This window comes from Balaenoptera acutorostrata, chromosome 6 (genome assembly GCF_949987535.1).
Source record: "Balaenoptera acutorostrata chromosome 6, mBalAcu1.1, whole genome shotgun sequence".
NCBI classification, from domain to species: Eukaryota; Metazoa; Chordata; class Mammalia; order Artiodactyla; family Balaenopteridae; genus Balaenoptera; species Balaenoptera acutorostrata.
The window spans coordinates 88,909,424-89,122,771 of NC_080069.1; the positions used below are offsets into that span (position 1 = coordinate 88,909,424).

Genomic DNA, 213,348 nt, shown 5'->3' on the forward strand with positions numbered 1-213,348 from the left:
CTGCAGGGGAGAATCTGCTTCCTTGCCTTTTCCAGTTTCTAGAGGCTACCCACATTCCTTGGCTTATGCTCTTTTTGACATCTGCTTCCCTTGTCACATCTCCTTCTCTGACTCTCCTGCCTGCCTCTTTTACTAAAGACCCTTATAATTTATTACATTGGATCCACTCAGATAGTTCAGGATAATCTTCCCATCTCAGAATCTTTAATTCAATCACACCTGCAAAGACTCTTTTGGTATGTAAGGAAACATATTCACAGGTTCTGGGGATTAGGACACGGATATCTTTAGGAAGCTATTATTTTGTCTACCACAAGTGATATTGAAAGTCCCAGAAGGGGGACTTCCCTGCTGGTCCAGTTGTTAAGAATCCGCCTTACAATTCAGGGGACGTGGGTTCGATCCCTGGTCCAGGTACTAAGATCCCACATGCTGTGGGGCAACTAAGCCTGCGCACTCTAGAGCCCGCGTACCACATCTACAGAGCACAAATGCTGCTACTACCTAGCCCACGTGCTCTGGAGCCCGCGAGCCACAACTAGAGAGAAGCCCGTGCACCAAAACGAAAGATCTCGCATGCCTCATCGAAGATCCCCTGTGCCGCAACTAAGACCCAACGCAGCCAAATAAATAAATAAATAAAAGTGAAAAAAAAAAAATAGAAAGTCCCAGAAGATGTTCAAGATGGGAATGTTGCTTTTAAAGTTACATGCCATACCACCAAGTATCCAGAATAGAACATTAATTTTTTCCTCTTGAAAGTGAATAAAAAATTTCAAAACAGTGTTAATGTTCAGTTTTTATCTAGGGGCTTATTACATGGGTATGTGTAGTTTGTAAAAATTCATATTGTCCACCTAAGATATGTGCACTTTTTTGTATGTATATTGTAAGCACATGTTTCTAAAATACTTAATGCTTAAGATTATAGATAGGAAAAATGTAACTAGAAATATAAAAACTTGTAATAATAGGAAATACAATTTTGAGAATTTGTACACTTATTAAGCCACTTGGAGGTTTTGTGTTTGTTTGATCAATATTGAGAATTTTATATTTCCATATATAGTTGAATGGTTCTGTGTTCATAGAATCATTTAACCCTAAATAAAGTGACCCCTTTTTAGGGTTTTCTCCTATGTTCTCTTGAGATGAAGTTGCAGCAAGGAGCTGTAGGGGGCATTTTCTCCTGTCTTTTTAAGATCACTTTTCTTTGGGTAAATATTACATTTCTGGATCTCTGTTACTTTGCTATTTAATAGTATAAATACATATCAAAAATCTCAAGCCATTAAGTTTTATTTTTTTACTTTAAATAATAATTTGCTGACTTTTTCCCAGTTTTACTGAGTTATAATTGACATACAGCACTGTATAAGTTTAAGGTATATAATACAATTTGACTTACATACATCATGAAATGATGACCACAATAAGTTTAGTGAGCATCCATCATCTCATATAGATGCAAAACTAAAGAAATAGAAAAAATACATTTTTCCTTGTGATGAGAACTCTTAGGACTTACTCTTCCAACAACTTTCATTTATAACATACAGCAGTGTTAATTATATTTATCATGTTGTACATTACATCTCTAATACTTATTTATCCTGTAACTAGAAGTTTGTACCTTTTGACTGTCTTCATTTAATTTCCCCTCCCCTCACCACTGGTAGTCATAAATTTGATCTCTTTTTCTATGAGTTTGTTTGTTGGTTGGTTTGTTTTTGAAGGATAATTGAATTATAACACTATATTAGTTCCTGGTATACAACATAGTGATTCAATATTGCTATACCTTTCAAAACGATCACCATGATAAGTCTAGTTGTCATCTGTCACCATACAAAGATATTACCTAATTATTGACTATATTCCTCATGCTGTATATTTCATACCTATGACTCATTTATTTTGTAACTGAAAGTTTGTACCTCTTAATCTTCCCTCACTTATTTCTCTCCTCCCCCTAGCCCCCTTCACTCTGGCAACACCTGTTTGTTCTCTGTATCTATGACTCTGTTCCTGTTTTGTTATGTTTGTTCATTTGGTTTTTTTTTTTTTTTTTTTTTAGAAAAATTCCTTTATTTGGATGTTTTTGGTATTTAGATTCCTGGATAGTTAATCTTCTATTGTATTTTTCTATTTCTTCTGCATTTTCAGTGAGATATTGGGGTGTGAAAAGATGTTCAGTCCACTGTTTCAAAATGGAAAAACGTTTTTTATTTTATTTTTTTTAATTTTTAAAAATATTTATTTTTATTTTTTATTTATTTATTTATTATTTATTTTTATTTTAGTTGCAGCAGGTGGGCTCTTCGTTGCGATACAGGCTTCTCTCTAGTTGTGGTACATGGGCTCCAGAGTGCATGGGCTCACTTTCATTTGTTTTTTAGATTCCACAATGAGTGATATTATGCAATATTTGTCTTTCTCTGTCTGACTTATATCACTTAGCATAACACCCTCTGATCCATTCATGTTGTCACAAATGGTAAAATGTCATTCTTTTTTTTGTGGCTGAGTAATAGTCCTGCGTGTGTATGTGTATCACATCTTCTTAATCTTTCATCTTTTGATGGGCACTTAGGTTGTTTCCATATCTTGACTATTGTAAATAATGCTGCAATGAATATAGGGGTGCATATAGCTTTTCTAATTAGTGTTTTCATTTTCTTCGGATAAATATACAGAAGTAGAATTTCTGGATCATATGGTAGCTCTATTTTTAATTTTTTGAGAAACCTCCTTACTGTTTTCCACAGTGGCTGCACCAATTTACATTCCCACCAAAAGTGCATGAGGGTTCCCTTTTCTCCACATCCTGGACAACAGTTGTTATTTGTTATCTTTTTTGTAATAATCATTCTGACAGATGTGAGGTGATATCTCTTTGTGGTCTTGATTTGCATTTCCCTGATGATAAGTGATGTTCAGCATCCTTTTCACATGCCTGTTGGCCATCTGTATGTTTTCTTTGGAAAGACGTCCATCCAGATCTCTGGCCATTTTAAAATTGGGTTGTTTGTTCTTTGATGTTGAGTTGTATGAGTTCTTTGTGTATTTTGGATATTAATCCCTTATTGAATATATCATTTGCAAATAGGTTCTCCCATTCAGTAGGTGGCCTTTTAATTTTGCTGATAGCTTCCTTCACTGTGCAAAACTTTATAGTTTGATGTAGTTCCTTTTTTAAATTTTTGCTGTTGTTGCCTTTGCCTGGAGATATATGAAAAAAAAAAAGTATTGCTAAGACCAATGTCAAAGAAAGTACTGCCTATTTCTCTTTCAGGAGTTTATGGTTTCAGGTCTTACATTTAAGTCTTTAATCCATTTTGAGTTTATTTATTTATTTATTTTTAAAATTTTTATTTATTTATTTATTTATTTATGGCTGTGTTGGGTCTTTGTTTCTGTGCGAGGGCTTTCTCTAGTTGCAGCAAGTGGGGGCCACTCTTCATGGTGGTGCACGGGCCTCTCACTATCGCGGCCTCTCCCGTTGCGGAGCACAGGCTCCAGACGCGCGGGCTCAGTAATTGTGGCTCACGGGCCCAGTTGCTCTGCGGCATGTGGGATCTTCCCAGACCAGGGCTCAAACCCATGTCACCTGCATTGGCAGGCAGACTCTCAACCACTGCGCCACCAGGGAAGCCCCTTAGAACTGCTTTTGCTGCATCTCGTAGGTTTTGGGTCATTGTGTTTTCATTTTCATTTTTCTCCAGATTTCTTTTTTAATTTCTTCGATTTCTTCAGTGACCCATTCATTGTTTAGTAGTATATTGTTTAGCCTCCATGTGTTTGTGTTTTTTGTAGTTTTTTTCTTACAGTTGACTTCTAGTCTCATAGGTTTGTGATCAGAAAGAGGCTTGATATAACTTCAATCTTCTTAAATTTACTGAGACTCGTTTTGTGGCCTAGCATATGATCTACCCTGGAGAACATTTCATGTGCACTTGAAAAGAATATGTATTCTGCTGCTTTTGGATGAAATGTTCTATATATATCTATTAAGTCCATCTAGTCTAATGTGTTGTTTAAGGCCAGTGTTTCCTTATTGATTTTCTCCCTGGAAGAGCTGTCCATTGCTATCTGTGTGTTGTTAAAGTCCCCTATTATTGTTTTACTGTCAATTTCTCCCTTTATGTCTATTAATATTTGCTCTTTGTATTTAAATGCTTTTGTGCTGGGACTTCCCTGGTGGCGCAGTGGTTAAGAATCTGCCTGTCAGTGCAGGGGACATGGGTTCGAGCCCTGGTCTGGGAAGATCCCACATGCCACGGAGCAACTAAGCCCATGCACCACAACTCCTGAGCCTGTGCTCTAGAGCCTGCGAGCCACAACTACTGAGCCCATGCACCACAACAACTGAAGCCCACGTGCCTAGAGCCCATGCTCTGCAACAAGAGAAGCCACCACAATGAGAAACCTGCGCACAGCAATGAAGAGTAGCCCCCGCTCACTGCAACTGGAGAAAGCCCATGCACAGCAACGAAGACCCAACACAGCCAAAAATAAATAAAATAAAAAATAAATAAATTTTAAAATAAATAAATAAATAAATGCTCCTGTGCTGAGTCCATATATATTTAAAATTGTTATATCTTCTCATTGGAGTGATCTCTTGATCATTATGTAATGTCCTTCTTTGTCTCTTGTTACAATCTTTGTTTTAAGATCTATTTTGTCTGATATAAATATTGCTACCTCGGCTTCCTTTTTGTTTCTATTTGTATAAAATACCTTTTTCCAGCCCCTCACTTTCAGTCTGTGTGTGTCTTTAGATCTTAACTGAGTCTTTTGTAGGCAGCATATATGTGGGTCTTGTTTTTGTAGCCATTCTATGTCTTTGATTGGAGCATTTAGTCCATTTACATTTAAAGTAGTTATTTGCCTTTACTGATGAGCTTTTTCATTTTGTAATTTTTATGTTCCTAGTTGTGGCCTTCTCTTTTTTGCTCAGAGAAGTCCCTTTAACATTTCTTGTAACACTGGTTTGGTGATGCTGAACTCTTTTAACTTTTGCTTGTCTGTAAAACTTTTGATCTCTCCATCAAATCTGAATGAGAGCCTTGCTGGGTAGAGTATTCTTGGTTGTAGGTTTTTCCTTATCATCATTTTAAATATATTGTGTCACTCCCTCCTGGCCTGCAGAGTTTCTCCTGAAAAGCCAGCTGATAGCCTTACGGGAGTTCCTTTGTATGTAACTTGCTGCTTTTCCCTTGCGGCTTTTAATATTTTCTATTTATCTTTAATTTTCACCATTTTAATTACAATGTGTCTTGGTGTGTTTCTCTTTCAGTCAATCATGTTGAGACTCACTGTGCTTCCTGGATCTGGATGTCTATTTCCCTTTCCCAGGAAGGGACGTTTTCAGCTATTATGTCTTCAAATATTTCTCTGCCCCCTTCTCTCTCTCTTCTCCTTCTGGAACCCCTATTATGTGAATGTTAGTATGCTTGATGTTGTCCCAGAGGTTTCTTAAACTGTCCTCATTTCTTTTTATTATTTTTTCAGTTCAGTTTCAGTAATTTCAGACAGTAATTACTCTGTCTTCCAAATCACTGATATGTTCCTCTAAATTATCTAATCTACTGTTGATTCCTTCTAGTATATTTTAAATTTCAGTTATTAAATTCTTCACCTCTGTTTGGTTCTTCTATATATTTTCTAACTCTTTGTTAAAAACTTCTAACTTCTCACTCTTTTCATTCATTCTTCTCCTGAGTTCTTTGAGCATCTTTTTTTTCCCCCACAGCAACTAATGATATTTATTTAGTACTCATTTTATATTTTCACAGTTCTGAGAACCTTTTCATTTAATACTCACCAAAAATCCACAGAGAGAGGTTCTGATTTTATGCACATTTTCAGATGAGAAAACTGAAACTGAGAGAGGATAAGTTAACTTGGTAGAATCACCCAGCCAGGAAGTGGCTTAACTGGTATTCAGATCTGGGGCCTCTGACTTCAAAACTCAAATTTATTCAGTCTCCTCCTAAGGAAGCATTTCTAAGCTTAGCCAGAGCACACTGAGGGAGGCAGGTATCATCCTGGGCTTAGGAGACTAAGGAAGCTGTAGAGCCAGATCCAGTTAATTAGCAGAGCTTCCTCCCTGCCTGTGGTTCTGTCAATAGCCACCTCTCCAGGCAACCATTGACCCCTCCGTCCAGCCCCTCCTACTTTCCTTTATACCTTCCCTGAGACCAGAGGAAGGCCTTACAAGGTGATATGATTTTCTGTGAATAACATTCCCACAAGATAGGAGCCACCTGCAGGATGTTTCAAGGGTCTTACAGGATGAGAGAGACAGAAGGAGGCTCTTCTTTGAGCATCTTTATGATCATTGCCTTGAACTCTCTATCAAGTAGATTTGCTTATCTGCACTTCACTTAGTTCTTCTTTGGAGGTTTTTTTTTCTTTTCCTTTATTTGGAATATATCTCTCTGTTGTCTCATTTTGCCTAATTTCCTGTTTTTATTTCTATGTATTTAGTTGGTTGGTTATGCTTCCCAATCATGGAGAAGTGGCCTTATGCAGGACATGTCCTATGGGTCCTGGCAGCACACTCTCCTGTGGTTACCAGAGCTACTTGCTTTAGGGGTGCCCTCTTATGTGGGCTGCTTGGGACCTTCTATTGTGGTCGGCTGACTACTGTGGGCATGCTGGTAGGTGTTGCTGGCCATCATTCCAGTTGGTTGTAAGGCTCTGTTTTGTTCAGGCTGGGTCTTGGCATGGCTGACTGCACAGCCAAGGGTGTCCTGGTCCTTGTGCCAGCTCACCAGTGGGCAGGCCTGGGTCATAAGGCAACTGTCTACAGATCCCACCTGGGGGTCCCAGGGATAGTGCTAGCCCATTGGTGGGTGGAGCTTGGTCCCAGAGTGGCTGAATGCTGGGCTGGGGGTCCTGGAGCTAGTGTTGGCCTACTGATGGGTGGGGCCATGGCCCAGGAGTGTCCTGGGGCTGGTGTGGGATGCTGGTGGGTGGGGCTGCTTCTTGATATGGCTGGCTGAGGGTCTCAGGTGACCCAGAGCTGGTGATGTCTCACCATTAGGTGGGGCCGGATCCTAACATGGATGGCTGAGGGGCCCAAAGTGTCCTGGAGCTGGTTTTGGCCTCCCATTGGGCAGGGCCAGGATCCAGGGCATCCTGGAGTGGTGCTGGCCTGCTAATGGGTGGGTGTGATCTTGACATGGCTGGCAGTGGTCTGTGTGGTCCTGGGGTTTGGTCAGCCCACTGGTGGGTAGGGTTTGGGCCCAGGGGGTCCCAGGGCTGATGCCCATCCAATAGTGGGCAAGGCCAGGTCCTGGGGCTACTGCTAGCCCACTAATGGGTGGAGATGAGTCCTGGGGTCTCTGGCTGTGGGGGCCAGGGTTTGCAGATTTGGTGCTGGCCCGCAGGTGGGCAGGGCCAGGGCCCTGGTGATCCTGGAGTTGGTGTTAGCTTGCTGGTGAATGCACCAGGTCCTGACACAGCTGGCTGCAGGGTCTTGGTGTTCATGGGGCTGGTGTCCCCCCACTGGTGGGTGAGGCCTCTTCCCAAGGCTAGTGTCAGCCCACTGGTGGAGCTGGATCCTGGGGTCTCTGACTGAGGGGCTGGAGGTTCCAGAGCTGGTGTAGGCCCACTAGTTGGGTGGGGCTGGGTCCTGGGCCATCTGGTAGGTGAGGGTGTGTCCTGGGGCAGGGCTGGGGCCTCAGGGGGTCCTTTCTGCTGGTGAGTGAGGTCGTGTCCCTGCCCACCTGGGGCACCTGGCCTGGGGCATCCTAGGAGGGTGCTGACTGGCTGGTGGGCAGGTAGGTTCCAGCACTAATAAGCTAGAGGGAGGATTCCAAAGTGGTGCTTACCAGTGCCAGTGTCCTCATGGTGGGTTGAACTCCCAAAAATGGCGGCTGCTGGCATTTATGTCCCCAGGGTGAATTTCAGTTGCCTCCTGCCTCTTCAGGAGGCTCTCCAAGATCAGCAAGTGGGTTTGATCCAGCCTCCTTTCAAATTACTGCTTCTGCCCTGGGTCTTGGAGTGTGTGAGATTCTGTGTGTGCCGTTTAAGAGTGGGGTCTCTATTTCCCACAGACCTCTGGGTCTCCCTACACTGGCCTTCAAAGCCAAATGTTCCAGGGGCTTGTCTCCCCAGTGCAGGATCCCTGGGATGGGAAGCCCAGTGTGGGGCTTGGACCCCTCGCTTTTGCGGGAGAACTTCTGCAATTGTAATTATCCTCCCATTCATGTGTCACCTACCTGGGGGGCATGAGTCTTGACTAATTGCATCTCTGCCCCTTCTCCCTTTCTCATTGTGGTTCCTTCTTTGTAACTGTCAGCTCTTAGAAGACCTTTTTTGCTAGTCTTCAGGTTCCTCTCATGGATACTTTGTCTATAAATAGTTGCAATTTTGGTGTGCCTCTGGGAGAAGATGCGCTCAGGGTCTTCCTGCTCCACCATCTTGGCCACTCCTCAAGTCATTAAGTTTTGTTCATTTGGTTTGATTGCCTTTGGCTTTAATCTGAGGGCTCTACACGCTGCAAAAAAAGTCCTGATGGCTTTGTAGTATAATAAAAGCAGATTTTTTAAAAATTAGCAAACAATTTCTTGCAAAAAAAGCAAGGCAGTTACCTTGATATTGTTGGCAGATTACTGAAGGTGTATATACCTATTGGGCCTAATGTATATTTCAGATGATGTGTAAAGGCAGGTGTTCATTTTAAAGAACAAACGAAGCAGCCAAATCTGTTTCTTTCTTCTTTCTTCAGTTTTACAGGTCGGTGTTTTTCTCTAGGTTGAGGCAATGTATCTTTCTCATGTTTTCACCCAACATTGGAAAGATGAGCTACTGGCTTTTCGAGTTCTCAGATGTTTCCAAAGCATGCCCATTTTGTTATGGGTGACCCCGCCTCCTCTTGGCAAGTAATTCTATAGAACTACTCCATAAGCAGAATTATAACTTCAAGTATTTAGGGCACAATTAGACTGTCAAAGAATCCTAGACCTTGAGAGATCATCTAATCCAACCTTCTCATTAAAGGAAGGGACCTCTTTACAGCATCCCTGACAGATGTTCATCTGGCCACTTTGGGGACGTTTCTTCTAACAGGGACTTGTCTTGCTCTTTAACTTGGTGATTTAATTATAAAGTACTCTGCCACTGTACAAATTCTACCTGCATATTAGTGGCCTACTATTCTGAACACTATTTATGTTCACTCAGTACTCTAAACCATCTTAAGATGTAGACTCTATCATTCCCATTTTATAGATAGAAAGACTGAGGCACGGAAGGAAAAGTTCCCTAAGGTCAAACAGCTATTAAGCAGAAGAGCCCAGCCCTTGATCCCACATGCTTGGCCTGTATTTCCTCTCTATACTAAACAGAACCCTCACACATTATGATAGAAACCTATCTTCAGGTTGATCTTGATTGTCAATTTTTGGGTAAGTTGTTCCACTAGTTAAGAATTCACATAACTCTTCTACTATCCAGCCCACATCTCTCTGAACTGCACATAACGGTCTTAGGAAATTCTAAAAGATGTCTTCTTTAAGATGAACATATATGTCTATGACATTCTCCTGATGTACTAGTTTGATAAAGCCTTCAAAAAAGAAAATGGGGGCTTCCCTGGTGGCGCAGTGGTTGAGAATCTGCCTGCCAATGCAGGGGACACGGGTTCGAGCCCTGGTCTGGGAGGATCCCACATGCCGCGGAGCAACTAGGCCCGTGAGCCACAATTGCTGAGCCTGCGTGCCTGGAGCCTGTGCTCCGCAACGAGAGAGGCCGCTACAGTGAGAGGCCCACGCACCACGATGAAGAGTGGCCCCCGCTTGCCGCAACTAGAGGAAGCCCTCGCACAGAAACGAAGACCCAACACAGCCATAAATGAATGAATAAATAAATAAATGAATAAATAAAAATTAAAAAAAAAAGTAGTCAACCTTTTAAAAAAAAAAAAGAAAATGGGATCAGTTTGCCACAACTATTTTTAGAAAAATAAACTTATTAAAATATAACAAAGAAACCTGCACATAAGCACGTGTTGAATTTTGAATTTTCATGAAGTGAACCCACCTGGATAACTACCACTAAGATAAAGAAAACATTACCAAAAAAAGAAAAAAGAAAACATTACCAGTATCCATGGGCTGCCTACCCAAGGGCTGCCTATTCATGACCCATGACAAAACCTGGCACCAAGGCTATGCTTAGTAATAGACACAATGGTAATTAACGAAGCATGTTAAATTAGCTCTCTGAAGCATTTAGACTGTGGAATACAAAGAGGATTGGCCAGTTGGGAAATGGGGGCACGTTAAAAACAGAGACACAGATATGTTATGAGAGGTTGAACAGGTGGACCATAGGGCGAGAATCCAGTCTCTGACTTGCCTTGGATCCTGAACACCTCTCTGACTCCAAACTATGTGTATCCTTAAAATAAATCCTCTTTTTCCTTAAGGTTCCCTGTTCCTTGTAATCAGAAGATACTAACACCAAAACTGTAAGCCACAAAGAATCCCCAACCTCATCATTTCAATTCCCCACTCGAACCAACTGGTAGTGGCTGCCTGGAGAACTGTGGAAAATGACTCTGAGGCTGAGCTCAGTGGAAAAGAGTATTGTGGTGTCTGCCATGCGGGCTTTTTTTTTTTTTTTTGGTGGGGGCGGGGGTGTGCGTGGAAGAGAGGCAGGGATGGTGCCATGAACTTGCCATTCCTGCTCTTAGCCCATATGATGAAGAATCAATAGATGGAAAAAGCTGAGTAATTAATCACCACATTAAGCTGGATATTTCAGTTTAATAAATATCCTTCCCTTAGCTGTTCCCCTCGCCCCACTCTATATCTCAGCCACAACATTTTTATTTTTCTTTTTTTTCTTTTTATTCTGTTTATTTGTTAGAAATAACACATTCTGAATTGAAATGAACTTACCATCATTTCAAGTGTGTACTGGTTACAACTTAACAAACATCCTTCTTCTCAGGATGGGGTCATTTTATAAAGAAGATGGACTGTCCAGTGGAATGATTTTATCTTATCAATAAAAGTGAGACTTTTAAATGCCTTTATTATCATTGTACTGTATGTATAGACTATCGTTTTGTATCACATTATTCAAGATAAATTTCAGAAACATCGGAGCCTCACACACCTATGAGTGTCTCAGAGCCAACCAGGCATGAACAGAGGAAGTAATACAATTGCTTTTGTTAATGTTCTCATGCGACAGGCAGAGGCAGTCAATGTGAGACGTGGTAAAACACATGTAGCTCTAGGTGAAATCTGAGGGAAGATGCAGCAACAGGAAAGCAGCACCGACTGAGCATGCTCCTATTCAGGCAGAGACAGAAAGGGAGTGGACGTACTGTAGAAGCCGGCATTACGTAGTTTTGGCAGGGATCACCAGTAAACTCATTTGGGCACTTGCACAAGTATCTTGAGGGGTTTGAAAGGTCTTTCACCATGAAGCACTTGCCTAAATTCACACAGAAAGTTTTCTCCTTCTGGCACGCTTGACAAGATGGCTTGTCCCAGTGGTAGATGTAGATGTGGATGAAGAAGTATTTGCTCCTTCTGTTGATACTGATATTCTAATGGGAGACTGAAGACACACACATTGTCCCAGTTGAGGCTGGCATGCCAGTGATGATCTCATTTGAGTCCACAATGGTGATACTGGCAGAGGCACTGTCATTTCCTAATTTGCTGATCACTTTGCACATACATTCTCCAGAATCAGCCAGTGATGCTTTGTTAAGGCGAAGTTCTCACTTCCCTGGCCTTTTTTTGTATCTTGATGTTTTGAGGTTCGTTCTTTCGGTTTAATTCATTCCCATTCTTGAACCATTTGAATTTGAGAGAGGAGTATTCAGAACTGGTCTCGCACCGAAGCACTAGTTTCGAATCTGCTGCAGACTCCTGACTTTTCATCTCTTCCAAACGGGGAGGCAAGGCGCACCGCTTGCACAGCACTCGGCTGACCTCCTTCTTGAGGTTCCGGACCGTCTCGAGAGGGGGGAAGGATGCTCGGAAGGCGGCTGGCACGCGGCCGCTGCTGTTGGCGGCATCGGACTCCATGAAGAAGATGTACCTGCTGTCCTCCTTGAGCCGCCCGCAGGAGGGGAATGCGGGGTGGCCCCAGGCGCCCAGGCGCACGCTGAGCAGCGAGTCCTTCTTCAAGCTCCCGGCTTTCACCGCCCACACCTGGTGCACCTTCACCAGATAGGGCGCCTCGTCTCCGGGCTCGGCGGCGCTGGGCGCGGGGCCCGTGGGCCAGGAGGGCACGGTCCGGTTGGCGGCGGGCAGCGCTCCCGGGCCCACGGCTGGCGGCTGGCGCTCGCCTCCCCGCGCCCCTGCGTCGCCCGCCGCCCCCTTCCTGTCGAGTGCCCCCCTGCTGCCGCCGCGGCGGGTGCGCATTTCCCTCTATCGCCACCGCGGCGCGCTGAGCCAGCTCCTGCACCGAGCCCACGCTGGGCGGGGATGCCTAGCACACCGAGGCCCCCGCGGGAGCCGCCTCCTCGCCGGCGGCCGTCCCCCGGCGCCACGGCCGCGGTCCATGGCAGCGGCAGCGGGGGCGGTGAGAGGGCTGCGGGGCCGGGCCGCGGGGCCGGGCCGCGGGACCGGGGCGCGGGGCCCGGTGGCCGGTCCTCCCGGAGCGGTGCGGGGCGCGTCGCCGTCTCAGGGTGCGAGGTGCGTGCTGGCTCCTGGCTGTCGGTTCGGACTCTCCAGCCACAACATTTTTAATGGCCAGTCTCTTGAGTATATAAAGAGGTAAAGCACATCTTACAAACCAGGTATCACTGCATAAGCCAAATGGTTTACAGCCTAACCAAGTCATATGGGCACTTCCCCACAAGAGAGAGAATTGCTCCTGTTACGCTGATGAGGCTTCACTACACAGAGGGGAAAGCACTTCTGTTCCTCTTGGGAAAGGCATGTGAGGATTAAGTTTACACTAGCTGAAAATAATTCAGTAACAATCTAAACTGTATGGGTCAACTTCAGGTTTGTAAGAGCATGAGATTGAAAGATATGCTTGCAAACGTCCTGACTAAGATACTCATGACAAGAGAAGCCTTTTTGAAATTTGTATTTCGGGATCATATATCACAATTCATATCCCCAATTACTAATCATGTCAGCCAATCAGCTTTTTAGAGCTCCTGTGATGTTGAGACATGCCTGTGCTAGCTCTCCCAATTATAGAAGAAAAATACAAAAAAATTCAATGACTGTGTGTTTGTTTCTGTGAAATACTGCCCTTCATTGGACAATTTTTATATGTATTTTTATGGGCTATGAAAGTATCACATTTTAAACCTATAAATAATTTTATTTCTTATCTGTCTGCTAGGGAAATGAGGTAAGCCAGAGAGAACTAAGTCATCGCTGACTAATAGGGGTTCAGAAAGTTTAACTGGCACAGCTATTCCAGCTGAACTGGTAAAGTGCTAAAAACTAATTTGCCTTTAACTTTGACTCTGTTATAAAAAGTTGGGTCAACAAAATTACATTCTTAAATAACTGCTCATTAAAGAGCTAGGTGGGGGCTTCCCTGGTGGCGCAGTGGTTGGGAGTCTGCCTGCTAATGCCGGGGACACGGGTTCGAGCCCTGGTCTGGGAAGATCCCACATGCCGCGGAGCAACTGGGCCCGTGAGCCACAATTACTGAGCCTGCGCGTCTGGAGCCTGTGCTCCGCAACAAGAGAGGCCGCGATAGTGAGAGGCCCGCGCACCGCGATGAAGAGTGGCCTCCGCTTGCCACAACTAGAGAAAGCCCTCGCACAGAAACGAAGACCCAACACAGCCATAAATAAATAAATTAAAAAAAAAAAAAGAGCTAGGTGGGAAGTACGTTCTTTTGGACTTTATAGGATCTAGCTAAGATTAACTTCACGTGATACTAGCAACAAGCCTTTGGAGAAATTTCATGATTGCTCGACAAAGGCTGAGGAACCAGCCAAGGTACTGGTCCAGAACTCCTGGAGCTGAGGAATAGCCCACAGTTAGTAGCCAGCATCAGCTAAGGATGAAGGTGGGGGCCCAAGCGAACATTGCTTTGGAATACTGCAGTGGGCTTCTTCACACCAGTGTGAAGGCTTAAGGCACACCCAAATGCACATGATGAACACCCGTAAATCCTAAGCATGAATATAAGGCTTCAACCTCCCTCTTCTTGTGGCTTTCATGCCCCTACTATGGAATGAATCTAATTCAACCTTTCAGATCATTTCTGTTTTTCTCCCTTACCCTGCTTCCTGTCCCGAAACGTGGGCACTCCCTTGCAATTACACCTCTGCCCCGGTCCTCTACGTGGTTGACCTTTCAGAATGTCATTCACTCTCAGACCTTGCATTCCGACTTGTGTGTAGCTAATTCCTTGGATAATAGATCCAAGATCTATTATCTAGAAAGATCTAGCCTGATCTTCCTTCCTAGTTCTAAGCCCATATCTTCAACTGTCTATTAGATATTTCCTCACCTCCAACTCAATATATAAAATTTAGTTTGGTTTTTTTTTTTACCTCTTGACTTCCCCATTTCTTTTGATGGTACCAACTTGGCACTTTCATTCAGACTCAAAACCATGGAGTCATATTTTAATCTTCTCTCTCTGACTTTTAACATCCAAATTCTCAAATTCTTCAAGATTTTTTTTTTCTTTTTGCATCTACTCTTCCCTTCTCATTCCCACCATCACCACCTTAGTTCAGATCTTCATCTTATTTCCTTAATTCTAAGATGCCTACATTTTTGTAATTTTACATACCTAAAAATAAAGATTTATTTTATAATCAGTGTATACGTTTAATGTGGGTTTTTTATTACAAAAATCTATCATGTCAATAGTCTTAGAATCAAAATCTATAGCATCTCAGACCTACATAACTGCTTCTACTTGTTCTTCTGGCCTCCATTCCCTTGCTTTTCTAACCTGTCCTGCACACTATTGCCTGATTAATCTCCTTAAAAGACTGCATTCATTGTGTCCAGTGGTTAAGACTCCACGCTTCCGCTGCAGGGGCACGGGTTCATCCCTGGTGGAGAACTAAGATCCCGCATGACGTGCAGCGCAGCAAAAACAAAAGCAAAAACAAAAACAAAAAAAAACAACTTCAGTGGTTCCCATTCCCTGATAGGTAAAGTATGCAAGTATGTCTAGGGGATCAAGCTGGGCATCGAAGGGACACCGCAATCACACCCTGACGTCTTCCTGTCCTTACCAACATTATTCCCCTACCCAGGTCTTTCTGCCATGAACACATCCTCCTCTGCCTCTGTTTGTGTCATTCCCCACAATTAGAAGACTATTCCCCCTGCTATGTACACCCTACTCAGGCTTCAAGTCCTATGTCTGTTGTGAAACGTTATCTGAACACCCTATCCGGAAGTAATCTCTTCCTCCTCTAAATTCCTGTAGGACTTGTATTCACTACTTATTTCACACTTATTATTAATTATCTGGTATCTTTGAATGTCTGTATATGTTTATGAGTGTAAAGCAATGAATCCGATGTTTTATAATGAATGGGAAAAAATCAATCACATTAGTTACCTCATTCTATATGTCTTATTTCTCTCATCAGATCATAAATTCCTTGCAGTTAGCTCTATTAGGTATACTTGTCTCCCTTGAATTGTGATTTATTTAAGAAATATAGTCTACTAAGCACTGAGTTCAATGGGGGGGGGGATCAATCTCTCATCAGAGAGGCACCGCTACCCCTATTCTTTTCTCTATGGCTGGTCCAAATCACTTATATTCAATTTCTCCCGTCTGCCCTCCTCCAGCACCCAAGCTTATAATCTTAGTAGCACAAGACTGTTGCTCAGGCTTTAGAGTGAATCAAGTGTAAAGGAGCGGGTGAGTTGAAGAACAAGGAGAAACTTCGCGGTGTTCTAAGACAGATATGTGGAGGCAGAAGGTCACTGCAATGCAGCGAAGGTGAGGGGGCAAGGCCAGGTTGGCAGGGACCTTGCATGATGTCATGCTAAGGAGGTCAGACCTTCTTTCTCCTCACTGGAATTGGGAGATTTTTTTTAACCAGTGGAGGGACGTGATCAGATTTGCTTTATTAGAGTTGTGGGAGATGGACTGGGAAGAGGAGGAAAGACTAGAAGAAGGTAGGCCAGTTAGGAATACTATTTCAGGACCTGGATACAGTGGCAGCTGTGGTGGTGGGAATGAAAAGCAAGAGGATGGAATCAAAAGAAGGTGGAGAAAGAATGGACAGAACTTGATGACAGAGATGAGACCAGAGGGATGACGATGGAAGAGAACGAGTGACAGAGGTTTCCACTTCAGACTACGGGGTGGCTCCAGTGCTATTCCCTGAAATTGAGGAGAAGCAGGTTAGCGATGGGCTGGAGTAGGTGAGAAGACAATGAGACATAATTCGGATATGTTGAATTTGTAGCTTCTAAAGGACATTTGCATGAGATTGGGGACCTGGAGACAGATATGGGTTGGAGAGACAGACTTGTGATAGGCACAACTCACTCAATAAAATGTATATCTGTCTTGAAGTACCCTGCTCACTCTTAGCCCAATGCATCCAACTACATTTCTTGTCCTACCTGTTTCACCAGATTTTTATAATGTTCCTGGCTCCCAGTTTGTTATACTTTTACTCTTGGCCAGTTCAGAACTCTTTTTATAATATTTTACGTATAGTAGTTATTTAAGTCTTAGGCAATCTGACTCTTAGACATTACTCAATTTAATTTCATAGAGAGTAAAGTTCTGTGGAAGCTCAGGGACTTCAGTTTACTGCACTTAATGTTAAACATTCCGTGGTGTTTCCTGGCCATGTTCCCCCTTTTCCAGCTCACTTCATCCAACTGCTCATGCACATAATCTTTTCTGCCCTCCAGCTTCTATGCTCTTAACCCCTTCTTTACACTTTTGGCCACTGCTTTATTCTTTTTTTTTTTTTTTTTTTTTATTTTATTTATTTTTGGCTGTGTTGGGTCTTCGGTTCATGCTAGGGCTTTCTCTGGTTACGGCAAGTGGGGACCACTCTTCATCGCGGTGCGGGGACCGCTCTTCATCGCGGTGCGCGGGCCTTTCACTATCGCGGCCCCTCCCGTTGCGGGGCACAGGCTCCAGACGCGCAGGCTCAGTAGTTGTGGCTCACGGGCCCAGCCGCTCCGCGGCACGTGGGATCTTCCCAGACCAGGGCTCGAACCCGTGTCCCCTGCATTAGCAGGCAGATTCTCAACCACTGCGCCACCAGGGAAGCCCCACTGCTTTATTCTTAAAACTTTCTTCTTCCTGGGCTTCATGACATTTCCCGCCTACCTCCAACCTCTCTGGCTGCTATACTTCCCCAAACGCCCACTTAAAAGTTAATGTTTTCTAGGATTCCCTATTTAGCCTTCCCTTCATCTCGTTTTAGTACATACTTAGTGTGACCTCATCCACTTGCGTGGCTTAACAAACAGCCATTAATATTATTTCTAAATCTGAAGGTCTAGCCCAGTCTTCTCAGTCCAAACCCAAATATCCAGCTCTTTTTAGGACACCTTTATTCGAATGTGTTCCACGGGCATTTCAAATCAACTTGTCACAGTGAAGTTTTCCTCTTCTGTATCAGTGATGGTATTGTCACCCTCCCAGTAACCTGTGAGCCATCCCTGACTTCTCCTTTCTCTTTCAAACTCAGTCAGCCAGGAAATCCTGCCTATTTTACATTTTAAAGGAGCATTTTCCTAGATGAGAACACAGTGTGGTTGAAGATAACAAAAAGGGAGTGAGACTAGCCTGGTGGGAGAAGTTTTGTTGAGAAACATTGGGAAAAAATGGTTGGATTATTAAGTGGGAGAGTACCTTGGAAGGTAACGTTAAGGCCGTACAGAGTATTTCAGAGTTGATGTGGTTGGAGAACCACCAGACATTAGGCAGATGGATGAAATGGTAATTTCATCAGTCACTTGAAAAAAGGGAGTCAGAGCAACTATTACCTTTGTAACTAGAGACAGCCATTTCTTACACTTCATTGACGACATGAGGAAAAAAACCCGAACAAGTTACAACTAGAAGCTCAGAAAAGCTGACCCTGAATTTAAATGAAGTACAAGTGCTACTAAAAAATAAAAATAATAAGTTCTCTTTGAAGAAGACAAATTGAAATTAGGCATTAATGATATAACTAGAAGTAGACTGTGTTGAAAATAATTGCAAGAATGACATCATTTGATGGAAAAGTGCTTATAAGCCAATTCCTTAACTGTAAATAATTTTAAAATTGAATATATATAGACATCTTTTTTAAAAAATCACCAGCCTTCCCTGGTGGCGCAGTGGTTAAGAATCCGCCTGCCATTGCAGGGGACACGGGTTTGAGCCCTGGTCCAGGAAGATCCCACATGCTGCGGAGCAACTAAGCCCGTGCGCCACAACTACTGAGCCTGGGCTCTAGGGCCCGCGAACCACAACTGCTGAAGCCTGCTTGCCTAGAGCCCATGCTCCGCAACAAGAGAAGCCACCGCAATGAGAAGCCTGCGCACTGCAACGAAGAGTAGCTCCCGTTCTCAGCAACTAGAGAAAAGCCCACACGCAGCAACGAAGACCCAATGCAGCCAAAAATAAATACATAAAATAAATAAATTTTTAAAAAATCACCAAATTGAAATGTAATGATGATTTCCTAAAACATCTGGATTTCTACATGCCTCAATAAAAATTTTAGGCTAAATAAGCTCTGTTATAATATAACACACTATGTGACATATTTATATATTGATAAACATGGTAATTTCCATTTAATTTGGCTTAGATACTAATTAACTCAAAATAAATGCACTCCCCTCACCAATGTAGTAAGTCAATAGGTAAAGAGCTGGGAGAAAAAGTACTCCAAGCCAGGCAGCTCTGTATGTTTCAGAAGCAAAGGAAAAAATAAAAATAGTCACAGTAAACACTGCACTTCTGGAAATAAACTACATTTATGAAGTAGAAGATTCAAAAAGTGAAAGCTAACCCTCTGTATGTGATGAAAGCATCACTGAGAAACAAATAGCAACCAGAGAATGACTACCAGGAGTTAGCAGTAAAAAAAAAATGACATTAGAAAAAAATGGCAGATGTGACAGATTTAAAACCAAAGCTTTCCTCTTACTCCTTGTCATTTTCTCCTTTTTTCCTGATTGCAGTTTCAATGATAAAGGTCTATTGAATTGCTGAATTACTTACATGAGGGCCTGGAAAGCACACTTGGTGAGGATACACATTGATTTCCATCCTGTGGCACAAGCTCCGTACCTGGTGTTGTTTGAATCAATGAGGAGGGCAGCTATTTGTTCTCTTGGTTTAACTGCCACAGAGCAGTGATAAATAGGCATCTGATTTCCAGACTAAATCTTGAGCCCCGGCTCTCTGAAAAGGAAGAAAAAAATAAGGTGACTCTAAACTCTTCCTGTATTTCTGGACAGTAGCTTGAAAGTAGGACAGTCAGTGTCTGAGTGTTACTTTCCTGTTTTTGATACACAATTCTACCTGATGATTTTATTTTCCACTAGAAAAATTATTTTCTTCTGAGTTTCTTGAAGGTAGAAACAAAAATCTACAATCAAAATCTCAATAGTCTTTTTCACATTGTTTTCACACAGGTTCATTTAAAACATTTATTGATATGCTACTTAGAGGAAAGAAGTAAAAGAGATTAAACTAGAGGATTTAAGGTTCTTTAATAGTCACAGGCCTCAACATACTTAGAACCCTTAGTTTCATGAGATTGAAGGAAAAATCAATATTGTTGCACTTTATCTAAGCTATATTAGGATAGAAAACTGTTGCTACATTTTATAAAGGAGGAACCTTATACTTTTGGTGCTCAGGGACCCCACAGCCAGATTGGTGGCAAGGGATATAGGCTGATAATCTGCTTATTTTGATTTCATTGGTATATGTTCATTTGAACACATCACCATCCTAGCTTTTTCTACCACATAAAGTTACATTCTACTTAAGGAAAGCTAAAATTAAAAGTGATCCATTTTCTATTGTATAGCACAGGGAACTCTGCTCAATATTATGTAACAACCTAAACGGGAAAAGAATTTGAAAAAGAATAGATACCTGTAATGTGTATTACTGAATCACTTTGCTGTATACCTGAAACTATCACAACATTGTTAATCAAGTATACCCCAATATAAAATAAAAAGTTAAAAAAAAAAAAGTAATCCATTTTTGGGAATGCCCTGGTGGTCCAGTTGTTAGGACTCGGTGCTTTCACTGCGGGGGCTGGGGTTCAATCCCTGATGGGGGAACTTAGATCCCACAAGCCTCTTGGTCAAAAAAAAAAAAAAAAAAAGTAATCCATTTTTAGGAAGAGAACATGCTATACTGCCGTTTTTAAAAACTAATGAACATAATGGGGAGCATATAGCCTAGCATAGGCTAGCACATTTACTGAACCAGCACAGGCTGGCACAAACCAAAATATGAAATTGATTTAAAGAATCCTAAATAAAATATTAGTAAATAAAATCTAACTATGTATGAAAAGAATAATACCTAAATGACCAAATAATGTTTGTCTCTGGACTGTGAGGATGACCCAACAAGAAGTCTTTTGATATAATCTGTTATATTAACAGAAAAGAAAAACTAAATAAATTAGATTTTGAAAAAGCGTTTGCTTCACCCATTTCTAATTTAAAAAAAAAAAAAACAAAAACCAAGACAAAAGCTCTTTTTGTCATGTAGGATATCTGGAAACTTCCTTAACGCATTAAAGTACAACTACCAAAATCTATAGCAAGCCTCACATGTGATGGTGAAACAAAAAACCTCTCATGCTATTGCCACCACTATTCACATTGCATTGAAGGTTGTAACCAGTGCAACAAGAAAAATATATGACATATAAATATTGGAAAGTAAGAATTAAAGCTATTATTATTTGTAGATTATGTGGTTGTCTACCTAGCTATCCCAAGAGGATCAACTAAAATAACTATTATAATGAATGAGAGGTTACTGAGGTGACTAGATACAAAATCCCTAGTAATAATGAACAAGAAAGTATAACAGGAAAAAGAAATCCCATTCACAAGAACCACAAAGACAATTGAGTACTTGGAACTAACCTAATAAAAATTGTGCAAGACTTATATGAGGAAAACTTACTGAAAGAATGTTGATTCTTCCCCAATAATCTACAAATTCACTGGGGAGCCCAATGAAAATTTTCACAAGATTTTTAATTGAACATGAAAAGCTGCTTATCAAGTTCTTCTAGAATAGAAAATAAACAAAAATAACCAAAAAAAAAAAATTGAGGAAAAAAATGAGGTGACTTTGCCCTACCAGATAAGAAAACAATCTATAAAACTACAGTAATTAAAACAATGGAGTGTCAGAGAACAAATAAACATATGGATTAATGAAAGAGAATAGAGTCCAGAAATTGACCCATGTATTCAAAGGAATTTAGTGTATGATAAAGGTGGAATTTCTAAACAGTGGGAAAATGAAAGATTACTCTAAAAATAGTACTAGGACAATGGGAGCCATAAGGAAAAAAAATAAAATGAATCACTTCCTCATCCCATACTCAGAAAAAAATCCAGATTGACTCAAGATCTGCATTTATAAAAGTATAGGGCTTCCCTGGTGGCGCAGTGGTTGAGAATCTGCCTGCTAATGCAGGGGACACGGGTTCGAGCCCTGGTCTGGGAAGATCCCACATGCCGCGGAGCGGCTGGGCCCGTGAGCCACGGCTGCTGAGCCTGCGCGTCTGGAGCCTGTGCCCCGCAACGGGAGGGGCCGCGCTAGTGAAAGGCCCCCGCACCGCGATGAAGAGTGGCCCCCACTTGCCGCAGCTAGAGAAAGCCCTCGCACGAACCGAAGACCCAGCACAGCCAAAAATAAATAAATAAATAAATAAATAAATAATAAATAAAATTAAAAAAAAAAAAAAAAAAGTATAGAAGAAAACACCAGACAATACGTTTATAATCATGGGGTGGGAAAGACTCAGTCGTCAAGAAAAACCAGACAGATTTTATTAAACAGAAATTTAAAACTCCTCAGAGCAAAAGACTGGGAAAAATATTTGCAACATATACCACAGACAAGTGCTTAATAACTATAATATATATCTAGAATTCCTACAGAGATGTGACAAAACATAAGCAAGCTAATGGAGAAAAAAGGCAGGGGAGAAAAACATAATTCTTAGAAGAGGAAATAGAAATATTTCTATAAATATTTGAAAAGATGCTCAACCTCGCTAGCACTTAGGGAAATATACATGAAAACAAACAAGGAGGAATTATTTTTTGCCCATCAAATCTTACAAAGCTAAAAGGACTGGTAATGTATAATAATGGTGATGGTGTTGGGGAAGAAAACACTCATACTCTGTTGATGAGAGTATAAATGGTTGGAGGAACAATTTGGCAACACCTATCAGAATTTGTAATGTACATACTCTTTGACTCACTTCCACTTCAAGTCATCTATCATACATGTATACATGCTAACGTGTACAAAGATATATGTACAATTACGATCATTGCACCCTTAAAAAATTGGAGATAACCTAAATAACTCTCACTAGGAGACTGGTTAAATATATATAGAATATCCATACTGTAAAATACCATGTACTTGTTAAAAGGAATACCTAAGTATTCCTTTGTATCAGTATGGAATACTTCCTAAGGCATATTACTAAATGAAAAAGCAGCATCAAAACTATATGAAGGGACTTCCCTGGTGGTCCAGTGGTAAGGAATCCACCTTGCAATGCAGGGGATGTGGGTTCGATCCCTGGTCAGTGAACTAAGATCCCACATGCTGCAGGGCAACTAAACCCAAGCGCCACAAATACTGAGCCCACGCCTCAACTACAGAGCCCACGTGGTGCAAACTACAGAGCCCACGCGCCCTGGAGCCTGTGCACCACAACTAGAGAAGAGAAAACACGCCTGCCACAACTAGAGAGAAGCCTGTGCACCACAACGAAGAGCCCGCACACCACAACGAAAGATCCCGCATGCCTCAACAAAGATCCCGTGTGCCACAACCAAGACCCAATGAAGCCAAAAATAAATAAATTAAATAAATAAATCTTTTAAAAAGCTATATGAAGTGTGATCCCACGTATGTAAAAAATTATCTAAACTATATTCTATGCATTTTATAGACAAGTATGGATATGTAACTAACTGTATTGTAGTCATTAAACCACATGTTTTATTCCTAAAGCAATTCAACATTCAAAAAAGCACAATTCAAACAGGATTTCCAATCTTCATTTATGCCTCTTAAAAACTTAGAGAATTCAGATATATAGTCTTTACTATTTTAACTATTTTACTATTTAGTATTCTCTCTAGTCTTTGCTTTTCCATGTAAATTTTAGGATCAACTTGCCAAGTTCCATGAGAAACTCCATTTGGGATTTTTATTGGTTGAATTAATTTTTAAAATTTCTCTGTCCCTATAGACTGAAAACTCCTTGATGACAAGAGACCACGTCTGTCTTGTTCTTACTGTGTTCACAGCACCTAGCCAGTGCCTAGAGGATAGTAAGTACTCAATAAACTCATTCTAGAATGGTTGGATGAATGAATGAATGAACTACGATAGCATAATGATAATATAAAATGTTTTATAGGCGTTAAATTTTTATTTTGGGGCTTCCCTGGTGGCGCAGTGGTTAAGAATCTGCCTGCCAATGCAGGCGACACGGGTTCAAGCCCTGGTCCGGGAAGATCCCACATGCCACGGAGCAACTAAGCCAATGCGCCACAACTACTGAGCCTGTGCTCTAGAGCCTGTGAGCCACAACTACTGAGTCCACGTGCCACAACTATTGAAGCCCACGCGCCTAGAGCCCGTGCTCCGCAACAAGACAAGCCACCGCAATGAGAAGCCCATGCACCACAACGAAGAGTAGCCCCCGCTCGCCACAGCTAGAGAAAGCCCGTGCGCAGCAACGAAGACCCAAGGCAGCCAAAAATTTAAAAAATTTAAAAATTAAAAAAAAAGAATGTATGCACATGCATTTTTTTAAAATTTTATTTTCCAACTATAGTAAATTATGGGAAAATGTTCACAATGTATTATGTGAAAAAAGTAGGCTTCAAAAAATTTTAAATAAAATGATCCTAATATTGTAAAAAAAAATCTATCTATCTATACTATATATAAAGTTTATGTATGCATTAAAAAAATTAAGAAGGAAATAGAAAATAACAGTAGTTGCCTGGGTGGTAAAATTGCAGATTATAATTTTCTTATTTATACTTTTCTAAATTTTCTATAATTAGCATATAGTACTTTTAGAATAAAATAATAGACATAATTTTAAATGATTAACAAAAGAAAATATCACAATATTTAAAGTTTCTGGGATAGTATGAGAGGGAAGTGCTAATTTGATAAATTCAGGGGATTAGGTTGAGTTACTGTATTCTAGTTAAGGCTGCAGTTTTGTCAGTGGACCAAAGGAAAATTTTAAACTTTTTCTTTTCACTTGAAGTAGAACACATACACAAAAAAGGGGCACAAATCATAAGGTGTACAGCTCATGAATTGTTACAAGGTGAACACACTGTGTAACCATTGCCCAGGTGAAAATGGACTGTTAGCAGCGTCCAGAAGCCCCCTTCCAAGCACTGCTTCCTCCCTCCTCCAAAGAAGCTGCTCACTGGGTTCTGCAGGACCTCCAGGCTCAGATTGCCAGGCAAATTCAGGGAAGTCCACTGGGGAAGCGGGTAGAAACACCTCTGGGCGAGGGGAAGAACCTTACCACCACCCCAGCCTCCCTCCCAAACTGGGAGCCCCTGGCCACTGCCAAAGTGTGATACCAAGATTTTCTAAAGGTAGAGTGCAACAACACCTAAAATAAAAATTTAAAATACCTCCAGACTCACTCTCTCCTGTCTTCCTCCACTGCATCTGCCATTGTGACTCCAGAGATGGGGAGAGGTCTAACGCCACCACAGCAAGGAGATGAGGCAGGGGAAATTCATGTGAGAGAGAATAAGCCCACTTCTTGCAGCCCCATTGGATGGCGGGAGGAAGATGGGAGTGGGGTGGGGAGACAGTGACCAGGGGAGCCTGACTTGTATTCTCCCTCTCCAGGCTGAAATCTGGAGTGTGCTCTGGGGTGTTGACAGGCTAAAAGGGATGACAAAAATAGAGGAGATTTGACCCAACTTGCCATTTGGGACCTGGGATGCCTTAGTCTGTTTGAGCTGCTGTAACAAACTACCAAAGCACTACCATAACACATAGTGGTTTATAAACAACAGAAATTTATTTCTCACAGTTCTGGAGACAGAATGCCCAAGATCAGGGTGGCAGCGTGGTGAAGTTCTGATGAGAACTCTCTTTCGAGGTGCAGACTATGGACTTCTCCGCTTCTTGTGGTACCTTCACGTGGTGGAGAGCAGAGGGAAAGCCAGCACTCCCCTCACTATTTTTTTTTTTTTTGGCTGTGTTGGGTCTTCGTTGCTGCTCTCAGGCTTTCTCTAGTTGTGGTGAGCGGGGGCTACTCTTTGTTGCGGTGCGCGGGTATCTCATTGCAGTGGCTTCTCTTGTTGCAGAGCACGGGCTCTAGGTGCGTAGGCTTCAGTAGTTGCAGCACGGGGGCTCAGTAGTTGTGACACTCGGGCCCTAGAGTGTGCGGGCTTCAGTAGTTGCGGCACACGAGCTCCAGTAGTTGTGGTGAGTGGGCTCAGTAGTTGTGGCTCGCGGGCTCTAGAGCGCAGGCTCAGTAGTTGTGGCGCACGGGCTTAGTTGCTCCACAGCATGTGGGATCTTTCCGGACCAGGGATTGAACCCGTGTCTCCTGCATTGGCAGGCAGATTCTCAACCACTGCGCCACCAGGGAAGTCCTCCCCTCACTCTTATAGGTGCACTAATTCCATTCATGAGGGGCTCCACTCTCATGATCTCATCTAATCCTAATTACGTCCTGAAGGTCCCACTTCCTAATACATCATATTTGGGGGGGGGGTGGTTTCCAACATATGAATCTGGGGGGACACATTTAGTTCATAACATTGCCTCTCAGGATGGGCCCCCTTCACCCGGCCCCATCAACATGGGGTGGCTGCAGAAGTGAAATAAACAGCATGATAAGGTTAGGGAGAGGGAGGCTTGGGCTGAATTTCCCAGATATTCTCCATCTTCCCCTGGATGGCAGTCATTCTCAAGGGAGGAAATTCCATCCCCAAAAGGGGTATATTCCAAAATGTGTATGGGGGCAGGTAATCTTTAGCTGTCACAATGAAGAACAGGTGCTTTTGGTTTCACTGGGTAAAAAGAACTTTCTTGCAATGCCAGAAATTGTCCTGCACACTAAAAAATTCTCCTGCCCCAAATGGCAGGAATATTTCCACTGAGAAATTCTGCTAAAGTATTATGCCCACTCTCCCTTCACCATATGTAGAAAGCTTAAGGAATTTGCAATTCCATAAAAAATAATAGAATTGTCTTCTGCAATTTGGTTGGGAAGTTCAAGAGGGTTAGGCATCATGGATCTCCCTCCAGGCACAGAAATTCCTAGTTAATCATTATATATTTACAGACTAGGAAGCAAGCCATGGTCTGAACTTGAAGCAGTGTTGCAATCAGAGAAATCAGCTGGGCCACCAAAGAGTAATTGTTAAATAACTCAAAATTTTTCTTACGTTTCCCAAATATGATGAAGGGTATACATAACCCTCAGCAGCATTTTTTTGTAAAATGTCCACTCTTCATTCCCATCCATTTCCTCACATCCAGTTTGCTTTTTCTCACTTAACTAAAAACTCTATTTTAAAAAGCACTCTCCCTCCTTTTCTAGTCTCTGTCACTAAAGCTCAGCTCTGAGGGCTGACTTGGAGAATGTTCTCATTGCTGGGTTTCAAGCTGGGTATCTGGGGGCCCGATGGCTCAGCCATGAGCAGAGTCTTGTGCAGGGCACCCAGGCGACAGCTGCCCTTTGGTTGCTCATATTTGTCAAGCACACGGCAGGCCAAAGACGGGGTCTGACCAGATGAAGAGTAAAGATACAACAAGCCACTTTCATGGTGCCAACTCCCTTGGTCCCTGTCACACACACCAAACAGGACAACACAGAGACAAAAAGGGACCGCTGACTGCAACGCGAGATCTGGGACACCCCATTGCTGAGGAGCCTATTCTAGGCTACAGCAAGGAGTTTCACATTCTGCAGCCCTATTTTGAGGGGACTGGGGCAGGAAGCCCCTTCCTCCTCAGAACCTGGAAGGCCTAAGAAATCATGCCATGATATCCTCCCGGGGAAGGTAGGGAGATAGGTGGGAGACGGGCTACAAGCCTCCCATTCTCTCACGTTAAGGTGTCTTTAAATAGAAACACACACCAAACAAGGTTATATATTGACCAGTGGGCAAAAATGTTGTGACCAGAGGCTCACAGAAACCTAAGTTTATGTTTCTCTTAGGGGTGATAAACAGTTCGGTATTCACTAACTCGGCGTTTCACAGCAACTGTATAGACCCTACATAATGCAAAAAATGAGAATAGGCTGTATTATGATGAACACAGCAGTATGTTTGGGCTTCACACACAGCCCATCTCAGGGACTCCTCCTCCCTTCCCAGCGGACCCCAGACCACACTTTGAGAACCGCTGCTCCAGAGCATGACAGTTCAACAGGCTGGCGCTGGGAGTAGAATGTAAACTCCATTAGGGTCACCACAGCTATTTTGTTCATCTTTGTATTTCCAGAATCTTGCATAGTGCCAAGCACATAGTAGGCACTCAATATGTGAATTAAATTAAAATGGGCTGGGATGAGGTATTTATGAGAAGGCTAAAGAAACCTGAGAAAGGCAGAATGGTCTCTTTGGTGCTGAAGGTCAGCTCAGTCTTAATCTTCATGATTTTATGTCTAGAGAAGATTATTTGATCTATTGAAAGTGATTCAACATGTTTTAGATTATTGAAAGTGAGAACAACTATATCAAAGACATGAAAGAGGATTTTTTTTTTAAAAAAGGAGTCAGATGTGGAGAAAGCAAACTCATACTCAAAGAATATGAGACATTGATAAATAAATACAAATCTATACTGATGAACTATCTTGATTATTGAAGTGGATTTTGCAGTGTGAATTTTTTTTTTCTTTTAAGATGCAGGATTTAAAATCAGGCCTCACCTCACATTTTTCTAGTACTGTGTTAACACTTATATAAACTTTAACTACTCTGGATTGGGAAACAAAACATCATTGTTCCTTATCTTTTCTTATACAAACACAAGCGTTGGGTCCATGGCTTTGATGAAATAACGATTGGTAACTCCTTGTGTCAAATTCAGCCTCTGCCTTACTTCCATTTGGCCTATGGCTTCTTCCACACCAAAGACCAACAAATGACACCGTGTACATTTTTAAGAGGGTCCACAGTTAAATTCTGGTTCTAATATCCCACACAATGGGATCCTTGCACCCAGAAGGTAGAGGAGGGGCAGGCACTAAGCAGATTGCTAGAAACTGGTGGCCATTGCTAGAAACTTCTTCTTGTGTGTGCAAGTGCAAGGGTGAGGAACAACAGCACAGAAGTGAGGGAGAGGAGCCTCTCACAATTGTCCAGCTGAATTAGTTTCCCATGGCAGCCGTAACAAGTCACCGCAAGCTGGGTGGCTTCAAACAACAGGAATGTATCCCCTCGCAGTCTAGAGGCCAGAAGTCCAAAGTCTAGGTGGTGGCAGGGTTGCACCCCCGCTGGAGGCTCTAGGGAAGGATCGTTTTTTGCCTCTTCTCACTCCTAGTGGCTTATTTGTGATGTGACTTCATCACTCTCGTCTCCTGTCCGTCTCCACGTGGCCGTTCTCTGTCCTGTGCATCTCTCCTCTGTGTGTCTCTTGTAAGGACACTTGTCATTGGATTAAGGGCTTACCTGGATGATCCAGGATGATCTCCCCATCTCAAGATACCTAATTCCAGAAACTCTTTTTCCAGATAAGGTAACATTCACTTGTTCCAGGAATTTGACAGGGACATACCTTTTGGGGGATATGATGGTGAATTTTATGGGTCAGTTTTGCTGGGCCATGGTGCCCAGATATGTGCTCAAACATTATTCACTGATTGGCCTCCATATTGTGGGTGGGCCTCACCCAATCAGTTGAAGGCCTGAATAAAACAAAGGCTGACCTCCCCAGAGCAGGAGGGAATTCTGCCAGCAGACAGCCTTTGGACTTCATCTGCAATATTTGTTCTTCCTGGGTCTCCAGCCTAACTGCCTTTCGACTCAAACTACAACTCTTTCCTGAGTCTCCAGCCTGCTGCCTCCCCCATCAGATTTTGGACTTGCCAAGCCCCCATAATCATGTGATCCAATTCCTTAAAATAATCCTCTTTCTCTCTATATATATTTACATCCTATTGGTTCCGTTTCTCTGGTGAACCCTACCTAATACAGCAGACCACCATTCAACCCACTACACGAGTATCTACCCCAGGGGAGGGGGGATTTGTGAACACTTGAGACTTCCCTTGAATGTGGGGATAAGTGTAAAGGTATCTTGCAGTGGACAAATCCATTAAGTATTAGTTCCTGACGTGGGGTGCCATGGGTGTTACACACTCTCTAAGTGTCTTCCCTTCCCAGTTCTTTTAATTTTCTATTAGTCAGGGTGATTTCTTATCAAATTCCGCACAGTGGCTCAGCAGATGGACTCACCACTGACTTCATGGAGACAGAGAACCTTCCAAGGAAACTCCCTCCTGCTTCCTACCCTAAGCTGAACATTTGCTATAGACTGACTCACTCTTCTCCTTGCCTGGCGGATAGTGAAAGGAGCAGGGCTGTGAAGTCAGCCAGAGGTGTGCTTGAATTCTGCTCTGCCATTTACAGTTGATTGATCTTGGACAAGTTGCTTAACTTTTCTAAGGCTGACAGTACTTTTGAAGAGATAATATTCAGAGGGCTGGTACCAGGTTGAAGGAGACACTGACGCAAAATGTATACCCAGTACCTGACACTCAGTGAATTTCTTTCCTTTCCCCCAACCAGGACGGAATGGTGACAAGGCCTTCATGAGCGATGCAGGCAATGGGGGATACAGTGCATCTTGGTCTGATGACTGCCCTATCTGCTTGTAACGTTATTTTACTTATATTTTTTCCTGAAATTAAATCAATTCTTTTTTTTAAATTAGCCTTGTCCTAGACACTTGTGAAATCATGGGTTTAATTTGTTAATTATATATATATATATATTTTTTAAATTAATTAATTAATTTATTTTTGGCTGTGTTGGGTCTTCGTTGCTGTGCATGGGCTTTCTCTATTTGCGGTGAGCAGGGGCTACTCTTCGTTGCGGTGTGTGGGCTTCTCATTGCGGTGGCTTCTCTTGTTGCAGAGCACGGGCTCTAGGCACACGGGCTTCAGCAGTTGTGACTCACGGGCTCTAGAGTGCAGGCTCAGTAGTTGTGGCGCACGGGCTTAGTTGCTCCGCGGCATGTGGGATCTTCCCGGACCAGGGCTTGAACCCGTGCCCCCTGCATTGGCAGGCGGACGCTTAACCCCTGCACCACCAGGGAAGCCCTATATATTTTTTTTCCAATGCACAGTAAATACACTTAGTCACTCATTCAAGAGTGCATTTTATGATCTCAGTGGGGTTAACAGGCTAGTTATAAATCTTTTTTCTAATATGCAATAGATGAATACGTTCAAGTAGTCATTCATTCAGCAGGTATTAGAGTGCCTTTTTTTGTGCGAACAGCCTGGCACAGCTCTAGGCTCTGAGCACCCAGGCAAGGCAGTTGACTCCAGGCGCCACTCATTCCCAGGGCTGAGAGGGTCAGTCGCACTGGTTAGGAAGCTCTGTCAAGTGTTTACCAAGGTACCTAGTTGGGGGGCACTAAACCCCAGGCCTCGAGTCAGAGGCTTTCTTCTGCTCTGCATTTGCCCCCATGCAATGGGAGGGAGGTAAGAAAGGGCAATGGATCTATTTTAGACCCTGGGTGTCTTCTTGCTTTCCATCTGATTCTTCCTTATAGGTGACTGAAAGAAAAATTGACTCATGCCTGCTCTGTGGGTTTGGCCATTGTGTGTGTGTATGTGTGTGTGTGTGTGTGTGTGTGTGTGTTTTCTCTCCCTTTGTTTCCTCTTTCCAGGCAGCTGCATGAGTAAATGGGCTCAGGACCTCACAGTGACTGGCCAGCCAGCCACACTCCCCCACTTCCTTTTCCTCAGGGGTCCACATTCTGCTCACAAGGCTGCCCTGGGCTTCAGGACGAGGCCCCGATAAGATGGCAAGACTCAGATTTGGGGATAGTGTAGGAGAGGCCACCTTTCGGCTGAGCCAAGAGCCCCAGCCCAACTTTACCTGCGCCCATCAGAGACGCACCCAGGGTTCCACATGCTGCCTGCCCTCTCACAATGCCTCCCACCTCCAGGGTGATCTGGGGACCCGGCTTTGTCAATACCTGTTCAGTCTGTACCTTTCTTCAAGGGCTTCCTCTCTGAGTACCAGCGTGTTTCTCTATGGCAAAACCAAACACAACCCGTGCAAACCAGTTCTGTTACGTGCCCCTTGCATGTCAGTGCTGTGCCTCTCCTTCCTCACAACAGCATGCTGGGAGAATGGGGTACACTTAGGGTCTCCCCCTGCCAGCCACCTGCTCGTTCCTGACTTTCCCCGGTCCGTCCTCAGGCCCCACAACCCTCCTGAAATGGCTGTAAAAGTCAGCAGTGACCTTCCCAGGCCCCTCACGGACCCCACCAGCCTGGGGCACGTGGACCCTCCCTGGCCGCCGGCACGTGCTGCCCCATCTCAAGGCTCCCAGACCCATCTCCTCCTCCCCGCAAGACGAGGGCCCTCCTGTCTCCCCACCCTCGTCCTCTCCTGCAGCAGCCCCGTCTGTGCCCCCTGCCCTTCCACCCTGCGTTGGGCCCTCGGCCTCCACGAGAGAAAGGCTGCCGCACTTGGCTGTTCTCCTTCCTTCTTGGAGCCCAGAACTAAAAATAGAAATGGCCAAAGCCTCATGACCAGGCTTCTGGGAATGCCAGTGGGAACAGCTCAGGGTTTCAGAAAGGAAGCGTGATGTGAGCCTGGGAGTCAGGCGGCCCAGAAGAACGAGGAGATTCCTAAAGAACGGGGCTTGGCAGACCCGCCGCCCTGCCCTCTGTTGACAGAGAGCCAACTGGTGAGCTGCCAAGGCCAAGTGCAGACCTGGGCGCCTGGGTCAGAGGGGCGTCAGTCACAGATTATCATCATAGACTGTGGACGAGAAGGCAACCTAGGCGCCAGGTGAGGGTGAAGTCAACCTTTCACCTTAAACAGCTGTGGATGGAGCATAGGGAGAAGGCAGGGCTCCTGAGGCACCAGACTGTGTCAGGGTGACCTGAGGCTCCTCCGGTAATGGTGACGGGAAAATAGAGGCCCCGGGAAGTGCTCCAGGGACGGCGGGTGAGCAGGGCCCACCCCCTGCTGCTGCTTCAGGCTCCCTCAACCACCCACGCTGCACAGACCTGGAGGCCCTTACAGATAGATGCTCCTTTTATCAGGCAATGGCGATACCTGTTTTAAACATCAGCGGGTTCTGAATGCAGCCGGCAGAGAGCTCTCCACTGTTCAGGAAACAGGCACCCCGGGGAGGAACGAAGTTGTGCTTTCCCAGAACTGTGCTCAAGTGCTGCTTCAAACTCCTTGGGCAGACGCACCGGAATGCGATGAGGGGATGAGGGAGTAGAAACAGGTGGCTCCCACCTACCCGATTACGATTACAGCAGCAGCTTCCAGAGGCAGAGGGGATGAGTTAGCGTCAGGCATAACTGGGCAGGAAGCCCCAGGCTGTGGTTTTTACCAACAAATATTTGTAAATAAGTTGCAGAACCCCTAACACACTGGTCTGGGCTGTGTACGTGTGCGTGTGTGTGGGTCTGTGTGTGTGAGATGGGGGACACACTTATGAGAATATAAAATAAAGCATGCAGACACAGAGGGGAGGAATAGAAGAGACGGATGGTAGAGTGGAGTGAGACGGATGGTAGAGTGGAGTGCAGTCAGGACCTGAGAGCCAGAGGAGGAGATGAGGCCTGAAGAGACTCTTGTGGCTTAAAGCAGCAGATCTTATTCTTGAAGGATCTCCAGGAGCTGTGCTGCACTTCCTAAGAGGTGGTGTCCAAAAGCAGGAGGCATCTGTCAAGTAGAAGACAAAAAGGGCTGTTGACCAGCAGGCCAGACACGGATGAGAAGAGCCAGTGGTCTGGGAGCAGCGGGGGCAGCACCAGATCCCCAGGGCTTGTTAAGCGCACCTGGCACCGTCCCTGCTCTCCCTCTGCCTCTGTTTCTGCTGTTAGAGCATGGCTCAAAATCAAAACAAATAAGTTAAACCTTTTTCCCTCCAGATTTTCCTTTTCTTCTTAACGATAAACTTATTTTGTATGAAATATAAGAGGCAATTAGAGAAGAATATAACAACCCAGGTTTAAAATTTTAGCATTATGCCATTTTGCATCAGATCTTGTTCAGAGAGAAAATATCACAGATGCAGTGGATCTGTGGATCCAATCTTTCTGTTTCTAAGAAGCTGCTTCATCTCCATCAGCCCCATGGTCAGTGGGGCTGCCTTGTGGGAGTGGACAACACATCCCTCTGAGAGTGATGTAGGAAATCAGGAGCTGAAGTGGTCCCTAAATTCACTCTCTCTTCTCAGGAAGGAGGGCAGATGGCAGAGGGTGGGTGTGTGGGCAGGTCTGTTGTTAAATGAGGTCTAAAGAAACAGGATATCTAAAGACGGCTTCAAGCTGTATCCATGTAATTAAGAGCTCCGGCCCAAGCACTGGTACCAGTTTTTCTTGTTTAGGACTTTAGTCTTGCTGGTTGTCCTTTCACTCACATCTTTATTGAATTTTATACCCTTATTTATCATGTGCCCTTTTAACTGCCAGGGTTCACGAACCATTACTGTAATTTTCCACTTATGTGACTTGATCTGCAGATGGGTGCTACCATACTTAATCAAATATTTCCTGTTTACTCACCTGCAAAATTAGGACAATAATATCTATTTCAAAAATTTCCCAAGGGTTGAGATAATATATGTAAATCACCTAGCGCAGTAATTGGCAATATAATAGTAAATGTTTTTTCCTTTTTCTTTCTAAATTCTCATAAAGCATCTGTTTGAGAACTCCATTTAGGATTCTCAAAGAATTGCCAACAAGCACCACAGTTAGAATTTCTGGAAACTACTTTTGGCTCAGTAATGGAAATTGTGGCAATTCCTTTCTTCTGATTAACCTAGGTGCTGGAAAACCTGCAGGAGTTAACAGTGTTAAAGTATGATTTTTTTAAATGTAAAAATATAACGGTTACACAGTTATAAAATGAACGGGTCAAAGATTAGTTAGTGGGTATCATACTGGTACCCATTAATTAATGAAGGCACCAGTAAGATGTTAAGACTGTTTCAAAGGAGAATTTGAGGAACAGAGAGGCAATGACAAAAGATAAAATGGTTTTGCTAATACAAGCAAAACTGGTTAATATTCTCACGCAATAAAATATAATGTTCGGGGTTACCTTTTCTACAGAGGAGAAATCAATTGTATCTTCACCAGACAAAATTCACTTGCATTGCTAAGGACAAGAACCTTTTGCATTACTATAAATTTTTTTACAAATTTACTTCAGCTCCTCCAGAGATGGAAAATAGCCTGGTCAATAAGAAATCAATTTGCATAAACCTGTAGAATCAGAAAATGACAGAGATTCCAGCAGGCAACGATAAGCATTCCACTGAAAGGAAACCTAGTAATCTCTCTTGTCCATTTCCAAATCTTGGACGGTTTTCCCCAGTGATACCTATACAATTAGACTGTGATCTAGGAGGGAGGCTTTGGAATTTTCTCACCCTGAATCATGGGATCAGGCCCCTGTTATAGCCAGTGCCTCACTCCCCGTCTCTGATTACAGGAATTCTCCTCTCCCTGAGCCATGATGCGGATTAGGGTGAAGGTGCTGAGGCAGCCAGTTCCGACATTAATCATTTTGTTCCTGTGTTCTGTAGCTCAAGGGCTAGCTGTATATGTAGCACCACAAACTGCTCCAACTGGCTTCCAAGACTGCTCTCCTACTCTGCCCTTGCAAACCCTCAACCCAAGCCCGAGAAATAATTAACAGACCCTGAGGGACTTCCCTGGTGGCTCAGTGGTTAAGAATCCACCTGCCAATGCAGGGGACACGGGTTCGAGCCCTGGTCTGGGAAGATCCCACATGCCGTGGAGCAACTAAGCCAATGCGCCACAACTTCTGAGCCTGTGCTCTAGAGCCTGTGAGCCACAACTACTAAGCCCATGCACCACAACTACTGAAGCCCACACGTCTAGAGCCCGTGCTCCACAACAAGCGAAGCCACCGCAATGAGAAGCCTGCGCACCGCAATGAAGGTAGCCCCTGCTCACCAGAACTAGAGAAAGCCTGCATGCAGCAACGAAGACCCAATGCAGCCAAAAATAAAATACATAAATAAAATTTTTTTAAAAAAGCATCTGCCCTCCAATGCAGGGGACAAGGGATCGATCCCTGGTTAGGGAACTAAGATCCCACAGGCCGTGGGGCAACTGAGCCTGAGCGCTGCAACTACTGAGCCCACAAGCTCTGGAGCCCATGCACTCTAGAGCCCGTGCGCGCCACGACTAGAGAGCCTATGTGCAGCAACTACTGAGCCTGTACACTCTAGACCCTGCGTGCCACAACTAGAGAGAAGCCCGCATGCTGCAACGAAAGATTCCATGTGCCACAACTAACACCCGATGCAACCAAGTAAATAAATAAATAAATACTAAAAAAAAAGGAAGAAATGCTTCTCAAAAATACACACACACAAAAAATAACAGACCCTGAAATTTGCCAAATTTCACAAAATGGTTTGTTGAACAATTCATCATGTACTGCCTTGGAACACCTTTTGTGTCATATTTTTTAACTTGTGTACAATTTTTTTTTAACATCTTTATTGGAGTATAATTGCTTTACAATGGTGTGTTAGTTTCTGCTGTATAACAAAGTGAGTCAGCTATACATATACATACATCCCCATATCTCTTCCCTCTTGCGTCTCCCTCCCACCCTCCCTATCCCACCCCTCTAGGTGGTCACAAAGCACCGAGCTGACCTCCCTGTGCTACGCGGCTGCTTCCCACTAGCTAACTATTCTCCATTTGGTAGTGTATATATGTCAATGCGACTCTCTCACTTCGTCCCAGCTTTGTGTACAATTTTAAAAAGAGTTATTTCTTCTGTCTTCAATTAAGGTACACTTCTTTGATAGCAGAAACGATCCCCCTCTACCAGCACCCAATATTAGGTGTTAAATTAGGTGTTCAAACAGGTGTTTAATTAGACGTTAAACAAATATTGATTGAAGGGATAGATAGAAGGTGAATAGAGAACTTCCCTGCTCAGAAAAACTCTTTGACTTCCCAGCGCCTTCAGAATAACATGCAAACTTATCAGAGACCTCACCCTTCCCATCCACGTTGTCTACCTACTCCTGCCAGCCGGATGCTTACTCCCAATACATTTTTTTTTTTTTTTTTTTTTTTTTTAGCATCTCTGTACCTCCTCTCTCAACCTGGAATGCTCTTTCCCTTCACCTTCAGGGCTTAACTAAAATACCATCTCTTCCACGAAGCCTTCCCTGATCCCTTAGATGTGACCTCATCACTTGCCTTGTCCTCTCAACAGCTGGAGTGAGACCATGAAAGATGAAGGCTGTGGAGCCAGGTGGCCTGAATCCACTTAGTTTTGTGACCTTTGGTGAGTGACGAAACCATTCTGTGCCTGAATTGTCTAAGGTAAATTTGGGGAGAATACTACTGCTCACCTCAGGGTTTTTGTGAAGATTAAATAAACGAATACACTTAGAAGACACCTGGGGACTTCCCTGGTGGTCCAGTGGTAAAGAATCCACCTTACAATGCAGGGGACATGGGTTCGATCCCTTGTCAGGGAATTAAGGTCCCACATGTCGTGGGACAAATAAGCCCGCACGCCACAACTACTGAGCTTGCGTGCCTCAACTAGAGAGGCTGCATGCTGCAAACTACAGAGGCCACACACTCTGGAGCCTGCGCGCCACAACTAGAGAAGAGAAAACCTGCGTGCCACAACTAGAGAGAAGCCTGTGCACCATAACGAAGAGCCTACATGCTGCAACAAAAGATCCCGCATGCCTCAATGAAGATCCAGCATGCCACAACTAAGACCTGATGCAGCCAAAAATAAATTAAGTAAATAAATAAATAATAAATAAATTTTAAAAACACGAATTACAATTTAAAAAAAAAGAGAAGAAGAAGATGCCTGGAACATAGTCAGTGCCCAGGAAGATTAGTTATTATTATGCCTTTTGGATGCTCTCCTAATTCTATACTGGAGCCTTGTCCAGTTAGTTCATTCTGTCTCACATAGATTTTATTTACTGGTTGCTCTTCTGACCCATGGCTGAAGTAAGTTCCTCAAGGGATGTTTAGGGAACATTTGCTGAATGAATGAACAAATTAAAGAATAAATGAATGGTTAAATGCTGCCCTGGCTTTCAGTAAATAACTCCTCATCAAAAAGCAGATTTTTTCCTCATGGTATGTGGGACTTTTTTTTTAAACCACCAAAACTTTTGAGCTTCTCTTTTGCAATTTCAGGCCTCCGTTTGCTCTGAAGTGTAATGTTTGCATAGATGTGACACCTCCTACAGCAGCAGGATCTTTCTGGCATAAACCATCTTGGGCATATTTGTTTTCTGGGTGTAATTCAGAGTAGTAACTTGATAGTCAATTTGTCTTGCCTTATAAAATTCACACATATAGTTAATTTTTTCCTAATGCAAGTCCCAATGCAAGTTGGAAGGAAGGAACATTACTGCTGGAAAGTTATGTTACCTTGAGCAATTCACTTCCACAACCTTTCTATTTCCTTAGTTTTAAAAGGAGGTGATTTCACTGCTTATGAGGAGTGAATGGTTTGCACCACACATCTAGCCGCCCAACTTTTTTTTTTCCACATAGAAATCTGTACTTTCACCTTATTTGGAAAATTGAAAAATTTGACAACTCTGAACCTTTATTCCCTCTAAGAAATATTGGCTGGCACTGAACAGGAATTGTGAGTTGGGTAGGCACTCTCCAGACTGCCACCGTGCCACCACTCCAAGTTGTCTCCATGACACCCCTTCACTTCTCTATGTTATTTTCCTATGGCTGCTGCAACAAATTACCACAAACTTAGTGGCTTAAAACAACACATACTTATTATTTAACTCACATATTTCAGAGTTCTGAAAGTCAGAAGTCCAAAATGGGTCTCACTGGGTTAAAAACAAGGTGTCTAGCCCCCCAACTTTTAAGACTCCCACCTGAGGGACAGGCCCGCAAAACACCTAGCTCTGAAAGACAATGGGGCTGGTGTCCACAAGACCCACAGGACTATAGCAAACAAACCGTTCCTTATCTGTGCCTGAGTGTTCCCCGCAGCTATCCCTGCACAGGGCTCAGCGCAGAGGGAGCTCAAAAAAATGCTCACCTCCTAGGCTTTCCATGAAAGAGGTTTGATTGCTTACTTTACAAGCTGCTGCCTGAGGGTCTGGCTTCTAATTTAGCACACAACGAGGGGCTGGCTGCGATCCTCCCTAGAGTCCAGAGTCTGGAGTTTAGGAAAGCTGGTGGGCACTTCCCCTGCCTTCTCCCGCCAGTTGCTCCAACAATAACATTAAGTCATCAGTATCTCCCTAGAAGGAGTTTGTCCACACCCCAAGTTTTAGGGCTGCCACCCAAAGGACAGTCCCCCAGATCACTCAGCTCTGAGAGCCAAGAGGGCTTGCATCCACGAGGCCCCCAGGACAATAGCAAACAAAGAAGCAGTTTTTAAATGGGCTACCCCAAACTATCTATAGGTTCAATGCAATCCCTCTAGAGATTCCAATGGAATTTTCACAGAAAAAAAATTCTAAGGTGCATCCTGCACCTTGATTTCAAACTATATTACAAAGCTATAGTAATCAAAACAGTATGGTATTGACATGAAAATGGACATAGACCAATGGAACAAACTAGAGAGCCCAGAAATAAACCCATGCATATATGGTCAATTAATTTTTGACAAAGGAGCCAAGAACATATAATGGGGAAAGGATAGTTTCTTCAATAAAGGGTGTTGGGAAAACTAGCCTGCCACATGCAAAAGAATGAAATTGGACCACTGTCTTACAAAATACACAAAAATTAACTCAAAATGGGTTAAAGACTTGACCTGAAACTGTAAAACCCTAGAAGAAAACATAGGGACTAAGCTCCTTAACATTGGTCTTGAGATGATTTTTTTGGGAGTTGACACCAAAAGAAAAGGCAACAAAAGCAAAGATAAACAAGTAGCACTACATCAAGCTGAGAAGCTTCTGCAAAGGAAAGGAAGCCATCAACAAAATGAAAAGGCAGGGACTTTCCTGGTGGCACAGTGGTTACGAATCTGCCTGCCAGTGCAGGGGACACGGGTTCGAGCCCTGGTCCGGGAAGATCCCATATGCCATGGAGCAACTAAGCCCGTGCGTCACAACTACTGAGCCTGCACTCTAGAGCCTGTGAGCCACAACTACTGAGCCCGCGTGCCACAACTACTGCAGCCCATGTGCCTGGAGCCTGTGCTCCGCAACAAAGAGAAGCCACCGCAATGAGAAGCCCGCACACTGCAACAAAGAGTAGCCCCCGCTCATCGCAACTAGAGAAAGCTTGTGCACAGCAACGAAGACCCAACGCAGCCAAAAAATAAATAAATTTTTAAAAAAAGTGTTAAAAAAACAAAATGAAAAGGCAACCTATGGAATGAGAGAAAATATTTGCAAACCACATATCTGTGGTAATACCCCAAATACACAAGAAAGTTATACAATTCAATAGCAAAAAACTCCCAAATAACCCCATTTAAAAATGGGCAAAAGGGGGACTTCCCTGGTGCTCCAGTGGCTAAGACTCTGTGCTCCCAGTGCAGGGGGCCTGGGTTCGATCCCCAATCAGGGAATTAGATCCCACATGCCACAACTAAGAGTTCGCATGCCGCAGCTAAAGATCCCATGTGTGGCAACGAAGATCCTGTGTGCCGTAGCTAAGACCCAGTGCAGCCAAATAAATAAATAAATAAATATTTTAAAAAAAATGGGGGGCTTCCCTGGTGGCGCAGTGGTTGAGAAGCTGCCTGCCAATGCAGGGGACACGGGTTCGAGCCCTGGTCTGGGAAGATCCCACATGTCACGGAGCAACTGGGTGCGTGAACCACAACTACTGAGCCTGCGCGTCTGGAGCCTGTGCTCCACAACAAGAGAGGCCGCGATAGTGAGAGGCCCGCGCACCGCGATGAAGAGTGGCCCCCGCTCGCCGCAACTAGAGGAAGCCCTCGCACAGAAACGAAGACCCAACACAGCCAAAAATAAATAAATAAATAAATAAATAAATAAATAAATTTATAAAAAAAAAAAAAAATGGGCAAAGTACTTGAATAGACATTTCTCCAAAGAAGACGTACAAATGGCCAACAAATATATGAGAAGGTGCACAACATTACTAATCATCAGGGAAATGCAAATCAAAACCACAGTGAGATATCACCTCACACCTGTTAGAATGGCTCTTATGAAAAAGACAAGAGATAAATGCTGGTGAAGATATGGAGAAAAGGGAACCCTTTTGCACTATTAGTGGGAATGAAAATTGTTACATCCATTATGGAAAACAGTATGGAGGCTGGTATACAAACTGTCAGAGATAAGATGAATAAGCCCTGAGGATCTAATATGTGACATGGTGACTATACTGATAATACTGTTTGGTATAATTGCAATTTGCTGAAAGAGTAAGAACTTGTGTTCTCATCAAAAAAAAAAAAAAAAAAAAACCGGTAAATATATGAGGTGATGGATGTGTTTATTAGTTCAATGGTAGGAGTACTTTCACAATGTAGACATATACAAATCATCATGTGCACATTTTAAATACCTTACAATTTTATTTGTTAATTATACCTCAATAAAGCAGAGAAAAAAGAACAAGGCCTGGCATCAAGTAGGCACCTGATGCTAAATAAATGGTTATACTCAGGGATGAAGTGACAAGGGCTTGGGCTAATTGAAAAAAGGGTTCAGATGTAAAAAATATTATGAAGAAGCACCTTCAGAACTTGGAGAGAAGACCTAGGCACGGCTGAATTAAATAACTTAGCAACATTAAATGCATACAAGGCAAGAATGCAAGAAATGTCATAAAAATCACATGACCATCATCAGATAAAAAGCATAGGCAACAGTATGTCCATACAGAGGAGAGGGCATCACTTCAGTGTGGACAGGAAAGGCTCCCGCTGGGCCTCAAAGGATGGCTGAAGCAGGGGTATGCTTCCTGTTAGGGTGGTGGTATAAGGCTAAGCCAGACACAAACTCCTGGAGCCAAGGGTTTACATGGGACTGTCCCTGTGGTGGCCTAGAGAGCCCTGACTGCCAGGGGAGGGAGGCCAGATTTCCACCCTCTAGTCCTTCAGATCAGAACTAAAGCTCTGTCTGTTTTGTATTTATAACAACCAGCCAGGGCTTTCCTGGTGGCGCAGTGGTTAAGAATCCACCTGCCAATGCAGGGGACATGGGTTTGAGCCCTGGTCTGGGAAGATCCCACATGCCACGGAGCAACAAAGCCCGTGCGCCACAACTACTGAGCCTGTGCTCTAGAGCCTGTGAGCCACAACTACTGAGCCCACGTGCCACAACTACTGAAGCCCGCACGCCTAGAGCCCCTGAAACAAGAGAAGCCACCGCAATGAGAAGCCCATGCACCACAACAAAGAGTAGCCCCCGCTCACCACAACTAGAGAAAGCTTGTGCACAGCAACAAAGACCCAATGCAGCCAAAAATTAAAACATAAAAAAATAAAAATAAATAAATAAAATAAGTTTAAAAAAATAAAATAAAATAACAATCAACCATAATGTATAGGTTATGTATAAATTGCTTTCTGATACAAGCTACCTTCTTTTTAAAAGTGTTTCTAGAAAAAATAAAAATGCAACACAAGAACATGGCTTTAAGACCTTCTTAAAAGAGAATTGAATCCCATGATTGTGAGCTGAGATTGGTTTCATCCCCATAGTGCCAGGACACACACATACCTTCATATTCAAGGAGCATTTGCTGAATGGGTGAATAGATGCACGAATGGACCTGAGGCGGCCGTCTGGATCCCTCAGTGGACTAGAGCAGGGTGACAAGGGTGTTGATGGGGGCCAGGTGAGCCATCCAGAAAGAGGTCTAATGAACAGGTTTTTAAATCTGAGGCAAAGAGAGCAGAAGCAGACGTCTGCCTTTGTGGGTCCGGCTTTGTTCAGCCTCAGAGCTCTGTGTGCGGGAGATAGTGTGACCTTTATTTCCCTTGTGTCCAGTCAAAGAGGCTTTCTGATTAATGTTTGCAGTACACGGAGACAATAAACATAGGCAAGTCTGGCCTCTGGAGGGAGAGGTTTGGGGTTGGATCCTTTTCTCCAGTTTTGGCAGTGCCGACGACGGGGGAAGCGTTATTTTTAAATCTTTGCCAAATGACATTTTGAAACCCTCACATGTTGGGGTGCACCAGGCCAGAGCCCTTGAAGAACAGACAGGCAAGGCCACGGGAGTGCTCGGCTGCCCAAGGTGCACTGGCAGCTTGAAAATCCCCCTATCACAGGCCCCGCTCTTTGTTTAGATGAACACTTTCTACAGCCAGAGGGAGGCAGGGACAGGCATTGCTCTTCTGGGGGGAAGAGCCCCAGGCCTAGTGGGAAGAACATTATTTTGGACACTGACAGATCTGGGTTTGGAGTCTGACACTCATGGAAAGCCTGGGGAAGTTATACATAATTCCTGCCTCTTGCCAAGTCAATCTTAATCGGAAAATGTAACATTTAGCCCTGCATGAATAGCACTTAGAAGAGGCCAAAGGAGGAGAGAGACAGAGAGAGAGAGAGAGAGAGAGAGGTGAGAATAAAGGGTGAGCCAGGCTGCAAGACCCAGGCCAGCACTACCAGGCAAAGAACCCACTGCACAAGCCTTGACTCGGGGGCTCACAGTCAGAGGCCCACAGACAGAACCAAGAGGGTCTGTTTTTCCTTAGCAAGGAAAAAATTACACCCTGATTTTCATTAACCTCTAACTGCAATTTACATTGCCCTTCAGTTAAGCATGTGGGTAACAAACCATGTGTTTCAGAGAACCTGTGACTTTATCACAACTAGAATCACAGATGCCTTCACCATCATACTCTGGTTGTCCCAGAGACCCTGAAATATCACTTACATCTATCGCTTTTTCAAAAGTACAGCCGTAATTAGACCTATTGCTAGATCATGTCATTTAATGCATTAGTAAACTAGCATTTTTTCCACATCACAAATTTGTTTATATTCTAATAACTACATTTCCATATGCTCGGTTTCCTCTATAGCCCTTTGTGCTTATTTTACATTAGAATCAGCAATGTGAGACGAGGTCCATAGGCTTCACTGGCCTGCCAGAGGGGTGAGTCAGAGCACACGGAAAGGTTAAGAGCCCAGAACAGCAGCCAGCAAAGGGGAGGTTCTGAAAACACAAGATATATGTTGAGTTCCGTTTCAACATCCTTTTCAGAAGACACAAAGCCCTTTGCTGCTCATGTCTTTTGCCCTCAAAAGTTGATTGAAGGCCAACTGAGAACAGGATGGAGATGTTGGGAGCAGAATGGGTGGAGGGCCCCAGAGACATACAGAAAGGGAAGATCATGGCCGATACTCCCCACTGCCGTCCCCCAACACGCTGTATGGCCGAATCCAAGCTCATAAGTTAGAGCTGAACCAGCAGAGGCTCAGAGCCCGTAGCCTTTGGGTACCCCTCACAGCACAGCAGCAGCTGGCTGCTCACAGACTCAGTAGCTGTCTGCTCAAAACTCCCAGGCTGCTTCTAACACCTGTCTAGCCTACTGAAAAACTTCCAGACCTCAAACATCTTTTCTTTAAGAAGGTTGACATGAACTTTATGGTCTTTGTTTGATGAGTCTATTGCTATTTGATCACTGAGTGTATGAGCCAAAGCTCAATACTAAACACCCACTTGAACTTTGCAGCTTCCGCGTTTCATTAAGAAGGCTATTGTAGAGTCTGGCCATGTGTCAAGGACACGTTGACTCTGGGGCCACCCCATTTACCCGAGTCGGTCCTGGAGGAGGGAAGGGTGTGGCCATGAGCCAACAGGGAGGGACGCGGACCAGAAGGGAGAGGCTCTGCTGGCAGCTGGCAGCCCTGCCTCTCACTCCCTGCTTGACCTCGGGTGACTCTCGTCCCAGGGTGCCTCGGTTTCCCCGTCAGAAGGTTAACCATGGTTGAAGATCAGTGGAAGAGGAAGAGGGAGGAGGGGCAAGGGGGCAGGTGGGTGGGGTTCTGGGGAGCCAGGGTCACACAGGGAGAACCGAGGGAGCAGTGAGGTCTGGCAGGTGGCGGAGTCCCAGCCAGAGACAGACAGGTCTCTCAAGGTGCTGGTGTCCCCACCAGTGGCTGGTCATGAGCACAGACCTGTTCCCAGTGCTGGCTGAAAGCCCCCTCCTCGGTGTGGGCAGCCAGAGAAAAGAGGAGTTCTCTGGGCCTGACACCTGCCGCCCCACAGCAGAGATCGGACTGGCCAGCTGCCGTCCTACCCAACTAGTCAGAGTTCTGCATTTAAATGAGAGAGAAGAGGGATGCAAAGCTGGTCTTTCTGGTAGCTTTCTTTAATTCATTCATTCATTCACTCATTCAGTGTTATCTCTGGATATTTTTCTGCTTCTAAAAATAAAACATGCTTATTGTAAAAAAATTCAACATAATGAAAATCTGAAATCACTGGAAATAATGTTTCTCAGTACTACCCCTTGAGCAAACCATTTATCGTTATGTGTTCATTGTATGTACTTTTTTTTTTTTTTAATAAGTATTTTAATTAATTAATTTTTTTTAATTTTTGGCTGTGTTTGGGTCTTCGTTTCTGTGCGAGGGCTTTCTCCAGTTGCGGCAAGCGGGGGCCACTCTTCATCGCGGTGCGCGGGCCTCTCACTATCGCGGCCTCTCCCGCCGCGGAGCACAGGCTCCAGACGCGCACGCTTAGCAGCTGTGGCTCATGGGCCCAGCCGCTCCGAGGCATGTGGGATCTTCCCAGACCAGGGCCCGAACCCGTGTCCCCTGCACTGGCAGGCAGACTCTCAACCACTGCGCCACCAAGGAAGCCCCATTGTATGTACTTTTAAAAAATTCCTTTATTTTCTCCTTTTTTGGTAACATAAACATGTTTATTTCGGGCAATATAGAAGTATTTGGAATAAAACATCAGAGTTTCTTTCCACACCTTTTGACCCCTAATTCCACTCCCCTCTGCAGATAGAGTTGCTGCTAATGTTCAGGGTTCTTTCTATCCTTCTAGAAATTCAAATGCAGGGAGCTCACTCTCAAGCTTGCTGTCCAGCACCGTCAGTGGTAAGGCAGCTTGTGCCAGTGCAGCCCTGCCCAGCCTCTCCACGCAGCCCTGCTACACTACACTTCTCAGCTAGGCATCAGACCCTGTCCCCTCTGCCCCCTAAAGTCCAGAGGGCACACGTAAGACCTCTAGTCGTTCCCTGAAGGCTCCTCTCACATTACTTCAAGTAAAGGGGAAGCATCTCTCCCTCCCTGTGGGGAGTGTGGGGAGGGGGGACAGGAAGCCTCCGCACTCCAGTAACTCTCCAGCCCTCTGTCCCTTGTGGGCTGGATGGGGTGAGCATTAATGCCAGCAAGGCTGGTTTCAGGACATCTTAGCATGTCCTGCATATGTGGTCTGGCTCCTCTCTTGGGATGCAGGGGAATTAAGCCTCTATCATGTACTCTCAGCCTTTGGGGTCTCAGCTGAAACAGAGACAGAAAGAGGGTATGTGTGTGTATGTGTACATATGCTTACAAGCTACCGCAGGCAGGCCTTTAGTTTAGCTGCTGATTCTTCTAAACAGTTGTCATTTTGGCCTCCCCAGACCATCCCACCAGTCCTGGAATAGGTCCCCCTGCCCTGCTTCTCAAACTGGGAGAAGCTTAGCACTGGACATACCCAATGCATGCCACGGGGTTTATGAGAGCATCTCATTTATGTAAAAGTTTTGGTGGAAAAGGTGATGTAACATAATTATTCAGTATTTAATACAAGGGGGATAAATTGGGAGACATCAAGAACATTTCTCCTTTGCAGTTAGCTGCTTAGGACTTTGGTGCCAGACCTCCAGGAGATGCACAATTATTCTCCTGTGCCCCGAGAGATGTTCTCCTATGTTGTTCTTCTATGCCTCTCGGGACATCTTGAAATGTGCTGCTTCCAAGAAGGCCCCTGCTGATCCCTGCCTCCCAGTAGTCACACCTTTGAGTAGTCCCTTCCCACACTGTGCCAGGGCTGGTCTGTGTGACCAATAGAATATGGCAAAAGAGATGTCATGTCACTTCCAAGATTAGGTTATAAGGTTACCAGGTTATGAAAGACCTGAGTTCTCTTTCTTGGATCATTTGCTTTGGGGGAAGCAAGCTACCGTGTGAAGCAGCCCTATGGAGAGGCCATAAGTGAGGGGCTGAGGGCTGCCAACAACCATATAAATGAGCTTGGATGCAGACCCTTCAGCCCCAGTTGAGTCTCCAGAGACTGAAGCCCCAGATGACAGTTTAATCACATCTTCATTCACACCTTGAAGTGTGAATCACTTCAGTCACACCTTGAGCCAGAACCAGGTAAGCTGCTGCTGGATTCCTGAGCCTCAGAAACTGTGTGGCATAATACATGTTTATTATTTTAACCTGTTAAGTTTTGGAATAATTTGTTATGCAGCAAAAAACTAATGCCCTGCCTTATAACACAGTTTCTTTTATAAAACAGCTTGACTACAGGTTGTCTTTCTCTTGATCCCTCTCACTCTTAGCCTTTCTGGCTATTAAAAATTTATGCTGAAGTAAACATGGCAGGCATGGGCCTCCATATGCAACTATTTCTGGACCCCTATGTGGTTTTAACACAAGGTCAGAAATTCAGGATTACTGATGCTGACAACTGCAATTTGAGAGGGCTAACTTCTGGAAGGATGACCTGATCAACAGCCCAGGCCTTTCAACTTGAGCACCTCTCTTCTTTCTGAGTTGCCAAGGGGACATCCAATCTGAGGCTCAGGAGAGACGCAAATCTGATCATTATTGACATATGAGTAATAGCTAAATCCAGGTGATTAGAGGAATTTCCTTGGGGTAAAAACTTTGGTTGAGAACTCTGATGTTTGGGGAGAAATTTGAATAAATTGTCTTTCATCTCAAATACTAGTGCTGCTTCTGTTTAAACACTGGCACTGTTCATGGTTATCTTTTTGAAATCATGAACCCCAGAAGATGTTTGCATGGTTCTATCAGTTATGATCCTATTTTGCCAGTTACAGAAAAGCCAAATTGAACAGGGGCTTTGCTGGCTCACATGGCCAGAAGTCAGATGAGAGTGAACTTTGGTCCCATTTCTTTCCAAATCTCCTTTGCCTTCACGGGGTCAGCTTCATCCTGAGGCTAATTCCTGTAGGATAATTCTGGGTAGCCAGAAGGGACACATACATCCATGTTTACATCCAGGGGGACAGAGGGCATTTCTGAACCAACATTCCAAGTAAGAGCTGGAGATTCACCATAACTTGCCCCTCAAAGCCCTGACTGTGCCCAGAGGAATGGAATATCCTCACTGGCTTTAACTACCCAGGGCCCACCTGGAGCCAGGACTGAAGTCCATTTCCTCCTGAGAACGTGTGCTGCATGGGGAGGGTGGTGGGGACTTTAAGGAAAAATGAGGGAATGGTAGGTAATGAAAAATATCCTTTAGACAAGCATCTAGATCTGCCATCCTAAGAACATAGTGCAGAGAAAGATGCTGCCTCTTCAGTTTCAGAAGACACTCAATGCTCTAGTCCTCTTTTAGGGGGAAAAAGAACTGATTTTTCATCCAATTCTGGGTTTCAACCACCCATCACCAATATGTGAATGACTCTGGAGTCTTCTCTCCAGATCTTTGCGGGGCCTTTGGTCTCTTAGGGAAGGAGTCGATGGGAAAGTCATCAGTCACGAGCCTGCTGTGTGGGTGGTACTATCGTCAGCACTTTCCCTTGCACTACATTATCTGATTTAGTTCCTTTGATCCTGTGAAGAACCTTATTATCCTCAGTTGATAGATGAGGAAATGATGCCCAAAGAGGTTAAGCAAATTACCCATGGGCACAGAGCTAATTAGTGGCACATTTCCAGGACTGATTAGGATTCTCAGTGAGTTGGAGTGGACTTAGCCGAGTCAAAACCCCGGACATTTGTCATAAGGATGCAAGGTTATCTCATGAAGCCTGAGGGCTGAGACACAGGTGGGAAAAGAACCAGACACTGAAAAGCCATCAAGATTCTATTCTTTTGTCTCCGCTCATTTCTGTGTTTCTGCTTGATTCTTCTCTCCTCCGGCAGACATGTTCTCTGCTTCTCCAGGCCTTGAGGCAGGAGAAGAGGCCAGTAAGTCACTGTCCTTTTCTTCCTCCCCAAATCCTGGGAAGGCACACCCCCTGATACAGGGGGTGAATGACGTTATCTGAAATGGCCGCTCCCCTGGCCTCCCTTTGGATGGGTGTCAGCTAAGTAAGGCCATGGTGAGCTGAGCAGAACCCCAGAAGCAGTATTTTCTCTGCAGACCAGCAAAAGGGATCACATCTTCCAGCTAGCGGGTTGCTGAGAAAGGAGCTTGGAACCCACAACTTCTGCTGGTTGCCTACTTTTTCTCTCTGTGGGCATTTGGTCCAAGCAGCCCCTGTGGCTGTTTATTGTGCAATTCACAAAGTGGACTGAGAGCCCGTGATGAAATAGTCACTTGGGACCTCAGAGTTCTCTGCCACGTTGTGTCATGAAGAAATTCTGGGGCATTTCTTCCAGCATGGCCTTTGGTTCCAGGTTGGGTTTGGGTGGTGGATTCCCGGGAAGGATCATAACACTCCAGCCCCTGGGGGGCAAGCAAGGCCCTCTCTGGAGAATCGGCCCTGCTGGACCCTGGGTGGTCAAAGAACTGATGGCATCTGTGTTCGGTGCCCAGGCCAGGGCTTGCTCCTGATAGGGGTCTACTAGTGAGTGAGGCCAGTATGAGGGGCGAGGCTCTCACCTGCCTGAGTTAATGTTGACCTGAACCAATTCACCCCACATGCGAACCCAGGAAGTGTGGTTCTCTCCGAACTGGGAGAGTCACTGACAGCTGGGGCAGCCTCTCCCTGGCGTGTTTGAGTAAAGGAGTGTCTGTTTATCTTCCACTATTCAGAGCCACTAGGAGCCTGGCCCAGGTCAGCATGCTGCAGTTCATGAGGAAGGGAGGGTTGGTCCCCCACCTCTCGGCCAGCCCTGAGGAGATTCCCTCCTGAGGCCTCTGAAGTCAGCCTTGTCTTCTTAGCTGACACAATTAAACGCTTCCAAAACCCAATGGCCCAGGCTTCTCTCCAGAGCTCCAGACCTGGTCATCCAGTTGCCCATTGCACATCTGCCCTTGAGTGTGCACCTCACCGGGAGTCTAAAAGGCCAGGCCCCCATCCTTCACACTCTCCTCTCCCATCCTCACTTTTGTCAAAACTGCTCCTAGTGCAGATTCATCCCTTGGGTGATTGTTCCCACCAGCCAGCTAACCATTCAAGCTGGGGAGCCATTCTCCATTCCTTCACTCAGGAAACATTTCTTGAACCTTTACCCTGTGCCAGATTCTGTGCTAGGCCCTAGAGGTAAAGACATGCCTCAGTGCAGACTCAAGATGCTCACAGGCTAGCGAACAAACCCCACAAGTACTGACAACACCCTGGGGAAGAGAAATGGCTCATCCCAGGCTGTTAGAGAAGGAGTTAAAGCATCTGACCTGACTTACAGTACCAGGAAAGATCTTCTGGTGATACCTGAGTTGAGTCATGCGAGGAGAGAGCAAGGGAGGAAGAGGCCTTCCGGGCAGAGGGGTCTGCCTGAGAAAATATAGAGAAAGAAAGAATACGATGTGTCTGGGGAACCTTCAGCAGATTGATACTGTTAGAGGGTAAATTACAAGGCAAAGGGGTCTTGAGCATTGAGGCTGGGACCACAGTCAGCAGCAGACCAAAGGGGGGCTTTTGTTGGAGAGGGGCTCCTGCTGTAAGCTTGGATTGTGTCCTGCAGGCAATGAGAGCCTTTTAAGGGTTTGAGGCTATGGGTGGGGGTGGGGGTGAAGGGAGCCAGATTAATACTTTGAAGGACTCATTTTGGAGGCTGTGGAGAGGTCTGAATATGAGGGGGTGGGGTGCAGAGCTGGAAGCAAGAGCTTGTAAAGGCAGATGATGGAACCTGAACTAGGGGGCTGTGGAGGAAGGGGAGGAGACAAAGGGAAGACTGATTAGATGTCACAGAGGCACAAGATGGATGAGTCAGGGACGACTTCCCTGTTTCTGGCTGGGTTATTTGGGTGGGTGGTGGGGTCAGCAATGGAAACAGAGAATGCAGGAGGAGAAACAAGTTTGGGGGAAATTTGATGAGTTCACATTTGGATGCACTGAGTTTGAGTGCCTGTGGGCTGTTCAGAACGGGGAGGGGGAAGTTCAGGAGGAAATGTTCAGTAGGCAGAAACTCTGGAGAGAAGCTGGGACCGGAGATGTGAATCTCTGGGTCATGAGGACTGATCAGTTGAATCAGTAGGACAGGATGCGGTCACTCAAGAGAAAGGGTGCGGAATGAGAAAACCAGAGGGTGAGGGACACGTCCTAGGGAGCCCTGATATTAAAGCAGCAGGCCAAAGAAACTCAGAGAGACAGGAGAGAGAAGAAACTCAGGAGAGAAACAGGAAGATGGGAGTGAGAAGAGGACCGTAACAGCCAAAGGCACTTAAAGAAAGGAGTCTTTTAGCTGTAGTGATCCTGTACTATTCTGGGAAACAGATTTTTTTAATGTATGCTTTCTGTAAATAAAAGCAACATTAAAACAGATTTTGGATGTTTATAACCACATCAGTCCGGACCTGTACATTAAAAGCCTTTTATTTGGAACCTGGTTTTGTACAACAGTGCCCCCTGGTGTAGATGTCATGCTTAAATACTTACCTTTTATTAGCATGGAGGCAATATCCTGGAAATATTGTTGCCGCTCTCACACTTTTTTTTTTAACTTAAAAAGAAAATTCAAAACACAGATGTTTTGGGATGGGGAAGCGTTTAATTTGGGGAGCTTAAGCTTTATGTGATGCAACATTGGGGGTATTGATGTACCTGGTATGGCTCATTTAATATGACAAAAATTTGGAGTTCCCTGGCGGTGGTCCAGCAGTTAGGTGGGCCCTGGTTCAATCCCTGGTCGGGGAACTAAGATCCTGCAAGCCATATGGCAAAAAAAAGAGATAAAAATTCATTTGCCCATGTTCATTGTATAGCTGTGCTTCTACCAAAGGGTCACAGAGTGGGACCTACAATTTACTTTTAAAATAAAGTTCATAAAATGATATATACAGAAAACTGGACAAATTGTAAGCATAGATTACAATTAATTTCTCAAATAGAACCACTGTGTAAAGAAGCACATAGATTAACAAACAGAAAATTCCTAACAGCCCAGATGCCCCTCGTGCCCTCTGCTCCTTTCAGTCACTACCACTGCTGCCAAGGATAACCACTGTCATGCCTTCTCATGGCATAGATCCATTTTGCTTGATTCTGAAATTTCAATAATTGGAATGATCAGTATGTATTCTTTTGTGTCTTATTCAATATATTCGTTGAGATTCATCCATGTTGCTCTGTGTATTTGTACTTTATTCTCTCTGCTGTTTTAAAAACCATTGCAAAAATCAACCATAATTTATCAATTCAGTAGTTGGTAAAAATTTGGGTTATTTCCAGTTTGGGGCTATTAGAGTCTGCTATGAACATTCTTGTACGTACTTTTTGTGTATGCATTTCTGTTTGGTATATACCTAGGAGAGAAATTACTGGGTTATAGGATATGCTTAGCTTTAGTAGATACTATCAAGTAGTTTTCTAACTCGGTTGTCCCAACGTATATTCTCATCAACAGTGTATGAGAATTCCCTTTGCTTCATGTCCTCACCAACACATGGTATTGTTAATCTTCTTAATTATAGACATTCTGATGGGTATTGTGTTGTTTTTTTGAAAAACAGCTTTATTGAGATATAATTCACATACAATTCACCCATTTAAAGTGTACAATTCAATGGCTTTCAATATATTCACAGAATTGTGCACCCATCACAACTTCAGAATACTTTCATTACCCCAAGAAGAAACCCATACTCCTTGTCTGTCACCCCCAACCCTCCTAGGTCAGCCTAGTCAACTGCTAATCTACTTTCTGCGTCTACAGATTTGCCTTTAACATTTCACATAAATGGAATCATACCATATGTGGCCTTTCATCTGGCTTCTTTCACTTACCATGTTTTCAAGATTCAACAGATTTTGATTCAACAAAGGAACCCTCATGGATCAAATCGTACACCTGGGACATAGAATGCAGGCTTGTTCCTATTTATTCATCTCCCTTTAAAAAAAAAATTGCTAACTGTTCACTTACCTGATGGTACATTTCATATTGAACTCTCACAGTTAATTTCATGGATATACTAGGAAGCTGTGCTACTCTGAATCAATTTGTGAGAGCATGACTGAGGTTTATCTTTGGCTGCAAGAATGAACTGAAGATAAAGGAAGGAGCCCCTTCAACACTTTCCAAGTCAAAATTATTTTGGTCATGCTTTATAAGAAATTCTGGGGGACTTCCCTGGTAGCGCAGTGGTTAAGAATCTGCCTGCCAATGCAGGGGACACGGGTTCGAGCCCTGGTCCGGGAAAATCCCACATGCCGCGGAACAACTAAACCCGTGCGCCACAACTACTGAGCCTGTGCTCTAGAGCCCGCGAGCCACAACTACTGAGCCCACCTGCCACAACTACTGAAGCCCACGCGCCTAGAGCCCGTGCTCCGCAACAAGAGAAGCCACCACAATGAGAAGCCCACGTACCGCAACGAAGAGTAGCCCCCGCTCACCACAACTAGAGAAAGCCCACGCGCAGCAACAAAGACCCAACGCAGCCAAAAATAAAATAAATAAATAATAAGTTGTAAAAAAAGGAAAAGAAATTCTGGAATTTTGAGTTCATTCATTGAAACAGATTCAAAAAAGTTACTGAGATTGGACAAACCTGGTTTTCCCTTGGAGGTACCCTTATAGCTGACTTCTATGTAGAGGTGTGGGGACTTAAAATTCAGTTGAAGACACACAGAGATGCAGGGGAGACGTGAAGACCCATGTACAGACAGGCAGAGACTGGAGTTTTGTGTCTACAGGCCAAAGAACTCCAAGGAGAAAGAAGCATGAAAGATTCTCATTTGGAGCCTCCAGGGAAAAACAAGGCTGCCAACACCGATTTTGAACTTCTGGCCCAAAAGCTGAGAGATTAAATTTGTTCTAAGTCACCAAATTTGTGGAAATTTGTTACGGCAGTCATAGGAAACTAATACATTAAGACCTCCTGATTCTGAAGCTGCCTTGCCTAAGTTGGTGCTTAATAAAAACTTGTGTAGCATAGTCTGTTCACAGAAGACTCCTTAGGAAGGACTTGGATCTCTCCTTATTTTGTGGGAAACAGAAATTGACCTTGAACTTTTTCCTTTCTGATTTGCTTCCCCAACTAAAATTTAGTAGCTTGGATTAGATAGAGGATCCAAGTTTCTTTTAGATATTCTGGAATTAGAGTAAATGCAATCTATGTTTCTCCTCACTGATATCAAAACTGGGGCATTCTGAGCCTGAATCGCCATAGATTGAGATACATTTTTTCTTGGCAAGGCTGGCTTTGTTTTGGTAATGGAGTCAAGGTTATTGTTCTCTGATTTAGCTGAAGTCCAGTATGAACATATCCAAAAGCAGAAGGGGAAAAAAAGAACCAACTAAAACATGTGGATACCATATTGCTTGCACTGACTACAGAAATGTCTATTATTACCAGGATTACGTTGGCGCTGTCAGAAACCTACTTGGCACATGTTTGGAGAACTCTTCTTTATTAAAAGATAATAACTACCAAGAAGGCTGGACAATATAAAGCTTATTCTCATCTAAACCTGAAAGTACTGTGGTAGTGAGAAGAGGGAGGCTGCTTTAGAATCTCTTAAGTTTACTATTAAGGGAGGGCTGTGGGGAAGGGATTCTAACACTGAAAGGGAGGCTAAGAAGGCAGCTGGTGAACACCTTTCCTGTATACCTGGCTGGGTACTGGCAGAGTGCTGGGTGTGGGCTGTAGGTCCTTCTATTAACCAGCCGCTATACTTTGTTTCCATGTGTAGACCAAGAACCAGAGGTTTGAAGGGAATGTGGGTTCCTTCCTCCTGAGTAATTCTCTTCCTCTTTGTAGTGAGAAAACATCCATACTGATTCTGCAGCACATTTCCAAAATATGACATTCAGTATCCCTGGCTGTCACTATGTTCATTTTTTTTTTCTTCAATCTTTCTTATTCCTGCATCTTCTGCCAGTTTGGGAGGCAAGAGATAGCCACATGAAAAAGGCTAAGAGCATGTGCACTGTAAAGCAATCTCAGTTGGGATCCACCCCACCCTCTCCGTGTGGGTTCAAAGTTTCTTATTCTCTTCAGAATGCCCAATTTTCTGATTGGCAAGTTAATCTTTTAAATAGGTATGAATCCTGAAGGTGCTATAAGCAAATGTTTGATTTGGGAACTTACTGACAAACAAGGAACTTTGTTCTTGAATGTTAGCCAGGGAAGCTGTATATGATGTTCACAGAAACTAAGTCTGATTTTTACGTATTTACGTATTGAATATAGCAACGAGTTACATTCAACTCTACAAAGAGTAAAATATTTCTAATCATACTGTAGTTTATTAAGGCATGCAATGAAAACATTAAGAAGCCCTGGGATATCAAGAGTAACCTTCAATTATTTGGAAACCAGATAACCTGGCATCTAGACCTGTCCTGTCCAACATGGTAGCCACCATCCACATGTGGCTATTTGAGCATTTGAAATGTAGCTAAATTGAGATGTACTGTAAATGTAATTTATACACTGGATTCAAAGACTTGGTACAAGAAAATACAAATTATCTCAATAATCTTTTATACTGACTACATACTGAAATATTTTGGATATGCTAGGTTGAATACATTTTTTAAAAACTTAACTGTTTCTTTTTACTTTTTAACATAGCCACTAAATTTTAAGAAGTACGTACGTGGCTAATTACACTTCTATTGGACATCCTTGTCTATACAGTTCATTAGTCTGAAGCACACAAGAGACCTGAAACACTTGATAGTGATCTGACCACATTCAAAAGAATTTTATCCTGTGGTGCAAATCAGATCTTGTGATCTAGTAAGTTAACTGTAGCCAGTGATGTTTAATTGGCACATTTGAGGATTAGTATTATCAAAATGTAGTTAGAATAAGACTAAAAAGACTTGTAAAGGGGGAAATAAACTGGCAAAGATGAAGTCCTGATGAAGAGTAGTTTAAGGACCTCTATTTATTGTTAACAGAAAATCTGTGGAGTCCAGTGGCTTTCTAGGACAGCTCTCTTCCAGACAGTGGCTCAGGATCCAGGGCTGCCATCAACATGGCAGAGGAAAAGAGAGCTAGCTTTTAAATGCTCCCCCATGGCCTAAGCTTACAGTCCTTTGGTCAAACCCAGCTGCACGGGCCTCGCTGCCTTATTGTAGGAAGGGGGATGGGAGAGAGTGCATAGGTACTGACTGGGCAGTAAATGCTTCTGCAGTAAGACAGTACAAGTTTTGAGTCATTTAAAGTGCAACACAAACACTCACTCTTTCAAGTATGCTGGAAAAATGGGGGAAACAATCAGGACTTAGTCCCTTTTCTGAATGCTTCTGTCAAGGGAGTACTGGAGCCAGTCTGAGGGTATCACCTTAAGCCAAAGGATTGCTTCCTGAAAGAGTGAGGAGAATTGGGATCTATTAGCTTCATATTTTTTGGTATTTTACTTCTACTTTCAGCATATATATAGACTGCTTTACTTCCTTTTTTAGTCGAAGGAAAGCAATTACACAAACATGTATGGAAAATGATAAGCAGAGGCTCCTCTTTCCATATTATATTGACAAGTCAGACATAAGCTACTATAGTTAATGTGAACAAATCTGCCCAATTATTTTTTTTTGGTTTCCATAGTTTATTTTTTTTTAACATCTTTATTGGAGCATAATTGCTTTACAATGTGTGTTAGTTTCTGCTCTATAACAAAGTGAATCAGCTATACATATACATATATCCCTGTATCTCCTCCCTCTTGCATCTCCCCCAATTATCTTTTGTACTCTTATTTCCTACATCTTATAGTTGACATACACAGAAAGAAACCTAGCTACACACTTATGTAACCTTACTGTTCAATAAGCTTATACACCATGTGTGCGCCTACACTCAAGCTATCCTCTTGGCCTTTGTAAAGATATAAATATGTACCGTATGAGTTATAATGCAAGTTGCTTTTATGTTTCTAAGTTGTTTATACACAAACACAGAAACAAAAATCTGAATTACTGCCTAAAAGTTAAATCTCCCTGCTAGTAGCTCAAGAGCTCTATCTTCCTGTGGGAATCCCTCTCTACACCCCTCCCTCCAAACATACACAACCCCTACCCTTCCCTAACACAGTAACACCAAACACAACTGAATGTTTTAAGTGTACATCATACATTTATTACCAACAACCCTCTCAACTCCAAAATTGGGCACAGGGATTAAAAATAAAAATTCATTGCACTACTTAGTAAAGCATTACTAGTAACTTTCATAAAAAATGTACAAACTTTGTTAAAAATTTATCAAGCCTTCAAATGATTTGGTTACAGATATTTATAATACGTACATTTAAAACTATATGTTAACTGATACAATGGAGTATGATTTGAGGAAATGACTCAGCAAATGATTCCAAAGATACACCCCTGTAAGCTTTCATAATCTGAAAGAAACAGCAAAATGAGGTAACCAAATGTACCAACAGGGGGAAAATAGCTTTCTAACAGGCCTAAAGATATCTGTGAAAAATATTCTCATAAGAGAGTTGGTAGATCTCTTTCAAAATGTTATAAGAGGCCCAAATATAAGAATCTTAACAAATCACATTTCAGAGAGTGTATAAAATCTAAATATGCTTTCACGTTTTCCAGATTTTGCTCAAAAAAATTCAGGACAGAAAATCCTAATGAGATCTTGATACCTGGAGGCCTTGTTTTTTGTTTTGTTCTGTTTGGGGAAGAGGGGGCGCTAAAAACAAACAAACAAAGATGGTATTTCATGCATAGAAAAACAAAAAACACAGCAGAGTTAAGGTGGTAAAGCCAAAATTGTTTTAGGAGGAAAGAGGAAGAAGGCAACAAACCAACATCTGCCTGCTATCTGGTGCATCACCCAAGGTGTCAACAGCTGGGTATGAATCAACTGTTCTTTCTTTTCTGCTAGCCACAAAGTTGCTCACTGTGGCTAGTCTAAGCTGGTTCAGAACACATGCATGTATGCTCCTAATATGCACTAACCACTTAATAAGCAAGTCTGCACACATCCTTAAGAGCCCCATGCAAGGAAGACATTCCCAAAGACAGATCAGTCACGAGAGTGCAACAATTAATTCAGGATTTTACCAAAATAGACCCTGCTGCCTCCTAAATTGCCAACAACCTCTCAAAATTTTAATGGAAAAGGGGTATTAAGAATTCATCAGAGGGAGGGAAGAAAGAGCTACTTTTCCTAGTCATTAGTACAATGTGCCTTGTTAATTAGGTATCTATATAAATTAGAAAAAGTGCTTTACTTGCATGCTTCAATAAAATGAATACTGAGTGTAGTAGTGTTATGTTAGATCTGTACAGATATAAATTTTTTGCAGCTATATAAAAGAGTCTATGTATAAGATGGGCTTTTGCCATTTTAAACATGATTTCTTAATTAAAAAAAATAAAGATTAAACTATACGTGATTTGTAATGTAGCGGATTATTACGCCAATAATTTTGGTCTTTAACACACTTTATTCATCAGGAACAGGTGGAGGATATTCTAATGATTTAAAAGTAACGTGCATTTTACCACTGTTTAGATGTATTTCTGATGCACTGACAAATACAGGGGCAAACAGAAGGTACACAAAATCCTACTTGTATGACTAGATAGAGGCAACAGTGTCTGGAAAAGGGCAAAATTGTGCTTCTGTGTGAATTGACTTTACTGAACTCTAAGCTGTGATGAGCTTATAGAGTCTTCAAGGGAAGGCAAGTAGCACGGCAGTAACAAGTAGTTAACACTGAGTAGAAAACGGACACAGAGCCAACTGAAAGCTGAGTGAGGCTGGCAGCAAGTCATTACAGTCCCGACTGGAGTTACACAGCTTGTGCTACTGCAAACAGAGCAAGGACATCAACTGCAGGAAGAGGCAACGTTGACCACACTAGAAGAATGAGAGAGGAATCCAAACATTGCTGGAAAAATGATTTTAAACAATCTGAATTATGCTCAATGAACCTATTAAAAAAACCCACACAGCTATGTATTATTTTCAGATCAACTAAATGAAGGTCAATTCCTGTTTTACATCATTATTTTTTATACAAAAATCAAATCTTCATTTATACTGCAAGTATTCTGGACACCTGTTAAATTAATCTTTTTCTCATTCAAACAAAAATTAAAAAGAAAAGCAATAAAACATCAAAGCACATCAGGTCTAAAGAACTTGAGCTGTCACAGCACTTGATCCATCCTGGAAATGAGGATTTCGATGAGAAGCACATTTACTGAGGGGAAAAGAACTAGACAACTTTAAGAACTGGAGCTTGGCAGAACAGAAATATAGTTTTCTTAAAACAATTTAGTTGCCTATGGGAGCTTGAACAAAGAACATATCAGAAGTCAAGCTGAGTTAACAGATTTTGTTCTGGTGGAAGTAGAGGAGGTGAGACTTCATGGGACCAGTGGTATTCTTAGAAATATATTACTCAAATATCTTCAGAATAGACTACAAATCTAAACATTAAAAAAAAAAAAAAAAAAAAATCACAAGTACTTCCGGTAAGAAGCTTACTGGAAAGGTAAAGGAAAAACAAGAGAGTATCAACATTCAAATCATTGATTGAAATGCTAATATTGCTAATTGATGATGTATGATATTGCACCTTCTTTTTGGAAACAGCAAGTTGGAGATTTAAAAATTTCTTTTTCACAACAGAATCAAAATATCAGGTTCATGGAGTGAGAATCTGTTACACTTTTTTCCTTAAGTGACCCACTTGGGATCACCAATGAAGAGAAGGTGACAGCTGCCTGAAGCAAAGGAAGAAGGCTTTTCTCATTCCATTCATTGGGAGGGAAGGGGATGGAGTATTCAATGCTTATAATTGATGCACCCTTAGCAATCAGTGTGCAACAGCAAACACAAGGGAAAAAACCAGTGTACAGTACTAGTGCTGTTTAAATAACACACCAGATTATACATTGCAGCATAATTAAAACTACACACACATTCTTGGTACATGCTGGTATATAGGATCTCATACACACTTGAGCTACCATGCCCTCACACAAGTAGTTTCACACATTCTCTCTCACACACACACAGATACATTTATCACCAACAGTCATACGCTGCATTCATTTCCACTCACAGTTTCTGAAGGCTCTATATAAGGTAGATTGCTATATCATCTGGAGCTACCACTTTTTATAAAAGCACATGCTAAAAGATCACGTCCACTGTAATCTTGCAGCAACACTCGGAATGATCACACAAAAACCAGGGAATGTTAGTGCACACACAAAATTAAGCTAAAGAAAAAGTCTTTGGAGTTCCAATCACACGGTTAGTATAACAATCCCATAATTGTGAAGACTAATTGTAAGCTTTTATAGTTGATTAAGTCACACAGTGCAAAGAAAGGTCCATTGACCCTTTTGGTAAAGGGAGGGCTGGAAGCCACACAGATTAAGTTCAATGGATAGTCCATATATACATGTGATGAGGAACACCCAAATTAAATTTGTGCTCTTAGGTTGGTCATTCTGAATCCCGATGCACTTCTGAAGCATCAGCTCGGCAGATTGGGCAAGTACGATTTGCCTAAAACACAGAAGAGAAAACTTGTTTGAATTCTGACTTATAACAGTGAAACATATTAAAAGCAATAGAACTATTTTTACTTTCCACATAGTTTTTACATTCTTTGTTTCTTTAAGAAGGTACAAAGCAATCATTTAATCTTTTAAAATATACTCCACAAACCTCAAAAAAAACAATAATAGCCTATGAATAATTTTTTAATAGGTCCGTGTCAACATACAGACAAAACTACCCATCACCAGTTTAGACAAATTTAATAACTGGCTTAAAACTCCATCTCAACAAATGGCACTACCATTGGCTGTGCTGCTAAAATCAGAAACATAAGCAACACCTGCTCTCTTACGTTCTACGAAGCATTTTTCATCAAATACTCTCATTTCTACATTATGATAGCTCTCAAATCAAGTACTCTTCTTTTCATCCAACTTCTACTGTTTCTTCTCCATCTGGCCCAGAACATCCTTATTTCATCTCTCTGTCTCTCAGAAATTATCTCCTCTATTCCAGTCTCCAAACTGTGGCCGTGATCTTTCTAAAACATATCCTCTCACACGTTTTCAGGATCAAGTCCAAACTCCCGCACACTTCACAGTGACTTTGCAATAAGCTGGCTCCTGGTTTTACCTCTGAAACCCTCTCTTCTCTTGCCTCTCTCCCTCACACTCTAGCCATCAGCCACATGGAACCCGTGTTTTTCTGGTCATTCTCTGTTCTCACATGTCAGGGCTATGCATATATAATAACCTCATTTTTCTAAAAAGTCTAGACTCTTTGCCTTCAGGATTCACTTTGGACTAAACTGGGTACCCTTAATCTGTGCTCACACAGAGGACTGATTCTATTTTATTTTAACTCATCTGTCTTCCTCATCAACCGTGAAGTTATCTAAGCCAGTATTATCATCTCCTACTCAGAATAATCTAAAACAAACAAACCATAAAGTTTACTAAATTATTTTACTTCATCACATTTTTATGCTACTATTATAAAAAATAGAAAATAAGAAGTCCCTGAAATAATTTTACCCTGGCATACTATTAGAATTTGTGCCTTTGGACTCCCCCCCACCCATACACACAAAGGAGAAAATGGTCAGAATTATGTAAAAGCACTAGAGGTTTATTTCTCATGTAAATCTCTGACAAAGAACCTCCAGTGAGGTCCCCTCTAAACTCTTAGAAGAAAGTTAGGACATACTGATTATCAAGGACAGAAAACCCATTTTCAGATTTTGCTCAATCACTCCCACGTTGATGACTGTAGTTCATTTCTACTGGTCTTCTCTCTTAATTTGCAGAAATCATACTGAAAGCTGTGTTTCAGTTTTGCCTCCTTAATCACCCTCCACCAAACTATAGACTTACTCTACATGAAACTATGATGAATAAGAAAGAAAATGCGATGTCATTCTCTTCAGATGCCATCATTTTACCTTAAGCCATTTGTCGACACACTTGGCATGGAACTCGTGGTTACATGGTAAAACTCTAAGTAGCTGCCTTGACTCAAAATCACACATGCATACTACACACCTAAAATAAAGCAAAAAGATTGTTTAACCATAAAACCAAGTGGTTTCTATTTTCTTACAAATGTCGAAGCCTACAAAACAACCACTTACCATCTCACTTATCAAAATATTTAAATTTTAAAACAAAATAATCTATCAATACCTCAAAAAAGCATGATATTAAGAAATTTAGTAGGAGTGCTTTGTTTTACTGAGTGAGAGATCATCAAGAAAATTCCCGGCTTAACATCCAAGACAACCTTAATACTGAAGATACTATTATATTCAACAAATGGTGTTGGAACAGCCGGATACCCATATGCAAAAGAATGAAGTTGGACCCCTACCTCACACAATATACGAAAATTAACTAAAAAATGAAAAGCCTAAATGTAAAAGCTAAAAACTATTAAACGTTTAGAAGGAAACACAGGAGTAAATCTTCATGACCTTGGAATAGGCAATGGTTTCTTAGAGATGGTATCAAAAGCACAAGAAACACCAACCAGAAAACGCAGATAAACTGAACTTCATCCATTAAAAAAAAAAGTGCTTCTAAAGATGCCAATCTATAAAGTGAAAAGACAACTATCTCACAGAATGGAAGATATTTTTGAAAATCATAAATCTTACAAGGACTTATATGTATAATATACAAATAACTTCTACAACTCAATAAAGACAACCCAATTAAAAAATGGACAAAGAATGTGAATACACATTTCTCTAAAGATATGTAAGTGGTCAATATATAAATGGTCAATAAGTATAGTAAAAGAGCTCAACATCACTAGCCATCTGGGAAATGGAAATCAAAACCTCAGTGAGATACCACTTCACTCCCACTAGGATGGCTAGAATCAAAAGACAGAGAGTAACAAGCGTTGGTGAGGATGTGGAAAAACTGAAAACGTCTATACACTGCTGGTGGGAATGTAAAATGGTATAGCCAATTAGGAATGAAGTGATACAGTAGGGGGCTGAGCCAGGGTTTAGAGCGTTGGGGAGAAATGGGGAGTGGTTACTAATAGATGAGGTTTCTATTGGGGGTGATGAAAGTGGTGTAAACTTGATTGTGATGATGCAAATCAAATTCAGAGTTGCAAAATTCTATGAATATACTAAAAACCACTGGATTATACACTTTTTAAAAAAAAATTTTTTTTTAATGCATTTTAAATTTATTTATTTATTTATTTATGGTTGTGTTGGGTCTTAGTTTCTGTGTGAGGGCTTTCTCTAGTTGCGGCAAGTGGGGGCCACTCTTCATCGCAGTGCGCGGGCCTCTCACTATCGCGGCCTCTCTTGCTGTGGAGCACAGGCTCCAGACGCGCAGGCTCAGTAGTTGTGGCTCACGGGCCCAGTTGCTCCGCGGCATGTGGGATCTTCCCAGATCAGGGCTCGAACCCGCGTCCCCTGCATTGGCAGGCAGACTCTCAACCACTGCGCCACCAGGGAAGCCCTGGATTATACACTTTAAATGTGAATTGTATCTCGCAGAGTTGCTATTAAAAAAGATACTATAATAAGGAGAATCTTCAGGTAAAACCCTCAAATTTTACAGGTATGAAACTTTTCAATCTAATATAATTCTAGTGTTTGAATTTAAAACCTTAAGATTTCTAGGCCACCTAAATAAAAATCCAGAACAGCACTGTCCAATAGAACTTTCTCAGGTTACAGAAATGTTCTACATCTACATCTTCTGATATAGCATCACTAGCTAGTGCAACTAAAAATTTTAACTTTTGGGCTTCCCTGGTGGCGCAGTGGTTGAGAGTCTGCCTGCCAATGCAGGGGACACGGGTTCGGGCCCTGGTCTGGGAAGATCCCACATGCCGTGGAGCAACTAGGCCCGTGAGCCACAATTACTGAGCCTGCGCATCTGGAGCCTGTGCTCCGCAACAAGAGAGGCTGCGATAGTGAGAGGCCTGCGCACCGTGATGAAAAGTGGCCCCCGCTTGCCGCAACTAGAGAAAGCCCTCGCACAGAAACCAAGACCCAACACAGCCAAAAATAAATAAATAAATAATTAATTTAAAAAAAATCCTTTAAAAAATTTTTTTTTAACTTTTATTTAATTTAAATAGCCCCATGTGACTAGCAGCTATCTTACTGGACAGCATAGGCCTAGAGTATGAAATAGTCACTACTTATCTTTATCAAGTTATCTTTGACTTCCAAGCTTTTATTTCACAAAAAGGTGGAAAAGGAAATTTAACACAGAATGAGGTCAGAAAAATATACTTACAAAGTCTGTTCTGACTGGTGGTTGTTAGGATTGAACCGGTAAGAAGGAAGTTGTTCAATATCTGCTTTAGTTAGTCCTCGAGGCTTGGCCTCTCCCAGTCGCTCTGCTAGGTTTAACAGGGCCTACAGAGGGAAAGAGAGACGTAGCTGCATTTTTCTTTAAATTTTATATTCCAATATATATTTTTTAAACTACCTTTATTATGGAAAAATTTTAAATACATACAGAAGTAGAGAAATAGTATAAAGAAATTACTTCCATATGCCCATTACCCAGGCTCAACAATTCACAGCTAATTTATTTCATCTTTTACTGTCCACTCCTAAACCCCAGATTATTTTGAAAGAAAACTAAAACATGGTATTTCATTGGTGAAATAGTTCTGTTTGTTATCTTTAAGACAGTCTGTCAACCTCAGCATTTTGGACATTTGGGGCTGGATAAAATTTTGTGGGAGCTTTTTCTGTGCACTGTAGGATGTTTAGCAGTAACCCTGGCCTCTACAAAAATATCTCCAGATGTTGCTAAATAGCCTCTAAGGGATAAAACTGTCCCCAGGTTGAGAACCACCACCAATCTAAAAACTAAAACACTTTTTACAAGAATATAATCACACTAACTTCATCACACCCCCAGAATTAGTAATTCCTTAATATCAAGTACCTCTGATTGTTTCAATTATTTTCAAAACACTTTTTGAAATAGTTTGTTCAAATTAGGATCCAAATAAATCCATGTTACCACTGCTTGACGTCTCAAGTATCTTTTTTTACTCTTTTATTTGTTAAAGAAACCAGGTCAATGGCCTGTAGAAATTCGCAGTCTGAATTTTGCTGACTGAACCTCCCCATCCCTGACTCGTGTGGTTTAATAACGTTCCTTCCTTGTCCCCTGTACCTCCTATAAATTGGAAGATTTTACTATTTCCATCGTAAGGCTCAGCATGTCTAGTTGTTATGTTAGTTAGCACTGATGGAACACTGCCTAGATCCATTAATTCATTAAAGACGGCAAAACGGTAATATTCTATCACTCTTTCTTCATTAGATGAAATACTTCTACATTGATCAGCTGCCTCATATTAAACTATACTCAGTAGTTTAATTTATATAAAATAGGCAGGATAAGACCAATGAGTTTATTTTTTCTTTTATTTTTTCTTTTATTTTTTGAAGTATCACTTATGAATTCATGGATTTTAACACAGTTGATACGTTTCAACACATTGCAGCTATTATGCTTGATTGTACACTAGTACCTCCTTTCTCCCAGTTTTCAATGGCTCTAATTGCTCATTTGCTTTATCCTACAATCAGGCAGCCATGTGCATGCTGCTTCCCCTCGTTTTTATTTTTTTAAGGCTGCCACAGGGTTAAGAGAATAGGTAACAAAGAAATAATGATGGACAATGAGAGGAATAAATTTAATTTCCCATAATATCAATAATCAATGCTGTGATAACTGTGTGTTTTAACATGATGCCGCTGCAACACTGCTTTTGGTACAGCTTTATTTGGAGAATTGTGTCATCTAAATAAATTGCTCCCCCTTCCCCATGCATGCCCCAAGTCCTTCTAAATGCTAGTAGACAGTAATTTGTTAAATTTAATTGATGCTGATTACAATTAGCCATAAAGTTTATGATAGAGGTGATATATCTTTTACACCTATATTTTATATTCTATAGGACACTTACGTCAAGTAATATAATTTATGACCATTATTTTAAGCCCTTATTGGATGGAGAATGTAATGATAATTGAGCCCTCAACAAACCTACATGATCTGAAAGCAAGACAACTGAAGGCAGGACATGATTAGTATGTATTGTTTTATAAGACCTATGAGATCAAAAAGGAGGGAGAGACTCACATAGACCTGGAAATGGGCTAGAAATGCCTTTCACAGAGGTAGCAGGTTTTTAACTGGTTCTTGAAAGATGGCCATGTGCAGGAAGGGGGAAAAGTTCTTAAGCAGAAGAATCAAGGGGAATAAAGGCACTGAAGCAAGGATGTATAGCGCAGACTCAAAAAATGGTGAGTACTCTGGACTAGGGTGTGTTGTAGGCATGTATACTATGAGACAAAACCAGAAAAGCAAACAAGACTATTGACTGGATTAAAATATGCCTTTGCAGAAGATTAAACATAGTTAACCCAAAATACAATTTAGAAAGGGACTCCTGGGACTTCCCTGGCAGTCCAGTGGTTAAGACTCCGCGCTTCCACTGCAGGGGCGCAGGTTTGATCCCTGGTCAGGGAACTAAGATCCCGTTGCCACATGGCGGGGCCAAAAGATAAAAATTAAAATTAAAAAAAAAAAGGTACTCTAATGCCAAACACAAAATATTTTTCTTATACTAGGATGGTATCACTGTTTTTTTTTCACTGATACGTATATGATTTGTTTAACAAAGAGCTGTCCTTTTCAGCAACATGACTTATGACTTAATTTTAATACAGAATGCCTGAAGGATAACCAACTCCTTCTCTTACTACTCTGTACAAAACTAGCATAAACAGTGTAGAAACAGGAAATTATTATAGTCCCTTTCTCAAGAAATCTGAGAATGCAATCCAAAGGACACTGCAGTGTGACTGTATATGCAGAAAGTAACATAATGGCATTTTAAAAGGATATAGATAGCATTTGGCCTGATCTCTTCCACATGCATTAAAAAAAAAAAGGTGCTGCAAGACTGTGTTTGCGTATGTGTGTCTTTCCTCCCTGTTCCCAGGTTCAATTCACCTAAAAAAATGAACAACAAAAAAAACCCTGTTCCAGTATTCATATTGCATAGAGACTCATAAATAGAGTGAGGCTGGGGTAAGGCAGTACCAAAACAAAGTCACATAGTCACTCATATTCAACATTTCCAAATCCAAATGTGCCTTCCAACCCTTAAACTGTCTGTCCTATTCCTAACCTCAAATAATATAACAATGTCAACATTGTCTATTTGCCCCATCATCTTTGAGTTTGCCTTCTGCACAAGCTATGGTAGTCCTTTTGCAAAGCATCTTCTCTTGCAACCTTCCCACTCACAACGCTGACACTACCACAAACCATTCAATGATCAAATCCTGTTGATTCTAGTGTTAAAATGTCTTTCAAGATGTACTCTTTTCTATTTGCAGTTCCCATAGTTCAGAACTTGCATGGTTTCAGAACATCCACTCATAATTCACCATTTTCCCATTTACATTCTTTCACAGGAATTATATGTAATTCTAATAGAGCACCAAAGTCTATCTTGTTATCGTAACTGTGTGGTACATGCTGAAATATCTTTAAGGATGAACAGTATTTTTGACACATTTGTATCTTGAAATATACAATGGATTTACCTAATAAATGTTTAATTAGATCAATGAGTTGAGTAGCACAATATTTTTATGCATACAAAATTCCCCAAATTAATTCACATTTCACCTACTAACCTCGTAATTTTCTACTTCTCCATCTTCCACATCCAATTCAAAACTGAAAGTTGGGCCCACTGCAGGTGGCACTGGAAGCATTGATCTGCAATGAAAATAAGCAACACAAGCATTGATAATGCATTAATACATTATTTCAATGAACAGGATGAGAAGAACAAGGCCAGTGCTAAATGGATAAAGAATGGTCAGTGTTGATCAGTGACAACCTTTTAAAGAAACTGACTTCACTAGTAATAAACAATTAAAAACTGACATTAAAAAAATACCATTCACAACAGCATAAAAAAACATGAAACATTATGGATGAATTTAACTAAACATGTGCAAGACCTGTATAATATAAACTGGAAAAATACTGCTAGGATAAATTTTAAAAGATGAATAGAGAAATATACCATATAAGTAGGCCAGAAGACTCAATACTGTTAAAGACGTCAATTCTCTTCCAAAACTCACCTATAGATTTCATGTAATCCCTACCAAAATCCCAGCTTTTTTAAAGTATAAACTGATTGCTGATTTTAAAATTTATATGGACATGCAAAAGACTTTAAATAAAATCAGTTTAAGAACGAAGTTGGGAGACTTATACCATCTGATTTTAAGACTTACAATAAAGCTACAGTTATCGAAATAGTATGATATAGGCACATGGCCCTCTGGTATAGAGACAACATTCCCCAGCCTTCCTAGAAGGTAGTTACAGACATGAGACTAAATTCTGGCCAATGGGATGTAGGCAGGAGTCATACATGCAACTTCTAGGAAGTATCCTTGGAAGGAGGCAGGTAGGCAGAGAGATCCATCTTCATTTTTGCTAGCTGGAATGTGGATGTAATGGCTAGAGCCTGAGGAGTCATCTTATATCATGCAGAGGAAGCCATAAAATTTTGAAGACAGTAGAACCATTCCTCAGGGTTACGGAGCTAACAAACCATGTTTGAACTGCCTACTTCTAGACTTTAATTACATGAGAAAGAAATAAAGAACTGTCATATTTAAGCCATGGGTGTTTCTGTTACAAACTTAATCCTAGAAGAGTATTTCTAAGGCACAAATACAACTTCTTTCTCCCTCTTCCTCTGAGAGAAGTAGCAGCATCAAATGCTAGATAACCAAAAGAAGGTAGCAAGTGATGCCAGCTGTAAAAGATGCAAAAAATTTAAACTTCTCTATCTTTTGATTTGTTAAACCTATCTTCTGGCTCACAAATTTCTCCCCCACGCCCCCCAACTTCTACCTTGTCCTTGCTCTTTCTTTCACCCTTAAATGGTCACCCCCACCCCAACCTCTTAACATTAAATAAAAACAAATATCTAACACACTCTAAATTAAATATATACTACACAGAAATATTCATAAAGGAAAGAGAATCTCAAGGATGTCAAAATTCAGAACTCATTAAAATAAGAAAGACAGAACTTACAACACATATGGCAGTAAGCTGGGATGATAAGGGGGAGGTGGTATTGGCTGCTGGGATCGATATCTACTACGTCCTGTGAGCCTCCGAGGCATAAATGGAGGATAAGACTGTAGAGAAAAAAATGGTAAAACAATTTAAGATCATTCTACGTTCACAACTTTTTAAGCTGTCGAATAAAGTCTCTTCTTTTTTAAAAACCTAGGAAGTTATTTACTGTTCAAGTGGTATTTAATATTTCTTAAATGCTAACATAGATGCGACAGCTTGTTTAAAACATACACTTATGTGTACTAAATATAATTTTCCAACTGACTGCAAGAATACATTTAAAACTCTAAACATGTAGAGTTATACTGAAACAGAACTCGAGGGGCTTCCCTGGTTGTCCAGTGGTTAAGACTTCGCGCTCCCAATGCAGGGGGCCCGGGTTCCATCCCTTGTCAGGGAACTAGATCCCACATGCCACAACTAAAGATCCTGCATGCTGCAACTAAGACCTGGCGCAGCCAAATAAATAAATAAATATTAAAAAAAAAAAAAAGAAACAGAACTCAAAACAAGTAATCAAGTAATAAATTAATAACAATGAATGAAAACTTACTACTCCAAAGGAAACCTCCTGATGCAAAGGATCATGTGTTAAGAACTGCAAAGGAGCTGATGGAGGCAATGTTGGGGGATGGGCTGATGGCGGGTAAGTAAAACCTCCTACAGGAAGATGTTCTCCTAAGAGTTCCACTTCGTTTTCTATCCTTTGCAGAGGCTGAGGGGTGGGAAAAAGCAAAATAATATACTTCCAATATTTAGACAGATTGTGCTTTATAACAACAAAAATCAAAAACCCCAAAAGACATCTTTAAGGTCATGCATTTCTTGATGTTTACATCAATCTAAATTCATACATGTGGACATATAGCCTATAGTAAAATCTTACTGCCTTTAACTGAATTTCAGCAAGAAAATCTCTCAAACATGTTATTAAACATTTCCACTATCCACTAAAGGATACATTTCTTTCACTATTTGAACGTTCTCTAAAAAATGATAGAAGGAAAGACAAAAAGTCATGTAGTAAGCCAATTATATGAAAGTTAAAATTACTTTAGTCATGGCACACTGACCTACATCAGATTTTCAGACACAACCTTTAACAGATGAAATCAAACACAGTACATATTGCAAATGAGAACTAAATAAGGCTAAATGGAATAGAACACAGCAGGCTGTACACTATAGTAGAAAGCTTACAGGCTTTGGCATTAGACAAACTCTTCGTGCTGCAACTAATGAGCCATGTGGCTTTTATATAAATTACTTAATCTGAACCTCAATACTGTCATCTATAGAACTGATATGTTCACAGCCTACTTCAAAAGTGTGTTGTGAACACTGAGACAATGCTCAAAAAGCACACAGTGCTATGCAAAGCACACTTGCTATAGATTTGCTTATTCTGGACATTTCATATATGTGGAATCACACAGTATGTGCCCTTGTATCTGGCTCCTTTCACTTAGCATAATGTTTTCAAGGTTCATCCATCTTGTGTTTGTGTATCAGTACTTCATTCCTTTTTATAGTTGAATAATAATCAACTGTATAGATATGCCATGCTTTATCCATTCATCAGTTAATGGACTTTTGGACTGTTTCCACTTTTTGGCTATTAGGACATTTTGGGGACAATGTTTTCATTTTGATTCTCTTAGGAACATATATTCTTAAATGTTAGTCTAACTTCTTTCCACAGCTAGAAAATGGCAACACAGTATTCAAATACAAGTAACTGCTAACACTTTACTTTGGAAGCTTATGTATGCTTGTATGATGGCTAAATTTAGTTTTAACCTTGAATTCCCAGGTATGGGAAAAGCTTCCTAAGGAACATCCTGGCATGAATCCTGTCCTGATTCTAATAAAAGATTTTTTGGTAGGAGTAACTTGAACTTTTCAGATTAGCCAGGTAACCTCACCTCTCACCTCTGCCTGAGACCAAGCATGGTGCGTAAACCCTAAGTAAAGGATGGTCAGGTTCTGCTAGAGTGACCGTCAAGCTCCTTTCACAGGGCCAACCATTTCCACTCCAGTTCCACTCTAACCATTTCTGTATGTTCTTTTCCCCTGTTCTCCCTTAATGCCTGATGGTTCAAATGTTCAACTTGGCCTGTCCAAAAAACAATGGGGTCTTCTTCCTGTGTCCTTCCTTCCACTGATACAGTGCTTACCTCTTCCAGCCCCGTGAAATAATATGCTTCTCAGCTATATTCCAGCCCCAGGACAGAGTTAACTATATTAATAGACTATCTCATCTACTTTTCATCAAAACACAGTAGACTTAGAGGAAAACATAGGCAGAACACTCTATGACATACATCACAGCAAGATTCTTTTTGACCCAGCTCCCAGAGAAATGGAAATAAGAACACAAATAAACAAATGGGACCTAATGAAACTTAAAAGCTTTTGCACAGCAAAGGAAACCATAAACAAGACCAAAAGACAACCCTCAGAATGGGAGAAAATATTTGCAAATGAAGCAACTGACAAAGGATTAATCTCCAAGATTTACAAGCAGCTCATGCAGCTCAATAACAAAAAAACGAACAACCCAATCCAAAAATGGGCAGAAGATCTAAATAGACATTTCTCCAAAGAAGATATACAGATGGCCTACAGACACATGAAAGAATGCTCAACATCATTAATCATTAGAGAAATGCAAATCAAAACTACAATGAGATATCATCTCACACCGGTCAGAATGGCCATCATCAAAAAATCTAGAAACAATAAATGCTGGAGAGGGTGTGGAGGAAAGGGAACACTCTTCCACTGTTGGTGGGAATGTAAATTGATACAGCCACTATGGAGAACAGTATGGAGGTTCCTTAAAAAACTACAAATAGAACTACCATACGACCCAGCAATCCCACTACTGGGCATATACCCTGAGAAAACCATAGGTCAAAAAGAGTCATGTACCAAAATGTTCATTGCAGCTCTATTTACAATAGCCAGGACATGGAAGCAACCTAAATGTCCATCGACAGATGAATGGATAAAGAAGATGTGGCACATATATACAATGGAATATTACTCAGCCATAAAAAGAAATGAAATGGAGGTATTTGTAATGAGGTGGATGGAGTTAGAGTCTGTCATACAGAGTGAAGTAAGTCAGAAAGAGAAAAACAAATACAGTATGCTAACACATATATACGGAATCTAAGGGGAAAAAAAAAAAAAGGCCATGAAGAACCTAGTGGCAAGACGGGAATAAAGACACAGACCTACTAGAGAATGGACTTGAGGATATGGGGAGGGGGTGGGGTGAGATGTGACAGGGTAAAAGAGTGTCATGGACATATATACACTACCAAATGTAAAACAGATAACTAGTGGGAAGCAGCCGCATAGCACAGGGAGATCAGCTCGGTGCTTTGTGACCACCTAGAGGGGTGGGATGGGGAGGGTGGGAGGGAGGGAGATGCAAGAGGGAAGAGAAATGGGAACATATTGTATATGTATAACTGATTCACTTTGTTATAAAGCAGAAGCTAACACACCATTGTAAGGCAATTATACTTCAATAAAGATGTTTAAAAAAAAAAAAACAACAAACAAACAAAAAACACAGTAGAAAACCAGCCTTTGGAAAAAACAATTGCGGTTCAAAGGATTATTTTACTTGCCTAAATGAATATAAATATTATTCTAACAAGTATAAATAATTTTATAATATTTTCATTTTCCATTTTAGAAACACATGAAAGGAAAAACCAGACTGTATTTTTTTTTAGATTTACTACCCAAAGGACTGCAGGTACGAAAGGACAAATATGATTAGATAAGTAACATATAAAATAACTAGAAAAACTTAAGAAGCCAAGATAATTCTAGGTAAATTATATCTATATATATTTGTATCAGTGGGGATTCCTTAATTCTTTTAAGAACCAGAGAAGTGCCTAAGTTATAATTTTTAAATGGTAACAACTTACATCTACTGAATTAATCTGTCTTTTAGGTCTAAACATTCTGTGAAAGTTAAAGATGTAAGAGTAGAGATACCTACCGATCGTGACTGCTGTGTTTGAAAAGGGACAAACTGGCCTGGAGGTGGCAAATGAGGAGGATGATGGGGAGAAAGGTGAGGAGGATGTAAAAGAAATGGATCGCTAGAAATAAGGGGTGGAAACGCAGCGTATGGTACTGGTAAGTGCTGAACTGAACACGCTTGAAGCATCTGTAAGAGAAATAATTATTTTTTGTTAAAAGTATTAGAATATATAATTAATTTTTAAAAAACCTATACAGTGAGATTGAAATGCTATTGCCATATCCCTCCCAAAAATCATACCAAAATGTTTTAATAGCCTATATTAACAATGAAATACTAGTGTATTTTTGCATCTGTTAGTAAAATAATGGTAACTAGTGGTTATTCTGGATCTTATATAGTTCTTATAAATCAGTCAAAACACCTACCTTTTACTTAAGCTTTTGTAACACCTATGAAATGGAGGGAAAGTGCTGCAAAGAAGAGGAATCTCTTTCCACTTGGTTTAAAATATAGCAGATATTACTACTTTCCAAGAAGCTCTCCTTTTCAATCTTGTAGATTTTTTTATTTCTAAGAGCCCAACTCACAACTAAATGCTTTATGGTCTCTCAATATTTTAGTCTGCTAATTTAGAACACTGGTTCTACAATCTATTACTGAGAAACCAAGCATGGGTAAATTAATCTGTTAAATTGGTGCTGGTGTTTGTATGTATGTGTTTGTTTTAATCTCAAATTCAAACAGGGATATTAGGATTATATTAAGATTTAGCAAAGTGATTTACTTTGAAGACATTATTGACCTTCAGCAAGTCATTTAAATCCTCTGGTTTTCAGCAACCTCATTTTTGAAATAAGGAGGCTAGACTGGGGGCTGGTAAAGGATAAAGCATAGCTTGTAAGAGGCAGAAAGAAGTGAGCGTGAACCCCCGTTTTCTCAAGCTAATTTTCTCTCTGATACTAAGCAAGTCATTTTCAGTTTCATCAGGCTTCCTATAGTGAGGAATAAGTAAGACCAAGTATTCAAAGTGCCTGTTAAAACTCAGTAAGTGCTGAGACAATTAATGTTGATCACTAAAGTCTCTGAGACTTTATTACTAACCAGTCCAATATCCTATGTTAAAACCCCAAGCCCAATCTTTACCAAGGTTTAATTATAAAGTGCTGATATGTGAGGAACATGCTTTGACCTTCAAAGGATATTAAAATATGTGTAATTTAATTAATGTAAAAACATATGAAGTTTTAAAGCTAATTTTATTAAACTGTTACTGTACAGGTGCTATTGAGATTTCTGTTGCAATAAAACTGCCTTTTTTACTTGAAAGTGAAAAGGTACAAGTCTCTCAGGTTTTGCTTATATAACACATTTAGCCACTCTACAGAAGGACTGCACAGACTTACTGGAGGAGGCACACTACAGACAGGGAGGTGCTGTCCACTGAAAACCACAGAGCATCCTGGGACCTGCTGTGTACTGCAAGCAGGGATGTGCTGGCCTGTGCAGAGGGGAATCCCATGTGGTGCCACTGTTGTTACTGTGTAAGAAACAGGAACAGTGCCCTGATGGAGCTATTAGGAAAGAAAAACAGAACATTAGAACTTATAACTGTTTGGATAAAACATCAACTATTAAAAATTAACATCTGGGCATTTATTGATTCTCCTCTTCACTGCACATATTTTCACAATGTACTACAGTTTCAACCAAAATATTCTCGTCAAAAGAAAAAAAAGGTGACTGTTTCAAGAGTACTATATGATACCCAGTGACCTGGGTCTAAAGTCTTCCCTCAAAAAGACTTAAAAAGTCCAGGAGAATAATGAATTGCTATATTAACTCTTCTAGCCTGCTCTAAAGAGCAGAAAACTTTTCTAAAGAGGACATTTGGGGCTTCCCTGGTGGCGCAGTGGTTGAGAATCTGCCTGCTAATGCAGGGGACACAGGTTCGAGCCCTGGTCTGGGAGGATCCCACATGCCACGGAGCAGCTGGGCCCGTGAGCCACAATTGCTGAGCCTGCGCGTCTGGAGCCTGTGCCCCGTGACGGGAGGGGCCGCGGTGGAGAGAGGCCCGCGCACCGCGATGAAGAGCGGTCCCCGCACCGCGATGAAGAGTGGCCCCCGCTTGCCGCAACTGGAGAAAGCCCTCGCACGAACCGAAGACCCAACACAGCCAAAAATAAAATAAATAAATAAATAAATAAATAAATAAATAAATAAGAAAATCTTTAAAAAAAAAAAAAAAAGAGGACATTTGGGGGCTTCCCTGGTGGCGCAGTGGTTGAGAGTCCGCCTGCCAATGCAGGGGACACGGGTTCGAGCCCTGGTCAAGAGAGGCCACGATAGTGAGAGGCCCGCGCACCGCGATGAAGAGTGGCCCCCGCTTGCCACAACTAGAGAAAGCCCTCGCACAGAAACGAAGACCCAACACAGCCATAAATAAATAAATAAATAAATAAATAAATACTTTTAAAATAAAAAAAAAAAGAGGACATTTGGAAAAATGAAACATATCTTCTAATAACCTGGTCACATTCAACAGAAAAAAAAACTTTTAATTGCAACTAGTGAAACAATGTAAAGTATTGATAGTATTTTTAAAAAGTTAAATGATTTCCTTCTCTCCTGGCCAGTTTTATTCCCACCCTACCTATCTGGAAGAAATCAATATTAATAACGTGTTCTCCTCCCACATCATTCTCCATGAGTATATAAACATATGCGAGCATGATTACCCATTAACTATTGTCATGTTTGGTTTTGTTCTTAACAGAAATGAGATATTACCCTGCAACTTACTTTTTTCAATTAATATTGTAGATATCTCTTCAAGGAAATTGAAAGCAATTCATTCTTTTTGACACTAACAAGATATTTCAAGTACACTCATCACTTTAACACAGTCCTATCATTTATATACTAATGGACATTCAAGTTGTATTCACTCTTTTTACCAATTCAAATACAACCATAAAAAATGTCACTGAACATATATCCTTACATATTAGTTTCATTTATTTCATAGGGGTGACTGGGTAAAGGGGTGAATGTATTTTAAACTTTAGCAAAAGTCTGGATGGATTAAGTCACAATCCCAACAGTAACAATAGGACTCCCAGCACCTCCATTCCAGGTAGATGTATTTGCATTACAAGCATGCTTACCTACTAGAAGAATGGGGGAGGTTAAAAAAACAATATCACAACCGGCTTCCTTTAAATTTGCATTTCTCTGATTAGAAAGGTTGAACATCTTTTAATATGTTTATTAACCATTACAGATTTATGTAAATAATCTATATCCTCTGCTCACTGCCCACTTTCTACAAGGCTGTTCATTAACATTATAGTTTGGCTTTCTAATTAGAGATATGTGTAACAAAAATATTTTCCCAGTCTATGTTTTATCTTCTGTTAAACCCTTTGTTTTATGGTAAATAAACCCTCCCTTTTCCTCTAAACTGAAATATATCTTTTTTCCGTCAATAACTTCCCAAACATACCTGGATCTATTTTCTGCCAAATTTGTGCTGTGTCAATTCTAGTATCTTATTAGAAAAGTTAGTATCTAGTAAGACAAATTCTTCTCATTACCATACTTTCTTTTCATTTTACTTTTGGGCCATTTTCACACATTTATTCTTATGTAAATAACCTCAAGTAATTTTATCCAGTTTCAAAACCCACTGGAATCCTAATTTATATTAATTGTATTAAATGTTATTTTACAAAGGACATAATTTTACTACAGCTTTTCATTGGAATATCATGTCATTACATGTTCAATACTACAGTACTGTACCTTCAAGAAATTAGCTTTCTTCATAAAGATTATATTATTCTTATTAAATTTATTCCTCAAAATTCTTTTTTAAGTTTGTAGACTTTGTTATATTGCTGATAGGTTATTTTTCTCTATTTCCATGTCAAATTGCCTTTTTTCTTCTTTCTTTTTCTTTTTTGGCCATACCACGCGGCATGCGGGATCTTAGTCCCCCGACCAGGGATCAAACACTTGTCCCCTGCAGTGGAAGCTCCGAGTCTTAACCACTGGATCGCCAGGGAAGTCCCCAGGTCAAATTGGTTAAGTGCTAGTAATGAGAAAAGTTACTAATTTTATGTTTCTCGAATCTAACAACGTTATCCAATTTTTTAATTCTAGTACTTTTAAAAATTAGAATCTCCTTTTCTATGTATACAACTATATTTGCTAAGACTCAACACAATTATTTACTCTTGTCTTTCTGCATTACTAATGAAGAACCTTCAAAAATGATGCTCACAAGCACCTATCTTAGATCTGATTTTAATGGATATGTATACAAAAATTTTTTTAATGTTCTGGATTCTAGTCCTTTCTCAGAAATAGTATTGTGAATATTTTCTTCCAGACAGTGGCTTGCTTTTTCACCTTTAAAATACTGTCGTTTGGATGAGCAGAAATTTCTTATTTTAATGAAATCCAGTATGTTGGTGTTTTATCAAGCAGCTAGTACTTTATATATCCTGTTTAAGAAATCTTTGCCTACCTTATGAAGACATCTCTTTTATTTTCTTTATCTTTCACATTTAAATCTAGAAACCAACTTTATTTTTGTGTACTATATGAAGTAGAAGCCAAGGTTCAAATTTATCCACATAGATATCCAGTTGTTTCCACACCATTACTGAAAAAGACCTTCCTTTCTCTCCTGGAATTCCCTTGGCATTTTTGCCAAAAATTAAGTGACCAAAATATATGTCTAAGTCTATTTCTCACAATGAACACACGTTCTTTAATTTATCAACAGTTCTCTGTATAGTTAGTGCTTTTCCTATGTCTTAAAGAAAGCCTTCCCTACTTAAGGTCATGAAGCCATTCCCATTTTACTTTCTTAAAGCTTATATTGCCATTAACATTTACGCTTTAATCTACCTGGAACTGACATTTGTGGATGGTATGAGATAAAGGATCCAGTTTCATGTTTTCATTTGGATATCTAATTGTCCCAGCATCATTTATTAAAAATTCTGTCTGGGGCTTCCCTGGTGGCGCAGTGGTTGAGAATCTGCCTGCTAATGCAGGGGACACGGGTTCGAGCCCTGGTCTGGGAAGATCCCACATGCCACGGAGCGGCTGGGCCCGTGAGCCACAGTTGCTGAGCCTGCGCGTCTGGAGCCTGTGCCCCGCAATGGGAGGGGCCGCGATAGAGAAAGGCCCGCGCACCGCGATGAAGAGCGGTCCCCGCACCGCGATGAAGAGTGGCCCCCGCTTGCCGCAACTGGAGAAAGCCCTCGCACGAACCGAAGACCCAATACAGACAAAAATAATAAATAAATAAATAAATAAATAAAAAAGAAAATCCTTAAAAAAAAAAAAAAATTCTGTCTTCTCCCAACTCATCTGCAGTTATATATCACGTATAAAGTATTCTTAAACCTGTTAGTTTATCTCTGGGCTTTATATTCTATTTCACTAGCATATTTAATTATTCTGGCAAAAATACCTTCATACAGCTTTATAATTAGTCCTAATAATTGGAAGAGCTACTCTACCCACCTTGTTCTACTTCAGAATTATACACCAGAGGTTCTCTTAATTGTAGTGTGCATTAGAATCACCTGGGTTAAAACAGATTGCTGGATCCCTTACCTAGTAAGTCTATTGTATAGTCTGAGAATTTGCATTTTTAACAAATGTCTAGGTGATGCTGCTGCTGCTGATCAACTGATCCAAGACATACTTTGAGGACCAAGTGGCCTTAGAGATTCTAGACCAGAGCATTAGTTGGCCAACTATTTCATAAAGGGCCAGAAAAGTAAATACTTTAAGCTTGTGGGCCATCCTGGTCCCTGCAAAAAGCAGCCACAAATGACAGATAAATAAATAAGCATAGTTGTGTTCCAATAAAACTCTACAAAAACAGCCAGCAATACTTTGCTTTTCCCTGCTCTGGATAATCCCAGGTCCTTTAAAATGCCATAGAAATTGCAGAATCAGCTTCTCAAGTTACATCAAAAAACTTACTGGAAATTTACTTGGGAGTACACTAATTCTACACACCCTGTATGTCAGTTTTGAAAGCAGACAGTTTTTACAAATTTGGCTCTTTCAAGCCAAATCTTTTAGTATTTAGACAGTTTTGTAATCTTCTACATAGAGGACCTGAACATCTTTTGTTAAGATTCTTAACTTCCTTCATATTATTTTGATTTTTCAATTTTACTTTCTTATTTGCATATTTATTATGGAGAATTTCAAATATGCTCAGTACCAGTATAATGAACCCCCATATCTAGCACATAGCCTCCAAAACCACAAAACCATATATCCAATCCACTCCCATCAACTTCTCCCTTTCCTGTACTTTGCTAAAGCAAATCCCAGGAACCTATCACTTCATAAATATTTCAGAACTTATTTCTAAAAGACAACACTCAAAGCACTCAAAGTTTTACCATTAATTATGCTGTTTGAAATAGGTTATGTGCAACAAACATAGAAGATGGCTGTGTGGGAATATGTGGAGCTAGCATCTCCCCACAACTAGGGCACCTGCCGGCCACTGGTGGGGGACTCTGACGCCCAAGGAGATGGGAGGAACCCCAAAGTGAACTAGTAGGATGTAGGGGGACTGAGTGGGGAGGAGAAGTGGAGGCCAGACAGGATCAGTGCCCCTGAGGCCGGGGAGATCAGGAGAGGCAGGTGGGAGGGACTCTACGGGAAGAGCATGAGAGAAGCAGAGGGCAATCGCCTGGCCCACGCGGGCCAGGGAGCCTGCTGAGCTCCCAGGCAGGTCCCCTGCCCTCCAAGGCCTCGTCCGGGCCGTGGAAATCAGGAGAGGCAGGGGGGAGGGGCCCTCCCAGACCAGAGGGGCAGGAGAGGTGGGAGGGAGTTTGCCCCACCCACTCGAGCCCAGGAAGCCTGCTGGGCTCCCAGGTGAGGTCCCCTGCCCTCTGAGACCAGAGGTGGGGGGCACACCTGGGTCCTTTCTGTTCCTTGAGCCTAAGCCCCACCCCCCCACAGCCCCCAAGGCCTTTTCCAGCCCTGTGGGTCCTGAGCATTGGCCCCACCCTCTGCCCAAACCTCGCCCTTGCTTAGGCCCCGCCCTCCACAGCCAAGGCCTCCCCCCACCTTTTTTTCCTTTCCCCCCCTCCTTTTTACTACTGTGGTACTGATGTACCTTCCAGTTGTTGATTCATCTATATTTTTATTTTTATATTCTTCCTAACATATCTGTCAGTTTCCTCATCTAATTTTATTTTTTACTTTGTTATTGTTGTGGTTCCCACCCCCACCACCGTGCCCCAGGCAGCTTGCGAGATCTTGGTTCACAAGCCTGGGGTCGGGCTAAAACTCCTGCAGTGGGAGCTCTGAGTACAAACCACTGGACTAGCAGAGAACCTCAGATCCCAGGGAACATGTATCAGAGTGAGGTCTCACAGAGTTCCTCATCTCAGCACCAAGACCCAGCTCTACCCAACAGCCTACAAACCGCAGTGTTAGAAGCCTCAGGCCAAACAACCACTAAGACAGGATCACAATCCCACTCATAAAAAAAAAAAAGAGAGAGAGAGAGGACGCAAAAAAAAATGTCACAGATGAAGGAGCAAGGTAAAAACCTATAAGACCAAATAAATGAAGAGGAAACAGGCAATCTACCTGAAAAAGAATTCAGAGTAATGACAGTAAAGAAGATCCAGAACCTCGGAAATAGAATGGAGGCACGATTGAGAAAATACAAGAAATGTTTAACAAAGATCTAGAAGAACTAAAGAACAAACAAACAGAGATGAACAACATAATAACTGAAATGAAAAATACACTAGAAGGAATCAATAACAGAATAACGGAGGCAGAAGAATGAATAAGTGAGCTGGAAGACAAAATGGTGGAAATAACTGCTGAGGAGCAGAATAAAGAAATAAGAATGAAAAGAACTGAAGACAATCTCACAGACCTCTGGGACAATACTAAATGCACCAACATTCGAATTATAGGGGTCCCAGAAGAAGAAGAGAAAAAGAAAGGGTCTGAGAAAATATTTGAAGAGATTATAGGTGAAAACTTCCCTAACATGGGAAAGGAAATAGTAACCCAAGTCCAGGAAGCACAGAGTCCCATACAGGATAAACCCTAGGAAAAACACAGCAAGACACATATTAATCAAACTAACAAAAATTAAATTCAAAGAAAAAATATTAAAAGCAGCAAGGGAAAAACAAAAAATAACATACAAAGGAATCCCTATAAGGTTATCAGCTGATTTTTCAGCAGAAATTCTGAAGGCCAGAAGGGAGTGGCAGAATATACTTAAAGTAATGAAAGACAAAAACCTACAACCAAGACAAGGATCTCATTCAGATCCTACGGAGAAGTCAAAAGCTTTTCAGACAAGCAAAAGCTAAGAGAATTCAGCACCACCAAACCAACTTTACAACAAATGCTAAAGAAACTTCTCTAAGCGGGAAACACAAGAGAAGAAAAGGACCCACAAAAACAAACCCAAAACAATTAAGAGAATGGTAATAGGAACATACATATCAACAATAAACCTGAATGTAAATGGATTAGATGCCCCAACCAAAAGGGACACACTGGCTGAATGGATACAAAAACAAGACCCATATATATGCTGTCTACAAGAGACCCACTTCAGACATAGGGACAAATACAGACTGAAAGTGAAGGGATGGAAAAAGATATCCCATGCAAATGGAAATCAAAAGGAAGCTGGAGTAGCAATACTCGTATCAGATAAAATAGACTTTAAAATAAAGACTGTTACAAGGGCTAAGGAGGGACACTACATAATGATCAAAGGATCAATCTAGGAATAAGATATAACAATTATAAATATTTATGCACCCAACATCGGAGCACTTCAATACATAAGGCAAATGCTAACAACCACGAAAGGAGAGATCGACAGTAACACAATAACAGTAGGGGACTTTAACACACCACTTACACCAATGGACAGATCATCCAAACAGAAAATAAAGAAGGAAACACAAGCTTTAAATGACACAATAGATCAGACAGATCTAATGGATATTTATAGAACACTACACCCACAAGTGGCAGAATACACTTTCTTCTCAAGTGGACATGGAACATCCTCCAGGACAGATCACATCTTGGGTCACAAATCAAGCCTAGGAAAATTTAAGAAAATTGAAATCATAGCAAGCATCTTTTCTGACCACAACGCTATGAGATTGGTAATCAATTACAGGAAAAAACCTGTAAAAACACAAATACATGGAGGCTAAACAGTGTGCTACTCAATAACCAAGAGGTCACTGAAGAAATCAAAGAAGAAATTAAAAAATACATAGAAACAAATGACAACGAAAATACGACCACCCTAAACCTATGGGACGCAGCAAAAGTAGTTCTAAGAGGGAAGTTTATAGCAATTCAATCTCACCTCAAGAAACAAGAAAAATCTCAAATAAACAATCTAACCCTACACTTAAAACAACTAGAGAAAGAAGAACAAAGAAAACCCAAAGTCAGTAGAAGGAAAGAAATCATAAAGATCAGAGCAGAAATAAATGAAATAGAAACAAAGAAAACAACAGCAAAGATCAATAAAACTAAAAGCTGGTTCTTTGAGAAGATAAACAAAATTGATAAACCCTTAGCCAGACTCATCAAGAAAAAAGGGAGAGGATGCATATCAATAAAATTAGAAATGAAAAAAGAGAAATCACAACTGACACTGCAGAAATACAAAGTTTTATAAAAGACTACTACAAACAACTATATGCCAATAAAATGGACAACCATGAAGAAATGGACAAATTCTTGGAAAGGTACAATTTTACAAGACTGAACCAGGAAGAATTAGAAAATATAAACAGACTTAATATAACTAATGAAATTGAAACCATAATTAAAAATCTTCCAACAAACAAAAGTCCAGGACCAGATGGCTTCACAGGCGAATTCTATCAAACATTTAGAGAAGAGCTAATACCGATCCTTCTCAAACTCTTCCAAAAAATTGCAGAGGGAAAAACACTCCCAAATTCATTCTATGAAGCCACCATCACCCTGATACCAAAACCAGAAAAAGATATCACAAAAAAAGAAAATTATAGACCAATATCACTGATGAACATAGATGCAAACATCCTGAACAAAATACTAGCAAACAGAATCCAACAGCACATTAAAAGGATCATACACCATGATCAAGTGGGATTTATCCCAGGGATGCAAGCATTCTTCAATATACGCAAATCAATCAATGTGATACACTGCATTAACAAATTAAGGAATAAAAACCATATGATCATCTCAATAGATGCAGAAAAAGCTTTTGACAAAATTCAACACCCATTTATGATAAAAACTCTCCAGAAAATGGGCATAGAGGGAACCTACCTCAACATAATAAAGGCCATATATGACAAACCCACAGCAAGCATCATACTCAATGGTGAAAAACTGAAAGCATTTCCACTAAGATCAGGAACAAGACAAGGATGTCCACTCTTGCCACTACTATTCAACATGGTTTTGGAAGTCCTAGCCATGGCAATCAGAGAAGAAAAAGAAATAAAAGGAATACAAATTGAAAAGAAGCAGTAAAAGTGTCACTGTTTGCAGATGACATGATACTATACATAGAAAATCCTAAGATGCCACCAGAAAACTACTAGAACTAATCAATGAACTCGGTAAGGTTGCAGGATACAAAATTAATGCACAGAAATCTCTGGCATTCCTATACACCAACAACGAAAAATCAGAAAGAGAAATTAAGGAAACACCCCCATTTACCACTGCAACAAAAAGAATAAAATACCTAGGAATAAACCTGCCTAAGGAGGCAAAAGACTTGTACTCAGAAAACTACAAAACACTGATGAAAGATATCAAAAATGACATAAACAGATGGAGAAATATACCATGTTCTTGGATTGGAAGAATCAATATTGTGAAAATGACTATACTACCCAAAGCGATCTACAGATTCAATGCAATCCCTATCAAACTACCAATGGCATCCTTCACAGAATTAGAACAAAAAACTTTACAATTCATATGGAAACACAAAAGATCCCGAATAGCCAAAGTAATCTTGAGAAAGAAAAACGGAGTTGGAGGAATCCGGCTCCCTGACTTCAAACTATACCACAAAGCTACAGTATTCAAGACAGTATGGTACTGGCACAAAAACAGAAATATAGATCAATGGTACAAGATAGAATGCCCAGAGATAAACCCATGCACATATGGGCACCTAATTTACAACAAAGGAGGCAAGAACATACAATGGAGAAAAGACAGCCTCTTCAATAAGTGGCGCTGGGAAAACTGGGCAGCTACATGTAAAAGAATGAAATTAGAACACTCCCTAACACCATACACAAAAATAAACTCCAAATGGATTAAAGACTTAAATGTAAGACCAGACACTTATAAAACTCTTAAAGGAAAACACAGGAAAAACACTCTTTGACATAAACCACAGCAAGATCTTTTTTGACCCACCTCCTAGAGTAACAGAAATAAAAGCAGAAATAAACAAACTGCACTTAATTAAACTTAAAAGCTTTTGCACAGCAAAGGAAACCATAAACAAGACAAAAAGACAACCGTGAGAATGGTAGAAAATACTCGCAAATGAAACAACAAAGGATTAACTTCCAAAATATACAAACAGCTCATGGAGCTCAATATCAAAAAAACAAACAATCCAGTTAAAAACTGAGTGGAAGACCTAAACAGACATTTCACCAAGGAAGACATACAGATGGCCAAGAGGCACATGAAAAGATGCTCAACATCACTAATTAATATTAGAGAAATGCAAATCAAAACTACAATGAGGTATCACCTCATGACGCTCAGAATGACCATCATCAAAAAATCTACAAACAGTAAATGCCAGAGAGGGTGTGGAGAAAAGGGAACCCTTTTGCACTGTTGGTAGGAATGTAAACTGATACAGCCACTATGGAGAACAGTATGGAGGTTCCTTAAATAACTAAAAATAGAACTACCATATGACCCAGCAATCCCACTACTGGGCATATACCCTGAGAAAACCGTAATTCACAAAGAGACATGTACCACAATGTTCACTGCAGCACTATTTACAATAGCCAGGACATGGAAGCAACCTAAATGTCCATCGACAGATGAATGGACAATGAAGATGTGGCACATATATACAATGGAATATTACTCAGCCATTAAAAGAAACGAAATTGAGTTATTTGTAGTGAGGTGGATGGACCTAGAGTCTGCCATACAGAGTGAAGTAAGCCAGAAAAACAAATACTGTATGCTAACGCATATATATGGAATCTAAAAAAACAAAACAAAACAAAAAGGTACTGATGAACATAGTTGCAGGGCAGGAATAAAGAGGTAGACACAGAAAATGGACTTGAGGACATGGGGTGGGAGAGTGAAGCTGCAGCAAAGTGAGAGTAGCATTGACATATATACACTACTGAATGTAAAATAGTTGGCTGGTGAGAAGCAGCAGCATAGCACAGGGAGACTGGCTCGGTGCTTTGAGATGACCTAGAAGGGTGGGATAGGGAGGATGGGAGGGAGGCTAAAGAGGGAGGGGATAGGGGGACATGTGTATACATATGGCTGACACGCTTTGTTGTGCAACAGAAACTAACACAGTATTGTGAAGCAATTATACTCCAATAAAGATCAAAAAAAAAACAAAAACAAAGAAATAGGTTATGTGAACTCACTGTAGATCTATTTCTGTTGGTTTTCATTTATAGTCCTTTTTTCCTCACATACTTGGTTAACTTTGTTTACTGCTTACTGTCCTTGAAAATTTACTGGAGGGAATTCTTTGAAAACTAGCCTGAAGATTTCTTCCTCCAAAGAGAATCTGCATGTTTTCTAGGCCCCTGAAGTCCAAAGTACTTTCACTAATTTCACAGTCTGATGTGAATTTGGCCGCAAATTACATTTGTTTCTGGTCACTCTTATTCTAAGGATACAGCCCTCTAAGGTGCCTATTTTATGTAAGAAGGGTCATCTATGTAGGAAGGGACTCCTTAAACTTAGTGGTCTCTGATTCCTGTTCTCTTGTGCCTCATGATGGGACTTAAAATTGAAGTTCAAGTTTGCATAAATGAACAAAATGCCTTCAGGATAGAACTAGCATCCCTACTCTCCCTTAAATTTTGACCTGCCAATTCCTTCTGATCTTTAGGCTCTTTTGATGCTTTTAGGATATTGTTAATAATTTATCTAGTATAGTCAATTGTCTTCAATCAATGGGAATGCTCTCAATAACCTTGCCTACCAGCTCTAGAAAATAAAACTCCCTTTTCCATTATAAGACCTTTTATTGGACATGATGGCTAAATTTTATATTTTTGCATCTATTAACAAAATATTCTCCCTTTAGAGTGTTGATGAAATCTATTACCTTAAAAGATTTCCTGGGCTTCCCTGGTGGCGCAGTAGTTAAGAATCCGTCTGCCAATGCAGGAGACACAGATTTGAGCACTGGTCTGAGAAGATCCCACCTACCACGGGGCAACTAAGCCTATGCGCCACAACTACTGAGCCTGCACTCTAAAGCCTGTGAGCCACAACTACTGAGCCTGCGTGCTGCAACTACTGAAGCCCGTGAGCCTGGAGCCTATGCTCCACAACAAGAGAAGTCACTGCAACGAGAAGCCCACGCACAGCAACAAAGAGTAGCCCCCTCTCGCCGCAACTAGAGAAAGCCCGCGCACAGCAATGAAGCAGCACCAACGCAGCCCAAAACAAAACAAAACAAAAACAAACAAACAAAAGTTTTCCTGATGTTGAACTTATCCTGCATTGCCAGGATAAACTCTAATAATCATTATTTCAACTTTGCTAATAGACTATTTTAGTATAACACTAGCTATGGTTTATTATTTAAAGTATCTGCATCTGTATTCAAGAGGGAAACTAGTTGAATGCTTTCATCTGTTGTACTGTCTGAGGTTTTATTATTAAGGTTATGTAAGCTTCACAAAATATACTTTGAAAATTTCTATCTTTGTCTATAATCTGGAATAGTTTAAATTGGAACTTTCAGTTCTTTATAGAGATTAGACAGAATTCAGATGTAATCTATAAAGACAGGTTTTTTATTATGCCTTTAATTTCTTCCATAGCTATCGGTCTGTTCAGGTTTTCTATGTCTTGTGTTGTTCTGGTGTTTACATACGCAATTGTTTCAATATGTAGACCCAATAAGTAACTTTAGACAAACGAGATACCATCTTTTCTGAAATTAAGTCTTTTCCTTTTCTTTCTTTGGTTCCATCTCTACCCTCCTTCCCTTTCCCGTCACTTTAGCACTCGCCCCCCTCACGCCTAGTATATATTTCTCCGTATTTTCCTTTATGTTCAGAGTCCTATGTATACAAATATTTAATCACCATGTTTTACAAAATTAACATAACACTTTCCTCAATTTTGTTTTTCTTGCTCAACAGTATCTTGCAGATATCACTCACATTCCTGGCATAATTCTAAGTAATTCTTTGTAACAGTTACATTCCATGGTATGAAGGTATCCTAATTTATTCTACTATTCTACTAATGATAAGCAATCACTTCATTCATACTTTGTTTCTATGGATTTGCCTATTTTAGACATTTCATATAAATGAAATCATACGTATAACTGTGAATCTGTGGCCTTTTGTGACTGGCTTCTTTTACTAAGCATGTTTTCAAGGTTAATCCATGCGGTAGCATGAATTAGTACTTCACTACTTTTTGAGTGAATAATATTCCACTGCACAGATATACCGTATTGCATCTATTCATCTGCTGATCGACGTTAAGTTATTGTTTTCTGTACATTTAATTTGCATTTAGGCACTGTATCAAATTCTTTCAAACTAGAATATCTTGTGTTTTCTTCTACTACAATTATATAATGAGAGGGAGAAAGATACAATGATCTCTTTCAATGTTTTATATCCATTACAATATCATTCTGCATTTGGTAGAACTCCTAACATAACACTGAATAAAAACGAACAGAGCCAAGTATCTCTCTAGTTGCTGATTTGTCACTCACAGATTAGGATACTTGCTATTAGTTTTATTTATTATAATTAATTTCCTTCTTGCTCTATTTTGTTAGAGTTCTTAGTAAACTTTAACTGACTTTTCAACATCTTTTGATTATAATCATATGCTTTTTCTTCTATTATTTGCTGATGTGATATGATTTTCATACAAAACTATCGTCTCTTACTTGGAATAGATCTTATTTGGTCACAGTTTATTACTCTTTTGATATGGTGCTATAGTGTATTTTCTAAACATCTATTTAGAAATTCTGCCTATGCATCAGGGAGTTTGGGGGGATTACTATCTTTATTTGCTTTTGGTATTAAAACTACGCTGGTTTCACAAAATAGAGAGTTTGACTTGAAAAAAAAAAAAAAGCCGCCTGGAATTATTTGAGCGCTCTCTAAAGGTTAGAGAAAACAGCTGTGAAGCTATCTTGTCACCGTGCCTTGGTAAATCTCTGATTAGCTTTCACACTTCTGTGGTAATTCAAATCTTCCTGTTATTCTTGGGTCAATTTTCGGAACTTCCTTTAAGTTTTCTTTTTCCCCCCCAGGGTTATATACAAAATTTCATTATAATAGTTAATGAAGCAATACTTGAGCACTTACCACTTGCACTAGTTTAAGTGCTCAGAATGGATTAACTCTTAATTCTTTCAACATCCCTTATGAAACAGGTGCTATTTTCATTTTACAACTGAAAAAATTCTTTGAATGTTTCCTACATATAGAGATATGTCTTTTTATCATGCCTGCTCTTCTTTACATTTGTTCTTTTTTCTATAACCAAGCTCAGAAGAGGTGTGCCATCCTTACCAACTTTTCAAAGCACTAGGATTGGGTTTTCTTTGTGCTACTTCTCTTATTAAAAGAATAGATTTTCAAATCATTAATTTTAGTTGTTTGCCCGGTAAGTTATTCATCCCAATTCCTGTTGGTTTATCCTGTAACATTTCACCCTAATTACTCAAGCAATTAAGTGTTCATAATGAAGGTTTATAAAAATTTCTTGGAGAACAGCTTTGGCCTGTCCCACTGACTATGGTATGAAGATTTTTCCTTTACAACCTTGCCTCAAATATTTCAGTGTCATTTTTAAAAAATTTTTTTTAAAAACTTATGATTTACAATTTTATCAGATTATGACCACAAAAAATATGGTCTGGAAAAACTTTTCTTTTTTCTTTTTTAAATAAATAAATTTATTTATTTATTTATTTTTGGGTGTGTTGGGTCTTTGTTTCTGTGCGAGGGCTTTCTCCAGTTGCGGCGAGCGGGGGCCACTCCTCATTGTGGTGCGCGGGCCTCTCACCGCAGCGGCCTCCCTTGTTGCGGAGCACAGGCTCCAGACGCACAGGCTCAGTATTTGTGGCTCATGGGCCTAGCCGCTCCGCGGCATGTCGGATCCTCCCAGACCAGGGCTCGAACCCGCGTCCCCTGCACTGGCAGGCAGACTCAACCACTGCGCCACCAGGGAAGCCCCAAAACTTTTCTTTTTAAAACTTATTATTATGTGATTAATTTTTAAAAAGTGTTTCACGAACATAAAGCGAAAGAACATGGCTGAAGGAAGAAGGATGTCTGAGCAAAATCATATTTTCTTTCAACTGTCAGTATACGGTTCTTTCATTGTTTTCCATCATCCAGTACAGTAGATTAAAAAAAAAAAAATCAAACGCTAGTCTGATTTGATTTCCTTTCCTTTGTAATTTCTGCTGTCTATAAACTTGGAAGATTTTTTTTCCTTATCCTTAAAATCCAGAAACTTTATAAGAATATGTCTAGATTTGTCTTTCTTTTTAATAATATTTACTTATTTATTTTGTCTGCGCCGAGTCTTAGTCGTGGCATGCAGGATCTTTTAGTTGCGACATGCATGTGGGATCTAGTTCCCCCACCAGGGACTGAACCCGGCCCCCTGCATTGGGAGCATGGAGTCTTACCCACTGGACCACCAGGGAAGTCCCTAGATTTGTGTCTTTTTTGACCTCAGAAAATCATACAATTTTGGTCTCAGGCTCTAAGGACTGGCAAATCCTCTTCTCAGCTAGTCCCTCAGTTCCTGGAAGGAACAAAGGGAAAGGAAGCTCTGTACCTGTCATCTCGGTGGAGACCTAGAGAAACTTGTCAGCAAAGATGCACCCAACTCTCTTGCCTACTGAATTACTCCAGAAGAAACCGGAAGGGAGAGGGAAACAGGAATATAGACTCAAACCACCAGCTGTCTGATATCCGCTATAAATCCTATATTCATCATTTTAAACCAACTATTACAATGAAGTCATTCTGAGCTTTCACAACCTTGATTCTAATTTTTTAAAGTTCAACTTTCTTCTAAGGAAGCTGTGTAGAATTTAAATTTTAATCCTCAGTGCAGAATGATGAACTTACCTAAAATAGCTTCATTTTGGGTAAAATTGTTTCCTTTTAGGTAAAATTAAAAGAAATCTACAACAAAAACCAACCAACCTCAATAAACTGCTACCAACTTTCAGCATCTGTATTTCCTGGGCATTCTGTTACTATACCTGATCATGTATGTCAACCATTACTGCATTCTGCTGGGGTGGATGAGCAGCAGGGTGTAATAGACGGGGAGATACATTCGGAGGGTGGAAGGCTCGAGGTTCCTCTATTGCTTGCTGCTGTGCATAGGGGAGATGGTGATAATTTTCATCTTGACTAATGGAATTATGTCGAGACAGACGATCCCTTCTTCCTCTCTGGCGCCTGACAGGAGGACTGTAATATAGCAAAAATGTCAAAAAGGTTGTTATAATGTTTACTGTTGTGATCCATCAGGATTCTGTATTGTCTCTCATTGTAATCCATTAGTAGTATATGCTAAGGTAGGCTTGAGTATTAAAGAATTGCTGTGGTTCATCATCAGCTCTGAACACTTACAAATTTAAATAGAATGTATATGTTTTTTAAAAAATAACAAGTAAACAAAATTGATATTCAGCTCTGAGATTATTTAGAAATCAATAGCCAATCACTGTCATTTTGGGGGAGGGGGTTTAATTGTATAAAATTGATCCTTTTATAGGCAAATATAGTCAAATATCAGCAATTTCATATGGTTTAACCTATTATTTTGCCTCCTTTATTTTATAAACATTTTAGAACAAATTTTAATTTGCATATGTACCTTGGCCGTAATCCACATATGCCTAATGGACATTTTATGTTGTCTATCTGGCTAAGACACATAGAAAAGACATAGTTCCTATATGCCCAAAATGACAATTTTAAAAAATGAGAGTAGAAAATACATGAAAAAACTAAAGAACATTTAATTTGTTGACAACTGCAAATAATCGAGTAATTGGGTAAATGCTGAGAATGGAAATGATGGCAAAATAGCATCAGCATAAATGTTCCAGTAATATACAGAATTTTTAGGTAGAATCTGGTCACTGAAGGAAACCACTTTTACTCCCCATGCACTTGTCATGGACATAGTTTAACACAAATAACAAGTTATCATGAGTAGACTTCCATCTTCCACTTCCCTACAATTCCACAATTCAGCTCCACTGCTTTTTACAATGGCTCAGCACGCATAACAATTCGAAAACGCAGCAGGCCTCATTAAAAATGTACTCCACATTAGGCAAAAGAGGCCGAACAGCCCCCTTCAAGACACAGCTGCACACAGCCACCTCAGCAGTATTTACTGAGGACAGGTCACCTTACCCTTAATTGTTGCACTCTGCACCTCTAAATCTGTTTCTTCGCACTCTCAACTGCCCAATCTTAAAAACAATAAGGGACACTCCTTTGCAACATCAACTCCTCTACAGAGCTCTTAAAACTAACCCCCAGGTTCTCGCTCCATTCACTGCTTCCTCTATCTTTATTTTCAGCGTAACTCTTTTTTGCATTTCTGCTTCAAAACTCACATACTGTATTTCACTGATTTTCAGATGCCATCCACCTTCGAACTCACTTTAATGTTTTATTTTGAGATAATTTTAGTATAATTTTTGCGTACCCCTCACCCAGCTTTCCTTCATGTTAATATCTTCCATTAGAATAGAAAAATTATCAAAATTAAGAAATAAACCTTGGTATCATACTGTTAACTAAACAACAGAATGTATTCAGACTTCACCCAGTTTTTCTACCAATATCCCCTCACGGTCTAAAAATCCAGTGCAGGATGCCATTATTGCATATAGTGGTCATGTTTCCTTAGTCTTCTCCAATCCATGACAGTTCTCAGTCTTTCACGACCTTGATACCTCTGAAGACATATTTACTCTGCAGAATATCCTTTAACCCGGGTTTGTCTGATGTTTTCGCATGATCTGCATGATGTTATGCATTACTGGAAAGGATATCACAGAGGTGACAGGCCCTTTTCAGTGCACTGTATCCAGGGGCACATGACATCACATGCATCACTCATGCCTATGTATTTAACACCAATCACTTGGCTAAATTGGTTTCTGCCAAGACCCTCTACTACAAAATCACCATTCTTCCCTTTGTAATTACCAAATATTTGGGGGGGAGATACTTTGAGACCATGCAAATATTCTGCTTCTGCTAAAAGTTTTGCCAATAACTTTAGCATGCATGAATGGACCTTTAGCTATCACTATTATGATATTCTAATGGTGATTTTCTACTCCCCTCATTTCTTCCACATGTATTAATCGGAATTCCATAAGGAAGAACTATTCCCTCTCTCCCATTTATTTGTTTATTCACTTATTTATGAGTATGGACTAATGGATATTTATTTTATTCTTTAGGTTATAATCCACACTATTGTTTTATTTTGTTGTTAAAATTATTTCAACTTTGTCCAATGGGAGCACTTTCAGTTTAGCTCCTGTGCCCTTTTACTATTGTTTCTTACTATATGGACAATATGCTCTAGGCTTATCTTGTATTTTCCCTATACCAACTCTGGAATTAACAAGTTCTCCAGAGCCCTGGTTCCTTTGATTAAGGAATGGTATTTAGAAGGTAAGTGCGCTGACTGCTACACTATTTTTAGTCTCTAAGAGAAAAGAACAAGAAAATGTATCTATGTATACTAACTCATGTATATGTACATATCTTTATACCCGTAAAAATATTTTAAAGGACTGTTTAATGTATCACTAAAAAGAGGAGGAAAGCTGCCAATTAGATTATGCTACACCATCAATTTAGAGACAATATGATGTGAAAAAATGTGCACCTTACAATCAAAATAGAAAATATATGCCCAGATCACTCATCTCCCAAAAAAACACTCAGCCTGTCCACAAACTTTAAGGGTCCCTTTTAATATTGTTTTATTCTGTTGTTGCTTCTTGCTCTCACTTCCCTACTCAAACATAATTTCAATAACTCAAACTTAACACAAATTAAGACCCAAGCTCTCATGCTGACATGTAAGTTCCTTGACAATTTTGGTCCTTGTCTTTCCTGAATTGCCTCTCATTAAATCTGTTACGTATGCCTTTGTAGCAGAACATTTAGAAAGCAGAATTACTGGAAAATCTAAAAATAATAAACAGTGATAAGATGGACAAATATTTCTTTCAGTTGACTTTTATATCTATAATAGGTACTACTTTGTCACTTTTAGATGTATCACTTGTAAACAGCACAAAGCTGTTCCCTCCTGGCCTCACTGACCTGCCTTTTGTTGGATTGCATTTTCTATATATGTTGTTTATCTGTTTCATTGTGTGGAAGCTATATATTCCAGTTCTATTTTTCTAGTGACTACACTTAAATTTTTAAACACATACTTCCATTTTTCGGAAAACATCTAGATTGCACATTTTTACTTCTCTCTGCTCTGTCCCCATTTTACATTCAGATCTTTCCTGAAATTTTTTCTCTTTTTTTTTAACAATAGACCTTTATTCAGACTTAGCAGTATGTCTTTTTTGTTTCCTTTCCTAATCAAATGGTATTAAATCCTACTTTTTGCATTTATTCTTCCACTTCCTAGAGTACAGTATTTAAAAATTCTTTCAAGAAGGTTCTCTTTTTTTTTCTTTTTTTCTGTCTTCTTTTTTAATTGTAGTTGCTGTACAATATTACATAAGTTACAGGTGTACGATACAGTGATTCACAATTTTTTATTTATTTATTTATTTTATTTTTGGCTGCGTTGGGTCTTCATTGCTGCTTGCAGGCTTTCTCTAGTTGCGGCGAGCAGGGGCCACTCCTCGTTGTAGTGCGGCGGCCTCTCTTGTTGAGGAGCGCGGGCTCTAGGAGCACGGGCCTCAGCAGTTGCAGCTCTCGGACCCTAAAGCACAGGCTCGGTAGTTGTGGCGCATGGGCCCAGCCGCCCCGCGGCATGTGGGATCTTCCCGGACCAGGGCTCGAACCCGTGTCTCCTGCATTGGCAGGCGGATTCCCAACCACTGCACCACCAGGGAAGCCCTGATTCACAATTTTTAAAGGTTATGTTCCACTTATAGTCATTATAAAATATTGGCTATACGCCCCGTGTTGTACAATAAATATATCCTTGCAGCTTATTTTATACCTAATAGTTTGTACCTCTTAATCCCCTACCCTTATATTAGCCCTCCCCCTCCTCCTTCCCTCTCCCCACTGGTAACCACTAATTTGTTCTCTGTATCTGTGAGTCTGCTTCTTTTTTACATTCAACTCGTTAGCTGTATTTTTTAGATTCCATATATATAAGTGATGTCATACAGTATTTGTTTTTCTCTGACTTATTTTACTTGGCATAATGCCCTCCCAGTCCATCCATGTTGCTGCAAATGGCAAAATTTCGGCCTTTTTTATGGCTGAGTAGTATTCCATTGCGTGGAATACACACACACCCTTTATCCATTCACCTCTTGATGGACACTTAGGTTGCTTCCATACCTTGGCAATTGTAAATAATGCTGCTATGAACACTGGGGTGCATATGTTTCTGAATTAGTACTTTTGGTTTTTTTGGATATCTACCCAGGAGTGAAACTGCTGGATCATATGGTAGTTCTGTTTTTAGTTTTTTTGAGAAATCTTCATACTATTTTCCACAGTGGCTGCACCAATTTACATTCCCACCAACAGTGTATGAGGGTTCTCTTTTTTCCACACCTTTGCTAACATTTGATTTTTGTGTTCTTTTCAATAATAGCTGTTCTGCCAGTTGTGAGGTGATATCTCATTGTGGTTCTGATTTGCATTTCCCTGATGATTAGCAATGCTGAGCATCTTTCCATGTACCTGTTGGCCATCTGCATTTCCTCTCTGAAAAACTGTCTACTCAGGTCTTCTGCCCATTTTTTTTTTTTTTTAAGATTTTTTTTTTTTTTAGAAATTCACGTTCTTTTATTTATTTATTTATGACTGTGTTGTGTCTTCGTTTCTGTGCGAGGGCTTTCTCTAGTTGCGGCAAGTGGGGACCACTCTTCATCGCGGTGCGCGGGCCTCTCACCATCGCGGCCTCTCACCATCGCGGCCTCTCTTGTTGCGGAGCACAGGCTCCAGACGCGCAGGCTCAGTAGTTGTGGCTCACGGGCCCAGTTGCTCCGTGGCATGTGGGATCTTCCCAGACCAGGGCTCGAACCCGTGTCCCCTGCATTGGCAGGCAGATTCTCAACCACTGCGCCACCAGGGAAGCCCTGCCCATTTTTTAACTGAGTTTTTTTTTGACATTGAGTTGTATGAGCTGTTTATATATGTTTGATATTAACCCCATATCGGTCATATCATTTGCAAACATCTTCTCCCATTCATTAGTTTGTCTTTTCATTTTGTCGATGAATTTTGTGCTGTGCAAAAGCTTTTAAGTTTAATTAAGTCCGATCTGTTTATTTTTGCTTTAATATTCTATGCTTTAGGAGACAGATCCAAAAAATACTGCTGCAATTTATGTGAAAGAGTTCACCTATGTTTTCCTCTGGGAGTTTTATAGTTATCTGGTCTTACATTTAGCTGTTTAATCCATTTTGAATTTATTTCTGTATATTGTGTTAGAGAATGTTCTAATTTTATTTTTTTACATGTAGCTGTCCAGTTTTCCCAGCACCATTTACTGAAGAGGCTGTCTTTTCTCCATTGTATATTCTTGCCTCCTTTGCCATAGATTGACCATACTACGTGGGTTTATTTCTGGGCTTTCCATCCTGTTCCATTGATCTATGTGTCTGTTTTTACGCCGGTATCATACTGTTTTGACGACTGTAGCTTTGTAGTATATAGTCTGAAGTCAGGGAGTATGATTCCTTCAGCTCTGTTGTCTTTTCTCAAGATTGTTTTGGCTATTCAGGATATTTTGTGTCTCCATACAAATTTTAAAATTATTTGTTCCAGTTCTGTGAAAAATGCCATTGGTATTTTGATGGAGACTGCACTGAATCTGTAGATTGCCTTGGGTAGTATGGTCCTTTTAACAATATTAATTCTTCCAATTCAAGAACACAGTATATCTTTCCATCTGTCTTTGTCATCTTCAATTTCTTTCATCGGTGCCTTATAGTTTTCCAAGTACAGGTGTTTTAACTCCTTAAGTAGGTTTATTCCTAGGTATTTTATTCTTTTTGATACGATGGTAAATGAGACTGTTTCCTTAATTTCTCTTTTTGATAGTTTGTCATTCACGTATAGAAATGCAACAGATTTATGCATATTAATTCTGTATCCTGCAACTCTACCGAATTCATTGATGAGCTCTAGTAGTTTCCTGGTGGCATCTTTAGGATTTTCTATGCATAGTATCACATCATCTGCAAACAGTGACAATTTTACTTCTTCCTTTCCAACTTGGATTCCTTTTATTTCTTTTTCCTGTCTGACTGCTTTGGCTACGACATCCAAAACTATGTTAAGTAAAAGTGGCGAGAGTGGACATCCTTGTCTTATTCCTGATCTTGGAGGGAACACTTTCAGGTTTTCACCGTTGAGTGTGATGTCAGCTGTATGTTTGTCATATAAGGCCTTTATTATGTTGAGGTATGTGCCCTCTATGCCCACTTTCTGGAGAGTTTTTAATCATAAATGGATGCTAAATCTTATCAAAAGCTTTTTCTACATCTATTGAAACGATCATATGGTTTTTATTCTTCAATTTGTTAATGTTGTGTATCACACTGATTGACTTGTGGATATTGAAAAATCCTTGCAACCCCAGGATAAATCCCTCTTGATCATGATGTTATGCTTATTGTTCAACATTCTTCATCTCTGAATGTTTGTGCATATTCTTAAATTTCACCAAGATCTTGCTAACACTCAGTCTTTCTTCAATTCTTTTTTTTTTTTTTAATATTTATTTATTTATGGCTGCATTGGGTCTTTGTTGCTGCACACGGGCTTTCTCTAGTTGCGGCGAGCGGGGGCTACTCTTTGTTGTGGTGTGCGGGCTTCTCATTGCGGTGGCTTCTCTTGTTCTGGAGCATGGTCTCTAGGTGCACTGGCTTCAGTAGTTGTGGCACGTGGGCTCTAGAGCGCATGCTCAGTAGTTGTGGCGCACAGGCTTAGTTGCTCCGCGGCATGTGGGATCTTCCCGGACCAGGGCTCAAACCCACATCCCCTGCATTGGCAGGCGGATTCTTAACCACTGCGCCACCAGGGAAGTCCCTCTTCAATTCTTGAAAATGATTTTGTACTATTTCTGTCAAAATCGTTCCCTTATATTGTTTCCGCCTGGAAATATGATTAGACATATTTAGAACTGATGACTCTTGTCTACATTTAAACTTCTTTTCCACACTTTCCATTTTGCCCTTTTACACTACATTCTGGGAAAATTCCTTCACTTGATCTTCCAGGGACCAAGATGCTTTTTCTGCCTGTTTATTAATTTTGCCAACTAAGATTTCCAGTTGATTTTTATGGATACAATCTCTTCCACTTCTCTCATGTTACACTTAGTCTAAAATTCTATTTTGTTTATTCTCTTAATTGTTTTATTTCTTCTATTAACGGTTTCTTCAAGTTCTTTCTTTTATTGAGTTTCAGTGCCCTTCTTTCACTTTGTTGGCTTTCCTCAAATGTTTGGTTTTCCTCAAATGTTTGGGAGTGATGACAAATCACAGGACAGGGGTTATCAGAAGGAGGGTTTTTGATGTTCTATTTTAACCTAGGTGTTGGGCACACCTGTGTGTTATCCTTTTAAGTGTACACTTGTTTTACAAGTTCTCCTGAATGTATGTCACATTTCACCATAAAACAATAGGAAAGATTACAGCAGGGACTCAGGCTGTAACCTTGAAACAACCAACCTTATTTCCTCATGCTATTACATTTAACAGCTATAAAATATTTTACCTGGTTGGCATAACATTATTTTACTTAAACATTCCCATATAATTGGGTAATACTGCACCAGATAATGTAAAAGTCTTAGTGTGTCAACGGAATACAGCTCAGGAACAGGTTTATCTTGTCTCATTTGGAACAATGAATGATGGGTTTTAAGATTCCTTCAGTATTAGTTTCCTAGGGCTGCCCTAACAAAATACCAGACTCACTTAAACAACAGAAATTCATTTTCTCACAGTCCTAGATACTATGTTCAAGATCAAGGTGCCAGCATGGCTGGTTTCTAGCGAGAGCTCTCTTCCTAGGGTCGCCTCTTATAAGGACACTAATCCTCTTGGATCAGGGCCCCATCCTTATGATTTCATTCAGCCTAAATTACTTCCTTAGAGGCCTCATCTCTAAATACATCCACACTGGGGGTTAAGGCATCAACCTATGGATCTTCAGGAGACACAAACATTTAGTCTGTAATACCACCCTACCTCAAGATTATCAGTACTTCTTATATTATCAACATCCTGGACATATAAACAGTTGTCTCACCCCAAGTATGCTTTATTTCCTTGGAAGAAGAAAGGTATGACCTCAGGCAACTACTAAAGATGAAGCAGCTCAGGAAATGTATTCCCCTGGGAAGGAAAGGCAAGGGGCAAGTCCTATATGGAAGACAGGACTGAAAGTCAAACTAAATTTCAGTCACTCTTCATATCACAGGCTCCACAATTTTAAAGAAACTTAATTAAGCTCCCAGTTGCCTTAGAGGATACAGAAGGAATATGTGGAGAGAGGTTATTCATTTCTAAGAATGGAGTGGATAAGAATGGCACGAAAAAGAGGTTGCTCATTCCTAAGACTATGGTTCTATATTTCCTTACAGTTGTAAACTATAAAATGCATTTTTCAGTAATATGGATTGAAGGCTAGCCCACAAAAAGTCTTAAACCTTAAGGTAGTTGAATTCACATATAATGGTATGGATTGATTTTAGGTAAACCACTTTAGCCTCTTTCAATTTCTTCTTCTGTCAATCACAAGCTAAATGAACTCTCATGATGGACTGTAGAAGTCTAAACGACTTGTAATGTTGTTTCTCGTGTGTAAGCATACAAGTAAAAAGGTGTTGATGTGTTTATAAAATTACTACAGAAAAAATGCTTTCTGATGTTAAAAAAAAACTCACAAATCTACCAATGACCACAAATTTAATAAGTAACTGTAACCAACTAACCTTCTTCTGTTGCGTGCAGGTGTGTTGCATCGTTCCCCTGAGAAGTGATGTTGGCTTGGTCGAACTGAAGGGGGCTGCCTATTTGATGTCATCTCCCATGGTCGCATTGGTGGTGAGGGAGCTGGTGATGCTGATGTATAATCAAAGACTGAATGAGAGAGGCGCTGTCTCTTGGGACTTGGACTATCTTCACTCTGCCAATGTAACAAAATCAGTCAACTGAATAAAATCTTTTAAGGATTTTTGCATTACTGTTTACATGCATAGGTGTTTAAGTATGTTTACCACAAAGTGTAAAGGAGGAAAAAGTACACTATCAACCTGAATTAAACACCTTTAAAAGATACGAGGGGTGGGGTGGGAAAGGGAGATGCACAGTAAATAATATCAAATGAAAAGTTAACTCTTTCTTTAAAATCATCATAAAATTAACCAGGTAACAACACACAAGGTACACAATAGGGCAATAAACAATTTCTATGGTACTTGACCACCTCTTTAAAACTCCAATTCAACTGAGAAAATCTACTACTTCCTCCCATCAGTTAATAGTTACTCTTTTAGGCATTAATTCTTAGCTGGGAGATCAATTTAGGAAGGGGTATAATTTAAGTAGGCCCTTGATTTGATTTAAAATCACACTTGCCTGCCTCCTTATTCCTGTTGTTTAACGCCATTAGATTTATTATTTAATAATGTTTATGTGAACAAAGTAAAATGTATTTAAAACATTAAAAAACAGTCAACTGATCTAGTTCATCAGTTCTTAACTAGAATATCATAGAATATCTTTGGGAAAGACATGGCATTTCAGGTAGATCATGGGAGTGGTGGATAATTAAAAACCCATACGTGTTAATGTTGAAGTACAGTCTCAAGTTTTCAAGGGTTTAGCTATAAAATTGGTATGGATCACTTAATTGAATTATTAACTCTCCAGGATTCCCCACACAACTCAATTTTCCAATTGAGTCTCTAATCAAAACTGTCAAAATTACAAGTTAACTGAAAGTCTGATGAGGGCTGTGTGTTTTCTAATAGAGCTTCTCCTATCTCCAGTCTACTCCTGCAAATTCTAATCATTTGGGCATTAGGGAACTTTTGACTGCCACCTGCTGCTAGAACAAAAATGTTAATATTAGCTAAAGAATATATGAGGTTACATACTATGTTAGATTTTAAAATATAAGCATATAAAACAGAACTGATTAAACTGATAGGAATGAAGCAAACTGCTAAATGGTTACTTTTGATCATTCTAAATTATTTAGCAGATGTATTCAAAAAACCATGTCATTTTCCTTCTATACTTAAGAATATTATAATTCAAATTTGTTATAACTAAAACAGAAAATAGTTTTCAGAACCATATACAAATGCTCTTGTAACTTTCTTCACACTAACCTTATTTTCTCCCTATATTTAATGGTGCTATTAAAAGTAGTTGTTTTTAACCCCTTGATTTTAATAAGAAAATCAGTTATGTTCTGATAATCCTAAAACTTAGAAAGTGAAAAATAACCATTAATATTTAGATATTCTGATTAAAACAAAACAGCAGAACAACTAAGACTTGACAAACTCATACATGAACTACACATAAGCATTAGAAATGTGATCTCCACGTGTGGTAAAACAGACTTGATTAACACTGACTTTTTGAGGTACAAAATGCTAGCAACCAATCATAATCATTGGCTTTCATATGTATAAACCTGTACCGCAAACCCTGATGCAAGCTAAGATATGGAACTCTGAATTCTAAAAATTCACTGCCCGAATGGAGAAGAATGCTACAGATACACAAAATAACTAAGTATTGAAAAAACACTTAGGTTATCAACCTTTACATATTTCCAGTGATGTTCAAGTTGTGAGTTAGCATATTCTTATTTTACAACAAATGCATTACTTTTAAGAGTGGAGATAAGGAAAGACGACTGAGAAAGTTTCCCATCCCTTCTCTTTGTGTTGTGAAAGGTTCTCAGTGTGTAAGAGGAGACAAAGACTAGGAAGTGAAGGGAAATATGTGGAAGTGAGCTCTTCATTAGTATTATGGTAATAAGCCTTACTTTTTCACTCAAAGTAACAGGATACCACAACTGATATTTAGGGACATGGAATTACTAAAAAGGTATTTTACTATATGCAATATGGTTTCATCATATTCCTTATCAATTTTAATACTCTAAGGAACTGCATAAAAAAATCCTCAGTTTCCAGAAAAAGAAAGGGGGAGCAACCTACAAAGAAAAAGAATTAGATTAGCATTAGACTTCCCACAGAAAATGAAAGATGCTAAAGTGCTCTGGGGGAAAATAATGTTGAATCTAGAGTTTTATATTCCAATCAAATTATTAGTCTAGTATAAGGGAAAAAACAAAGACCTTGCCAGATGTATTAAGATTCAAAGTTGCTTCTCACATATTCATTCAGAAAATTTTACTTGATTGATTTTTACGTATGCGTGCATGCTCTCTCCTTCACCTGGGGACATATATATAAATACAGGATCCAAGAAACAGAAGTAACCCAGAAGTGCAATGAAAAGAAATCCCAGGGTGATGGCAGTACAGCAGGTCTGAAAAAAAATCATTACAAATTAGAACGAATCAGAGGACTCTGAGAAAAATACCATACACAATGTGGATTCAAAAACAGTATGATTGAGAACTTACAAGTTCTTAATAAAACTTAAGCCCACAGCTCTCTTATCGTAAGAAATATAAAAAGGCAATCAGGGACTTCCCTGCTGGTCCAGTGGTAAAGAATCTGCCTTCCAATGCAGGGGGACTCGGGTTCAATCCCTGGTCGGGCAACTAAGCCTGCATACCTCAACGAGAGAGCCCGCGTGCTGCAAACTACAGAGCGCACGCGCTCTGGAGCCTGCGCGCCACAACTAGAGAGAGAAAACCCGCACACCACAACTAGAGAAAAGCCCGCGTGCCCCAATGAAGAGCCCACACGCTGCAACGAAGATCCCGCATGCCTCGATGAAGACCCCGTGTGCCGCAACAAAGACCCAATGCAGCCAAAAAAATAAAGAAAATAAATATTAAAAAAAAAAAAAGGCAATCAGAGAGTGGAGGACAAAGACGAAAACAAATCCATATCATTTTGTCACCTAAAGCATCCTCTGAGTAGGATAGGTAGTCAAAACATTACAACTCCTCCTCCATGGGCCAAACATGCTACTTGGTTCTGCAAAGACTATACAAGTATTCCTAATACTATGAAGAATGTTTACTGGTTTTCAATTATTATAATCAACATAGGACAAGGCATGAAAGATCACTGTTGTAGTTACAGAACAGAAATAAGTATTGTAAACTTTGATATAAAGTAACTATAACGAGTTCTGTGACAAAATCATGGACTAAAAGTGAAAATCCTAACATAAACATCTAGAAATAATGGCTTAAATACAAAAAACAAAAAAAAAATTTTTAAAGGTATTGCTGGATTCAGAGAAAAAGAGAAATTTCCAAGGACCAGAAACAAAGAGGAAAACTGAAAACCAGGTTTGTTTTTTGATATTCACAGGAGGGACAGAAGATAAGGTCTTATCACTGACACCCCTGCATAAGGCCAAAATTTCCAAAGTACTATGCTTTCAATAAAAGGGAAGACTAGAAGAAGTCAGCCATTGGCACAGAGTGTCTACTCTGTACGTATTGAGAACTGGAGGAGGGATCACATCCCTGAGAACTCAAACAACAGGTTAGCTCCTCACACCAAGGCTGGGGTTCAAATTTTTCACTACCCATGTTGTCTGTGAACCTCTAAACTTAGAAATTAATATAAAAACTGATTTAGAATTATGCTACCACAACGACTCTTGACAGAAGTAAATGCAAAGCAGAATCTGGAGGGATACTCCCATTACCTAGGACAGTGGTTCTCAAACTTTTGCATGCATCAGAAACACCAGATTGTTGGGTCCACTCCCCAGTCTCTGATTCAGAGAGTTTGGATTGGGACCCAAGAATTCTGCATTTCTAACATGATCCCATATGATGCTTGGTATTGCTCGTCTGGGACTACACTCTGAGAACCACTGAACTAAGAGATAAGGGACTCTCTTAAGAAAAGTCCCTAAGGATAAACTCACCATTACAGAAAAATTTACGTTTTGAAATCTCAGGGGGGAGCAGTTCCCTCCTGTCCCTGCTGACTCTGTGCCAGTAGGCTGACTTTAGAAAGTACTAGATGTTGACAACTTAAACCTGTAAGATGTTGAGTGAAGTCAGGTACTAGTACTGTCTCTACTGGTACAGAATACTGTAGAGATACTACAGTACAGAATATGGATGCAGATTCAGGGATCAAGGGAGGAAGGAAGGAAGGACAGAAGAAAATTAGCTAGCTAGCTTATTTATACTCAGTATTCAGCATCTGATAAAATGAGTACAGGATTACACCTCTGTAACACCAAATCTTTATAACCAAAACATCATTATTAGAAGTGAAAACAACCCATAAGAAAGTATTCCACAGTTTCAAAAAAGCAAATCAGAAATGATTAAATGCTAAATACCATGGGAGAAAAAAAAAATACAAACACACGTGCATATGTATAAACACACACACATAAAATATAAATAATATTTATATATATGTCAATCAGGAAGTCTTGAAGATAATGCAAACTTTCCCCAAAGCAGAAACAGGTTCCAAGTTCTAGACTAAAAATGGTGATTGAAAAGTACCTCTGATTTCAGCAAACACTAGTGAGCACCAAGGACTTCTCAAAGGAGCATGGGGGCAACTAGAGTCGGGGAGGTAAAATCTCCAATAACCTGGTCCGCTCTCCCCTCATTATTCAGGACTACCATTCACCTCAGATTTACAAATAAATAAGCATAGCATGATTTATGAGTTCCCAATCCTCTTTTAAACTTCCAGACTCTATTTGCCTTATTCTATCTGACAAAAGATTAAGTTTCTCATTCCACAACCATTAAATTTAAATGGCCCGCGAGAGAAAACACTTACTGAATTCCATTCATTTAAAATAAGAGACATGAAAGCACTTAGAAAACTGAAACACTCTACATAAAGCAACTTGCTAATAAAGAACCACCACCAAGACAGATCCCTTTTTGTAAATAATAAGCAAGTAATTAATAACTTTACATTTGAATCACACAATTTACAAAATGATCTCTACACATTCTTTCATTTAATTTTCCACAAATGAAAGTCTTTGTTTAAACTATATTCAAATTTATGTAAAATGTTTCTATTAGTGAAGATGTACAAAAGACAATTCAGTGAATATACTGCCTTTGAACTACACAACATATATATAGTCCTGTTTCATATATTTCACAAAGGACTTTAATTTTCCAATGCACAGCTTTGATTCCTCAGCTCAAAAGATTTCAGAACAAAATCCAACCTCATAACCACTCAAACAGTACATCCTCCTGGAATGTTATTTTACTTGTAGGTATGGGAGGGAAAAGAGACTTCAAATATTCTGTTTTCAAAAGTTACCACAGCATGCATTAAAAAAAAAAAATCAGACCTTTGCTTTTTGACATGGTTCAAGTTTGTGTTTTTTCATAAAAGGCCAAAGAACAGAACAATTTTATGTGCAGTGAGTGCTTGCAAAGGGAATGTAGTGGTATAACATATTGCAATTCCATCATAATGAAGAAGATAAAATACCGTGTGAAAATATTATGTTTCTATATTAATTGGCCATAACTGCTAACCCAGCAGTGGCTTCCTGAGTTTAGGGAGGCCTGTTTGGCTAATTTCTGAATAATGTATTAACAACCTTAAGTCCCAGATTTTTCTTAGAACATCACTGGTTCACAAAAACTGATTTACATTGATGCTGTAATTGTACTGTTTTCAAATGCTATATTTAGTTCCACAGAAGCTATAAACAAGGATCAATGAAATAATCTGAAGCATAAACATGAAACCAACAAAAACAGAAAAGCTGTTAAGAACAACCTGAAATCAAGGGATCCCTGTGAATCAAGGGATCCCTCCACATGGAGTCATTCTGCAGACAACTGAAGCTCAGACTAGATATGTTAATCAGTACTTTTTGGTATACTACAGATAGATGGTACGTCGACGAAGTTACAGGCATTGACAAAAACTGCTCAAAATAGTTTATACAATGAAAAGGAGGCCTAATACTGAACCCTGAGAAGCTCCAACATTTTACGTTGACTACCTGATGAGAGCAGAGTGGAGTGTGATGGTGAAAGCCAGTGTAATGGAGTTTCAAGGGTTCAACTAAGAGGTCATGTAGAATGAGGGCTGCAAAACATCCACTGTATTTTAACAACATGGAACTCACTGACTTGAAACTATTTCTTTACAATATGATTTAGTATCATTATGGTATACTTCCCTTTATGACAATTTTTAGAAAAGTTTTTGTTCCTGTCTTTCCTTTGATGATCTTATGAATTTATGGATAACTCTAGGACTTCCCTGGTGGCGCAGTGGTTAAGAATCTGCCTGCCAATGCAGGGGACATGGGTTTGAGCCCTGGTCCAGGAAGATCCTACTTGCTCCTTAGTTGGAGCAACTAAGCCCGTGTGCCACAACTACTGAGCCTGCGCTCTAGAGCCTGTGAGCCACAACTACTGAGCCCGTGCTCCACAACAAGAGAAGCCACCACAGTGAGAAGCCCGCACACCGGAACGAAGAGTAGCCCCCACTCACCACAACTAGAGAAAGCCTGCGCACAGCAATGAAGACCCAACGCAGCCAAAAGTAGATAAATAAATTAATTAATGGGGGGAAAAAGGATAACTCCGTAAAGCTCTAAAATAAAAAATTTCTTATATTTTTGGCTAAAATTTTTATTAAGTCTATAAATTTGCTGGAGAAGAGACATTTTTACAGTAGTCTTTCAGAAATCTAATATATTTCTTTATATGTATAAATCAACAAATTTCAATCACCTAACTTTAGTAAATTTACAAAATAAAGTTATCAAATAGCTGTATTAAGACACGTGCGTGCATGCATACACACATACACACACAGCCCTGAAGAGAAAAGGGAACCCTCCTACACTGTTGGTGGGAATGTAAGTTGGTACAGCCACTATGGAAAACAGTATGGAGGTTCCTCAGAAAACTAAAAACAGAATTACCATACAATCCAGCAATCCCACTCCTGAGCATATATCCAGACAAAACTCTAATTCAAAAAGATACATGCACCCTTACGTTCATAGCAGCATTGTACACAATAGCCAAGACATGGAAACAACCGAAATGTCCATCAATAGAAGAATGGATAACGAATATGTGAGGGGTGTGTGTGTGTGTGTGTATACACACACACAAATGGAATACTACCCAATCATAAAAAAGAACGAAATAATGCCATTTGCAGCAACATGGATGCAACTAGATAATCATGCTAAGTGAAGTCAGAAAGAGAAAGACAAATACCATATGATATCACTAAAGTATGGTACCAATGAACCTATCTACAAAACAGAAACAGACTCACAGACATAGAGAACAGACTTGTGGTTGCCAAGGGGGAGTGGACTGGGGGAGGGGTGGAGTGGGAGGTTGGGGTCAGCAGATCTAAGCTTTTCTATATAGAATGGATAAACAACAAGGTCCTACTGTATAGCACAGAAAACTATATTCAATATCCTATGATAAACCATAATGGAAAAGAATATTAAAAAAAAAAAGTATATATATGTTAAACACACACACACCTGAAATCAAGGGTTGTGCCACACCTGAAATTCAAGTTCCCCACAATGTACATGACTTTTTAATGAAAGCATACAATCTTCAATCACAATCACTGAATTGGTTGGTAGCATGAAACTGTTAATTTTAAAATTATAGGGGGCTGATAGCAAACAGACATGAGGGAATTTTGGGGGGTGCTGAAACTATCCTATATCTTGATTGCAATGGTCCCACGTCTGTATGCGTTTGTCAAAACTCACAGACCTGTACACGGAAAAAGGTGAATTTTACTGTATGTTAATTATACCTTAATTTTAATTTAAAAAAGTTACAGGAGGCACTTTGATTCTAATGTGCATCTACTTAAACCTCTTTTGTAGGGAAAAAAAAACAGAGCAAGAAATACACAAAGCCACCATTTTTAAAGGAACATTAAAATACCAACTAAATGTACACCAGGAAACACACAAGAATATTCATGGCAGCACTGTTTGTAATGATAATAATAGAAAACTGGAGACTACCCAAATGTCCATCAAAAAGAGAAGGGATAAACTACAGTACAGTACATTCATATAAATGCAACGCTAAAAGCTGGAAAATGAATCTACAGGACACAGCCACATGCATCAATATGGATGAATCTAAAAATGACAAAAATACACAAAGTATGATACCATTTATATTAAGTTCAGAAACTAAATAGTATAGTATTGAGGTATACTATATGTGGTAAAAACCACACAGAAAAGCAAAGAGATACTAAACACAAAATTCAACAGAGGTTTACCCAAGGCACAGGTTTGGGGCAGCACCTGAATATACTATGGAAGCTTCTAAAACATTGGCAATAGCTGATTTCTTCAGCTAGATGGTGGGTTTTTAAAACTTATACATATGTCTTCTTTATATTTTATAACTTGCATATATGAAATATTTCATAATTTTTAAAATTAAAAAACACGCAAAATTTGAAAGATTTTGACTAGAAAAACAAGTAAAAAGGAGCAAAGTGCAAAAGTCTTTAATAAACAAGGACAGTGACACAAACTTGGTAAGTAGTGGAGATGAATGATAAAAAGAGATCAAAAACAGGATGAGCTTTTTGTTCAAAGAAGACTGGTGATTAAAAACAAGGATCCAGGAGAGTATCAACACTTTCCTTCACCTCTATGACCATCCTACCTACTAGCCACATACCCAATCCCATGCTTGGAGCAGGAAAAAGCAGTAATTTCTTTACCCTTAGAGAAGGCTACAGGGAAAATGATGTCCTCATAAAAGAGACTAGTTTCAGCTACAATATGGAAGTGGAGAGGGTGCTTTAAGAAAAAAATGGAAGAGGTAGGTGAGTCTGTTTAGAATGGATGGAGTCAAGGGGGAAGGAAAAGCAGGAAGAGTTGGGAGGAAAGGAACTTGGAGGAAAGCCGAGAGAAAACAATGCATTAAGGGAATAACTTTCTGAGGATACGACGTGGCTGCATAGGTTCTCGTTTTTACATGGCAACTAAGTTTTATAAGGATGAGAACCATAACTGGAACTAAGAAATCACACCCAATTATGGTATCAGAATTGGTTGAAGGTATCTGACAATATCTCTAAGGGGATGTGAGAAGGATTTACTTTGCTTCATGTGGAACAGTGGTAGGGTAGTAAGTGGGCAAAGAAAATCTCCAGTCTCTCTTGGGAGCAAAGTACATTGAGGGCCTTATTCTAAAGTTAGAGAAAAGTAAGATTTAAGTTAAATTAGGACTATAAATAAAAATTTACCAGTAATACCTTTCACCTTTCTGCAACATCCAAATGGAATTGGGTCTAACTTTTTGGTTTTATTTTCAAAACATGGGTTTAATTCTTTTTTAAAAAAACTAATTAGTTTATATATTTATGGTTGCTTGGGTCTTCGTTGCTGCACGCAGGCTTTCTCTAGTTGCGGCGAGCGGGGGCTACTCTTTGTTGCAGTGCACGGGCTTCTTGTTGCGGTGGCTTCTCTTGTTGCCGAGCTCTAGGCGCGCGGGCTTCACTAGTTGTGGCGCATGGGCTTAGTTGCTCTGTGGCATGTGGGCATGGATCAGGGCTTGAACCCGTGTCCTCTGCATTGGCAGGCAGATTCTTAACCACTGTGCCACCAGGGAAGTCCCAAAACATGGGTTTAATCTATTGCATTTGGCAGCTACTCTTTGCGTTTAAAGTTAATATTGAGTTAATATTAGCTTAAAGACTCAAAGGAGGTATGGAGAACACAGAAAGTGTCAAATAACTGTTTATTAGTGGCAGTAGTGACGGTACAAAGTCAATTTCTTCCTTTGTTATATTGGTCTATTGCTAAAGATCAAGCTCTTGCAAGCTAATGATGTATCCAAAATGGCAATCAATATGCCATTCAATTCAATACAGATGATGTCTCTTAACATACACTGAACTGTGTTTACAGAATTATCTGTTAATATCCAAAGCTGGTATGATATAGTAGACAAGAAATAGCAAAAGTTGGATTTGAGTTTCTGTTCTGCCAATAACTAGATATGTAATTGGGCATCTCAGTGAGATTCTCTGAGCCTATTTCTTCATCTAGAAAACCATCCAGGACTAGTTTATTATGACGGTTAAAAACAAAAGGAGACAATACACACAAAGCAGAGAACCTGGCACAAATATTAACAAGGAAAGCAGATTAAAGAGCCCTAGATCACCTACACACCTACCCTCAGAAATCCTACACCTCCAATTTAATGTGTCACAAGCATTTCTCTTTCAGAACTAGTCCCAAGTCCCAACCTGTCACTCCCACACAAACAGAAAATGAGCTAGCCCTATCCAAAAGTCCTAGCTTTGATTAGCAACTCTCACTACCTCAGGTTTATATACACATGTACAATTACATGACTTGGCCCACAACCCTAGTATACAAAAGCAATTCTGTAACTTAGTTTCCTTTGTGGTAGTAAGGACTTCCATTACTAAAACTTGCTTCTCTAGGAATAATGGATTGTAAATGTAGTAGCCAATGATTTATGTGAGCACATCCTAGTATTCTTGTTAATAACCTAATAACAGTTTAAATCCATTCATACCTTAATTTGTTTTCATTTTGTATGTAACCAAATTTTTAAACACATTTTACCCACAGGTATAAAAAGTCACAAAAGGCAAGTAACCATGTTTTTTCTTTGAAATATGCATTACCATCAAACTCTGGATGCTAAGCAAATAAGTAGTGATGGCTTTAAAAAATACCTTACATGCTTCCATTTTTCCTTCCCTATACAATTTCACATATTCTGTAATATCGTCTACCTTCTTATAGAACTTGACCTATTAGGACAAGTGATTAAGACCAAAAGATCAAAAAACAAGAATATTAAGTGGTCAAATAGTAACAGCAGCTCAAGACAAGACAAACATTCTTCAGAAAAGCTGGCTGAAAAAGTTATGTTAAAGACGCCCTCTAAGAAGAATACTTATTCCCACATACAACAGAAAATAAGAAGTAAGAAGATTCTGAGAATTTTGTTTCAAGCCTTCCTAGAAACAACCTAGAATGTATCTTGTGGCTTTCAGCCCTATGAAGGGAAAGGGTAAATATATAAGAACCTGGAAGAAAGCTTTGAAGTGAGCATCCTCTTGAACGGTAGTGTTCTGATCACTTGGGAGGAGAGGGAACAGGCTCTGAAGTCTCACCCTTTCACAAATCACCTTGTTAGGATGGCCAGGTAGAGGTGCTGAATTGGCCCCGGGAGATATCTGGGAAAAAGAGGGAGAAGAAAAGGATAGTTCATGGCTAGCTGCACCAATGTGGAGAATCATGCCTATGAAGGACAGTCTGGATTTTCTAGGTATTTGATGATTTTGTTAGCAGAGACTGAAAAGAAATAAAAAATTAATCTTAAACATCAAAACAAATATAAGGATGACAAAGGTTGCCTCTGGCAATGGATCTCTCTTATAAAAACTTTCTTTAAAGGCAAAATAGCACTGCTCAAGAACGCAAAGTCCTTCCTATGTTTCCCATATAATATCTATTGATATCTTTTCTGTTGGCATTAATTCTGAAACCCTAAATGATAGATAAGACTTCATGTCAAGAAAACCTGAAGTAAAAATCACTTAAGTACAGAAAGATTAGTGTCTTCCTGGCGATGATTAATTTTTCATTCTCTTTTTAAGCTAAGCTTCCAAATGATCATGCAAGGAAAGAGAGATTTCAGAACATCTATGGCAAAATTTCTATAGTGATCACAAGTATAGAAAACAAGATTTTCATTGTGGATATCTCAGCTCTATTCAACACAAACCTAGCAACCTTCCTAATGAATAAAGGACAAGATCATAAGCCTCAAAGTAAATGACTGCATGTTTTAAATGCTTGACGAGATTGTGAGTTAATCCCCTTAAATTCATATGTAAGTATACTTAATCTGTAGTATTTTTGATCACAGACATCATGAGTATCACCTGTTCTACTGTGCTGTGGCATGAACTGCCTTTGGGGGTTAAGGTTTATGTACCCGCTTGTTCCTACACTAAAAACCATGTGCTTTAAGGCTGTCTTGTTTTTAGTTTCATTGCTGCACTCATTCCCTTACATGTTAAGTGTCTATTCTGTGACAGGCACTAAAACAAAAGATAGTCATGATTTCCTACCTTCAAGAAGTATATGCTATAAAAAAGAAACAAAAGCAAATCACTGTATAAAAAAGTATCTTTCTGTGATAATGGTCCATACTGGTGCTTTGGAGAGGTATTGGTAACAGTGTAGTCAAGAAACTACAAAATGTTCAGTGTAACTGGTCAGTAAGGAAGTAGCCAGAGAGGAAGGCAGAGACAAATCATAAAGTGGCATGCTAGTTACATGAATAATCCTGCTATAATAACCTTCTTTAGTCCCTTTATACATTTTTGTTTCTGGTTTGCTATGAGCCTGGTAAACAGATAAATGACCAGGCCTGTTGCTAACAGTAAAATTACTTCCAAAGACCTTCCTAGGATTGAAAGCAAAAAACTTGAGGGCAGTAACTTTAGAATTCATTAGTACTGCTCCACAAAATGTTGTGGACATGAACTAAAGCTTATCTCTGTACTATAAACATGAATGTGCCAATATCCTTTACCACTGTGATGAAGCATGAATGACTGAATCAAGGAATATTTATTCACTGCCTCTTATAAGCAAAGAGCTATGTGAGAAAAGAAAATAAAACATGGATCCCACCCTCAAGGAGCTTATTCTAGTTTAAAAAAAAAGATGCAAGCAGCCAACTACAGAAAAATGTTTTAAATGCCATAATACAGGCAAAAATTAGAATAGAGGTAGGAGCCTTGGGTTTATCTGAGGGCAAGAGTAGAAAATATTTCAAAGGAAGAAGTATTTTTCACATTCCTGACTCATTCAATGTAAGGAGTGCTTTTGCCACTTTAAAGCAATTCTCTTGTCTCTCAAAATGGTCTGTTCCTTGATGTAGGCTTCATGTTCTTTCTGCAATCTTAAGCTTACACTTTGCACAATAAGTACATTTGAAGAGTGTTTTAACAAGGCCATCTACCTTCAACTATCATACCTAAAGCAGTCTCACAAACTGCTAGTACAAGAGCTGGCTGGGAAAACAGATTTCAGTAATATGTAAGTAAAAAATTGGCAAATCCTGGTCCTTGCGGGGGTAAGCGGGGAGAGTAGGGGGAGAGAAGGGAAGAGAGAATTCTAAGATGGTCTCCAAGATTCCCACCTCTGGTGTATATCTCTTGTATAATCCATCCCTCCCTGGTGTGTGGGTAGGACTGTAAATATGGTGAATTTCATTCCCATGATTAGGTTAAATTATATGACCTAAATTACACAAACCCTTTCACACAGGTGAAGGGATTTTCAAATATAATTAAGATTCCAAGTCACTGAATTCTAAGTTAATCAAAGGGGAGATTACCTTGGGTAGGCCTGACAATCAGAGAAAGCTCTCAAAAGAGAAGTTGAGCCCTTCCTAAAGAGATTCTCCTGCCAACCCTATAGACTAAGCTGCTGTGTTTTGAGAAGTCATATGAAGGGGGCCATGTGGTAAGAGACCTGAGGGCACCTAGGAACTGAGAATGGTCACCAGTGGACAGCCAGCAAGAAAGTGGGGGAACCTCAGCCCTATAATCACAAGAACCACATTACACCAACAACAGTGAGCTTGGAAGAGGCCATCAAGTCTCTAATAAAAATCACAGCTCCAGCCAAATAAGACCCCGAACAGAAGACTCTACAGCTAACCCATACCAGGACTTCAATCCATGGAAACTGTGAGATAATAGATTTGTGTTTTAAGCTACTAAGTTTGTGGTTATTTGTTACACACAATAGAAAACTAACATAACATACATGTACATAATAGAATGAAAACTGTTGTGCCATACTCAAGGAGTTTCTTCTCCAAAATCTAGCTGTATTAGTTTAATTATGAAAGATGACTTTTTATCTAAGCAATACAGCAGTTTTTAAAACCTCAATCTGGTAATAGTAAACTTCATGCCAGGAACCAAACTGGGCTTTCTGATCTTTACATACTGCAAGTTAGGGTTAACCAACTTGCTTAAAGCGAAACATCTCATAAACACCAGAGCCATAATTTGAAGCCAAGTCTATCTGGCTCTAAGGTTCAGACTCAACCCACTAAACCACCTTCTAACTGAAGAATTTTAAAAGTAACATTCTTCTTTATAATCTACCTAGTTGGATTAGTAAGGAACAATTATTCCACAATGCCTATTTAAAGCTATTTTAAACATTTAAAAATAAATGTTTCCTTGTAAGTTGTTTCTGACTTCCACTACTTCCCTAACTCTCCCTCAGTTAAGATTACTGAGGTTATACTATATCTGAAAATCAATACAGTTCTATTTTTCCCTAACCTACAAACTGCTGAGCATTACAAAGACATGGTAACTTCAGCCTTCTCTCAGGATGCACCTATATTTATTTAAAAAGTCCTGCCATGAAAACATTCCTGAGATGGGACTGAATCTGCAACTCCCTACACTTCTCATTTCTAATGTTTATTTACATACAACTATATGACTAATTCACCCAGCATAACTGTTTTCTGTTTCACAAGACTAGAATTATAGAAAACAGTTTAACCTTTTAAGCAATAACACATTACTATTTTAAGGACATCTTCTGTTTAATGTGGCCTTTCCCTGTCTTGGTAACCATAATATAACCAACAATTTAACCTTTGTGTTAGTGTAGTATTATTGTTACTGTGGAAAAATTGTTGTAGTTATTGTGTTAAAAATAACATTGGACTTAGGTCCACATATTGTCCCAGAACTTGCTTCCTCCAAAATCACTTCTGATGACAGCTTCCTTCATTTACATTTTTCTCACATAAGTGAAGTAGAGGATATACAGGTGTATGATCTCTAGACCAGTATTAAATAATGTACTTTCCACAAAATAAATTGCTCAAAAGGCCAAACGGCCTTCTCCAAAATGGCCACATTACTCTCCAGAAAAAAAATTGTTCACTGTTACAAAAGCTGCGTACCATCTGCTCAAAGGCACTCAAATCATAGGCTAACAGACAAAGGGAAAAAAACAAAACAAAAAATGACAAGGTAGGTGCTTGGTCAACGTTGACTCCAACAAGTGCCTTACTCCTCTAGGTCCCAGTCTGGGTACCTAAAAAATGAAGAGGTCGAATCCAAATTATCTAAAAATCCAAATATTCTCACTACTTCCATGATGGCAAATATTAATCTCCTGGAAAGTAATCAAGGAGATTTCATTAACAACAGTTCGAATCTGACAAATTCTGAGATTATATTCCAAAATATGAGAAAAGCCATAAGCACAAATATGTTCATCACATTACAGCAACAATTTAAAAGAGAACTAGAAGTAACCTAAATGTTTAACAAATAAGTATTTGTTAAGTGAGATTATGGTATGTGTGCTTGGTGGACTATTATGCAGTCATTAAACCATTCAAGAACTGGTACTACTTACTGGGGAAGGACCATTACTGTCCAGCAATGGGACACTCTTTTTTTAAAATAAACTATTATTCCCATTCTTGAGTTAAGGCAAACAACAAAATGGGCCCATGTCTTTCTGGGAACAGAGCAGAACCAGGGCTGGTGAAAATAGCTGAAAGGATCCACCCTCCTTTCTCACCCCACAGTCCAACAAATTAATGGGAAAGGGGGGAAGGGAGGCACGTGCAACTAAGGAAGTCTCTAACCATTACATGTACCGAGCAGGTGAACATAAAGGTTAGGAAAAGTTAAGATTTACACATTCTTTTAATAAATTTTTCTTTCCTTCACTTCCACAATCCAGATTTGCATGCACAAGGATTATTTTCCCCTCAAGGAAGTATGTCTAAAATCATTTTACTTACTCTGGTAACCTCAAAGTAGATTGCTCTAAACCATCTTTTCAAGATTTATCTCTTAAGAATTACATGGATTTGGAAAATATCTAGACCATGACCAGTCCAAATCAATAAAAAATTTATACATATATACACACACATACACACATTTGAAAAGATGAAGTGTGACTGAGTGCTTTATAAGTCTTACTGAATAAAAGTCACAATTAATTCAAATACTTACTGCATGTCTACCATGTGCTAGATGCTGTGAAAACAAAAAGAAATATTTCTTGCCCTCAAAGAGATTCAGTCTAGGGAGGGACAAATTCAACAGGAATAAATGAGGACAACAGGGACCCCTAACATAGAGGGGAGAAGGAAAAGTGTTCAGATCCTTTAAAAAGGAACATGAAATGACAGAAGAGCTAGGGGAAAAATAAGACTGTGTACATGGCCCCTCTTTGTCTACTTGCTCAAAACTCACTCGTTAATTCATTATAGAGTTCAAGCATTTGCTTGATCTACAGATAGACAATGTGATGTTAGGAATCTAACATTTGCTGAACAAATTAACTAGACTACCACTATAGAGTTCAAGTATGTGTTTACAATCCATACACTCTGTCGAGAGAAAACATAAAGCAAGCTATGATTTAACCAAAGATGAACCTACATGAAAACAGATGCCTGATATATGTGGTTAGCAGGAAACAACCAGAAAACTAGTAACTAGACTCAGACACTACACAACAATCACAGGGCTAATCAAGAACTACCTTACCGGGGATTCCCTGGTGGCACAGTGGTTAAGAATCCGCCTGCCAATGCAGGGGGCACAGGTTCGAGCCCTGGTCCGGGAAGATCCCCCATGCCGCGGAGCAACTAAGCCCGTGCGCCGCAACTACTGAGCCCACATGCCAAAACTACTGAAACCCGCGCACCTAGAGCCCGTGCTCTGCAACAAGAGAAGCCACGGTAATGAGAAGCCTGCGCACCGCAAAGAAGAGTAGCCCCTGCTCGCCACAACTAGAGAAAGCCCGCGCGCAATAACAATGACCCAACACAGCCAAAAATAAATAAAATAAAATAAACAGTCTAGCGATGTAACTAAAAGCCTCATCCAAAGTAACTGCAGAGACACAACAGGTCTACGCTCCACATTATGATGCTAACACATTCAATTATGTCTAACTGTGCCATCCTCTGTCCACCCTTGCTCAAAAATCAGGTTGCTCTAGTAAAGAAAATTCTCAATATTTACTCAGATTAATAACTTCCAACTTAAGTTTAGCTATAAAAATTGGATGGGTATATAAAACTCAACAAGTACAGAAACACACTACCTTCCAGAGTCACAGAAGATATCAGAAGTGGAGGGACCACAGAGAACATTTAAATCCAACTCTCATATTTTACAGATGAGGACTTGAGGAGCACGTGGCTAATTTGTGGCAAAATTTATTCAACTATAGCCTCTCAAGGCTACCAAGTCTTTTAGAAACAAGCCTTACAGAAAATTACAAATATCAACTTAAAATTGAACCCCTATAATGAATAGATTTAAGGTTTAATAGGTTTTCAAAAGTGAAATATACTATGCCAATACATTTATGAGCCAGCAAGAGCTGGAGTATATTAAATGATACAATTCCTACTTAAAAATCTAGTCAGTAATTTTCATCTATTTACTGCAAGTATTGCACACATGCCAGCTGCAATGCAACTGATCTGATCCTTATATTTGGTCTTGTATTGTTACTTCTATAGAAGCCCAATTTCTTCCTAATGGAAGACAGAAACAATTTTACTTTGATCCCAACTGTCCCTAGATCCTCATTAAGTTTTGATTTCTTAAAAACTGAGAGAATGGATTTAAAAAAAAATTTAAGACTAGTTACCAGGGCTGCTACCTACTTAAAGGAATTTTGCGGTAACTGTGTTAACAGCAGTATCTGCAATCGAGGCCAAATAGTATCCAAAAAGGCCTGCAATTCTAAGGTAATAAACGACTGTGAATGATTTGCATACACTTAAATTTTCGTATATTAAGTGCGCCTCGTAAGAAAAGAGAAAAGGCAATTCAATATTACATTATTCGTTTCTATTTACGGTGCAAGAACTAACATACCCAACTTTTAATGTTAATAGTATACATCATTTTGGAGCATAAAAAAAAAACAAGGTCTTACAAGTCCTACACACGTAAACGAAAACTTTATTCTCTTTGGCCCTCGATACTCTGAAAAACTCTCGGCTCAAAATCAATCTCTTTCATTCTTCAGCCCTGAAAGGAAGAATTCCCATCCCCTGAGAACAAAACGCAGCCCGTTCAGAAACCCGCGGCGTCACAAGGACGGAGACAGGACCCTTCTTACCGGGTTCTGCGTTCTCCTGAGTGACATCATTTCACCTGCGCCTGGGCAAAAAGGGAGGGAGCGAAAGAGCGAGGCCATCTGCCAGACGCGGCGGGCCGGCGCTCCCGAGGGCTGTGCCCGCACCTCCTCGCCTCTGCCTCGGGAACAAAGAGCGCCGGGCGGCCCGGCCGCGCCCCGCTGAACACCAAGCAACCTCATCTCTAGCGCGGCCCCGCAGGCTCCCAACGGCCCAAGGCTCGGCCCGTCCCGCCCTCGTGCGGGAACCAACGGCTGCGGCAGCCAGTACCTGCAAAGGAAGGCTCCGCCCTGCGGGGCTACTCCCGCGGCTCCTCGCCGGGCCACCGCCTCCTATTGTGACCGCTCGTCCAGCCAGCGGCCAGCTCGCCAGATCCTCTGTTCCCGGGCCTTCTCAACCCTGCAACCCGGGCTCCGACCGAGGCGCTATCACGGCGCTTCCTTCCTCCCAGCACCATCACACGGGCCGCGCCAAGAAACGACGGCTGCACGCCCAGAGCTGACAAAAGTCGGCTAACGCCTCGGGGGCTCCATCCTCTCTGCCCCCGCGCCCTAACCGCCCCGGCCGCCGCACGACCCAGCACCGCTGCACGAGGGGGGCCCCGCCCCGCTGCGCCCCTCCCCGGTGCTCGCGTACCGGACGCGCCGGCGCAGTACCCTCCGCTGCGCGCGCAAGCGACGCCCCCCGCCGCTAGGCCGCAAGATGCGCGAGCACACGGCCCTCCCACTTCTCGGGTCTGGGTCGCTCCCACCCCACCCTGCCCCCTCTCCGGAACAAACCTCGCGATCCCAGGGCGCGAGACCGCCAGTCGCTCCGCCCCTTTCCCCCACGGCTGATCGCCGCGCGCTGAGCCCCCTTTGTTTCCACCCGCGGGGGGAGGGGGCGGGGAGGGCTACGTTCGTCCAGGCGCGCGACCCGGAGTAGTTCCGGCAACAGAGCCGTCGCGCCGCACCCCTGCGCAGCCCCGCCCCGCCCCGCCCCCCCGCGCCTGGCGCCCGGAAAGGCTGCCGCTACGCCGGGCCGCGGGCGGGCCGAGTCTACGAGTTCTATGTATTTCTCCCCAAGTGTTGCTGCAAGTCCGTGCGTACCGCCTCCAGAACTCAGCCATCAAACAGTAATTGACCTCACTCAAATTCCCAATATAGTATGTATTCATGTGGCCCAAATGTTAGGAATTTTTATTGACGTAGAGAGAGGTGATTTGGCCAAGGTGTCTTTGGCCAACGTCTCTCAATGGAGAGGCAGGTTCAAACCCAACTTGTCCTACTGTAAGGCTCAATTAAACAGTTATTCATATTGTGCTGAGAACAGGAAATGAGATAGGTACGAAGACCGAAGCTGGCATGGTGCCTGTCCTAATCACGTTCGAGATCTAAAAGAGGAAGTAAGATCTTCCATAAAAGCGCAATAAATACAAGGACAAAATAGTTTAAATGGTATCGGAGGAAAAGAGGGCAGTCAAGGGGACATGATCGAAGAAGTGGGTTTAAAGCAGATAGGAATTATGTCTTCAAGGATGGTGATCATATTTCAGTCCAATCATCAAAAAACCCAGGTTCTGGTTCTTTTGGCATTACTTAAACCAGTCTCCTTCCTGCTGTGGGCCTCAGCTGCCTTCTGTAGAAAATCAGGGAACCAGACTAAAATGATGTTCCAGGACCCTGTGAACCTCTATGCATTGATATGAATAACACGAAAGGGTAATTATTTGTGAACATCTGTCTCCCATATCACACTGGGCGACCTGTTTTGACTCTGTAACCCTAAGGTCTAAACCTACAGCCTGAAATACAACAGCAGGTGCTTAGCAACTGCTGAATTCAAAGTTCCAGCAATAACATCACAGGTTTTTACAACTCCTGGACAAAGAGAGGCTAGAATGAGATAACAGGCCCCCATGAACAAGTCCCCTCCCCCAGCCCCACGCCCCCATTATGTAGCCCAGTTATCTAGCTGACTCTTCTCCCAAAGCCCTCTCTGCTGGTCTTCCAAAGCAGCCAATTTGGAGATGATTACATCTAAACTTTTAAGGTTTTTTTTTTCCCCCTCATTTCACAGTACAGAGTCATAAATCCCAACCACACCTTTAGGTGCATCCAACGTAATCCACTTCTAACATCTGGATCCCCCACAATACCCCCTTTACTGCTGTGGATTCACCTAGCATTACAGATCTTCCAACAGAATCTCAGCTATACAAGCTGCCTTACATAATACAGACCACCCTGAAACAGCTTTTCTTGTTTACTTGGACATGGGCTATGTAATGAGAGGGGGAAATAGAGACAAAAACTGGGAACAGGGAGGGAAATTACCACTTGGAAGCTGTCCAATCCTAAGAGTCAGGTTCCTCAAGTGCTGAATTTCAGCAGCAAATATCTATTACAGTCCTCCAGGGTTCCTAACCCTTAAGCTTATGTGAATTCCCCCTGGGCTTCAGCCAATCCTCTGTCAGGCACTCTTTGAGAACCCTTCTCAAATGGCTGAGATCTTAGTTAACTGGGATCTGAAGGCTTCACTAAGAAGTCTGTCTACATGTAAACAATGCTCCCACACCTCAAGGTTGAATAGTTGGAAATTTGTACTGCAATTTCTTTTCTAATTGATTTTCTTAACCAGAAAATCTGGTACCCTGCTAATAAACACCTGATGAGTGGGTTATGTTTTAAGGTGGGCCACTGACCACCTAATGTGGCAGGAAGTAAATTTTATACCAGAGCAGTGGCTCAACCCCAGTCCACCTAAAATTCTACTTGGTGTCGGTCCAAAAAGGTGGGAAGCCTTGTTGGAGAGGTGTCCAATGGATCTTTCTGCAATGATGGAAATGTTCAACATCTGCAGCATCCAAAGGGTAGCCATTAGCTACATACATATAGCTACTGAGTGAGCACCTGAAATGGGGCTAGTGCAACTAATGCATTAACCAGGATTGTTTAAATAGTCACATGTGGCTAGGGGACAGTACAGCACTTGTGCGAAAAGTAGTTGCTTGTAGCAAGAACTTTTGAGAATTCTGACTCCAAGACTGCCCTTTAAAATTCGTTTTCATAACAGAAATGAAAACTGTGAATACCTACTAAAAACTTCTTCCTGGGGTACCTAAGTCATTTAAGTCCCCTCAACTTCTAAAATAAAAATATACCAATATGTTGCTTACCAAACAGGAAGATACTGCAGTTCCTTCAAATGTATCTGGTCACTGGGATTGTCTACCCTGGTGCCCTACCAGTCTAACACATGGGAATGACAGCTGAGATTTTTTATTGGGCAGCATGGGATCCAGAGATAAATTAGGTGGTATTGATATCTTTACAATATTGAATCTTCAATCTGTAAGATGAACCCTTCTATTTACCCAAGTTGTTGATTTTTTCAATAATGCTTCACAGTTTTCTGTAGAGGTCTTGCACATTTGTTCTAGGGTCTATTCTAGGTTTTATATATAATTATTAATTATAATAGTTTTGTTAATTTTTTTTCAGTTTTCTACGTATACAGTCCTGTTGGCAGAAAATGACTCTTCAATTTCTTTCTTTCCAACGTGTTTTCCTCTTGTCTGCACTTGCTAGGACCTCCAGTACAATGCTAAATAGATACAGTGAGAGCATGCATCTTCGTCTTATTCCAAAACTGGAAAGCTTCCAACATTTCACCGTTAAGTATGGTGTTGGCCGTAGGTTTTTTGTAGATTCCTTTAGCAAATCAAGGGAGTTCTTTTTTATTTCAAATTTGTTAAAAGTTTATCATAAAATGGATATTTAATTTCATCAAAATTTTCTGTATATGAGATAATCATGGATTTTCTGTTACTGGGTTTACCTTGATTGTTTTTTGGAGGTTAAACCAATTTTACATTCCTAATAAAATCATGTCATTATCGCACTACTCTTTTTATATATTGTTGGATTTGGTTTGCTTTTTACATCTGTGTTCTTAAGTGAGATTAGCTGTTATTTTCCATTTTTTGTAATGTCCTTATCAAGTTTTGTTACAGATATTATGCTAGCCTCAGAAAATGAATCACAGAGTATTCTCTTTTTCTATTCTCTACAAGAGTTTCTATAAGATTGGTGTTATGCCTCCTTTAAATGTTTGGTAGAATTTGCTGGTTAGCTATCTGAACTTGGAATTAGATTTCTTTAGTAGTTATGGATTTCTTGTCAGATTTTCTGTCTTTTCCTTATTTCTTTTTTCTTTTCTTTTCTTTTTTTTTTTTTTTGGCCGCACCGAGCAGCATGCAAGATCTTAGTTCCCCGACAAGGGATCGAACCCATGCCCCCTGCATTGGAAGTACGGAGTCTTAACCAACTAGACCAACAGGGAAGTCCCTTTTCCTTATTCCTAACAAAAGAAAAACAATTATAATCTTAGGACATATATAAGGAAGATCTCATTCTGAAACTCACAGGCAACAAGAGAAAAAAATAGATAAATTGGATTACTTCAAAATGAAAACATCAGTGCAACAGAGTGAAAAGGCAACCTACGGAACAGGAGAAAATATTTGCAAATCATGTCTGATAAGAGGTTAATATCCAGAATATATAAAGAACTACAACCAAACAAAATCCAAAACCTGATTATAAAATGGGTAAAGCACTGAAATAGACACATCTCCAAAGACGTACAAATGTCCAGTAAGCACATAAAAATATGTTCAACATCACTAGTCAGGAGGGAAATACAAATCAAAACCACAATGAGTTACTACCTCACACTCATTAGGATGGCTACTATTAAACAAAACAAGTAAAAACAGAAAACAACAAGTGGTGACAAGGATGTGGAAAAACTGGAATCCTTGCGCACTCCTGATGGGAATGTAAAATGGTGCAGTCACTTTGGAAAACAAAATAGTGGTTCCTCAAAACATTAAAAATAGAAAAAAAAAAAAAAAAGAAAGAAAGAAAGAAAGAAATGATCTAGCAATTCCACTTCTAGGCATATACCCAAAAGAGTTGAAAGCAGGGTCTAAAAGAGATATTTGTGCACCTATGTTCCAGCAGCATTATTCACAATAGCCAAAACGTGGAAGCAACCCAAGTGGCCATCCATGGATGAATAAGCAAAATGTATTATACACATACAATGGAATATTATTCAGCCTTTAAAAGGAAGGAAGTTCTGAGGCATGCTACAACATGGATGAACTTTGACAACATTATGCTAAGTCAGTCACAAAAAGACTTCACTTGTATGAGGTACATAGAGCACTCAAATTCAGAGACAGAAATTAGAAGGGCGACTGCCAAGGGTTGGGGGGAGAAGAGAATGAATTATTGTTTAACGGATATAGTTTGCATTTTGCAACATAAAAGAGTTCTACAGATTGGCTGTACGATATGAATGTACTTATTAACACTACTGAACTGTACACCTAAAAATGGTTAAGATGGTAAATTTTATATTGCAGATTTTACCACAATTTTTTAAAATTCTTATCACAACAGGAAAAGGGATATTTAAAAAAATATAACATCACTCTTTGCTTAAAACCTTCCAAAGGCTTCCATAATACACAGAATTGAAACTTCTTTCCCTGGCTTACCAAGATCCACTTGATCTAGTCTGTGCCTACCCCTTCAACCTCATCTCATACCACCACTTCCTCCCTCATCCACCTTGCTTGGGCACATCAGCTTTCCTTCTGTTTGTTTCAATTTCTAGCCTTATGGCCTTTGCACTAGCTGTTTCCTCTCCCTAGCATGTTCTCCTATGGCCCAGATTTTCTCGATTTGTTCTTTTCCATCTGTCAGATCTTAGCTTAAGTGTCACCTTCTTAAAGGCCTTCCCTAACACCTTATCTAGAGTAGCCAACTGCCCAATTACTTGCACAGTGCTTAAGAGTATCTGATTATTTACTGGTTTACATATACAGTTCATTTTCTGTCCCATCCACAAAAAATAAGCACCCAAAGAACAAGGACCTTCTTTGTCAGTCTTTTCACCATGGTACCCTGGTGACTCAATTATCCCTGGCACATAGTAGGCACTTTCATTTGCTGAATGAATAAATGCACAATTTTTAAAAAATGACCTAAAGCTCCACAATTAAAGACAAGTTAAATAAATTACCATGAACCCTTATGGTGGAACATTATGTAGACATTTTAACTGATGTTTCATGTATATATAATGTGCAGATTATATTTTTCAAGATGGCCATGAAACGTTCTCCCATCCTTCATTCTCTTCTTATTATGTAGACATTCCTCCCCAGTGGTAGGATTGATGCTCCCTCCTCTTGAATTTGGGCAGGCCTGTAACTATGGTGGAAGTGAAGCTTTGTGACTTCTGAAGTTAGGTCATAAAAGGCCATACAGCACCTGTGTGGTCCTCTTGGGACAGTCACTCTTAGAATCAAAGCTACCATACTGTGAGGAAGCCCATACTACATATAGGTGCTCAGGCTGAGGGCCCCAGTTGAAGTCCCAGCTGACAACCAGCATCAACCATCAGACATGTGAGTGAAGACATCGAGATGACTCCAACCTTAGCCACCATCTGACTGCAACTGCATGAGAAATTCCAAGCAAGAGCCCACCTAGCTGAGCACAGAAGACCCCAGAACCATGAAAGATACTAAAAGATATGCTTTGCACCACTGAGTTTTAGGGTAATTCATTACACGGCCATAGATAATCAGTGCTTTAGTTTTGTTTTAACCATGCAGAGAATGCAAAGAAAAATTTGAAGAAAAAAATGTATGTTAAGAGTGTTATCTATTGAAAGATGGTACAGTTACTTATGACATATTCTATTTCCCCACATTTCCCTAATGGAACACATGTAACGATATAATACGAGGCATACGGACTTCCCTGGTGGTCCAGTGGTTAAGAATCCGCCTGCTAATGCAGGGGACACAGGTTTGAGCCCTGGTCCGGGAAGATCCCACATGCCGCAGAGCAACTAAGCCTGTGTGCCACAACTACTGAGCCTGCGCTCTAGAGCCCGTGAGCCACAACTACTGCAGCCCTCGTGCCTAGAGGCTGTGCTCCACGACAAAGAGAAGCCACCGCAATGAGAAGCACGACGAAGAGTAGCCCCCGCTCACCGCAACTAGAGAAAGCCCGCGTGCAGCAACGAAGACCCAACGCAGCAAGCAAGCAAGCAATAAATAAATAAATAAATAAAATAATAATAATACGAGGCATAGGGAGATTTTTTAAGCACAAGGGGCAAGAACAATAAAAGGACCTTTAACTGACATTTTTTTTTTTTTTTTTTATAATTAAAGTCCTGGTGGTTTATATTTTAAAGCAGATTTCTTTTTTTTTTTTTTTTTTTTTTTTTATGAGGATCTTGAATCAGATGCGTATGTTTTGATTGATTGATTGATTGATTGATTTTGGCTGTGTTGGGTCTTCGTTTCTGTGCGAGGGCTTTCTCCAGTTGTGGCAAGCGGGGGCCACTCTTCATCGCGATGCGCGGGCCTCTCTCGTTGCGGAGCACAGGCTCCAGACGCGCAGGCTCAGCAGTTGTGGCTCACGGGCCCAGCCGCTCTGCGGCATGTGGGATCTTCCCAGGCCAGGGCTCGAACCCGTGTCCCCTGCATTAGCAGGCAGATTCTCAACCACTGCGCCACCAGGGAAGCCCTGACATTTTTTAACTGACCAGAGAAGATTTAGGAATGGCCAATAAACATATAAAAAGATACTCAGCATAGTTAGTCACTAGAGAAATGCAAATTAAAACCGCAATAAGATGCCACTTCACACTCATTACAGTGGCTATAATTTAAAAGACAACTAGGGGCTTCCCTGGTGGCGCAGTGGTTAAGAATCCACTGGCTAATGCAGGGGACACCGGTTCGAGCCCTGGTCCGGGAAGATCCCACATGCCGCGGAGCAACTAAGCCCGTGCGCCACAACTACTGAGCCTGCGCTCTAGAGCCCGCAAGCCACAACTACTGAAGCCCGTGTGCCTAGAGCCCGTGCTCTGCAACAAGAGAAGCCACCGCAATGGGAAGCCCGTGCACCGCAACGAAGAGTAGCCCCCGCTTGCTGCAACTAGAGAAAGCTGCACACAGCAACAAAGAACCAAAGCAGCAATCAATCAATCTATAAAAGACAACCAGGAAAAAAGTATTGGCATGTATGTGAAGAAATTGGAACCCTCAAGCATTTGTTGGAATGCAAAATGGTGCAGCCACTTTGGAAAAGTTTGGCAGATCCTCAAAGTGTTAAAATCATGTGAAAACAAAAACACACTCACAGGCAAATGTTCACAGCAGTGTTATTCACAATAACCAAAGCATGCAAACAAATATCCACTAACTGGGGAATTGATAAACAAAATGTGCTAGATCCACACAGTGGAATATTATTCACCCATAAAAAGGAATGAAGTACTGATTTATGCTACAACATAGACAAACCCATGAAATCATCATGCTAAGTGAGAGAAGCCAGACACAAAAGGCCACATATTGTGTGATTAGAACAGGCAAATCCATAGAGACAGAAAGATTAGTGGTTGCCAGGAGCTGGCGGGAAGGAATAATGGGGAGTGATTGTTAATGGGTATAGGTTTTTTTGGGGGTGGTGGTGATAAGTGTTCTAAAATTAGATAGTAGAGATAGATAAACAATTCTTTGAATATACTAAAAACCACTGTTTGCAAAGATGAAAAATATTTTACACAAATATAATTTTTAAAAATCTGGTTAATACTAAAATTCCAATTGCTGTTACTTCTGGGGAGAGGGATTGAAGGTAGTGCTGCATATCTTTTTACAATCAACATGTAATTTTTTAAAAAACTAAAAACTTAAAAGATTAAGACAAAAGGAAGTATATAGTCATGGAAGAAAAACCAGTAGCACATTTCCCATCTTTCTGAAAGCAGTCTGTGTGGGAATACCTGTACACAAATTGGATTGGTACCGTCTTCCACGACAAAGGGCCTGAAGGCTAGCAAAAGGAAGTTTTGTCCAGAAAAGACTTCTGCTCTGAGTAGCCATTCACATGCAGTTTAGAAAGAACTCTCCATTTCCCTCTCTCAAATGGCCAGCCTTCCCAGAAGTATTACCAGGCCACTATGGAAGAGTGTACCATTGAGGCTACAAATTAATTCATCTCACCTGAAGGAATAGTCTCCTTTTACCAAATTGTTCAATGTTTTATCTCATTCTCAGGACAGACCTAATCCCCCATGTCAAGCTTGTTCTCACTGTGAAGATGACTACTTAATAATCCCAAGGTGACATTAGCTGATTAAGGTTAACTTCAATATCTAAGTGAAACATAAATATGCTATCACAATCACATTTTTGTGTTATTCTTTATACTTTTAAACTGCTTCTACATAACCATCACATTTGATCAGTGCAATACAGCAATATACAATGTGCGGTTTCTTATAAAGAAGCACAGATTTCTGAGTATGAATCAGGGCAGGGGTGTCAGGTTAGAGAAGCCTGGAGTAACAAATAGTCATGAATCACAATGGAGGCCAAAAGGAGCTGGTCAAGAAAAAACTGACAGGCAAAGATTACCTGCCAAGTGACTTGGTTCACTGTGATTCTCCAGGGCCTTCTCCACTTGAAGATATTTTCTCCTGAGCATGTCAGAGTTGAGTGGGTAAAGCTACATTAGGAACAGATTTCTTCAGATGGTCAAGTACAGACTCTGAATTAGGTAGCTTGTGTTTGAATCCCAGTTTTACTAACTGGGTAACCTTGGGGAAACTACTTAATCTATGTCTCACATTCCTCACCTACAAATGGGGATAAAACAACCCCTATTTCAAAGGGTGTTTAGAAGGTAATCTTCTCCCAATACTCCTATATCCCTTACCTGATTTATTATTCTTCATAACACAAATGAACTAACAGTATCTTTATTTATGTCTTGCCATCTCCCTAACCCACTTACAGAGAGCAAGCTCCATAAGAGTAAAGATTCCTGTCTGTTTTGTTCAATACACTGTCCCCAGTGCCTAGAACAATGCTTAGCTCATAGTAGGTACTCAAATATTGATATATAATAAGTAAGTGTTTGCTACCTGGAAATTATGGGGTATGACATTGTGAATGAATATAAAAATATTGCTGGAGGGCTTTGTGTGAATTGCTATGCCCAATATAAACTGAACATGAGAATATGTAACTCACAGTAGTTAACAGTAAACCTCAGAGCTGGAAACAGCTCCTTCCGGCACTGTAAGTTACAAGCTGATGTATAGCAGCAGAGAAACTTAAGTTGGAAAACAAGCCAAACCATGGAATTTGGGGGCTTGCCACCACTTCCAAGGTTGTAGAATGGAGGTCCGACAAATGGACTGGCCCTTTTTCTCCTTGGTTCCACTCACATCACACATGAATTAGTTAAAATTCAGACAACGTTTAAGAAAAATCAACTTTTGTTCCCAAATCTGAGAAATGGACCATGCCTGAAAGCTAAGTGAGGATAATAAGCAAAGCATCAATATGTGTTTTGACAATGTGCTCAGAATAGCTAGACAATTACTTTACATGGCTTGTATCAGGGATAGAAGATGTGATCTAGCTGCAGCACTCCAGGGTGACTCCTGAACAAGTCTCTTCTCCCACTGGGGTCAAAGCTTGCAAGTTTATTTTAAAAAGAGGGTTGAATTAGCTGTACTCTATAATCCCTTCAATTCTCAGAGAGAGAGAGAGAGAACACACATACCTATCCAAGTGGCATATATCAGGCAGCAGGTTTTGTTGTTGCTTTAACATCCAACTCTTGGCGGTCCTCATCCCACTTATTCTGCTGTACGTTTCTTTAATCCATTGTGCTTATTGTAGCATACTATATAACTTATGTGTTATGTTTATTTTTATTGTCTGCCTCCCCCAGTTAGACTGCACACTCATGAAAAAACAGCAATCTTTGTTTTGTATCCTGATATATTCCCTAAGTGCCAAGAAACATAGCTGCCTATCAACAAATATTATTTGCTGACTGAATCAGTTGAATCAATTATAAATATAGTCAAGAGACCCTAATCCATTCTCTCCACTTCCCTCTGGGAAACCATCATAAATATATGCATGGTAGGCAGGAGAGGAGAGCAGTTTCTGACAGTTCTTTGATCTGCTGATCAAGTGACAAAAATCCCTAAAATTTCTCTTCCCTCCCCCCATGTATTTCAGGAAAGATCCCATCCTAAAAGCACAAAATCAGTCATACAAAGATTCAGAAATCAGGAGGAAAACCATTTTAAAGTAGATAAAAAGTATCTGGCAGAAATGGACAGAAATCTCATCTCTAGACTCTAAACCTGGAGACAGAACAGAGAATAGTCTGGCTTCTCCACTGTAAATGAACAATGGATAGAGGCATATTATACCCAGCTGCGGAAAGAAATTTTAACCCCCAAACATCTTTACAATGATGTAACACAATTCTTTGTAATATTACTGACCGAAAGTGATTTTGCCTTTTCTATCAGTCTTATTTTCAAATGCTCGTCTAAAATCTGTGGTATACTGAATTTTAGGGAGCTAACTATATAGTTCAGAAGTCTTTTTCAGTGGCTTGTTTCTAAAAGAAGTTAAAAGTTAAACCCATGCCTCTGGATTACTATCATAATAAGAGAGAATCTGGAATACTAAAAGCATACCACTCTCTCTTTAAACACACTGAAATCTGACTGAGCAAAGCTCACAAAGACAGAGAGATCAACACACAGAACAAAAAGGCCATTTGGAAAATCCCAATGATCAACCAACATCTTGATCGAGCTCCAACAGGATGAGGGAGGAGGATCTTAATTACAACAGCACAGAAAAACAGCACTTGGATTGGTCTGCCTGGGCAAACTACCAGGGGAGTGATACATTCCTGCATACAAGACACAGGAAGTGGGAGGGAGACCACTGGAAACTGATGATGGAAAAGACTAAATTTAAGCCCATCCAATATCAGCAGCCAGAGGTTCCAAACACCAAGCCCACATTAGTATCTACTTCAAGGGCTGGGCCATCAAGGGTGCTGATGAGTACTGGAAAGCCCCCAAAGACCAGTTTCTTTAGAGATAAAAAGAACACAAGCAAAATACCGAAAGTCTGGGCCTGATTTAAAAAATAAAAAAGGCCCAAAGCAGGCTTCTTTTGCATGAATCAGACAGGTTCCACCGTCATTCCTCAACATTTAAATTGGGCTTTGGAAACAGAGCCAAAAAAAAAAAAGAAGTAAGCATGAGAATAAGCCATAATACAATCAACTACAAAACAAACCAAATTGGAATGTCTGAGATATTTCAAATTGGAAACAGATACAAATTGCTGAAATAGTTATCAGCTTTGGGAGCACCTGTTCGTATATTAAGATAATCCATCCAGGCTGTGCAGGAAAAGAAGCGCAGTGACAGAGACAGGAACGGGGGTAAGGAAATGGGTTATCAGTAGTCCAGCCCACCTCCTGGGAATTATCTGCAAGTTTTCTGGAGCAGTCTAGTGAGCTGGCATACAAACCAGCAAGGCTCTCTGCATCTCAACATTGTGCCCCCCAAGTCACACTCTTCTGCCCCTACGACCAGAGTTATGCAAGTGAATCCAGTGATATAAGGGCAGCATGCATTTTCACCATTGTAGACATCAACACGGACCTCACCTTGTCACTGTCATCATGACAAATGTGGTCGTGATGGATGGACTGGCACTGAAAAGAAGCACCAACACTACCTACAAGAGAAAGGGAGGAAAAGTTAAGATGCAATAATTCCTTACATTTAAACTGCTTTACCAATTAAAAGTGCCTTTATATCCATCATCCCATCTAATCCTCAACAATACTCGGAAATAGGCAGGATAGGGATTGTTATTCGTGCAGTTTGAGCAAAACAAAACACAGACAGGCTGACTTGCACAAAGGAGCAGTCAGTGAAGTGGCAGGTCTGAAACCAGAACCCCATTATTCAAACCCCTAATTCACCACTTTCTACTACACTGAGTGGTTAGTTTTCAGAGTAAGGCCACCTAAATAAGCACAACAGCCTTCAATAGGCAAACTTCTATTTAGAAAAAAGTATACTGCTTTTCAGACTACACATACTTTCTTTGAGAAAAAAATTGACCCTATAAATTTTCAGCATACAAATAACACAATCTAATACACAATCGTAAGATTATAAATATGTTTCTATTACTTTAAAAAGTACACATTTTTAATATACACAACCATTTGTTAATTTGAAGAACTATCTCCTAATAACTGCTCTATGACAACAGTGACATTTCTAACCAATAGGAAAACAAATGACATTAAAAAAATAATCTTGGAGTAAGAAAAACCTTCTGAAAGATGATAATACTAAAACAAGAAGGCATAAATGAAAAAAAATCAGCATGCATGACTGTGGACCAAAGATGAGCAAAACCCGTTCTCCCTATGTATGAGAATTCAACCTCGGGTTAATCCCTGTTAACCTGATTAAACAGCATGCCACCTATGTTACCTGGCAACATTTCTTACGACAGAAATTACCAAATTAGTAAATTGTATCTGGACTGGAAGTACAATAGCCACTTAGTAGGAAGCCACGTTCTTGAACTTCTCTGAGTATGATGACATGTTACCTAATTAGGTATGTCCTGGCAAAAGACCCTGGAAACTATGCCCACGGAGTTCTCTGCACCACACAATGTGAATCTCATCTCTTTGAACCTAAGCTGTGAGAAGAGTACTTCAGACCTAAGCTGTGAGAAGAGCACTTCAGAAAGAATGAACTGCTGCGAGGACTCCCACTGTCTTACTGATAAGTTATAGCTTCTGTCCTATATCCTTCTGAATAAACGTTGCCAAGTGAGACCTACGGTAGTTTTACCAGTCTGAATGTGCAAATGTTTAGTTGAACCTAAGAAAACATCCCCCTGTCACTCCTGTGGACGTTACACTAACAAATAAAATTATAAAATTTACAATGCCATCAATTCAGATGTCCAATTATTCTATATGCTTGAGAAAGAATGCTGCCAACTAAACTTTGACACATTTTCTTAATAATAAAAATTTTTGTTTTACACTTATTGAAATAACTCTTTTAGACTTTAAAGGTAGATTTTTATCATATATTACTCTTATGCATTCATAAAAAGAAAATAAGAGAATAATTGGCAATAACAGAGAAAATTATTAAAAACTACAAAGGATAAAAAGTCCTAGGGGAATTCCCTGCAGGTCCAGTGGTTAGGACTCGGCGCTTTCTTTCACTGCCGGGAACCCAGGTTCAATCCCTGGTCAGTGAACTAAGATCCTACAAGCCTTGCAGCGCGGCCAAAAAAAAAAAAAACAGTCCTTACTAGATAACTTTACCAGATAATTTCTTCAAATATACAGAATCAATAATCCCAGTGACAGTGACTATTCCTAACTTCCCAATATAAACTGTTGTTTCCCAACTCATTTTATATGACATTGATTATAAAATATAAAAAGGATCAAAATAAGAAAACAACCTCACTGAAACACAGGAATAAAAATACTAAAGTTGTAACATACAGTATATATGTGTGTGTGTGTGTGTATATATATATATATATATATATATAGATATAGATATAGCATACTGACAGCATATGTAATATAGTGTGTCACTATAATCTACTCAGCCTGATTCCTTAACTAATTCAATAAAAGAAAATTTATCAACAAAGTATTAGCATAAAAAAACAATTTTAAAAAGTCTGATCACATCAAAAGATCTTTCTAATTTCTATTTCTCGGAAATATTAATAAGCTTAACAAGTTTTTGCCACTGGATGACAATTCTGGGAAGGATGAGATGGGGGAAGGTACAGTTGCCAAAAAGTTACAATTATGGATAAGAATAATATAAACCATAGAGTTCCCACTGGTACTGATAACAGTTAACATCATTTCACATATTCAACAACCATAATTTGGAAGAAAGAATATATATACGACAATGTTCCCAAATACTAAAATCTCCTGGGATAGTAGAATGACAAATCTAATCACAACAAAAACTATTCTGTCAAAAATTCGGTAGATGAGGGCTTCCCTGGTGGCGCAGTGGTTAAGAATCCGCCTGCCAATGCAGAGGACATGGGTTCGAGCCCTGGTCCGGGAAGATCCCACATGCCACGAAGCAACTAAGTTCATGTGCTACAACTACTAAGCCTGCGCTCTAGAGCCTGGGAGCCACAACTACTGAGCCCACGTGCCACAACTACTGAAGCCTGCGCACCTACAGCCCGTGCTCCACAACAAGACAAGCCACCGCAATGAGAAGCCCACGCACCGCAACGAAGAGTAGCCCCCGCTGGCCGCAACTAGAGAAAGCCCACGTGCAGCAACAAAGACCCAACACAGCCAAAAATAAAAATAAAATAATTTTTTTAAAAATCTGAATTATTAAAAAAAAATTCAGTAGATGAGTTTCAAGGAGTTAGTAAAAATTATACTTTCAGTCTCCTATTAGTCTAATATCATGTAATACTAAAGTTAGACTGGTGAAAAGAACCCTAAGAACTGATGATTATAAGCATACATTTAGATACCTTTCAAAGAGGTACCAAAACAGACATTTATCTTACTCTTATGCAAAACCGCTGTATTTAATGTATCATGTTATGTGTGTTTCTCTTGGACACAGTCTAAGAAAAATGAAACTTTGTTAGAAATAGTTCACATAATACCATCTAATAACTATGAGGGAGACCACCATTTGGGACCATTGTCAAAAACTTGGACTCCATGAAGTTGGAAAGATGAAGGTTGAGATACATTATTTAGCAACTTAAAAATCTCTTCCAAAAGAGAGTATTAAAAATAAATGAATAGACATCCACATACAAAAAAAAAGAACCTAGACACTAACCATACACCTTTCACAAAAATTAACTCAAAATGGATCATAGACCTAAATGTAAAACACAAAACTATAAAACTTCTAGAAGATAACAGGAAAAAATCTAAGTGTCCTTGGCTTGACACCAAAGCATAATCCATCAAGAAAAAAATGGTAAAATGGACTTCAATAAAATTAAAAGGGGCTTCCCTGGTGGCGCAGTGGCTGAGAGTCTGCCTGCCAATGCAGGGGACACTGGTTCGAGCCCTGGTCTGGGAAGATCCCACATGCCACGGAGCAACTGGGCCCGTGAGCCACAACTACTGAGCCTGCGCGTCTGGAGCCTGTGCCCCGCAACGGGAGGGGCCGCGATAGTGAAAGGCCCGCGCACCGCGATGAAGAGCGGCCCCCGCACCGCGATGAAGAGTGGCCCCCACTTGCCGCAACTAGAGAAAGCCCTCACACGAAAACTAAGAGACCCAACACAGTCATAAATAAATAAATAAATTAAATAAATAAAGTATTAAAATATTAAAAAAAAAAAAATAAAATTAAATTAAATTAAAAACTTCTGCTCTGTGAAAGACACTTAAGAAAATGAAAAGACAACGCCACAGGCTGCTAGAAAGTATCTGCAAAATGCGTATCTAATAAAGGACTGATACCCAAAAGTATTCAAGGAACTCTTAAAATTCAACAGTAATGGGAATTCCCTGGTGGTCCAGTGGTTAGGACTCGGTGCTTTCATAACGGGGCCCTGGTTTGATCCCTTGGGGAAATAAGATCCCACAACCTGCGCAGCCAAAAAAAAAAAAAAAAAAAAAAAAAACCGAAAAACAAAAAACTCAACAGGAAGAAAATAGAACCCAATTTTTAAATGGGCAAGGTTTCTCTCTTTGATTTTTTCCCCTGAATATCAGAATTCACTCCTTTGCCACAAAGGGAAGGGCCCTTTGCTGGAAAACAATGCAGAAGCATCCCAGAGGCAAATAAATGAAAGCACAAAAGCACCAGTTTCCCTCTCCAGCTGTCCCTGCCCCATAAGAAAAAGAATGTAGACAGATAACTCAAACTGAACTCCTGAAGAATAAAATACAGATTGTAAGCAACTTTGGATAGCTAGTCAGGGAAAGAAGCACACAGAGGCAAAAGAAGAAACCTTCTATACTAAAATAAAGGAGCCAATTTTTGAAAATTGAAAGAATCTAGCCAAACATACATTAAATGACAGTGTTTACCATGAGTTTTCTGATGTTTTCAAATGCATTTTATAAAGCTATTATTCCTGCTCAAGAACCTACCCTGGCACTCCACTACTCAAGGCATAAAGTCCATGTCTGAATCCTCCACTCCCCATGAGAAATGTGGCAGGATGCTTCCATGCAGACGAGGCTTGTTCCTCCACCTGGTGAGCACTCAGTGCTCTCCTCACACCAGCATGACAGTTCTCTCTCTAGGTTCTTAACCAAGACTTACATGGGAATAAAATTTTATCTTTATTTTCATTAACTTGAAACTAAATGTAAAAAATCTACTCTATTATGAATATAACAATAAACCACATTAGGATTGACAGTACCTGTGATTTTGTCTCTAACAAAAACCACATATATTTTCATATAATACAGTTGCTGGAGGTATATTGCAATATCATTTACACTTATCATTACTTTAAATTTACAATAGCTATTAGGCCCACTGCTAGAATGTGTTATTTAATACATTAAATATAATAACAAATATATTTTTATCACAAATTAGTTTTTAATATTTTGATAACTACATTCCAGTATGATTGGTTTTCTTTGTAATCTCATGTATTTTATTTTATGCAATTAAAAGTATTCTCCTGGGAAGGGGCCTATAAACTTCATCTGATTACCAAAGGAGTCCATGACACACCCAAAACAGTTACAAACCCCCAAAATGGTTAGCAGAAAGTGCTGGGACCAGAGGGAGAACCAGATCAGGAGTGTTATAAGGGAAAATAGATGTGCAACATCTTGGGAAGAGTCAGACAAGTATGTGAAATCGAGGGAAGAGAAGAGAAGTGAGGGCTCAAGTCGGGGTATGAAGCCCATAGTTTAGAACTAGGAAACACAAAGACGTCGAGGTTGAAACAGTGGCGGCAAGTGGAGAAGTTTCCGAGCAACTGCCAAGAATATCAGATAGTGTTTTAAGTCCACAGGGGTAAAGGTAGTGAGGTAAAGCAGAGACATTATTTGTCATGTTCCTGGAGACCACTATACTGCAAAATCTAATGGTCAATTCTGAATCCTCACCTTTCTTGATCTACTGGCAGCATTTGACCCAGCTGACCCTACTCTCCTTCGTGAAACCCTTTTCGTCACTTGGCCTCACAGAAGCTTCCTACATCACTGACTGCCACTCAGTCCCATTTGCTGGATTCTCATCTTCCCATTATAAAGGTTGGAATGTCCCGAGGATCAATCCTCAGACTTCTCTTTTCTATCTATATTCACTCCTTTAGTGATCCCAACTAGTCCCGTGGCTGATGACACCAAAATCTTTATTTCCAAGCTCTGACTCTCCCACCTCCCACCCCAAGGAAACCCAGATTTCTATATTCTGCTACCTATTCGAAATCACTTAGATATCTAAACAGCATCTCAAACATAACATGTCCAAAACTGAGCTCTTGATCTTCTCCTCTAAACCTGCCTCCAGTTTCAGTAAATGGCAGAACTATTCACCAGCTGCTCTGGCCAAAACCCTTGGCATCTTCCTCAACTCCTCTCTTTAATTCACATCCCACATTTGATGAGCTGGCAAATCCTGTTGGTCCCACTTCAAAAATATGCCTGAAATATAACTACTCAGCATCATCCACTGTGGCTACCCAAGCCAAAGCCTGGACTAATGCAATGGTTTCCTGACTGGTCTTAGTTCCACTCTTTCCCCATGAACTTTCCCTACCTCCTCCCCAGTCTATTTTCCACAGAGTAGCACGAATGACCCTTTTCAAGGTTCAGAGAGATCATGTCACTCCTCCTTTGAAAACCTTGTTCCGTCTCTCACTCAAAATAAAATCCAAAGTCCTTACTCCTTGGTCTACGAGGTCTCACATGACCTGGGTATCCTAGACCTTTCTGATCATGTCTCCTACCTCTTCTTCTTTCCTAAAAGGGAACTAAAACACAATAAACACACCTGTAGCAAATTATCATGCTATTATGTTATATCCTTAAAACACTGTCAAACAACACCATTTCTTTATATGCAGTAATAAGGCCTCTTAGTGCCAGGCCCATCTAGAACTCACACCCTCTTTGTTGACATGCAGCATGGTTTTCCAAATGTCATGTTCTCTCAAGGACAATTGGAATGTACCAATAACTGAAACTCTTCTGCACATTGCTTTGAAGAAAAAAAATGTACTGAGTTTGTGAAACATTAACATATAATCTTCTTAGATAAACATCAGCAGAAAACCATTGTTGAGATATATGCATATTCCTCGAAATCTGGGTATAAAAAACGAGGGGCATTAAACCACAAAACTGAACTGCAGAGACTTGGGCAAAGTGTGCACATCTCTTTAAAAGTGGTTAGGCTCTTGAAGTTGTCATGAAAATGTGGCATTTTGAGCACTCTTAGAATTATTCCTCAATGTGCACATGTAAGATGGGGGTTTGCATTGTAATAGTACTGGGTTAATCTAGAAGTACGAAGTGAGCCCCTCTCAAGCATTTCCTAGACTCATTTTTGGTTTTGTTTGTTTTTTTTGGCCGCACCATGCAGCTTGCAGAATCTTGGTTCCCTGACCAGGCACTGAACCCAGGCCCTTGGCAGTGAGAGCGTGGAGTCCTAACCACTGGACGCCAGGAAATTCCCAAAGATTTGAGGGTTTAAAAGTAAAGGTTTTGAGCTACAAAAGTGGACAATGGGGAGAGCAACAGCACCAACCTAAGCACCACATGCTTTCTGACACCTGTTCTACAGGACCAAAAGCAACGGCTCCCACTGGCCAAACTTTTACCAGTTTAAGCATTAAAAACAACAACAACAACAAGAAAAGACTGTAGCTAACCAAAACACATCATATCAATGAAAATCTGGGAGTCCCTTAATAGCAACTTTTAAAAAATCATGCATTTATCCTAACTTTTAGAGTAACTGAATAGCCCTAGTTCTACATTGCAGAAGAATGCCAACTAATAGATACAGAAGGAATTTCAGAATTAGAAAACATCATTTTGCAAGCCCCATAAAACTGTTGATTCAGGCAAGGGTCACCAATTAGGCTAAAGTCATTAAGTGCATGGCTGATGGGGGTTTGTAAAGTGCCAAAGTAACGCTACCCACGTTATCTATAGTTGCAGGGAGAACCTAACTACACTGTAAAGAGACCTAATCCCGTCACCTTAATCCAATGGCCAATCTTAGCATCATTAACAGTGGGCCAACCAGATGTGACTTCTGATGTGATACACTGTGAAATTCAGACATAAGCTCTATTTGGCATCCAAGCAAAAAATACTTTCCTTGGCTCCATCGAACTATTGGATATAATTGGCAGTTTACAGGAAATACAAGGGATAGACATCACAGGAAGCAATCAGCTCATCCAAAAGTTGGTTCTGCAGAAGTTCTCAATAAGTTGGTGTTATTATTATTATAAAAGGAAAAAGAAAAGATAGGAACTGTGCTAGATTAAAAGAAATTAAAGGAAATAGATACAATGTGCATACCAGATTGCATATTAGTTTAAATAAACTAGTTAAAAAGGATATTTGGGAGAGAATTGGAAAAATCTGAACATGGTAAAATTAGATGAGATGAAAACTTACTGAAATAAAATGTTAACTTAAAAAAAAGCGGAGCTTCCCTGGTGGTGCAGTGGTTAAGCATCCACCTGCCAATGCAGGGGACATGGGTTCGAGCCCTGGTCCAGGAAGATCCCACATGCCACGGAGCAACTAAGCCCGTGTGCCACAACTACTGAGCCTCCGCTCTAGAGCCTGCGAGCCACAACTACTGAGCCCGCGTGCCACAACTACTGAAGCCCGCGCACCTAGAGCCCGTGCTCCGCAACAAGAGAAGCCACCGCAAGGAGAAGCCCGTGCACCACAACGAAGAGCAGCCCCCGCTCGCTGCAACTAGAGAAAGCCCGCATGCAGCAACGAACACCCAACGCAGCCAAAAGAAATAAAAGGCATTATTAACGTAAGGTAAATGTTGATAAATAACATGCGAGGAAAAAGCCAGTCTTACTCTGTAAGTGACGATCAGTTGCTTATTGATTTTTACAATAAGTAATGATACTTCTAGCTACCCAGAGCAGAAAATTCAATTTCAGAGTCTCAGGATGTTTTGTTTTAAACAATTTTGTTGAGATACAATTCACATACCATTCAATTCATCCATTTAAAGTGTAAAGTTAAAAGTTTTTTTTTTGGAATATTCACAAAGTTATGCAACCATCACAATCAATTTTAGAACATTTTCATTACCCTAAAAAAGAAACCCAAGGCCATTACCTCCTTTTCCCCTTCCATGAGCCCCTGACAATCACTAATCTAACTTGTGTATATGCCTATTCTGGACATTTCATATAAATGAAATCATAAAATGTGGTCTTTGTAACTGACTTCTTTCACCTAGCTTAATGTTTGCTTGCAAGGTTCATCCATGTTATAGCATGTTATCAATTCATTTCCTTTTTATGACTAAATATTCCAGTGTATGGATAACCATTCATCAACTGATGGACCTTTGGGTTGTTTCCACTCCAGAACTATTGTGAATAGTGCTGTTATGACATTCATTTTTGGGTCGATGTTTGTTTTCATTTCTCTTGAGTGGAACTGTTCGGTCATAGGTACCTCTACTCAACCTTTTAAGGAACTGTTTTCCAAAGTGGCTGTATCATTTAACAATTCTACCAGCAATATATAAGGATTCCTCTAGTTGTTTCTTGAATAGAATGAACCTTGGAGTCAGACCTAGATATAGTTCAGTCATTTGCTGAATATGTGATCTAAGGCATGTCATTTAACATTATCACATGCCTTCCTCATCTCTAAAGTGGGAAGAGTAATATCTACTTATACCTACTTCACAGAGTTGTTCTGAGGACTATTATTAAGAGTAAATATATAAAAATGCTCACAGCACAGTGCCTGGCACATAGTAATTCAAGAAATGGTGTTATAACTAACACTTCTATTCAAACCAAGGCTGCTGATTTTCCTGTGAGACACTGCCTAACTCCTTAATTTTTTGCTAGAACTCTTTCATTGCACTCATCATACTGTAATTTTTTGGTTACATGTCTGTCTCTCCAACCAGACCATAAGATCCTTAATTTATCTTTTCAATTCTGGCAGGTAGCACGTTTCCTGGCTCATGGCAGGCACTAGGTAAATGCAGAAACAAAGGAAGGCAGAAAGGAAATAAAAGAGAGAAAGGCGGGGGTGGGGTAGGGAGGAGAGGGGAACAGAAAGCAAAGGAAGCCTTCCTGATTCGTCCCTTCCCTTCCCTGGTCTGCATTTTAATCAGTCTCTCTACCCTCCCACCCCCAGTGAGATTTAATTATGCCTTCCTCCGTTCTCCCACACAAGCTGCTTAGGCCTCATAATATGTTTTGTATATAATAGTTAAACACATAGAAATTCGATTTCCCCTTCTGGACTATATTTTCTTTGGAGTCAGACACTGAGCCTTATTCATCTTTATAACCTCTACAGAGCCTAATGCCAAGTTTTGTTCATAGAAAGCCCTACTAAAAAAGTTTACTGAATACACAAAGACTTTGTGCAACTGATTAGCTCTGATTTTATGCCTAACAAAGGATCAACCACGTGAGGCAAGGAGTATGCTTCAGCTGGATAGATGCAACAAGACACAAGCTGAGGGAAGTACCCTTACTACTCGCCCTCAAGGCTATAATTCTTGAACTGTCCATTTTAAAGAGAACCCTGCGCATTTGCTGAGTACCTACTCTATACCAGACACCTATGTACAAGACACAGCAAAAAGCAAGCAAGACCCCTTGCTCTATGTAGTTTACAGCTCAGTGGAGAGCATTTGCCTTCTATCCTGAAGGTTCTAATCTCATTTATACTCCAGAAATTTCATCTCTGCAATTGCTTCATTCATTCAGTAAGTATTTATCAAACCCCCACTGTGTCAAGTCTATCCTAGGGACATGGGATAAATAAGACAAGGTCTCTGCCCTTCATTTACCTTATATTTAAACCAATTCTATAAAGACGCATTTCCCAGTCAACTCTGTGAAATGCCATCATGTAAAAGTAACACATGCACATAAGCTTAAAAAATAAAAAAGAATGAAGTGGTTTATGATGAAAAAAGAACTCTTCTACTGCCCACCCCCCCCCCCCACCTGGTCTCCCTTCCCAGAGGCAAGTATCGTCAAATCTTCTAGGCATTTCCTCCAGTACTGACCTCAATTTTCCTACATAATATGCATATATGACTACTGTTTGGCTATCAAATTTTATGAGTTATTTATTGAATTTCTGTCATGCCACTATCAGACGACTAAACTCTTCCATCACTCCTGTTTCACTTCCTATCTCATCCAGTCCTCCAACATAATGATGTCATATTTTGTGTTTGTATCAAAATGATAGTCATCGAAATTTCAGAAACAGATAAGCCCTCCTAAGGAGAGTAGAGTTTTCTAGGCAACAAATATAATCTAGTTCTTTGCAATTCTGTGTTTTCTTATCTAGCAAGACTTACAGATTTTTATTTCTTAAAAAATGTAACCTGTTTCAGAAACAGACTAACAGATATAGAGAACAGACTTGTGGTTGCCAAGGGGGAAGGGAGAGGGATGGACTGGGAGTTTGGGGTTAGTAGATGCAAACTATTACATTTAGAATGGATAAACAACAAGGTCCTACTGTATAGCACAGGGAACTATATCCAATCTCCTGGAGTAAACCATAATGGAAAAGAATATAAAAAAAGAATGTATATATGTGTATAACTGAGTCACTTTGTGTACAGCAGAAGTTAGCCCAACACTGTAAATCAACTATACTTCAATTAAAAAAAAAATTCTGACTTGCCTCAAAAAAAAAAAAATCACCAGTTTCAAAATCACAAAACAGGGGGCTTCCCTGGTGGCGCAGTGGTTGAGAGTCTGCCTACCAATGCAGAGGACACGGGTTCGAGCCCTGGTCTGGGAAGATCCCACATGCCGCGGAGCAACTGGGCCCCTGAGCCACAATTACTGAGCCTGCGCTTCTGGAGCCTGTGCTCCGCAACAAGAGAGGCCGTGATAGTGAGAGGCCCACACACCGCGATGAAGAGTGGCCCCCGCTCTCTGCAACTAGAGAAAGCCCTCGCACAGAAACGAAGACCCAACACAACCATAAATAAATAAATTAAAAAAAAAAAAAAAGCAAAACCTTTCAAAAAAAAAAAAGATCTTGGTTGCTTTAAAAAAAAAAATCGCAAAACAATTCATTTAAATATTAAACTTCCCACATAATGCTGTCAGCTCCTAATGCTAATAAAGATAGCCTTTTGCGGGTATATTCATAATTGTGTAATAACGTTTTATAGATGAATCTTCCACTAAAATTAGGCTTTTATCACTCCTAAGTGGTAGCAGGGTGTTCTGTTTTGTTTTTATGAGGAAGGTACCAAAATGTGAAGAGTGAGTAGAAAACTAAAAAATTGGGGAAAGTTCATTGTAAAGTATCCAGGGATGCACTAAATGATCTCCATGGGAAAGCTGACATTAAACTCATGATCCAAACGAAAAGAGAGCCCAATTCAGTTTGGATAGAGCTAAACCACTCAGCTCCTTTTCTGAAAGATGACTGCCCATTATTAAAATAGTAATGATAAACTTAAATAGCATATTCTGAATTATCATCTTAGATTCATTTATATCCATTTTTTCCTTCTGTAATGTGTGGAAGATATTCTAATTTACAGAAGCATAGTCAATAGCAGGAAACAGACACAATAAGATTAGCACTAAAGAATGGGAACATAAAAATAAATAATATAAAAATGAATTATCATCCATCTTTTAGCCTTGCCATGGCAACCTGGGTCACTAATCTTTGAAGTTTGTTTCTTGACCTGCTAGATCTGAAAGAAAGCAGTTTCTACCACCAGCAAAAAGTCAGGCCCTTCGTTTTTCCCTTTTGGTTGCCCCTACACAGCTAAACATTGAGGAAGCAAATAGGATAGGAGTGGCTACTTAAAAGTCCACTCAGGCTGCAGTGGCACATGGCCAGCCCTTCCCTCCCTCTCCTGGCATTTCAGCTGATCAGGACAAGAAAAGTGAGAGGATTCATGCGTCAATCTTACTATCGAAGATGCCACTTCTCACCCAGCATCAGATGGGTCATGTGTATACTATCTGCTTTTTTTCTCAACAAATCTTACAATTAAAGTATCTTCTTATATCAATTCTTGGTTATCTATCATGATGTTAGTGAGACCAAATACAAATGCCAGTATGTAAAATCAACTCAGAGGAAAATCTACCTAAGTTTGGTCAGTTACTGTTGTATCTTGCCTAAAATTATTCACACATCCTTAACTGTAAAATATTTATCCTCCATCTGGGTAACCAATCCTTTCCACCTGAATTCAAACCTTTCTAAGGGCAACACTCTAAAAACCAGTGTTGTTCACTTATCACCTGATGAGTGATAAGCCAATTAATGCTACTCGCTGTCAGACTGAGCTTGGTGCTGGAAGGAGGGTAAAGGCAGCAAAAATATGGTCCCCATCTTCAGGCAGCTTTCAACCTAGGAAGGGAAACAAGGCCTAAATATCAGAGGTTGACCCTAAAATAGCTTGTCAAGAAGTTTTACTTCGGACTGTAAGTGAATGGTTTTTAACAGATTCTCACAGGTTCACTACTCTAAAATCAAGTATTCAAGATTCCTCCCCCCACACTTCATCCCAATCCCCTTACAAGCAGGAAGAGCTTCAGGACATTCAGTACAGTACAGAGAAAAGCTTTCACTGAGCTGAGCAAAAGGCCTGGAGGCAGGAAAGCACACTCATTCTCAGATACATTTACTTCCACAAAGCCAAAGAGGTAGGGGGTGGGGGAAGTGTCAACGCCATTCCTAACTAGAAGGAGAAAAGTTCCCTCTACCCAGCTGGCTAGGTAAGAGGCCTGACATCTTCCCCTGCTTGGGTAGAGATGCCCTCTCTCTTGCTCTCACTACCTTAGAGTGCCATGGCCTGGGGGAGGGCAAAGCAATACCCAAGGTAAAAAGTTTTACAATGCAGACCTCAGAAGCTTAAGAATTATTATTAGGTGCATGTATCTTTTTGAATTATAGTTTTTGTCTGGATATATTCCCAGGAGTGGGACTGCTGGATCATATGGTAATTCTATTTTTAGTTTTCTGAGGAACCTCCATACTGTTTTCCACAGTGGCTGCACCAACTTAACATTCCCACCGACAGTGTAGGAGGGTTCCCTTTTCTCCACACCCTCTCCAGCATTTGTTATTCAAAGACTTTTTAATGATGGCCATTCTGACTGGTGTGAAGTGGTACCTCATTGTAGTTTTGATTTGCATTTCTCTAATAATTAGCAATGTTGGGGCTTCCTTAGTGGCGCAGTGGTTAAGAATTGCCTGCCAAGGCAGGGGACACAGGTTTGAGCCCTGGTCCGGGAAGATCCCACATGCCGCGGAGCAACTAAGCCCGTGCGCCACAACTACTGAGCCTGAGCTCTAGAACCCATGAGCCACAACTACTGAGCCCACGAGCCACAACTACTGAAGCCCGTGCACCTAGAGCCCATGCTCCTCAACAAGAGAAGCTACCTCAATGAGAAGCCTGTGCACCACAACGAACAGTAGCCCCCGCCTGCTGTAACTAGAGAAAGCCTGCACACAGCAATGAAGACCCAACACAGCCAAAAATAAATAAATAAATAAATTTATTAAAAAAAAAAATTAGCGATGTTGAGTATCTTTTCATGTGCCTGTTGGCCATCTGTACTTCTTCTTTGGAGAAATGTCTATTTAGGTCTTCTGCCCATCCCTATGTTCATAGCAGCACTATTCACAATAGCCAAGACATGGAAACAACCTAAATGTCCATCGACAGATGAATAGATAAAGAAGATGTGGTACATATATACAATGGAATACTACTTGGCCATAAAAAAGAACGAAATATGGGGGCTTCCCTAGTGGCGCAGTGGTTGAGAATCTGCCTGCCAATGCCGGGGACATGGGTTCGAGCCCTGGTCTGGGAAGATTCCACATGCCGCAGAGCGGCTGGGCCCGTGAGCCACAACTACTGAGCCTGCGCGTCTGGAGCCTGTGCTCCGCAATGGGAGAGGCCGCGGCAGTGAGAGGCCTGCGCACCGCGATGAAGAGTGGCCCCCGCTCGCCAGAACTGGAGAAAGCCCTCACACAGAAACGAAGACCCAACACACCCAAAAATAAATAAATTAAAAAAAAAAAAAAAAACGAAATAATGCCATTTGCAGCAACATGGATGCAACTAGAGATTATCATACTAAGTGAAGTAAGTCACTTCAAATACCATATGATATCATTTATATGTGGAATCTAAACTATGACACAGGGACTTCCCTGGCATTCCAGTGGCTAAGATTCCGTACTTCCAATGCAGGGGGTGCAGGTTCGATCCCTGGTCAGGGAACTAAGATCCCACATGCCGTGCAGTGCGGATAAAAAATAAAAAATAAAAAAAAAGTAAATAAACTATGACACAAATGAACCTATCTATGAAACAGAAACAGAATCACAGACATAGAGAACAGACTGGTGGTTGCCAAGGAGGACGGGGTTGGGGAGGGCTGGAGTGGGAGGTTGGGGGTAGCAGCTGTGAGCTTTTATGTATAGGATGGATAAACAACAAGGTCCTACTGTATAGCACCGAGAACTATATTCAATATCCTATGATAAACCATAATGGAAGATAACTTTTTACAAAAAGAATGTATATATAACTGAATCACTTTGCTATACAGCAGTAATTAACACAACATTGTAAATCAGCTATACTTCAATTAAAAAAAAGAATTATTAATTAGACATTTCTCTCAGCCTTGAATACTACTACATAGTATACTGCTACTCTCTAACCCACAAACTAGAATAGGAGATAGAATGAGCCACAGGGGCCACTTCATATTGCCGTATTTCAAATCTACTCAGAATAGAGCTATGCATGAAAAGCAACAGAGAGGAAAACTACAGAACTACAAATAAACAAGAAGTGAATTTTAAATTAGAACATGAAAATTATATTCAAGCTAATTCTAACAACATCACTGGCAGAAAAACAATTTTTTTTACTTGCTAATACTATATTTAGACTTAGAAATGAGAAGTGGAAAAGGAGCAAGGTTTTGTGATGACACAGGCTTGGGTTTTAACCCTTGTTCTTTCATTCATGGGCTGCGAGACCTTGGGCAAGTGAGCTTCAATTTTTTTCCTTACCTGGGAAGGGGTGTTAACACCTATGACACAGATTGTTGCAAAGTTTATACGACGTATGTAAAAAATTTAGCACTGTGTCTGGCACAAAGGGGGTTAATAAGTGGTTATTCTTATAATATATCAAAGAAAAAGTTAAAGTACCAACCTCCTTTTCCAGACCTCCAGAAATTGTCTGGCATAGTCTGTAACTAGGAAAATCTTACCAGTATCCATCAATATGAAAGTGGTTAAGTAAATCATTGCTATTCCTTCCTATGATCTACTTATTATACAGCACTCCTAAAAGTTACTGACACAGAAAGGCCACCAAGATATATTGTTAAGTATATATATATTGAAAAAAAGCAAGCTGCATAACAATAAATACAATAAGGTCCAATTTATCTGGGAATATATACAAACTGTTAACAATAATTATCCTTGAAAAGGATAATGGGACTGGGGGTATTTACATATTTTATATTGTTTGCATCTTCAATTACAAGCACTACTTGCATAATTGAAAACTAATAACAAAAGAGAAAAACGTATTACCTGTATAATTAAAATGAAAATTACTCGTACAAAGCACTTATATAACCCCAGACACTGATTTAACCTCTCTATCCAAAACATGTTTTTCCTAAAGTAGCTCATGGTCTGACACCCCATGAACACCCCACGAGCAGACTTATTTTTGGCTCCATCTGCTAGCCAATCTAACACAGCCAAGGCAAAGCTGGGCATGGCTCCTTTAATCACGATAGTGGCTAGGAAGTGCGGGAATGGGGTGCTGGTGTGGGTAGAGGAGAAAGTGGTAGAAGAAATGATGAGAAAGAAAAAAAAGAGCACCCTTCTCTATTTCATACCGTACTCTTGGGGTAACAAAATGGTCTCTGCCCACACTGGTAGGCACCTATTGTGGCCTCAGCCATCCATATGACACATAGCCAAACTCTCCATGAATGTCAGCTTCTAAGTAAAGACGTAATTCATGTAATTTCATTTAGCAGGCTTTTTACCTGGTTCAGGGTTACTCTGCCAAATCTTTCTTAACGTTGAATCATATCACCTTGGATGGATTCCAAAACTATTTTTCTCATCTCATTTTATTTTGCCAGACACTACAAACAGTCCAACATAAATTCATAAAAACATCCCTCAGTATAAAACTTGTACACCTCCTTCAAAAAGGCTTGCTTTGGGAAGTTAATTCTAACGCTAAAAGACGACTCCAAGTCCATCTAAATCAGCCTTCTATTCAAAGAAATCACAGCTACTTAAGGAATGACTACCTTCAAGACAGATTATTTCCTAATATATGAAATCATTTGTGCTTCCAAAATGATTTACAGTGCACATTAGGTGGTACTAATAGCTGTTACCACTGAGTGTTAGCCTGTTCTTAGACACTAATGATGATATATTCTTGTATGTATTATACTTTATTGAAACATCAATTCATAAAACTCTTTCCTAACATATAACTTTAACATTACCATTCCTCTGCATGGGAACTGTCAATTGTTTTCTGCTACTTATAAGATTGAAAAGTCAAATTTCTCAATCAGGCATTCAAAGTCCTATACAATCTGCCCTGGTCAATCTTCCTGGTCTCATCACTACCAACATCTTACCAAAGCCTTTTGCTTAAGCCGGCTTGAACTTGAGTTCAAGTTCCTGTTCTTTGAACTCATCTTCATCTGCCTGAATTTCTCAAGTCAACACATTTTAAAAATCCTACCTGAATTCTGCCATCTCTCAATACTCACCTCAAACCTCAGAAAAGCTAGAATCATGTTCCCTATGAACATTTTAGCAATGATTACCACTGGGGTTTAGGGGATCATTAAATAAAATCCCTTCCTCCCAGCTACCTACCTACCTACCTACCTACCCACTTCTGGAATAATTGAGAAACAAGACAGAAAAGTCAAATAGATGGAGATCAAACTGTCAGCTTTATTATAGGTAAAGCTCATATTTTTAAATGTAACTTAAAGGCATAGCAACAATGTCTTCCTAAAACTTCACCCAAGAACTGAGCTAATTCACTGGCCCAATCACAGTCACAGTCGGAAAACCACAGGTTTCCCCACACAGAGGTCAGTTTCTGGAAAACATAGAGGAACAGGCTACTGGTACCTTGCTCCCCAGGAAAGGAGAGAGGAGAGGGACTGAGAGCTAGGCCCCGAGTAGTTCCTTGCCCAGATTATCCAGTAAGATCAGCCACTCCTCCCTGGACAAAGATGGGCCAAGGGAATTACAAGGAGTGATATCCCTCTACACGGAAACATGAATCTAGGCTGAAAGAGATTTCCACCCTTCAAAAAACTGCCTGTATAACTTTATTAGCGATTTATCAAACATAGACCTATGCCACTTCTTCTATAGATGACTTAAAATGTTATTTTTATGTAAGACTTTTACTGTTTTTATGTACTTACTATGTTTGTTATCTCCAAGTAGATTTTAAGCTCCTAGTGGGCAGCATATTAAATGGATTGTCCACAGGCATAGCAGTGCCAAGATTTAGAGTGAGGATAGCAATACTATGAACCAGATGACAAAATCTCTCATGAATTGAGGGGAACAGGATGAGAGAAATGTCTGTGCCAGAAGTTTTAGTGGATGATCACAAAGAGGGGTAAAGGGCAATATGGTATAAACCTCAAAGACAGGTTTTTACACAAAGGTATTAAAGCAAAGGTAGGAAAGTTGCAAGAGTAAGAAAAATGACAATGCTGCTGTATATATACTTACATTAAAAAGTAAAAACAAAGCAATTTAATCTTTATATCGTTTATATGCACAATTCGACAACCACTCAGTTGCTGGGACATGGAAGACTCAAATGACAGCTGGAAATCACTACAAGCAGATGAAAAGTCTCAATTAACATACATAGCCAGAAAATTGTTTCAAGCTACCAAACTTTATAGACCTGAAAGCAACGAAAAGAACGTCATTAAAATGCAAAGAAGAAATGAACTCAACCATTGACAAGCAGGCATAACCACTGAACTGAAAACACATTCCTTAAGATGGCAAACAGACTCGTCTGCCTGGCTTCCGCGACTGACGGAGGCAGAGGTGCTCAGGGAGAGCACGTGGAGAGGAGAGGAGAGGCCTCAGATGAGAACCTGGTGAATATACCATGGAAGATGGGCTGCAAATGCAAGGTACAGATGCTAGGCGACAACAAACAAGTGAAGTGCACAGCATGGAGCCAAAGCACTGGAGCAAACATGTGCCCCTCGCAGAGGAGCAGCTCTGAGGATCACTGCCACAGGGGAACGGCCACCCAGTGCAGCCAGGTCATTTCCTCCCAAAAGTTACATTCAAATTCTTAATATAAAATATTATATTTAAAAAAAAAAAAATATTATATTTTTATTATTGGCAACTACTATAAACATTTTCAAAACACTTTGAAGGCCAAATAAAACATGTCAACAAACCAGATTTGAACCACAGATTGCCAGTTTGCCATTGCAAATTTGAGGCATGAACAAAGAAAAAGCCACCAAAGCACCTAAAAAGAAATACAAAAAAGAGACAGTGAATGATCAGGACAGAACAGTTCACTGAAGCAAAGGCAGAAGGATTTCAAGAACAGTGATAAACAGGAAGTTCAACTAAAAATCAAGGCTGAAAACTGTCCAAAGAATTTAATTCACTAGAAATTCACTGATAGAATAAAGGCCTGGAAGAGACAATAAGCTGACAGCTACTTTGTAGCAAAAATACTTCAGTAAACTGCCATTTTTGAAAACTCAGGGTTCAGAAAATTTTGCTAATCTAACAAAATTTTCTGCATATCCCTGATTAAAAATCAAAAATCAAATGTAGACCGTAGCTTTACAAATACTACAACTGTATAGTTTAGCTTTTCAGAAGAAAAAAAAAGTAAAATCTGAATAAACAAAGGAATACTCTCCCTCCCCCCGCCAAATGCTGTTATTTCTCTTTATTAACCTGAAAACAGAGCATGATTTCATACAACTTTAAGAACCATTCTCCTTTCTTTTGACAGCCACCTCTGAAGATCACTTATGATACACTCTGGTTAATCCATTATCCCTTAGGGCCCAGCAAATTCTGCATAGATCACAAAGGCTCAAATCTCCTAAACTACACTGGCTGACCCAGGACACATGGTACCTCACCAGGGTTCAGCATCCACAAGGGTGGACCACCTCATTCTTTCTTATCATGGGACAGCATGTTATGATGATACTCCCACCCTAGAACGGCAGAGAGGGTACACACGAATGATGTGACTTAGGAACACTCAAAGACAACTTATCAACAAGAACCATCAAGTAGAAGCAAAGAACAACAACAAATTCCAGATGGGAAGAAATTAATCATGAGATCCTTTCTGAGAAAATTTGAACATGGCAGAGAAATTGAACATGGTTAGGGAAACAGACAATAGAAATACAAAGTAGATTTCATGGCCATGTGTCCCCAACTTTGAGAGAAAATGATTTCACATAATTTTTTTTCTTTTTAATAATGGTTACTTATCAACTGAATAATCAAATGAACTTATCACTTGTTCCAATCTCTTTCATATTCATAGTTCTATAAATCAAGAAATCCTTTGTCAGACAGTGTACACAATTTGAGATTGGATAACTGGTTGCCACATGTATCAAAGCAATGGAGGCTACAACACTGGTATAGAGATGCTTACAAATATATTATGGAGTTGGGATGAGAGAAAGTGTAAGTAAACAGTCCATGTTAAGACAGGGAAGTCAAGCCATAGACCAGAAAGACCTGGGGAGGGTAAGAGGGACAGAACCAGCTATTGCAAGACTCTCCTTAAGCACGGAGGCACATGGCTCTCTGAAAGCCAGGCTACAACTCCTTAATCCAAGTTTTCAACTCAGAACTTCTGAGTGTCAGCTGATCTCAAGGAGTGTCACAAAACAATAAATAACAGCAGTGAACATGTTCCTTTACAAAAACAACTCACAGCTTTAACATGTCACCTGAAGTGACAGCCTAGAAAAAGATGTATTGAAATTCTTCCCCCTTTCATCCAGGCTTGAAACACATCACCTTGAAGTGGAACATGAGAGCCAGTCCCACACAGTGCAATGCTTAGGACTTGAGTTGTTTAGTCCTCCCATACTCATTCTGCCTCTAAACTAGTCCTTGTTTTCCTTCCTCCCCTTCCCCCAAAGTTTTGGCTCCTGCATAGAAAAGTCCACCAGGCTTTGTGATGCACTAAAAACTCACATGCTGTTCTGTGTTCCACATGCACAACTGGACCTCACTCATGTCAGGGAGTTTCTCTGTGAAACAGCCCTGCAAAGTCGTAACTATGCTAACGGCCTCCAGGCAGGACTTCTGGCCCTTCAAGCACAGGCTCTGGCAATGTTACACTGATTTTTATCACATGAAGGGTTATTTTCTGTTCCTGGAGTTTTAGGGCAAGGAGTTAATATAAAGGGCTCATACACAAAGTGAGGATTTTCCTGACAATTTCTTAAGAGTTGAGGACAATGTGAATTCAGTACAGTAGTTTATATGAAATGCTTTTTTTTTTCCTCCCCTATGCTTCTTGGAAAAAAATTTTTGAATAAGGGAATGGTTTGGAGACAAATGTTTATTTCTTTGCATTAAAGTAAAAATGAAATCTAAAAACCGTTTATTATAAAGTTTAAATACATGCACATTAGACTGTTTAAGCTCTGTGATTAAGTGTGGTTAGAAATTTTGACTCCAGAGTCTCATCACTGTGCCTGAATAGCATGATCTAGATACTCCTCTGTGCTGCCACAGACCTCTGCATAACACATCAAAACACATCACAACGCTTTGCTTCTCCTGCTACACCAGGAGCTGCTTGACAACAGAGCCACGACTTAATGTTTTGCTAAACCAAGCCCAACACAGTGCTGGGCACAGAATAGATGTTAAAAAAACACTTCTCAATGGAAAGACATGATACTCATTCCGAATTCAGAAGACAAATTTCTAACTAAAATTCTGCTATCTCTAAAGGATTCCAAATTAGCAATAAATATCTACACACCTCAAGCCCTAGATGTGTGGGCATTTGGTAATGTGATGTTAGTAAATGGTAAGTAACAAATGACCTGATAAAATAGATAACCAAGGAAAGGAATAAGCCCTTAGAGAAGCAAAGAAAATACAAGTACTTTATGGACTCTGAATTTTTTTTTAAACAATCATTTCAATTGTTTTTTTTTTTTTTTAATTTATTTTATTTTATTTTTGGCTGCGTTGGGTCTTTGTTGCTGCGCGCGGACTTTTCTCTAGTTGCGGCGAGCGGGGGCTACTCTTCCTTGTGGTGCTCAGGCTTCTCATTGCAGTGGCTTCTCTTGTTGCGGAGCACGGGCTCTAGGCTCACGGGCTTCAGTAATTGCAGCACGTGGGCTCAGTAGTTGTGGCTTGAGGCTCCAGAGCGCAGGCTCAGTAGTTATGGTGCACGCGCTTAGTTGCTCCGCCGCATGTGGGATTTTTCTGGATTAGGGCTTGAACCTGTGTCCCTTGCACTGGCAGGCGGATCCTTAACCACTGCGCCACCAGGGAAGCCCTGGACTCTGAATTTTTGAGCCCCCTTAGCAGGCTTGGGATTCAAAACAACTACTGCCTAAGTAACAAATGTAAACCCAGAAAGGAAACGGTCTTGCCAACTACCTTTTACTTTCTCTGTTTTCTTTTCAAACCCAATAACCTTAGGACCAAGGCCAAGAAGAAGCTTGAGATTTCCACATTCAAAAATCTATTAACTGTATTAAGACCTAAATAAAAATTTATTCATGTGAACTTCAAAATTGGGTTTGTTTTCACTATGTGCATAATTACTGTCATGGGCAACCAAGAGTAGCTGCTTCTACCCTGAGAGTATTTTTTAACTAAAAGCATGGAAGAGGGTGATTCTTCATTGCAATATTGAAGCCTACATTCAGCTTAACAGCTCTGGATGGCACTGCTGAAAGGAACCTTTCAAGCTCATCAGATCTAGGGAATTCCTTGGCGGTCCAGTGGTTAGAACTTCACGCTTCCACTGCATGGGGCACGGGTTTGATCCCTGGTCAGGAAACTAAGATCCCACAAGCCGCACGGCATGGCCCCTCCAAAAAAAAAAAAAATCTACCTCTACCAGTTTCCACTGAGCACAAAATTGAGGTCCACTGAGGTCAAGATACTTGCCCTGGGGCATAAAGAGAGCTAATGGGAGAGCAAGGGCAGAACAGGTCTTAAAGCTGAGTGAAGCCAGTGATTTACTACCCCAAACCATCTCTCTGCAGCTACTAAATGTGTGTTTATTGTGATAAACTGTGTCAAAGTATTATGCAAATGCAACACTGAAATGATCAAATATAGCAAAATCTTCCCAAGCAGACTTCTCAGAAAAACTGCATATTCTAGTTGATTTAATTTTCTGGTTACCAAAGGTTTGTTTTGATAACTGAACTTCACAATTATCAGGAAAAAGAACATGAGAAAAGGGAAAAAGCAGAATGAATACATACTATCTTGCTCCTAGACATGCTATAAAGTAGTGATGGTACAGTACAAACAGCCGGCCTTACCACTGACTGACGAGCTGTGAGGCATTGTTCAAGCCAATCTCTCTGGAATTCAGTTTTCACATCTTTAAAAAGAAGAGGTTGAACTAAATAATGTAAGATTCCTTCCAGCTCTGAAACTCAAAGCATCTAGAACACTAAACATGTTTTCTTATTATTTGCAATGTTCTCCAGAAAGTGCCTACGTCCCATGCCCTCCTCCCATAAAAGTTTTGAGTATATGATTATCACACATTGAACTAGACCTGAACGGTAAACTGCTTAAAACACCCAACTAATACCTGGATCTCCCCTTCAAATACTTTTAACTCTAATGAATAATGGTTTTGGTTCATAAAGGAACTGCTCAGAGATCTGCCATGGTTTAAAACATTTTGGGCCCTACAATGGGGTGGGAGTGGGGGAAGTTGCTCAACTAGATGGAAGAAGCTTTCCAGACCCCTCGCTATATCTAAGGAGTTCCAATTTTGTGTTTTATTTATCATGTTTTGCTGTTCAGAGTAATTCTGGAAGCTCACTAGGTCTTTCTCCCAAAAAATGAAGACAGCATAACAAACACATATTAGTTATTTTCACAAGAACCATACTACTGAATCTCCTCATGTATTTATATGCTATCATATACTGTTATGAGGTTGGGTTGTCCCCCCCTTTTGTATTTTTTTTATTGTAGTGAAATATACATAACATAAAATTGACCATTTTAACCATTTTTTTTTAAATTTATTTATTTATTCATTTATGGCTGTGTTGGGTCTTCGTTTCTGTGCGAGGGCTTTCTCCAGTTGTGGCAAGTGGGGGCTACTCTTCATCGCGGTGCGCAGGCCCCTCACGGTCAGGGCCTCTCTTGTTGCGGAGCACAGGCTCCAGACGCGCAGGCTCAGCAGTTGCGGTTCACCGGCCCAGCCGCTCCGCGGCATGTGGGATCCTCCCAGACCAGGGCCCGAACCCGCGTCCCCTGCATTGGCAGGCAGACTCTCAACCACTGCGCCACCAGGGAAGCCCTTAACCATTTTTTAGTGTATAATTCAGTGGCATAAATTTTATTCACAATGTTGTGCAACCATCACCACTATCTATTTCCAAAACTTTTTCATTACCCCAAACAGAAACCCTGTAACCATTAAGCAATAGCTCCTCATTCTCCTGTCGTTTATTTTTTATAATTATAGTCTCAAAGGCCTTAATAACTTTCAAACTATGGTATGCTGCCACCAGGTGGCAAGAGAGTGTCATGGCTGCCCAAGATTGGAACTTGTTTCAAAATAATCCAAGATAGGTATAGGGGAAGTAAGTAAAAGTGTAGATGAAATAAAACTGTCACAGTCTGGTCAGGAGTTCATTATACTAGTCTCTCCAAATCTGTACATGTTTGAAATTTTCTATAACAAATATTAAAAGTGTGCCTACAATATTACAAATACAGAGATTTCATACATTTTTAAACCCTAGAAAGCAAAATATACATCAATATTGCACAGATAATTGTTTTTCTTCAGGTATTTTTAAAACCTGGGAAGACATTTTATACCTAAGTATCGATTATACATTAATTTTAAATCTTGTAATTAGATGGCAGATTTCCAAGGTTACATATTTAAACTAGTTAGCAAAAACTTTGTGTTATATCCAACTAAACCTCATCAGCTACAAATGTGAAAAATCAAATTTATCAGCATTCAATTCCCACATGTATGTAGAAATAAATTTCTGAGTAACTGCAAATGCATTATTGGACTTTATCTCAATTAAGAAGCTTTTGTTTCTTTAATAGTAAGCACAAATATACAAAGGAGCCTCTCAAACATCTCCAGGGGAAGGAAGCTAGGAGGCAAATAAGTCAGTTTAAAATTGTACTTGTGGGCTTCCCTGGTGGCGCAATGGTTAAGAATCCGCCTGCCAATGCAGGGGACACGGGTTCAAGCCCTGGTCCGGGAGGATCCCACATACTGCGGAGCATCTAAGCCCGTGAGCCACAACTACTGAGCCCACGTGCCGCATCTACTGAAGTCCGTGTGCTCTACAGCCCGTGCTCCACAACAAGAAAAGCCACTGCAATGAGAAGCCCGCGCACTGCAACGGAAGAGTAGCACCCCCCCCCCCACTCGCTGCAACTACAGAAAGCCCGCACACAGCAACAAAGACCCAACACAGCCAAAAATAATAAATAAACTTATTTTTAAAAAATAAAACTGTACTTGTTTTCCTTCTTTCTTTCTTTCATAAATTGCCAGTTGACCAGATCACAGAAAAGTCAGCTCAGTAATTTTTAATTTTGCTAGCATCAGTAGGGAGTAGAGGCTGCACCTGGATGAATTTTCTTGATATTCAGCTGATCTAACAAATAATTTTTATTTCTACCATCTTTACTGATATTATTCCGAAGTATAATATGCATTCTTCTGCTTTATAAAACATTAAAAGTAATTTAAAAATTTTCAGGATACATAATCATCATTAACATCAATTATCAAACTCTGATGTTTGCTGCTGTAGAATCAAGGGAGACTTAGACATTTGCTTTCCTGAGTGCCAGGCTCTTGGTTTTTCTCTTCAATGATCTATCCTAAGCTCTGACTTGCAAGGGAAACTGCCTCCCCACCTGGGTTGAGGGTTTCTCTTGGCCTCTTCCTGCAATTCAGCTCTCAGCCTACTGAACTCAGTGAATCTAATGAATGCCCACTGCTTCTGTTCCTAGCTAGCTCAAGTGCCCCACACCTCCATGGGTCCAGAATGGCTACATACACATTGTGCCAGTTATGAAGACCAACAGACTGGGTTGTTTTGGCCACTCACCGTGTTTACCTATTTAATGGTGGATGTGTTTTAGTATTATAAGATATGAAAATCTTAGTGATAAGAGTTCAATCTTCCTATTTAATACATGAGTAAAAGCCCAGGAAGATGAAGTGACCCATCCAAGGTCACAGGATTATTTACTGACAGAAAAGATATTAATAGTCAGAACTGCTGGTTTCTAGTCCAAGTGTTTTTTGCACTACTTACATGAACATTCACATCCTCCAAGATTATCATTCAATAAGATACAAGCTGATAAAACCATTAGAGTGCCAAATTTTACCCAAATTCTTTAAATTCAGGGACACTAGTCCTTCTAGGAATAAGACAGTAAAACCCTAAATTCTGATTTCTGCTAGATGAACTTGTATTAAGGTAGGACCAGCTTGATCACAGGTATTTGCTTTCTTCCAGAACATGGAGACACTCAACTCATAGGAAGCAATCCTATTTAAACTAAACAGGGAGCTCCCCGATGGTCTACAGGTTAGGATTCAGCACTTTCATAGCCTGGGTTCAGCCTCTGGTCAGGGAACTGAGATCCCACAAGCCAAGTGGCGCAGCCAAAATAAGAAAATAAACAAACAAACCAAACATAAAATAAAACTATCTCACAGAACCACACATTCTACATATAGGTAACAGTTTAGAGTAGAACATGCTTTAAACAGACTGCCTCTGACTGAATTTAAACCATCTAATTGGCAACTCATCTTTTTTTCTCTTTTTGGCTGCGTTGGGTCTTCATTGTGATGCAGGCTTTTCATTGTGGTGGCTTCTCTTGTTGAGGAGCACAGGCTCTAGGCCTGCAGGCTTCAGTAGTTGCGGCTCGCGGGCTCTAGAGTGCAGGCTCAGTAGTTGCGGCACACAGGCTTAGTAGCTCCGTGGCATGTGGGATCTTCCCAGACCAGGGATCGAACCCGTGTCCCCTGCACTGGCAGGCGGATTCTTAACCACTGCACCACCAGGAAAGTCCCAGCAATTCATCTTTTAATTTTTTTTTTTTTTTTTAAAGGATTTTCTTATTTTTATTTATTTATTTATTTATTTATTTTTGGCTGTGTTGGGTCTTCGGTTCGTGCGAGGGCTTTCTCCAGTTGCGGCAAGTGGGGGCCACTCTTCATCGCGGTGCGGGGACCGCTCTTCATCGCGGTGCGCGGGCCTTTCTCTATCGCGGCCCCTCCCGTCGCGGGGCACAGGCTCCAGACGCGCAGGCTCAGCAATTGTGGCTCACGGGCCCAGCTGCTCCGTGGCATGTGGGATCTTCCCAGACCAGGGCTCGAACCCGTGTCCCCTGCATTAGCAGGCAGATTCTCAACCACTGCGCCACCAGGGAAGCCCTCATCTTTTAATTTTTAACTCCTTTTTTACTGAGTTATGAGAGAATAGCATGCATCTATCCTTTCAAAAGAACTACACCTCATACCATGGAATTCTGAAAGTCTGCAAATGAGCACAGACGTTAATATTTATTTAAATAGTTTAAATGTCTTTGTTCAAAATAACTTAAAACCCTTATGTATAAATTTTATGGTAAATCTCGTTCATGTTAATCTTTACGGCACAGGTTCTCACATTGAAGTCCACAGCCCTAAAAAAAATTTATCAATGGACTTTAGGAGGTCTGTGAACTCCCAAAAAACTGTACATAAAATTCTGTGAGTATATGCACAGATGCATGTGTTAGGAGAGAAGATCTACAGCTTTATCAAAAAGATCAGCATCATGGCTTTCAGTAAAACAAAGTTTTCAGGCCGTGGAGGCAAGGCAGCTAGTTCACTGCTGGCTGCAGAATGCCCAACAGCAAAGGTTTGCTCTCTTTACTCATACCAACCTTTCTGGAATGCAGAACCTCAACAGAGTGGTAATCTTGAGAGACCAAAAGTTCCCTGGTCACAAGACTGGGAAACAAATCCACTATATACACTAAGTCCACTATACCTTCCCACCAACCTATCACCACATTTAGTCTCTTAACAAAAGAGCATCAAGATATTTTTTTAAATTTATTTATTTTCTTTTATTAATTTTATTTTTGGCTGCGTTGGGTCTTCGTTGCTGCGTGCAGGCTTTTCTCTGGTTGCGGTGAGCGGGGCTACTCTTCGTTGTGGTGTGCAGGCTTCTCTTTGCGGTGGCTTCTCTTGTTGTGGAACACGGGCTCTAGGCACGCGGGCTTCAGTAGCTGTGGCACGCGGGCTCAGTAGTTGTGGCTTACAGGTTCTAGAGCGCAAGCTCAGCTGTTGTGGCGCATGGGCTTAGTCGCTCCGCAGCATGTGGGATCTTCCCAGACCAGGGCTCGAACCCGTGTCCCCTGCACTGGGAGGCAGATTCTTAACCACTGTGCCACCAGGGAAGCCCAAGATATTTTTTAAGAAAGCAAGATTGCTCTCCGTGGCCACACACTAAAAAGATGGGGGAAGGGATGGAGACATGATGGGGGAGTCCCTAAGGTAAAGAGCCTTCCAGCATCCATGAACTAGCAAAAGCCCACCCTGAAAATACTTTATCTCAACTACTACTGCCACCTCTTAGGGTTAAATTTACTAACCTGTGTTAAGATATTAACTCCTTTTATTGTCCAAAAATAAAACCTCTTTGTCAAACATCGGGGATGGAATATTGCCTCATCTGGTACTTTGAATATTTAGTATTGTGAGAATAAATTGATTATCATGATTTTGTAAGTGTGATCACAAATCCCCTTAGAATTTTCTGAGAATGAAGAATTATTTTATATTTAACACCTTGGACGCATATGAGAGGGAGGGAAGGAAAGAAGGGAGGGAGGGAGGGAAGGAAAAGTATATATATATATGTGTGTGTGTATTAGAGAGTATGTGTACATACTCCATACTCCATCACATACAGACCACATAAAACATTAACTCTAAATACCGTATGTTGCTTACACAGAAATCCTTTCCTTCCACCACCACTCAGTAATAATTGTTCACTTTAGAGGTTTGTTAATTTTTGAAATTTTTATTTTCATATTCTTCTTCTACTACCATGTAAAATGCTAAGAATGAGTTTTAAGTGATTTCAGTATTCTTGCAAAAGAAAATAAAGAAAGGATTATTTAGTCAGGAAATCTGTGAACACAAGATTCTCCACAGTGATTGGTAACATCAGCATAAATGCTCTGTTTTACACCTATGTATTTTTAGGCTATTGCTATCCAACACTTTAGAGGAAAAATTTTTATCTTAATGCAAAAAAAAAAAAATTTTTTTTTTAACTTAAAAGGCAGAGAAATTCAATTCATTCACCAAAATTATGCCTCTTAATATCTGAAAACTATACTCAGGGCCAAAATCAATGCCTCCAATTAAAGATCACAAATGTAATTAAAAAACCATTTTTCTTGTGGTTTATTAAGATCATGATCAACTGGCTACAAAACAATATTGAAAATTAAAAACTGTAATGACCAATAAATACATTAGAAATTCCAATTCTCCCATTTATAGGCACAGCATAATTGTTTGATATAAGCACACAGAGTTAATTACCTGCACACCTTCTCCACAACTCCATGCAGGTGTCTGACAAACAAGGTAGTGGAGAATATTAAAAACAGGTTGTTCTTAGCAGAGGGGAAAGAGCGGGGTGGAGGGTGAAATGGATAAAGGAGATCAACTGTATGATGATGGATGGAAACTAAACTTTTGGTGGTGAGCATACTATAGTATATATGTTAGTAGAAATATAATGTTGTACACATGAAACGTATATAACGTTACAAACCAATGACACCTCAAAATAAATAAATTAGTAAATAAATAGGAAGGAGGGAAGGAAGGAAGGAAGAATAGGTTGTGCTAGTTGCAAAATTGACAGTTTACTTCTCTAGCGTTAAGTGACCATAAGTAGGAAGAAACTAACCTAATCCAAAACTTAAGCAACCAAACAGGAAATTCAGAGGCAGGAATAAAAAGAACTTTCTTTCATTTCTATTGGTTTAGTCAAGGTATCATATACACATACATACTGGAGTAAATGTAAATAGAGTGACAACAAAGTGTGTGGGTGCAAGTGCCTGCCCCACACCAGCCCCTACCACAAGAACAGGGTTCATTCAGAGAGTAAAGTAAAACACAGTGGTAGAAAACAGGTTTTTCCTAGGCCCAGGAACACTTAATGGACTGGGAGAAGCAACTAGCTTAATCAGTAACATGAACACGTAACATATAAAGAAACACAGGGCCACCTGAAGGTGGCAATAAGCAATGAGAAACAGGTTCTAAGACCATTCGTGTCATGTCCAGCTCTGCCCAGAGGAGAGGACAGGCACAAATCTGGATACTAGAGGCAGCTACTGCTGAGAGGAAGAGATTTTTCATCAAGCCCCCTATCACTGAGATGAAATTCTCACAAGATGAACTACCTGTTTTTGTTCTAATTCCATTCTATGCTTATTCTATACGGAGCAGCTACCAAGTGCCAGGCACTATATAAACCCTGGGTACATCATGATGGTGAAAACAGGAGACGTTAACTCCTCATGCTGCTTGCAGTCTAGTAGGGAAGACAATTTCTAAAGGGGCGGGGGAGGATGGGGGACCCGAGTCCCCTTCATTCCTTCTATTCTTCCCAATGCCAAACTTGTGGTCAGAAGGAGGTAATTTAGGATAATATACCAAAGTTAATATTAGGAGAGCTGGCCAAATAAGAGGGAGGTCTTGGTCTATCCTATAAATGTTCAGTTTTGAAGAACGTGATGATCAAAACCACCTTACTGGCTGGAGCCAGGAACAAGTCAACCCAGGCCTGAACACAAGCTGTCAAAGATCTCCCAGTCTTGGGCAAAAAAAAAAAAAAGTTATAGAAAAGGAAGGAAGATCAGAGAATGGGCTTCTGGGAACTCACCCAAGACAAAGTGGAAAATTATTTGCAGCCTCTTCTGAATTCACTTTCTCTGTGATCAGTTACAATGAAGACCAAACTCTTCTGCTAAAGGACAGGACAAGTATCTGGGCCACATATGCAAACCCATGAATGAGTAATTGTAAATTGTGGTTAAGTGCTATGAAGGAAAAAACAGGGTGTAATAAGAGAGCAGAGAAGTAGAACCTCCTTTAGACAGGGTAGCCAAGGAAAGCCTCAGAGGAAAGCTGAGCACTAATGGATGAGTAGGAACTGAGCACTCAAAGGGCAGAATGAGAAGTTTATGCAGAGAAAACAGCTTGTGAGAGGGAAAGGAAAAACTGGGTAAGTTCAAGTGCAACAGGAAGCCAATGAATGGCTTTAAGTAACCATGTGACCCAGTCTTTTAAAAGCTCTCTGGCTGCTGTGCAGAGAAAATGGGAGGGAAGCCAGAGAAGTGTGATGACCAAATGAAAGGCTAGAGTGGTAGTTCGGGGGAAAGGTGAGATGGATACGATGGAAAGAAATGGAAGGGTACAAGATACATTTTGGAGGTGAGATGAAAAGGACTTGGTGAAGGATGTAGAGGGAGGGGTGTGGGAGAAAAACAAAGGTGCCAGAAATGACTCCTAGGTTTCTGGTTTAAGCAATTGGATGCCATTATCTGAGGGGGAAAATGGGGGGTAGGGGGGGAGACAAGTTCCCCCTCAGTTTTGGCTGGATAATAAGTTTAGTTTTTGACATGTAAAATATGAGCTCCTTGTAAAATATAAATTTGGGAATTCTCAGCATATAAATGATATTTAAAATCCTTGGTAACAAACGATATCATCAAGAGAAAACAGAAGAGAGGAGGGTACAGGACCAAGCCCTGAGCAACTCAAACCTGTAGCGATTGAGGGGCAGGGGCTAACAAAAAGTACACACAAAGGTGAGAGGAAAACCAGGATTACGTGATTACAGAAGTCAAGAGATAAGGATTCAAGAAAGAGGGAGAATTCCATGGAGAATTCTGTTAAGACATGTACTGAGATGTGGCCTGAACCACAGGCCACATCAACTCACCACCATTGATCTTGGCAAAAGCAGTTTCCAGAAGTAGAAAAAAGGGTCAAGTAGATGAAGGCTGACTTCCCAGCTATAACCAAGAAGCAGGCAAATCACTTCATCTCCTGCTCAACCAAAACAGCCTCTTAACGGCTTTTCCTCCTTCAATCCTTACCCTTCTACAGCCCATTATCAACACAGCTGCCAGTGACCTGGCTAAAAAGAAAGTCACATCATATCATCATTCTCTGCTCAGTGATCTCATCTCGCTCAGAACAAAAGTCAAAAAGAAAGTCTTTATAATGGCCTAGAAGATCACTATCTACCTCCTGCCACTCTCCTCCTCTAGGCCTCAGAATTCCCTCCTGCCCCTTGAAGCCTCAGGGCTTCTGCATCTGCAGTTTGACTCCCCACTTCCTTCAGGCCTCAGTTCAAATGTCACCACAACAAAGAGGCCTTCTTTGGCCAATGGATTTAAATAGCACTTGCTCCTTTCATTCTTTGCTCATCTTTCCTTACCTACTCTATATATCTTCTTAGCACTTACCATCTTTATGACATATTATATATTTATTAGTTATTGTTTGTCTCACATCATCAGAATGCAAGCTTCATCATAAGAGCAGAGGTTTTACCTGTTTTTGTTCACTACTGTATAACCAGTAAGTAGGCCTAGTACACAGTAGACATTCATATTTATCTGTTGCATTTAAATCATTAGAAAGGCCCTTTCACATTACAAATTAATAAACTTGTACTTTCAGTATGGATATAAGTCTTCTGTTATTTAGACAGCATGAGTCTTCTGATCACCTGTAGACATGCAGAAAAAAGCCCAGTTTCTGGGCCCATGAAATTGAATACTATCCCCTATGCCTTGGAAAACTCACAGTATCATCCTGTGGGCCATCCCCTATAGACTCTTCAAGGAGTATTTCCATTTAGATTTCAATATGAACTGTTTTCAATATGAACTTTTGGCTAAGGCAAAATACACCGGACAAAAACTATTTGTAATAACTCAGAAAAGGGGTCATGGATGGAACAGTGGTACTGATGAATCACACAAATATGAAGACAGATATATACATATTATATTTGAACAAAGGCAAGTAGATATGATGCTCTGGGATTAGTTGATTCTTCCAAATAATGGAACCATGCTCTCCGGTCTGTCCATCTGGTTTCCCTATTCATCTCTCTGATCACAAAGAAACAGACTATATCATTTTTCTCTGCAAACCCCCTACCTCAGGCTGTTCTCCCTGGAAGGGTAACTGAATGAAAAATATTACCTTGAAACTCCTGATGAATTTAGAGCACACAAAGCTCTGAATTACATCAATGAAATGAAAATCTTAACCATACCTTTGAAATGTTTAAATCAGTCATACAGATCATCAACTCATGTAATCTTATACATAATCTGTGAAAACATGGATCCTGAAAACTACAGTACTCACCCAACGAAATGATTCACAGTACTCACCCAATGAATTGATTTACATTTATTGCATAGCTAAGAATGGAAGGCAACAGCAAAACAATTTAAAATTCTATTGTAAAGGGACTTCCCTGGTGGCGCATTGGTTAAGAATCCACCTGCCAATGCAGGGGACACGGGTTCAATCCCTGGTCCAGGAAGATCCCACATGCCACGGAGCAACTAAGCCTGCATGCCATGACTACTGAGCCTGTGCGCCACAACTACTGAAGCCCGTACACCTAGAGCCCGTGCTCTGCAACAAGTGAAGCCACTGCAATAAGAAGCCTGCGCACCGCAACGAAGAGTAGCCCCCGCTCGCCGCAACTAGAGAAAGCCCACACGCAGCAACGAAGACCCAACGCAGCCAAAAATAAATAATAAATTTAAGAAATAAAATAAAATTCTATTGTAAATCTGGCTACATAATTACATGAAAACATTTAAAAAATCATTCTCAAAAGAAAATATGCAATTTATAAAAACAACAGATAAATAAAACTATAGATTATATTTATATAGAAAAAATAAAGAGTGGAGAAGTATAGATGTACTGAAATGCTTGTATAAAAATTATGAGGACACTAAAGATACTATTTAGCTCTGCCTCTGACAATTAGAGAAAGTTTAAAAGCCTTTTTAAAATCTACATGGATCAATAACACATGAAAAGATGCTCAATATTATTAGCCACTAGGGAAATGCAAATCAAAACCACAATGAACTACCAATGTACCCCCAGTAGGATGATTATGATAAGAAAGACAGATAGTAACAGGTTTTGATGATAATGTGAAGAAATCAGGACTCTCATACATTGCTGGTGCAAATGTAAAATGAAATGGTGCAACCACCTTGGAAAACAGTTTGGCAATTCCTCAAAAGGTTAAACACAGAGTTATAATTTGACCCCATAATTCTGGGGTGGGTGGGTGGGTGGGTGGGGGTGTGTGTGTGTGTGTGTGTGTGTGTGTGTCTTAAAGAAATGTAAACATATGTCCACGCAAAATCTAGTACACAAATGTTCACAGGAGCATTATTCATATTAGTCCAAAAGTGAATGCAACCCAAATGTCCATTAATTGATAGATGAATAAATAAAATGTAGTATAGACATACACTGAGTATTATTTGGTCATGAAAAGGAATGAAATGTTGATATATGTTACAACATGGATGAACCTGAAAACACTATGCTAAGTGAAAGAAGCCAGTCATAAAAGACTGTATATTGTATGATTCCACTATAAAAGGTCCAGAATAGGCAAATCTATAGAAAAAGAAAAGTAGGTAGTTGTTTCCTAAGCTTGGGGTGGGAGGAAATGGAGACTGACGGCCAGTGGGTACAGGGTTTCTTTTCTGAGCAATGAAAAGATTCTGGAATTAGACAATGGTGATGGCTGCACAATTATGAATATACCAAAATACTAAAAGCCATTGAACTGTACACTTAGTATGCGTGAACTGTGTGATATGTGAGTTATATCTCAACAAAGCTGTTAAATTTTATAAAAGAATGAGGTAGGGGGCACAATGGAAGGTGTCTGGGGTAACCGTAATATCATATTTCTTGACCTGACTGTTGGTTACACAAGTGTGTTCACATTGTGATGATTCACACTGATTGGCAAACTTACAAGATGTGCATGTTTTATAAATATATCACATGTCAAATAAAGGTTTTAGCAAAGAATAACTAGGTCTATAAATACTGACTTGGAAAGGAATCCAAGATAATAAAGTGGAAACAAAGTTTCAAAACCGTATAAACAATATGGTCCCACTTTTTATAAATTTATACACATACACATATATGTATGTGCCGAGTAAAACACACACACACACACACACACATGAGTATACACACAAACCTGTTCTCATTGATCTCTGAAGAATTCAGATAAAGGAACTTAATTTTCTCTGATACATAATTCTGTAATGTTTGAATTTTTTGCAATGTGCATTTTTATAATCAGAAGACAATAAATGTATACATTTAAAAAATCTTTTAAGGTGTATAGAAAGAATTTAATAAAGAACAGAAATTCCTCAATCAGTATACAAAAACAGAAATAATAGATCCAAGAATAAAAGATAATCATTTTTTTAAAAAATAACAGCAACAATCATTTGATTGCTTACTATGTAGTTGGCACATATATTAGCTCATTTTCATTATACCTATTTTACAGATGAGGAAATAGGCTGGGAGATTTTAATCTAATCAAAATAGAACAAAATATAGCTTATGAAGAAAGTTCATAAAATCATTTACAGAGAAAATTTTTAAAAGAACATAATGAACTCACTCATACTTTTTTTTAAATCTGGAAAAGAATTTAATTTTCTTAAAAAAAAAAAATTTGCCAAAATCGACTACTTCCACCCCCCCAACACACACACACACCAAAAACCAAAAACTGAATGGAATAAGCTAAAAAACAAAATAGAAATGGTTACTGTCCTTCCTCCCAAAAGGCTATTTTTCCATGCTACCAAAATCCTTATATCAAGAATGGTACAAGGAAGGAAACTTACAGGCCTTCTCTCTTGTGATTATATACCAAAGCCCTAAATACTAACAAATCAATCCAGTACTATGAGCTCCATTACAAAAATTTAGGGATAATTCCATACTAAAAATTGATTAAAGTAATTCAGCACATAAATAAGTAAAAAGAGACATAACCTCCAAGGGTAGATAACTGAGTTGGAAGGCATTTGACAAACTTATTCTTTCTAAGAAAAGCACTTAATAAATAAAAATACTACTTCTTTAACTTGTTAGCTTTCAGACCCACAGTCAACCCCACAACGAACAGTGAAACACAACTGAGGCAGCCTCATTACGCTACAGTCAAATACTGAATATGACATTTTCTGGATGTTACAGTGTAGCCAATGAAATAAGAAAGAAAAATAATAGAGGAAAGTATTGAAAAGGAGTCTAAATTAGCAGCATTGTCCAATAATAGAGTTGTTCAACTGGTATACCCAAGAAAAGTCTATGAAAAATTACTAAAATGACTGAAAGAGCTCAGGAAATTGGCAGGTTTTTAAATAAATATACAAAAATCAGCTTTTCCTAACATCAGCAAAGCTCAAAAATATGATGAAAAACATCCCACTGTCAAAAGCAAGAAGAGGGGCTTCCCTAGTGGCACGGTGGTTAAGAATCCACCTGCCAATGCAGGGACACGGGTTTGAGCCCTGGTCCGGGAAGATCCCACATGTAGCGGAGCAACTAAGCCCGTGCACCACAACTACTGAGCCTGCGCTCTAGAGCCCACGCTCTAGAGCCCACGAGCCACGACGACTGAGTCCAAGTGCCACAACTACTGCAGCGTGCACACCTAGAGCCCATGCTCTGCAACAAGAGAAGCCACCGCAGTGAGAAGCCCGCGCACCGCAACAAAGAGTAGCCCCCACTCGCCGCAACTAGAGAAAGCCCGCGTGCAGCAACAAAGACCCAACACAGCCAAAATAAATAAATAAATAAAAATTTTTTAAAAAGCAAGAACATAAAATACTATGGAATTGACATTATGTGAATTAAACTACAAAGCCCTACTAAGGCACATACTATGGCACTACTAAGCTCTACTAAGGCACATACTATAAGAAAAGTAAGGGGGGGGGGGGTCTTCCCTGGTGGCGCAGTGGTGGAGAATCTGCCTGCCAATGCAGGGGACACGGGTTCGAGCCCAGGTCTGGGAAGATCCCACATGCCGCGGAGCACCTAGGCCCGTGAGCCACAAACTACTGAGCCTGCGCGTCTGGAGCCTGTGCTCCGCAACAAGAGAGGCCGCGATAGTGAGAGGCCCGCGCACCGTGATGAAGAGTGGCCCCCACTCGCCGCAACTGGAGAAAGTCCTCACACAGAAACGAAGACCCAACACAGCCAAAAATAAACATAATAAATAAAAATTTAAAAAAAAAAAAGTAAGGGGAAAGAAATCATGTTAATAGATTGATAGATGTTAATAGTGTGATGAGGTTAACTATTTCCAACTTCATAAATTTAATGCTTTTCCAATCTGTGTATCAATGGGATTTTCGCAGTAATCCTCACAAAAACTTTTAAAAAATATATCTGGACGGTGGGGAAAAGCATGTAAGGAAAGGCAAAAGTCTTTTTTCAAAATAATAATAACTACAAGGAGTTGCCCTACAAAGCATTTATCCATATAAAACTACAATAAGTAAAACATATAATATTGGTGCCAGAATACTGACAGATCAATAGAACAGAGTGAGAAACAGATCAAAGTATTAATGAAAATTCAGTATATGATTAAAAATGTCATGTTAAATATACAAGGAACTGGTTAAATTGTGGTATGTCCATTATTAAATACAATGGAATATTACAGCTATTAAAAATGAGGTAGATTACACTGATGTAGAAAGATGGTCGCAATATAGTATGATGTAAAAAAAAAATGTAAAGAATAGGAAGTACAATATAATCCCTTGTGTTTTATTTGTTTATTTGACAGCCACGTTATGTATAGAAAATGTCTGGAAAGATACACATATCTAAATAGCACTGTCACTACCTCTGGGATTATAGTAAGGAGAGGAATAAGAATGGAGAGTCCACCAGTCATTACCCCAACAGTGAAGAGATGGCAAACTCAAATTAGAATAATCTGAAGGGGGTTTATTTATAAAAGGAATAATTACAAAGTTGGGAGGTGAGGCCTACAGAAACCATAGGGGATGAACAGGACTAGCTATAGCATAACAATTATCACTCTGGCTCCCAAAAAGACAGGACACAGAGAGTACCAGAACCTAGGTAATATAAGGCCGGCTACCCTGAGAAGAGAGAGAATAAATATTCTGACCTCATTCTTCTTCCCTTCAATTTCCTCTTAAGGCTGAACCCAACCAGAAACCAGAAGACCTGGGAACTCTTTCCCTGGGGCAGAGAACCAGGTGGAAATGGGTGAAGGACAGGCGTGGAGAAGTAAATAGAAGGTACCGGGCCCAGATTTCTTTTACCTTTTTATAAAATTAATTACATAAATAGAAGTACAATATCTTCATTAAAAATGGAAAACTTGGGCTTCCCTGCTGGCGCAGTGGTTGAGAGTCTGCCTGCCAATGCAGGGGTCACGGGTTTGAGCCCTGGTCTGGGAAGATCCCCCATGCCGCGGAGCAACTAGGCCCGTGAGCCACAATTACTGAGCCTGCGCGTCTGGAGCCTGTGCTCCGCAGCAAGAGAGGCCGCGATAGTGAGAGGCCCGCGCAGCGCGATGAAGAGTGGCCCCCACTTGCCGCACCTAGAGAAAGCCCTCGCGTAGAAACAAAGACCCAACACAGTCATAAATAAATTTAAAAAAAAAAAAAAAAAAAAGGAAAACTTACATAGAAAGCTAAAATCCCACCCTCCATAATCCTGGATCCTTCTCCAGAAGTAATCATCTTTATTATCATTTTTTTTTTTCCCCAACATAGCAGTCACAAATTGGGCCCTAGAGTCAGACAATCCCTTAGCCCTTCCTAGCTCTTTGACCTTAGACAAGTTGCCAAACCTTTTTTTTAAATTAATTAATTAATTATTTATTTATTTATGGCTGTGTTGGGTCTTCGTTTCTGTGCGAGGGCTTATTTTTCTTCTAGTTGTGGCAAGCGGGGGCCACTCTTCATCGCGGTGCGCGGGCCTCTCACTATCGCGGCCTCTCTTATTGCGGAGCACAGGCTCCAGACGCGCAGGCTCAGTAATTGTGGCTCACGGGCCTAGTTGCTCCGCGGCATGTGGGATCTTCCCAGACCAGGGCTCGAACCCGTGTCCCCTGCATTGGCAGGCAGACTCTCAACCACAGCGCCACCAGGGAAGCCCCATTATCATCATTTTGATGGGGTTTGTCACTGACTTTTTTCTAGACAGACACACATACTCACCACAATAAAACACACAGAATTGCTTTAGGAAGTGTTGTTTGCTCAACATGAACAGTATTAACCACCCTATTACTTTCTGCAACCTTTTTTTCTCACCATTTTCAGTTCAGCTATAAAATAATGCTCAAGAAACCAAGAGGAACAGTTTGAATCTCCTCAGGGTTGTTTACACCCTACCTCAGTGGTTCTCAAAATATCCCCACACTCCCCCAACCACTGCATTAGCATCACCTAGGAATTTGTTTAAAAGGCCCCACCCTAGTACAGTGAATCAAAAGTTCAGGAAGTGGGGCCCAGTAACATTCCTTTTAACCAGCCCTCCACATGACTATTATGCAGGCTAAAGTTTGAGTGCCACTACTCCATCACCTGTGCCCTTGCTAGGAATCTGCTTTTTAACTAGATTCCGGGGTGATGCGTAAGTAAACTGAAGTGTTAAGAAGCCGGTCTACCTCTGAGCCATAAACCTAACCACAATCCATATTACCCGCACCTATCCGCACACAGGGTATTATGAGTGGTTTCTGGGAATGGGAATAGGGGAGGCCAGCAAAAAGAGCAGTGGTTTTTAACCTCTTTGAATTTAAATCTATCACTCCTGTGGGAAAAAATCAGCACTGCATGCCCTAGTTAGGCAGAGCATGTTAGCAGTGTCGTCTTTTGTGCGTGACAGATAGCACATAACTACCTTTAAACCACCCTGGAAATGTACCGCTCTTAGGTGCCAATATTATATCATAAGTTCTCATTTTTCTTTTAAAATAAGTTAATTTCAATGTTAACCCCAGGCATAATAAAATTACGTAAGACTAGCTAACCTCTGTTTGTATCACTAATACTGTAATGGGAATCCATTATTTTAAAACAAAGCGCAGGCATACACCTTTTCTGCTCTAACAAGGATACTTTTATCAACATTTACGAGTGTATCTACCCTCCACTTCCATGCTGCAGCCTCCACCTCTACAGAGCTTGTGGGGAGGGGAAAATGTCCCCAGAATTCCACCTTTAACTTCCTGCTGCCTCCCTCAAAGGCTGACATTTTCTTTCAAAACCCGCACCCTAAAGCCCCTCTTCCTTTGCTCTTGTCTCATTTTGCTCCACGGAGTCTTCAGGTCTGTCCTGAGTCACAGGCAAACATGTTGACTTTCTCAGGAAATCTGCCAAAGTAATGACATATACATCTGTGCTTCAGAATCATACTGTCTCATTGCTTAGGCAGCCTGATTCCGGCTAACACAACGATCTGCTTTTTTAAGGCACTTCCAGTTTCACTTCTAGTTCCTACCAGGCTTATGCCCCGCCCCAAGGCAGCACAGCCCCCTCTCTGAGCTTTCCTGACACAGGAAGTAGCACAGTCAATTCTGTGGGGCCCAAACCCAATTTGACTTGCCGCTCCCTTCTTAGAGCAATCTCAGAATCAAAATTTCTAAAGCTCCTTTTCCATCTGATAACTTTTCTTCCATACAAAAAAAGTTTTAATCAAGACAAAATAAATTTGGGCCTTGGGTTTTTAATTACATAGCATCAGGAAAAATAATATAACTATTCTATCAAACAATTCTATTTCAAAAGGAAACATGTTTCTAATAAAAATGTTAAAAAATAAAAAAAATGAAAAAAATGAAAAATAAAAGAAAGGAACATTACATCTCAAAAGTGCTATAAAAAGATTTTGGTATGGTAAAACTAGTTTGATTTCTATCCCCACCCCACACAATTGTTTCTTAAAATCATTTATGGCAATTGAGACAGAGTTCATTTTTTAAAGATTTTCTTCTACCAAAAGCTAGACTCAAAATATGTACAGAATTACCTAAACATTCTACAGTCAAATTCTGACTTTAGTTTTATCTCATGGACATTAATAACTTCATGAATTAAACACAGATTCACTTTAAGACAAATCTTTTGACTTGTTGCCTTTGTAGGGTTTTGGGTTTAACTGTTGTTGTTGGTTGTTGTTGTTAAGCACACAATGGTGGCTTTTATTTAAAGTTAAAGCTCAAAAATATCATGGAATAGTAATTTGTTTTCAATATATGCATAGTTTTTAATAGAAATATCGGATAATTAGATCAAAAGAATTCATGACTCATATTCTTCATATACAGCAAAGACAACTATGTCTTCCATTAGAGCCCCAAACATACTGTAACTCTGGAGATGTTCTGATGCTAAGGTTCTTAAAGAAACACAAACCAGTAAATGGGTGGAAATTCCTCAATTATCTGGATTTAATCAGCTTTTATCCTGCCTGAATAGAAGACTATCTTCCTCCTATGAATTAATTCTCATATTGCTTAGTAATTTGAAAGGTGGAGAATTCATTTTTCTTTTCCAACTATCCATAAACAAAGAAAAAGACTGAGTTGGCAGTGCTCAACTCAAAAACAGGACATGTTCCAAAAGTCTAAAACTACTGTACCTCGTTTTGACCTTAGAATCCCATTTTCCCATAGAACATTTTCTAAATGGATGGCCCACCAACGCCTATTAAGCCCACAACATAAACGAAATAATACTAGAAACACTATATCTCAGATTCCAACTTTGGGCCACCTAAAGACAGAATTTTCAACAAGCATTCCAACCAAGTTTGAAGTAGTTCATTTGGGAACCACTACGCTACATTATCTTCCTCAAATAATCTACTATGTCAGACAGCATCAACACAGCACCAGGCTCTCCAACTGATGCCTGAAATATTCATATTCTATACCACTGAATAAAGGGATATGTTTATACTTTAGCTTGTGACAAATTAAAGTTTATTATGGAAATTAAGCAGGCTAAAAAGAAGTCTAACATCCATTCTTGTACTAATTTCAGAGAGGGAGGTACTCATATCCACAAAAAGGTGGGATTCTGAATAGGGCCTAATTTTTCTATGAGAAGTTTTGTATCTGCTTAAGTGACCAAACAAGCACTGAGTTAAGATCAGTAAGTTCAGAATCACAGAACATGGGAGATCTTCTAAGAAGCAATTTAACTATGCCTGATCTGAGGTGAACCCACTCCAATGCAGGTACTCCTACTCCTTATTATGTGAAAAAGTAATGAATGACTAAAAAGAAAATTAATTAAATAATCCTAACACAAAAATTCAGAACTTAAAAGGAGTGTATTTCTCAGGAGGAACAAAGGTAAAACTGAAGACTGCAAATTCTCTCTAGTGGCTAAGACAGTGGTCACCTTTGCTTATGTTCAATCTCGTTACCAAAACTTAACTGCTATGTTTGCTTAGGCTATCTATAAAGTGAGACGTAAAGCATGATGGCTAAAAATACAGACTCTGGAATAAGACGGCTTGGGTTCATATCCTAGATAACACTCTTAATAGCTGCGTCATCTTTAGCAAGTTATTTAACCTCTCTGTGCTCCAATTTCTTCATCTGCACAATAAAGATGATAAAAGCATCAACCTTAGAGGACTGTAGTGAAAATTAAATGAATTAATCCAGGTAAGCCACTTAGAACAAAGCCTTGCACATAATAAGCACACAGTAAGTGACCACTGTTATCTAGATATTAAAAAATAAGCAGGATTTGGAGAAGATAGGAAAAATTAAAGCTGAAGCAACAATCAAACGAACAGAGGTGAAAAAGTGATACACACACATGGAAACAGGGCATTACACTTCCCTGCAGAATATTCATGAAGAATAGTAGAGACTGGAATAATGAAGACCCAATTATGCTGGCCTTGAATGCCAAACCAAAAAATATTTTACTTATAAGGCAGCCACTTAAATTTGTGACCTGATTAGATCTGTGCTTTAGCAATGTTAATTATCATGATTATATCATATCACTACTATTTATGCAATTTTGATGTTCTCAAACCCAAAAGTTTGTTTGGTCAACTAACACACTGTCGGAGTCTATTGCTAAACTGTTGTGTATGTGAATCAAATCTGAAATCCTCACTGTGTCTGGTACATAGTAGGCATTCAATAAATGTTTTATTGTTACTTTTACTGGCCACCAGAGCAGTGAAGTAAACAGTCAGAGGTTATATGTATATGTATTGTAAGAAATATGCATTATAAATGAAGCAAATGAAATAGCCAAATAACAGCTCGTAAAATGTTAAGTCACTGCTGAGCAGTATACTTGCCTAAAACAGGGGTAATCACCCTTACTTTTCATTAAAAGCAGATAAAATGGAACCTTGTATATTTTTAAATCTCATAAAATTTAGCTGTCAGATTTATACAGTCTTTTTAAGGATTATTTGGGCAATATCTTTGTAATGGACTACCCAGTATTCTTATGTGATGATAAATTTAAGGCAGATTTCCTCAAGATATCTGCACTCCCATGTTCATTGCAGCATTATTCACAATAGCTAAGATAGAGAAAGAACCTAAGTGTCTGATGAATGAGTGAATGAAGAAGTTGTGGTATATATATACAATGGAATATTATTCAGCCATGAAGAAAGAAGGAAATCCTGCCATTTGCAACAACATGGATGAAACTGGAGGACATAATGTAAAGTGAAATAAGCCAAAGAGAGAAAGACAAACACTTTAAGATGTCACTTATATGTAGAAGCTAAAAATAATAATAATAATAATAATTTGCTTTTTAATATAAAAGTCAAACTCATGGAAAAAGAGAGTAGAATGGTGGTTACCAGGGCCTGGGGAGTGGAGGAAATGAGATGTTGGTCAAAAGGCACAAGCCTTCAGTTATAAGATAAGTTCTAAGGCTCTAATGTACAGCATGGTGACTATAGTTAATAGTACTGTATACTTGAAATTTGCTAAGAAAATAGATCTTAAGCATTCTCACCAAGAAAAAAGGTAGTTATGTGAGGTGATGAATGTATTAATTAACCTGACCATGGTAATCATTTCGCCATGTACACAAACATCAAACCATCACATTGCACACTTTAAATACATAAAATTTTATTTGTCAATAAAAAAGGGAGAGAGAGAAAGAAAGGAAGGAAGGAAGGAAAGAAAGGAAGGAAGGAAGGAAGGAAGGAAAGAAAGAAGGAAGGAAGGGAGGGAGGGAGCAGAAGGAAGGAATGAAAGAAGGGAGAGAGGGAGGGAGGAAGGGAGGGCGGAAGGAAAGAAGGGAGGCAGGAAGGAAGGAAGACATTTGAGACACTAGTAAAAGTAATATACTAATAGTTAACATAGTAAAAAAAAGTGTTCACTAGAAGATTGACTGCCAACAGATCTCAGAAGCACATCATGACAGGATGGTTGATATAAGAGGTTACTAAACACATATCCCCAGATTCACTGATTTTTTTCTGGTGGTGATAGGGGGAAATCAGCTTCCCAAGATGTCAGTCAGTGCTAACTTTTAGAAACTTAAAAAAAAAAAAAAAAAAAAAAAGATTAGTAAAAGCACCCCATGGATAGTAAGCAAGTTATAGATTTGGCTTTCTTGGGCAATCAATCATTCTGGCAACACAAGCATAAAACAAAGTAGGCCTGGATTTCTACATACCTTCTTGTAAAGTACTTTTTTCTTTTAATATAAGTTTATTTTTTATTTATTTATTTATTTATTTTTGGCTGTCTTGGGTCTTCGTTGCTGCACGCAGGCTTTCTCCAGCTGCGGCGAGTGGGGGCCACTCTTCGTTGCAGTGCGCGTGCTTCTCATTGCGGTGGCTTCTCTTGTTGCGGAGCAGGGGCTCTAGGCAAGCGGGCTTCAGTAGTTGTGGCACGTGGGCTCAGTAGTGTGGCTGGCGGGCTCTAGAGCACAGGCTCAGTAGTTGTGGCGCACGGGTTTAGCTGCTCTGCGGCATGTGGGATCCTCCTGGACCAGGGCTCCAACCTGTGTCCCCTGCATTGGCAGGCGGATTCTTAACCACTGCGCCACCACAGAAGTCCCACTGTAAAGTACTTTTCACTTACAGTTTTAGACTAGAAAAAAAAAGTTCCCGCTGTCTTGTGCTTTTTAAAGCTTCAAGTATCTTGCAAGTATTAGAATTTAAAACCTTGAAATGTATTCACTTAAACACATTCCTGTCAGCATTACCAACAACGCTCCATTATCCATTTTGGTACTGTCTCCAGATGCTTTTAATCCCCGCCTGACTTCTCCCTACCAACAAGTACTTGGATACCATCTTTACCCTGTCTGCCCCCATTACTTGGTTGTGCTTAGGGAATTATAATTACAGTGATCCCGCCTTTAAAACATCCTCAGAGCACAAAGCCTCTTTGTATGATTGGGGGTGAGGGGGGCGCCTTCCAGGCTCCACAGCAAAGTGTGGGTGATGGCAACATAGGCAGCAACGAAAGAAGAGGAGCTGGGGCCACTCTGGAGGCCTTCAGGTCTGGTTCAATATTGTTCGAGGGGTTTTACTTGTGGGTGTCCAGCCCAAAGGTTCTACAAAGCCTCTGCACCCCTCCCATGAGGAGAGTAAAGAACAGGACCTGTTCTGACAGATGGAGAGATCACCACCAAGCCCAAAAGGGCAGGGAGCAGAAGGAAGCATGAAAAGGGGGAGAAAAGAAAGCAGTAGCTGAAACATACTCCTTTGTGCTGTTCTCAGTACTTCAGGTAATGAAGTCTCTGACAGTGAAGCTATCACCCCAATGAATCAGTGGCTAGTACTGGTATTACCAGCACCCAGTAGGTGCTCACTCAAACACGTATTCAGGCGGCAGCAAAAATCTACATAGGAAGACAAATCTATTAAAAATTTAAAAAAATAAAATAGCCTAAAAGCCAAATGAAAATACTTTTTAAAAATTATTAGAGTCCCATCTTCTAGTTGCAAAAGTGATTATGCAATGAATACTTGTTTTACTTTGCCTCCCCTACTACTTCAGTGTAGTCTTCAAAACTGCTCGCTTTCCAGCTCTGTGACAATAAAACAGACTTCAACTAAAGATCAGTGAGCACCATCTGCAAACACTGAAATCAAAGGTGCTGAAGCAGAACAGATACTGACAGGTGACTGTCAACTCAAGGTACATCCCAGAAGCACTACAAAATGTTCTACTACTTAATTGCTTGCAGCTCTCTCTTCCATGCATGTATTTCTTCCTCTTTACCACCTCTTCCCTTCTTTCAACAGGGTCAAATGGTTATATCAAAAATTACAATCTCTCCCTCATTTCTACGCATATTTTATCACAAAAGCAGACAATACAGCGACAGCTTTCCATATCATGCCTGGAGGGGGCTACTGATAAAACTCTAGTATAATCCCATCATTCTCCTCCACCTGCCCAACATGGTTAACTGTCCCAAGCAGTCCCTAGAATAGCACTAATATCCATTTAAACTAAGAACAGGAAAAAAAACCCTGAAACTGCTTTGGGTGAGGCTTATAGGTGAGAACTGTTTATTCTCCTTGTGTGGGCATAAGACTAGTTTTGTTAAACATTTTCAGTTTTATTTACATACATTTTCTTTAAAAAAAATTTCTTCAAGACAGCAACAAAAGCACAATGGAACCCTCTATCCATCACCCTCAATCATGTTTAAAAATAATAATAAAGACAATAGAAACCACTTCAAATTGTACCTCTCCCTTGAGCCCGCAGAACAGCACTCTTCCATGACAACTGTTCTGAAAAACACACTGCCATTATTTGCAAAAGCAGTAGGAAGTCCAGTCTTGTCCTTGGTTCAGCACTCCCCCTTCCTCTCTCTCCAAGAAAAAATGAAACAGCAGGAAGCGTAAACAACCGCTTAATGGAAAATACAAATGGGCAAATATTTTCAAAATTGGCTAAAAAGCCTCAGGTCTTAAGAAATTCAGGAATACTAGTGTAGGGGGAAATAGGAATAGAAAAATAGTATCGTATTTCCCCCTCAAAGTGAGCACTATGTGACTGCATGAGCAAATGTGGCACATAGCTACTACTTTCTCTCCTTCACTTACCAGATGCTTTTGTCTTTTCAATGACTTCTTTCTCATTGTCTTTCCATAAATAATGGTATTTATCAAATTGTTTATTCTGTACAATTTCTCCAGACCCATAACAAATTTTACAATTTTGAGCTGAACTCTTTGGTTCAACTCTTCGGTTCAACTGAGCATGGTAATGAAAAGCCAGGGGTAGGCCCTTTCCCATGAAAAGTTCACATAGAGAAAACTCTTTTGGAGTCTCAGGCCTAGCAGTGACCAGCCCTCTTCGCAGAGCCTGTGGTGAGTATGGACGGGTAACAGCTGGACCAACAGTTCCAAAGCCGCAGGGCCATGCTAGTTCACAGAGCACCTTTGTGAGGATTAGAAAAGGGTGCCCCCACTAAGGGGACACAGTTTCCACACAAGGTGTTCATCTTGGTAAGCGGGGCACAAAATGGGTTTCTACTCCCACTTGCAAAACAAAACAAGCACCCAGTGCTGAGAACAAGCTATACAACCCTAATCAGCAGCCTTGCAAAAGTGTACCTGGGGCAAAACTGCACCTCCGAAGTAGGTCTCCAGAAAGAAGAACGTCACCAACAACAAACAGTATTTCACAAATTTCATTACCAGAAATCCTCACACATGTTAATATAAGTTCATTCATAAACATATTAGGACCAGAGGAAAAAGGGTCTAGCAAAGAAGGAAAACTAGCAAATTTGAGAGAAAGGAAACTCTTCCATCTAGAGGAATAATCAGTTGTTCCTAAAGCCCCCAATCTTTGACTACAGGTTCAAATAGCTGAACTTCAAATGCATGTGCTAAGCTAAAACACACAAACAATCACTATCATCTGCAGAGAAAGGCATGATCACATACATTTACCTTTGGGGGTTTACTTTCTCCAATTTGCTAGTTTTCCTTCCCAGTCAGACACTTTTTTGCTCCTATCCTAACTATAAAACCATACACAGTGATACATGTGGTTAAAGTTTATAAAACCTGATAAACAGCCTTGGTGGGTGGTGGGCCCCTTAGCTACCTGCATGAAAATAAGAGGAACAGACAACCTGGATTATGAAGGGTTTAACATTCAATGGCTTCCAACCCGATCATTCTTTTATGCCCTACAAAAGAGCTAAATATCACATGGGTCCAAATTAGTCCCAGTCATGCAGGAGGGGCAACAGAAGGCAGCCTGGGGACTAGGCTGGGCAAAGCTGAGAAGAAGTACAGCCCATAGTCAGAAGAAACCTTAAGGCAGTGGTTCTCAAACTTTAGTGGGCATGAGAATCTACCAGGGAACATGTTCAGAATCAGATTTCTGGGTCCCTCCCTACATTTGATAGATCAGAATGTCCTGGAGCACTTATATTTTGACAAAACTCAAACTGCTGACCTAGGTCCACCAGAAAGTTTAGAAAGACTGGGAAATCCTCCACGTGCCTATCAGCTGTTCCAAAATAAAAGTCATCCATCACAAAACTAGGCTTTGCGGGTCAGAATGGGGTGAGAAAAGGATCACCAGCCAGCATGCCTAACAGGCTGTGCTGGGCTGGATCCTGTAGCTAGAGTTTCACTATTATGGGACAAAAACCCTCTGCTATGTAAACAAGAAATTGTTTTGCATGTGAGAAATATTTCAAACATCTGAAAAATATTTAAATATCTCTGTACCCTACATCCAAGATAAGCAAATCTTAATTTGCAATTATCTGATTCAGGTTTAATAATAGAATACTAGATATAACTAAAGCCCTCTGTGTACCCCTGATCAATCCCATTCCTCACCCACTCTCCTGAGAGATAACCACTACTCTGAATTTGGTGTTAGCTATTACCATGAATGTTTTTATACTATTACTACATATGTACACAGACACAGACAATATTATTTTGCATGTTTTCAGATTTTATGCAAGTGGAAACATTCTCTAATAATTCTTCTGTTACTTGCTCCCCCAGCCCCTGTTATGTTTGTAAGATTCAACCACTTTAATGCATGTGGTTATAGTTTATTTTTCACAGTGCTCTAATATTCAATTGTGTGGGACTATCTAACAATTTATGTATTTCCCTATTGGTGGACATTTAAGCAGCAATAGACATTCTTGTACTTCTTTTGTACTTATTTTCTTGGACAAGTATGCAAAGATTTCTTGAAGTATATACCCAGAAATGGACATTTTAGGTAAATAGATTTGCTTGCCCTCCTTCAGCTAGACATCACTATGCTACTCTCCAGAGTGACTGTATCTATTTACATTCCCACTAGCAGTATATAAAAGGTGATTTCCCCATAACCTTACTAACACTTGGTTATCACAGCATTTAATTTCTGCCAATCTGATGAGTGTGAAATGGCATGTCACTGATGTTTCAATTTGCATTCCCCTAATTTTAAGTCTTTGACAAGTAAATTTTCATACTTTTATATATATCTGTCAAATATGTTTTTCTCAGTTTTTTAGAAAAATTTAACCCATCTTGTCTGAATCAGGGCAGTTCTTCCTAAAGAACCTTGCCAACAGCCACAACTGGAAAGCTGAGGTGCGGGAGGGCAGCAAGAAAACAGCTGACTTAAACAAGGAATCATCTTGGACAAAGAGCCCTAATTAATGCATTTGCTAATTAGTCTTTCCCTTCCCTCTTTTGTCAAGGCTTACTTCCAAGACAATACTACGGGCCTGCAGCCTTAGAACATGAGAGAGAATGGGGGGGATGGGGAGTACCCAAAACATTATGTAAAAGTACTTACAACTGTCTTTACTCAAAGAAAATGATGTGATTGCAGACCAATACTTATTACTCAACCTTGTAAGATACCATCCACCTCTAACAGACTCCTTTCAAGCTCATTACCTTTGGCTCCCTCTTTGAAACAGCCCAATCTTTTTCTCTACACTAGACACTGTCCCCCTCCCTTCAAGCAACCCTTTCATCTCCCTTCCCCCACAGTGACTAAATTTCCTCCTTTTCCCCCATTCTACAGCTTCTATTTTCTAGCTCCACAGGACCCTCTTCATTGACTATAACACTATTCTCTCTCCGTTGCCTCTAGAACCCCAAATCCCTTTCCAAGATGCATCCACAATAAAAACCCACCCGAAAGGAAAACGGGAATCCCATGCAGTACATGGCCCTCTTCCATGCCAGGCAGGTGGGTGACCTGTCCCAATCCTCTCACTTCCTACCCCTTCACGCCTGGGATAGCTGTTCTTTCTCTGGGGGTTCCCCAAGTGTGACAGGTCCAGACCACCTGGGAAAACCTCATTTGGCTTTCTGTGGCAGAAACGTCTTTACTAGGGCTATATATATATATATATATATATATATATATATATATACACACACACTTGTTTGGGGCAGGAACGAAACTCGGGCCATTTCGTGAAAAAGACACCTTACAGGCGTCTCCACAAAAGCAGGCAGGCCTCCCTCCTATTAATTCCAGCTGGATTGGTTTAGTCCGTGCAGTGGTGGGAAAGGTGGCCTGGCAGAGACCAAATGGTCCCCCCAATAAGAACTTTCCGAATCTCTGACCCACTCACTCAAGAAAGCCCTCTTCCCCGAGAGGGCAACCTCACAGGAGTTTCTCCCCCTGCGGCTCCCCAGGACACCACCAATCCCCCAAATCAGCCGCCGCTCTCCTCCGTCCCAGCCTGCAAGAGATCCTTTCTCCTAAGCCAGCCCCAAAAGCGCTGGGTGGGCGTGCCTGGGGCCGGGGCCTAGCGCCCCCTCCTCCGCGATCAATCTCTCTCGGTTCTCCGGGGCTAGGGGCTCTTCCTCCTCCCAGCACCCCCTGCTCCGGGCCCGCGCCGGCCCAGAGTGACCCTGGGTCCCAGCCAGGTTACGACTTTCGCCGGCTATGTGACCTTGGGCAAGTCACTTCCCCCTGTAAACCTCCGTTTCCTCCGCCGCCCAGAGGAGACCTAGAGAGGTCCTGCCCTGCCCACCCTAGGGGAGGGGGTTACCCACCAGGGGGGAAAAGGCTTTGTGAGCCGCTCCGCGCAGCGGAGACGCAGGGCTCACACGGGCTCCGGGGCCGGACTAACCTGACCCGGACAACGCTCCACCCCCGCCGCGGGGCCGGGCGGCTGGACCACACGCCTCTGGGCGCCCTCCCAACACACACACCCGAGACCAACCCACGCCCCTCCCCGCCTGGTCCGCTCCCGGACCCCGTACCTGCTCCCGGCGCTCTGCCGCAGGCGCCGCCACCCTGGGCGCCCGCCCGGAGAGGCCCGTGGCCCGGAGGGCTGAGGCGGCCGGCTGCGGCGGGCTCGGGCCGGGGCGGCGGCGGCAGGGGGCGCGGGCGGCGCGGGGCCCCGAGCTCGGCGGGGCCCGGCCTGGGAGACGACGACTGAGGCTGGAAGTGCGCGGCGGCCGCGGCTGCTGAGGCGGCGGCGGCGGCGACCGCGGCGGCGGCGCTTCCGCTCATGGCGGGGCCGCGAGCAGCAGCTCCGCTTGCGACTCGACTCCGGCGCGGCGGGCGCTGGCTGGGCCCGGGCCGGCAGCGGCGGTGGCGGCGGCGGCGGCGACGGAGGCGGCTCCCGGAGGGGGAGGAGGCGGGGCCGGGAAGCGGCGGCGGCAGCGGAGGGGGCGGGGACGCGGAAGGGGGTGGGGACGCAGCGCCGCCGCCGCCAATGGGCGGCGAGCTCCTCGGCCGGCCGAGGCTCACGGGCTGGGCGGGCGGCGCCGTGGGGCATCTTCTGCTGCTGAGGCGGGGAGGCTAAGGGCCGCCCGCGGGGAGAGCCGAGTTTCGGGGGCTGCTCCGCCCCCGGTCCGCCTCCGGGGTAAGGCCGCGGGCCTCCGGGGCAAGGCCTCGCGCCACCCAGGCCCGGCTGTGCCTGGGGCTCCGCCGCGGCTGCCTGTGGCGCCGATGTCGGCGCCCGCGAGTTTGCCGGGGGCTTGGCCCGGGTAGGTGCTGCCCGCCGGCTCGCCCGCCCGCCCGCAGGCTCCCATTCCACGGGTTGTGCCGCTTCGGCCTCCTTCCTCCACCTCTCCCCACTCTAGAGCCACGGACTCCTCTCCTCTCCCTCTCTTGGCTGCTTCCTCAAAGTTTTTCCTTTTCAGACACTTAGGAAAGAAACTCTCCCTTCCCTTCTTGGGCTGTGTCTCAGTGGTAAATCAGTCCCTGTGGACCCAGAGAGGGTAGCAGAAGCAGAAACGAAACAGATGGAGATGCGCTGCCTTCTCTGAGTCTAGAGACCCATCTTGAATTATGAGCAGAAGCGAGCCTGATCCCTCGCCCCTTTCTCTGACTTTATCTTCCTCTTTCTTACTTTAAACCCCCTTGTTGCTAAAAGACAGGAAACCATCCAACTCGGCTGTGCCTAGCCTCAAGAAAGGGAGGGACTGTGAGGTGCAGAAAGGCTTTCGAGATGTGCTGACAGTTTTCTTATGAGAGAAGAACTCTGCAGATTCATGACCCCCTTGCACCCTCCTCTCCTTGGATGTGATGTTAGTTACTGAATCCATTTTCCTTTCATGTTTCTCTGACTCTCAAATCAAAGCCATAGGGGAGCAAAATAAAGTCAGTCCTGTACTAGGAGTGCCTCTAAGTACAGCCGTGGGGGTAGGAGTGCAATTAAACTGCTGAATAGATCATTTCAATAAAGTATTATGCTCAGCCTTTCCCAACATGCAGCCACCAACTGGGGACTGAGCAGGTAGAGAGAGAGCTACAAGTTGACAAGGCATGGTGCTACAGTGGTGGGCTGGCCGCATGAGAGAAGTGGGGATGAATCTTCGGCAACACATTTCAAATTACACCCTAACACTTAACTAAGTGTATGATCTTTTCATTTATACAATCGTGACCAATGCTAGACACTAGGATACATTGATAGAGATACAGTACAGGACTTTAAAGAGTTTACAATCTCCTTGGAGGCTGGTGAGATATATTCTTAGAAGTTAAGAATTTAAGGATGAGTAGGAGCTTACCAGGTGGAGCAGACTGAGGGAAAATGGACTGGGAAGACATTAAGATTATAATCAGCCAAAGCACCTAGTATTTCCTGAATCCCACCCTTGACTTTCTGGTCGCAGAGAAGTCAGGTAACATCATATTACTAGCTGGGTTTGGTTCCCAATGCCTACTGTAGAATGCCTGTAAGCTATAGCGGTCTTAACTCTTTTGATAGGTCTCACAGCCTTGAATGAAATCAGGCCTATTTCCACTCCAAAGCCCAAGCTCCGGTTTCAGCTCTTACAACTTCAGTTTGGTCACATGTTTTGCCCACCATCCCTAGAAGAAAAGGGGCAGGAAAGCAGTTTGATCCAGTAACCAAAGAAGCCCACTGAGGCTGCCTTGCAGGCCAGGAAGAAACAAGGGAGAGGGCCAGGCCAGGCCCTGGGCCGCCTCACCTTAACAGTTAAGGGATGCAAAAGAAAGAATGGATGACTTCCATGTGTCCTGTGACCTTTATCTCTGAAAATTTCCATCCTCCAGCAATGATCGGGAAGAGAGACAAGCATGATGTGTTTAGGAAACCACAAGTTTAATAGGGCTGGAGCACAGCCTGGGTGGTGAGCTGAGAGATCAGACTGGAGAGTTAAGAAGAGACCAGAAGACCATGAAGAGTCTTGAGTGCCGGGTTGAGGCATTTGAACTTACCCCAAGTAACTAAAGGGAGCTATTGAAAGGTTTAATGAGAGTGACATGATCAGATTAGACTTTGGAAAGACTCTGGCTGCTTTGTAGAAAATAGACTGGAAGGGAATAAGAAGAGAGGTAATGAAACCAGGTAAAAAGCTATCATAATAGGCAAGGGATGAAAGTGACCCAAACTGAGGCAGAGATGGTAGGAATAGATATTAAGGTAGTAGAATCACCAAGACATAGCTGTTGAGGGAGGTGAGAGAGAATCAAAGATGACAGATTTTTGGTTTGGGCAACTGGGTGATAGTGGTGCCATTCCTGAAGGTAGGGAATACAGGATGGGGAAGAGAGAACTATGATCCTGGTTAATTCAGTTTATTTCTCTAATCCTCACTAACCTCATTCATATAAGGCAGAAGGGCTGAGGGAGTTGCCTAGAGTCACTACTGTACAATTACTAATGTCCTTCTAAGATTGGCACCGGCAGATTTACAAGGAGAAGCAAGATACCAGAATTGCCCTTTTCACTTTTTGTTTCCATTTTGTTTTATTATGGTAAAAAATACATATCATAACTTTATCATTTTAACGATTTTCAGGTATACAACTCAGTGGCATTAGCTACTATCTTAGTTCGGGCTGCCATAACAAAATACCATAGGCTGGTGGTTTAAACAACCGAAATTTATTTTCTCACAGTTCTGGAGGCTGAAAGTCCAAGATCAAGATGCCAATGTGTTCAGTTTCTGGTGAGAGCTCCCTTCCTAGCTCATAGATGCTGATTTCCCACTGTGTCCTCACATGGTGGGGAGAGAAAGAGAGCAAACTCTCTGGTGTCCCTTCTTATAAAGGCACTAATCTCATCTTGAGGGCCCCACCCTCATGAGCTCAAAACCTAAAATCTCCCCAAGACCCCATCTACAAATCGTATCACATTGGGAGGTTAGGACTTCAACATATGAATTGGGCGGGGGGGGGGGGGGGGCGTAGGGTTGCATAATTCGGTCCATAGCAACTACATTCACAATATTCAACCATCACTACCATACATTTCCAGAATATTTTCATCATCCCAAACAGAATCTCTGTATCTATTAAACATAATTCTCCCACTCTCCCCTCCCCCCAGTCCCTGGCACCTCCCTCCATTCTACTTTCTGTCTCCATGAATTTGCCTATTCTAAGTACCTCATACAATATTTGTCCTTTTGACTTTGGCTTATTTCACTTAGCATAATGTTTTCAAGGTTCAACTATGTTATAGCATGTATCAGAATTTCATTTTTTAAAGCTGAATAATACACCATTGTATGTATACACCACATTTTGTCTATCCATTCCTCCATCAGTGGACATTTATGTTGCTTTCACCTTTGGCTGTTGTGAATAATATTGCTATGAACATTGGTATGCAAGTATTACTTGAGTCTCTGCTTTCCATTCTGTTGAATTCTACCTTGGAGTGGAATTGCTGCATCATATGGTAATTCTACGCTTAACTTTTTGAGGAACCACCAAAGTGTTTTCCACAGTGGCTATACAATTTTACATTCCCATCGACAATGCACAAAGTTTCCAATTTCTCTACATCCTCATCAACACTTGTTATTTTCCATTTTTTATTTTTTATATTAGCCTAGCCATCCTAATGGATGTGAAGTGGTATCTCATTGTGGGTTTGATTTGCATTTCCCATTTCACTTTTCAGCCCAGCATATCTATTACTTGCATTTGTCTTCCAGCATAGTTTGCAAAAATTTGGGGGGGGGGTGTTGGTAAAGGAGGGAGATTGTAAGAAAATACTGAAAGAGTTATTTCCTGAAAACTTGTAACAATGATAGACTTCTAACTTTATTATTTATTTATTTTTGGCTGCATTGGGTCTTCGTTGCTTTGCGCGGGCTTTCTCTAGTTGTGGCGAGGGGGGGCTACTCTTCGTTGCCGTGTGCAGGCTTCTCATTGTGGTGGCTTCTCTTGTTTCGGAGCACAGGCTCTAGGCGCACGAACTTCAGTAGTTGCAGCACGCGGGCTCAGTAGTTGTGGCACACAGGCTTAGTTGCTCCACAGCACTTGGGATCTTCCTGGACCAGGGCTTGAACCTATGTCCCCTGCATTGGCAGGCAGATTCTTAACCACTGCGCCACCAGGGAAGTCCCACAATGATAGACTTCTAATATGTAAAACCAAAAGAAGAGCAAGATAGTCTTGGCTATGCTGCAGAATAACACTCTGCAACCTTAGCAACTGAAGGACTCCAGATGAGTGACAGTGACAGTCATAACCATGCCCAGAAAAGGCAGTGGAAATAGCAATGCCAAATGGAAGGGGCTGGAGCTGGAGATGATGAATTTAAGTACCAATACCATGTGACTGCACTTGTTCACAAGCACATCACAAACACCTGTGAAACACCTCTGAGGTTTCCCTGAAACACCTGGGGCTATATATTGTAGGGTGTGGGTGAGGGCAAAGGAACACAGGCTGACCATTTTTCTTACTGTTACAACACTAACAAGTGTTAGTTTCTATTTGCTTAGGCTAGATTCCTAAAAGTAGAATTGCTAGGTCAATGTTTTTAAAGATTTTACTTTCCAGAATGATTGTAGTAGCAATTTATTTATTTAGTCATTTATTTATTTTTACTTAAATAGAGGGGATTAACTCGATCCTATTCCTCACTTGCAAAGCCTCTCACATTGGTTTATTTATTTTTTATTCTCTCTTATCCATATTTTCCAACCTCGTTCCCCTTTCTCACTGTAGGAAAACATTCCAGTCTGTTTAGTGTACATCCTTTTGTCTGCAGGTGTTTATTTGAAATGTGTACCATTGTTTTAGATGCATGTGTTTTTTTCTTATGTAGATAGTATTATAAAGTATATTTTTTCTTTTTTTCTTCCTTGCAGCAACATGTTTTTAAGATCTAGTCCATTGCTTCTAACTACTGCATAGTACTCATCCACCACATTTTGCTCAAGGCCTTCTTCACTTATGGACACCCACATTGTCTCCAACTCCCCACAACCAAAAACAATACTGCTGTGAATATATTCATATATGCCCCTTATTGTGATCTGTGAGAATTTGGGGGGGGTTATATATCCAGTAGCAGAATTGAATATTTTATAGTTTTTTCTCCTTTATATAGTTTTGATTTTCATTTTTTGATTACTGATAAGGATAAGAGTGTGTGTGTGTGTGTGTGTGTGTGTGTGTGTGTATTTCTTTAACCAGTGTATTCTTCCAGGAATTTTCTGACCACATTCTTAGCCCTATCCTCCATTACTTCTTTAAAGACTAATTTGGTCTGTAATTGATTGTAACACATTGAATAAATGTGATACATGAGTCCACATGTGAATCCATAATGATACTCAGAGAACGAGTGAAAGGAGAAAAAACTCATTTGCACCAATGGGAATACTATGACACCAACTTCTTTGTCAGGAAATTGATAATTAAAGAGAAAGAATGAAGCATTTAACCTGAGATTTTTTGAAGAAATTAGGTTCATTCCCAATTGATGAGGGAAAACTCTCCTTTATAGAAGAATATAACTAATAAATATAGAAGGAGTGATAGAATTAGAAAATCACCATTTTGCAATCTCCAATAAGATAATTGATTCAGGCAAGGATCATCACTGAATGTTAAACTATTAAAAAAGAAAGAAAGAAAAAAGACCAATCTACCATTTTATCAATTTCGTACCACTCACTTGCCCTAGAACACTTCCAGTTTGGCTGCTACTCCCACCATTCTATTGAAACTGCAATGCTTAAAGGACAATGATGACTTCTCAGTTGCTAACCACAATGGCCTTTTCTCATCCTCCATGATCTCTTGATGGTATTTGACATTAGAGGCCACCTCCTTTTTCTTGTAACTCTTTCCTTTCATCCACAAAAGACTGGTTATCTGTTGCTATATAACAAACCAACTGTATTATTAATAAGTTATTATTATTTCTCATGATTCTGAGGGAAAACTGGGCTCAGTTGGGTGTTTCTCAGTCAGAATCTCTTATAAGGTTGCAGTCAGATTCTTGCTAGGGCTAGAGTCATCTGAAAGCTCGACTGGGATAGATATCCAAGATGGCTTCCTCACTCACTTTTCTGGTCCCTAAGCTGAGATGGCTGGAATAGCTGGGAGTTAACGGGGCATCTCTTTTTCTCTCAATGTGGTGAGCTTGGGCTTCCTAAAAGTACCATGGTCTCAGGATAGATAGACTTCTTACAGAGTGCCTGGCTCCCACTAGAGTAAATGTTCCAAGTGTCCCAGGTCAAAGCTGCAAGGCTTCTTATGAGACAATTAATGGTCTCTTTCTCATCCACTATGTATCATCCACTATGTCCAGCATTGGGCTCTTTAGAGGGGAAAAAGAACCTAAAGACCCTTCCAAAGATGAGTGTAAAACCTATCCATATTTTTATTGTTTCATTTTTAACTATGTGTGTATCCATATCTAAACCCAAAGCAATTTTGAAATACTTTATATCAAGTCTTTCAAAAGTGTTTAATTTAGTTTTCATAGAACCAGGAAGTCTATCTTTTTGCACTTGTGTTTCTGCAGTTACTTAATATTTAATTAACTAACATAATTGCAGTAATAAATACAACTAACATAAACAGTTTGGGGGACAAAGTACCAGAAAGCAGCCATTGGCTGTGAGTGTTCAGTATACAAGGGCATAAATCAGTGTATTTTACATAGGGAATGAAAAGTATTGGTTAATCTGGTTAATCAGTTAGAAGAGTTTCTAACTTATCTTTTTTTTTAATTTTATTGCATTTTAATTAATTTATTAATTTATTAATTTATATTTATTTTTGGCTGTGTTGGGTCTTCGTTTCTGTGCGAGGGCTTTCTCTAGTTGCAGCAAGTGGGGGCCACTCTTCATCGCGGTGCGCGGGCCTCTCACTATTGCGGCCTCTCTTGTTGCGGAGCACAGGCTCCAGACGCGCAGGCTCAGTAGTTGTGGCTCACAGGCCTAGTTGCTCCGCGGCATGTGGGATCTTCCCAGACCAGGGTTCGAACCCGTGTCCCCCGCATTGGCAGGCAGACTCTCAACCACTGCGCCACCAGGGAAGCCCTAACTTATCTTTTATTGAACATTTTGAATTGGAAGTAACAGAAACCACGTCAAGAAACATAGAATGTATTGGCTTCATTCAGGGGCTCAAATGATGTCATCAGTTCCCAATCTTCCTCCATCTCTCAGCTGTGCTTGCCACCATGTTGGCTTCATGCAAGATTCCATGTGGTGGCAGGATGGTGATGGCAGCTCCTAGCACAGAAGAGAAAACATGTATTCCTCTCAGCAATCCTAGCAAAAGACTCACAACTCATCATTGGCTAAGATTGGGTACGTGCCCACCTCTGTACCAATCTGTGGCCAGGGCACTGTGTTAACCTGATTGATTAGGACTGAGTTCCATGCCCCGCTGAAGCCCTACCTAACCCCATGGACTAAGAAAAATTGCCTTGGAATGTTCCAGCATGCAACTATAGAAGTCCATTGCTGCAGTAATTATTGAAGGAAGGACAATGAGCTCCTTGAGGGCAAGTATAACTTCTTGTTCCTCCCTGTACTCCCTCCCCAACTAACCACCGCCCTGTCTGTTTCCCTCCACACAGCAGGCATTACTTACGGTGAACTAAAAATCGCAGGCATCTTTCTCTTCATTTACTGTGCACCTTAAGGCAGTTTATAGAAGACTTGTTCTTGGTATGCAAAATGCCAGTCCCCATTTGCCTGAATTTTATCTTTTGATCTCTCATGCTGTCAAAAGGTCTCAAAGCATGGGCTTCAACAGGGTTTGGACTCAAAGACGCACAGAGCTGAACTCTGTATAGAATCCTCTGAGTAAAGTCTTTCCTCTCCATCTCAAGTCTTGCATTTTGCCTTATAAGGCTGGTTATGGTGAGGCAGTTTTAATTTCATCCTCTGGGTTTGTACTAGAGCCACTTTTAAGGACTCTCCTTGGGTCTTTCCCGTAGTCCTCCTCCCTCCCTTCCCCCTTCCCTTGGTCCCTCCCTTCCCTGTAGCCACAGCTGCTTGACTCCAGGGCACTCAGGCACTGTCGCCTAGGCAACGTAGGAGGGGGCTTCAATCTACTGTCTCCCCAGAGGGGCTGGGCTGGCCCTGAGCCAGGAAGAGGCAGGGGGCAGGGGACCTGACCGGCCCTGCGCAGAGTGTGTCGGGAAGTAAACAGACCATTGGTGTGTTGCCTGCCAGAAGAGATGGGGAATGTCATGGCTGTGATTGTGTTGTACTAGCAAAACGCCAAAGATGCTATGTCTGGCTGAGAGAACAGGAATGGGACAGGAAAAAAGAAGGCCTGATGCATCTTGGCCTGATGCAGTATCAGGGGGTTAAATGGCTGAGGTTCTGCATTAGTTTCCTGGGGCTGTGGTAACAAAGTATTGCAAACCAGCCGGCTAAAAATAATAGAAATGTATTGTCTCCCGGTTCTGGAGGCTAGAAGTCCCAAATCAAGGTATTGGATGGATCACTCTCCCTTCAAAACCTGTAGGGGCATCCTTCCTTGCTTCTTCCTAGCCCCTGGTGGTTTACTGGCAATCTTTGGCGTTCCTTGGCTTGCAGCTCAATAACTCCAACTTCTGCCTTCATGGTCACATGGCATTCTCCCTGATTGTCTCTTCATGTGGTCATTTTCTCATAAGGACATAGGTCATATTGGATTAGGGGTCCACCCTACTCCTGCAGGACTTCATCATAACGAATTACATCTGCAACGATGCTATTCCCAAACAAGGTCACATTCTGAGGTATGGGGGGTTGGACTTCAACATACGTTTTCTAAGGGGACACAATTTAACCTCTAACAGGTTCCCAGAAGGGTATGAATGACGGGTTTAGAAGTTCCTGTAGTATAAAACAAAGGCCTGGAAATGTTATTTGACTGAACTAAGGAAGATTTGGAACACCAGGCTGAGGAGCTTGGCTTTTACTTAGCAGAGGGGAGTCAAGAAGGGTCTCGGAGCAGGCAGCAGTGTGACCACCTGTGTGACTGACTACCTATGAGACCCAGGATTTTGAGTCATTTGTTGCTTTTTATTTTTTAGTACCAGTGGAATGAACCCCTTCTTTCTTCAGTGCATAATCCCTAACTGTCTAAGTCTCAGGCCAACCACATAGTTGAAGCCTGGAAAAGCCTCCAAAATGAATAGCACAGAGTTTGGCACAGTTCAGAAATAAGACCGCCACTTGGCAACTATGTCAGCCTTAATTGCCTCATAGTCAAATGAATATAATCAGAGTACCTATCTCATAATATATATCATATATATGTGCATGTGTATGTATATATATATATATATATATATATATATATATATATATATATATTAGAAGAATGCCTGGCAAAGTAAGAGCTCAACAAATGTTCACAATTATTATGCAAAGACGAACTGTTCATTTGGCGAAGAAGGCCAGGAAAAACAATTATTATTAGTGGTGGTTGTTAGACTTTAGATCCTGGAACTACCGCCCCTTCCTTCTCCCTTCCAGGAATAACCGTCTCCCTCATCTGCACAGCACTTTTCAGTTTTCGAAGTACTCTGTCATTCATTCTCCTTCTGTGTAATACTCTTGACAGTCTTGTGAGGCAATCAGGGCTTTCATTATTGTCTCCATTTCGCAGATGAGAAACTGAGACCCAAATGGAGTAAATCAGCTGCTTTCAACATTTTTTCTTCTGGAACATTTTGAGAGATGATGCTTTCAGGTGGACACACACCCCAGTGTAATTCCTGCCATATCTTCATCTCTTTCTCTCCCTTTGGAAAGTATTTGATGTTACACAGCCTTTAAGAAAGGCAAGAAGAGCTATATGCAATTCATGTGGAACTATATCTTTGATATACTGTTGATGAAAATAAATCAGACTGCAAATTTACTATTTATAGTAATATTCTATGTATGTTTACACATGCATAAAGCTGTCAGAAAGGCCACATAGGAAACCGTTCATAGTGGTTAACCCTGGAATTGAGGAGTGAGACGTGGCAGAGTGGATGGAGGGAGCATTCACTTTTACTTTACACGATTTGTAAATAATCATGTATTATTTTTATGATGAAAACCTTATTCAGTTTTGAAAATAAAGCATTCAGTGTGCAAGCAACATTATTATATGCATACCTTGAAACTGCTCTGATTTTCTTCAAGGAAATCATTCATGAACATGCATAGAATATCTCTGGAAGGGTATTTAAGAAGCTGATGACAATGGTTGCCTCTCAAGAGAGAGAATGGGGGACTGGTGTTTGGACTCAAGGATGAGAGGAAAATGGACCTTTCACTGTATACTCTTTTATAAGATTTAATTTGTTTTTAACCAAGTGCATGTATTATGAATTCAAGTAAATTGGGAGAAAATTCCTAAAAGCTTCAGTGATTTATAATTACCAATGAATAATTTGTAACTCACCTCATGACCGATTACAACACACCAGTGCTTCCCACTGGATTAGATACTAAGCAGAGTGCTAAGATCCAAACTCAGGACTTCTGACTCCAAGTCTGTGGCTTTTTATACTACATTATTGCCCAATGCGGTTGCTTCAAGGGCTGCACCCTCTCATCCCCAAAACCCCTCAGGCCCACCCCCCAGGCTCAACAAACCATGGCAGTAACATCACAATTGTCATGGCAGAAAAGTCAGGACTGTGGAGTTAACTCCCCAGCTAGTCTTTAACCAACCACACTTCTGTATTGTTTCTTTTTTTCACATTGAGATATAACTTACATGTGGTAAAGTGTACAAATGTTCATCTCAGTGAATTTTTATATATGTTCACCTGTGTAATCACCATCCAGTTCAAAATATATACCATACCATCTTTCCAGAAGGCTCCTTCAGGCCCCTCCTGCACATACCACCCCCTAAATATAACCCCTATCCTGGCTCCTAGCCACCGTAGATTAATTCTGCCTGTTTTTGAACTTCACATAAATGGACTCATAAAATATCTACTCTTTGGTGTCTGTCTTCTTCTGCTTAACGCTGTATTGTGAGACTTATCCATGTTGTATGTAACAGCTGTTTGTTCATTCCAGGAGTGGAAGTGCTGAACCACAGGGCATATGCACACTTAGCTTTATATATACTGCCAAACAGTTGTTCAATATTGTTGTACCATTTATACTCCTACCCGTAATACAAGAAAGTTTCAGATGCTCCGCATTCTCACCCACACTTGATACTGTAAGTCTTTTTAATTTAAGCCATTTTGATGGGGGTCGCAACTCAATCTTGATCCGCCCTGCCACACCTCAGTTCTCTGGTTCCCCATCTGCTCAGTGTTCTGGTCTAACAGCCCCTGAATGGACTTTTCCTACTCCTGATCAATGCTTCCTGCTCTTCTTTCCTGGAAGAGAGCCCTATCCTGCTATAACCCCAGCTATGGATTGAATTGTAGCACTCACCACAAACAAATCTGATTTCTGCTGCAGGCTGAGACCTGATTCCAGTACAGACTAAGCCCTAATACTGATCACAGACAGGTCTCTTTCCTAATCACAGACTACATTCATAGCCCACCACAGACTGAACCCTACTCACAGCTACCCGGTGAACCCTGACACCAACCACAGTCTGAGCCATGACCCCAGTAGTAGACCAAGCTCTAATGCTAGACGTAGCCTGAGCCCTGAACCTACTCACAAATTAACCTGAGCCAAACTCAGACTGATAAATACAAATGGATCAAGCACAATGTTAGAACTTACAGCTGACATTTGAACAACACAGGTTTGAACTGCACGGATCTTCTTATACACGCATTTTTTTCTCAAATACTATAAAATCCACTGTTGAATCTGCGGTTAGTTGAATCCGTGAATGTGGAACCGCAGATATGAAATACAGTAACTGGGGGTATGAAGGAACCCCGGGTATGAAGGAACCCCGGGTGAGGAGCGCAGACTGTAAGTTACAGAGGGATTTTCAACCGTGCAGTGGGTGGGCACCGCTAACTCCCGCGTTGTTCCAGGGTCAACTTTATTAGAGAAAGTGAAATTACAAGAATAAAGTGCACTGTGAAGTGAATTACAATCTCTATGGTCTCTTCTTGGTTCACTTCAAATTTTAACTGGAACTAAATTTTGCTAAGTTAGGGAAAAAGACTATAATCAACCCCACCCTGACATGTTGTAAAGAACAGGCTGGAGGCGGGGGAGTGTGGCTCAAGGAAGCCTAAAGCTGAGCTAGCCCTGCAGATGGTGGTGGAAAGACAGGCAACCTTCTTCCTGTCCTCACAAGATGGCAGGTTTATTTTAAGGGTGTTTTTAACAGCTTTAAAAAAATGGATTCAGAGAACACTGGGGGAAGCCTCTGATTTTTGGGCTTCTGCCATGGTGCCTTTTTAAAAAAAAAAAAAAAAAACAATGGTATTTGACTCCTAGTGAGATTTGTTCCTTCATTACATTCTGATCATATTGCTTTTTACATCCCTCTCCCTGCAGCGGCTGTTGGAAAGGAAAAAGGAACCAGAGCTTTCAAGAATGAACGCTTAGAGGTTCTGTTTGCCGTTTGTCTGCTAATCAGCAGCAAGCTAAGAACACAATTTTCACTTTTTCTCATGCCCTTGAGAAAAATCTTGATTTCACCCAGAATGCTAGGAGAAGTACCCTGAATGGACTGTATCCTGTGAAGGACGGGTGACGAGTCTGCCGTGCAAAGTCGACCTTCACAAACGTTTTCTCTCCTGGACAAAAAACCTAATTGGTTTGAGATTTATGATTTTCTACACATTAACTGGGTAAGGAGCCATGTGCTATTACGGACAGGCACTGGGCTGGGAGTCAGGAGACCTGAGCATTTCTGCCACCATTTGCGACCTGGTGCAAATCCCTTTCTCTCTCTAAGCTTCCTCTCACCATCTATAATAATAAAGTTCAAGTGTAGCTGTTCATAATATCTTTTACATACTTTATCTGATTTAATCCTTACAACAATCTTATAGAGATAAGAACTATTATTATTCCCATTTTACAAAAGAGGTAGCAGGGATGTAACAGAAAGTAAGACTTGCCCAAGATAACGTAGAAGTCAAGTAGTTTTGTTGTTATTTATCATTAATTTGCTCATTGACAAACATTTATTAAGCATCTTCATGTGCCAAATACTGATTTTAACTCAAGGAACAGGGACATTTTCAGACCTAACCTTGTTGGTTAACTGTTCTATAAAGGTCAGCATGTCAGCTGAAGCGGGTATGAATAGAGCATTTTACATTCTCCTTCTCTTAGGACAAATTTGGGCTAACTTTACAGCTCTGTCTCCCTGGAAGTGTAATAAAGGTGCAATATCAGCTATAGTAGTAGGCAGCATTGCTTATAGTAAAAATAACCCCTGATTGGTAAAGTGCATCTGGCCCAGGATATATAAGTACCTGGTGAGAAGCCATGGCTCTGGGCCACCCTAAGCACAGTGACTCTTGAGACTAGGTTCATCTCCCACAGAGAACCTGAAAGCTATGCCTGTGGGACACAAGGTATTGATTCCTATTTGGGATAGGGCATTTCTAAGCTAAGGCTGTTGTCCCATTCACTGGTGTGATTTTGTCTCCTTGGGCCGGGGGAGCCAAAGAAGACTAACCGCTGGATTACCACAAGAACTCCTGCTGAAGAGAAGTACCGGGTGCTGTCCTGTTGGCATGCTGTTTCTTATCTTGGCCCCTTGTTAGTTAATCTGATGCCAAATGAGGCCTATGGTAACTGAGTGAGGCTAAATGTCTAGTCGAGCCCAAAGAGCACCTGCTGATGGACATTTCAGGAACAAATCCAGGTCACGAAGATAGGATTCCAACCTTGTTTTTTCTGACTCCAGAGCCACAGTTCTCAATCTTGGCCACATACTAGACTCAAACTGAAATATTTGAATCACTTGCCACAATCAACACAGCAATGGAAAAGAGCAAAACACTGCTACACACGACATGGATGGATCTCTCTGACATAATGGTGAAGGAGAGAAGCAGACAAAAAAGAGTACCTACAGGCTAATTCCACTGATCTGAAGTTCAAAAGCAGGCGAAACTAACCAGAATAGTGGCAATTGTTGAGGGGTAGGTATTGACTGGAAGGAAGTACAAAGGAGCCTTCTAGGGAGCCATAAATATTCTGTCTTGATCTGTGGTGGTTACATGAGTGGGTGTATATATTCATAAAATATGTGAAAGCAGAGTTAATCCAGGAATGCAGAAGCAAAAAGATAGGCTGGACCCAAAGGTGGGTGGGACGTTTAATGGGAGATCAGGCAAATTTGAGGCCTTGGGTTAGAGGCTGTATCTTCTAGAAAAGCTCCCACTGATTCTTCAGGGTAGAGAGTGCGAGTCCCATGGTACAGTGTGTGAATAGTGTTTCAATCAGAGAGACCCAAGGCTTTGAAGAGAAGAGAGATAGGGGTACATGACCCGCATGATCAACTCCCAAGGGAAGCAGGGAAGCAGCACCTGGAGATGGAACCAAAAGGCAAATCTCTACTATGCCAGGAGCTATTCATATAAAACACAGGGGAGGTAATATTTTGTGAATATCAAGTAACAGCTTTCGGGATGGTGTTTTACTTTGCATGTGTCTCCCTATTTTCCCCATCTATTTTGTAAGAGGCTTAATTGCAGGGAAATTTGATAAAATAATTTATAAGGCCTTATTTTAGTCAGTTTGGAGACCAGATAGTACCTGAAATTAAGTCCTGCCCATGGTTGAAATGGATTCATTCATTCCCGGCTTCAGGCTGGAACAAAACTGCCATAAAACCAAATTGAAAGGGAGAACCCAGGAGTCATGTCTTACGAGAAATGGCTGAGAGGGTGGAGGTCATGGTCCTGGAAAAGTAAAGATCTGGGGGAAGAGGACAGGGCATGAGAAGTGTCTCCAGATATCTAAATGTTTGCCCTGTAAGAAAAAGGCAGATCTGCTCAGGGTGACTTCAGAGGGGAACAAGGATCAGTGAGTAGAAATTCTTGGAAATAAGAGTGCAGTGAGGTGAACCCTCCATGAGGAATTAGAGACCTCACAATTTTCCCAAAATGCAGTTTATTCATGCATATTTTCATTTACTGTGCTAGGCTCTGGGATACAGGGAACATGACCCCCAAGGTCACTTATGGGGTTTACTAAATGTGGCAGAGACTGCAGATTGCCTATCTAATATTTATTCTCCTATTCTCTCTTACTGACAAAATTCTGATTTTGTTATGGGCTTTAATGTGTCCACCCAAAATATTACATTGCCCAATCTCTTATTTATTTATTTATTTATTGGCTGCGTTGGGTCTTCCATTACTGTGCGCGGGCTTTCTCTAGTTGTCGACGGCTTCTCATTGCGGTGGCTTCTCTTGTTGCAGAGCACAGGCTGTAGGCGTGCAGGCTTCAGTACTTGTGGCACACGGGCTCCAGTAGTTGTGGCTCATGGGCTCTAGAGTGCAGGCTCAGTAGTTGTGGCGCACGGGCTTAGTTGCTCCGCGGCATGTGGGATCTTCCCAGACCAGGGCTCGAACCCATGTCTCCTGCACTGGCAGGCGGATTCTTAACCACTGCACCACCAGGGAAGCCCCTGCCCAATCTCTCTTGTAGCTAGGGATGACCAGTGAGATGTGAATGGAAGTTGTAGGGTGAACTTCCAGGACATCTCCTTAAAAGAGGCTCACTTAGATAATAGAGGTACCATTATTGCCCTCTTCTTATTTCTGCTTAGAATATAGATGGAAGGGCTGAAGTTTGAGCTGCCATCTTGGGTCATGAGTTACCCTTCAGAAAGGAATCCACTAAGGATAGTGGAAGAGAAAGACATAAGGATCTTGGGTTTCTAATGACTGTGAAGTCTCCATATTAGCTCTATATTGACTGTCTGTGGACTTTTTTACAAACTTCTACCTTGTTTTTTAAGTTATTTGTTTAGGTTTTCTGTTGTATGTAGCCATTTCTACTCCCGATACACTAAGCAAAACTTCTTTTTAAAACTAAACTTGTATAAAACTGAGATCCATTTTAGCTCAAACAGCTGTATACTATGACTGTTATTCTCTGAGGTCCCAGTATGGTATCACCTTCTATATGAAACTTTCCCAGATTCTTTAAGAAGGTTAAATCTCTCCCTCTTTGAGTCTCCTACAGCACTTTGTTTATTCTGTTAGGATAACACTTATCAAACTGAGTCTTATGACAGGTCCCTGACACACACATTTATGATTCCTGCTCATTATTGACTGTATAGGCAGAGTATGATGAGTGTTTAAATGGGGAGGGCACTTGTGTTGCTGTCCAAGGTCCTGAACCTTCAAACACACTAGGACACAGTTGCTTTCTCCAGTCTCTGAGACACTAATTCTTTATTTTTTTTTCTTACAAAATTTTTTTTTTAAATTTTCGGCTGCATTGGGTCTTCGTTACTGTGCACGGGCTTTCTCTAGTGGAGAGCGGGGGCTACTCTTCATTGCGGTGGCTTCTCTTGTTGCGGAGCACAGGCTCCGGGCACACCGGCTTCAGTAGTTGTGGCGCTCAGGCTCAGTAGTTGTGGCTCGCAGACTCTAGAGTGCAGGCTCAGTAGGTGTAGCACACGGACTCAGTTGTTCCGCAGCATGTGGTATCTTCCCGGACTGGGGCTCCAACCCGTGTCCCCTGCATTTGCAGGCGGATTCTTAACCACTGTGCCACCAGGGAAGTCCTGAGACACTAATTCTATCTGACCAACCTCACCAAACAATTCTGATGAGGCAAGGAAGAAGCAACAGCAGGAAAAAAAACAGTAAGAGCTGAAAGAGAAAGACAAATGGACAGAGAACAGAGGCTGCTCAGAAGATTTTTGATGAAAGGAGGCCAGGGAGGAAAAAAAAAAGTTTTCTTTTGACAATTTCAAATAATGTCATCAGAGTTAACAAAGATTGATAGATACGATGTGTCATAAATTTGTGTTCTAAGTGATGCAAAGCTGTGTAAGTATTGATATGAACAACTATATTTGTGCAGACAGGGAAGCAGAACTTTATCTAGGTGGAGATGGCAGGAGGAATGATCTTCACTGGATTTACACCAGTGTGCTCGTGCTTCTTCTTTTCAATCCTTTTTTTAAAAAATTTATTTAATTAATTTATTTATTTTTGGCTGCGTTGGGTCTTTGTTGCTGCACGCGGGCTTTCTCTAGTTGTGGAGAGCAGGGGCTACTCTTCGTTGTGGTGCGCGGGCTTCTCATTGTGGTGGCTTCTCTTGCTGTGGAACATGGGCTCTAGGTGCGTGGGCTTCAGTAGTTGTGGCTCGAGGGCTCTAGAGTGCAGGCTCAGTAGTTGTGGCGCACGGGCTTAGTCGCTCTGTGGCATGTGGGATCTTCCCGGATCAGGGCTTGAACCTGTGTCCCCTACGTTGGCAGGCGGATTCTTAACCACTGCACCACCAGGGAAACCCCTTCTTTTAAATCTTGATAAATACTTTGTGATTTTTAAAAATAGTGCCACATAAGAAGTTGGACTGTGACTTATGTTTTACAATTCCTACAATTGATTTCATATATTTTTTCATGTTCTACCATATTTCCATGTTTTTATTGGTTATATGTATACATGTTATCTCTCCCCCAAACTGGAGAATGGATATTCTGCCCATAGTCCCTCCTCCTTGCAAACCATCCCAGTTATTCACCCTGTGTTTGGCTTGGCTAGCCACATGAGTCCCCTTGTACAAGATTTTTACAGTGCTCTTGATTTAAATACATCCTAGGGGGCTTCCCTGGTGGTGCAGTGGTTAAGAACCCGCCTGCCAATGCAGGAGACATGGGTTCGAGCCCCGGTCCAGGAAGATCCGACATGACACGGAGCAGCTAAGCCCATGCGCTACAACTACTGAGCCTTTGCTCTAGACGCGAGCCACAACTACTGAGCCCATGTGCCACAACCACTGAAACCCACGCACCTAGAGCCTGTGCTTCACAACAAGAGAAGCCACCGCAATGAGAAGCCCGCGCACCACAATGAAGAGTAGCCCCCGCTCGCCACAATTAGAGAAAGCCCGCGCGCAGCAATGAAGACCCAGTGCAGCCAAGAATAAATAAATAAATTTATTTTAAAAAAATAAATGCATCCTAGGTGTTTAAAAATGCATTATCTCAGTTAATCCTTTCAACAGCCCATAATATCAGTATAATTATTCTCAATACAATTAAATTCATGTCATGGATCTTTGAGGCTGTTTGTGAATTGAAGAGTTGAAACAATGAATAGTAGTTCACAAATGTCAAGGGTCTGTTCTAATTTACCTGTCTCCCAAAATAGCCTATGAAAACTTTGAAGTCATGAACCATATCGCATTCATCATCATATTTTCAACAATATCTAGCATGGTTCCTGACACATAGTAGGGGTTCGAAAGTATTTTTAGAATAAATGAATGAATTAATGGAAATAAATAATCATTAGCATTGCATTTAAATCATTTAAATAGGGTGCATTTATGAATAATAGGTCAAAGACACATAAGGGAAATCTCAAAATAGTCTTAACTATAGTGAAGGATTAGAAAAACATCCTACATGATATTTCCACTATATGAAATAATGCATTCTTGAAAATTAAGACAGGGAGCAGGAATAGTTAAAAAATACCCTTCACATCTAGGTGTCACTCCTGTGATGAACCAAAATAATTTAGCTTACTCTAAGGAATAAAAGGGGAAGCCCTCAGTCCCATCTCCTTCCTTTCCCTTCTTTCCCTCCCATTTTCCCTTCTCCTTCCTCTCCTTTCCCTTCTGTTCCCATATTCAAACATTTATTGAGATCCTACTGCATTAATGCCCTATGAGGATTTCAGCCCTTGCCTTCAAAGAGTTTACTCTCTAGTCAAGAGGGGAAAATGTTCAAAAATAGCAATATTTACAACCATAGTGATAGCATCTGATTCTGTACAATAACATCAAACCCACAGTTTTGCCTGGAGCTGCCCTCTTGCCCAACATGAATCCCATCTTGGAAGACTTACCTGATCTTACCTCCTGAGCAAAGGACAAAGAAAATTCTTTTCCTCAGTATCTAAGTACTGATTTGACTGAATTACAATAATAGCAAGGCTTTCCTCTGGGATTAAAAGCTACGAAAAGCCTCAGAATTATATCCAAAATGACTAGAGCTACTCGAAAGAAGGATTATAGCAACTAAAAGGGGACTTTATAGCTCCTCCAATCCAACCCCCTTATTTTTCAGATCTGGAAGCTGGAGTCCAGAGAGGTGGAAAGATTGCCTCCAGTCACACAGCAAATCAGTGGCAGTGCCACAGCTAGAGCACAGGTTTATAGGCTCCCACTAAATACTCTCTTTATTTTCCACTATTTTTAAAGTTCCCAAGGTTTACTCAGGGTTAACATGTTCATCCACAGGCTGTGCCCTGAACAGCTCTGATGTGACCATGATGCAAATGGCACCCTTAGACTTTTGCATGCAACAGCCCTGGTTTTACCAACGTGCTCCTGAGATTATTTTAAGTAGTTCGGGACAAACATTTAAGGATACTAATAGTTATGCCTTTATTTTAATGTTTAGGAAACATAAAAAGCACACTAAACTTTGATTTTATGGATAGGGATATTAGATAGTAATCTAAAGTTTACTTTAAAATTTAAGTTGAAAGGTGAATGAATTAAAATTAAAATATTTTTTAAAAGGCATGCAACTGGTAACAGAATGTGATAAAAATCATGAAAGAAGTATACAAATTACTGAAGTTTAGGAAACATGGTGTTTATCATATCGTACTGCATCCCTCTAAGATAAGATAAAGTATTTTTACAAATTTACCTGCTCAGGACATTGTGAGAAGATGAGTTTTTAATGTGAAAGTGATGATTGAATGGTTGGATATATGTACATTTAGTAGAAACAGGTTAAAAGCAGTTAGGAGAGGATACTTTATTCAGGAAGGTTAGAGGGCAACTAGATGGGAGAGTTAGGTCTGAGTTTTGGTGTGTCATGGAAATGATTATGATTTTCAGATATGCACTCTTGGATTAGCAAAGGGTTAGGTAAAAACTTTGTGACCTATTTCCTGTAATTGAATGTGAATATTTATCAGAAGAGATAGGCTCAAATCCTGCTTTTGCCACTTCCCAGCTTGTGCCCTCTACCAAGTCACTTAACCCCTTTGAATTTATTTTAAAAAGCTGTGTTGTGAGGAATAACTATGAGAATATAAAAATGCCTTGAAAGAGAGAGTGAGAGAAAGACTGAAAGAGAGAGGTAGAAAAAGACAAGAACGATGAAAGACAGGAAGCCAGGTTGGATGGACTGTCAGAAGAATGGGAGCTGGTGAAATTATCTCAGACTTTATGTGCTGAAATAGTCATTCTTGTCACAAGCTGCTAGATTTTTTCTTATGAAAACATTTCTAAGGTGGCAGATGAATATATATATATATATTTTTTTAGATGGATATATTTTTAAAAATTTTCCTGAAACATAACACTCGAAAAGGATGTGTTAGAGAAATGCCAAGAAAAGAAGGCAGAAGGAGGTAAAGTCCTTAGATGAAGAGGAAGATAAAATGATTTATACATGGACCTATGGAGGCAGAAGTCTCACCTCCTCCACGAACCTTCCTGACCTCCTGGGTGGAATTGACTATCTCCTCTTGGACTCCCACTAGACTTGCACACTTTCTACTAGGGTTGGTACAATGGTTTAGGAGCTTCTCTGTTTGCCTGTCATTCCCATTAGATAATACAGGCATGCCTTGTTTTATTGCACTTCACTTTATTGTGCTTCGCAGATACTGAGCTTTTTACAAATTGAGGGTTTGTGGCAACTGTGCATTGAGCAAGTCTATTGGCGCCATTTTCCCAACAGCTCACTTTGTGTCTGTTCTGGTAATTCTTATAATATTTCAAACTTTTTAGTTATTATTATACTTGTTATGGTGACCTGTGATCAGTGATCTTTGATGTTACTGATGTAATTGTTTTGGGGTGCCACGAACCAGGCCCGTATTTAAGCCCCTTGAGTACTGGGACTGCATCTTATTCACCTTCTGTATTCTAAGTCACTTCCACAGAACCTGGTACATGCAATATGCTTGACTAATGTTTGTTGAATGAATGAGCCTGGGTCAAGGGACTTAACACCATATCCTTTGAGGGATGAAAGGCAGTCCAGAGGACATTTAACCTGGAGAAGAGATAACTCTGAGGAGGTATACTCACTATTTTTCCAATATTTGTAGCACTAACTTGGGGAAGTGTATTTGACTGTTTTATTTTTGGCCGTGCCATGCAACATGCGGAATCTTAGTTCCCTGACCAGGGATCAAACCCATGCCCCCTTCATTGGGAGCTCAGAGTCTTAACCACTGGACCTCCAGGGAAGTCCAGAGGAAGTGTATTTGAAATGGGCTCTGTGGTCCCCATGGCATAGCTAGGACTAAGAAAGCAACCTGGACTCGTTATAAGGAATTCTAACCGTCAGAACTGGCCATAAATGTTATGGCTTATCTCATTGAGGCAAAGGCTTATTTCTACAGAGACTAGATACCACCTTTCAATGTTTCAGATACTGGATTAGATGATCTCTGTAGTCTACCTGTCTTCTACTCTTCTTTTTTGCTTGTTAGGTTTCTAGCTGATTTTAAAACATCTTCCCACTGGACACCTCTATCTATTCTTGGAAACATAGACCTTACAGCTGGAAGGAACCTCAGAATTCATTTGGTCCAATCCCTTCTTTGTACCACTCTACATATGAGAAAACTAAGACCCAAGTCAAATAGCTAGATTATGGTGGAAGATAGCCCTAGAACCCAGTTCTCCAGGGTTCTCTTCAGTGCTGACCAAGATATGGTGCCACTGTGTCTTGAGCAGTAGGACTCTCTTCCCCTTCCTTGTAGTATGTCAACAGGTACTGTATCTCTATTTCCCATTCTCTCACTTCAGAATAAAAATTGAAAGAGAGAAATTGCAGAATTAATGCAGGCTTATCCTGAAGTAAGACAGAGAAAGAAAAATACTGTATGATATCACTTATATGTGGAATCTAAAAAATACAACAAACTAGTGAATATAACAGAAAAGAAGCAGACTCACAGATATGGAGAACAAACTAGTCGTGACCATGGGGAGGGGTGGGGAGGGGCAACATAGGATGAGGGAATGGGAGGTACACAGTATTGGGTGTAAGATAGGCTCAAGGATGTATTGTACAACATGGGGAATATAGCCAATATTTTGTAATAATTGTCAATGGAAAGTAAGCTTTCAAAATTGTATACAAATTAAAATTTTTTTAACAAAAAAGAGGAAAAAATACAGACATCATAACGAAAATACCATTCTTTTGATAAACCATTATTGCATAGTGGTTAAGGGCTATGAGCTTGGAGCACAATGCATGACTGATTCACAGCAGATGTACCCATGTCCATGAGCTCTGGTGCAGGGCTTCATGTGCCCCGAGGCAGAGGCACCTGTTTTTAATTTACACAGGTGACATGGGATTGAAACTTGAGGGTCAGAGAGACCTGGGTTCTAGTTACTCCACATTTCTAGTAGTGTGACATTGGGCAAGTTAATTAGCCCTTTGATCCCCAGTTTCCTTATTTCTAATATGAGAATAACTATACCCCCTCCCCAGGGGAGTGGTAATACTTAAGTAAAATAGCATGTAAAACTCTGAACATAGTATAGTAATAAGCACTCAATATATAACTTAAAGTCAGCCCTAGTCTTTTTGTTTTTCTTTCCAGTCTCTTATCAGATATAAAAAGAGATAATTGAAGAAAACTTCTCCTCAACATTCCAGCCTCTTCCATTTCTACTGGAAATAATCCAGCTCAATCTCAGTGTCTGTCTCTGTGAAAACTTCCCCTGCACCCTCACTAGATGACATTGCATAGTCACTTTACTCTATGAGCTGTTTCTTCACCTGTAAATGAAGGCAGGAGAGGAAGGAAGGTCTATTTGCTATTTATAGCAACCTGTTACAAGTATATCCTAATTTTGTAATGTAAAAAATAATAAAGGATTTTTGAAAATTGGACTAGAGTGTTATCTAAGGTCCCTCCCTGCTCTGACAATATTTGAGTTTGAGAATCCAAACCTTCCTCTCTTTCTTCCACTCCCATTCCTTTCCTCCATCCCCACTCTTTTCTCTGGCCTTAGAACATGAAACTCAGTAAGAGTGAACCATGCAGGTGGAAGGATTGTAGGAAATGGATTTCTTCTTGAACCAGTCCCAGGAATCACTGTAGCTGGAAGCACAGGGAAGCCCAGGATAGATCCAGTTGCCTCCCTTAGCTGGAGCACAGCCTATCTTTTAAATTGGAGTGCTTTTCTTTACAATTTCACTATGTCATCCCTATCTAGTATCACATTTCCTTTAGGGAAATCCAGCAGTTGAGTTAGAAAAATACAGACCTAAAAGTGCACAAACTGGGTAATAAAGAAAACAAGTTTCGGGACTTCCCTGGTGGTGCAGTGGTTAAGAATCCGCCTGCCAATGCAGGGGACACAGGTTCGAACCCTGGTCCAGGAAGATCCCACATGCCGTGGAGCAACTAAGCCCGTGAGCCACAACTACTGAGCCCGCGCTCTAGAGCCCGCGAGCCACAACTACTGAGCCCGCATGCCACAACTACTGGAGCCCGCGTGCCTAGAGCCCGTGCTCTGCAACAAGAGAAGCCACTGCAACTAGAAGCCTGTGCACCACAATGAAGAGTAGCCCCTGCTCACCGCAACTAGAGAAAGCCCGCGTGCAGCAACGAAGACCCAACGCAGCCAAAAATAAATAAATACACCTATAAAAAAAATCTAATTAGACTTATTATCATAGAGTAAATGCAGGTGGGATGATATCACATAAAATGTAACTTTAAGCTGTCTCTGAGAGCTCCATCTCTCACATTCCACCACCTTCTAAAAACCCACTTTTCTAATACCCTATTCCCAGCTGCTTGTCTGACAGCAGTCTTAACAAATCCTTTCCTAATCCTCCAGGAATTCTGCTGAGTAATGTTACCTCCATCTTCTTACAGAGGTGTTTTTAAGGTGGGAGTCCAGAAGAGTTATGGACTCTGTATGAGGATGAGGGCAAAGCATCACAGGGATTACTGAGGAAGGAACCTCCTTATCCCAGGTTTCATGCATTCCAGTGGAGGGACCCCCGAAAACAGAGAAGCAGTGGCTTATGACTTGTGCCTGGTGCGTCTGGAGGAAGGAATAGCACAGATAGGGCTTTTTGTTTGGCACAAGCCCACATGGACCTGGCAGATATTCTGAACTGTTCCTTTATACCTCATGTGTTACTGGAGATCAATGATTGCTGGGAGCTGAATGAGGAGAGGTGCAGGAGGTGTATTAGAAAAGGGTATGGGATACTTTTATGGGTGATGGATATGTTCATTACCTTGATTGTGTTGATGGTTTCATAGGTATACAGGAATGTCAAAACTATCAGATTGTACACTATAAATATGTACAGTTTATTATATCTCAATTATACCCCAATAAAGCTGGGGAAAAAACTAAATAGGTAAATGCAGAGAGGATTGTGAAAAAACATTTTCTATAATAACATGATTTTATTGTAAAAATCAATGAGAGTCACCTATAAAATTTACATATACACACATAGAACATGGAAAAAGAATGGTTAACCAGTTTTAAAATCTTGAAGATAAAGAGCATCATTGGGTTTTTAAAAACTCATTTGTTAGGGGCTTCCCTGGTGGCGCAGTGGTTGAGAGTCTGCCTGCCAGTGTAGGGGACACGGGTTCGGGCCCTGGTCCGGGAGGATCCCACATGCCGCGGAGCGACTGGGCCCGTGAGCCACAATTACTGAGCCTGCGCGTCTGGAGCCTGTGCTCCGCAACGGGAGAGGCCGCGATAGTGAGAGGCCCGCGCACCGCGATGAAGAGTGGCCCCTGCTTGCCGCAACTGGAGAAAAAGCCCTCGCACAGAAACGAAGACCCAACACAGCCAAAAATAAATAAATAAATAAAATAAATTGAAGAGGAAACATTTTTTTAAAAAAACTCATTTGTTAGAATTATTGTAATGCCACATCTTGCAAATAGTTTGCAGGAAAAACTGATTAACATAAAGGAAGATGGAAATTTACTAGCTGAATTTCAACGAAAAGCAGTCAGTAGGAGTGTAAAATTGAAAGAGGAAATCAGGTTTCGATATACATATCAAAGTCTTGGATCTACATATCGCTGTGAAGCATCTTTTATAGCTAGGACAGCCTCAAAACAAACATCCAATAAAGCTGAAATGAGAATAGACCTTCAAACATCTATATCACAAATTATTTTAAAAGTTTTAAAAACAGCAAAATACATTCAATATATGGTACTCACTAAAATATTATCATTGGTTAAACAAATGCTTTTTTCTATGACTAATAGATAAAATAAGGTAAAACTAAATTTTTAAAATAATGTTTGAAATAGTACTTTTAATAGATAAAATTTTTAAAATTAAGAAATAAAGTCTGACTAATTCCAGGGCCAAATATTAACAAAGTCATTTGGCCTCAAGCATAAGCCATGTTCTCCAACCTAGACTTTATGAATAATAAAAATGACATTTTACTCTCAATCAGCCAGTTCCTCTGTCTACATCTCAAATAGTTCTGAACTGAGCAGGGAAAAGGGGAGAGTCGTTTATTAACCTCCCAGTAGTGGTGACATTTTGCTTGATTTTTGAAGACTGAATAGAAGATCACCAAGTAAAGATGTGGGAGAGGGCATGACAGGTAGAAGGAGAAGCATAATCAAAGTTACGGAAGCATTAAAGAACTTGGTGCACCAAGGAAGTGCATGGCTGGAGATTTAGGGTGTATGTTGAAAAGTGGCAGGAAAAGAGGCTGTTGAGCCATACCCTTGGGTCTAGATCAATGCTAAACATTCGTGTCTTAAAAGCAGGGGTCATATCCATCATGTTCTGCGCCGACTACCTGATGCCTTGAACAGTGTCTGGCTCAGGGGAAGGAATAAATACTGTTTTGCACTATGTTTAATCAATTTGAGTATTTCACTGGGGGTGATGGGAAACATTCCCTGTGGGTGATGGGTGAGTTCAATTCTTCAGCCTTTCCTTTTCTTCTGTGAGCTAGCCCATATCATTTTTTCTTAAGTTAGCCAGAGCTGATTTCTGTTGCTTGCAACCAAAGAACCCTGCCTGATTCAGCTCCCTCAATATCTCTTCCATGAAGTATATCAAGGGCATCCAAAGTGCTTTCAGTAGTGGGCTACAAGTTCAGAAATCCCTGGGTGTGTGCCACTGGCATTTAAACTAATAAACATAGAGAATAAAGAGGGTCCATATGTGTGCTAGATGGAAGTCAAGTGTGTGTGTTTAAGTCAAGTGTGTGCAACATATGAATGAGCAGAAACATTAAACATAACCTTTAGGAAAAGAAAACAGGCAAGTCCAAACAAAAAGAAAGCAGAATATGCATTATTCATATTACAAAATAAATTCAAGGAAAGCAAAATCTATTTAGATATTTACCAGAGGGAGAGCACTACATAACAAAGCTTATGGGAATGGGCCAAATCTCTACTTTCAGGAAGATTAACAATCTTAATTTTCCTTATTATAGAAATAAGAATGAAATGTCTGAACTGAGCAGTCAAGTTAAGAAACTTGATGAAAAGAAGGGAGCAGACAGAATAAGAAAGGTGTTCGGCTGCAGTCAGGTCCATGGTAGGGGGCAGGGTGAGGAAGAAGGGCCTCTCAAATGCATAAATCATATGGTCAGAAGGGTTCAAGGACAACCAAAAGAGCTCAGTGTCACAGAAGCAAGGAAACAGAGTTTTAATGACGTAATGAGTTGCAGAAAGGGGAGAAACCAACAGCATCAAATGCAAAAGAGAGATCCAATAAGAAAATTACTCAAATTTCTACAGAATATGGCAATTACCAGCAAGAGGTCATGAGAGTTTCTTCTAGCTTCTCACAGAAAGAAAAGACTTTTTCAGAATTAAAAAAAGGACATGGAGTTAGTGGTTATTTCTCATGTTTGCCATCCAGCATCTTATTAGCCTTCTTATGGTAAGTGCACTCCAATTTTGTTACAAAAGAGGCAGCCATGCAGAAACTTGCAGCCATGTTGTTCAGATGAAGGTGACACGTTTCCATGTCTGGGGTTGATGTGGCACTGTGGGTTGGATAACCTAACATCATTCCCATCCCTCTTCTCCCTTACCTGCTCCCTGCCCTGTACTCACTTTCCCGATTACTTTATAGCAAGCAGTGGCAATGCAATGTGTGACACAAAGGAGACATAATGTCTAGACAGACATGATGAGTAGAACTGGGGCGCCCATATTGTAAGAAAAAGTAGAAAGATCAAGAGAATCACAGCTCTACCAGCCCTGAATCGTTGCTCACTGGATGGACACCAGTAGCTGTGTGACTCTAGTCGTTTTATGATGTGAGAAATATAAACTCCTGATGTATGAGAAGTATAACCTCACCCTTCGGTGGGAGGCATATCAATCACATTGCAAGAAGAGAATGTGCAATGGGATAAGTATATTGATGCAGCCATCTCTGGAAAAAACAATCTGCTACAGACTCTATCAGTTTCATGTTACAGAAACTCCAATACTAACTGGCTTAAAGAGAATAAAGAAATTGGGTTCAAATGACATAGCTTAAGATTTATTCAAGCCTTATCTGGAGTCAGCCCTACCCCTGGAGTTTTCACATATGTGACTCAATAAATTTCTTCTTTGTTTAAGCCAGTTAGTCTTGGGTTTTCTGTAACACAAAACCGAAAGAGTGTAGCAGATTATTTTCCCTAAAGATGGCTGTATCCGTGTATTTATCCCACTGTACGTTCTCTACTTGCAATGTGACTGGGTCTGTGTTCCCATCCCTTGAGGCTGGGTGGGGCTTGTGACTGCCCTAACCAGTGGAGTATGGCCTGGTGATGCTGTGTGAGATCCTATGCTAAGGTATCAAAAGGTACAGATTCCACCTCTCTCTTTCTGTTTGCCATTGTAACCCCCAACTATGTTGCAAGGAACCCTAAGCCACATGGAGAGGCCATGTTTAGGTGTTCTTGCCAACAATCCCAGCTAAGGTCTCAGCTGACAGCCAGAATCAGTCACTAGATGTGAGTGAATGAGCCTTCAGCTAATTCCAGCCTCTAGTCTTCAAGTCTTCCAGCTGTGACTCAAGATATCAAAGGGCAGAGACAAGCCATTCTGGTGGTGCCCCATCTGCTATCCTGACCCACAAAAAACATGAAAGATAATAAATGATTATCACTGTTTTAATGAAACTAAGTATTGGGTAATTTGTTCCATGTTGCTAGATGAACTAATACAGAGTCCTAATTAACAGGATTGGGGTTCTATGTGAGAGTGGTTTAAGAACAGTGAAATGAGAAATAAGATTGCAGAGTGTGAGTAGTGAATTGGAAATGAGGAAAATGGAGCCAGAGTGTAAGCTCCTCGGGAAAATTTGCATGAAAGCATCTCCCTGGTGTTGAAAAAGGATAAAACAAGTCTGAATCCAAAGCAAACAGCAGCCTTCATGCTTTTGCTCATCATCAGAAGAATAAGGTTATGAGTTTGATAGAATCCAGAAGAAGGAACTTCAGCTAATAAGTTTCATGAATTCCTCTGAATTCAAAAAGGCATTAAGAAGGAATTAAAAGTGAATCAGTGAAACCCTCAAGAAGAAGGCATTTATTTGAGAAGCTCTCTGCTCAAAACCTCCAGCAGACTGCATCACCTATGGTTAAGATCAAGCTCTTCAGCCTGGCATTCAAGGATCTCTTTGTCATTTCTGTTTCCCAGCCTTCCCTTTACATACACTGTGCTCCAGCAGAACTGCAGTGTGCAGAATGGCACTACTCGATATTCTCCAATCGCTCCTTCACTTTGCCACCTCTGGGTCCTTGCCCTTGTGGGGAGGAAGCTCTGGGACCCCAGCTTTGGTCAGAGTGCTGTTCAGAGCCCGTGCCCATCCTCACCTCAGCCAAGGTCGAGAAGTCCCCTGGAGACAAGAATCAATGCTATGTGGTCTTAGGGCCTCCAGCCTTCTTCTTATGTGACTTTTAAGTTGAGGTATAATGTATATACAATAAAATGCATTGCTCTTAAGTATACAGTTCTATGAGGTTTATTTATTTATTTATTTATTTATTTTTGGTTGCGTTGGGTCCTCATTGCAGGCTTTTCTTTTAGTTGCGACGAGCGGGGGCTACTCTTCCTTGCAGTGCACGGGCTTCTCATTGTGGTGGCTTCTCTTGCTGTGGAGCACGGGCTCCAGAGCGCAGGCTCAGTAGTTGTGGCTCACGGGCTCAGTTGCTCCATGGAATGTGGGATCTTCCCGGCCCAGAGCTCGAACTGATGTCCCCCTGCATTGGCAGGTGGATTCTTAACCACTGCGCCACCAGGGAAGCCCCAGTTCTATGCGTTTTGACCATTGTATTCACATGATAACCACCAGTCCAATGAAGCTTTAGAATATTTCTGTCACTTCAAAAATTTCCCTCATTCCCCTGCCCCTTTCCAGTCAATCCTTGTGCACCTCCCCATCCCCCAGAAAACAACTGCTGTGGTTTCTATTACCATAGATTAGTTTTGCCTCTCTTTGAACCTCATATAAATGGAATCACACAGTATGTATTCTGTGTCATGCTTCTTTCACTCAACATGTTTCTGAGATTCATCTGTGTTTTTGTGTGCATTAATTTTTCATTTCTTCTTATTGCTGAGTAGTATTCCATTGTATGAACGTAGCACAATTTGTTTATCCATTTCCCTGTTGATGGAAATTGGAGTTGTTTGCAGTTTTGAACTATTATGAATAAAGCTACTATGAACATTCTTGAACATTTCTAGTGGACATTTGTTTTGATTTCCTAGGAGTGGAATTGCTGAGTCATGGGATAAGTGAGGGTTTAACTTTGTAAGAAACTCTAAGAGTTTATCTAAGTAGTTGTGCCATTTTATGCTCTCATCACCATTGTATGAGAGTTCCAGTTGTTCTATCCTTGCCAATATTTAGCATTGTTAGTCTTTTGGTATTGTCAGTGGGTGTGAAATTGTATCTCATTTTGGCTTTAATATGCATTTCCCTGATGACTAAAGATGTTGGGAACCTTCTCATGTGCTTATTCATATATGCTGTTTTGTGAAGTATCTATTCAAGTCTTTTGCTATTTTTTAAATTGATCTGTACATGTAGAATTCTTTGTTGCCAAGGTTACAGATACAGAATCCAGAAGCCCACCTGGCATTCACCTGGAGCTGGCACATGGGTTCAAGGCAAGAAAGGCCAAGGGTCTATAATCAAAGAATCTGAATCTACTTAGGAGTTAGGCTACACAGGATCATGTAAACACTGAGAATTGTGTCTTTTGATACTGGACATGACACAGTGCACCTGGAAAAAGAGCAGAAATTCTGAATCTTATACTACAGTAGTAGCTCCCAACATTGGATCCAAATTATCCAAAACTCTGGAGAGTTTTCATCTCCAGAGATTGTGATTAAATGATGGTGGTGCAGCCACGGCATTTGGAGTTGTACAGATTTTCCAGGTGACTCTAAAATGCAGCCAAGGTTGAGAATCACTTTTCTAAAAGGAAAGACATTCACTCATTACTGGGCATCTGCTATGCTACTTTGCTAAACATCAAGCTCATTTAAACAGAATATTAGGTGTCTTTTTCACATAGGTAAGTTATTTAGAGAAGCTGGAGATTTCTATTCATTTATCAACATCAAGTATCAAACTGCAGAATGTGGACCATGATCAGTTGCTTTTCGTTCCTGGCTTCATAATTCTCGCAAGACTTCATCTCATCTGTAATAATCATGTTTGAAATAAAGTGAGGATTTAGTCTTCAGTTCTAGACACATTCTCCACCCAACAGTTAAAATGAGATGTAAGAATCATCTTTATTTCTTGTCTTAAGCTAAAGTGGAGACATCCCATGTATTTGTAACTTACTACCAAGTTCTATCCCCCCAAAAGCCAGATTTCAAATTTGGGAAAATCTGTATAGAAGTTATGATCTAGGGTAAGGGTCAGCAAATTATGGCCAGTAGGCCAAATCCTTCCTGTGGCCTAAATCCAGTACAATGCCTGTTTTTCTAAAGTCTGTGAGCTAAGAATGATTTTTACATTTTAAATGATTGAGAAAAGTCA

At 40.7% G+C, this 213,348-nt stretch overlaps 1 protein-coding gene and 1 pseudogene across 11 annotated transcripts; both read right to left on the reverse strand.

The window, feature by feature from the left end:
- Positions 1-11,318: 11,318 nt before the first annotated feature.
- LOC103014185 (pro-neuregulin-1, membrane-bound isoform-like) lies at positions 11,319-12,318 on the reverse strand (annotated as a pseudogene).
- A 44,426-nt stretch (positions 12,319-56,744) lies between these two features.
- RNF38 (ring finger protein 38) lies at positions 56,745-182,101 on the reverse strand. 11 transcript variants are annotated; one of them, XM_057548636.1, is made up of 13 exons: positions 181,756-182,101; positions 130,413-130,483; positions 110,780-110,827; positions 99,389-99,582; positions 90,447-90,660; positions 74,278-74,445; positions 72,887-73,057; positions 69,413-69,574; positions 68,812-68,918; positions 67,383-67,467; positions 63,943-64,064; positions 61,614-61,713; positions 56,745-60,178 (listed from the first exon to the last, which is right to left on the reverse strand). In XM_057548636.1, exons 1-13 carry the CDS (start codon positions 182,006-182,008, stop codon positions 60,116-60,118), a joined length of 1,758 nt encoding a protein of 585 aa, XP_057404619.1. In that variant the 5' UTR covers positions 182,009-182,101; the 3' UTR covers positions 56,745-60,115. The 11 variants fall into 11 exon arrangements, with proteins under 11 accessions (XP_057404619.1, XP_057404618.1, XP_057404617.1 ...); XM_057548635.1 differs by having other exon boundaries at positions 110,765-110,827; XM_057548634.1 differs by having other exon boundaries at positions 110,678-110,827.
- Between the last annotated feature and the right edge of the window lie 31,247 nt (positions 182,102-213,348).

Excerpts from the sequence above, each read along its gene's own strand:
- RNF38 (XM_057548634.1), bottom strand. The coding sequence starts at position 182,008 with ATGAGCGGAAGCGCCGCCGCCGCGGTCGCCGCCGCCGCCGCCTCAGCA. Across the intron at positions 69,575-72,886 it reads AAACACAGCAGTCACGATCG|CCTCTGCAAAGGATAGAAAA; the intron begins GTAGGTATCTCT and ends CCCACCCCTCAG. Across the intron at positions 61,714-63,942 it reads CACCAGTCAGAACAGACTTT|GTGTGTAGTATGCATGTGTG; the intron begins GTAAGTATATTT and ends GCTTTATTTTAG.